Source organism: Heteronotia binoei, chromosome 12 (assembly GCF_032191835.1).
Source record: "Heteronotia binoei isolate CCM8104 ecotype False Entrance Well chromosome 12, APGP_CSIRO_Hbin_v1, whole genome shotgun sequence".
Lineage (NCBI taxonomy): Eukaryota > Metazoa > Chordata > Lepidosauria > Squamata > Gekkonidae > Heteronotia > Heteronotia binoei.
In genome coordinates, this window is record NC_083234.1 from 22,170,797 (window position 1) to 22,395,393 (window position 224,597).

At 45.4% G+C, this 224,597-nt stretch overlaps 2 protein-coding genes and 1 non-coding gene across 6 annotated transcripts; all 3 read right to left on the reverse strand.

Annotated features, from left to right (window-relative positions):
* Nucleotides 1-5,204: 5,204 nt before the first annotated feature.
* On the reverse strand, nt 5,205-56,539 carry NFRKB (nuclear factor related to kappaB binding protein). 3 transcript variants are annotated; one of them, XM_060251184.1, is made up of 27 exons: nt 56,492-56,539; nt 52,350-52,440; nt 51,552-51,726; nt 50,566-50,767; nt 49,347-49,474; nt 47,808-47,982; nt 45,786-45,887; nt 44,624-44,697; nt 43,488-43,572; nt 41,591-41,771; nt 38,189-38,297; nt 37,341-37,467; nt 35,475-35,540; nt 34,518-34,597; nt 34,389-34,432; nt 31,785-31,845; nt 29,186-29,360; nt 27,007-27,113; nt 24,378-24,501; nt 22,649-22,728; nt 20,807-21,018; nt 16,386-16,677; nt 14,199-14,456; nt 10,839-11,624; nt 9,442-9,548; nt 7,880-8,015; nt 5,205-6,431 (listed from the first exon to the last, which is right to left on the reverse strand). In XM_060251184.1, exons 3-27 carry the CDS (start codon nt 51,684-51,686, stop codon nt 6,306-6,308), a joined length of 3,972 nt encoding a protein of 1,323 aa, XP_060107167.1. In that variant the 5' UTR covers nt 51,687-51,726; nt 52,350-52,440; nt 56,492-56,539; the 3' UTR covers nt 5,205-6,305. The 3 variants fall into 3 exon arrangements, with proteins under 3 accessions (XP_060107167.1, XP_060107169.1, XP_060107168.1); XM_060251186.1 differs by lacking the exon at nt 56,492-56,539 and having other exon boundaries at nt 31,785-31,842; nt 51,552-51,706; nt 52,350-52,407; XM_060251185.1 differs by lacking the exon at nt 56,492-56,539 and having other exon boundaries at nt 51,552-51,706; nt 52,350-52,407.
* A 9,823-nt stretch (nt 56,540-66,362) lies between these two features.
* PRDM10 (PR/SET domain 10) lies at nt 66,363-192,516 on the reverse strand. 2 transcript variants are annotated; one of them, XM_060250774.1, is made up of 22 exons: nt 192,325-192,516; nt 157,801-157,986; nt 156,148-156,312; nt 154,057-154,116; nt 125,863-126,109; nt 123,890-124,131; nt 121,994-122,197; nt 117,335-117,407; nt 115,418-115,535; nt 113,819-113,948; nt 111,817-112,041; nt 97,495-97,842; nt 90,182-90,337; nt 88,339-88,518; nt 85,999-86,109; nt 83,293-83,493; nt 79,465-79,611; nt 77,712-77,882; nt 73,300-73,440; nt 70,702-70,870; nt 69,578-69,666; nt 66,363-67,436 (listed from the first exon to the last, which is right to left on the reverse strand). In XM_060250774.1, the coding sequence occupies exons 2-22, from the start codon at nt 157,891-157,893 to the stop codon at nt 67,224-67,226; spliced, it is 3,483 nt and encodes a 1,160-aa protein (XP_060106757.1). In that variant the 5' UTR covers nt 157,894-157,986; nt 192,325-192,516; the 3' UTR covers nt 66,363-67,223. The 2 variants fall into 2 exon arrangements, with proteins under 2 accessions (XP_060106757.1, XP_060106758.1); XM_060250775.1 differs by lacking the exons at nt 125,863-126,109; nt 157,801-157,986; nt 192,325-192,516 and having other exon boundaries at nt 156,148-156,256.
* TRNAA-AGC (transfer RNA alanine (anticodon AGC)) lies at nt 133,360-133,439 on the reverse strand. Its single transcript has one exon. It is a non-coding gene; the product is annotated as a tRNA-Ala (tRNA).
* Nucleotides 192,517-224,597: the final 32,081 nt, after the last annotated feature.

Below are 224,597 nucleotides of genomic sequence, written 5' to 3' on the forward strand. Positions count from 1 at the left end.
CACTTTGAGGGTGGAGCTAGGAGACATTGGGGTGGAGCCAGGAACAAGGTTGTGAGGGACAAGCATAACTGAACTCCAAAGGGAGTTGGGGCCATCATATTTAAAGGGACAGCACACCTTTTAAATGTCTGCCCTCAGCTGGAAATAATGCAGGATATGGGCATCTACCTTGGGGGCTCAGAGAATTGGACCCCCTAGTCCAATCTTTTTGAAACTTGGAGGGTGTTTTGAGGAGAGGCACTGGATGCATTGCTTAAAATTTGGGGCCTCTATCTCAAAAAACAGCCCTCCCCCTGCGCCCCAGATACTTGCAAATCAATTCTCCATTATACCTTATAGGAATCGGTCTCCATAGGGAACAATGGAGTTCCCAGCAGACATTTCCCCTCCCCCACCCCGCTTTCTGATGACCCTGAAGCAGAGGGAGGGTCTCCAAACCGACAGACCCCCTGCCCCCACCTGGAAATTGACAACCCTATTTCCAGGCCCCACCTGGAGGCTGGCAGGCCTACAAAGGCTTAACAGCCTTGTGGAACCAACTGCTTCAATCCACTCCATGCTCAGCTCCACAAAAGACCCAGCAGGGGTTTCAAGGTAATAGATGTTCAGAGGCGGTTTATTATGGCCAGCCTCTACGGTACGAGGCTGATATTCCTTGGTGGTCTCCCATCCAAAGACTTGCCCGGGCTGACCCCTGCTTAACTTCTGAGATTTGACAAGATTGGGCCAGCCTGGGCTATCTAGGTCAGGCCACAAAAAAAAAACCGTACCCTTCCATAAGACTTAGGAGGTGGGGGAAGCAGCAGTGCCACTAAAATGGTTTGCAAGTTTGGGATCCAAAAAAGGATTAGGTAGAGAACTAGAAAGGACATGGGGTTGGTGATACACACACATGCATCATTCTGCTCCTAACCCTATTTACTAAAAAGAGAGTCATTGATTTATGGAAGAGGTGGCCAAACTGTGGCTCGGAAGCCACATGTGGCTCATTCACACACATGGTGTGGCTCTTTGCATTATTCCCCCCTGAAGGCCCTCCCCTCCTCAAACTCTGCTCTCCTCAGGTTCCACTCCCTAAATCTCCAGGTATTTCCCAACTCCAAAGCTGGCAACCCTAATCACCTGTCCTATTTCTTCTTCCCAGAAATGTGTCATGAATGAAGCCAACAGTCATGTTGTTTGGTGTGGCATTCAGAGATAACACTGCCTCCAAACATGGAAGTTCCATTTAGCTACCCCGGCTAATAGCCATTGAGAGATGTGTTCTGCATGAATTAATATCATCTAAGGCATCGGACATTACCACACCTTGTGCACATAATTAACATGGCCAGAAGGCTCGTTAAGTAGTGCTAAGACATTACTTTTATGTGAAATGTTTCGAGTAAAAGCATAACGGAGGGAGAAGCTATTTATATCCTGCTTTTCAACCCAATGGGGATATTAACAGAACTTACAAGATTGTTTTTTCCTCCTCTATTTTAACTTCACAACGATCCTGTAAAATAGATTAGGCTGAGCGAGTGTGACTGGCCCAGGGTCACAGAGTTGCTGTGAGAGAATGGGGATCTGAATATGGGTGTCTGTCTCAGAAACTAGTTTGACACTATAACCTCAACACCACATTGAGTGGAAATTTATTCTCTAAAAGTGTGCATTAGATTGATTTACTAATGCATATCACCAAAGCTGCGACCACACGTACACAATAATGCACTTTCAATCCACTTTCCAACCAGATTTTGCCAGTTCGCACTGTAAAAACCAGTAGTAAGATGTACTGAAAATGGATTGAAACTGCATAATTTAGAATGTGTGAAGATATTTTAAGTTGTGACAGAGATTCAATGTGATGATTGTGCCCTACAAACTAATTCTTCAAATTAGGTTACTACTCCCCTCTACCGTCCAGACAGGGCTTTTGTGGTTTACAAATTGTGTGATAAGCAAAGAAAATTAATCAGGGCATGTAAGAAGAGCCCCACTAGATCAGACCAAAAGTCCATTTAATCCAGCATCCGGCTTCTCACAGAAGCCATCCAGCTACTTCCAGAAGGCCTACAAGGAGGACGTAGCAGCCAAGACCCAGCAATGGGTATTTAGAGGTACACTGCCTGTGAACACGGAGGTTCTGTGTAGTCACCCTGGTGAATAGCTGTTGATAATCATATCCTCTGTGCATTTATCTGTTCTCCTATCACAACCATCTTAGCCAGTGGGAAGGGCTGTTGCTCAGGGGTAAAGCATCTCCTTTGCATGCAGACAGTCTCAGGTTTAATTCCCTGGCATCTCCAGATGACGCAAGAGATGTAAAAAAAAACTTCTGAGACAAAGGGTGGGGGGGGGGAATAGAGAGATGGGTTGTGCTTGGCCATGCACACTGGGTGCACCTGTGCCTCGGTGGCTTGTCTTGGTCCCCTGACATGAGGAACCGGCCCTGCATGTCAAACAAAGCGGTCTGGGGTGCTGCTGTTCAGCACTTACACCATTACCCCTCTGGGTTAGGCCTGTGGTGTTTAAATTGAAACAGGATCTAGAGAGACAGAGAGAGAGTCAACGTAGCCAGGCTTCCACACTGCCTTCTGGTTCAAAGAGCAAACAAGGGAATGATTCACTGGGAGGGGCTGAGCAAGAAACTGTCATCTAGACGAAAATAAACAGCAAAGAAGCTTGTTACATAATGTGGTCAAAAGCCAGTACCAGCAGAGCACAGTCCGTCACCCAGAAGAGGCAAGTGCCATTGTTGGGGGAGATGTGACCTACCATCAGGGCTTTTTTGGTAGCAGGAACTCCTTTGCATATTAGGCTACACCCCCTTAGTGTAGCCAATCCTTCAAGAGCTTACAGGGCTGTTCTTACAGGGCCTACTGTAAGCTCCAGGAGGACTGGCTACAGCGGGGTGTGTGGCCTAATATGCAAAGGAGCTCATGCTACAAAAAAAAAACCTACCACCTTCTTCTCCCAGATTTAAATATGTCTGCATGAATAAACTCAGGCTGGCACTGGCAAAGATGCTCCCTTCTTTCCTGCCTGGGTCTCAGCTGCTGACTTTCAACCTCTGCAAAATCTATTCCCCAGCTGGATAATGCTGAACAGTGTTCCCTCTAAGCTGCTTTAGTGTGAGTTAACTCACATTTTTTTTTAGCCGCTGGCTCACATATTTTTGTCTTAGCTCAGAAAAAATGGCCCCAGAGCAAACTAATTTATGCAGTATCACAAAATTTTAATGCCAGTAGCTCACAAGGTAGAATTTTTGCTCCCAAGACTCCACACTTAGAGGGAGTATTGATGCCGAGACATCTATTTCTGTTTTATCTAAAGAGCCGAAATGCATTTAAAGCCGCCTTGCAGTCCTTCTGCCATTGCAAACTGTGCAGTAACCAAAGGTAGCTGCCCCAGCCTGTTTATGTTGTAATCTCACTTCAGCCTTGTAGATATAAGGCGGTCGATAGTGTGTGGTGATGACCGATCCGTGGTTTTAAGTAAATATAATACATCTAACGGTGTAGCACAGGGAAGCTGTGAGATAAATTAAAACCCACAGATATTTGATTAACGGCCTCTAAACTGATATAAGTGCAACTGCCACACACCCACAGCACTTTATAAACAGGGAAACTGAAAGCAAGCTGGGTGATTCCTAGTTCCAAGTATAGCCACAGAGGTGGAGTCAGGTAAGCCACTATTCTCCTCCCTGCCATTCAGCCATACAGGGAGAATAAGTCTGGCCCGCAGTACAGGGCTGTTGCGAAGAATATGAAGATAATACAAAGTGAACTAGGGAGTGCAACAATCGCTCATTTTCAGAGCTTGGTATGGGAAAAAAATATGGGCAAAACCAAGGCTTTTTTTGAGCAGGAATGCACAGGAACACAGTTCCGGCTGGCTTGGGGTCTGGGGTGTGGCCTAATATGCAAATGAGCTCTTGCTGGGCTTTTCCTACAAAAAAGCTGTGTGAAACAATGGTGATGTCAGGGGGAGTGCCTGAATATGTAAATGAGTTCATGTTGGGACTTTTTCTACAAAAAGAGCCTTGGGCAAAATAATATCCTGGGATAAATGGAACATGGAAACTACCTTAGGGAGAAACCTACGACTGGGTCAAAGAATTACCCTCTCAAGAAAGCTCTTCAGAAACGGGGGTGGGGGGGCTTCCACCTGAAGAGCAGCTAACTCAGCCTGATGTGACAGTCACTAAGAAGCAGACTTTCAAACGAGAGAGAATTTTGCTTTGCTATTCTCGCATATACGTTACCCCATTTGTTATTATCATTACTAGGTTTGCTATTGCTGGTTCTGCACCATTTTCTAGATGCTACACTGATTGCCGACACTGAGGCAGGAAACTGCTCCATGTTGCCATCTTAAATGGCTGCAGTGGCTTTTGATAGCACAAACTGAAGAAACGGTATGTTTTAGAGATAGATGACTTAAATGAAGGCATGAGGTGGGAGATGGGAAATGTTAATCCTCCATTGTTTCAGAATTTCCAGGGAAGCATCCTTAATGTCAGTCAATTTCTATAACTTTAAACTGAAAATCTGGCCTCGTCCACATCCACGATCCTGACCAGAGACTGAAAATGCATATTTCAGCAGTAGGCTTTTATGAACATATGTAGCTGCCTTATACTGAATCAGACCCTGGGTCCATCAAAGTCAGTATTGTCTATTCAGACTGGCAGCAGCTTTCCAGGGTCTCAAGCTGAGGTTTTTCACACCTATTTGCCTGGACCCTTTTTTGGAGATGCCGGGGATTGAACCTGGGACTTAAAGATTATCAGCTATAGGTGAGTTTTGAGAGAGATATTTGGAGGTAATTTCAAAACTATATGGGAAGAAATAAGGCTGCAGCACCATTTTCTAGCCTGAATCTGAAAGAGAATCATTAGTTTGGCATGATAGTTGTTTTCTTTTTAAAGCCAACTTGACTAATAAATCCAATCAAGACTAATACTGGAGATACAGTAGCTCCTAGGAGTTTGTTTGTTTTTTGATCCAGCAACAGCAGTAATACTTTCTAGTACTGTGGAAGAAAATTATTGTGGTTATCCTGCTTTTCCTCCACAATTGGTCACTGTCCCTGACGATGGAATGACTTCAGTTTAGCCCTGACCAAGGGTCGAGTTTTCCCATAACTGCCCCCCCCACCCCCCCAAGTGAAGCTACAGAAGAAGGTTTTTGAGTTTGGTGAAACAATAAAAGGCAACCAAAGCAGATTCACTTTAATGGGAATATATTCCAAGGCTGCCTGAAAGACAAGCTGGGTTTAAAAAAAACAATGAGGAAACAACATCAAATAAACCATTTTACAAATGAATGAACCAAGACTAGTAAACAGGTTAGGTAATAAATATTCGACTTCAGAGTACAGACACATTTTTTTCTGCAGCCTTACACCAAACTTAAGCAGGGCTGCAGACAAATCTCTCTCTGGTACTAGATGTTTCTTTTCTCGTCTGCTTTAGATGTACAGAGAAAAGTTTGGGGGAAGGGCACCAATGATAGAAGATGTCTTCTGGTTTAGTAAAACAAAAATTGAAAACACGGGGGCAAGTAAAATCAACAGTTGTGACCAACATTCGTTAAAACGGGCTGGTGGGAAAGCACGGAGCCTAGAACACACAAGAAAGCTGCTCTTTCTTTGCATTTCAAAGATGCTGCTAAGGAACTCCTTTTGGCTTTGCCCCACCTTCCCAAAATATTTTTCTCAGCTTTTCCTCCAGGTGGTCTTTTGTCTATCACAATGCGCAAAAATTTCATAAGGATAAAGCAGACCGTGGACAAAGGAAAGACAGTCAGCAAGAAAAACGCCTTTGTTAAAAGCAACTAAAATGATAAAACAGAGACGTAAACAAATGCTTCTGCATTGAACTATTAAAAACCCACCATCTGAATGAGCACCAGAACAGTGGTGGAAAGGATAAAATCTTGCACAATTCATTCCATCACCTCCACGGTTCCTCTTGCTGTATTCAGTAAACTCTGCTGAAAGCCAAACTTGACTCCAAGCATCCGCAGCATGCCAAGAACAGAAAGGTCATTTAGAAGTCCAAAAAAAGGGGAGTGGAGCTAACCTAAATGGACTGTCAGTCCTGCATCTTAACATGAAGATATGTTGTTAAACACAACACCCTCCAGTGCCTGAATTGAGGGTCTGTGTTTTATTCTCTGCTCAATCTAATGGCAAATGTTCCTCGTGGGAGATTCTAGTATTCCAGATACCAGCTCTAGCCCAAGATCAGCAGAAGTGAGAGAAGAGGACCAGTTCAACTTTGAAAAAAAAGTTATCCTCCACAGCTGAATTTACTGCGGATCTTGTGTCTGTTTGGGAGATGGTGCCGCAGTCACAACCACTGTGGAGACTGTTTTGGTAGAGCCGGACACTGTGCCCTGCTGTAGATGGGAAGCGGGGACAGTCTGAATTCGCACCTGTGCAAATGAGAAAGGAGGAGACGTTAGCTGCACTGCATGCGCCATCCTCTATTATACTGCAAAAAGTACAGATGCTTAGTGAGACTAGAACAGAAACAGTCACCTTTTTTCACAAAGCTACGCACAGCAAATGTTTAAGCAGGGCTATCAACATGAATGTAAAGTGAGTGTAACAGGCATTTCTAAATCATGTCACCTAGAGTTCAAAATAGTTATGGGGTATGATGCTGTGATGGACTGCATTTTTACAAAGCTTAGAAGTGCTGTACAAACAGATGAAGGACTGTAATTCTCCACAGAGTCAGAGAGCCTTGAGTGACAGGCTGTTCCAAGAGATCTGATTGGTTAGCATCAGCTGAACTGAGAAAGACTTCTGAACTGGGTGCTGAGGAGGATTCAGTCTGATTTCAGCCTTCGCTGAGAAGAGTTGAGGACTGACAGTTTCGGGATTCAGTTCTGACTGACAGTAGTTTAACACAGACAGGAGAACTGGGGAAAGTTGGCAAGGATGAGTGGCTAGTTAGATGGAGAATCGCATTTGGGTCAAGGAAAGGGGATATATCTTCTAGTGAAAGGAGAATTTCCCTACCCAATTGAACAGGGAGTTAGCTTTAAAGAGTACAGAGATCCTTGGGCTGGTGTGGAACAGGAGTGAGGAACAGTGGCTCTCCAGATGTTTTTTTGCCTACAACTCTCATCAGCCCCAGCCAGCATGGCCAATGGCTGGCGCTGATGGGAGTTGTAGGCAAAAAACATCTGGAGAGCCACTGTTCCCCACCCCTGGGTTAGAAGCTGCCTTTAGAGACCTTAAGAGTCATTTATAAACTCAAGACGAGTATTGGTATGATTCAAGAGAAGACCTTTGGGTACTGGAAAGTTACCAACCTTCTGGAAACCAAAAGGGTCTGACAATACTCAAAGAAAGTATACTGAAATGTTTGGGGAGAACACTGGAACAAAAGCCTCTCATCATAAAGATTTAAGTAATTGTGAATAGCTTAAGAAACTCTCATTAGCCTGAAACATAAGACCTAACGTCTGTGTACGATTGAATTACTTCAGATATTTCAACCCCTGATTTCACCTGATTTCTCCCCTCTATATTGAATAAAATATTTGGTTAAATTTGAATTAAAAAACTTCTCAAGTGCCATTTTCAGTGGTGGAAGTTAAAGGGAGATTCCGACCCTTCCCTCAGTTTCCTGGGCTGAGCCAGCAGTAAAATATCATACTGACACAGGGTAGGACAGCCAAAGTTATTCAGGAAAGATGAAAACAGACCACTAGGGCTGCTCAGTCAGAAAGGGAAAGAAAGACAGAGGGAAAATATTGGCTTTGAGGGAGGGAAGTGGATGGGGCTGTCACAGATGCTGCTGAAGCTGCGTTGCTCAGATGCAGTCCTGATGCATCAGAGGGTGAGATGCATGGAGGGATGTCATCCTTACCTGTGTTGCCTGGCCCTGTTGCTGCAGCTGCTGCAGCTGCTGAGCAGTGAGGAAGCTCACAGGCTTGTTCCCAGCAATCAGTTTTGTCCCAGCCGGCATCGTGGTGAGGATGATGTTTCTACCCAGTCCGCTGATGCTAAGGAAAGGAAGCCATCAAGGAGTTAATGGTGATAAAGGGGGCCTCGATTGCTCTCGAACACCCCTTGCAGAAGAGCAAGGCCTGGGAAGGCCCTGGGCAGAACTGCCACCCACTTTTAAAAATAAGAATGACAAAGCAGTTATGGTTTACAGAGGGGACTACTGTGATAAGTCTTGTATTTATCCCAAATCATCAATCATTGAATGAGTGTCTGTATTTTAATGGAGGGGTGACTATAAAACACTGCAGTCTTTATTAGTACCTCCATTCAAAAACATAGTCCTGAACACATCAGACCTCATTCTGGCAAAGATAGTTTAGGAGACTGCATTTTTTCTTTAATGAGGAACAGGATTGACAACTCAGGTCCCAACTGGACATGACAATATCCCCAAATTCACTATAGGGCTGCATTTTAAATTCTCTTTGTTTACAAAAGCAGTGGGGGCCCAACCCTGATTGGGAGCACAGAAAAAGAAGGAAAGGTGCCTCCTCCCTCGTGCTGTTTGGAAGACCCTAAACCCCTGGCACTTGAGCTCCTGAAAACAGCAGGGGGGGCAGGTGCCCCTCCCCCATGCCACCATCCCTATCAGTAGGCCTTGAATTCAGCAGGAGCTCACAGGAGCACAGCTCCTGAACCTTTCTGAGGGTTCCCCCTCCTCCCCTCCACCTACCTACCTTGTCCACTGAATAGTAGGTGCAGCTGCATAATGAGCTCCACCACCTATTTTTCTACAAAATGATCCCTGCCTATCAGGATCTGGTCCCCACAACTTTTATAAACAAGGGGGAATTAATCCCTAAAATGGCAGCCGTGTCCCCATGGTGATTTTGGCGATGCTGTCATATCTAGTTGGGAACTGAGATAGTCACAAACCTTAATTCTTTTAACAGCATCTCAAAGTCAGAAATAGGAAAATAAAGACTTTGAAAGTGTGGAAATGCATATTATATCACATGTGAATCGTTGCTGTTAAGTAAACAGTTAAGAGGCCAACTGAAAAAGAGAGGAACTACACATTAGACACATAAAACAACCACTCAGGGAAACCTTGGTTGTTTACTATTGCATACAGGCCTTGAATTCAGCAGGAGCTCACAGGAGCATAGCTCCTGAACCTTTCTGAGAGTTCCCCCTCCTCCTCCCCACCTTGTCCACTGAATAGTAGGTGCAGCTGCATAACAACCCCTGGATGAGCTCCACCACCTATTTTTCAACAAAATGACCCCCGATTGCACAGATATGGAAAGAGAGACTGTGTCTACTATTAACATCTATGAGGTATGTTTTCAGTGTCTGAAACCAGGATTTGCAAACATCAGTGCCTTCAAGCCTTATTATGGAACTAGGTTTCCATTAATCTGATCCTGGATCTCAGCAGTCTTTATTGGAAATGCAATGGGCTCCCCACATTTTACTCACTTTGCTCCAAGGTTGCCCTTGATAATGGGGGCGGTCACCACACTCTTGCCTTTCACAGACTGACTTAAGACTGAGAGAGGCACTGTGATCCGGGCAGGCAGCTTCCCCTGGATAAACAGAAGAAATCAGAACCAGCTCAGGTGAAAATCATACCACCCATTCTGTAGAAATGAACAAGAGCCTCAAATAAATGACTGACAGATTTCTCCATTGCTTCTCTAATGTTAATGCCCACAGGTTTAACAGGGTCTAAAAGCATAAGTAAAACAGTGTAAATAACATGCCACCCTGACTTGAAATGCCCAGGCTACCCCAATCTTATCAGTTTGTGGAAACGAAACGGGGGCACTCCGGGTTAGTCCTTGGATGGGAGACCTCTAACGCAGCGGTCCCCAACCTATTTGGCACCAGGGACCAGTTTTGTGTGCACTTTATTTCTATTATTACATTGTAATATATAATTAAGTAACTATACAACTCACGGCCCAGTTGCTAACAGGCCACGGACCAGGACCGGTTGCTAGCCCAGGAGTTGGGGATCCCTGCTCTAAGGAAGTCCAGATTTGCTACACAGAGGCAAGAAATGGCAAACCATCTCTATTTCTTTTTTCCCTAAGTCAGCTACAACCTGGCAGCACCCCCACCACCACCCAAATTTTATACCAAGAAAAGGCTGCAATCAGACAACAGTTTATGTAGAATTTATACTTGCATATTTTGCACAATTCATTTTGCTTCTGCTCATTAAAGGTAACTTCTAGAAATTCTAACCAGCACCTCCTTGGATCCCAAGGATTTGTTTTTGCTAAGCAGTGATCACATGTTTCCAAGTCAAAAAATGCATCCATCAGAGTGAGACATCTGTTGGGGGGAGGACACTCAGATTTTTTAGGTGCTGAATTTTGCACTCTATTCCAGATTCCCCAGTTGTATAGCAGGACTGCAAAAAAATCACAACTTATAAGAGAAGCCATGTTGGATCAGGCCAATGGCCCATCCAGTCCAACACTCTGTGTCACACAGTGGCAAAAAAAAAAAAAAAAAAAACAGGTGCCATCAGGAGGTCCATAAGTGGGGCCAGGACACTAGAAGCCCTCCCACTGGTCCCCCCCCCCAAACACCCAGAATACAGAGTATCACTTGCCCCAGACAGAGAGTTCCATCTAGACCTTGTGGCTAATAGCCACTGATGGACCTCTGCTCCATATGTGAATCCAATCCCAACTGTCAATGGTTCATAAGCATTTGGTGTTGTACGTTAAGTCAGCCTCTACTCAGAAGAGACCAAAGACATATGATGCCAATAAAAGTGTGATATTGCTGTTGAATGACCAAAGACATCTCATCTTCAAGACTTTCTAGCCCAGCTTAATTCACAGCAAAGCACCCTTACTTACTGCTTGGCAGGTGGAGACGACAGTGGTGCTGACCGGGACTTGTCGCATAGTGGTGGCTCCCGTCCCTATCGTTATGGGTGTCCCAGCTCCTCCTGACACTACAGCAACTGCCTTTGACACGGAAGCGGTCATGGTTGGCAAAGAAACAGCTGAGGTGTGGACAGTGCCTGGCACGCTCACTACGGTCGAAGAGGGCATCTGCTTGGCGTGAGTGGCGACAGTAATGGTTTGCCCAGTTTTGGGGGGCATGACTCCCATTCCCTGCACGATTCTTATCGTAGCAGCTGGCTTGGCTTCTGCGGATGCCATGGTGGTAATGGCTTTGCCCTTTTGGTCTGCCATGGTCATGCCCAGAGCAGGCATCAGTCTGAACGCTGAGCTAGTGGACTCGACGGTCTTCAAGTCAGGAGTCACTTTGACCACCGTGGGCCCTGCTGGGCTTGGCGAGGCGGAGCTGGGCGCGCTGGTCTTGGCCGGAGAATCGGAAGACTGGATGGGGCTGGACGTCACATGTAGAGTCGCCGAGATGCCTTTCCCAGACGATGCGCTCCCGGCAGCGGCGGAGAAGAGGTCCTGAGTCAGTTTGACCGTCGTCACCTGGGACTTGGCCAGGGTTGCCATCATGTCCGGAGTGATGCGCAGAACCGTCTGGCCCTTGGCGTCAGTCGTGATGGAGGAAGGAGGCAGGCGCAGCACGTCCTTGCCTTGGATGCGGAAGTTGGAGGCGGCCAGCGGGATGCCGCTCCCGGGCTGGTTCTTCATGCCGAGCTGCCCGGTAATAGCCACCTGTCAAGCAAAGCGCACTCTGTCAAATCAACACAGCTTATCGTTGCTAGAGAATGCTGTGCAATACCAGGGATGTTGATGGAGGCCATTCTTTAATTAAGGGGAGGGGGAGAAGGAAAATACAAGCACAACTTTTCACAACCAAACTCATTATTTAAAAAAAAGACTAAATATAGTTTGGGACCAACATGCCTGAAGGATCATCTACTCCCTTATAACAGCATTTACAGCTCTGCGGTTTCAGACCATGCCAACAGAATACCTCTTGGGGCAATACTCTAAAACACCTCAGGAACAACGTATCTGTATTTGCAAAACTTCTGTGGAGGACCTCTTCCATTATGTTATGGTTTGCCCGCTGTATTCAGAACCTAGACGCAAGTTTCTGACTGAAATAACAAATCAATTGTATATGGCTTCTGATATGGATAAATTAATATTTCTATTATCAGATATTGACTCTTATAAGATAGCACTTTTTGCTCTGGCTGCTAGTAAAATCAGGGCAAAGGCAATTTCCAGCAGAGAGTAAAATGATGTTGTTAACCAGACTGTTAGAGCCTGATTATGGAACCACGGGGTTGCTGTATGTAAATAAGATTTCTAATAATCCAATGTATTCATTTTAGAGACCTTGACTGCTTTTAACTTGTATGTTGCTATAATTGAAATTGCAATAGCCAATTGTTTTATGCAATAAATTTTATTGTATTGTACTCCCTTATAAACCCGCCTGGCCACTACAATCAGGCCTTGTTTGGGTGTCCCCACCCTCTGAGATGAGGCGGGTGGCAACCTAGGGGAGGGCCTTCCCGGCCATTGCGCCAACATTCTGGAACTTTCCCCCCAGGGAGATTCATTTGTCCCCTTCTGTCACCATCTTCCATCAGCAGGAACATGGCATTCTCTCAGCGATCCAGCCTTCCTGTGTTTTAATTGTTGTTTTCATGTCTCTGAAGTATTTCAGCTTTGTTTTTAATAGCTTTAACAACGTGTGTGGGTTTTTTTGGGGGGGGGCATTAAAATATGATTTTGCTATGTATGTTTTATTAGCTGCCTTGGTGGTGGCCCTTATGAGGGCAGAAAGATGAGATATACATTTTGTCAATAAGTAATAAATTCATTTCCCCCCCCACCCTCACAGGAAAAAGTTGTAAACAGCCATAGTTATTCACGCAAAGTCCAAAAGTGACAACAAAATACGTGTAATGAGTTTATTAGGCACAGGACACTGCAAACTTTTAATCTCAGCAGAATTTTTCTTCAGGCAGGATGCTGCAAAAAAAATCTTATAATCGAGGGAATGGGGAAATGAATTTTTCCAGTCAATGATCTTCAGATCTGGTTTTGCTAGCATCTACATGCATATTTAACATTTGGCCAATACATAGTTACCAGTCACATAAGAGCAATAATGTTTAATGCATTTTCCTGCTCCCTGTAGTCAAAGTCCCACTGAGCCACAAGTTGGTGAAAGAAAATTACACAACATTAATGGTACAAATTTAAAGAAATTTCTCCTCCCCCTGCCAATACTAGAATTCTAATATTGGTGGAAAGTGACATCAGTTCACTGCAGACTTACAGCAACCCCATAGGGTTTTTAAGGCAAGAGACAAACAGAAGCTGTTTGCCATTTCCTGGGTTTGCATGGTGATCTTAGTCTTGCCTAGTCTAAGATCCAAATACTAACCAAGGCCAACCCTGTTTAACTTCCAAGATCTGATGAGATCGGCCTAGTCTGGCCTGACCAGGTCAGGGTCAAATTGTTATCACCTGTATCAGGGTGGCCAAACTTGTTTAACGTAAGAGCCACATAGAATAAATATCAGATGTTTGAGAGCCGCAAGACATGGACATCAGATGTTTGAGAGCCACAAGACAGGAACTTCAGATGTTGGAGGGAGGGAGGAAGGAAGGGTGGCAGGCAGGCAAACAGAAGAGGGAAAGTGGAAAGAAAGCAACTTTAAATGCATTCTCCAAGTCACTGGCTGTCTTGGAGAAGCGATTTAAAGAGACAAATGTCTTCTCTAAGCTGGGTGACAGGGTGGTGGGGGCTTTGAGAGCTACACAATATGTGTGAAAGAGGAGCCACATGTAGCTCCTGAACCATAGTTTGGCCACCCCTGACCTATAGGAAATTCACTCCCACAATGGGTGGTAACTGCCTCTCCTGTAGAGGTCTTTAAAGGAATCAGACAAATTCATGGAGGGTATGTCTAAGACTCCTGGTCATTAAACACAGCCTGATATTCCAGAAGCAATCTCCCCGTGCTTCCAAAATGCATGCAGCAAGCAACAAGAATAGTTTCCTCTGTTCACAACCACTATGCGACCTTCAACAAATGCAGGTACATTATTTCCCATTCTCTCGATTGAATTATAAGCTTTTGGGGCTTGTGTATTGTATTTCATTGGTAAAGACTCACTCAAACTGAGCCAGGTTTGTTACTAACTACTTGACTGTCCCCTGCTGGAAAGAGAATGCTTGATTAGATGGACCCACCAGCGGTTTCAACATGGGTTATATTTACATGTTAACATGTTTTCTCAATACAGTGCTGTGCTCCTTACCTGTTTGATGATATTCTGGCCAGCGACGTTCTGGATGACAGCGGTGGATGGAGAGGAGGAGGAAGGGGTGGAAGAGGAGGAAACAGCAGAGGAGTTCGGCGTAGAGCTGCCTGGGGAACTCGTGGCTGGCTTTGGGGCAGGACTGGGCGATGCAGAGATTCCTGTTCCGGCAACAGTGGCTGGCCCCGTTACTGAAACGGCTGATCGCTGCACCTGAGCTGGGCTGCTCTGAGCTTTCACTGGGACAGTCATAACAGCCTAATGGGAAGAGCGAACAGACATTACTTGAGAGATCCTTTCATTCGGCTCTAGGCTGCTCAGCGCATCAGAAACTGGGTCAACAATTTCTTATCCTTTCAGAAAAACTCTTGGAAACTGCCCTTTTGAATGTCTTTTTGGTAACTGCTTAAAGCCCATTTTCGTTAGAAATGTTTAATCATCCAACGATGACCTTTCATGTATTGGGAAGGCACCCCCCTAGATTATTAACTGGGGATCTGTTTGCAAAAATGCATGCTGAATCTACTAAAAGATTACTAAAGAGCCAGATTTTCATACTGATTCCATCAAACTTTTGTCCAATGTATTCATGAAATTCCACATGAGGAAGTTTTAAAAACCCCAGTAGTAAATATGGCTGGATAGTATAAACCTATCTGTTGAAAGGCTTAGAAGAATACCATAGATTCACACCCCACCTTTCTCTCTGAATCAGTGTCCCAGAGCAGTTTACAATCTCCTTTAGCTTCTTCCCCCACAACAGACACCCTGTGAGGTAGATGGGGCTGAGAGAGCTCTCACAGAAACTGCCCTTTCAAGGACAACTCTGTGACAGCTATGGTTGACCCAGAGCCATTTCAGCAGCTGCAAGCGGTGCGGGGAATCAAACCAGGTTCCTCCAGATGAGTCCGCACACTTAACCACTACACCAAACTGGCTCTCAAGGTCTTGCATTCATTGGAATCACCCCATTATCCCGTCTGCTTGAGAACTCCACGGCAGAAAGGCATGCATCTCTGCACTACAAGGGCAATCTCAAAATTTTAAAAGATCTCTTCCCTGCCCTAGCAGTTCATTTCTCATTTTCAAGTTACAGAAAAGGAGAGAATTCTCTGCAAAAAACCTACTCTATAGACAGAGTCATGGAAAGCTTGCTCACATTGAGAGACACCGTCTCAAAGCAAATTTCAAAAGTCCCTGAAAATCCAGCCTCTGGAAGTGAATGGAACAGGTCCCCCCATCACAGAAAGTCCACTTGCTCCTCTTCTAAGGGGGACAAAAAAGCTTAGAAAGAGATTCCTGAAGACTTTGTGAAAAGGTTGTACTGTCACAAAAGAGCTTAATAAATCAGGGATGTGACAGCCAATGTTCCCTCTAAGCTGCAGGCTCTTGTGAGCAAAAATTCTATTTTGTAAGCTACTGGCATTAAAGTTGTGAGCTGCTGCATAAATTAGTGTGCTCTGGAGTCATCCTTCCTGAGCTAAGACAAAAATGTGTGAGCTGGAGGCTAAAAAATCTGTGAGCTAGCTCATGCTAACTCGGCTTAGAGGGGACACTGGTGACAGCTATCTTGGGGGCTGGGATATTTTGCAATGTAAGGATTTAAATTTGTCCCTCTCCATTTCTGGACTAGGCTGATTCAAACAAACAGGAATCACACTTCTGGAGTTCAAAAGGGCCTTGCAGTCTAGCTAGTCCAACCGCATATTCAGTGCAAGAAATCCAAAGCTAGAGCATTTCTAACCAATGGTTGTCTATGCCTTTGCATGTACAGGGACTGTGGTTCAGTGGCAGAGCATCTGCTTGGCATGCAGAAAGTCCCAGATTCAATCCTCAGCATCTCCAGTTGAAAAGATCAGGTCATAGGTGGAGACCCTGGAAAGCCACTGCCAGTCTGAGAAGACCGTTCTGATGGACCAGGGGTCTGATTCAGTGTAAGGCAGCTTCAAGGTCTCCAGTGAGGGAGAGCCCATGCACTTCCCACCTCATTAGCTGATTCCACTGGAGATAAACACATTCAGCCTTACTACACTATGCAGATGTGTAATAAAAAAGTACTCATTTTAAGCGCATCGCACTGTATTAAACTGCTGTATTAAAAATGTGAAATTAGTGCTGAAGAAAACAGTCTAGGACGGAGATGACTCATGCCAGTTCTTTACTTGCTTTCGTACAGACATTCCTCACCTGGGGCAGGACTTTGGTTTGTGCAGAAGTGGCAGGGATGCGGATCTGTGGTACAGGTGTTGATTGCTGTGGCGGCGGTGGTTGCTGCGCTATCGTTGGGGCTGGCTGAGACACAGCTGGAAGGCTGGCCTGTGCCGTGACTACTCGGACCTGTGGGAGTCCAGAGGAGACGGTGTGGCTGGCTGCCCGTGAGGGTGGCTGTGGTGGTCCAGCTTGAGTCGGTGTGGTACTTTGAGCCGTGGAAAGCAAAGTCCCAAGCTGTGGCATGGCAGGAGAAGACACCAAAAGGATGCTGTGGAGGAATGGGAGGAAAAAAATCATCTGGTTAACTTGAAAGGAAATAACACAGCTCTCGGTTCCAGCGGCCTGTCCAGAGTCAATTATTTTGCTGTTAACGTAGCAAATTATTCAAAACTTTTAAATAAACAGAACTTTTAAATAAACAGAAGAGTCCTGCAGGTCCATCTAGTCCAGCATCCTATCTCACACAGCGGGCAGACAGTTCTTCTGGAGGGTCAACAACAGGGCATAGAAGCTGGAGCCTTCCCCAGATGTTGCCTCCTGGCACTGGGATTCAGAAGTTCACTGCCTCTGAATGTTCCCCTTAGCCACCAGGGTTCATGGTCACTGATAGACTAACCCTCCATGAATCTGTCTAATCCCCTTTTCAAGCAGTCTATGCCTGCAACTCACACAGTAACCTCTAGCAATGAATTCTACACTGTAGCCGCTCAGTATGGAAAGAATTCCCTTTTGTCAATTCTGCCTCTACTGCCCATTGGCTTCACTGAGGGTAGCATCTGAATACAAGCGATGGTTTTCTCCACAAATCAAACCATTATTAGCTGACCAAAGAAACAAACCAACAAATTAAATGCCAACCAGCGACAACCAGCCTGAGACATTTTTGAGAGTTTTCTGGGCCCCTCCTCTTCACAAGGCTGGCTTCAAGACGTTCTTCCCCTCCGGTGCACCCGATCTACTATTGGAGCAGGTTTCTCATGGGACGATAATCGTCCACTTGGAGCAGAATTAAGATTATGTCTTAGAGCTGTAGGCTGGACCAGGTTTCTGCCCCGGTGGCATCTTTCTCTTCAGACCAGGGATCCCAAATCCTTTAAAGCCTTTTTAAGCACCTTTGGAATTCCGACAAGAGGTGGTGGGTGCAACCACAACATGGCTGGCTCTGGAGCCAGAGTCAGTGTTCCCTCTAAGCTGAGTTAGTGTGAGCTAGCTCACAGATTTTTAGCCCCCAGTTCACACATTTCTGTCTTGGCTCAGGAAAAATGCCCCCAGAGCAAACTGATTTCTGCAGTAGCTCACAACTTTCCTGCCAGTAGCTCACAAAGTAGAATTTTTGCTCACAAGACTTCACAGCTTAGAGGGAACATTTGGTTGGAGCCAACCATAAAGTGTCAGGGAGTGAAGTTATATGCGACTCCAACAGCCACGTTTCAGGCAGAAGCTCTGCTTTAACAAGATGTCTCTTAAAATGAGCATCATGTTTAAAAGTATTTTCTTGTTTACGCATAACTTGAAGGCAGTGTGCAGATCCTTGTCCTGTAGTGGCAACTGCAGCCCAAGTAATTTTTCTGTAAAAATCTGCACAAAAAATCAGATCTCCGGTGGCCATTCAGAAGCCCTGCTGGGCAAAAAGTCCATCTGGCCCGGCTACGGTTGCCAGGTCCAACTCAGAAAAAAACCTGGGGATTTTGGGGGTGGAGCCAGAATACTTTAGGGTTGGGGCCAGCAGCAAGGTTGGTGACAAACATGCTTGAACTCCGAAGGGAGTTCTGACCATCACATTGCTTTCAAATGCCTTCCTTCCATTGGAAATAATGGAGAATGGGAGTACCTTCTTTTGGGGCTCATAGAACTGGGCCCCCTGGTTCAGTCTTTTTGAAACTTGGGGGGGGGGGGCTGAGGAGAGGCTACAGATGCTATGCTGCAAATTTGGTGCCTCCATCTAAAAAAACAGCCCCACCACTCCAGCCCCAGATACCCACAGATCAATTCTCCATTATTCCCTATAGGGACTGGTCTCCATAGGATTATAGGATATATTCCATATAGGGACCGGTCATTATAGGATATAATGAAATGCTCAGTAGACATTTCTTACCTTCCCTTCCCCCCGCTTCCATCCTAGACCCTTGCCAGTCCGGCTTTCGCCCAGGTCATGGGACGGAGACAGTGCTGGCCGCCTTGGTAGATGACCTCCAGCGGCGTCTGGACCGAGGCGGCGTGGCGGTGCTGATGTTATTAGATCTGTCGGCCGCATTCAATACGGTCGACCATCAGCTACTGACCCGCCGCCTCGCCAACGTAGGGGTTGGGGGGCTAGGCCTACAATGGCTTTCCTCCTTCCTCAAGGGTCGGGGACAAAGGGTGGCAATCGGGGGTGAGCTGTCCCAGAGGCACACACTAGATTGTGGGGTGCTGCAGGGAGCAGTTCTCTCCCCAATGCTATTTAACATCTATATGCGCCCCCTTGCCCAGATTGCCCGGAGGTACGGGCTTGGGTGTCACCAATATGCAGATGACACCCAGCTCTATCTGCTAATGGATGGCCGGCCTGACTGCGTTCCAGAGAATTTGGACCTGGCATTGCAGGCCGTGGCAACTTGGCTTAGGCTGAGTGGGCTGAAGCTGAACCCGGAGAAGATAGAGGTCCTTTGCGTGGGTCGCGGCGCCCTAGGGAGGGAAATACCTCTCCCGGTGTTTGACAGTGTGCCTCTGAAAGCGGCGCACTGGGTCAAGAGCTTGGGGGTCCTACTGGAGCCTTCACTATCAATGGAGACCCAGATAGCAGCCACTGCCAAGTCACCGTTTTTTCATCTGAAGCGGGCAGGGCAGTTGGCTCCCTTCCTGGAGCGCCGGGACCTAGCAACAGTGATCCATGCAACAGTCACCTCAAGATTGGATTACTGTAATGCCCTCTACATGGGGCTGCCTCTGTGCTGAACCCGGAGGTTGCAGCTGGTGCAGAACGTGGCGGCTAGGCTGATATTGGGGCTCCCGAAATGGGAGCACATACAGCTGGGGCTACGCGAACTGCACTGGTTGCCAGTTACTTACCGGGTTCGTTACAAAGTGCTGGTTATTACCTTTAAAGCCCTATATGGCCTAGGACCTGCCTACCTGAGGGACCGTCTCTACCCATACGAGCCCCAGAGAGCACTGAGGTCAGCAGGGAAGAACCAGCTGACTATCCCTGGGCCAAAGGAGGCCAAACTTCAAAATACCCGTACACGGGCCTTCTCCATCGCAGCTCCACACCTATGGAACCAGCTTCCGGAAGTACGAGCCCTGTGGTGCCTTGACCAGTTCCGCAGGGCCTGCAAGACCACCCTTTTCAGGATGGCCTTTGCTGGCTGAGAGACTGTTGTTGGGTGACTTTCGCTACTATCATTTTATAAATGGAATTAGCACCTGGAAATCTGTATTGTATTTGGTTAATTGGAATGTTTTAAAGCTAATGTGATTTTAAACTTTGTATAACTATATGAAAATGTTGTTAGCCGCCCTGAGCACGCTTCGGCGGGGAGGGCGGGATATAAATAAAATTTTATTATTATTATTATATAACCCTGAAGCAGAGGAGGGTTTGCAAACCAGGGGATCCCCTGTCCCCAACTGGGGATTGGCAAGCCTGAGCCTGGCCCACTTTCTACAAACACTTGGTGTGCACCAGGGTAGGTGTTGGTGGGCAATTTGGCATCCATGGGCACCATGTTGGTAACCCCTGCTCTAAACAGATAGAAAGAAGGAAAAGAAGACTGGATTTATACCCCACCCTTCACTTGGGAGTCTCAGAACACCTTACATGCTCCTTCCTCTCCCCTCTCCTCTTATTGATCACCCATCTACTGCCTTCCCCCACAATGACTTACCATCTGAATTATTATACTCGGGCCAATAACTGTGTTTAATCTGCAAAATGTGCCCGTCCCACCTGTTACTACATTTTTATTGAGTTATGTGGTGTTGTTTAGTTGTAGACTATTAATTTTATTGTTAATTGTTTGTTTTAATTGTTTTTATGCTTATGATCCACCTTGAGCCCATATGGGGGAGGGCGGAATATAAATCTGCTCAATAAAATAATAAAATAAATTAAACAACAGACATCCTGTGAGGAGGTGTGGCTGAGAGAGCTCTGACAGAAACTGCTCTTGCGAGAACAGCTTCAGAGTTATGACTGACCCAAGGTCACTCCAGCAGTTGCATGTGGAGAAGTGGGGAATCAAACTCAGTTCTCCCAGATTAGAGTCCATGCTCCTAAACATTACACCAAACTGCCTCTCATAGATAGAGCTATGTCTTCTAAAATTGTACCTTAAGTGTCTGAACACCCCACCCCTAATTCAAATCCAGTTAATATGGATGCATCTTTATTCAAGAAAAATGGAAGGGCTTACCTTTGATTGGGTTTTGGTTGCTCTGGAGTAACACTCGGCATACTTTTGCTGACCACAGAGACCGGGGGTGGTGAAATGGGCATTGCGGGCAACTGAGGGGCCGTGGGCGTCACTGGGGTGGGTGGCATGCTGGAATCACTGAGGCTCAGCTGGCTCGGCTCAGAGGTGCTGCCTGCAGTCACTTTCGCGGAGCTCTCCTTGCAGCTGGATTTCTGCAATGACAACAGCAACATCGTTACTAACGAGAACAACGAAGGCAATGAGCTCACTGGGCAGGGGGCAGAGAGGGAAGAGGAAGGAAAGCTGAAAGAACAAGCCCTCTGATGGATGAAGCCCATTCAATGCTTCCTGCAAGATGTCAGGACTCTGGAGTGCTCCTGAACGTTCCTTCTGCCCTCTAGCCCAGGGGTGTCAAACTCATTTGTTATGAGGGCCGGATCTGACATAAATGAGACCTTGTCAGGCCAGGCCATGTTGGGCTGGCCATGTGTGTTCCTAATTTAAGATTAGGTAGCAGAGATATCAACTTTATAAGAGACAAAGACAAACACAATTGAAGATTTTTTTAAAAAAAACTTAAAACATTAGCACTCGTTGGTCTTAAAGATGCTTTCTTTGTATTCTCCCATGGGCAAAGGAAGCTCTGGCTCTTTCCTTCCTTCCCCACGGGACCAGGAGGGGAAGAAGCCTCAGCCAACAGAAGGAAGAGAGGCTTGGCTCAGTAGCTCTGCTGGGCGATTGAGAGTGCCTGGCAAAGCAAGCTCTGCCTTGCCCCCTTCCTCTCCAAGGGAGGAGCCTCAGCCAATGGAGAAAATAGAGGTTTTGCTCTGTAGCTCCTGTGCGATTGAGCAAGCTTTGCAAAGCAAGCTGAGATGCAGAAAGAAGCAAGACAGAAGGAGAAAGAAGCAGATGACAGCCAGTTGCTTGGAGGCCTTAGGAGCCCTCTGGGGGTCTGATTCGGCACCAAGGCCACATGTTTGACAACGCTGCTCTAGCTTATTCCATTTTGTGACAGGATATTCTACACTGAGTCTCCCACACGCTCAGGAAGCAGAACACACCATTCCTAGGAAACCAAACTCAAATGACTTATTTGGAAGATTTCAACTGCGAAAGTTCAGGCGCACTTACCAGTTTCCATCTCACAGGCACTACCAGAAAATGGCTTGGTTGCCTTTTATCTTGATGCCACATTAGATGTGTTCTACACTTCTCTCCTTTCTGGAAGCACTTTCCATGTAGGAAGCATGCACGTCTTTGAAACAATCCTTAAGACTACCCAAAACAGAGAAGACTACCTATAAAGCCATGCAGGCTCCAGCCCAGCACATATGCCTCCATCCCTCCATTCCAATAACACCCACAAAGCATCTCCCATGCATCAAATCACACCAGAAGGGCACACAGAGAGGCGGCCACCATGTAACTTTTGGAATTATCTTTTCCTAAGGCTAAGGCCCAAGCATGAACATCCTTCTGACGCAATAAAAGACATTCTGATTCAAACTGTTTCTCATTGGACAGCGGGGCTTTTTTTGGAGCAGGAACTCCTTTGCATATTAGGCCACACATCCCTGATGAAGCTTATCCTCCAAGAGCTTACAGCGCTCTCAGTACATGGCCTACTATAAGCTCCAGGAAGACTGGTTACATCAGGGATGTGTGGCCTAATATGTAAAGGAGTTCCTGCTACAAAAAAAAAAAAGCCCTGCTGGTCAGGGATAAAGTAGAATAGTTAGCAAATTGTTATTCACTGTGAGCTCTTAGGACATGGCAGCTGGAAGTCCTACCAGCTGAGAACAGTTACACCTTTGTACCATGCATGAACGCCAGGCAACTTACTGTCTTTGCAGGAGGCTTGGGTTTCTGCTGGAGGGCTCTTTTGGCTTTTGCCGCAGCAGCGTGGGCCTGATGAATCCTCTCTGTAAGCGAGAATAGGTAACAAATAATCAACAGATGTTAACACCAAGGCTGTAAAAGCATATGCTATCTACCTTTTCCCCGTGGGCGTATGTTTGTGATTCTAAAAATCTCTACTCTGTGATTGAGAGAAAACACACACAGAGCTGGATTATTTACCAGTAAGAAAGAAAGGCCTTACATGGAAATTATCAAGGCTCTGTATGCATGTTTACAATATTTTCTGCAAACGTTTCCCCAGGGAGGCTTTTATGCCTTTTAACTGGCATGACAAGTAAATAGAAGTGAATGCTCTTCAAACAGAAACAAGAGAAAAATCATATATACACACGCACACATTCCCTGTGTTTGCAGAATTTGCATTACCATTTTTTTTTCATTTTTAGGTAAACATACATATTTTTAAAACCTGCTTTTAGACTATAACTCCTTCGTTCTCTGTATGGTATCTAACAGTTTGGGAAAACAGCCACTAAACTATTGTCCAATCTTGTTAGCCCAGGAAATACCAACAGAAACGTTGCATTCTCTCCCTGCCCAAAGAGTTGAAGGTACAGTTTGCTTTATTCCTGTATTTGTGGAATGCTGTCAGCTTTTTTCGTAAGTGCATTTAAAAAGCCCTGCTGGCTCAGACCAATGGTCCATCTAGTTCAAGCAACCCCTCACAAAATGGCCAATCAATTTCTCTGTTGGGCCAACCACAGGGCAGGGGTGTCAAATTCATTTGTTATGAGGGCCAAATCTGACACAAATGAGACCTCGTCAGGCCAGGCCATGTGTGTCATAAAATGTAATGCCAGGTAGCATAGATATAAATTTTATAAAGGACATAAACACAAGATTTTTTTTTTTAAAAAAAAACCTTTTAAAATGATTAAAACATTGTTTGTCTTAAAGATGCTTTCTTTGTATCTCTCTTATGGGATTCAGGGAGCCGGATAGGGAGAAGCCTCAGCCAATAAAAGAAAGAGAGGCTTGGCTCAGTAGCTCTGCTGTGAGACTAAGAGAGCCTGGCAAAGCAAACTCTCCCCCCCCCCATTCCTCCCCAAGAGGGAGGAGCCTTAGCCAATGGAGAAAATAGAGGCTTTGCCTCGTAGCTGCTGTGCGATCGACCAAGCCTGGCAAAGCAAGCTATGATGCAGAAGGAAGGGAGAAGAAAGCAGGTGACAGCTAGTTGCTTGAGGGCCTGATAGGAGCCCTCCGGGGGCCTGATTCAGCCCTTGGGTCACATGTTTGACACCCCTGGCATAGAGGCTGAGACTTTCCCCTCTTGTTGCCTCCTGGCACTGGGATTTAGAGGCTGACTGCCTCCACAGAGAAAATGAACATATGAAGCTGCCTTTTACTGAATCAGACCCTTGGTCCATCAAAGCCAGTATTGTCTACTCAGACTGGCAGTGGCTCTCCAGGGTCTCAAGCTGAGTTTCTTCACATCTACTTGCCTGGACCCTTTTTAGTTTGAAATGCCAGGGATTGAACCTGGGACCTTCTGCTTACCAAGCAGATGCTCTACCACTGAGCCACCGTCCCTCCCAATTCTAGTTCAACACTGGCCATTTCCCCTACATTTAATGTGAGCCCACACAAACCCCGTCACATCCCAATTTCCCTGCAAACTGGGTGCAGTAAGATCCTTCTAGGGACCACTCACCAAACTCCTCTTCACTCCTGTCTTGATGCAGGTATATCCACAGTTTGCGGCCAATGTCATACTTTACGCAGGGATCTTTCTCATAGTGCAGTCGATCCAAGGCGCCACTCACAACGGTGTTAACCTGAGAAGAGATCTTGCAATGAAATAAGGGATCCAAAAAAGAACCAGTGTGGCAAGCATGTTCTGAGGCATGATGGGAGGAAGAAGGTCATACAGATGAAAATGAGTCAAATATCTAACCCATCCCCAACGCAAGGCAGGAAAATATCTGCAGAATACATGCAAATTTATCTGGCTAACTGGAGCAAAAGAAAGCTCATTCCAGTGAAAGAGAATGCTTGCAAGTACTAAAGTTATAGGCTTCTAACCAAAATGATACCAAGTGCACTATAGATTGTTTCTGCATAAGAACATCAGAGAAGCCATGTTGGATCAGGCCAGTAGCCATCCAGTCCAACACTCTTCTTATCACACAGTGGCCAAGAAACCAGGCACCATCAGGGGGTCCATGAGCAGGGCCAGAATTCCAGACGCCCTCCCACTGTGGCCCCACAAGTACCAAGAATATAGAGCATCACTGCCCCAAACAGAAGCCATATTGGATCAGGCCAATGGCCCATGCAGTCCAACACTGTGTGTCACACTGTGGCCAAAACTCAGGTGCCATCAGGAGGTCCAGCAGCAGGGCCTGAACTCCCACTGTTCTCCCCCAAGTACCTCCCACTGTTCCCCCCAAGTACCAAGCACCAAGCACCATTACTGCCCCAGACACAGTGTTCTATTTATACCTTGTAGCTAATAACCACTGATGGACCTCTGTTCCATATGTTCATCCAATCCCCTCTTGAAGCTGTCAATGCTTATAGCTGCCACCACTTCTTGTGACGGTGAAATCCACATCTTAATTACTCTATGGGTGAAGAAGTACTTCCTCTTGTCTGTTCTAAGCCCACTGCCTATTAATTTCACTGAGTGCCCATGAGTTCTTGTATTGTGTGAAAGGGAGAAAAGTACTTCTTTTTCTGCCTTCTCTATCTCAAGCATAATTTTGTAAACCTCTATCGTGTCTCCCCTCAGTTATTGTTCTCCCAAGCTAAAGAGCCCTAACCTCTCTAACCTTTCTTCATAGGGAAAGTGCAGGATACCACCAACTGTTGTTCCCACGTTTATGGGCTTTTCTATGCAGCCAACTTTCTCCCGATTTTTTTGGCAGTCACTGGTCTGAACCAATTTTCCCTCTAAGCTGAGTTAGCGTGAGCTAGCTCACAGATTTTTAGCCTCCAGCTCACACAGTTATGTCTTAGCTCGGGAAGGATGACCCTAGAGCACAATAATTTATGCAGCAGCTCACAACTTTAATAATCCCAGTAGCTCACAAAGTAGAATTTTTAGCCTCCAGCTCACACATATTTGTCTTAACTCAGGAAGGATGACCCCAGAGCACAATAATTTATGCAGCAGCTCACAACTTTAATAATCCCAGTAGCTCACAACTTTAATACCAGTAGCTCACAAAGTAGAAATTTTGCTCACAAGACTCTGCAGCTTAGAGGGAACATTGGTCTGAGCACAGTTCTTCAGCATGTCTGCCCTTCCTCTGCAAAGTCGTGGAGTCTATTTTTCCCCACACATACTTCAAATAATAAGGATTTTAATAATAAGGGAGGTGTCACAACACCTCCCCAGGGCTCTTTTTCCTAGCAGAACTCCTTTGCATATTAGGCCATGCCCCTCGATGTAGCCAATCCTCCAAGAGCTTAGAGGGCTCTTAGTACAGGGCCTACTGTAAGCTCCAGGAGGATTGGCTACCTCAGGGGGGCGTGGCCTAATATGCAGAGGAGCTCCTACTAGGAAAAGAGCCCTGCACCTCCCCCTTTTATTTTATTGCATGCTTATATTGATATTAGGGTTGTAATGATAGTTTAGGGAAGTTCTCTGAATTCCCAGCTTTCATATATTTAAAAAAGTGTCTAGATCTCAAAGATGCCTTTTTTCATGTATCTCCCCAAGGGAAGGAACCAGGGACTTTTACTTTTTTTCTCAATGAAAGCCGGGAATTCAGAGAACATTGAATTGATATATCAATATTTTAGTCTCTCTTTTTTTAAATCAAAAACAAAACCACTCGTCTTCAGAGTGTGGGGGAGGAGAGAGAGTGATCTAATGATGACCACAGTCCAGTAATTGAAAATTGGGCTGGAAGTGGGTGAGAGTGGGCAGGATAAAAAAACCTGACAAATATTATGCAAGGGGAAAAAGCTGACTCAAAATCAGCTTCCAAAAAATGACCCAGGTTAAAAAGGTCTTAGAAGAACTGGGAAAACTCTGGGGTGAGGGGAGAGGAAGAGACAAAACAAAGCAAAAGCTAAAGGCAAAAAATACATGCAGAAATTGGAGGATAAACCAAAGTGGTATTGAGTCAGAACAGACAGACAAAAGCCATGAAGAAAAGCGCTAGATATTAGAAGAGGTTTTGCAAACTGCATCATAAGCTGATCTGCAAGCTTTCCTCTCCACCTTGTGGCTGGTAAGGTTTAAAATACATTACAAAATACTGCCAGTATTCAACAAGAAGTTTTTCAGATGGGGAAAGAAAATAACCTGGTCTGCGCTTCATCCAGCTCACCTGAGCGCTGGTGACATCGGGAGCCAGAAACTGGGAGTCCTTAAGCAGCTCACAGATCTCAGCACGTGTTCCCTCCCCGTTAGGAAGACGGGCGGCAGCATCTCGAACTAAGAGAAAAAAGCAGAGTCAAGACTCAGAGTGCAGACAAACATTGAAGGACAAGTCTTCAGACTCATCAGTTCCATTTGCCCTGGAGCTTCCCTTCTTCACCTAATGCAACTATTGTTCTTTTTAAAAAAAAAATTGTGTGTGAGTGTGTGTGTGCAGCTGAAAGTCATGAGGATCTCTTATGTGGACTTGGAGGATATTCAGAGAGGTGGCTGAACAAAGCCTCTGGCTCTGGAGTTCCAAGGAGCCTTCCCATCCAAGTACTTGCCAGAGTCAAACCTGCTTAGCCTCTGAAATTGGGCTGGCCTGGGCTATCCAGATCAGGGCCTAACACATCTCTTTTTTCTAATGGTGGTTCCTCCCTACTTCTCCCCAGCTTCCATCAACAAGTTCCAGGCGGTTGCCATTTCAGCTGAGGTTCTGTCCTGACTTCTATAGCATTCTTCTTCGCAAGAAGGTGCCAAGTGAGGTTGCGGCTGCAAAAATCTTTCACTTGTTTCCTCAAACAGACAGAATGGTTCCACCCTACTCTACAATCGAAGGTCTTCTGCAGTCAAACTTTCCAAGGCCACTGCCAACTTGACAACAAAGACTGCCATTTTCACAGTTCTGCACCTGCTTTTGCTGGTTGATTCTGGCACTGGAGATTTTTTGTGGACTGCACTTCCTACATTGAACAGCCTTTCAGCAGCTTACTACTGCTATCTTCTTTGAAAACTGCCTTATACTGAGCCAGATCGCTGGAGCACTGATCCATTTCGCCAGAGCTTTTTTGTAGCAGGAACTCCTTTGCATATCAGGCCATGCCCCCCTGATGTAGCCAGTCCTCCAAGAGCTTACATGACTCTTAGTACAGGGTCTACTGTAAGTTCCAAGAGGATTGGCTACATCAGGGAGTGGAGGTGGCCTAATATGCAAAGGAGTTCCTGCTAAAAAAAAAAAGCCCTGTATTTCACCCAATATTAGTTTTATTTTTATAAAACATTTATTAGCTGTCTTTCTACCTAATGAGAACGATCTATTCTGACGGGTGGCAGTTCTCCATGCGACAGTTTTCCTTGCTTTACTATCCGAGGCCCTTAAACTGGTAAAATCAGGATTCTTAAATTTATTCTGTTAAACACCAATACTCTGTTTTTTCTCATTTTTTTCTCATTAAGAACCTGAAAGGTTAAATGAATACAAATTAGGGGGCCCAATACTAAAATCAATAAATATATAACATAAATATTACAAATGATCTAATATACATGTATTTATTACAAATTAGTTCAGAAACAATTCTAGGCCCAAATATAGCCTCAATTAAAATTACAAATCATACAATGTGCACAATAGGAACCTTACAACATGGATTCACGAATGATCTAATTTGCTGCTACCGGCACTCCAATAGAGCTGGTAGCAGCAAATTAGAGCATGCATGGATCTATGTTGTAAAGAGTAAAGCTGTGGCTCCGTGTAATTTTGGGAGAAAGAGGCTGAGGAAGAACTATTGAAACCGTGAGGAGTCATTTTAAAAGCGGTTACCTTATTCTCTCTGTACCATCAGAAGTGGAACGCTAAGAATGTAAAGACTTCACCCAAGTCTTCATTAAGTCCTATTTGAAGAGGCTATCATTCTTTGTGACTGTTGAGAGACTTTGTGGGGGAAATTTCAAGAATGTTCCGTGTTCCTTAGTTTTGTTTTTGTTTTACTTCACTAAAAACGCATATTTACACCCTTTGCGTGAAAGTTCTATTGCTTCTGGTGGTTATCTTATAAAATCAGTAAGGCTGATCCCAAGGTCACCCAGCAAGCTTTCATGGTGCAGTGGGGTTTCAGACCAGAGTATTGTAAATCCTAGTTTGACATTCTAACCACTACACCATGCTGGCTCTCTGGATTAAATCTGGGACTTCATACATATAAATCATATAGGAGATACCCATGATTGAACCTTGGACTTTAAGAATCTCTCCTTCAATGCTTTATGGCTATGCCCTATCCAATCTCACAACCTATTACAATAAAAAATGGGTAGTCTGAAAAGTGTATAGAAGCACTCCATCACATTCAGCATCAACTTACCAAGAGACAAGATAGTAACATATGCAGGCCTGTCTGAACGCAACAAAGAATGTTCTCGAGCTTTGTTCAGAGACGTTTCTTTGTCAAACACACCCTTCACTGGGCCCACCACCGACTCAAAGCCGTGCATGCGGAATGTGAAGGCCTTGTGAGGCTGGCTGTATCGATAACGTTCCTGTGTGCAAAAGAAAAGGAAAATATCCAGATGAGCAAGAGATCCCCAATGCAGAAGAGTTGGTTTTGATACTCTGCTTTCCCTCTACCTTAAGAAGTCTCAAAGCAGCTTACAATTGCTGTCCCTTCCTCTCCACACAACAGGTACTTTGTGAGGTATGAGGAAGAGGTGAGTTAATTTTAGACCCATCCCTACCTGAAGGAGTCTCAGAGTGGCTTACAATCACCTTCCTTTCCTCTCCCCACAACAGACACTCTGTGAGGTAGGTGGGGCTGAGAGAGCTCTGAGAGAACTGTGACTGACCCAAGGTCACCCAGATGGCTTCATGTGGAGGAGGAATGGAAAATGAAACCCAGTTCCCCAAGTTATTAGAGTCTGCTGCTCTTTAACCACTATACCACAACTGGCTCTCAGGCCCACAGGGAGAGGAGGGGCCACATAGGCTATGGCCTATCCCAACCAGTGCCAGGGAACAGCCAATGGAAGGGACGGCTGGAGAAGGGAAAGTTATTTCAGGGGCAAAGAAGGAGGAGACAGCAATCAGAACTCCCCAGCAATAGGCCAGATGTGGCTGAGGAGGTGGGGTTAGACAGCTTCCTTTAAAAAAGCTCCTGTGAGATACCAAGGAGGAAGGAAGGACACAGCTCTGGTCTTGAGAAGAGCTGTTGTCCTGACAGAGAGGAAATCTGTTGAAATGACCCCCTTCTCTTCCACGTCTGAGGCTTTCAGAGACCCACCAGAGAGACCCAGCAGGCCGGCTGAGGGCTAGCCAGCAAAGCAGGAGAGGGGAGAGCCTCAAATGGAGACTATTTCCTTATGCACCAATAAATCATAAGCAGCACACATAGAGCAAAACTCTCTGTAGAATACTGAAGACTAACCCCCAGAAACTAGATTTGAAGCAAACAAATTTGTGTTAACCAAGATTAATCAGATGTAACAACAGACAAAGAGAACCGGGGAGAATTTGCAGTGTGAGAGGGAAAGCGGCCTGTGTTCTACCATCCTGCCACTGAGCCCTTATCCCCAAAGTTCTAGAATGATGTTAAGCTTAGACCAGCTCAAAGTGGCAAAACACTGCTGAAAAAGAAGTTGTAGATGGGACTGCTTTTGGATATTGTTGTGGACAAAGAAAATGTCCTGCTGGTTTTGACCTGAAAACCTGGAAGGCTGACTACAAGGTGTGGTGGAATTTCTTTTAGGTTGGGTCTCTTATGAAATTGGCAACAACAGTTCCAAGCTCTTCAGCACTACTAGGCATTCATATTGCTAATGCTAAGAGCCTAGGCTGAGAATCTAGGTCAGTGGGTGAAAGTTGAAAGCTGTCTCAGGACAGGAATAGCCTTGCATGGCATGAACAGGAAGCAAGATAACTGGCCATCTGTAAGGTGCAGCTGGGGCGCTGGAATGTAGCTGAAGTACATGATAAGATGACAATGAAATAGAGATAAGTGATATCAGTTTTCCAGGGATAAGGCTTTACAAACCCTGAGATTTGAGCAGAAGTGGCTGACTGCATGAGAGGCAGGGGACCTCTATGCTGGTCAAGCCCTGAAATTAACAAGCCTTTGTTGATTTCAGCCTGATCTGACTAGAGACAGGAGACTGTCTCTAGGCTGGTCATGCCTTTCTAAATGGGACTTAGATTTTAAATGGGAAAATGTAGACTAATAGGGTGAAGTCCCTGTTGGGACTTACATTTTTCATTATGCTCTCTGCTTTATTATAGAACTAGGCTTTATGCTTGACTAAATTCTAGCTGTGTAACTGTTTTCTGAAATGTACCAATGTTATCTAAACTGTTTTGCTTTTCTATCCATATATTTTAAGCCTTCTGTCTGAAGGAGAAGCTTGGAATCTAATAAGGATCATCTGTAAACTTATTAGTGTATATGTAAAAGCCTTCTGAAAACTGGATGTTGCTTAGGTTACTGAGGGAACAAGATGTACAAAATAAATCCCTCATCACAAGGCATAGCCGGATGTAAGCAGGGGCTTTAACACACATCTAGACACCAATGCAATTGACAGGTATTAGTAACTTTACTGCCGGGAACTCAAAACAATGCAAGCATAAAAACAAAATTCATCAGCATTAGAAGTTTTCAAACCCCTTTTACCATTTAATTTAAGTACATCTTTGTCAATACATCTCTCTGTGTGAAAATTACCATTAAATCGCATCCCACTTACAGTAAGAGGCGTTCAGAGGTGGTTTGCCATTGCCTGCCTCTGCATAGTAACCCTGGACTTCCTTGGTGGTCTCACATCCAAATGCTAACCAGGACCAACCCTGCTTAACTTCTGACATCTGAGGAGACTGGGCTTGCCTGGGCCATCCAGGCCAGGACCAAACATCCTTTGTATAAACTAATATTGATTAAACATATACAATAAACAAGGCAGGATGGATGGGCTCCTCACCTGTTCCTGGAAAATGCGTTTCTCTTCCCCTGTGCTAGGCCGGACCATGTAGTTCGTCCTTCTGAAACAAACACCAGTGTGAAGCCTGGATAACTACAATATAAGCGGAACCACAAAAGAATTCTTAACATCCTAAACTAGGGCTGCCAGGGGTTTGGGGGAGACTTACCAAGAAAGAAAGAAAGTCACAGGCAATGTGTAGGCATCACTTCCAGTATGCACAGGAAGTGACATCATCAAGCCATGGCATCTCAGCAACACTCTGGTATTTGGACAAAAGCTGTATGGAAAGAATGGCTTCTACCATAAGAGTTTTTGCCCAAATACCAGGGCATCACCTGGACATTATGGCAAATTTTAAAGGCATTAAAAAGTTGCAACAGCATTGTTAGAAGCAAATGTTACTGCCATGGCTTTAATGGCTAATCCCTGGCAGATAGGGGCAGCAGGAAGTGGCACTTCAAGGACACTTGCTGATGGGCAGTAGGAACGGGATTAGGAGAAACACCAAGTGTCTGAGGTTGCTTGCTACCATCACTTCAAAACATCAGAGATGGGTAATCCGTGGTAAGTGGGTCAGCAGGAAGGGGCATGTCACACCTGCAGGTGGACATGAGGAATGGAAGGAGAGCAAATGCTTACTAATTATTATGAAAGCCCTGAATCCCACTAAGCCTACTTCTGTGTAGTCTACTTGGAAAACATAAGAGCCCTGTAGGATCAGACCAACAGTCCATCTAGTCAAGCATCCTGTCTCACACAGTTGGCCAGACGGTGGCTCTGGAGGCCAAGAACAGGGCAGAGAGGCTGAGGCCTTCCCTGGATGTTGCCTCCTGACACTGAGATTCAGAGGTTCACTGCCTCTGAATGTGGAGGTTCCTCTCAGCCACCATGGCTAATAGCCACTGATAGACTTATCCTCCGTGAATCTGTCTAGTCACCTTTTAAAGCTGCCTTTGCATGAGAACCACTCATCTATACATTTGCTTGTTGGGCTTGCGGTTTAAGTCCAAATTACAAGTTCAACTGCTGGACTGTTTACAGTTCTGGAAATGTTTCCTACAATATTTCTAGACATGTTTTCTAGAAGTTACCCCTCTCTGGTTTTTTTGTCACAGATACACCAAAACACTACAATCCAAAGAGCGCAGAGTTTTTATTTTATTGGGTGTCATTTCATTTGCTTCAGAATGCTTTCCCTTCATAGCACTAATTAGGATAAAATCTAGGCACTTAGCAAACTATGAAGAAGTTAGTGTCACTAAATGGGAATAAGCAAAAACAACCACCCTATCAGACACGGGGAGGGGGGGGGAAGGGAATGACTGGAAAAATACTGCACTAAAATGAGATATCACTTATTCATCACCATGTGTTACAACTGTTTAGATGGGAAAAAAACAGCAGCTTTTTAAACCGTTATCCTCTGCAGCAATTTAGATTTGGAAGGAAAGGAGAATCCAACATGAAAATTACAGGGAGAACGTACGGCAACACTGCTATTTGGCCAGGATGCAACCTGGAATCCAGCCAGGATCCTTCTGCCTCTGGTAAAATGGTCAGTGGCCAAGACTTTACAAGCAGAAATAAACCAACACTGATGATAGAGGACAGGATCTAAGCTCATTCTCTCTTGCAGCTGTGCTGGCTCAGTACAGCTAATGAGAACCAAAGTCAGAACTGTGCTAGCTTGGCACGACGACTCCAACGTGAGGCAGTTCTCGGAAATTAAGTTAGGAGCCGTATTCACAAAGTTACTTGTCAGGCGCCAAATGGATGCAAGAGATTCCGCCTCCTTCCCACTAAAGGTATAAAAGCAGTAGAAATGACACTTTTTAAACTTTTTTCCCTCACGAAGTGCTATTTAGGCTAGCTTATTTGTCAAGGGGTACACAGTGCTGGTTGTGAACAAAGCTGGCCCTGGAAGCTTAAGGAAATATATCTGTCACGCCCCTGGTGGCCCCCACCATGCCCTGCCGTGGCCGCTGCTCTAGGTGTGCCCTGACTCTGATCTGGGCCAGTGGGAGGGCAGAGCTGGGTTACTTCACTCCTTTTGCTCTTGCCTCTACTCGGCTGTGCTTCTTCTCTATTGGCCGCCCTTGCGCTGCATCAGCCTGCTTCCTCCTCGACCCCTCAGCCTCTGGCCTTTTATCCTCCTCCCGGCCCTCTCCCCGCCTCCCAGGTCCCACTCCCGGCTAGCTCCGCCCTCGCTCATAAGCGAGGACGCTGAGGTGGGGCTTCCTGGGGCGTGTCCTTCTTGGGTCTGCTGAGGTGGCTGGGGTGTCAGTGTTGTGTTTGGGCGCCACCACGGCTCAAGGTGTTGGCCTTCCCCACTCTCTCTGCAGGGCGTTGTTTGGGCCTCCCCCTCCTCGCTGCCGCAACCGCGGCTCCCCCAGCTTCCCTGGGCCCAGGGGCAGGCACGTCGGCTCCTCGAACTGGCGGATGTCTCGGCTGACAGGGCCTCACCAGGAGGTTGCGAGGTATGTCGGGGCTCCGGGGAAGTACGGGGAAGGGGGGACTCCAGGTGGAGTCCCGTCTCAGCCGGGACAGGACAATATCATACACACCAGTTCCCAGTTTTCAGCCCATTTCATATGTACTTACACTCGGGGAATAGGTGTGGTGGCATCAGAGCTGTCTTCATTATCCTACCAATTAATGAGAGAGATTCATGTCAGCCTAGTGAAAGAGTCAACTGGGATGTGCTTTACCACAAGAACTCTTCCACCTCACCTTGAAAAATGTTTGGTCCTTGGTCTCCAACCAGAGCTGGAAAAGCGCTGCCAGCTCCTTCTCGTGGTCTTGAGAAGAGCCTAGGGTCAGAACCGGAGAAGACAAGAGTGGGTCATCACCTACTGTTAACGTCCACCCTACATTAACAGCACTTAAAGCACTGGGGGATATAAAAGCCACCGTGCACAAAAGCAAATGAATACATTCCAGGATCCCTGAATAGAAGCAAGCACATTTAAATCTTTCTTCTGGACTCAGAAGGGGATGACCAGACATTGCCTTAATTGGACCTGGACCAGTATTGACTGGCAGAGGATCTCCTGCTACCTTGAATCCAAAAGAAGAAAAGCCATGAGCATGAGTCGTCTCCGTTTATGGGAGTGTTCTTGTGCCCAGATCTCACAGCTGCAGCTTAACAAATGCAAGGTTTATTCTCATCTTTACCAGCGACTCACTCTTGAGTTTTCACTGGCTTCTTTAGGCTCTCACAAATCCCCTTGTTTATTAAAATCAGTTTATAAAACCAGTCTGTTTGCTTCATACTAGAGAACTGAGGTATTTCTTTGTCCCTCGGGAATTACACAATTGAAGGTTAATGTATGGAAATTAAAACACCAAGACGGATGCATGTGTCATTTCCACATGGGTGAGGGGCTACACATAAATGAAGGGGCAGCTAGAAGGATAGTGGCAGTAGTCCAGCAGCAAGGGAAGAAAGTAAGGGAAGATCAGGAAAGAGCTGCACACACAAGTAGCTGAGAGATTTAAAAGGAGAGAATGGGAGGGGTGTTCTATGAGGCTTGTTTGTGTAATATCTACTACGGGGTTTCTACGCTATATGCTGTTTTATCTGCTATCTTATGTAGAAAACAACAAAAATCTTAATGGGAAACAAATCCCTTGAGAAAACAGCTCTACTAACTTCTGCTACCAGAGAAGGAAAGCAAATGATGTTACCTATTAGTTTCCACTGCTGAGTCTTCTCTTTGAATTCAACAAATGGAGAAAAACTGGAAGGAGAATCTGCAACAAAAAGCAAATGTTGTTAAGTACCTTCTTTCTACTCGTTACAATGCAAACGTAACGTCCACCCTTTCACTGCTGTTGATGCATCTGCTTGTTTTGCCTGTTCCTTTCTTCTGATGGAAAAGAACTCAAAATATTGTTTAGATACACACTGAATTCAATAATACCCAAACTCATTTCTATAATTTCAAGTTATGAGATTAGGCTAAAATTCATCAGGAAGCTGCCATAGATCTTATGTCTAAAGGAATATTTACAGGGATTTAAAATGCCAGTGTTATAAAATGAGTTACTGGATCATCAAATACGTTTATCTTCAAAGTTAGAAAGTTCTCATTTCGGTCTGCTGGGAACAGAATCAGATCCAACAGGAAGGCTGCCATTTGTCTTCAGTTTAATTAATTTGAGTGGTCTAGCTTACATCCTATGAAACTATCCCAGGAGTAAGGCCCTTTGAGTAAAACAGGGCTCACTTCAGAGCAGACCTGCTTAGGTTTTCTCCCAGAGTCCCCTACAGAGAGAGCACAACAGACTAAGACTGTGTGAGTCTCAGATGGCTTACAATGGCCATCAGTCCAGGGGTCACTTCAGAGAGGCAACTTATTTTCATCCTTGGGCAAAGTTCAAGAAAGCAGGACAAGCCTGGTGCAGGGAGCAGGGCTGAAAATGCTGGCCAGCTCCTACGGTCTGTCAAGAGTGCCTCTTGCCATGATTGAAGTTTGGCTATTTGACCTGTAGTTTATCCTTCTCTTGCCTTGCACTGCCTTGCTATCTTTACTGCAACAGAAAGAAGTATACTTACGCCTCGTCTCAAACAGTCAAGGTCAACAGCCTTGTCTTCTGCTGATTATATATGCACTTGCAAGGGGGCATGGGAACTTAACATGGGCAGAAAGGGAGGCTTGCTTGGCACCACTTTCTTTTGAATGTATAATGGTTTGTAGCAATGGTATAAGTATAGGGCACAAGCCCATCAGTGTTGATGTTTTTTTTAAAACAAATTTTTATTGGCTTTTCACAATTTACAAATAAAGCATATATTGCAATAGTCAAGAGTGTGTTCTATGCGGCTATTCAACATGTATTACTGTTATTTATTTATTTCTGTAAATTTATAGTCTGCCCTTTCCCATAGTGGGCTCAGGGCGGATTCCAATGTGGTAAAACAATTAAAACTAACAATAAACAATCAAACAAATAATAAAACAGTCGAATGGTTAAAACAGATTAAAAATTTAAACAATTATATACAGTTATATATATTACAGTTAACATATGTTACAAAATAAATGAAAAAGAAAATTGTCCCCCCCCCCCCATATTGCTTATCATGCACTGCATTTTTCCCTAATTGTACATGAGTTTTCAATATAAATACCATTTGTTAACAAAAGTAGGGATTTCTCCTTGTGATGTTAGGTGTTCAAGTATTGGGAACCATATAGCTTCAAAATTGGTAGATCTGGATACATTTGCTGTAAGTTGTATATTGACAGTTATTCTGCTCATAATACAAATTTGCCTTAATTTTTTATGCCAGAGTTCCAATGTGGGTCTTTGTTTATCTTTCCAAAGCTGTGCTAAAGTCGCCTTAGCTGCATAAACTAGTAAAGCTATTGTCTTTTTTTACAGTAAATGGAATTGACTCATTTCGGCGTAAGTTTAATAGAAGTGATTTGGAAGTAAGTGCTTCAATAAAGTTATTCCTCAGAACTAACTGCTGTTGCTAGCTGAACTGCTGAGGACTTGACACGCTCATACTTTTGTTTCATCTGTCGACTACAATGCAGGACTCACCTCTGCTCTCGCCTGTGAGATACTGCAAGGCCGGCAAGACAAGTTCGGACCAGTTGGGGGCATAGGAGAACCAGCTGTTCAGCGTGCTGGCGGGGGAAGACTGCCAGTCCATGACTTTGTCTTCAAGCTGAGCAAAAGCAAAGGACAATTGAACAAAAGAAGCAGACAATTGCTTGGGCAAGCTGTTAATGGTGTGAAACAGAGGCATGCGGCTTTTTTTTTTTACCCAAACAGTGGGCAGAAGAAAACACATCTAGCTGTGAAGAAACTGACTTGCCGGTCAACAAAACTAGTGGAAGAGAGAGAGGAGGGCTGGACTTGACACAATGGGAGCAAGCTGAGCACCAGGGGCACTGCCAACTTTGTAAGGTCTTGCCTCATGTCTGCCTGGTGGCCATGCGAGGAGGGGACGATGACAGTCACAAACTGTGCCCATCTCCTTTTCCATGCCACCCACTGGACTGGCACATCTATCCCTCAAGGCTTTGTCTCTGAATGGAGAACTGGCCTTGCATGCTGGGGAAAGGGGTTTGGGATGCTGGGCCTGCATGCCAGGGGTTGCCTTATCCCTAGTCTGAAATATACAGGATAGCTCAGAGCTGCTTTTCCCAGGTATCAGTGAGCACTTTACAAAGAAGACAAATGCATCATGCCTTGCAGTAGTACAATTTTCCTGTGGGAGTGGCTGGTAAGAACACCTGCACGGCTGAAGGGTAGCAATTAGCAAATTCTAAACCACTTTCAAAAGAAAACACAGAACAACAGATCAAATTTAAAAAAAAAATATGTAAAACCTGCAGGCAGAACAGCAGCTCATTACTGGGAGGAGGGGGGATGTATACTCTTACCACTGAGAGAGCAGCTGGTCCTTCGAGGAGCAGAATCTCCAAAAGCAAGGAAAAGAAACTAGAGGAGATTTCATTTACTCCGAGGCAAGGCTTGATATCTTCAAGAGGCCTTTGAAGAAAGCAAGATTTTAAAAAAAAACTTCACCTAGATAACCCACACTCAAAAAACAATGATGATGAATAATTTAAGTAATGTTCTATACTAATGTTATATACTAATGTTCTATACTAAGTAATGTTATATACTATTGCAGTAATCTTACAACACAGTACACGCAGGGCTTTTTTTTGTAGAAGGAACTCCTTTGCATATGAGGCCACACATCCCTGATATAGCCAATCCTCCAAGAGCTTACAGAAGCCCTGTACGAAGAGCCCTGTAAGCTCTTGGAGGATTGGCTACATCAGGGGTGTGTGGCCTAATATGCAAAGGAGTTCCTGCTATAAAAAAAAGCCCTGTCTATAACACTAGTTTAGCTCCACACTGTAGATGAGGGGAAGGGCTGTGGCTCAGTGGCAGAGCATCTGTCTTGCATGCAGAAGGTCCTGAGTTCAATCCCTGGCATCTCCAGTTAAAGAAATCAAATAATTGGGGATGTGAAAACCTCAACCTGAGTGCCTGGAGAGCTGCTTCCAATCTGAGTAGACAATGCTGACTGCGATGGACCAGAGGCCTGATTCAGTAGAAGGCAGCTTCATGGGTCCAGATGAGGCTGCTGAGGGAGTGCCTCCAGCAGGTGGCATACGCTGCAGTTTAGTCAGATAGGATGGGGTGGCCAACGGTAGCTCTTCAGATGTTTTTTGGCTACAACTCCCATCAGCCCCAGCCATTGGCCATGCTGGCTGGGGCTGATGGGAGTTGTAGCCAAAAAACATCTGGAGAGCTACCGTTGGCCACCCCTGAGATAGGGATTTCAAACCAGGGTTTGCAGCTGATTTGTTGCAAATGCTTGAATTTGCAAACCCAGTTTCCCAGTAATGTAATGCCTTTTCCTTGCAAAGACCTGGGTACCAATACAGCAGTACAGAAAGACTCTCTTTTCTGCTTAGGGAAGGTGGTAAGAACTGAAGCAGATCAACGCTGGTTTAGGCAGAAACTGGAATTTGGCATGGATCCACTAAAAGATTTCTGCAGGAGGGGACGTTTTTTTTGCCAGTCCTGCCCTCCACTGCACACTTCTGACACTCGTACTGTCCTGGAGGTCCCCCGTTCCCTAGGAGCCTCATTTCAGGGTTGCATTCTGTGCTGCAATGAAGTCATATTCCATGGATGGAAACCCCTTCCTTCTGTCCTCAGAAATTACTTTGTTTGGTACCAGATACGCCCAGCAGTCCAACCCCAGTGAGCTCAACAACCACAGTGTACCATGATACGGGACGGTGGCTCAGTGGTAGAGCATCTGCTTGGGAAGCAGAAAGTCCCAGGTTCAATCCCTGGCATCTCTAAAAAAGGGTCCAGGCAAAATGGTGTGAAAAACCTCTGCTTGAGACCCTGGAGAGCCGCTGCCCGTCTGAGAAGACAATACTGACTTTGATGGACCGAGGGTCTGATTCAGTATAAGGCAGCTTCATATGTTCATAAAGGACCACAAACTAAGGCCATGCAACAAATCTGTGGCTGAGGTAAGATTCAAGCCCTCTCACCTCACACTTTTAGGTCATTACAAGCCAGATCTCAGCATTTTTTTTTCACTGATGCCATATAGACAAGACCAATATAGACCATGTTACCCTGTCTGGAAAAAAAATATGTATTGCCACATCACACTTTGTCCTCCTGCCCCACTCCTTCATAGGACAGTGTACTTTTGCAGGCTGGCTCTACCTTAAAGATTCATTTCCTCCATCATCACCACCCATTTCATATCTAACAACTAATTCCCACACGCCATTCAGACTGGCCAGATTAGCCATGGAACACTACTTCTGCTATAACACAGTACACTGGCATTAAACCTGTCATATTCGGATTACGATGATGATATTGGATTTACACCTCACCCTTCACTCTGAATCTCAGCGTGGTTTACAATCTCCTTTACCTTCCTCCCCCACAACAGACACCCTGTGAGGTAGGTGGAGCTGACAGAGCTCTCCCAGAAGCAGCCCTTTCAAGGACAGCTCTGCAAGGCCATTCCACCAGCTGTAACTGGAGGAGTGGGGAATCAAACCTGGTTCTTCCAGATAAGAGTCTGCGCACTTAACCACTACACCAAACTGTCTCTCTTATCCTCAGTGTTGCTAAACAGGCTTCATTGTAAAGACACCAGATTAAGTGAGAACCAACGTGATGTAGTAGTTAGAATCTGGGAGACCAGGGTTCACATTCCCACTCTGCCATATCACTCACAGGGTCAGCTGCTCCTAGGGTTGCCAACCTCCAGGTGGTGGCTGGAGGTCTGCTATTACAACTCATCTCAGGTGGCAGAGATCAGTTCACCTGGGCAAAATGGCTGCTTTGGAAGGTAGACGCTATGGCATTATATTCTATTCAAGTCCCTCCCCTCCCAAACGCTGCCCCCTTCACCTCCAAAAGCTATAGGTATTTCCCAACCCAGAGCTGGAAACGCTACTTGCTCCCCCTGATTGCCCAGCAGAATCTCATCAGAGCTTGGAAGCTAAGCATGGTCAGCTATGGTTAGTACATAGATGGGAGACCACTAGAGCCGGAGCATCCATTAGGAAACATTCGGCGGTTGCCTCAGGCACCAGTTCTTGGAGGGCATGTTGTTTCTAGGTGCTGAGGAGCTGGAGTAACTCTTCTGGCCCCTCAGCAACCAGAAACAACGCGGTGCTTTCAGTCCTGGGCCTCTTTGAACTTGGAGCGCGCCCAGGACTGAAAGCACCATTGTTTCTGGGCACTGAGGGGTCAGAAGAACTCTCCCGGCCCCTCAGCACCCAGAAACAATGCAGAGCGGCATGATGACTCAAGAGTGCACAGGGCTGAAAGTGCTGCGTTGTTTCTGGGTGCTGAGGGGCCGGAAGAGTTCCTCCGACCCCTCAGCACCCAGAAACAACACGGCACTTTCAGCCACGTTGTTTCTGGGCGCTGAGGGATCGAAAGAACTCTCCCAGCCCCTCAGAGCCCAGAAACAATGGCGCATGATGATGTCACCATGTGATGACATCATGCCACGCATGCAATAAGTATGGGGGGGGGGGTTGGCAGTGCGTTGGGGTTCTGCCTCGGGCAGCAGAACCCCACGTTAGCCCTGGAGACCACTAAGGAAGACCAGGGTTGCTATTCAGAGGAAGGCAATTACAAGCCGCCTCTGTTTGTCCCTTGCCTTGAAAACCCCAAGGTCCTGAGGCTGTTATGGGTCAGTTGCAACTTGCCAGCAAATATAAGAACGATACGTGAATTACAGCCACCGTGTCTTCTCTGTATAGGAACCAACTTACTCTTCTTTGACTGATGAAAGCGGCACAGGGGATGGGTCCTGGGACATTGGTGGAATCCCTTCAGGGTTGCCAAAAGTCTCTGACAAATCTTCCACTTCCGATTTAATCACTTTCAGCTTCTTTTTCTTTCTCTCTTCCTTTTCCCTCACCTTCTTTTTGAGGACAGCAAGGTCAAACAAGACTTCGGGAGAAAAAGAGAGGGAGGGTTTCTAAGTTCCATGGAACATATTACCAGGATATCAGTTACTAGGCATAAAAGGTAAAATTATAGCAGGCTTTTTGCTGTTGTAAGGATATATGAGCAGCAGTAACTTACTCATGAAAATGATTCAGTCCCAAATGCAGCATAGAGGTGACCATGAATAAAGGGATCAAAATTGTAGCTTGGCTCTATACTTACTCTGGAGGAAGCCCCCAGCAAGAACAGAGGGGCACAGGCTTAAGGAAGCATCCACAAGACTGCAGCTTCACACACAGCTGGTGGGATCCAGCATTCATGTGCTTGCAAGGGATAGCACATGCACCACAGGATCTGTTTAATGATTATGCAGTTTTACTTCATTTATAGCCCACTTTTCTCACTGAGACTCAAGATGGATTACAACTTTTTTAAAAAAAATACAAAAAACCCCAGTTCAATCAGACTGCAAGGACCTCCAAAAAACTATGCAGACAGATTAGGGGTACAGAATTGGAAAACAGTACAAACAGCAACAACAAAAATGAAAAATAAACCTGTCTGTGTAGGACATACCCTTAATGCAGAAAGTGTGTTACAAAGGTAGACGACAATGCAGTAAAAAGCCAATACATACAGTGAACATTGCAACAGATTATGATCCTCTCCATTATAAAGGGACCTCCTGAGCTGTTTCATTGTACTACATTGCCCTTTATGGCAATGCCCCCTGGAACATTTCTGTTTTACAAATTCTGGAAAATGATAGTAGGGTGAGATGGCACTTGAAAAGCAACTCACCAAACAGCACTTTCCCACAGTGCAACACAAACTTAAAGCTCACCTGGATGGCACATGGTTTCAAAGCATACACCCTTCTGAACCATAGCTCGGGGGTGGCCAAAGGTAGCTTTCCAGATTTTTTTTTTCCAGATGCTGATGGCTGGGGCTGATGGGAGTTGTAGGCAAAAAACATTTGGAGAGCAACCGTTGGCCACCCCTGCCATAGCTGATATATTTACAATATGGATCTTAACAAAGGGCAAAAGCTTTCAGTATTTCTACTGTTTCCCAACAGGTCTCAGACTACAGGCCATTATGAAATCAGATAAATCTGAGTTGACCTTTGCAGAGGCATTTGAGTAGAGATGTTCTCATTTCCAGGGAACTTTGCATGTTTCCATTTCAAACCAAGAAAAAAAAATGTATGTTTTAAAACCACACTTTCTCAAACAACACTGCCCCAGTGAAATATATTTTATTCAAAAGAAGACCATAGATTTATACCCCACCCTTCTCTCCAAATCAGAATCTCAGAGCGGCTTACAATCTCCTTTATCTTCTTCTCCCAGAAGCTGCCCTTTCAAGGACAATTCTTGCGAGAACTATGGCTGACCCAAAGCCATTCCAGCAGCTGCAAGTGGAGGAGTGGAGAATCAAACCCGGTTCTCCTAGATAAGAGTCCACACCAAACTGGTTTTTATTATTATTTTATTACTGGGATGCTTTCCAACATAGAAAGCCTGTAGCTATTATGGCCCATTTGTAAACACTGCTCCTTGCCACTGTAAAGATTGCTGTATTTTTATCTAAGAATGGTTTCAGCTCCTTAGCTGTAACAACTATGAAAGGCAGTTACAGATGAACTTGTCCTGGAATCTCCAACTGCAGCAAACGGCAAAAGCTCCACCTTAAAGAATGCCTTACTGAATCACTCACCTGCTAAGGAACCCTTCTTGCCAGCATTCACACGCATCATGATGTCATTCAGTGTCAGGTCGCCTGACATTAAATCTGGATGGTTCTATATAAAGGAGACAGAGTCATTAAATAAGAACAATGAGCTTTATGTGGGGCTGCTCTTGAGAACTTTACAGAAGCTACAGTTGTCGCAGAATGCTGCGGCTAGAATGTTGACTGGAGTGAGTCATAGGGACCGTATCCCTCCAGTCATGTGTCATCTATATACTGGCTCAGTGTGCTTCTAGACCCAATCACGGTGCTGATATTGATCTTTAAAGCCCTATGTGGCTTGGGTTTTGAAGCCCTATATATCCCTGACATCCATCTACCTGTCCACTATCTGCCTCAGCCACTATTGCCCCATTGTTGGACCTATAAGGAAACTGGTTGACCACTGTATTCAACAGGATACTGGACTAGATGGACCAATGGTTGACCAAGCAGGTCTCTTCTTATGGCCATGCAGTTCTGAATACTTAAGGGCACTTCTGTCTTCAGAAAAGGAGGTACTGCAGACCTCTCACTTTCCCCCACGCTGTTCCCCAGAAGAGATATTTAGAGGCTCAAGAGGCTGCAGTGGGAAAGTTCACTCTGAAAGCAGACCCCACTGGATAAAAGCTACTATGTATACTGGATGCACTGGGAAGAAAGCCACCATTTTCCATTAGAACTACGAAAGCTGATCACAATTCTGAAAACCTTCCCAATTCCCACTGTGCTTTCTGCAAAGTCAGCATATTAGTCAGCACAGATTTAAATGTTTGCACAAATTCCAAAATAATTTGAAGATAAAGCTTGGGATTCTGTTGACCACCTCCATCCCACACCAGAATACACCAAATACAAATAATACGACCCCCTAGAGCCTAGAATCAGTACTAGCTAAGTCCTGTCACTTTCATATTCTATCTAAAAAAATCAGAGAGTGCAATGGGCTTACTGTAACTACCAAAGCTGTACAGTACCATGTTATCCCAGGCCCCCTGGGCCCTCAAGACGGAAAGCCTGCTCCTCGCCCTAGATCTGGTGAGGCTGGTGGTCCTGTTTCACGTGACTACTTTATGGTGCTAAGGAAAACATGGAGGAAAAAAGTGGTCTCTGGGTGAGCTTACAGGTTGGCGCTTGCGTTTCTCCTGGTGCTTCTTCAACATCATCTTCAGATCGTTCTCACCAAATTCCAGTTTATCTGGGAAAAGGAAGGGGTAGAGAGGGCTTCAATCCTATTGAAAGTTTATTGTGAACACTCACAACGCACAACAAACACCACCTACAACAAATTCAAAGTCTCATAGTTAATATACCATCTGGCCTGACCTGGATGGTTCCCTTGAAAACCTACTACAGGTCACTAAAAATCAGCTGTGATTTGGCACTGTCTACTACCATGACATTCAACCGATGACCAAGTCCACCTTTTGTGTAATTTCACATCGTGCACTTTCTACAAACGTCTTTCTAGTACATTTTGCACTGCTTCTCCAAGGAGCTCAGGGCAGCATATGTCATTTCCCCATTCCCCTTTTATGATGACAGCAATTCAAGGAGGTAGGTTGGCCAACGATGTACAACTGGCTAAAGTTCTATAGCAAGCTTCATAGCAGAGGGGGTTTTTGGATCCAGGTGTCTCTGACTCTAAACTGACAATATGACCTCTAGATCATGCTGGCTCTTGACATGTTGGTTTTAGTTTTTGAAATATGTATAAATATATGCACTATAAGCCATAAACATCAGCTGAAGGAGGGAGGGAGGGAAGGAAGGAAATAAATGGGGGAGAAGGGAGGGAGAGGTGGAAAGAAAACTTTAACTTTAAATGCCTTCTCCAAGCTGTCAGCCGGCTTGGCTTGGCGAAGTGATTTAAAGAGACAAATGCCTTCTCCAAGCTGGCCAACAAGGTTGTGGGGGCTTTGAGAGCCACACAATATATGTGAAAGAGCCACATGTGGCTCCTGAGCTGCCGTTGGGCCACCCCTGCACTATAATCTAATCAGCAGCAGAATGAACCTTAACTTTAATAACAGGTCAGAGTGCATTGTACATTATCCTTGGGACAGCTACAAAGGAAACCTGCCGAGACTACAGGTTGAAGGAATTATGATCCTCAAGAGAGGAAGGGGCAAAAATTTTCTTTAGTAGCAGATGAACCTTCAAAGAATCTGGAAGAAATAGCTCCAGAAATTCTACATCAAAAGAGTGACCTCACATCATCCACTAAACAAAACTTTCAGGGTGGACCAGAATTCAGTACCTTTTCCCAGCCACTCTGGATCTTACCTGCCGTTTTCATGTCTTGGGTTGACAACGTGGGGATCACTCTGAGAGGAACAGCTGGACTTGGACAATGTGCTGGAGAATTTGGAATCCAGGAGCTTAGATCTGAAATGCGGAATGGGAACTGTAAAGTCACAAGGGTTCCACGACGGCAGAGAAGAACACAAACTTTATTTTCCTAGAAAGCACATACTCATATACATCCAAACCACTTGGGAACGTCTATATTTTCAACCAGGGCTTTTCTGGTAGCAGAAACTCCTTTGCATATTAGGCCATACACCCCTGATGTAGCCAATCCTCCAAGACCTTACAGGGCTCTTAGTACATGGCCTACTGTAAGCTCCAGGAGGATTGGCTACATCAGGGGGCATGGCCTAATATGCAAAGGAGTTCCTGCTAGAAAAAAAGCCCTGTTTTCAACTAACAGATCTGGATAGGTGTGGATCTACTTACTTAGTCATAAAAACACATGCAAAGACAGTGTCATGGGCAATGAGGACGACCTGGCATCTGAGCCTGCAGCCGGCCCCTCTAGTGCTCTGGAGGTTGACAGCTTGCCACCAGCGGCCCCTGCACCTGACCCAGCAGCAGAGGAGGAGGAACAGGCACAGCTGCAAGCAGGGAGTCCACCTGACTCACCCTCACGAGTAGCACAATTAAGGAAATGGCTACACTGCAACTTAGCAGCCCAGTGGAGGGACACATGCCTAAGGGAAGATTGGTCAGGAAGCCCTGAGTATCAGCAGGAGCTTCCCTGCTGTTAACTGGAGCATCACCAGAGCCCCTGCTTGGGGCTGGGATCTCTGTGGAAGCAACGATGTTTTGGCACTACGCACATCCGCCTCGGCCCTTGCACTCTCAGACTCTTCGGAATCCTGACTCCCAGCTCTAGGTGACCTCGCTTTCCACTCCTAACTTGGCTTTGTGACTCAGCTTTTGTTGGAACTTTCAGCTTGACCCAGGACTGGACTCGGACTTGCTCACGCCAGCACCCTGCCCATGACAGAGTCAGGTCTATTTTGTAATTACATTTCTGATTTCTTCAGCAAGAGGTATTTCTAAGGGATTTAAATAACAAAACCACTCAGGTGCACAGCTGTACCAGAAAAACATGCGAACGGATTTAAGAGTGCTGTAGACACCAAAGAAGGACAGACTGATATTTCTGGTTTTCCTCTCTAAACAAAAAACTAAACAATTCTTAAGTAAAGGTAACGTGGAAAGAAGACAGCATTACAGAGGCAGCAGAAGGTGTGCTGGTTCAAGAGGGAAATCTGTCTGTATGAAGAGACTGGAGACAAATCCACATGCTCTTTTGGAAGCAGATCAGCTCTGCCCTATTCTGCTAAGAGCTCAATCATTAAAAAAAACCTGTGGTCTACCAGTATTTAGCAGGGTGTGTACTAGTAATCCCTCTGCTAGACAAAAATCTGACAAACTGTCATTTATATGTTTATACATTTACAACCCATCTTGTTGAAAGGGTTCAGATGATGTTACATGGTATGAAAAAGAAAAACCTGTCATAGAGACATGTAGATTAAGAAAGCACAGCATATAAATGCATGCGCTTTATGCATGCACTTTTAGATGGCTTATGCATGTCACTGATTTCCATTCTGAGGCTCCTGGCCAGACGACAATTTTAGCCAACAAGGCATTAACAACTTGTTATGAACTTAGACAGATTGTGAGAGGGAAGGCAGGAAGGAATAAGCCAGTGCTTGGCTCTCGTGGCCCTTTCTTACATACTCAGGGCAATGCTGATTGCCACTTTGGGGTCAGGAAGGAATTTTCTTCCCAGCTAGATTGGTCAGGGAACCCAGATTTTTTTTTTTTTGCCTTCTTCTGGGCATACAGCAGGGGTCACTGGGGGAGTGGTGGTGGGGGGAGGTAGTTGTGAATTTCCTGCATTGTGCAGGAGGGACTAGATGACACTTGGGGTTCCTTCCAGCTCTATGTTTCTATGACTTTCCAATCCAGTCTCCACTTGGATGTTTTTGTTTATTCTCATGCAGTTACCTTCTTCATCAGAGGATAAAGCAGTGTCTCCACATTCCTCTTTTACCTCCCTGAGGATTTTCAGATATCGCTGATGCGTTCTTCTGTCCCGGGCCTCAACAGCACAGGCAACAGTTGAGTGCTTTCTCTTGAGGATCAGGTCAGGACCACCTTTCCTAGCAAGTTCCAACAGGTGCTGAAACAGACACAGGCGTATAACAGCGCACCAAATTTCATGACATTTAAAAAGAAACCCACCATATTTATAATTAGCAGGGATGTGTTAGGACCAATACTCCCTCTAAGGTGTGGAGTCCTGTGAGCAAAAATTCTACTTTGTGAGCTACTGGTATTAAAGCTGTGAGCTACTGCATAAACTAGTTTGCTCTGGAGCCATTTTTCCTGAGCTAAGACAAAAAATATGTGAGCTGAAGGCTAAAAAACTGTGAGCTAGCTCACACTAACTCAGAGGGAACACTGGTTAGGACATAACATTACTCATCTATTAAAGTTACCAAATGTTTCAACACTTCCTGGTTTTTTTCCACTAGGTCCATAATACTCCTCCCCACCATCGAATAATACTAGAACCTGAGAGGACCCAATGAAGTTGATGGGCAATAGATTCAGAACCGGGGAAAAAAATTCCTCACTCAAAGAAAAATTGTAGAATTCACTGCCAGCAGATGTAGTGATGGCGACAAGCAAACATGGATTTAAGACGGGATTAGGCAGATTCATGGAGGTTAGGTCCGTCCATGGTTAATAGCCATAGTAAGTAAAGGAAGCCCCCATTTACAGACAGGAAACCACTGACCACCAGCGCTAGGAGACAGCATCTGTGTAAGGCCTTGGCCTCCATGCCCTGTTTGTTGCCCCTCTCCCCAGGCAACTGGTTTGGTTGCCCTGTAAAACAGGATGCTGGACTAGATGAGCCACTGGCCTGATCTAGCAAGGCTCTTTTCATGTCTCCCTTTGAACAGCAAATGCCACATCAAAATCCTGCCTTTGAAAGTCCTTCCAATTTCTAAAGCATCTTGCTTCATTGTATGAGAGGAGGGCAACAGGTCATTTGCTGAATGTGCAGTTGGCATCCAGAAGTCTCTAGTTCAGCCTGGCACCTCCAGATCTGCCAAAATACACAACACTGGTCACGTATGGAGCTCCCTATACTTAATCAGGCTATTGGTTCATGTGTCTACTAAGACCGGCAGTGGCTCTCCAGTGCTCAGGCTGTGGTCTTTCACATCACCTGCTGCCTCGTCCTTTTCAATGGAGGTGCCAGGGATTGAACTTGAGACCTTCTGCACGCAAAACAAATGCTCTATCGCTGAGCCACGGCCCCTCTCCTCAAGGTGGATTAATGATGTGACTCACTATAAGGCAGCTTCACTTTTATGTGAAGTTTGAATCAGTCAAGACCAAGCATTTCAAACTAACTTCCAAGTTCTTTGTATCCCAGTCTCTCTTCCAGTAGTGGAGTAACCATACACTTGAGATTATTCCAGTGTTGATTATATATATAGCCCTTATGCAGAGACAGTCCATTTAAATACTTACATTACGGGAGGCCAGGATCTGTTTCAGCAACCGGTAGAAGTACTGCTGCTGAGAAGACAGGTAGCGCTTGTACTGGGACTTGAAGCAAAGCTGTCGATATTTCACCACCTCGGGATTGAAGTGCCCATCTGCAACGAGAAGAGCAGCCCGTCTCTGAGCACTCGATTTTGGCCTTGCCGCATGGCCCTGCGCAGCGAGTGAGAATAGTCCCCTCAACAGAGAAGCCAATTTCTTTTAAAAACCTAGCAGCGATCTGTTCTCAAAAGAAGCAAAGTGGCAGAAACATTTTTTGGCAATTGTGCAAGCAGCTTCACACCATGACAGATTACACAGTGTCAGAATACTGAGAACAGGGAACACATGTCACTGCTGCATACAAGAACACTTCTAGGCTACTAGAATAATACATGCAGCCCACATTCAGCTAGAACATGAAATAAACTCTGCTTCCCATGTCAGGGCCTCCACCCTGTCACTTTTCATCAGACTGCCTCTTTCTATGCTCCGCCATGGCAGCTTCACTCATTGGAGCAGGGCCTTCCACAGATGCCAGCCTGCAAATGGGCAAAATCAACAACTGCCGATATGTTGTGTCTTCTCAGTTGTGGCCCCCACTTTCTGGAATGCCCTGCCTGGGGAGGTCAGGAAGGCTCTTCTCTTGGCTACCCACAAACTAGGCAAAACTGAATTATTCAAGAGGGTTTTTCTACACAGGTAACAGAGTCGCATTGCACTAAACGTTTCACAAAGTTACCTAGAAAGATTATTAGGGACTGTGGTCAACACTACGGTGCAAAGCTTGCTGAAGCTATGATCCCACTATGGAATTTTTGCATCATTTAATGTATTTTGTTAATATTTATGGTTTGCGTCAGTCCTGCTTTTTAAATTTCTGGTTGGTTCTACAACCGCAGCTCCTACTTGCATTGATTACTGAAAGTCCAGTCCTGTTGATTGTATTGACTCACTGTCTACACTGCCTTGAATCCAAGGAAGAAAAGCAGACTATAAATAGCATAAATAACATTTTAAAAATGAATAAAGTGGTATTATTTTAAACCAGATTTAAGAAACTTATCTTACCCCCCAATCAACAGATTCCCAGAACGGCTTACAAATTTAAAACAAAGAATAAAGATTTATAAAACTGTAACAAAGTGCAGTGAGAGTGAATGCTGGCAGCATTGTAACTCCAACAATAAAGGAGGTTGTGACTGACCTCGGAAGAGCTTCTGGGCTATGTGCAGGGGGTTTCCAAAGCGGAAGTTCTCTCCACTGAACAGAGACCGTATCAGGTTATTCTGGTACTCAGCGTTGTTCTCCGGCAACTGGGGCAGAAATTTCTTTAAGTGTTCTCGTTGTGAATCCACCAGCACTTCCTGCCATGTTGAAAAACTGACAACTTCAAAAAAGATCTCGGGCTACAGAAGAGAAATAAGAGCGAAATAATAATAACAACAACAACAACCCTGAAAAATAGATAAATATATTCTACTATGCAACTATGGGATAGTATACTTAAAGCCCCAGTATGGGGGAAAAACATTAGCTTTGAAAAATTTCACACACTAGAGGCAGATACACAGAGTTGAATCTGCTTAGTGTTGGTTCAGGCACGTTAGCAGATTTCAGATGTGTTAACTGGTTGCAACAGCTGCTTAAATTACAATGCATTCGGTGAACGACCATTGCAATTCTTCAAATAGACTTCAGGGGGGAAAAATTGCTTTAGTACAGACAATAAAGCAAAGTCTATTATACAAAGTTCTCTTTGATTATGAAGTCTGATCTTTTGAAAAATGAGAGAGGATTTTGCACTAACCAGCACATTCAGAGGCAGCATAACTGAGTACCAAATGTTGTACACAAGTAACAAGGGATGGTTATCTCCACTCAGCTTTGCCTATAAGTATCACAAGTCCAACTGAGCTTCTCCCGAGATGACCAGGTGGCCATTGTTTGACAACACAGCACTAGATTAAAAGGACACCTGGTATGATTCAACAGTAGCTATTCCTACTATAACAATCATTTCATAGAACCAGACAAGGATCTGATTACATTTTAAAAAAAAATGTGAGTTCAGTACAGGAAGCGAAAATGCTCCCAATTCAACTGCTGAAGCATATCATTACTTGCAGAAGTATTTTGTTTCTACTCACATCTTCTAAGGTTTCTATTCTATTCACTTTTTTCCCTACTCACATCTTCCAGGAGATCTTCTGGCAGGCTGATTCTTATGGATCCCAGCATACAATCCTCCATGATTTGGGTGCCATTGCCTTCTCCAGATGGTCCCAACTCTAACGGGTCAGTGAGCATATGGTCCAGAGAATCCATTTTTCAATGAGTCATGAAATCTTTGAATAAACAAAATTTCCTGTAACAAACAAGGCAGTTTCTCAATTCCATATGAAACAGATTCATTATTTGCAAAGACATACCTGCCTATGTTTATTTACAGTCTCATCTTATTTGAAGTGTCCTTGGATTTCAGGGTTGACATAATCTTTATAGGAGGGGGTTACCATCTTAGGGAAACACAGGCCTAGTTTAACATCTCACATTTTAAAATATTCTCTTACCCCCCCTCCTTGGATTAGACACAAAATTTCTGGAACTGCTTACTCAACAGGAGCTAATGCTTAACCACCATTATAGTTAAGCAGGCAAATAACTTTTTTACAAAACTGTTTTAGGATTGCGTAAGTACAAGACAGAATGGTTTAAGGATAGAGTCTGTTAAGCCAAATAGTTTAGGGTAGGTTTATATAGGGCTTTCCTTGTAGAAAAAGCCCAGCAGGAACTCATTTGGATATTAGGCCACACCCCCGACACCAAGCCAGCCAGAACTACGTCCCTGCTCAAAAAAGGCCCTGAGTTTATATGATTATGTGAAACGCAACACTATACACTAAGCTTTAAAGACAATCTTTCCTATTCATAAAATTCATACCAATATTTTACTGAAACTAGCACTAAACACTCACAACTAATATTTACCTTTTATTTGAAGAAAGCAGAGTTTATCCACCCAGGGCTTGAACATCGGTTAAAAAGTCTGCATGGAGCCGCCATCTGGAATTGGTCTGTTCTGAGGAAAGGTTGGAAATTTGTTCATTTCAAGTAACTTTTAAAACACTAGAACAAAATAGGAGTCAATTGCACCTTTAAGACCAACTTCGTTTTATTCAGAACGCAAGCTTTCGTGTGCATGCACACTTCTTCAGACGAGGAATGAGGTACAGTAAGCAGAGCCACAAATAGCTGGTGGGGTTTGGAATGCCAAGTGGTACAAAGTTAAAACCCAATAGCAGAATAGTAAAATTAACAAATTCAGAAAACCCTTGATCGGGGTTGAATTAGCGTGGGAAACCATAAAACAGTAACATGTCAGAATGTGAGACATGTTATTCACATTCTGACATGTTACTGTTTTATGGTTTCCCACGCTAATTCAACCCCGATCAAAGGTTTTCTGAATTTGTTAATTTTACTATTCTGCTATTGGTTTTTAACTTTGTACCACTTGGCATTCCAAACCCCACCAGCTATACGTGGCTCTGCTTACTGCTCCTCATTCCTCGTCGGAAGAAGTGTGCACGCACATGAAAGCTTACGTTCTGACTAAAACTAAGTTGGTCTTAAAAGTGCAACTGATTCCTATTTTGTTCTACTACTTCAGACCAACACGGCTGCCTATTTGGATCTTTTTAAAGCACTATATAGCATATTACCGTTGGGTTCTGAAAAAAGTGAAAACATATCATTCCTCCAAACAAGTACAAGAACAATGAAGATCCTGTGAATTTAGGGGGAGGTATTTGTGAGTTTCCTGCATTGTGCAGGGGGTTGGACTAGATGACCCTGGAGGTCCCTTCCAACTCTATGATTCTATGATTTTTCTCAAATAAATATTCACCAAAAAAGAGATCTTTTTGTCTCTATATACTGAACAAAAAGGTGAAAGTAGTGTATTTGTCCTGCTAGCTTGATAAAATAATTGCAACACACTAGACACCACAAAAAGGACACTGTCAATCTAATTAAAGGCACAGTTTGCTCTAGATCAGACACACAGGCCAAAAGAGGCATACAGACCTTTTTCCTTGGCACTTTAAGGCCAGATATCCTCTCAAGAAACCAAGAAGAAGAAGACTGCAGATTTATACCCCACCCTTCTCTCTGTATCAGGGACTCAGAGCGGTTCACAATCTCCTATATCTTCTCCCTACAACAGACACCCTGTGAGGTGGGTGAGGCTGAGAGAGCTCTCCCAGAAGCTGCCCTTTCAAGGTACTAGTGGCACTGCTGGAGCCGGCGACATAGGAGAAGGCAACAGGCTTATGTCCCCCATTGCCTTCCACATCTGCAGTCACCAGCTGAAATCCAAAGCAAATCCCCAAGATGCTAGAGCCACTGGGGCTTAGCTTACTCTGGCTAAGTACGACTCACATTCCTCCCCAATACTTTATTTGCTGATTTACCAACATATTCACAAGTAGATGTTGTTCCAAACCCCTTTAGCAGAGCTTCTGATTGCATTCAACGCAAATTGTTGTGATTTCTGTTTTGGTTTTTTTTACCTAGTACTAGGTTGGCTATTCCAGGCCAAGCTGAAATACCCAGAAAACGTTTAATTCCACGATGCACTTTGTGTGGATATATTCCTTTCTATTTTCATGGTTTATTTAACTTTATGAATTAACATATGCAGAATCAACAAAGACTGCTAAAAGCAAAAGAAGCAAGCTTGTTCAAGGCGCACAGTAATTTAGCTTAAATGGTCTAAATTGGATTAATTCAGTAAACATACACGACAGCCCCGTGGCGCAGAGTGGTAAAGCTGAAGTACTGCAGTCTGAACTCTCTGCTCATGACCTGTGTTCGATCCCAGCAGAAGCTGGTTTCAGGTAGCCGGCTCAGGTTGACTCAGCCTTCCATCCTTCTGAGGTCAATAAAATGAGTCCCCAGCTTGCTGGAGGGAAAGTGTATATGACTGGGGAAGGCAATGGCAAACCACCCCGTAAAAAGTCTGCCGTGAAAACGTGAAAGCAACATCATCCCAGAGTCAGAAACAACTGGTGCTTGCACAGGGGACGACCTTTACCTTTTTAAACATACATGACCATGATCTACACCAGACTCCAGAACAATCCCTAACAGAAGGTTGGATCCGGATTAAATTTTCCACAAATGGAAAGGGTTGGCTAATTCCCCCCAGTTCCCTCTTCTTGCTGCAGACCCCCAAATTGCCTCTCATACTGTTCCTGAGGTCCCATTTCCTCTAAGTGCAGCATTTCAGAGACCACTGGGCTGGGAGTGCAAGGAGGAAACATTCTGTTCCACCGACAAAGTATCTGGCATGAGCAGAAAACTAAGTTTGGATCCAACCCACTGTTCAGACTGAGAGTTTAGTTGCATTGCTGCAAAACAAAATATAAATTCAATAGCTCTTTAGAGACTAACAAAATTTATTTCAGCACAAGCTTTTATGAGTTAGAGCTTATTTTATGAGATGTATGGAGTATACATCCTAAGCAGTTATTTAGACTGAGTCTCACCATCTGCACACAAATTTGGAAAAGCACGGAAGAGCACTGTCCTTTCCTCACTTTAAAATACTCCGACGGCAAAGTAAAAAAAAATAGATAACTGATCTCTAGAAAGTGTTTCTCTACTGCATGCTGCTAAGAAGGATTCCATTCATTATCACCTTTGGAGTAGATGACACCTACAACACTTAGGGTTTTTTTTTTTTTAAAAAAAACTGTGAACCAACATGCACAGTCATTTCTGCCGCAACAGTAATCTGTCTATAACCAAAGACGCTGAAAATATGTTAATATTTAAACGGCATCTGCAATGTTAACTTATTTTCCCACTCATACTCTTAATGTAGAGGGAGATGGCTATATATTCTACTTCCTATTGTCAAGAAAATAGCATCTTCCAGATTAGCAGCCATTGGGCATATCTTCTACCAAGTTTCAAATTCACGAGAATCTACGGGAGCACTCACACACATCATGTTTTGCTTTCGGAAGCATACTCTGATACTCCTTGAGCTAGTTCATACTGTTAAATAAAGCCATCCTCATGAGGACCAAACAAAATCCACATGTAGCATCATCACTGGGTGCAGAAGACTGAAAAGGCAAAATGGTTGCACTAAGAGCAAACTAAGGCTAGGAAGACCTAGGTTCAAATCCACTAGCCTCATTCAGCACTTACCTACCCTGCAGGACTGTTGTGAGCTAAACTCAGTCAATCTGCTACAGATAAAACCGCCATTCTCACAGCACTGTAAAGATTAACGAGTTATGACACAATCTTTAAGGGACCTGCATGTTCTTGTTCTGCATCTGCAGACATTTGGTAATCGTACACAACACTCTTATGTCTGAGCCCATTGGAATCCATAGGCTCAGAACAGAGTAAACCTAGGCGAGACTGCACTGCTCAGATCCTGAATTCTCTGGGGTCCCTGCAATACTATCAACAAAAGACGGGGTGTGTGTGTGGAAATGTGTAACTGTGAACCAACATGTTGAGAAAAGCTCAACAAAGATATCTTTAGCTAAAAAAACAAACAATACTGGTGCATTCTCCCCTTCCAGCTCTTATTTCATTTTTAAATCTCATCCGTCTTCCAAGGAACTCAGGTGGGGTACCTAGTCCTCCTCTCCTCCACTAACCTCACACCAATCCTGCAAGATAGTTTAGGCGTTGAGACACTAACCTATGAACATACAGGGAGTTTCATGGCTGACCGGCGGTGGGGGTAGAATTTGAATTCAGGACTCCTGAACCCCACATTAGTGCAGTGTAAGAAATCCCACACAATCTTCTCCTCGTCCCCCCTCCAGATCTGTTTTTCTCTTACAGACCCCCACATAAAATAGATCCAGATTTTCCTCCATTTCATTGTATCTGCAGAAGTGTGCCTGCACATCAAAGCTCATACCTTGAATAAAGCGTTGCTGGTCTTAAAGGTGCCCCTGGACTCTAACTTTGACACACATACCCCTCTGTTAGCTTGAACACCCCCCCCCGGACCACAAATGCCCCTCCCCCGTTACCTCCGAGGCAAACAGGTGCTCGGTCCCCTCACCAGAAGGGCCACCCCCTTCCTTCCCCCTCACCTTCACACGACTCAGGCATTCCGCTTCCAGGTCGAGGGAAGCGAGGACGAAGGGCGCGTGCGCACAAGCAAGCTCGCTCTCCGGCGCGGCCACACTATACAGAACGGGACTGGAACGAAGTCTTGCGCATGCGTAGATTACGGTGGCTGCGCATGCGCATCGCCGGCCGTTCGGTCACCTCTCGTCTCCTCCTCCTTTTCGCCCAGCGTCCAGTGGGTCCTTCTGCATTTGCTGCCCCTTTCAGAAACGTGGCTCGCGTGGGATGCTGGAGTCTGTTGTTTTTCGCATAGCGGAAGCGTGCCTAGGAAGGCAGCTTGCAGAACCAGTCCTTTTTGTTGTTGTTGATGGTATGAATGTGCATTTTACTAGAATGCCTTTATGCAACTTAACAAATGATAATGCTATTAAATAGATCCAGGTGGGCAGCCGTGTTGGTTCGAAGCAGTTGAACAAAGCAGGAGTCAAGTTCACCTTTAAGACCAACAAAGTTTTATTCAGAACGTAAGCTTTCGTGTGCTAAAAGCTTACGTTCTGAATAAAACAAGAGTCAAGTTGCACCTTTAAGACCAACTTAGTTGGTCTTAAAGGTGCAACTTAACTCCTATTTTGTTCTACTACTTCAGACCAACAAGACTGACTACTTGGATCGTTCTGAATAAAACTTTGTTGGTCTTAAAGGTGAAACTTGACTCCTGCTTTGTTCAAATGCTATTAAATGACATAGGTGGTGAAATATAACTCCAGTTTCTGTAGGAAATTTCTTCTCTGCAGGGCTTTTTCTGTAGCTGGAACTCCTTTGCATATTAGACCACCCCCCCTCAATGTAGCCCATCCTCCTGGAGCTTACAGTAGGCTCTTAGTACAGGGCCTACTGTAAGCTCCAGGAAGATGGGCTACATTGAGGGGGGGGGCCTAATATGCAAAGGAGTTCCAGCTACAGAAAAAGCCCTGCTTTTCTGAATCATTTCTTCTCCAGGCTTTTTGAAATGGTGATGCTTTCGAATAAGCAGAAGTACATGATAGAACAGGAGGGCTTCTTAAAAGATCTTCTAGAGTAAGTTTCTGCCTTGAAGGTGCAGCTAGACTTTGGCACCCTATCTGGGATCTTCATAGTTCACTCGTGTAATTGAGGCTCGTTCACACGTGCAAGAGAGTAAAGGGAGAGAACCTTGGGGCGGTTACGTGGATTCCGGTTTGGAATAGGGTTGCCAAGTCCAATGCAAGAAATATCTGGGGACTTAGGAGGTGGAGCCAGGAGCAAGGTTGTGACAAGCATCATTGAACTCCAATGGGAATTTTGGCCATCACATTTAAAGGGACTGCACACCTTTTAAATGCCTTCCCTCCATTGGAAATAATAAAGAATAGGGGCACCTTCTTTGGGGGCTTTTTGAAACTTTGAGGCTATTTTGGGGAGAGGCACCAAATGCTTTGCAGAAAATTTGGTGCCTCTACCTCAAAAAACAGCTCCCCCCAGATACCTGCAGATCAATTCGCCATTATACCCTATGAGAATTGGTCTTCATAGAGAATAATGGAGTGTCCAGCAGATATTTCCCTCCCCCCCCACCCACTTTCTGATGACTCTGAAGCGGGGGGAGGGCCTCCAAACCCTGCCCCCACCTGGGGATTACCATCCCTAGTTTGGAATGTGAGCAAACAAAAAGTTAGCGCAGCAAGGGTAAAGTTTTTACCTTCTGCCTGTTTTGGTTTTCTGTCTGCAGGGAGTCTTTAACGTAGGGAAACATCCTTCAATATACGTGTGGCCCCAGAATTAGCATGCATAGGCTTGTAGTTAGAGCATATTGTGCATATCTATTTTGAATTTACTTGGGAATAATAAGCAGGGGCTGCAGGTGTTCCCTCTGTTAATAAAGCTGGTTTGGTGTAGTGGTTAAGTGTGTGGACTCTTATCTGGGAGAACCGGGTTTGATTCCCCACTCCTCCACTTGCACCTGCTGGAATGGCCTTGGGTCAGCCATAGCTCTGGCAGAGGTTGTCCTTGAAAGGGCAGCTGCTGTGAGAGCCCTCTCCAGCCCCACCCACCTCACAGGGTGACTGTTGTGGGGGAGGAAGGTAAAGGAGATTGTGAGCCGCTCTGAGACTCTTCGGAGTGGAGGGCGGGATATAAATCCAATATCTTCTTCTAAAGCGTATTTTTAATTTTCTGTTAATCTGCTTTCCACAGAAATGAGGGGAGGGTATAGAGAGAAGTCATGTTCACTAAGTACAGCAAACAAAGGTACAATCTGTGTGACCTGCGCATTGAGTAATTCTCACGTTACAATTAAGACACATATAGTTGAATGTGTGATACAAACCCCACATATATCCAAATCGTGGTCCCGTTTCATTTGGAGAGTGAATGCAATCCTGTCCCCCATCCTTTTCAATCTCTGTGTAGAGTCCATTGGTCAAAATATTTGTAATATTGTGGTTGACTGTCATCAATATAGTGACAACACCCATAAGAACATAAGAACATAAGAACATAAGAGAAGCCATGTTGGATCAGGCCAACGGCCCATCAAGTCCAACACTCTGTGTCACACAGTGGCAAAAAATTTTTTATATACACACATACACTGTGGCTAATAGCCACTGATGGACCTGTGCTCCATATTTTTATCTAAACCCCACTTGAAGGTGGCTATACTTGTGGCCGTCACCACCTCCTGTGGCAGTGAATTCCACATGTTAATCACCCTTTGGGTGAAGAAGTACTTCCTTTTATCCGTTTTAACCTTTCTGCTCAGCAATTTCATCGAATGCCCACGAGTTCTTGTATTGTGAGAAAGGGAGAAAAGTACTTCTTTCTCTACTTTCTCCATCCCATGCATTATCTTGTAAACCTCTATCATGTCACCCCGCAGTCGACGTTTCTCCAAGCTAAAGAGTCCCAAGCGTTTCAACCTTTCTTCATAGGAAAAGTGCTCCAGCCCTTTAATCATTCTAGTTGCCCTTCTCTGGACTTTCTCCAATGCTATAATATCCTTTTTGAGGTGCGGCGACCAGAACTGCACACAGTACTCCAAATGAGACCGCACCATCGATTTATACAGGGGCATTATGATACTGGCTGATTTGTTTTCAATCCCCTTCCTAATAATTCCCAGCATGGCGTTGGCCTTTTTTATGGCAGACGCACACTGTCTTGACATTTTCAGTGAGTTATCAACACGACCCCAAGATCTCTCTCTTGGTCACTCTCTGCCAGTTCACACCCCATCAACTTGTATTTGTAGCTGGGATTCTTGGCCCCAATGTGCATTACTTTGCACTTGGCCACATTGAACTGCATCTGCCACGTTGACGCCCACTCACCCAGCCTCAACAGATCCCTTTGGAGTTCCTCACAATCCTCTCTGGTTCTCACCACCCTGAACAATTTAGTGTCATCCGCAAACTTGGCCACTTCACTGCTCACTCCCAACTCTAAATCATTTATGAACAAGTTAAAGAGCATGGGACCCAGTACCGAGCCCTGTGGCACCCCACTGCTTACCGTCCTCCACTGCGAAGACTGCCCATTTATACTGACTCTCTGCTTCCTATTATTAAGCCAGTTTTTGATCCACAAGAGGACCTGTCCTTTTACTCCATGACTTTCAAGTTTTCTAAGGAGCCTTTGATGAGGAACTTTATCAAAAGCTTTCTGGAAGTCAAGGTAAACAACATCTATCGGGTCTCCTTTGTCCACATGTTTGTTCACCCCCTCAAAGAAATGTAACAGGTTAGTGAGGCAAGATCTTCCCTTGCAGAACCCATGCTGAGTCTTCCTCAATAACCCGTGTTCATCAATGTGCCTACTCATTCTGTCCTTGATAATGGTTTCTACCAACTTTCCCGGTATTGAAGTCAGACTGACTGGCCTGTAATTTCCTGGATCTCCTCTGGAACCTTTTTTAAAGATGGGGGTGACATTTGCTACCTTCCAGTCCTCAGGAACGGAGGCAGATTTCAATGAAAGATTACAGATTTTTGTTAGAAGATCCACAAGTTCAACTTTGAGTTCTTTCAGAACTCTCGGATGTATGCCATCCGGACCCGGTGACTTATTAGTTTTTAATTTGTCTATCAGTTGTAGGACCTCCTCTTTTGTCACCTCAATCTGTCTCAGGTCTTTCAACACCCCTTCCAAAATTAGTGGTTCTGGGGCGGGCAAAAAGTTCTCGTCTTCCACAGTGAAGACGGAGGCAAAAAATTCATTTAGCTTCTCAGCCATTTCCCTATCCTCCTTCAGTAATCCTTTTACCCCATGGTCATCCAAGGGCCCCACTGCCTCCCTGGCTGGTTTCCTACTTCTAATATATTTGAAGAAAGTTTTATTGTTGGTCTTTATGTTTTTTGCAATATGCTCCTCATAGTCCCTTTTTGCCTGCCTGATCACAGTCTTGCATTTGATTTGCCACAGCCTATGTTCCCTTTTACTAATCTCACTTGGACTGGTTTTCCACCGCTTAAAGGAGTCCTTCTTACCTTTTACAGCTTCCATTACTTTGTTTGTTAACCACGCAGGCCTTTTCTTATGCCTGTTTGTGCCTTTCCTAACTTGTGGTATGTATTTTATCTGAGCTTCTAGGATTATAGTTTTAAATAGCGTCCAAGCTTCCCCAAGGGTTTTGACCGTATGTACCTTTCCTTTCACATGCCTCCTCATCTCAGTGTATTTACCCCTTTTAAAGTTAAACGTGGTTGTGGCGGTCTTTTTGGACAACTCCCTATTTATACAAACGGTGAAATCAATAACATTATGGTCACTGCTCCCAAGCGGCACAATCACTTTTACATCTCTCACCAAGTCTTGGGCATTACTTAGGACCAGATCCAGGATCGCCCCACCCCTGGTAGGTTCTGAGACCATCTGCTCCATAGCACAGTCATTGAGAGCATCAAGAAACTCAATCTCTTTCTCTCGACCAGAACACATATTGACCCAATCAATCTGCGGGTAGTTAAAATCACCTATTACGACACAGTTTTTACGTTTAGCCGCTATCTTTAAGCCTTCCATCATATTATAATCGTCCTCTCTCTTTTGATTTGGTGGGCGATAACAAACTCCCATAGTTAAATTTCCTTTTGGGCCCTCTATTTCAACCCAAAGCATTTCTAAAAGTGAATCTAATTCTCTGACCTCAGTCTTACTGGACCGCATATCCTCTCTGACATACAGGGCCACCCCACCTCCAACCCTTCCCTCCCTATCCTTCCGATATAGCTTATATCCAGGAATCACCGTGTCCCACTGATTCTCCTCATTCCACCAAGTTTCTGAAATTCCCACAATGTCTATGTTTTCTCCCAACACTAAACATTCCAATTCACCAATTTTACTTCGAACACTTCTAGCATTTACATACAAACATCTATAATTTCCCAGGCGAGCTAGACCCAGGTTTATATCCCCCAAATATTCAGTGATGGGTTAGAGGTCTTGAATTGCTACCTGACTGCTGTGGTTAAATGATGAAGAAACCAAATCCAGACAAGACAGATTTAAGTTTGGGAAGGCAAAAATCTTGAAGAATATCGTGGTTCCCATTTTTGATGGGGTTCAGCTGAGCCTTGCTGATTCAGTCGACAGCCTTGGGGTTATGCAGGAATATTCCTGTTGGAGAAGCAAGTTAATGCAGCTGCAAAAAATGCTTTCTTCCAACTCAGTCTAGCCTGAATCATGGTCCCCTACATAGACATGGCTGATCTGGCCACCTGGATCCATGCCACGGTAACACTAAGATCAGGGGACATTTTGTAGAAAAAAACGTGCTGGAGCTCATTAGCACAACTCATTTGCATATACCACACACCCCTGACATCACTAGAAAGTGCACTAAATTATATCAGCTCACATCTACCTGAAAATGCTTGACTTATAATTCTCACCATAAAACCTTACTCTCATCATACTTTTTAAATTATGTGGCACAGTGACATGAGGGAGATTTCCATCTGCTTTATGTTTGGGTTATTGTCCCTTTTTTGTGGGGGGAAATATTAGAACTCCAAAATTCTCACAGGGAGTTTGAACAATGGAGCCCATTGGCAAGGGGTTTTTTGGGGGTGGGGGAGGCAGAGAAAGAAAGAGCACAATAAAATTTAGAGTTTCCAGAGCTCAGCTCCTGCCCAAAATGATTCCACACTCCTCCACTGACAGCTGCTGAAATGGCCTTGGGTTAGCCATAGCTATCACAGGAGTTGTCCTTGAAAGGGCAGCTGCTGTGAGAGCCCTCTCAGCCCCGCCCACCTCACAGGGTGTTTGTTGTGGGGAGAGAAAATATAGGAGAATGTAAACTGCTCTGAGTCTCTGATTCAGAGAGAAAGGCGGGGTATAAATCTGCAGTCTTTTTCTGCAGTCGTCTTCTTAAACTTTGTTTCAGCTAAGTTTCATTTTTATGCAATCCAAATCCTATCAAATCGTTTATTGGATGTTCCATCCTGTTGATTGCATTTACTTACACTGTGTAAAACGCCTTCCGTCTCAGGAAGAAAGGTGGACTATAAATAATAGAAATAAAGTAGATTTAGAACTTGCTGAAGGGTGTACTTTACTCCACAGTAACCTGCCCTCTATTGATTTAGAAGCCCAGTTGTAAGGCAGTATCACAATTCAAAATATACCTCAGCCATTGCTGTGCATGGTGACCTGGGTGCTTGCTATACATTGTGTCTTCATGTGCATGAGCCAGGGTGGCGTGGTTGTTAATGCTGGACTAGAAGTGAGAACGCCTAGATTCAAATCCCCCTTGTAATGAAACTTAGTAGCCTTGGGTTTGCTATTCTTCTTCAGTCTAACGCTTCATAGGAGGTTGGATCCGCTGGAAGAGTTAATGGAAGGCGCAACAAATCTTTCCTGTCTTCCCCCTCCACAAGGTATATTGCCCGGAGCTCCTCTGTGAAAATTGGTAAAGCCTCACAAGTAAAACATACCACAGACAAGGAGGAATCAAGTAAAACTCTCTTCACAGATGCAAGCTGTGAATGGAAAGGGGAAAGCGGCCATTTTGTTTCATTCCCCCTCGTGACAGCAAGTCTCTGCCATGCAGCTCATTTTGGATAAAGACTTCCTTTTCTTACATATCTGGTCCCTAACAGCAACTCTGCAGAAAGCTTAAAATTGGGGACGTTTCAAAATTCAGAAGTGTAAACTTTCTGAGGCAGCGCAAGAACTGATGTATGGGGAGCAGAAGTCCTTGCATTTGTTTTGGGTAACAAAAGAGACCCCTAAACAGCACCGATTTACTTCTATGATAACTGAGTCTAAACTGAACTATATTAGCTTGGTCTCACTAGGAAAGCACAAATAATTTTTGATTTTTTAAAAAGAAAAGATTTATTCATTTTGTCCTTACACCTGGCAGTTAACACAAGACTATTAACATACGACATCGGGTACCAAATGTACAATTAACATAAATAAGACCAGCATCAAAGTTAATGTCATATGTAAATCAACTTCATGTATCATGAAATGTCCCAAAATGCCATCCCAGCAGCTTTAGGGAAGATGAAAAGTATGCTTCCTCTGAAAGAGGGGGACACAATTGAGGCACAGATTTCTACACTGAAATATTTTTTTTTCCCCTAAGGGCAAGAGGTAAGTGACAGTGTTTCCTTCAGACAGCAGATCTGAGCTTTCTCTAGTCAAAACAGTCTTTTCCAGAATGTTCAGTGTGGACTGTATTTTGTAGATAGATGGACACTCAAACCATTCAGGATTGTCAAATCCCATTCAGTGGGATTTTAGAATTGCAGTCCAATTATTTTCAGGTGGGTAGCCATGCTGGTCTGAAGCAGCAGAGCAAAGTTGAGTCTAGTGGCACCTTTAAGACCAGCCAAGTTTTATTCCTGGATATAAGCCTGAGGAAGTGTGAGTGCACACGAAAGCTTATACCCGGAATAAAACTTTGTTGGTCTTAAAAGGTGCCACTGGACTCAGCACTATTTGTTACAGCATTCAGCTCAGTCCCTTTTATCTCCCAGTTATAGGAATGTAAGAAGATCAGACCACTGGTCTATCTGATCCAGCATCCTGTCTCATACAGCGGCCAACCAGTTCCTCTGGATGGAAAACAACAGGGCATAGAGGATGAGGCCTTCCCCTGACATTGCCTCCTGGCGCTGGGATTCTGAGGATTAGTGCATCTGCATGTGGAGGTTCCCCTCAGCCACCATGGCGAGTAGCTATTGATAGACTTACCTTCCATGAGTCCTTTAAAGTGTTACAAGTTTAGTGGATATATGGATGTAAAACACCTAACTTTCATGTTCACAAATCTTAAATCATCACTCTGCTTATTTGGCAGTGGCTGAGTATGTTGTATAATGATGTGGGTGGTGGAAAGTGCTGTCAAGTCACAGCTGCCTTACAGCAACTCTGTGGGGTTTTCAAGACAAGACCTTCAGAGGTGGTTTCCCATTGCCTGCTCCTGCATCAGTGACCTTGGTATTCCTTGGAGTTCTCCCATCCAAATACTAGCCCGGAGCAACCCTGCTTAGCATCTGAGATCTGATGAGATCAGGCTAGTCTGGGCTATCCAGATCAGGAATGGTGCAGGTAAGAAGACAAAAAAAACAAAAACGCAGTTTCTGACCTCTCCTAATGTAATAATGCTCCAATTCTGCCAGCAACGAGCAAAGACTTTGGTTGTCCATTTTTATATTTTCCCTTGACTATTTATTTTTGTGCCTTTCTTTACTTTTACTACAAAATTAGCTGTCTAGGTAAACAAGCAGATGCTCAGGACGGTTTGGGGGGGTAATTGGATACACTGCACTTTGCTAATCACGGCAGCATACCTAATTGATCAATTCGGGACAGTAACTGTAAGCTTTTCTAGAACAGGCTAACCAAAACTAATATAACAGCCACATTAAGGAAAGTACGTGAGCATTTTGTTCCTTGTGAAATGTACTTAGAACATTGCCAGTTGGTGGGGAAGTTGACATTTTGCCCCCTGTATTTGTGTTATGTGAAAGTCTATTTTGCTGGAATCAACTGGACTTTCCTCCAAATAATAGGTTTCTTAACTGAGATGCCAAGCTGACTTTATGACGGCTCAATGGCTGTTCTTTGGAGAGCTTCTAGAATTTGGAACAAATGTGTTGTTTCATACTGCAACATTCTAGGAACAAATTTTAGGAGGGATAATAAAGATTTTTAGTGTCTTTCTCCCATAACAATAAAGAAAACCACAGTTCTCGCTCTCCGGAATATTGCACTTGAAGTTATTTGTCCCAGTTGGGGGAAATAACAAAGAGCAGCATTCGAATAAGCTGTGTTAAAGAAACACCAGCTTTAGCCAGTCCCAAGCCAAGCTCGCTTGGCTTAGAACATCTCCTGTGCAAACCGCGGTGAAATGAATGGGAGGTTTATTAGGAACGCAACAACTGTCTTGCACAAAACCATTACTCTAAATAGGGCTTCTGAATGAGAAGATCCCTGTGGATTGTACCCCAGGCTTTTTCAATTACTCAGTTTTGTGAGATGGCTTTTGTTGTCCTTTAATACTAATATATTGTCTTTGTGTGTGTTTCCCCTCATAGAGTGAGGCCGTTCATTTTATAAAGAACCCACTGAAATTAGCTGCAGTTTTTCAACCAGCCTCTATGAAGGGAGGGAGAAAGTCTGCAAACAGCAGCCCTATAACCTTCCCACGCTGCATAAGCAGAGGGAAGAAGGTCAGAGAATTATCTTTCAGTTCTGTGAAGTTAAAGGGATTCTGCCCACGGCCTACTATAGGGCTATAACAGAGTTCAAGGCTGCTCTTTCCTTTAAGTTTGGCCTTCAATAAATTACACTCGGCCTTGCCTCCCCACTTATTCCCCTCCTAACCTCATGGTTGGTAATGAACACATCAAAGCCACTGAACGCATTTACATCTCCCAGGCATTTTATTGGTTTTGTTCAGGGAAAAGAAACCAATTCTCACCCTCCCCTTGGACAGAGGGAACGCAGTCAAACAGTGGAACGTTTAAGCTCAGTATTACCATCATATAGTACTCTGATTTGAGAAGGTGTGGTTGAGGCTTCTGAAGGTTTCAAATCTGCTCCATTCATACTCTCCAGAACTGAGTACCAGGGCAGTGCAGGTGGCATGTAAACAGTTCATAGGGTTCCAAAAAACAATAATAATTTAACTGCTGCCGCACAGCTTCACAGTTTCATTGTCCCATCTGTCCCACGCATAGAGTGGGAAATAAGGGTTTACGATTGTTCCTTCTTTCCAGGCAATGCTTTTCCCAAATGGGGCAGATTGCCTTCTCCCTTGGCTACTTAAAAATAAAGCCACCTGAAAACAAAATTAGCCATAGGAAGCTCTTTTTAAAAGCTGTAGGTATTAGAAGGGTGAAAGACATTCCACCAGCAGCTATGTGACTAGCAAACGTTTGCCTTCATGGTTGACGTCGAAGCTGGAGGGGCATCCACAAAAGAAAAATAAGGCTCTGCAAGGGTATGCCAAAGAAAAATCCAGAGGAAACTCCATTTCCATTTCCTATTCATTGCTCAAGTGCTTCTGAGAATGGTAGTATCCTCACAGGGATTGTGGATGTTTCTCTCAATTTTTCATAGTTGTCGAATTATTTAAAGCATCGAGAAGAAATGCGGAGCTTCATTTTGTATGTGTGAAAACATAAAAAACAGCTCTCGGTGCTCCATATTTCTAGGGTAAAATCCTGGAAAGTCATCTGGCTGGACCGAATGTCTTCATTTATCCACTGCAAAGGAAGTTCATGGCTTTTCAATGTGCACTTCACTGCTTCCATTGCCATTGGTGGTGGTGGTAATGATGTATTGTGTTGTCTGCTGCTGATTGGCTGTTGGGGATTCCAGGGGGTCAGAATGCGTTGATGGCTGGGCCAAGTCCACTTCTACACCACTGGAAAGTGATAAGTTTGGCTTTACATCTAGTTCAGATTGACCTCCGGATATCACGTAATGTGTCTGCAGAGGGAGGAGGAAAAAAACAGTATTTACTCATTTGCAAGAGCAGGTCTTTTCATGGGTATGTCATCAAAACAAAAGAGAGAATCATCTGACATCTGCATGCAAGTGATAGTTGTGTCCAGTAATATTTTTACGTATAACATTTCTAATGAGGTTACCTTACATTCATGGTTGTCTTTCTTTTGAGTAAATGTGGTATACACTTTTCTATTCAAATTTGGGACATCATATGCTATTTTACACACACACACACACACACACACACACACACACAATGGGTGAGTTTGGTTGAATTCAGTTAAAGCAGAAGTTCTAAGACGGTCTTTATTTTGCTACATCCTATGCCATGATGGAGTAAATGCATTAAAGCAAAAGGTCCTGTTGATGGAGTTGTTCTTTAGATGTTCCTTAACCAGATAAAATGAACTAAGATACATAACAAAAACAATCTCCCCCTGTGCTTTCATTGCTTCCCAGTACTGCTGGGAAGAATCTGGAGTCACGGATTCTTCATTTGGCTGGATGAAGAAAAACTCATTTTCTCAGTACAAAATATCAGTAGTATCTGGCTTTGGTTGCTAGGTAGCATACTTCAAGGGTGAGAGCTCTTTACTACACAGACCCTTTAAAAAGGTTGGGGAGGAGGACATTTCATCACTCCCCATCCAGCCTCTGCTTTCCAAACAAACTCGCAACACCCTTATTATGCATCCATGTTCTCTTATTGTGAACCACCTTGGAGGTTTGTTGTCAAGCAGAAAGGTGGTGTATGAATTCTCAAACAACCATGTTCCAGCTCAACTTCTAAACTGCTATCTAGCTATGAATAATGCTTTGAGACTTACAGTGTGTCATAACTTAGGACCAGCGCTTTTTTTTTTTTGTAGCAGGAACTCCTTTCCATATCAGAACCACACACTCTGAGCTTTAAGAGCCTACTTTAGAGTAGAGTAGCCTAGAGTACAGGGCCTACTGTACGCTCCAGGAGGATTGGCTACATCAGGGGTGTGTGGCCTAATATGCAAAGGAGTTCTTGCTATAAAAAAAAGCCTTGCTTAGGCCCACTTGTCATGAGTTATTTGGTAGCTGAATACAGAGACTCAACTGCAAAAATATTCAATGTCATGCATTGAATTCAAAGGACACGAATTTATATTAATCATTGCTTTTATCTTAAAAAGAAAATCTGAGCCCACTCCTTTGCTGGCCACCAGCTACATGAAATGGAAAGCTGACATTTGGCAAAAATGCATGCTATGTTTATTTGGTCTGAGAGTATAAAATGCCTCGGTTGAAATTTGGAAACTCACCCACACCACCAAATCCTCTATGTGTTCCCTTGGAACACCTGCTAAAGGGGTGTTTGTTCCCAAGTGTACATCCTAAATATTGCATATGCCTAAGTAACGACTGTATGGCTTCAGCCCTTCAGTGTAACAGTGTGAAAGTGTACATAAGGCTGCAAATGTCATGAGTTGCATTACAGCCCCTGCTCTGTGCAGTCTTTGTAGAGGTGCACATCACAATCAACTGGGAAGACCCTGGATCCAATCTGGTCTCAGCTGTGAACTCTCAGTGGCTGATCTTGGGGTGAAACTGGATGTCACAAGGGAAATGCAGGGTTCCCGTATGTCTCCCTTGTAATACCTCCGCAGGTCAGAATGACGGCACAGGAAAGGGGTAATTACATCTTCCCTTATTGGCTAATCCACTTACGCTCTCACTAATATCCTTCTCTGTTCAGTAACAGAAGTCAACTGGCTCAGATGAAATGGCCTTAGGGCCATTTGCAAGAGAGAGTCTAGGGATGTGGAAGGGATTAATCCTGCCTCGCCGTGCCACACCTGCCCCCAGAAAGTGTAGCTTTGGAAACAGACATCTGACACAATAACTTACAGCTATGCTCTTAGGCATGTCACTCTCTCACCACCCAGATCTGTAATACACAGGTGACAACACTGGAGCACTTAGCAAAACCTTATCTAAATATCAGGTATTATTACCAGTAATTACATTGATTTGACTTCCCAACAAAATAGTTCTCACACATTCGTATGGTGCATTTGAAATGCTAAATGCTTCATGTACATAACCTCTGAAATGACCATCACACCTCAAGGTGCCCTCTTTTTTCCTACCTGGGCAACAGGTTTGACTTGCCCTGTGTTCACTGCAGTGACAGGAGTGCCAACAGCGGTTTCTGCGATCACGTACTGAATCTCAGAAGCTAAAGGACAAAATAAGAAGATGAAGGAATACAGCTGAATATTCACAGCAATATTCAAAATGATCAGGAGGCCAGAATAAAGCCTGTGAGTTATAGGCTGCCTATTAATGTTCCCTGCTTTAAAATACTGGACCAATCCAACAAATTCCATATAAAAAATTTAACTGGACCTTTTCTCTACAGAGTGCAGCAATTCTTTTTGCAAAAACAGGGGTGCCCAAGTGGGCTCTTGATAACCAACTTGTCAGGAATAAATTCAGGAAGTTAATTTTAAGGATGAGTTTTCCTAAGCAGTATATAAAATTGTGCTCTTTGTGATCAACACAGTGACACAGCAGTTCGACTGCTGGACTAGGGTCCGGGAGACCCAGATTCTAATCTCCACTCTACCATGGAAGCTGGATGATCTAGGTCCATTCACTGTTTCTCTCCACCTAACCTACCTCATAGGATGGTTGTAAAACGGAAGAACAATTATCTAAGCAGCTTTGAGTCCCCACCGGGGATAAAAGTGGGGTATAAATGAAGTAAGTAAATCAATAACCGTATCGTTTGCATTCATATTGAAATGAGCCTGGAAAACCCTTGGTTTGCACACTTTAATTCCTTCCTCTTCTCAAAGGATTCAAAGAGGAAAGACTTCCCCATTAGCACCAAAGTCTGCTGTCACAAGGGCTCAAGCATTAACCTTGACCGCTATGGATCTGACTTTCCTGCCTCATGAGTATCCCAGAGTTGCTAAACTACAAGATTAAATGACTGCTGAAAAGCTAAACTTTAGCTAAAGGGCATGCTGATCACCTTGATTCTATTACTGTCTTGCAGTGAGACCAAACTAACCGGGGCTGCAGTGCGTGCAGAAAGCTTGGTCTGAGCAGGAGCTTCTTTTCAAAGGTGGTAAAAGCTCTGCACATTTTTCTGGTTATTTCAATGGCAGCTTGGAAACCAAATGACCTAACAGAACTTCCCAATGCCTTCAAAGGCGAGAGGTGGCACAAACTTTGGTGGCCCTCTGCCCACTTGTTTGATACTTACAATAGCTAGGGAATGAGTTCCACGTGCTGGGTAGGTATGTTTGTTGAACTGAGGAGCCTTGCTGTGATTGGAGAGTTTGGCTTTGGGAGGAGGTGGATGTTTGCATTTGGGAAGGGCTGAGTTCCTGCTGGGATGGCTGGGATGAAGGACTTAAGGGCTTACTTCCCACCTAGAAATAACAGCAGAGAAGAGTAATTACAACAGATATTTTCCAGCAAGTTACATGCTTAGGGGTTACAGTAATAATTGTCACCTTCAGAAACTGTGCTTCCCAGGATAACTATTTCCCATAGAAAGTAAAAATAACAATAGAGTTCTTTCACAATAAAGATGCTAGAATCTGGGGGTTGCCACACCCTAGCTCTTTAACCTGAAGCGGCTTATAATTGGTCCATGTGGTTATTACACAGAATCAGGGAGAAATTATTGCCTCTCATGTTTTTGGGAAAGTTAAGTTTTTTGGTGGTGGTCATTTTGGCTTTGAATGGCGTTGCCATTCTGTGGTATGGGCCGACAAAGGCTTTGTTTAGATGTGAGTATCTTTTCAATTTTCAGTACTGCTGGTTCTCTGTAATGAAACAGTACGAGTGACAGATGAGCGGGGGGGGTTTAGAATCACAAATAAGATCAGGAAATAGTCCAAAGATGAAGTCCAACACATTATATGAAAGTCAGTGTGGTGTAGTGGTCAGCATGCAGCACTAGGAACCAGGAGACCCAGGTTTGGAACACCAATTTGCCATGGAAGTTTGGTTGGTGATCTAGAGCCAGTCACACACTCTCAGCCTAACCTACCTCACAGGGTTGTTGGGAAGACAGAACAGAGGAGAGGAGAACTATGTAAACCACTCTAGGTGCCCGTTAGAGAGAAAGGCAGGGTATGAATGAAGGAATTTTAATTACTAATAGTTAAAAGGGAAATAGATTATATCCCACTGCATCGAAACAGGTTTATTCCTTAGCATCTTACTGAATTCAGAGGAGGTATCACCAGAGTTTCATACAGATATAGCACTATGTTTGGAGCGGTGGAAGAACCCCTAGATAATTGTGAGGGGATCTAGCTAATTGTAAGGGCATCAGTCATGTTTATGCTGACTCACTGCTTTTAGAGAGCCAGTTTGGTGTAGTGGTTAAATGCGCAGACTCTTATCTGGGAGAACCAGGTTTGATTCCCCACTCCTCCACTTGCAGCTGCTGGAATGGCCTTGGGTCTGCCATAGCTCTTGTAGAAGTTGTCCTTGAAAGGGAAGCTGCTTTAAGAGCTCTCTCAGCCCCATCTACCTCACAGGGTGTCTGTTGTGGAGGGGGGGGGGGGAGGAAAAGGAGATTGTGACCACTCTGAGACTCAGATTCAGAGTATAGGGTGGGATATAAATCAAATAACTTCTTCTTTAGATATATTTATATATATTGTTGATTTGTTTAATACTGTGGATTTTATGATGGAACTCGCCCTGAGCCTGCTTGCAGGAAGGGTGGGATACAAATCAAATCAAATCAAAAAATAATTTTATTGCCTTCATTTATACCCTGCTTTTCTCCCTGGTGCAGACCTAAAACACCTTACAAATTCCCCCTTTAACATTTTACATTCTGTCAAAGTTAACAATGAATGGATCTCTTTCAAGATGTTTAGCTAGCTTTCAAAGAAGTTTTGTGCATAAGAACGATGGCAAACATTACGGTCGAAAATTCTAACCTCTTGGACAACTCCCACCCCCGCCACAAATATAACATTGCATTCAGTCATTCCTCTTGCTGCCTCTTTTTGAATTTTTTCTCACTCTCCTTCCTTTATCACTGAAATATGCTAACTGATACGACATTACTTCAATAGAATTAATTAACAGAAATCTATGTCATTCCTCACCTCGCTGTAACACTGATCTCACACTTGCGGGTTTGTAGAAGTTATTTTTAAAAAGAATAGCATGGAACCGAAACTATGATTCTGCTTCCATTTGACTGCAGAACAGTAACCCTTCAACAGCACAAAAAAAAGACCCCTGGGTAGCCACAACCCCAGACGCCAACGCTTTTATTCTGAATAAACATCCCATGCAAAGTTATACCCTTCTAATTGAAGTCAATGGAATTTTTTTTCCCGCCACCAATCTGCAATTAACTTACGGTGACCCTGTACGGTTTCCAAGGCAAGAGATGCTCAGAGGTGGTTTGCCATTGCCTGCCTCTGCATAGTGAGCCTGGACTTCCTTGGTGGTCTCACAACCAAGTACTAACCAGGGCTGACCCTGCTTAGCTTTCCAGCATGTAATTCTGCTTAGGATGACCTGGCTAATGAGTCTGGCGCGTAAAGCAAAAAACATGCCACGGAAAGCATAATCAAACTTTTTCCCTTCATCCCATGACAGCAACAAGAAGACTGAGTTCAGAACTGTCCACTGGAATAAAGAGATGTCATGACTCATAGTACACAATGTCAAAAGTACAGAGAAGTGAATTTATTTGGCAAGAAGGGCTTTGACATAGGCCAGGAGAACTGAAGAGCAGATTTGTTTACTAATTTGGATTCTGCACTTGTGCCATTAGGCATGCCCAAGGTTCCTCATCGTTTTAAACAGAAGTGTGAGCTACCTGTGAGGATGACGAGGCTGCGGGGGCTGGTTCCGCAACCTGGATGTGCTGCACTTGGATGGCATGCTGAGTATACGTCTGTGGGTCGTGCAGTTGCCCCACGTCCACTGTGGAATGCTGGGACTGGTGCGGTGAGGTAGCCTGGGAGAAAAACACAAAAGCAACCTCAGTCAGGGGCCTGGATGAGGCTGTGGTAGGGCTGCCAACCTCCAGGTGGAGCCTGGAGATCTCCTGGCACTTGCAATTGATCTTCACATGACAGAGATCAGTTCGCCTGGAGATACCAGCAGCTTTGGAAGGTGGACTCTATGACACTGTGCTCTAACAAGGTCTTTCCATTCCCCAAACCCCTGTTCTCTCCAAATCCTACCCTCTACATGCTCCACCTCTAAAATCTCCAGGTATTTCCCAACCAGAGTTGGTAACCCTGGGCTGTGGCATGACAGGTCAGCATTGCTGCAAGCCCCAGAATGCTTGGACAAGGGCTCAGCCTCCTGTTGTATAGCAGCATGGCTGAAGCTCCCTAAGAAGGTCATTCTATGTTACTTTGGTAGCATAAGAATACAGAAACCATTTGGATTGCAGGGAAAAGCCATGGCTAGCATCATAGATCAGATCAGAGGGAAGTGGTGTGGTTCTTACTCTGTAAGACTGCCCTTCCCGTGTAAGAATATCCCTGGTGGATCCAGGCCAGGATTCATCTAGTCCAAAATCCTGTTCCCAAAAAGCCATGTTGAATCTGGCCAATGGCCCATCCAGTCCAACACTGTGTGTCACACAGTGGAGCTCACAAACAGCCTGAGACATTTTGACACCTATAATAAGAAGAGCACTTCTGAATCAGACCAGTGGTCCATCTAATCCAGCATCCTGTCTCACATAGCGGCCAGTCAGCTCAAACCACAGGACATAGAGGCCAAGGCCTTCATAAGAACATAAGAAGAGTCCTGCTATATCAGACCAGTGGTCCATCTTGTCCAGCATCCTATCTCATACAATGGCCAGCCAGTTCTTCTGGAGGGCACAGAGGCTGAGGCCTTCTCCCGATGTTGACTCCTGGCTCTGGTATTCAGAGGCTTACCACCTCTGAATGTGAAGGTTCCCTTCAGTCACCATGGCTAGCAGCCACTGATAGACCTATCTTCCATAAAAATCCAAATGGAAGTGTATTAGCAACCACTTTCACCTCAGCAGTCCCAACCCCTGACTCACCTATTCCACCTCGCCTGTTGAATAAACTTGTACTTTAGTTTTACTGTTAGACCATCTCCAGTGCCATTTCAAAAGGGAAATAAAAAGATGGCTCCTGCTTTTCCATAACAAGTTCCTTGGTCTGGACTAAAAACCAAATTATACTCTGTGGGATAAGGTGGGACAGAAATCCTTTCATAAACCTCTATTATTCACACGCTATCAAAGGCTGCTCAGTCACAGCAGGGAACCAAAGAATTTTGCAGGAAAAATTGCCTCAAAATGGGAAAGTGGCAGGGGTCCATCACAGGTATCCCCCCATGAGGAAAACTCTCTCAATAAATCCAACCAATGACAACTGCCTGCCTTTTAATGGTATGCTAAATTCTGCTGCATGAAGCAAGCTAATTTGCTTAAGGGCACGGCTGACCATGCTCTCAGCTGCTTTCTAAATCCACATGCTATGGGCAGTGCTCTCTCTAAGCTGAGTTAGTGTGAGCTAGCTCACAGATTTTTAGCCTCCAGCTCACACATTTTTGTCTTAGCTCAGGAAGGATGACCCCAGAGCACACTAATTTAAGCAGTAGCTCACAACTTTAATGCCAGTAGCTCACAAAGTAAAATTTTTTGCTTACAATACTCTGCAGCCTAGAGGGAACATTGGTTATGGGTAGTAGTGGACAGAGCCATGGGGGGAAAGCAACTCTGCCATTAAGATAACAATCAGGCTTAGGATGCTCGGTAGAGTTTCTAGGTACAGACCTGATCGGCACAACAAGTCATAATGAGTCACCTCCGTTATCATGAGGGAAAGGCTGCTGATTGGTAAACATGCTAAAAAATAAACAAACCCTCCATTTAAGCCAAACAAGACATTTAGCAGCAGCAGAACATAATTATCTTAATTTATTCATGCATGCCAGAGCTTCTCATGTTCCAACATCATGATGAAGTGTAGGATCATCTACCAGGGGATGGAAAAACATTCTAAAAATGTTACTTGCTAAACAAAGCCTAATTAGTTTTAGCAACTTAATCAGGGGGGAAGAAATCACAAAGGAAAAGCAAGGCTGTGAGAGTCAGCTAGTGATCAGAATGGTTAAGTAGAGTTTAGCCAGTTGCCAATAACAACTGCAATCACAGATTTTCAAAGATTCTCCATTGTGAGCTCTCAGACCTGTGGATAATGTTAGAGGCTGACACATTTATCTATATAATCCGATCGAATTGGATGTATTTCCTGGCCTTCCTGAAAAGGATCGCAGTGAACTGTGATATATGTTCATTTCATATATTACTCTCTCATCAGTTCTGTGACATGATTTCTGCCTTGTCTCCTGAGAACCCATTCAGGTGCATTTGCTTTCATCTGGGCCAGTCTGGCAGTTGTACCCCCTCAAAAGCAGACCTTACCTCTCCAATATGAATATAAGAACATAAGAGAAGCCATGTTGGATCTGGCCAATGGCCCATCCAGTCCAACCCTCTGTGTCACACAGTGGCAAAAATAAATAAATAGGCACCATCAGAAGGTCCATCAGTGGGACCAGGACACTAGAAGCCCTTCCACTGTCTCCCTCGTCCCCTCCCCCAGCACCAAGAATACAGAGCATCACTGCCTCAGACAGAGAGTTCCAACAATATGCTGTGGCTAATAGCCACTGACACACCTCTGCTCCATATGTTTATCCAATCCCCTCTTGAAGCTGTCTATGCTTGCAGCACCCACCACCTCCTGTGGCAGTGAATTCCACGTGTTAATCACCCTTTGGGGGAGGAAGTACTTCCTTTTATCAGTTCTAACCCAACTGCTCAGCAATTTCATTGAATGTCCACGAGTTCTTGTATTGTGAGAAAGGCAGAAAAGTACTTCTTTCTCTACCTTCTCTATCCCATGCATAATCTTGTAAACCTCTATTGTGTCACCCCCTCAGTCGACGTTTCTCCAAGCTAAAGAGTGACACTCAGGTGCTTTCCACACAGGCACAGGCTTGTGTGGTTTCCCTGTTGCTGGTGTGGCTTCTGAGACAGAGCTTCCACATGGTAGGTTTCCCAACAGTTTCCCTGCTCCAGTCCCTGAGCAGTGGCCATGTCCCTTCCCTCAGGCCAATTTTTTTTTCCACAAACCAGCACCAGAATAACTTTTTCAAATCACTATGTAGTTATAACAATATGTGTAACAGGTTTTCTGAATTCCCAGCTTTCAGAATATGCTAGATATGACACTCTGAATAGCTGGACCTTAAGTGGCTGTGACTTATGCACCATAAGCAGAAATTGCATCTTCACAGGGGGCGGGGGTGGGGGGGAGCTGTAGTTCAATGGTTGGCATAGCATCTGCTTGGCATGCAGAAGGTCCCAGGTTCAATCCCTGACATTTCCAGTTAAAGGATCAGATGGTAGGTGATGAGAAAGACCTCTGCCTGAGACCCTGGGGAGCTGCTGCCAGCCTGAGTGGATGATACTGACCTTGATGAGCCAATTATCTGATCAATTATACGGCAGTTTCATGTGGAAGGATGGTGGCTCAGTGGCAGAGCATCTGCTTGGGAAGTAGAAGGTTCCAGGTTCAATCCCTGGCATCTCCAAAAAAGGGTCCAGGCAAATAGGTGTGAAAAAACCTCAGCTTGAGACCCTGGAGAGCTGCTGCCAGTCTGAGAAGACAATACTGACTTTGATGGACCAAAGGTCTGATTCAGTATAAGGCAGCTTCATATGTGGAGGGGTCATGACTCTGTGGTAGAGCATCTGCTTGGTATGCAGAAGGCCCCATTTTTAGTCCCCAACATCTCCAGTTAAAAGGACTGGGCTAAGTAGATGATGTGAAAGACCTCTGCCTGAGACCCTGGAGAGCCACTGCCCAGTCTGAGTAGATGATACTGATCTTGATGAGCTAATTATCTGATTCATTATAAGGCAGTTTCATGTGGAGGGGCTGTGGCTCAGTGGCAGAGCATCTGCTTGGCATACAGAAGGTCCCAGTTTCAATCCCTAATATCTCCAGTTAAAAGGACCAGGCGGTAGATAATGTGAAAGACCTCTGCCTGAGACTCTGGAGAACTCCCGCCAGTCTGAGTGGACAATACTGATCTTGATGGACCAATGGACTGATTCAGTATAAGGCAGCTTCACGTGTTACTTCTTTATTGCCATGGGTTTAAGAGAGAAGGGCAAGCTTTGGCTTCTACTAAGGTAGTAGAAGACAGAAACATGTCACTCACCTGAGCCACTTGTACAACCTGCAGCTGTATGTGCTGAGACTGCTGCAAGCCCGTGGTGGATTGCGACACAGGGATGTACTGGATTCGCTGAAAATCGCCCTGCGGAGTTCGGTAGTCTGTTGTCAGCGTCTGTGACAGCTCTGTCATTGCTTGGGTCAGCAGATCTGTTGTCTGGAGGAGACGAAGGCAGGCAAGCAGCATATAATTAAAGTTTAATTTTCTTTGTTTGTGTTTCTTAATTTGCCTGAAGGCATGGCGATCATGTCATTATTTCCCTAGCAAAGAAGTCTCAGCCAAAAGACTTGCAAATTGAGACGCAAGCCACTGGACTCTAGAGCTCAGACCTAAAAATACTAGACTCTGTTTACTCCCACGCTCTACCCTAAAGAGAAGTGGGGAGACGCTACCTACCAGCCTTCCACCAGTCACCAGCTACTGTTCTCTTAGTGTGTCAAAAATCGAGCAGGTGCACTGTGGAAGGGTGCCTGCAAAGCAAATGGCTCCAGATGATTCTTGCAAGGAACTCAAGCAGCAGATGATGGGGCCTGAGGTTTTCCAAGTTTCCTGCTACCCTGAGTGAATTTAGAGAACGAAACAGACCTAAGCAGCATTACCACTTTGTCTGCTGTTGTTTCTGTGCCTTTATTTTTTTTTTTTTAAACCCTGCTGGATTAGACAAGTGGTCCACTAGTCCACCACCTTGTCTCACACAGCGGCTAACCAGCTGCCCGGCAGGCCCAGTGAAAAGTGCACAGCGGTCCCGATGTTGCCTCCTAGCCGTTTCAGAGGCACACTGCCTCTGAATATGGAGATTCCTTTATTAACCATGGCTAGTAGCCACTGATGGACCTATCCTCCATGAATTTCTCTAACTCCCTTGTAAAGTAGTCTAATGGCCACCACTACTTCCAGAGCTGAGGAGCTGAGAAGAGTTTGTTAAGGAATAATCCCTGAGGAAGCTGTGAACGTGAAACACTGTCACAAGCCGGCAGAGGTGTCGGGGTGGGGCTGCCTTGGCAGCTCATGAAGGATTTTGCTTCGGTAGCCTATGGAAGAATATTGCTACATTGAATTCTATGCAACCTGAATTTATTTCTTACAAGAGCTACTGAAGTGGATTTCCTACTGGACTTATGGATACAATATCTGAAGTTGGACTTGATTTTTGAACTTAAAAAAAAGACCTGGAGAGAATTTATTTATATACATGGCGATTTATGTTGAATGCTGGATGTTTATGCCTTGTGTGTAAATCCTGTTGATTGTATGGTGTGAATTCTACTGTATATTATATGGATTTCTATGATGAGTGTGTACATTTCAACAATTCGAATATTGGCTTAAGAACATAAGAGAAGCCATGCTGGATCAGGCCAATGGCCCATGCAGTCCAACACTCTTGTGTTGCACAGCGGCCAAAAAACTCAAGGGCCATCAAGAGGTCCACCAGTGGGGCTAGAAGCCCTTCCACTGTGCCCTCCTCCAAGCACACTTTATTTTCTTTACTTCAGTTGTCCCTATGCGTTCCTTACTTCTTTGCTCCCCTAAAAGGAAAGCAGCTTCATATGCAGAAATCTAGGCCATGAATTTTTTTTTCTCAGCATAATGGTGGGGAAAGCTTCAGTGGCTTAATGTGTGCTGTTAAAGGCACAAGAGCAGGGCCAGTACAGGCATTGTTCCAGAGACGACTCCAGCCTCATCCCTGGATATTTGTAACACATCTATTTCTTGATCATCATCCCAGTATTCTTACCACGACTGTCTCCCCAGCAGTGCTGTCGGCTGTTAGAACTGCAGGCGCAGCGCTGATGACTGCAGTTGTCAATGGCACGTGTATCGTGTTCGTTGGGATCTGAGCGAATTCCGGGTGCTTCTTGCGAATGTGTTGCACCATCTTGGTCTGCGAAGACGTGGGAAATGGCTGGTTATGGAAAAGCTACAAAATCAGCTCTGGGCACAGAAACATTAATCATTCAGGACGTGCTAAGCAATTCGCTCTGCTTGAGCACCAGGCACCGAGCTCTCAACACAAACAAATGTTCTAGCCGGCAGCAGGAAACCGCAGCCTGTGTATTCGTCAGATTGCCTTGATACTTTTGCTGTTCAACCTGAATGGCAAACTGGTGCTTTGAAGATTCCTCTTGCAAGATCCGAACACCCACATGCCTCAAAAACCAACTTCCAACCCCAAATCCCTCGCGATTTCTGGAAACAACCAAGTGTCTGCATGAATAATTTGTATAACAAAGGCATGTATTCAGACTCTCAGTAGCTGCTCCACAGCTAGAAATGTTCCCCCAACACACACCTGACTGTATGATGCTTCTTTATATTGCCAGACCATCGGTTCCTCTAGCCAGCACTGTCTGCTTTTATTAGCAACAGCTTTCTGGGTTCTTATGCAGAGCTCTTTCTGAACTCTCACTGCCCCGAGTCCTTGAAGCTGGAAGGGCCAGGGGCTGCACCTCAGACCTCTGAAAGGAAAACATGTGCTCTTCCACTGAGCTATGGGTCTTGCCAGGATTGGCTGAGATTTGAACCAGAAGCCATCTCTGTGTTGAAGACCACTGTAGTTTGTCACTCAAATCTCAGTTCCCAGGAGATGCACTGATGCAGTATATGTGTTTTACATGATCATTATACATTACTAACAGGTTGGATCCGGACTAAATTTTGTAATAGAAGAATGGAACTTTCATGCTCTCTCCTTCCAACTGCAGCACCCAGATCTCCACAAAATGCTGCACTTGGGGGATAAAGTACCCTCTGGAATGACATGAGGGGGGTCAGCAATGGGAAGGGGACTCAGCAGAAATTGCCACTTTAGTCTGGATCCAACCCAATGAAACAAAGGGGGAAACCTACAAAATCCCACTCATTTGTTTCTTTCAGTGATTGCTTTGTAACCATTAATGGATATTAGAATGCCCTCTAGTCACCCTTCAATACACGCATCATCTCATTCATGTAGACTTTCCCCCCTCTTCCTGCACCCCACAAGTACAGTCACTCCACTTTCCCTTCTCAATCCCAGATCCACCTTTTTGAAACAGCACGTAAAGGCTAGGGTGAACCATGGCAGCCAAGATCCACTTTCCTTCTTCCACAAGTGGAAAAGAGGAAGAAAGGCAGAGGCTGCTGTCACAACTCTTCAAAATTATCAATGCTTTTGAACACATGAATATATGAAGTTGCTTTATACTGAATCAGACCCTGGGTCCATCAAAGTCAGTATTGTCTACTCAGACTGGCAGTGGCTCTCCGGGGTCTCAAGCTGAGGTTTTTCATGTCTATTTGCCTGGACCCTTTTTAGTTGGAGATGCCAGGGATTGAACCTGGGACCTTCTGCTTACCAAGCAGATGCTCTACCACTGAGCCACTGTCCCTCCATGTTTTCATCTAATATTTGTATTTTATTTTGATGTGCTGCTCTAAATGGCCGTGTTCCTGTACAGTGTGTACTCTCCCTTTGAGTCCCGATTAACAGATGTGTGAACAAGATAAATGCCTGTGTCCGCAGCAACACAGTGGCTGACTTTGAAAAAACAATATGAATGAAGTCCCAATATGACAGACAGCAGCCACACGTCTGCCTGCAACTGCAAATATTTAGCGGTTGGCTTCATAAACACAAAGGAGGGATAGTTCTGTAACCGGATCTGGTTCTTTAATCCAGCAGTTCAACAGCTCTGATCTCTGAAAAGGGCACTACACGTACAATGCAGTTGGCTCATAACAGCCGCATCAGTGCAAGCTGTCAGTGATGTCCTCTGTAGCTCAGAAGTCACTGGGCACCCGAGTGTATGACTTGCCATGAAGAATGAAAGAGGCCTTCCCATAGAACCGCCCATTTCGGGGAGGCTTCTGCAAGTCTTATTTTAATTGCTTGTGTGCCCGTATTGCATCAAGGTTTTTCCCCCTCTCCTGCACGTTTTGCTCCCTCCAGAGGTCACTTCGATATTTCATCTCGGTATCTCCAGTGTATTTAAGAGTACTTATTTACAACTGATGCAATCTTGAAGTGATAATAGAGGGAGCAAAACACATGCAGAAAAGGGTCGTCTTTTTTTTTGAGGGACACAATACCAGCATACAAATGAAGAAATAACACATGATAGAGCCCCAAGTGAAGAAGAGGAGGAGGAGGAGATTGGATTTATACCCCGCCTTTGACTACCTGAAGAAGTCTCGGAGTGGCTTACAATCTCCTTTTCTTTCCCCTCCCCACAACAGACACCCAGTGAGGTAGGTGGAGCTGAAAGAGCTCTCCCAGAACTGCTCTTGAGCAGAACAGCACTGAGAGAGTTATGAATAACCCGAGGTCACTCCAGTAGTTGCTTGTGGAGGAGTGGGGAATCAAACCAGTTCTCTCAGATAAGAGTCCTTGCACTATTGTGTATGGAAACCTTTTATAGATGCTTATGTGTAGACTTGCCACTTGTTGTTAGATTTTTATTTTTCTGTTTGAGGTTTGCAATTACTAAATATATATATATTTTAAAAGCACTTTGCACCTCCAACCATGGCCAGCCCTATTCAACATACTGTGACACAAACCATACCCCCCTTTTTTTTTGCTGCAAGGAGTAGGGCCAGCTTGCCCAGCTGAGGAGAAGGAACAGGAAAAGGAGGAAAAGATTGGATTTAACCCCCACCCTTCACTTGAGGTCTCAGAGCAGCTTACAGTCTCCTTTCCCTCCCTTTCCCCACAACAGACACCCTGTGAGGTAGGTGGGCTTGAGAGAGCTCTGAGAAAGGGAGAGGTGGAAAGAAAGCAACTTTAATTTTAAATGCATTCTGCAAGCCGCCAACTGGCTTGGCTTGGAGAAGTGATTTACAACAGTAGTCTCCAACCTTTTTGGCATCAGGGACCGGCCCTACGGCAAGATGGCCCACCGCGGCCCCAGGGCAGGCAGGGTGGGGGTACCGAATTCTGGGTGGGGAAGGAAGTGGGAAGGAGGCAAGGGCAGCACGGCTTTTTCAGCAGGCTGCTGGCCACTGCTGGCTTGGTTTTGTCTGATTTCCCCGCTGATCATGTGATTTGTCCTTCCCTTACTTAATAGGTATCCAGTCATTCAGACTTGGCACTTGCAAGAATGTTACTTATAGATGACAACCTATTGATTTCAGCACTCAGCACAAAGTTTTGTGTGGCAAGTTATAAAATCCATCAAATAACGGTGGCTTAAGCTTTTTATATATGCTTATCGCAGAAATGAAACAATAATTTTACTCATGACATGCTGCACGTATTAAATGTGAGAGTTAGTTTTTAAGTTCTTTTTAAAATTTCTGCGGTTATGAACTTTGTTATGACGTGTGCTGGTCAAAGATCATTTCAATAAAGACTCAGAGTCCAGTAGCACCTCACAGACCAGCAAGATTTGGGGAGGGGGTTATAATAAGCTTTTGACATTCAGGTACATGACGAAGGGAGCTCTGACTCTCACAAGGTATACCCTGAACATCTTGTCCATCTCTAAGGTGCTACTGGACTCCTTTTCTGCAGACCAACATGGCGGCTCTCCCAAAACCATGAGAAGGAAGTTTGCCTGAAAACGAAAGGATAAATCCACAGTACCTTGCTGCTATACTGCTTGGAACAGTGAGGGCAGCAAACGGGTGGAGTTGCTATCGTGCCCGTGAGCTGGGTATGGGTACTCAACATGGGGTCTGGCTCTCCTGGGCCTGCTGGGCGGAGCTTCCGGATGCTGGGAGGCAGCTCGGCACCCGGGTGGTTCTTCAGAATGTGTGCTTTGCGCTTGCTGGCGCTCTTGTAAACCTGCAGGCAATGAAAAAGCAGCGTTGAAGGTTCTTCCAAAGACAGGTAAAAGGCAGCCGATCTCTGTCGATACAGTTCTTAGCTGGCTCTACATTGAACACATGCTTTTTCTTAATTGTACACATACAGCTTTGTAAGAGTAAATGTGCTGTAACATCTGCACGGCAGTTAGAATTACACATTGTCTGAGTCTTTTAGAATTGCACATTGTTTGAGTCTTTAGTCTTGCATTTTACACCACGCATGCAAGTGCACACACTTGTATTGTGCGCTAACAGAAGTGGGATGCAGGAAAATCTTGGCTGGTGCTGCTTTCCTATAGCACTGTTTTGTTACAACGCTCTTCATCCTAGTTGGGGTGGGGTGGGGAGGCACCTCTGTTAGGCTCCCGTGCTGGAGTGATCTGGGAACCATTGCTGGATTCCCTTCTGCATCGGGGCTTCCTCATGGGAGCATCTGCAGCAGCCTTCTCCATCAGCCCTGTTGCCCTTGTTTCTTAGCCGCTTGTGTCTTTTATTGATGTGGGCGTAATGTTGTTGGCCACCTCCCACCCACATCAGAGGCCTGTAAAAGGCCTGAGGAACAGGAGAAGCAGAGCTGACAGAGGAGGCTGACATGAGAAGCCTCGATGCAGAAGGGAACCCAGAGATGGTTCTTGGCTTCCTTTGGCACTGCAGCCTAACAGTTGCTGACTCCTCAGATTGGCCCTTGGGTATAAGAAACAGAAAAGTGCTGTAATTACCTCTTATACTTCTGTTTCACACAGGGGTGCACCCACAACACTAGAGGAGGTATTAATGTATCTATCCCATCCCCATTCTGCAGCCATTTCACCCACTTTGCGTGCACCGAAAGGACAGACAAAATCTACCCTTTCAACACCCTCTTGGTCTAACCGAACTGCAAGCTTGACAGCCGACAGAAAGGCATAATGGGTAATCCTTACACTTCAGCTCTAGAACACATCATGGGATTTTCTTATACGTAACTCTAGGGGCTCTGCCCTGGTTCGCCCAGACTAGCCCAATTTAATCAGATCTTGGAAGCTAAGCAGGGTCGGTCCTGGTTAGTATTTACATGGGAGACCACCAGCACCACGGAAGCCCAGGCAGGCAATGGCAAACCACCTCTGTGCCTTGAAAACTCTATGCCTTTACTGCCAAACAGAGATGGGACTGCCTCCTCTGGTAGGTCTCCCGAATAACTTTATGTTCTGCTGATAACAACTTACTGGTGATCCCTAGCTCTAAAGATGACTGGCTGTCCTCCACCAGAGCCAGAGCTTTTTCTGCCCTAGCTCCCACCTGTTGGAACTCTTTGCCAAATAACATCTGCCCTTTGTGGGACCTTATGCAGTTCTGCAGGGTGTGCAAGGCAGAGATGCTCTTCCAGGTTTTTGGTGGAGTACAGCAACGGGTACCATCTTATCTGGCACTCCCATCCCTGCCCCCCCACCCTGCTTTTTCTCATTATGAGACAGTAATGCATACTTATGATTGGCTTTGGTGCCATTGGACGTTATTTTTAGCTATTTTAATTTGTGGATTGTAAATTGTACAGTCTTCTGTTGTTAACCACCCTGAGCTCTGTGAATTCAGAGAAGGGCAGTATATAAATCTTGACAATACATAAATAAATAAATACGGGGTCACCATAAATTGGCTGTGGCTTGATGCTACTTTCTACCACCAATACTAGGGTGCTGTATGCCTATGAAAAGGGCAGTGACCATTTTCTGCCCATATGAATCAAAGTTTCAGTGCTCTTAATTTGAATCTCCAAGGAGCTGACCACCTGAGGCATGAACCTGCACTCTAATATTACCCAGACCACTGGGATGCAACTTGTGGTGATGAAGAAGACCAAGAAAATTTGTCAAGTTACCCTAATATACTAATCATGTGGTATAGTTGCTACATAGCACCCATTATGTTTTATTGTTCTTATAATGTTTTTATGTTTTAAATTGCCTTTGGGCCTGAGCCCACTTCGGCGGGGAGGGTCGGATATAAATGTAATAAATAAATAAATTTCTTTCTCACGCATCCTAACTGGACACCTCCAAGACAGGGTGGAAATCTTATTGGTTAATCTGCTCTCCTTCATCCATTTGGCACTATAAGCATTTGATGTTAAATAGCAGATTAATCCAATCAACTAGAAAAACTGGGGAAGAATAATTCTGTAGGATGTAAAACAAGGAACTACCATATTGCCTGAACACCAAAATACAAAAAGCCACCCAATCTGTAAAGTGCTTAGAAACCTATTTGGATTCCTAGAATAAAATTTATTTTCATCTTGCACCCAACGTTCTCTTCTTCCAAGCGCTTTTTATCTAATTTACTGTCTTGACAAAAATATATTTTTGGCCCTCTCCTCATCAATGTTAGGGAAAAAAACTGGAAGGCAGGAAAAAGTTACAAGATCTGTTACACATTTATGTATGCAGGCAATTTGATTCCATGCAAACCCCGAGGAGCAGGAGGTAGATTCATTTCATACCTTATCACAGTACTGACAGAAATAATCTCTGTTGGGCTTGATGATTGGCAGTGTAAGCTCAGGTACCTCTTCTATTTTCATGTCTGGATGTCTCTTTGATAAATGATTCACCTAAGATTAAAAAGCAGAGCATATCGAGAAAACAGACAATGATGTTAAAAGCACCAACTGCTGCTGCGCATGACTGTAAAGAACTGGAGCACCCTGTTCAGCTCAGCAATGCAGACCTATTCAGAAGCATTAGATTCTTTTGATCTGAACTATTAATGAGCCATTGGATGGGCCTCTATTCACTATTAGTGGCTTATTGTTAGATGAGCAAAGAATCATTAGCAGATATTTGCTACAGTGCTTTTTTTTTTTATTCCTGTATAGTGTGAGTTGTAACCTTAGACGCCCCTGCTTCAGATTTCAGCACTGCTAGAAGTTCTACAGTCAAGCCATGCCTTTCTCAGTTTTGATCTTATGTATGTATAATGGGGGCTATAATGTAGACCTATGTTAACAAGATTAGTGCACTGACTGCTGATGTGATGTACATGAAGCACTCTGAACACCTGTAATGTGTTATGTAATGGTCACCATCTTCAAGTACTTGAAGGGCTGTCATATAGAGCAGGGGTCCTCAACCCCTGGGCCCTGGACCAGTACCGGTCCATGGTCTGTTTCCAGGAGGGCTGTGCAGCCACCCACCCACCTCCCCGCACAGCCTCGTCCCCCGTTTATACCACTTTAAGGCCAGGGAAGGTGCCATGAAGCACTTTCCAGACCAACCTCCCCCACCCTCCTGCTGGTCAGCTGATCCAATCAGCGGGGAAAACCGCAGCAGCAGCGGTGAGCGACCGCTGAAACAGCCGCGCTGCCCGGGTTTTCCCAGCTGATTGGATCAGCTGATCGGGCGGGGGGGGGTGGAGGTCAGTCTGGAAGGCGCTTCACCTTCCCTGGCTTTAGTGGTAAAAACAGGAGGCGGTGAAGCTGCACGGGGGTGGGCGGCAAGGCCGCGGGGGGGGGGCAGAGGAGGGAAGAGGAAAAGGAGAGAGGAGGCACTGCAGGGGGGGTGGCCGCTGGCTCTGGGGCCGGTCCCTGGGATAAAAAAGGTTGGAGGCCTCTGATATAGAGGATGGTGTAGAATTGTTTTCTGTAACCCCAGAAGGTAGGACCAGAACCAATGGGTTGAAATTAAATCAAAAGAGTTTCCAGCTCAACATTAGGAAGAACTTCCCGACAGTTAGAGCGGTTCCTCAGTGGAACAGGCTTCCTCGGGAGGTGGTGGGCTCTCCTTCCTTGGAGGTTTTTAAACAGAGGCTAGATGGCCATTTGGCAGCAATGCGGATCCTATGAATTTAGGGGAAGGTATTTGTGAATTTCCTGCCTTGTGCAAGGGGTTGGACTAGATGACCCTGGAGGTCCCTTCCAACTGTATGATTCTATATGAAATACTAAGTAGGGCTATGAAGAATGTAAAAAAAGTCAATTTTTCCCACAATAGGTGACTGGCAGTGCCGTCCTGAGCAGATGTGAAGTCAGCAGATTTAGAAGGTTGTAACTCTGCTTAGGATAATACTGTGGATGCCGTAGAACTGTAGTTCTCATCTTTACATATGTTATGTCTCACCTATCACTTTATCGAAGAACCTGAGTCTTGCTACAACAGAAACAAAAAGCCACTTTTTTTGGAGAGGGACATTTATATATTTACAGGCATTCTGTTAATACCACTAGCACACCAAAAGGTTACAGATGGATAATGCACGGCAGATGGGGTTGGCAGGAGATGGCACGTAGACACGGGGATATGGGAGAGCAGATTCTTAGCCATTGTCATGAAAAACCTGCATCCCACCAGTGGTATGTGTACCACCAGTTGAGAACCACCACCCTAAAAGGTCCATGGCACAGAAACTAAAACCTCCCCCAGCGACTGGCATTTAGATGTACATTGCCTCCAACATGGAGGTCCCGTTCAGTCATCATGACTAGCAGCTATTGACCTTTTTCTCCGTGGCTGTTGTTCTACAACAGGCACTGGGAAATAGTGACAGGTTAATCTGATTTACGAAAGTGCTTAAAGAGTGCTTCCTGTGACGCGAGGCCAACTCGCACAACCAAGCTGGCATTCAAAGTGGTGCAGAATCCAAGATACGATGAAGCAGCCACGTGAACACATCCGCCTCTTCCCAGCTTGCAAGCCATCCTGCGTTTATTTAGTGAGTCTATGTTCTAAATTTGCACATGTTGCTCATTAATCACCAGAGCTTACACAAAAAGGCATCTCACACAGTAGCATCAATTTCTAATGGGCAAAGATCTCAAGGAAGGCTGGAGCACCAGCAAACTAACCAGCATGCCTCTCCTCCGGAAGCCCATCATGCACAGACGACACTTGAACATGAAGCTCTCATAGTCTGTCGAGGCTATCCGAGGCTTGAAGGTTTTGGAACGGCTAATCCGGTCAGCTTTCTTCGCTTCTCTTTCTGGGTTGTGCATTCTCTGCATGTGCTCTCTGAGTTTGTCTTTCCTCTGCAGGAAAAACAACCAAAGGTCCCCTTGCAAAACACTGCAGTTCTTCTACAAGCACAAAAATGAAATGCCACACAAAAAGCAACGTACAAAGTCAAAATTTAACACAGCTGTGGAGGAGAAAGGAGGAGTTTGACTCTCTAGGTTTAATGAAGAAAATGTAACTTTTTTTTTCTCAGCTAAACTTGCTGGATCAAGTAGACAAACCTAATTGTTTTACACTGCTCACAAATGTTTAAGCATCTTTGCTACTGGGATTCTTGTAGTCTTAGGGTCCATTAAAGCACGATGCGACATGCACTTTAATTAATATTTCTTTTCAGCATCTGTTACATGGCTGAGCATCAGGAAGCATAAATTAAGATTACTATTTGCTACTGTGCACTTCCAGCAAAGTATACAGTGCTTTACAGGGCTTCATAAACAAAAAAAGACAGATCTCTGTCCCATGGGACTTATTTAATTTTTACCGCAAACGGGCATGTTTCAGATTTCCATTCACTGCTCATGAGCTTGATCCCATACTAACAACGTCTAGTCCAGTCTTGTGAAATACCCATTTGCCTGGTCAGCTGTAGCAAGTAAGAATAATCTTCATGCAGCCAGGCATCAGGAACGGATGGGTTGGACAAAAGGTCCATTGGGAGGGGCCATGGAAAGGCCTGTGGCTCAGAGCTAGAATGCCTGTTTTGTATGCAGAAGGTCCCAGGTTCAATCCCCAGCATTTCTAGTTTAAAGGTTGACAGATGACCTAAAAGACCCTGAAGCAGTCACTGCCAGTCAGACAATACTGACCTTGTTAGAACTGATTCAGCATAAGGCAGCTTCATATGCGTAAGGTCCATCTTGTCCAGCACCCTGTTTCCCACAGCAATCAACAGGATGCTGCCAGGAAACTCACTAGCAAGGCATGATGGTAACATCCCTACTCCTGCTTTCACCCCTAGCATCTGATGCTCTGAAGTATACCACCTCTGAACATGGTACTTTCACTTAGCCACCCTGATGAATGGCTAGGGATAAAGCTAGCCTTCATTAATCTGCTTAGTTCCAAGGAAACTTTACAGAAGTTTATTCTTTTCATCTGTCTTGGAACACAAATGATAAGGATAGGTGAAATGAGTATGGGCTAGTAACTTCTGCGGACTTACCAGCAGAGCTGGTCTAATCTCATATTGGAAACTAGAATCATAGAAATATTAGAAAAAACACTGGACTTGTTTTTTGAAATCTGAGTCAGAGAAAGGCATCTATGAACCACTATCTTGTAGAAAAAAGCCCAACAATAACTCATTTGCATATTAGGCCACACCCCCTGACATCAACATTGTTTCACAGACTTTTTTTGTAGAAAAAGACCAGCAGGAACTCATTTGCACACACCCTGATGCCTAACCAGCCTGAACTGCGTTCCTATGCATTCCTGCTCAAAAAAAGCCCTGCTTGTAAGCATATTTCTCATGTGGCTGTCTATTACACGTAAACTGTTAAAGCACAGCTTATCCCACACTGTTGCATATGTGCATGTTGTGTGTTATATCCAGGCATGCAAGGGACAGAGGCAGATTGATTCTCTTTCTGAGATGTCACTCCTGGCCACGAGGCAGCCAGATGAAACTCTGCAACTGTTTCCAATGCCTGTCAGACCCACTGACAGCATTACCTTGAACTGTTTCCCGCAAGTGGAGCACAGGAAGTCCTTGCGGTCCGAGTGGCGCAGCATGTGGAGACGCAGCTTGTCAGGGCGGCAGAAAGCCTTGTCACATTCTGTGCACTGGTAAATCTTTTCTGAATGGAAGCTGCGTACGTGCTTTTTCACCTGGAAATAATGATGGGGGGCAGGGAGAGGAGTCATGAGAACATAAGAAGAGCCCTGTTGGATTAGGCCAGTGGTCCATCTAGTTCAGCATCCTGTCTCACACACTGGCTAGTCAGTTTCTCTGGAGGGCCAACAACAGAACATAGAGGCTGAGGCTTTCCCTTGATGTTGCCTTCTAGCACCGGGATTCAGAGGTTGACTAAAGTTCTCTTTAGTTGCCACAGCTAATAGCCACTGATAGACCTGTCCTCTATGAATCTGTCTAATCCCCTTTTAAAGCTGTCTATGCTAGTGGCCATCACTGCATCCACTGACAGTGAATTTCACATTTTAATCACTGAGTATTTCCTTTTGTAGCTACCGTCCATCAATTTCAGTGGATGCCCCTAAGTTCTACTATTTGGGGAGAGGGAGAAAAGGTCAAACACTTGAAGCTGGTGTGACACAGCAGCTAGGAGACTGACCTCCATGTTCAAATTTCATCTCAGCCACAAACTCACTAGATATTCTCAAGCAAGTCACAATGCTAGTCTCCATATGAAGATAACTGGCCCACCTTACAGGGTGGTATAAAGGGCTTTGCACACTGAAATTGCTATGTAAATGCTATGCAGATGGAACAAGTAATATCATTTAGTAAGGCTACTGGGAGATTCTTTTTATTGTTGGAGTTGCTCACTTTGGACAGAATCCAACTATGCTTAAAGGAAACCTTGAAACATTCAAGAAAACATGATTCAATAAAATAGTTCCTTTGGGATGTTACTTCATACATCTGGGAGATAAAGCAGTGACTACTTAAGAAGCCTCTGTTCAGATCCAGAGAAATGCAATATCTTTTAAGGAGAAAAGTGGTGGGTGAGTGAAGCATCTGAAGCACTGATAAGATGGGGGCAGGGTTGGAATGTAGCCAAATATAGATGAATCTTCATTCTTCTAGCCTGAAGTTAATGTGACTTTGTAAGAAAAGCTCTTGACAGAGTTTTGTGGTAAGGAAGCGTAAACAGTATAAGCAAGATTCTGATACAAGGAAAACATTATTACCATCCCAGAATTTAAAAACTATCAGAGCTCATAAAAGTTCTAAGAGAAGGTTAACTAGAGTGCAGATGTTGCCCTCCAAAATCAACTTTATCTGGCCTCCAATGTCTCCACTGAATTTTAATCAGGTTGCTTTAAAAAGCACCGCTCATGGTTTCAGTCATTAGGGAATAGGATTGCCAAATCTCAGTTAGGAAAGGCCTGGATATTGGGGAGGGGGGAGATTGGAGAGGGAAGAGACCTCAATGGGGTATCATCCCATACAGTCCACCCCGCAAAGCAGCCATTTTCTCCAGGGGAACTGCTCTCTATAGTCTGGAGATAGTTCTAACTCTGGGAGACAGCCATGGCCAACCGGGAGGCTGGCAGCAAATCAAAGACAAGGAGCCAATACCATAAAAGCTCTATCTGTGGTTACCACCCACCTCATATCTGCAGGCAAAGGCACAGAGCAGAACTTAGGAAGAGGATCAGCTGGCAAACTGGACAGTACAGGAGGAGAAGGTGGTTCTTCAGGTACCCTCATTGCAATCACTCAACTTTAAAAGGTAAAGGCTCAGTGCTTTGAACCTGGCATGCAAACAGGCAGCCAGGGCAGATCTACAGCACAAAGGTGAACGTGCTCCCTGTATCAAGGCCATGGCATTAACCTGGTTGTCATATTTTGGATCAATTCTAAGTGATGTATTTAAGGGAAGTAAAAGACCACTGCAGCTGACTCTTGTTGGGATCTTTCAGGAAGTGTGTCTGCTCCTCAGCTCTCTCCCCAGACACATGACCATGTGTCACTTGTGGACATGCTTCCTATATTTGGAAAACTCTTATAGCAGAAAAAGAAGAGTTGGCTTCCTGTCCCACCCTTCACTACACACAGGAATCTCAGAGCAGCTTACAATTATCTTCCCTTCCTCTCCCATAGCAGACACCCTGTGAGGTAGGTGGGGCTGAGAGAGCTCTGAGAGAGCTGCGACTGATCCAAGGTTACTCCACTGGCTTTATGTGGAGGAGTGGAGACTCAAACCTAGTTCTCCAGATTAGAGTTCGCAGCTCTCAACAACTACACCAAACTGGGTCTCAGTCAGAAGTGTCAAATATGCAGCCTGGGGACTGATTCAGGCCCTCGGGGGGCTCCTATCAGGCCCCCTGAGCAATTGGCTGTCATCTGCTTCCTTCTCCCTCTCTGCTTCCTTCTGCATCACAGTTTGTTTTGCCAGGCTCTCTCAGTCGCACAGCTGAGCTACTGAGCCGAGGCTCTCCTCCTTCTATTGGCTGATGCTCCTCCCCCTCCTTGTCCCTGGGGAAGGAAGGAAAGAGCCAGAGCTTCCTTTGCCCAGTTCTCTGGATCCCATGGGAGAGATACAAAGAAAGCACCTTTCAGACCAATGAGTGCTAATATTTTAAGCATATTTTATTTTAAGTTTTTTTTTTTAAATCTGTAACTGTGTTTGTCTGTGTCCTTTATAAAATTTATATCTCTGTTACCTAATCTTAAATAGGTACACACACGACCCAGCCCGACATGGCTCAGCCCAACAAATAAATGAGACCTTGTCATATCCGGCCCTCATAACAAATGAGTTTGACGTCCCTGCTCCAGGTGATACCAGCTTATAGTAGATCCCAACCATCCATTGAGTTATTCCAGGCCCCAATCATATCTGGAGAATAGTGTGTTCCCCATCCTAAGAATGTCCTGACCTGAATGGCCCAAGCTAGGCTGATATCAGCCTTGGTTAATACTTGGATGGGAGACCCCCCAAAGGTAGTCCAGCATCACTGTGCTGAGGCGGCCAATGTCAAACCACCTCTGTTCTAGGCTTGCCAATCCACAGGTCCCAGCAGGGTTTCTTTCGCTTTCCCAGGCTCCTTCCTGCCCCCAGGCAGCTGGCTGGCGGGGGAAGTCCTTCCCCCACAGCCACCATGTGACTTTGCACCTCCGGAGGCTTGTCTCTGATTGGAAAGGCTTCCTCTTGGTATGGTGTGTCTGTGTTACTTTGAAGAAATTGGCAGCAACTCGTGAGTAGAGAGGCCAATCCCTCGCTTCAGAATCGCCAGAAAGGGGGGGTGGGAATAGGGTTGCCAAGTCCAACCCCAGAAATATCTGGGGACTTTGGGGGTGGAGCCAGGAGACACTGGAGTGGAGCTAGGGGGGAGGGGGGAAACGGCGCCGGGGAGCATGGCAAGCCGCCCCGCAGCTGCCGCCTCTTCTCCGCTCGCCGTGGCTGCTCCTCCGAGATGGGCCCAGCCTGAGCCCATCTCGGAGGAGCAGCCACGGCGAGCGGAGAAGAGGCGGCAGCGGCGCGGCGACCTCGCCCACTCCGCCTCTGGGGTGGAAGCGGAGGGGGGGTGGAGGCGGGCCGGGGGCGTGGCGAGCCGCAAGTCCGGGTCCTAGAAGGGCCCGGATTCGCAGATCGCAATGCTCCTGGCCTGCCTCGCCCTCCCCTGCGCTGCCGCCGCCTCTTGGCTGCTCCTCCGAGATGGGCTCAGCCTGGGCCCATCTCGGAGGAGCAGCTGCAGTGGGCGTGGAGGGGGTGGCAGCGGCGTGGCACCCAGGATCGGGCGGCTCACCATGCTCCCCGGCGCCATTTCCCCCCTCCCCCCGCTTCCCTTTTTTGGGGAGCAGGGGAAGAGGGTGGAAACCCTGGGGTCCCCCGCCAGGGCGGGAGGGTTGAGAAGCCTAGGTGGGAAACGTCTGCTGAGCACTTCATTATTCCCTATGTGGAGATCGATTCTCATTGGGTATAATGGGGAATTGATCTGAAGGTTTCAGGGGCTCTGGGGGAGCTGTTTTTTGAGGTAGAGGCACCAAATTTTCAGTATAGTATTTAGTGCCTCTCCCCAAAGTACCCCCCAAGTTTCAAAGTACCCCCAAAAGAAGGTGCCCCTATCCTTCATTATTTCCTGTGGAAGACATTTAAAAAGGTGTGCTGTCCCTTTAAATGTGATGGCCAGAATTCCCTTGGAGTTCAATTATGCTTGTCACACCCATGCTCCTGGCTCCACCCCCAATGTCTCCCGGCTCCACCCCCAAAGTCTCCTGGCTCCACTCCCAAAGTCCCCAGATATTTCTTGAATTGGACTTGGTAACCCTACTCTGTTCATCTCCTGCCCTGAAAACCCTACAGGGGTATCATAAGTCAGCTGCAACTTGACAGCCCCTTCCACCACCACCACCCCAAAAACAGAAAAAGGGCCATTCCTGCTCCAAGATCCACCCTTGCAATATACGACCTACCTAAGCATGCAAAAGACCCCAAACAAACCAGCTGTTAAAATCTGCTTTAGTGGCTAAAAGTCTGTTTTTGATGCTTGGGAAAACAAATTACCCATCTCACTTTGATCTATGAGTTTTGGGACTGTTGACACCGGCATCAATGAACATGATACATTTTGTTAAAGAATATGCTTTTAGGGAGCTATAATCAGATCTGGAGGCACTTAAGAGTTCTGTGCTCCAGTGCAAGAGGACAGTGAATGATGGGAGGATTGCTGTAAGGAAGTAGGGGAAATAGCAAAGTGGGGGAGGGGAGACCTTGACAACAAGATATAGAAGTTTTACATAATTGTTTTTGTAAAATGTCTGTGCTGTTCAGCCACAAACCAAAATTTAAGTATATAATGTAATAATATAATATAATAAACTACGCTGGTGTTCATTCAAATATTTTCCTTTATGCCACTTGAGGGAGAAATCTGAGAGCCTCTCTTGATATATTTTGAACTGGGAGATAACATTCTGAGTTCTATTTCTACTTGTTTTGCTGAATAGTCATCTGGCCAGCAGCCCACTTTCTAGAATACTGTATTTCAAACCCCAGGCTGCTGGAGTACAGAAAATCCACCTTGACTTTGCTAGCTTATCATCTGCTCCAGGGGACAGACAGCATCTGGTGATGGATGGGTAGCCTTCACATCTGCTTTTTCTCATCTGGGCCTCTAGGAGTGCATGTGATGTGCAAAGAAACTGGCTAACATTTTCTGGATCCAGATCTCATGAGTGTTTGATGACAGAGGGGCCTCCTCCATTGGTCCCTCTAAGCTGAGTTGGTGTGAGCTAGCTCACAGAACTTTAGCTTCCAGCTCACATATTTTTGTCTTAGCTCAGGAAGGATGACCGCAGAGCACAATAATTTATGCAGTAGCTCACAACGTTTAACGCCAATAGCTCACAACTTTAATGCTGGTAGCTCACACTGTTGAATTTTTGCTCACAAGACTGCAGCTTAGAGGGGACATTGGCCTCCTCCACTCTTCTCACCAGCCTATCCAGAACCTACCAAGTGGGCCAGGAAAGAATCTTGCCACCGTCTCACCAAATGCTCCAATAAAACATTCATTCAATGAAACCTGAACATGTGAGTACTGAAGATAAAAACAGATCCCTCAAGAAATCCCAAGTTTCTTTCAGTGCTAAGGACTCAATGCAAACATTGTGTAACTTCATCTTCACTCCAATCACTTAGGAAGAAGAAGTAATAGCCACTTGAAAGACAGCTTATATTCGGTTTTAGACACTGTATCACAAGAAATGGGAAAATGAGATTAGTCATATTTTGAGAGAGAAGTGGAACCAAAAAGCCTCGCTGCTCAGATCACATCCTTGCTGCTTTGTACAAAATCTGATGCATTTGTATCAATCTGATACAGGTAAACTTCAAAGGGAGTTTTCTCACAGAAGGCTTCAATTTTAGGCCTGCTCTGTACATTCCTGTTTGTTTCAGAAAGCAGTTTCTTTCAGCAAAGGTATAATATGCTGAAGCCTTGAATGCACATACACTCATCTTTAAACACTACCATACAAACATCTAGAAAACCTGACTTTGACTAGGTTTGTAGTGTGGCTCCACAATTACAAGGGTCTGGCACACAGGCATGCTGATGCACAAGCATTCATGTGTTACATGTACTAGTTACATGTTTGCTACAGGAAATATCAGTGTGACACTTGTAATATTAGCTGTTTCCTGCAGCAGCTGTAATGTTTGGAGCTATCTTTCATTAGTGCTTTGGACGTGCATGCATTTAAACAGACAAAGTCTTCCTTCCTTGGCTAATTTGTGGGGGAATCAAAATTAATTGCTGAGACAGAGGTAAGGACATAGTTTCATTCTTTCTTTGAGGATGATTTGGTTCTGGGTTGTCACAGTAATCACAAGAGCCCCATGGCGCAGAGTGTTAAAGCTGCAGTACTGCAGTCCTAAGCTCTGCTCACGACTTGAGTTCAATCACCGGTGGAAGCTGGGTTTTCAGGTAGCTGGCTCCAGGTTGACTCAATCTTCCATCCTTCTGAGGTCGGTAAAATGAGTACCCAGCTTGCTGGGGGGGGGGAGTGTAGGTGACAGGGGAAGGCAATTGCAAACCACCCTGTAAAAAGTCTGCCATGAAAATGTTGTGAAAGCAATGTCACCCCAGAGTCAGAAACGACTGGTGCTTGCACAGAGGACCTTTCCTTTCCTTTCCTGTCACAGTAATGAGGAATAATCTTTTAAAATTAAAGATGTTTCTACTTTTTTACAGAACGAAGTTTGAGTCCAATTGCAACCTTAAAACCAACACATTTTTATTCAAGGCATAAGCTTTCATATTGGTCTTAAAGGTGTCCCTGGACTCCGACTTTGTTTTGCTGCTTCAGACCAACATGGCTACCCGCTTCAATCTTTTCTTTCTACAGTAAGTGATAGCTTACAGTTTAATGAATAAAAATCCGTAAAGCCCTGAATTGAATATCTCTAAAAAACACCTATCATTTTGGTAACATTCAGATGTGTTCCATTAACTGATGACTCAGTTTAAAGGAAGATGATTAATCAAATTAACATTCTTTAATTGGTTGACAGCCCTTATGTTAATTAGTTAGCCAAGCTGTCCAATCTTGGTAATCTTAAAATAAAAATCCTGTGTCACGCTTTGTAAATGACAACTTGCACGTCTTCGCTTTCAAGGAAATTGTCTGAATGTAAAGGAAATGTCATATCTGAAGCTATTCCTCAGCTTATTTCACAGCATGCTACCTTTGGACATCCGACAGATTCCTAGCATGAGAAAACAAACAGCACAGAGGAGCTGCTATGCAAAGAGACTCAGAAGTCAGCGCTCTTAATATACATTTTGCTTACCTGGATAAAATCTGGAAATCGCTTTTTACAGGTAGGACAGGTGAAATAGCCATCGTTCACATGGATCGCCACATGATCTTTCAGCAGATCCAAGCGGTCAAAGGACTCAGGGCAGAAAATGCAAGAGTAGGTTTTCTGGTCCAAGTGGAACTTCATGTGACTTTCCAGAGCGCTGCTGTTGATGAAGCCTTTATTGCAGATGTCACAGGTCAGAGGGCAATTGCCTTCCCGTCCGTGGAACCCCAAGTGCTGATCGAGCTTGTCCTTATCACGGAAAGCTTTCCCACAATGCAGGCATTTGAAGGGTCGGAATGACTTCCGGATGAATAAGTGCTGGAGAGCTGCATTCTGAAAAGATATATCCAAGAAAGGGTTTCTTTAAATTTCCTATTTGTTTTATTTATTAAAACATTTATACCCTGCCTTTCCTCTTGGCTCAAGACATACTAACCAATACAGTAAGAAGTTCTTAACAGTCATAGTTAGGTATATGATTCTCTGCAGCACATGTGAAGAGAAATAATGAAGTTGCCAAAGGACACAAAATTTAATCAGTGGCAAAGGCAGGAAGAGACTTCAATGATTTCGCTGCTTCAAGATGCATTTGAATAGACTCTCACCTTAATCTATCAATTTGCTATGAAGGTGGCAGCTCTTCTGTGGGCATGGCTAATTTTTAAAAGGGAAGCACGTGTACATGCCTTACAACACAGAGATCTGGTCCCTGAAAGAAAAGGAATGATGCAGTTCGTATGTGCTAATGCTCTGTATGTGAGTGTGTATGTATGCACATGCGTACATGAGAGCACATCAGATGACACCTGAAGGATATCAGAGAAGGATTCTATTTCTGAACCCAGCTCATCAAAACAAGAAATGGCAGGGGGACCAGTCATGGCTGCAGTGAAATTCTGTACACCCTCGTGTAAGAAAGTATTTAATAAGGTCTTCTCCTGACCCCTAAAAATGCTTTCAGCTCAGACATGTTTGCTCCTTCAAGCAATAAGACAACTTTGAACACAGGAAGCCGCCTGATACTGAATCAGACCTTTGGTTCACCAAAATCAGTGTTGCCTACTCAGACTGGCAGCAGCTCCCCAGGGTCTCAGGCTGAGGTATTTCCCATCACCTACTGCCTGGTTCTTTTAACTAGAGATGCCAGGGATTGAACCTGGAACCTTCTGCATGCCAAGCTACTGCTCTACCACTGAGCCAAGGCCCATCTCCACTTTGTTCCTGCCTCTCTGTGCTGTTTTTGGACCACCTTCATCTTGCTCCCCTTTTGCCTCTGCCTTGAAGAAAACCAGAGCTTTGGTACTGGTGCAAATCCATACACAATAAACTCTTTGAGTAAAATACATGCTCACCATCCGCAAATAATGAGTTGTTATTTTAGGGTCTAGCTTTACAATCTAAAACGTGTAAATCATTCATCATCCATCACATGCATAGACTATTCTACAGATTTTGGCTTGCTTGAGATTCAGGAGGGTAGTAACCAAAGCTTTAGGGAACTTCACTGCAAAGGTTCATATATGGTTCATCATAGACTGATCAATGTGCTCATCACTGAAAATGCCTACCTCATTTTTAAGTTTCTGTTCCTCTCCCTTGTATTGTGTAGTCTAAGAAATCTGTGATGGGAGGCATCATCATGTTATGGCATTCCCTCCCGCCACCTCAGAAGCAATCAATGATGTGCAAAAGACAGAGGGAAATATCCAGATGTGAAGACACCAAATCAAGTTTTTACTTAGGGTGCTAGTCAAGTATTATAGGTGAAGGAAGAGGAGTTTAGTGCAGATTCTGTGCTGATAGGTTCTGCTGAAAGCTTCTGAGAGAAGCCAGCCACTGAGTTCTCTCGCAGGTAACGTATGCAGTAGTTTAGCTATGCCTTGCAAAGGTTTTATGGAATGCCAATAAAAACCAAGAGAAATGTCATGTTGACAATATAGCACACCCCCTCTGTCGGGTAATTCCAAACCAGTGTATCAGATATGATACATATGGAACTGTAATTCTTAAGGCACTAATTTGAATGCTCTGTGATTGCTTCTGTTTTGTAAAGATGAGTAGCAATGGGGAAAGATTCAACTATTCTTTCCATTCAGTTATTAGATCCTCATTAGAAGCCTAAACTAAATGGACACTAAATGATAGTGTGGTAAAGCATTAATGACAGCCGCCATGATAACCTAAGGTATGCACAAAACACTGCAGCAGATAAAATGGAGTTCAGTTAGATGAAAACTAAGGACTGACTTTTATTAATATACTACCTAAACACCTGCTAGAGTACCGGTAATTAATTATGATGTCCCCCCTTATCTTTCTCTTATCCTGTTCCCCCCCCCACACACACACACTCTATGTGTACGATCAGGACTGGTTTTTTATTACTGCTACAAACTGACCCTTCTGCAGCAGGACTTCTAGCAGGCTGGTTCTAGCAGCAGGGCCAGTTGGCCCAAACAGAACTTTAGCACATATGAACTGTATCATTTGTTTTATTTCAGGGACCAGATCCTTGAGTGGTGAGGCATACACATCTACTTCCCTTTTAAAATTAACTGTCTCCCAGATTACAAGTGTTCTCTAGGCTACACAGTTCAACTTCTCTGGAGAAAATGACTGCTTTGGCAGGTGGACTTTACAGCATTATACTCTGATGAGATTCTTCTACTTTTGAAACCCTGTCCACCACTAAATTACCAAGAATTCCCCAACCCAGAGTTGGCAACTCTCTCTACAGTCACAAATGCACACTACACAAATCTGTAATGATTATCACAAATCAGAGTGGCTTTTGCTGCACCAGGTCCAGAATTGCAGCTAAAAGAATTGCGAATAACATTTCATATCTACAAAACTACATGCAAAACTACAATTTAGAGCTAATGAGCTGGAAAGGAATTTTGTTGTGCTTGCTTCAAAAATCTCACCTTTTCCTTCCTTGTGTTTCCAGGATACTTTACTCCAAACACACAGCAATCAGTCTTGAACAACTGACCCCTGCTGGTTCTGTACTCACACACATTCACAAAGATGAAACGCACACATGGAATAAACACTTGTCTGTTGTCTGTTGAGAGTACCAAAAGACCAGGATCTTAACTGTACACCCCCAGAGTGAAGGCTGAGGCTACACTTGGAAAGGATGTGTTTTACTCTAACCTGTTGTGGTTTCTGCCTTCTCAATCCACCCTTGACATATGGACAACCAGTCAAAGGTAATGAAATGGAGTAGAAGCCCTGCTGCAGAAGGGTCAACCTTATTAGCAGTAATAAAAATCCGTTTTCACCCTTCAAAATGGTTACTAGATATCCACCGTCACACTGAAGGGGGATTATGCCCTCTTGTGAGGTAATTCTGCAGGAGTTAAGTAAAATGCTCCATCAGATTTTTTTTAAATTAAGAGAAACATAAGTATTTCCACATCCATATATTCATCCTTCATCCTGAGCTGGATGGCCCAGGTTAGCCCAATCTCAACACATCTTGGAAACTAAGCAGGATTGGCCCTGGTTAGCATGTGAATGGGAGACCACCGAGGAAGAAAATCTAAGGTTGCTATGTGGAAGCAGGTAATGGCAAACCACGTCTGAATGTCTTGTGCCTTGAAACCCTTCAACCATATTCATCCTTCACCTTACAGACAACAAATATTTCAAAAACCTAACTGCTCTGGGGGAAAGGGAGTTTGCTAAGCACACGCACTGACCAATAGACCCTCACCACAGTAATAATGCAATGAGGATTCCATTCTATTTCAGAGGTACAATAAGACCCCAATTCAGTCTAAAACATGCCCCAAACCTGCAGATCTGCTTTATTTTCCCTAGGCTGGTCCCAGGACAATTTTTAAAAAAGTTTTGAGAAGAGTAATATGCTATTAAATTGTTACGTGTGTCATCCCTGACTATCAATATTCCTTCAATACAAGATATGTTAAAATATTCCACAAACACTTCTTCCATCCTTCCAGATTAATCCATTTCAGAAGAGTCATCTCTTAATCTCTGCTTTGGCCACAGTCGCAACAGCTCACAGCTGGCTCTGCACTGAGTTCCAGTAATTAAAGAAGAATTTTGATGTTGGCGGGTAGCCGGCATGGGAGCCATTTCCATGTTTTTCTACACGAGCTCTCCAATTACAAGCCACCAACCCAGCAGAAGATTGAAAAGGCAGCGGGACTCTGTACACCCCTGCAGAGTGGGAGAAAAAAACTGAAGAAAATTTGCACTCTCAGAATGCAGTCACTCTTCTATTATTAACCATTGTCTGCTTTCCACTCTGCTTCTCAGACATTAAATATTAAACCTGATCCATACCAACCAAAGAAAATAAAATAAAATCCCAGGGTTAGACGGTGGGAACAATTGTATTTAACTAAGTTATCAGTATGCATCCCTGTATATCAAGCATTAGACAGCCTCCTTACAGAAGCACTTTAGCTTTCTGAAACTAATGTTGCCGGTAGCTGTGATGGACGAAGGCTTAATGCCATGCTAATAGAAACTCTGGGACTGGAGCCACAGCTATTGGATGCTCAGAGATGTTATAACAGGAGGTTTAGTCTCTCCTTCAGGAAAACCCACCAGGCTAATAACTAACAATGAAAGCTGCACTAGCTATAATGCTCCCCGTAATAAAGTACTCTGTGTTTACAAAAAAAGTACTCTGTGTTCACATGGGTATTCAGAAATCCATGACTAGTCAGGACCTGAGATTGTGACTACTTGGAAGTCAAGAGTGTTTACTGTGGCTTAAATATATATCTAGGTGGGTTGAGGATCTCAGATGCACGGGTTCAGATCCTAGATTCACTAGAAGAAGAGCCTATTTCACAGTGTAAGGATTGCACATGCAGGTGGGTCTTTTTGGTCTCTTAGTATATCCAAACCAAAATACTGCTTTTATGACTTTAAGAAAACTGCAGAGACTTTTTTGCTTGGATTACAATTAGAAAATTTTTCAAAGGAAGACAGGACTTTAATTTGGTATTTGCTCTCAGCTGCTAGGACATTGTATGCGCAGCTGTGGAAACAGAGAAAAATACCAGAGAAATGGGATTGGATTGTGAAAGTTTTATCATGGAGTGAGATGGACAAATTGACTAAAACTTTAAGAGACTATGATTTAGACATATTCAAAAAGGAGTGGAAGAAATTTAAAGGATATATGGAGAAAGAGTGGAATGTAAAAAGACATTGGACAATTTTTTAGTATTATTGAGAGAAGAAAAATATTGAACTTTGATTGGTTAGTGGTACCTTTATAATTGAATTTAAATTTATAACTTCGGGGAAGTCAAATACTGGAGGGAGGAGGGGTTGAAATATCATATGGGTTAGTATAGAAAAGAGATAATTAAATATTGTAACCATATGTTATTAATAAATTGTTAAAACACAAAATACTGCTTCTGATGGGTGGAGCAGCACCTCCATGTGTGCACAGAATTTCTTTCAAAATACATGGGGCTCATTTGATCCCAGATAATATTATTTTCCTGCACACAAGCTACTCTGTGTTTCCTTGGCCACTCATAAAATGTCAAATGTAAATCTGGTGATCATGAGTATGTCTGGGAAGTTTCTGGAATCCTAGTAGTATTGTGCTTTCCTGCACAATGATCACATCAATTGTGGCAACACGGCTGCAATGCAGGCTTGTCAGTCCCATGGTAGGGGCAAGGGATCCAAGGCCCTGTTGCCTGAAGAATACAGTTTTTAATGGTGGTGTCACGTGTGCTGTTCTGTCACTTCCATTTAAAACCCAGATGTGAAAGAGGACAGCTCCAGGAACCAGAAGAGGAGGTGTTGTCCCCCCCCCCAACCTAGAAGTTGTTTCCCCTCCTCTCAAGAGTTATCCCCCCCACCTCCATGTCCTCATCCCCAAACTTCCAGACAGGGTTGCCACGTCTTTTCTGGCCATTGCCAGGGAATGGGAGGTAGAATTTCCAGCTCCGGGTCAGGAAACCCATAGAGATTTGGGGGTGGACCCTGGGGAGGACAATGCTATAGAGCAGAGGTGGCCAACGGTAGCTCTCTAGATGTTTTTTTTGCCTACAACTCCCATCAGCACCAGCCAGCATGGCCAATGGCAGGGGCTGATGGGAGTTGTAGGCAAAAAACATCTGGAGAGCTACTGTTGACCACCCCTGCTATAGAGTCACTCTCAAATGCATCCATTTTCTCCAAGGGAACTGATCTCTGTAATGAAAAGATGAGCTGTAATTCCAGGGGATCCCCAGGTCTCACCTGGAGGCTGTCAGCCCTACTTCTTGACAGGCTATGCTTGCCAACTAGATTTACCAACCTCCAGGTGGGGCCAGGAGATCTCCTGGAATCACAAGTGATCTCCAGAGGACAGAGATCCGTTCCCCTGCAGAACATGGCTGTGCTGGAGGGTGGACTCTATGTTATTATGGTCCCTCCCCCTTCCCAAAGCCTGTCTTTCCTGGGCTACACCCCAAAATTTCCAGGAATCTCCCAACCTGGAGCTGGCAAACTCCCCCACATACACTGTTGTCCAGGGAGGACCTGGCAACCCTACCTCACCACCTCACATTTGGTTGTAAGGATGACTCCATTCTCATGGTTGCTGAGAGAACTGAATATGATAGAGGATATAAAACACTGTCCAAAAAAGTAATATATAAATGAATTATATTATCTAAGGAAAAGAATCATGTTTGCTTTGAGTCCCTACAAACCTGAGGCTAAGAGCTGAACTACACAGCTGGAAGGAAGCCCTCCAAAAACCATGCTGGGTAGGCTTTGTGGAGGGTAATATTTGAAAAGAGAAATGCTTAGAAAGCTTCAATGTCACCTAGAAAGCTACGTCAGGGAGAAGGACTCCATGCTGGTTTTTGAATACGACCAATAGCTAGTGGGGGAGGGGGGGATTGGATGTGCAAACCCAGTAGAAGCTACATGGAATGGCATTGGCAGACAATTGTATTAGGCTAAAAAGGGGGCAGGGGTGGGTAAGTGAGCAAAAATCAAAGCAAGCCTACCTGCAGCTCCAACTGAGCAGGCAGCATTGCGGGGAGAGAAAAACATTTGTTATGAAACAGATTGTTAAAGCAGAAGGCCTTGTCTTCTGCAGTGATTGGGCTTTTTCCTGAAGGCATGAACAGGCCTGAAGCCTGAGGTGATTATCTCAAGAGATGTCTGCAGTGTTCAGAAGCCATGTGAGGCCAAAAGACAGACACTGGAACAGACTTTTATTACCAGGGTGGATATGGTGGTCTTTAGAACAAAGGAGCAAGGGGGTATTTTGTTTGTTTGCTTTGGTTTTCTCCACTGTGGCCTTGCCCCTGGTGGTTTCTATAATTTCAGCTTTCCGAGCAAGGCCAGACTGTGGAAATCAAATTACCACAGTCTCTGCTCAAAATAATCTTCTCAAAAAGCACTAGATGCTGCCAGGTTAGCAATTGCCTGAACCTTGTTCTTCCATTTTCGCTAGGGGTGCTTAAATCTGACAAAGGCCACGCTGTTCAAAAGCTCTCTGCCAGTATTTGTAATGACTAAGCCAGCCCTGTGAATAGGATTCAGCCACTTGAGAGATATCAGAAAGCATTGGTGTCAAAGAGAATTTTGAATAAATAAGATCTTAAAATCAGGGTTGTCAGGACTTGCCTCTCAGCAAATGAAAGCCTAGAGAGTACTAGAGGACAAAAGATAGTGGGGGAGAATATATGTAACATTATCGACACAGGACAGAATCTAGTCAGATTTTCTACAACGCTGAGGTCATGGCTATGTTTTTGTGTTATTGTCTGTGTCCTTGGTGCTTTACTGTCAGGTTGACAAAAGTTAGGGCTCTACTCCTGGAGCCTACTGCCTCCATTTTGACTAAAAGAGAGGCAAATGTGGCAAGGGGTGACCACCAGCCTATGCAGCCATTTAGAGGCAATGTGGGGTAATGGTTAGAGTTTCCAACTAAGATCTGGGAGACCCAGGTTTGAATCCCCATTCTGCCATAGGAGTTTGGTGGGTGACCTTGGGTAACTCTCTTAACCTAACCTACCTCACAGGGGTTTTATAAGGAAAGAACAATGTAAGCTGCTTTTGGTCACTACTGGGCTGAAATGTGGGGTGTAAATTAAGGAAGGAAGGAAGGAAATTTAGTTAATCCATTTTGTTCCATACACTCAGCCCTCGAGGATTATATTTTAAAAGCAAACTATAACGATAAAAGACATATACAAGAAGTCCATAACCTGTAAGACCCAAATAATAAATCAACTACATTACTTAATCAATAAAAAGAGTAAGCAGAACACTTAAGGCCTTTGAGGCACTAATAACCCAATCCTATGCAGAATTCTTCCAGACTACACCCCCTGAAATCAATGGGCTTACACTGGAACAGTTCTGCTTAGGATGGCATCACAAAACACTTTTGGAAAAACACTAGCTGTCAAAAGCACATCGCTTCAACTTAACAAACCTAACTTAAAATGGAGAGAAGTAGGTCTTGAGCTGGTGTGGAAAACTCAAGAGTCTTAGTGCCAGGAAACTGAGGGCATTCCACAGTCAAGGCCCCATGGTGGCTAAGGCCCTGTCCCTTACAGTGACCCACCTTGTTTCAAAAGGTGGAGGTACCCAAAGCAGTGTCTCCACAGATGATCTCAGGTAGCAGGCAGGAACTTACTTGGCTTTGTTTTACTGGTGGTTCAGCCAAATGTCTGGCCCCAAACCTAGCTCCACCTCGGACATTAGTCTCAGTGACTGATAAAGGACAGGGAATAAGTAGAATGTCCCACTTCCTCTTCGTCCCCATCACCTATTCACCTATGGAAATCACTGCTGCTGAAAGGTGGGTGGGTGGGGGATAAAACAGAGGTTACCTTCTCTACTAGGTAAGGTTACCAACCTCCTGGTGGGGCCTGGAGATCTCCTGGAATTACAACAGACCTCTGGACTACAGAAATCAGTTCCCCTGGAGAAAATGGTTGCTTTGGAGGGCTGCCTCTATGGCATCATACCCTGTTGAGGTCCCTCCCCTCCCTAGGCTCTACCTTCAAGTCTCTAGGAATTGTCCAACCCATCAAGGTGAGTGGGCACGGTGGATGCATGTGTGAGGAGGTTGGAGAACAGGCTGGAATTCACCACCCGAGGGCCCCTTTCAGGCAGAAATGCAGGAATCAATGTGCTTTGTGTGTCCTCAGCTCTTCTTAAACGTTTCCTACACCAATGGAGGAAAGCCAGAAAAAGCTCTTTGCTTTTGATTAACATGTGGAATTCACTGCCACAGGAGGTGGTGGCAGCCACAAGCATAGCCACCTTCAAGAGGAGGTTAGATAAAAATATGGAGCAGAGGTCCATCAGTGGCTATTAGCCACAGTGTGTGTGTGTGTGTGTGATCTCCATATTGGCCGCTGTGTGACACAGAATGTTGGACTGGATGGGCGATTGGCCTGATCTAACATGGCTTCTCTTATGTTCTTATGTTCTTTGAGGAAGTGATGTTTTGAGGGAATAAGCAAGTGGTTGCCAGAAACACACTGGTGGGCACCACAGTGCCCATGAACACCATACTGGGACCCCTGCCCTAACAAAATCCCTGTGCATCCTTCCTTTCTTCTTTGGGATGAAATCACTGCCCACATATTGCGGGGGGGAGCATGGGGGGATCAATGCATCCCACATGACAGCTTCATTTGTCAAAGCATACTTCAGTTCCCTTACAGGACAGCGTAACCTTGATGAGAGTCCCTGTCCTTATAACAACGCTGTTCTGAGGAGCAGTGTAACAAAACCACAATGAAGAAGAGCTCACAAATGAAAACACCACATGTCAGCATCTATGCCTTCCTCTCTTCCAAAGTCCTTTTTAAAATCCCCACTGCGACCCACAGTTTTTCCTACTCCACCTATCTGGAAGCTCAGCCATTTATTTTGTGTTATAGCTACTGTCCTGCTGCATCAGTCATGTGACTGTAACTTCTCAATGTACAAAATTTGTCCTTCTTTCATCTCTTCAGCCTTGTGTCAGTCCTGTTGGGTAGGGCAGGCTAAGAAACATCGATGCTTGAGGGCATCTGGTGCATTTCACAGCTCAGCTGCAACAGAGGCCTCTTCTCTCACATCTAAGCCCAGCGCTCTACCCACTAGCCTTGGAGACACCCACCATGATTCTCTGGTGAGTTAATGTACCATCATATATGAACATATGAAGCTGCCTTATACTGAATCAGACCTTTGGTCCATCAAAGTCAGTATCGTCTTCTCAGACTGGCAGCGGCTCTCCAGGGTCTCAAGCTGAGGTTTTTCACACCTATTTGCCTGGACCCTTTTTTGGAGATGCCAGGGATTGAACCTGGGACCTTCTGCTTCCCAAGCAGAGGCTCTACCACTGAGCCACCATCCCTCCCCGAAGACTCATGTGAGAATGCACTGAGATCAGGGGGTGTGGGGGTGGACAAAACCTTTAACAAAAGCATGCAACTGTAAGGCACCAGGGGTCTCAAACCAGGGATTCTAGCAATGGGAAAGATGCTCCTTAGATTCAGAAGAGATGTGTTGTAGGAGAGCCATGCAGAGAGCCTCCCAGCATCTTTTTCTTTATAGCAAATCAGCTGTGTGGGGCTAATCTGATTGTGGGTACTTAACCCCCCCCCTCTAATGCCATCTCTCCTCATCTAAATCACTTGTTCCTTCTGAAATTGCTCATTCCTTCTGAAGTTTACCTCCACTGGGGTAAAATACAGCAGCTGTCAATTTCCAAGGCCCTGCCTTCATGGGAAGCCATCCTAATCTTCTTCAGGTTCTGTGACACTATCCTTTGCCTGCCAGCCACACTCCTGTGGTTATCCACTTCTCTATCTTTCTACCTGTTCTACCTTCCCCAGTTCAACCTGGCTGCTTGGCCACAAAGACTCCTCCTTCTAGTTGTGACATCTTGCCTCATTGCACAGTTTGCAACCATCACCCCCATTAATCTCTGCCATTTTCGGTCCACCACCATGGCCAAGCTTGGTCTTGCAACACAGAATCACATGTTGTAGGTTTCTAAGAGTTTCTTGCACGCTGGACATTCCATCCTCCACCTCCCAATCTTTTGAACATTTTAAAAATTCCTAGTATTATTTATTTTATATCTCAAACATAAAAGAAATGGAAAATATGACAACATTGGTAGCAAGTCTACACATAAGCATCTAGAAAGGGTTCCAAATCGTAAAAATATGTTTGCACGCAATTGTCACCAGTATGCCATACATTTGAATGTTGGTATGGTTGTAAGGTCCTCAATCCACTGAATTACAGGAGGCAGGCAATTTATCTGTCCCATGCTGCAATGTAAGTCTTTTAGCAACAGTAAAGGGATGGAAAGTTGATTTTCATTGACCATCAGTTACCCCCAGGTGACAGGCAAATAGTTTAAAAGTACCTAAGAAGCATCCTCAAAGATCTTGAGTAATGACAACTTCCCCCCACCAAGACTGAATAATTGGACATGCCAAAAGCATGTTTAAGAGAAAATAAGCATGAGATTCCCCCATGTTCTAGCACAGGGGTGGCCAAACTGTGGCTCAGGAGACACATGCAGCTCTTTCACACATATTGTGTGGCTCCCAGAGGTCGAGGAGGAACTTAATGCAGGCTTACTCTCAAGTAAGTGTATTTAGCATCAGAACCTCAGTCAGCCTCTGAGTGCTGACCCATAGGTAGGCGTCTATTTCCACTATGTGTGAAGCAGAGAAGGAGGGAGAAACAGGCAGGCTCTTCTCTTCCACCACGGAAATTGCCTGGAAATCATGAGCAAGGAAAGAGAGCACAAGAGCCAAGGGAACCACTGGAAGGAGGAACAGAATTAAAGAGGGTGGTGTGGGGTTCCCCCTTAATTTCATAGCTCCTGTAGAAACTGTATTTACTAACCTTGGTGTCAAGGCAAAGAGAGATGCACAATGATGGAAATGGTAGTCAGTGATTTTATGGCACATGTGTGTTTCCTTCTTCCATTTCTAATTACCTAACCTTCCTCTGTGCTGGTCTTATGAGGACTGTTATTCCCACTTTACAACATGACCATGCTAAAATGCTAGCATGGTCATGTTGTCAAGTGATGCATATGTATTTTATCTTTCTATGCAAAGAAAGCATTAAGAGTTTTAATAAAGATGTTTGTATCATATTTGTTCCAATCCTACAGCTCTCAAACACCTGACATTAATTCTATGTGGCTCTTACATTAAGCAAGTTTCACCACCCCTGTCCTAGCACATACAGCTTCTGAACCTCTAATTGGTTTCAAAGCTGTTTTGCCCTGTGGCATGAGAAGCTGCTGTTCAAGGCACTTTGGGTGCATGAAACTTGCACTCTTGAATTTTTGATTGGTCAGACTATCCTGTGTTGCATTCAGAAGAGAGCAAAGTACAGGGCTGAGAGGCACATGAATTGTGCCTGATGTCCCAGGAAACAAAGCAAACTCTTATGGCAGAGCTTAACTGACCCTGCTGTGCTGAAAAGCCAAACTGCACAAGCAGCAGTCCCAATCAAGCTGCCACGCAGGATCTTCTCAAGTAAGACGATGGGTATAAAATATTACCCAATCTTGAATACCCAGGTACTTTTCACAACACATTCAGTCTAACTGTATGCATTTCAGGCTGAAGACAAATATATTCTTTTCCAAGAGCTATTTAAAGTCAGTTCTCATCTCATCTTGTTCTACCATGTTCTAAAATCTTCCCATGTGAGAAAGTGGGTGATTTTTAAAACAGTTTTTCATACGTGAGTAGATTCTTGAAGAACAAATTATATCAGCAAGGACTATTCAGTACGCCGTGCTGCTTCTGCGCTGAGGAAGGTGAAAAACCCCTCACCCAACGGGAACCAGTGGGAACTGGGCTAAGTTTGGCTCTTAGCAAAGTATCGCGTCTGTGGAATGACCTCTTTAATGGCCCTGGATTTATTTTAGTGTAATTAATTTAAACCTTGCTCCATCTCCCTCTTAAGGGCAACCACAGACTTCTTTTTAACATGCCTTCTAGCGCTGTAAATGAACAGGGGCTCCTCCTGCTTGCAGCTGTTTCCTTTAGAAATGGAAATCACATTCATGGAAAAAGGGGGAGGTGCGTCAAAAAGAGATTTTAAGCTACAGAACTGTTACCAAGCCGAATAGGCCGGAGGATTGCTCATCGGAACAATTCTCTTCTCCTTATGTTTGATAGCTGAGGAGCATGCAGCTGCCAGAAAGCACGGGTTCAAAGGGTTCATTTTCCAAATGCAGACTACTCAACACAGAATTTAATCTCACAAGGCGGGAGGAGAAGCCTGCTGCCCCCAGGAAAAAAAAAATTATCGTTAAAGACAATCTTTGCCTTAGGAGAGAAGAAGACCAGACACCAGGCAGGGTCAATGTGCCTCCTTGGCAAGGGCTCCCGCAGCAAATATTTCTCTCTCTCTCTCTCTCTCTCAGTACTGAGCAACCCATTAATCCACACCACCTCAATTGGCTGCCTGGAATCCTCCCGCCTGCCATCCTGGATGGACGAGGTTTCCAGGAAAGAATCATCAAGCTCCATGACTCAAATCAATTCCATCTGGACTCCGGTCCCCCTGCAGAATCTCAGGAGGCACCACGCTCTTTATGCAAAACCTGTCTGTCTTTTTACAGCCCCAGGATGCACTCAGCCCAAAATGCCATGTCGGATGGGCATTTAGAGACTGACACCGATAGAAAGTTGAAAGGCCGGCAGTAACTAGCAGACAATATCAAGCTTCTGCAAACTCTTTGCCGTCTTCTGTTTTTTGCAAGCAACGTGATGTCCTCAGCCTGAAATGTCACGTAGGAAGTTTTTAAAAACTGACACCAATGAAAGGTAAAAGGCCAACAGTAACTAGCAGGCAAACCAAGATGGGAAAAGGCAAGCAAGAGAGCATCAGGGGAGTTGTGTGTATTCTGCCCCTTTTTCTGATTTGGCACCAAAGATATTCAAATTCTATGCTCAGTACCAAACATGCAGATTTCACAGGTTTCATTTTGCCAAAGTTACCCTGTGTACAAGATGCCAGAGTCTTGTATTTAATAGGAAATTATTTAACACTGTGAAAGAAGATCTGCTTAAGTTTTTAACCATCCTTGTTCCTGTGCCTTTAGACAGCAGTCCAACAACCAGCTATTAATGAGGGGGCCAATCTGATTCAGGGTATGGGTGTAGGAAGAGTTTTGCCCGCTTAATTCCCACAAGTCAGGCCACTGTCACAGAATAGGGCCAGTAAGAGTGGTGGCTGTGCTGACTGATAACCTAGAGACAAGCAGAATACACACAGTTCCAACTGGCTGCCATGTCCTTCGCTTACCCGGATACGCTTTGCACGCCGCATGTCGTTTTCAGTAATGGTGCTCTGGGTAGGCACCACAGTTGGTTCATGCGGCTGGAGCTGCAACGGATGGCTCTCGGGCTGGGGGTCCAATGTGGATGGGGTCTCCGGTGGGGCAGGCGTCTGTTCTGGTTGGTCGAGGCCATTCAGTGGGGCTTGTCCAGCCTCCTCAAACTGCCCCTTGCTGGAGAAATGCAGCAAATCCTGAAATCCCAAGTCAGAGAGGTGCAGGTTATTTATTGTGGCTGCTACAACAGGTTGGCAAGTGAAGGCTGTGTTTTGAAGTTTTTAAATGATTGTGCCTGTTGTGTTAGCTTGAGGGTACGCATGCACCCCTACCAGAAGAAGGGAGGGAGAGATTTTGCAAGACTGTCCTTCCTTATCCCACTGAGTACCCATCCTGCTCCTTGCACATTTGTAATTCACACACAGCAAAAAGCAACACAGACATGACTGACTGTGGGAGAAGAGAGTGGGATTGACTGGTGGGAGAAGAGACCTCTTCCTTGAAGCTGCTGCACAAATGGGAAGTCTTTGGAGGCAGGCAGCTAGATCAAAAGCAAGTTGTCAAGTGCCATTTTCATCAGGAATGGACTGGTTAGGTTGCTGCAATGTGTGGATGTAAGTATAACACTCATTCACACTTGCTTTATCCTAAAATCATGAATGAAAACTCCAAAATTCACAGGGCATGGTGTGTGAATTCCTTTCTTGAGGGCAGGGCTGTTGCTTTTAACAATGCGGTGGACTGGCAGACCCAGTCTTGTGCTGGTTTTGTGCTGAGCACATAAAAGAAGGCTGGCTCAGCTCTTGCTGGGTCACCATCTTCAAGTACTTGAAGGGCTGTCATAAAGAGGATGGTGTGGAATTGTTTTCTGTGGCCCCAGAAGGTAGGACCAGAACCAATGGGTTGAAATTAAATCAAAAGAGTTTCCGGCTCAACATTAGGATGGCTACCTGACAGCAATGAAGATCCTGTGAATTTAGGGGGAGGTGTTTGTGAGTTTCCTGCATTGTGCAGGGGATTGGACTAGATGACCCTAGAGGTCCCTTCCAACTTTATGATTCTATGATTCTACCAAGTGCCATGGAGGAAATGGGGCATGAAGCCCAAGGCTTGCTCATTAATGACAAATTTTGCCATGACACTTGAACCATGCCGGGGATTTCCAGAACTTGCTGTCTCCAGACACCTGTTAAGGGCAAGAAGTCTTTCAGTTCTCATTCCAGGTACCTGGATTTGTGTTATAAAGTTAGTTCTGCATCAGCTTTCCATGGCTGAGGGGAACATAAGAGATGCCATGTTGGATCAGGTCAATGGCCCATCCAGTCCAACACTTTGCATAACACAGAGGCCAAAAAAACAGATGCTATCAGGAGGTCCATCAGTGGGGCCAGGATACTAGAAGCCCTCCCACTGTCTTCCTCCCCCTACACACACAAGCACCAAGAATACACTGCCCCAGACAGAGAGTTCCATCAATACATTGTGGCTAATAGCCACTGATGATGAGAGGTGTAATTTGGGTAAGTCATCCTCCATTTTTAGGGGATGATGCAATTCTCATAGACAGCTTCAGGAGGGGATTGGATAAATGTATGGTGGAGAGGTCCATCAGTGGCTATTAGCCACAAGGTATAGATGGAACTCTCTGTCTGGGGAAGTGATGCTCTGTATTCTTGGTATGTGGGGGACCACAGTGAGAGGGCTTCTAGTGTCCTGGCCCCACTAGTAGACCTCTTGATGGCACCTGGGTTTTGGCCACTGTGTGACACAAAGTCTTGGGCTGGATGGGCCACTGGCCTGATCCAACATGGCTTCTCTTATGTTCTTATCTCATTTTTAGGAGATGGACAGATGCAATTACGGAAAGTTGTCCTCCATTTTCAGGGAATGATAAGGGATCAAATTAGGGGAAGTCATCCTCCATTTTCAATGGAAGCTACTCTGATCTCCTTTAGCTGATCCCACTGAGTATACCTGTGTCCCTTCTGCACATTTCCCCCCGTTTTCACTGGTTACTTCCAAACGCATGAATTTGGGAGGGCGACCTGGTCGCCTGCCTGGTCCAAACCTTCGCTTTCCGCGTCCACGACCTCTGCCTCGTGCTCTGGGGAAAAAAATGTACAGAATGTTGGGTAAGAGAAAAAGGATTTGTAATTCTCTCAGTCTTTTCTCCTCTTTAAAATTTATTTTTACACAAAACATGCTTTCAGGGTGGGGGGGAAGCAATGTTTGAAAAAATAAAATTTATACAGACATACTATCAGAGAAATACGAATTATATATAATTTTCTCTCAGTCTTTTCAAACACTCAACCATTACAGTATATTTAGTGAAGGCCTAAACTATAAAAATCTGAAAATAGCTTGGCAGCAAAGAACAGGACTCCATCAGCAGCCAATGAAATATACTTTTGTGGTAATCCGAATATGGGAAGAGGCTGCATGATGGGCGTGCCTACTCCAGCATTGGGTTTTCAGCAGTGACCAGACAGATGCCTATATTATGCTCAAAAGCTGGGCCAGAAGGCATCTGCTCTGCTCTGTTGTTTGTCCCCAGCACCTGGTATTCAGAGATACACTGCCTCTGGGACACTGTCCTAGTTGCTGCCATGGCGGGAAACATGCCAAGGCAGATGGCAGGAATGCCTGCCCCCTATCACAAACACATACCACACTGCTCACCCGCCAGCCTGCCCAATCCCAGGTTGCTCCCTCACCTTCTCATGAGGCTATAGGCTCCAAGACACCTCTCTTTTTGCCACCTCTTATTTGACAGGATTTCTTGTTACTAGGAGATGACATCAATCTACTTCTGCCATTCAGTTCCCCCAATGCAGAAGGAAGCTGTTATGTACCAGCTTCTGAACCCAGGGCCATAGAATCCCTTTATTTGCTAGCCATTGATCATCCAACAGAGAAAGGAAGATCTAAGACAGAAGTTCATGATTGTCACAAAAGACAAGCCTGAGGCTCAAAGTACTTGTCTAGCCAAATACTGTGGCCAGCAGGGCCAACCCTGCCACTAAACAAACTAGGCCCTATGGGGGCACCAAATTGGGCACCCCCATGTGATTCAGTGATGCTATCAGTGCAGGGGCAGGGGGCAGTGTTTCCTCTAAGCTGAGTTAGCGTGAGTTAGCTCATAGATTTTCAGCCGCCAGCTCACGCATTTTTGTCTTAGCTCAGGAAGGATGACCCCAGAGCACACTAATTTATGCAGTAGCTCACAACTTTAATACCAGTAACTCACAAAGTAGAATTTTTGCTCACAGCTTAGAGGGAACACTGGTGGGGGGTGCCGGAAGTTAGCCTTGCCTAGGGTGACAGACGGTCTAGGGCCAGCCCTGGTGGCTAGCCAATTGTTAGCCACTCCCTACCACCAAAGAGGAAACCACACCAAACAGGAAGCTGGCTCTGAAGGCTCTTGGCTGACTGTGGCAACAGAGCCCCTTGAATGCCTAGAACAGAACAGTGCTATCGTCTTTCCAAGGGGGCAGCGTAGCAGTCCACTCTGTGCTTGTAGAAGGCAGCATGCATCTTTGGAAAACTCAGCTTTTGCATATTACTAAATACCTGCTGAAGAAGTCCAGCTTTTCATCATGGGAGTTGAGGTGCTGCTGGAGCTGCTCGGAGCTCATGAACCGTCGGTTGCACTCGTAGCACGGCCAGTTTTTCTCTTGTTCTCGGAGAACTGCATTTTCAAATTAGACCAACTGATGACAGAACTTTTAGACACCAACAATTTACGCTTTCCACATTTCTGCCAAAGACATTTTCCTCCTGTACTTCAGTGCATGGTGGAGATCGGGATGATTAAGAAACATGCTCTACAAATCTTTTGCTGGCTGGCTTACATTTTGCACTCCTGTGACACAGGTCAGTGTTAGAAGGGCAAAGACGACAGCAAACATTCAGAGAAGAAGGCACACAAATGTTGTAGACATGCTTTCTGAATCCTCCCCTCAACAAACCTATTTGGAATATTGGCCTCTGGACAGTGCTTTGTTAGCTATGAACTGTGACAGTTCTAATTCAAATTCTGCACTACTTTTGCATAAACTCATTTAATGTGCATGGTTTCCTCTGCATCTGATATTCTGGTTTCTGTACAACACAGCATTTTTGGCAAGGAGCAAATTAATGGATTGCTGAGAGGCAGAAGGAACATATGGACAGGGCAAAAGAATCAGAAGCTAAGAGAAAAATGCATGCAAGGTAATTCCTGATTACTACAGCTTGGTCAGACATGGGATGCAGTCCTCCAAAGTCTCATTGAAATACCTGGACCTGCATGGAAGATATGTGCCTGAGAGTGCATCCAAGGCAAGCACATTTTCAGACATGACTAAGTCATGAAGACTGAATAGAGGACTAGAGACCAGCATTTTGTTTTACAAGCCAGTCATTCAAATTCTGTGCCATAGTGAAACACAGAAGATAAATGGGCCAAACAACTGGGGGGGAGGGGCAGTTAAAGAGCAAGTGTAGAGAGGGAGTGGGGACGTGAAATCTCCCCCCTTGAACCCTCCTGGATCTCTCACTAGTCAAAATAGAAACCAGACAAAATCTGTAAAGTGCAGCAGACAATGTCCTTCATTTTGGTAAGGTTTCAAGCTGATGATGGCTGTACACCCAGGGCTTTTTTTGAGCAGGAACACAGTTCCGGCTGGCTTAGTGTAAGGGGGCATGGCCTAATATGCAAATAAGTTCCTGCTGGTTTTTTTCTACAAAAAAGTCCCGTGTGAAACAATGGTGATGTCAGGGGGTGTGGCCTAATATGCTAATAAGTTCATGCTGCACTTTTTCTACAAAAACAAGCCCTGTGTACGCCCATAATACGGGGATATTATTTTTAATAATTATATGTACATCCCACCAATCTTCCATCATGGAACTTGAGGTGGCTTTTGTAGGAAGCCCAGGAGGCTCCCCATCCAAGCGCTGACCCATCCCAAACCCAAACTCTTATCATGTAAGGCTCATGCATCATTCATTTTTCGCCCAGTACAAACTTGTAATATGCCGCTCTCTTCCTGATCCGATTTCATACATAAACTCGCTTGAGCCATGAAAGAAATGGCTTTGCTTTATTTCTGAAATATAATAGACTTTATATTATATAAAGTCTATATACATAAAGCCCAGTCTCCATGAGCCCTAGCAGAGGATACCCCCCACGTACAATGCTTGGGCACTGCGACCCTTTCATTCCTACTCCAGGACCAGGTTAAGGGTGGGTCACATTTGCCAGCAGTATTTATGACCAGGTACATCAGGAAAAGGCAAGTTGGGCTACTAGAAATAGCTAAGTGTGCATACTTGTTTTTAGCAATGAAGAGAGTGTATGATAACGGAGCCCTAACAAATAAAATCCCTATTTGAGTTCAGCTGGAAGTAGGCATGCAAAACTGTGTCTGTTTTTATGGGTTATAAGGGGGAAAAACCCACAATATCTTTTTAAAATTCTTTGGAAAAATGAAAGGAAAATACCTTTCCTTTCCTCCTCAGTTATATCATGGATCTTCTGATTCACATATGCGGCGTATGAGGCAGCATACCACACCTGCAGTGGATACACACAGAATTAAAAAGAACATTTCTCAATGGGCTCCAAAAAGTGAATGACGTCATCACTGACCGATCATATTTGAATCCTGCCTTTCCTCCAAGGAGCTCAGGGCAATGTGCATGCAGATTATCCCATTTGATCCTCATAAGAAAATGGTGCAGTAGGTTGGACTGAGAGGGATCGGTTAAAGGCCATGGGAGCACAGTGGAAATTCCAACCCACATCCTGTTGCCACCTTGCACTGATGCTCTTCAGAACCAGTAATCACTAGCATTTTATTGTACATTTCATACATGGCTGACCCTGACGTGAAAAGAATGATGAATTTAAGTACAAGCCACAAGAACAAATTGTTATATAAGTGCCAGGAGGCCTTTTAAGATCATCATGCCAAGAATATTCTTAAGAGGCTGCTCCTATGGGGATTTCTTTCTGTAATTTCACACACTGTATGGCAGATCCTCAGAGAGGAAGCATGGACAGGCATCTCAATTTCTCCATTCATTCATTGCCTCACCAAAAAAAGAAAGTGTTTTTTTCAAAATGCCATGTGCATTATTGCAAAGTAGAATGTGCCACTCTTCCCTTGGATCTAGGATTTTAACTTTTCGTAAAGCCTCAAAGAAAACAATTGAGAACAAATAAGGGGGAGGAAATCCCATTCCTCCCCCTGCCAATGACTTCCACTTCTGCCTTGGCCCTGGCTCTGTATCCTCCTCCACTATTTCACACACACACACACATACACACCACTGTCTTCCCTTCTCTGCCACCTAGCTGGTTGGCCTGCTTGTCTATCAGGCCTCCTGGTCTTCCTTGTCCATCCACCCACCCATTCTTTCCTCCACACTCTTTATCTGCTTGCCTCTCTGCTCTCTCCTATATAGTAATAGAAGAGAGAAGCTGGCAGCTGGGGGAAGCAAGTCAAATCCAGCTCCAACTTCTCCTCCTTGACTGCTTGTGATGGCCACTGATCCATTTACATGGAGCCTTTGGGGTTATTATGGGATCCCAATATGCTTCCTTGATGCCTGCCTGATGTCTCTACATTCTTTTGGGCTTTGGTTCTACCCTGTGGATTTTCTTTTTATCGGTGTGAAGCCCACCTTTAGCTACTATAAACAGAACAGCACCAGCTACAATAGCATTAACAGCAACATTTACACTGTGCTTTAAGAGATCAACGAGAACTTTGCACACAGGGCCAGACCACAGACTTGGCTAATAGTGTTTACGTGTGTGCAGGAAGTTTCAGAAAAAAGTTATTGAATTTACAAAGTCACATTGCCAGCCTCAAGGTGGGGCCTGGAGATCTTCCAAAATTTCAATGGATCTCCAGGTGACAGAGATTAGTCCCACTACAGAAAATGGCAGCTTTCAAAGGTGCACTCTATGGCATGACACCCTGCTGAGGTCCATTCTCTTCTCAAACCCCAGCCTCCCCACGCTCTGCCCCCAAATCTCCAGGAATTTTCCAACCTGGAGTTGGCAACCCTGGTAGAAGGATTAGCCTGCCAGGCCCCCCCTCCAGTGGGCAATTGTTGGTTATTATGCACAACGCACCACAGTTTGAGTGGAGAGGAGTATAGCAGGGCTGGAGGCCCAATCCCACCCTAAAGATTTCTGCTTGGACTCTTGAGACCACGTATAGGAGGGATTTAGGCTCTGATTTCAATTTTTCCCCCTGCCTTGCACCATAATCAGGGAAAACAGAACAAATTAATAAAGCCCCAGATGGCAAAGCTTTTCTTTCGACTGCCCTCCACTTCTCAAGCTGCATTACTGAAAATTAAAAGCTAATTTTCCCCAACTGTTCCCTCTACGCTCCACTTGATTTGTTTTTAACATGGGATAAAAATAACTCCACAATGATTAGGATCACCAACACTAAAGTCAGATGATTACAGGCACGGGCCAAGTTTCAAACCTCGAAGGTACACTGATTGAAGAAAATGGCACCACATTAGTCAACAAAACTCTAGGAAATGTGGGGAAGAGCCACTCATATTCACAGGCAGGTAGAGAGCTAAGTGCCACCAAGGATGTTATAAATAAGCTGCTTTGGTGCACATTAATCTTAAGATTTAAAAGAAACCAACTACCAACTACTAGAGATGTGTAAAACTAGTAGGGCCTTTGTTTAGACCAGACTTCCGCTTTGTTTAGAGCCAGTTTGGTGTAGTGGTTAAGTGCACTGACTCTTATCTGGGAGAACCGGGTTTGATTCCCCACTCCTGCACTTGCACCTGCTGGAATGGCCTTGGGTCAGCCATAGCTCTGGCAGAGGTTGTCCTTGAAAGGGCAGCTGCTGGGAGAGCCCTCTCAGCCCCACCCACCTCACAGGGTGTCTGTTGTGGGGGGAGAAGATATAGGAGACTATAAGCTGCTCTGAGTCTCTGATTCAGAGAGAAGGGCGGGATATAAATCTGTAATTCTTCTTCTTCTGTTTAGACTTCCAAGGGGTAGGCTGGTGGCTGAAATACACTGAAATACAACCACAGGCAAGACTGAGAGCTCCTGGCCTGCTTCTCTTTCCATCCCAGTGTAAGCAGTCAGGTTAACAGCAGGGCTGCTATATTTGCTGGAAGGACATCACACTGTTCCATGGTGGCCTGAAAATGACTCTATGATTATCAACACACTGATGTGACCAATACAACTGGGAGTTCCCTGTTTGTATAGATGAGGTGACTGCCTTGGAACAAAAGCCCGGGGAATTGTGATTTCATAATCAAGTCCTCAAGGCATCATACAGAGACGTTATCAGCAAACAGTCCAGGGCAGAGGTTTCCATGCTTTTGCATGGAAACCCATATCCATCCTAGTGAATAGGTGGTCCTGCCCACTCCCTCCTTGGAGCCTCTTTAGAAGGATTATCCCTTCCTACCCACACTTTCTCAATTTTATTGCTATATTTGTTGTTGCTGCCATCAAGTCACAGCTGACTTACGTCAACCCCATAGGGCAGGGTTGGCCAAACTGCGGCTCAGGAGCCACACGTGGCTCTTTCACAGATATTGTGTGGCTCTTGAAGCCCCCCACCCTACCCTATCAGCCAGCTTGGAAGAAGGCATTTGTCTCTTTAAATCACTTCTCCAAGCCAAGCCAGCCAGAGGCTTGGAGAATGCATTTAAAATTAAAGTTGCTTTCTTTCCACCTCTCTTTCCAGTTTGGTGTAGTGGTTAAGTGTGCGGACTCTTATCTGGGAGAACCAGGTTTGATTCCCCACTCCTCCACCTGCAGCTGCTGGAATGGCCTTGGGTTAGCTATAGCTATCACAGGAGTTGTCCTTGAAAGGGCAGCTGATGTGAAAGCCCTCTCAGCCCCACCCAACTCACAGGGTGTCAGTTGTAGGGGAAGAAGATATAGGAGATTGTAAGCCACTCTGAGTCTCTGATTCAGAGAAAAAGGTGGGGTATAAATCTGCAGTCTTCTTCTTCTTCCACCCCCTCTCCCATCCATTTTCCTCCCTCTCTTCCTTTCTTGTGGCTCTCAAACATCTGGCGTTCATGTCTTGTGGCTCTCAAACATCTGACACTTATTCTATGTGGCTCTTTGGTTAAGCAAGTTTGCCCACCACTGCCATAGGGTTTTCAAGGCAAGAGATGTTCGGAGGTGGTTTGCCATTGCCTGCCTTTGGCGAGGAGGGCGGGATATAAATTAAATAAAATAAATTAAAAAATAAATAAATTCATGACCCTGGCATTCCCTGGTGGTCTCCCTTCCAAATGCCAGCCAGGACCAACCAAGCTTAGCTTCTGAGATCCGGCGAGTCCGGACTAGCCTGGGCTATCCAGGCCGGAGCATTTTTACACGCCTATCCCATATAGATGCCGGTGGAATTAAAAAAACATGGCTCCATTCTTAGCTAGGGACTGAAGTCATGGTGTAAATAAGGTTTACAATCCATGAAGCGTGTGGGAAGCATGGTGATGAGGGAGTTATGCACCAGAACCAAAGTAGCCCGTGGTAACAAAAATGTGCTTAGCTCCCAATATGGCTGCAAGTTTGAGTATGCTAATCATCTAAAGCTTCAGCGCATTAATTGGCAGGAGCCAGTTTTAATCAGTTTAAAACCAGCTCCTGCCAATTAATGCACTGAAGCTTTAAATGACTGATACATTCAAGCTTGCAGCCATATTGGAAACAAACTCAAATTTATGAGTGACAGGTCTCTGCAGTGAGCATTCATGACAAACTATCACAGCATCCCAGAAAGGAAGTGGCCAGGTGGTGACACAGTAAAAAGTAGAGACTCTAAACTTCAACACCTGGCATGCTGTGTGCTGCAATCAACATGCCTAAGGAGGAAGCTGGCCTCGGTTCCCCCCCACCCCATGAGACCGCAGGCTCATAAGCACAGAGTCTGTGTGCATGGAAAGTATACACATGTGGGTCCTTTCCTTCCCGTGTATAACCAGTCAGCCAAACCTCCTGATGGAAATGCCACCCACCATTTCAGCCAAGGGCAAAGATGTTATAGAGACATTCTAGCAAGGTCTGAAGCTGGGCTGTTTAGTCAAACAAATTCACGCTCTTTCTACTCTGCTGAAAACGCTGTGTAACAGGTTGTCCCATACCTTGAGTTCCTGTTTAGGCTCAACATTTTTAATGGTCGTGAAATAAATATGATGGCCATATTGGTAGGCGACGAGGTTCTGTTCTAGATGGTTCTGAGCAGGTCGCACAAACATCATCCAGTTGCAAAGAGCCTCGCTGGACAGCTCAAACCACAGATCTTCCTGCAGGTCCCAATCTTTTCGGTCACCCTTTTCGAGGGACACCTGAGGCAAAATTTGTAAAAAACAACAACAAAGAAACAAATCTAGAAAACAGGGCTTACAAAGAAACAAACAGCTTTTGTCACTGTTTTCCATCATCGTATTTTGTCAGCAGGTGAAGATTTCTAGTTATTTATTTATTCTGGCCTGGCATTCCTTCAATGATATCTCCTATGTTTTAATCAATATTTTATGTGATTTTAAAATATGTATTTTATTTTAGGTTTTGTTTTTATGAATTCTTTTTATCAGGGCTTTTTTTTGTAGAAAAAGCCCAGCATTAACTCATTTGATTATCAGGCCACACCTACTGACATCACCATTGGTCTCACACAGGGCTTTTTTCTAGAAAAAGCCCAGTAGAAGTTCATTTGCATATTAGGCCACACCCCCTGACACCAAGCCAGCTAGAACTGTATTCCTGTGTGTTCCTGCTCAAAAAAAGCCCTGATTTTTATAATGTTTTGTTTTAACAGTCAGGAAGGCCAGCTTGACTACTAAGCAAAACTAAGTGATCACCTATGGCACCAGAGTTAGGGCACACCAAAAAGCCTGCGCTGGGTGGAGAGAGGGCTGCTTTATATTGAGTTACACTATTGGCTTATCTAGCCTAGGACTGTCAACATAGGGCTGCCAATCTCCAGGTGTTGGTTGAAAATCTCCTGGAATTGCAACCAGTCTCCAGGTGACAGAGATCAGTTCCCCTAGAGAAAATGACCACCACGGAAGGTGGACTCTGTGGCATTATATCTCATTGAAGTCCCTTCCCTTCCCCCTCAGCTCCACCCCCCCCCCCCTGCTTGTGCAGAGAACACTACTTTAATTTTCAGAAGATTTAATCCCCCCTGTGTGTAGCTTTTTTATTTTCAGATTTTTCTGCAAACCTGGGGAGTGTTCCAAGTGTGCAGGAAAAAATCTCTTTAGCCTCTATGTGGCCCCAATCCTCAGATTTAAATATTTGCAGATGGCAAGCATAGCTGACTAAAAGTATATGGGTTACTTTTCCCCCTTCCCAATATAAAATGCATGAATCTCATATCTATTAATGGGGAATGTTTCTATTTTATTTTGAAATGTTTAACATTTATAAATATTCACCTAAGGAATAGGCTGTATTTTGTGACTATTTCACATGTTATGCACAGGTAGTCCTGTCTGTCATCAAGTCTCCCAAAGCTTCCTCTCCTACTCCACACTGGTTCTCCTCCTTTTTCCTGGCAACTCACTTGCTAGAGTGTCACGGCCTACGCAACAGAGTTTGAGAACAATTACTTTAACTATTTGACCTAGCCTTCAAATCTCCTGATTTGAAGGAAAGATATACAAATGTCCTGTTTTCAAATAATCTCGTTAATTGGGGATGAATAATCTACTTCACGCATCTGAAAAAGCAGATTCTTCCCCGTTAATAGTTCATTGGTCTTTCAAGTGCTGCAAGATTCTTGTTTGTTTCTGACAATAAGAAAGATAAAGCAAATAAAAGCCAGCCATTGGTCAATGGAATTCATTCATACAGAAAGCAAGGGCACTTCTATTATACAGATTATGTGAATTCTCTCTCTGATACCAGCATTTGGCATGCATGAATATACAGTCATATTTACATTTCTTGCAATCTCAAGACTCTGAAAAAGGAAATTAGTGGGCAGAAATTTGTATCTCAAACAATGCATACAGCAAATTTTGCATCTTTACCTTTAAATGGATGTAGCAGTCCTTCAGCTCTGACTGCCTGACCAGAGGTCCTTCCACAGGGCCAAACTGTGTGCGCTTGGGAATGCGTCGTTTGGAGAACACTCCTCCTAGGAATCTGTCTATGTAAAGGACCAAGGGGAGGCTGGCTCTCGCTCTTGTTAATACTGGCCGGTTTGGAATCGGGTGCAAGGGTCCGTGCTTGGGGCAAACAGAGGGATGAGCGTTATTACACTCTTCACACCCTGAAACACACAGTTAAAAAAAGGATACGAATAAGTTATGTTACCTCACATCCACTACCACAAAAAAGCAGCAAAGCACACAGCCATTCTGAATCAAATATTTGCTGTCTGTGCCCCATTCATTCAGAGTTTTTATGGCTCAAACTACCATGTGTGGCTGGGGATCTGTAGAGGGAGGAAGGAAGGAAGGAAGGAAGGAAGGAAGGAAGGAAGGAAGGAAGGAAGGAAGGAAGGAAGGAAGGAAGGAAGGAAGGAAGGAAGGAAGGAAGGAAGGAAGGAAGGAAGGAAGGAAGGAAGGAAGGAAGGAAGGAAGGAAGGAAGGAAATGCAGATATACTTATGGGAAAGGTAAAGGGTTAATTCCTTGACCCTGCATCATTCCAGCAATCAACTTTAAGCTGGGGCGGTGAGGGGACAAGAATAGGGATACTATGGATACCTGTATTTTCCCCTACTATAACTAAAAGTAATCTGGAAATACCAGTTTTGATTGCAGAAATTTCACAGAGCTAAGAGTTAAGCCCCCACTTCCACAATGCCCTGGTCCTTATGTGGCCCTGCTTCACCTGAAGTGGTGTAGAAACTATGCAGCTCAGTTCTGCTCTACTTGCTGGTACAAATCCCTTGCTACTATTAACCACAACATCAACACCATGCTGGCAGGAAAAAGCAGTAATGCAACTGGGTAGTGAAGATGAAACTTCTTGTGCCAATACCAATGGATCTGTGCTAGATCTTGTGTTCTGTTATCCCTACACATTAGATAGTGGGGCTGAGTTACTATGAACGGCTGGCTGTCTCTGCTCTCTGCCCACTTCTCTGGCTCTGCGGTGGCAGTTTCAAGACTCCCCTTCATCTGTCTCAATGTTTATTTTCTGGTTACAAGCACAGATGGACCCAAGCCAATTGCAGAGCTCAGTCCAGCAAACAGATATGCCCCATTTAAACATTAAAAGGGTTTGGATTCATTCACACAGGCTGCCTCCACAAAGAGTTTTTTCAGTCAGGGCTACCAAACTGGAGAAGATTTTTTTTTTTTTTAATTTGATGTGGTCTAATTGTGCACCAATTTTTCCTTTCCTGTCCAGTATGCTCTTTCCCAAACCAGCTTTTCTCCAGTCTTTTTAGAGGGAGTGCAAACCAAGCAGATAATTGCATGCATTTTCAGAGGTCCTACCCGCACAAGCACCCTTTTCCTCCCAGCAGTCCTGCAGAACCACCATTTTCCCTACCCTGCCACCAGAGATTTTGGGGGCTTTTATTTTTGAAAAATTGGTATTTGACACAGTTAGTGCAATCAGGGAAGCCTGATTTCATCAGATCTCAGAAACTAAGCAGGGTCAACCCTGACAAGTATTTGGATGGGCGACCTTCGCAGAATACCAAGGTAATAATACGGAGGCAGGCAACGGCAAACCACCTTTGAAAGTCTCTTGCCTTGAAAACCCTACAGGCTTGCCATAAGCCAGCTTGACTTGAAAACATAAAATAGTGCAATAACAATTACCAATTTCTTTAAAAGCCCTTCAATGAGGAGAAAAGGCAGGGAAAATTGTAGCTGACAGAGGGAAACATGCAGAAAATTGCTGCTGTCCTTGTTTATGCTGAATTTACATGGACAAGTAATGCAAGACAAAGAATCCTTGCAGTGTAGATGCAGCTATAACTGCTGAAGTGAACACACAGAAAGGAGATGAGACCAAGAGACCAAAGCACTTCCTGGTTGGCTTACACAGGTCGTTTGGATCAAAGGGGCGAGGTGGATCAGGGTCCCATTCATCCATATCTGTATCTTCCCCCTCTTCCTCTTCTTCCTCATCATCGTCCTCCTCGTCATCTTCCTCATCATCTTCCTCATCTGCATCATTTTCCTCTTTTGTTTCCATGCTACCCATTGGGTTCTGCAAAGGTTCTAGAGGAGTAGCATCATCTACGGCCTCCATAGGAGGCAACACCTGGTTATGCACAGGTATTGACACCTAAGAAAAGATTTCAAAAAATGCCATTATCCAGGACAGCCAACCAGAAAAGAACAGTGATTTTACTCTAAGTAATTCACCACTAGAAGTGAGGAAATGAAGACAGGCTCTTCCTCCCTTTGCCCCTTTAGGAACATAGTGAAACTTGCATCCAGATTTGTAGCCAAATGACCAATCCCTCCAGTATTTCAGGCTATTCCAGCAAGCTCTTCTCAGATTGTCATATGTTACAAAGCAAGTGAGATCACCCAATGCCCATTCACACTTACTCAGAAACTGAAAAAGGCTTGGTTGTACCAGTAGTGGCTAAGTGCATGCACTCTTATCTGGGAGAACTGGGTTTGATTCCCCACTCCTCCGCTTACAGCTGCTGGAATGGCCTTGGGTCAGCCATAGCTCTCACAGAGCTGTCCTTGAAAGGGCAGCTTCTGGGAGAGCTCTCTCAGCCTCACCCACCTCACAGGGTGTCTGTTGTGGGGGAGGAAGGTAAAGGAGATTATGAGACGCTCTGAGATTCAAAGTGAAGGGCAGGGTATAAATCCAATATCATCTTCACCATCTTACTTAAAGGCAGCATGGGAGCTGAGTTTTGTTAATTACATCAAATAGGTATGTACACTGGCTGAAGAATGTTTTGAAATAATTTTATAAACTTCTTTAAAACTACATCATTACATTTTTTTTTTGCTTCCAAGGCAGCAGAAATGCATGTTGCTTTTATGCCTCGCATTCTCTTCTTCCACAGAACCCTTTGCTAGCCTGCATCCTCCACCAACCCCAGAAAGCAACACTCCAGTGTTATCCCACTGAAGAAGGGACAAAAAGGTACAGTGGAAGTGAAAGCTTAGAACTGGAGACTGAAGCCTCTCCTGTTGCCGTGGAACATTAAAAGCGTTCTGGCTGCGGCTCCTGCAGATTTAATCCCAGGGTTCTGTGCTTGCATCACATCTGCTTCACTAGCCGTGTCATGTGTATTTTTACGGAACTTGGCAGGAAGGGGCTGAGGAACATCTGTGAAAACCTCATTTGGTAGCTCTAATAGCACAGCAGGTGATCTGTGCCAATCACAAAAGCAACTCAACTAGGCCATCAGCCATCAAGGTGGGTGGGGTGTGTAGTCAACAGGACTCCCCCGGTATGCAGAAAGAGATGAGTTTTTAAATTATCAAAGATAAACCATCAAAATGACCTGATAAGGCCTGAGTATGCTCTAGGAGGCATGACATATTGAGAATAATTACAAATCAGTTTAAGGTGGGGCACAGTGAGATGGAGACACTGGACTGTTCGCCCCTGAGATTTATAGAATTCCGAATAAGGAAGGTTTGGGTACCAATGCAGAGGAGTTTCCAAATTGTTTCCCCTTCTGCCTTCCTGAGGTTCCTTACGGATCTCTAACAATACTCCCTCTAAGCTGTGGAGTCTTGCGAGCAAAAACTTTGTGAGCTACTGGCATTAAAGTTGTAAGCTAACTGCATAAATTAGTTTGATCTGAGGCCATTTTTCATGAGCTGAGACAAAAATGTGTGAGTGGAAGGCTAAAAGGCTGCGAGCTAGCTCACATTAACTCCACTTAGAGGGAACAGTGGTCTCTAATAGGTCCCCTCTAATAGCAAACTTTATAATAAAGGCAACAGAAAAGCCCCACATGCAGGCCAGGCTTGTATTTCTGAGCACTCAGGAATTTTCCAGGTATGCAGAAAAATCTTAGTTTGAGAATTTAAAAAAATCCCTCCCCTTAAAAATGGCGTGATAAGGACTGAACATACTCATTGCTCTAGAAACACTGAGAACTGCTGAAAGTCAGTTAAATAGAGGGGGGAAATCAAAGGGATATCGCCAAACTGGCTTGCAAATCCCCTTGAGATCTTATAGTAGCTTGGACAGGGGGATTATTTTATTTCACTAATTTAAAACATATCTATGCTGCCTTTCCGCCCAAACAGGGTTCCCAAGGTGGCAAGCATCCAAATATTAAAACAATTTTTAAAAAAAAAATATACAAATTTATAAAAATATCCAAGCATATAACCACAATGCAACCGGGAAGGAGAGCCAATAAGAGCTATGGAGGGGGGCCTGGAAGGGAAAATTTCCCAATCTCTTATCACCCTTGCAATGTCATGGGCCCTGAGCTTGTAGACCAGATAGAGCTGCCATGCCCCCGGGGCCAGGCGGGGACTTTCCCACCCTGGAGGTTCCCAATCCACTGTCCCACATTGGGCCGGCAAGGGAAACTTCCCCCAACATCGCCAGCACAATGATGTCACCTGGAAGTTACATCATTGAACTGGCGACGTTGCTTGCCAGCTGCTCTAGGCACTTCTGGGAAAGCTATTTTTTTCCGGACGCTCTAGCAATTTGGGAGGGAAAACTCTATGACACAATAGGTACCATAGAGTTTTTCCCTCCCAAATCGCTAGAGCATCCGGGAAAACCATAGAGTTTTTCCTGAAACGTCTAGAGCAGCCAGCAAGCGATGTCACTGGTGCAATGACGTCACTTCCGGGTGACATCATCACGCCGCACGCACAAGAAAAATGTCCCTCACCGGAGGCCACAGGAGACTTGGGAACCCTACAACCAGACCTTCTATATTAATGATAACTAGGAAGGTCTGATGAATATTGTCCAAGTGATGCCTGGGTGAGCTGAGTGGTTTGGCCATGAACTCAAGTGGTTGGATCTTGTGGACCTGTTCCACACACAGAGATATGTTCCTCTGGCAGAAGGAGCCTTCTTCAACATGAATCATAAGGGAGGTTGTAAGTGAGCAATCACCTCTCCTTTTTAGTTCTCCCATCTAAGTGAGAATATACGGTGCTCAGTCTATGGTTAAGCCTTGTGAAAATATTTAGGATAATAAAACCACTACGGAAATGGTTAATAAGAGGAGGTTCTGCAGAAAGAATGCATGGAAACGTCAAGCCTTCGAATTCTTAGAAAGGCACCTGGCAGCTCCCCATCTCCTTTCCCTTCTTCCATCTTCAAGTTGCCACCCAGGGTCTCCATTTTCTGCTTTAATTAGTTTGACATTAAAATGTGCCCTGAAAATGATCCAGCCTATAATTTTCTCACTCCATGAAAGCAACGGAAAACAATACTCAAAGCACTCCAAACACAGGGTTCAGCAAGGAACAAGCTAATTAAAACCTAAAACCCTAATAACAAAAGGCAACCTCATAATCACCCTAGGGCAACGGGTGCTCTAATTTTGAAGAACGCTGCATTTTATTCTTGACACAGAGAAGAGATAAATGTCCATAGTGCACAGCAGATTAGGCAGAAGTCAGTATAATGAAGAAAGCGGGGGGGAGGGGCTGCTTTAAGAGCACTCCGGAACAAGCCATCAAAAAATAATCCTGAAGTAAGAATCTTCTGCTAGGTTTTACATAAGGGCTCAAGGGAATCCACAGACAACACTGGCCACGAGGGCTATGCGCAGCCTGCATTAAAAATTAATAAATTTTGATCTCATGACAAGAAAACCCAAATTCCGCTTTAAAGATTCCTCACATTCTGTAACCTGAATATATTACACAAATCAAAAAGTACAGAAATGCTGGTTACTTTTCTTCTAGTCATGCTGAAGAACAGAAAGCTATATGGAGAACTGCCATACCTGCAAGAAAAGAGACATCTGAGATTACAGGGCACTGCCCCACAAGTTAGGAGCCTTGTGGCGCAGAGTGGTAAACTGCAGTATTGCAGTCCAAGCTCTGCTCACAACCTGAGTTCAATCATGGTGGAAATTGGGTTCAGGTAGCCGACTCAAGGTTGACTCAGCCTTCCATCCTTCCAAGGTTGGTAAAATGAGTACCCAGCTTGCTGGGAGTAAAGTGTAGATGACTGGGGAAGGCAATGGCAAACCACCGTATAAAAAGTCTGTCATGAAAATACAATACGACACCACCCCACGGGTGGAAACGACTGGTGTTTGCACAGGGGACTACCTTTATCTTTGGGAAGGGATGGTGGCTCAGTGGTAGAGCATCTGCTTGGTAAGCAGAAGGTCCCAGGTTCAATCCTTGGCATCTCCAACTAAAAAGGGTCCAGGCAAATAGGCGTGAAAAACCTCAGCTTGAGGCCCTGGAGAGCTGCTGCCAGTCTGAGTAGACAATACTGACTTTGATGGACCGTGGGTCAGATTTAGTATAAGGCAGCTTCATATATGTTCAAGTTTATGTTCAAGGAGAGCCAGTTTGGTGTAGTGGTTAAGTGCGCGGACTCTTATCTTGGAGAACTGGGTTTGATTCCCCACTCCTCCACTTGCACCTGCTAGCATGGCCTTGGGTCAGCCATAGCTCTGGCAGAGGTTGTCCTTGAAAGGGCAGCTGCTGTGAGAGCCCTCTCCAGCCCCATTCACCTCACAGGGCGTCTGTTGTGGGGGAGGAAGGTAAAGGAGATTGTGAGCTGCTCTGAGACTCTTCGGAGTGGAGGGCGGGATATAAATCCAATATCTTCATCTTTATCTGCACAGCCAGTCATCAGGAGTAGAATCTTTTGGATTTATCTGGTGGTGGGGGGGGTGTATCTGGCTTTGGGAGTTTGGGATGCAGAATTCTGCACCAAATAGTGACATTCATTGAATGTGTGAAACAACTGTAAATCTGTAGAGCATTCACAGCCCTAGGCACCAAAAATTGCTGGGGGGGTTGGGGGTACAATTTGTGTTCCACAAAGCCTTGAAAAGCCTCAGAAACTGATTCAGAGTTGTCATCATTTAGGTGGAGCCTGAAGATTTCCCAGCGTTACAACTGATCTCCAGGCTACAGAGATTTTTTCCCCCTGGAGAAACAGACTGCTTTGGAAGGTGGATTCTATGCATCATACCCACCTTCCCAATCCCCACTTCCCAAGACTCTATCCTCCAAACCTCCAGGAATTTCCCAAGCTAAAGTTGTCTGCCCTACACTGTTTAGGGATGGGGAGTTTCCCTCAAAAAGATCAGTGGTGACTAGCTCCTTGAAAGTCAGTTTGCCCACCATTACAGGTCTTTCCCTGGTATGTACAGCCACAGGAGAAGGTCAGTATATGCCAATGCATGTTGAACTTTGCAGGGCATAGTGACAACAAGGACCAGGAGGCACACAGCATGATCTGACTGTGCAATCTAGAATATGCCCCAGAAGCCTTTGCAAAGCAGAGGAGTTCCATGACAAGTGTTCCTTAACAGACAAGGTAATCAAAGTTTGGAAACTACTGCCCATGGCTATTACAGTGGTTGGTGCTGACTCTCCTTGACTGGAACAGAATGTAGATCAGGAAGATTTCCCAGCTCCCCAGAAAACATAACAGAATACTGCAGGCGACTGCCCCAAATCTTCTTTTTCCCCTGCCTGGTCAGCAGAAAAGAGCTAAAAGGCCCAGGATTTTTCACCTGGCTCTATCTGCATGAAGATCCTGCTCCACAGTTGGTTGCTGTAACAACACAGCAATGCTGCAGAGCACAGAAAGACTTGGATTTCACGCTCTGAGCTGCAGGCACCAGATCCGGTGTCTAAAATCCCACAGACACTCTTCCTCATACAGTGGCATTTTCCATCAGTCAGATCTGCATGGCTGCAGTCAGTCCTGCATGCTTGGTCTTGCATATGATGGCTTAAAACGCAGCACCCAAAAGGTGTTTGAATGGATAGAGTCTCAATAATTATTACAACAAAACCGTGTGAAAGCATTCATCCCCCCCCCCCATTCCTATCTGAAAACTGATGCCAGTTTTCTTTCTGCTATTCAATATATTGGTGCTGCCTGTGCGCCTTTGTAAATCAAACAAGACATATATGAATCACAGCCCTAGTCTGTAGGAGAGACACTCTGAGAAAGAAGAGGGAGTGGTTAACTGTAACTTCACCATAATAGTCTACTAGCATGGCTTCTGAGCTAGATGAACACAAGAAGCTGCCTTGAGGGACCTAGGCTTGCCAGTCCCCAGGTCCCAGTGGGAAATCTCCTGGTTTTGCAGGCTCTTCTCCGCCACCAGCCAGCTGGCTGGCGTGGGAAGCCCTGCCCCAACAGCCTCCGTGTGCCTTTAACTCTCGGCAGGGTTAGGACTTGGAGTCACTTGCAACTGTTTATATTTCCTTATGTGTGTGTGCCTTTAAATCTCAGCAGCCAAAGAGCTGGATGGGGGGCAGGGTGAGCCAGCAGAGTCACAGAGTAAGTGAAGCCTTTGAGAAAGGCAGAGAAGCCAGCACAGTCCCTCTATTTGTTTTGCATTCAGAATTGGTTTCTATAGTAAAACGGATAGTAAAGTGTTAGCTGGAACCTGATTATGGGATGGAGGAAAACTCCACCCCCTAGGCTGAGCTCCGTTCCTGTGTTAGTCTGAAGAAGCTGGTTGAAATACAGCAGATGGTTACATTCAGCAACTCCCATGGTGAGTAAATTGCCCCAGTGAGAGCACAAAAGTGTGGCCTTTCAAACTCTGTTCATTTTGGCTGCTGTGTGTGTCTGTGTGTGTCCCTTTAAAAAGCTATGCTTTGAAATGCTTCCAAAACCTGACAAGAGGACTTGTGAGGGTATGACAAATTTCACTTTCATTTAGTGGAAGTGCAGTTGCCAGGGTAGGCAAAAAAGAGAAGGAAATTACTGTATTCAGGGGAACTGCACTGCTGAATTTTTATTTATTTATTTAGGGAATGGGAAAGTCTCCCGGTTCCACCCCCAGATATTTCCTGAGTATGACCTGGCAACCCTAGAGGGACCATTGGTCCCTCAAGGTCAGTATTATCTCCTCAGACTGGCAGAGCCTCTCCAGAGTCTCAGAAAGAAGTCACCTATCACCTTATCATTTTAACTATACATGAAGCTGCTGTATTGTCTGCTCAGGCCTGCAGCGCCTCTCCAGAATCTCAGGCAGAAGTCACCTACCACCTAATCCTTTTAACTATACATGAAGCTGCCTTATACTGAATCAGACCCTTTGCCATCCACTCATAGAATAATAGAGGGACCTAATCCAACCCCCTGCACAATGCAGGAAAATCACAAATACCTCTCCTAACACATACCCAGTGACACCTGCTCCACACCCAGAAGTTGGCAAAAACGAAAACAAAAATCACCCTCCAGGATCCCTGGCAAAACTGGCCAGGAAAAAACCTGCTGCCTGACCCCAAAGTGGCAAACTGCATTTCCCTGTAAGAAAAGGTGTGTAAGAAAGGGCCAAGTCAGTACTGTCTACTCAGGTTGACAGTGGCTCTCCAGGGTCTCAGGCAGAGGTCTTTCACAGCATCTACTGCCTGGTCTGCAGATGGCAGGGATTGAACCTGGGACATTCTGCATGCTAAGCAGATGCTCTCCCACTGAGCCACAAGCCCACCACTGCCAAGACTCATCTGCCCTAAAAGTTACTTCACAAGAACCCTCTTTTGGATTGAGAAAGAGAGAAAGAGAGAGAGGGAGAGTGAGGAACATCCCTCAGTAATCCTGATATAGCCTAAAATGAGTGCTGGAATGGCACTGCGGTTAGAATGTTGATCTAGGATCTGGGAGGGCTGTGTTCTAATTTCCCACTCTGCCATGTGGCCATGGGTGACCCTGGGCTTGTCACACGGTGCATTCACACTAACACTGTTTGCAAGTGGATTTTTCCATTTCACATAGTAAAATCTAATAGCAAATCGCATTAAAATGGATTGTTTAGTGTGTGTGAATGCACCTACAGTCTCTCAGCCCAGTTTACCTCACAAGGTTGTTGCTGTCAGGGTTAAGTGGACGGGGGGAGGGGGGACAGTAGGAAAAGCAGCTCTGGGTCCTGAGCAGAGTGAAAAGTGAGATATGAATAAAAAATAAATAAATGATGAAAATGTCAGTTTTAGCCCTAAAAGGTGCCATTGCTCGTCCTAGAGGAAAGCATCTCTCACTGCTTCCCGCTAAATGGCTGTCAACTCTTACTGGAAGGGACATGTTAGCATTTCACACAAGCAAACCAAGACTACTTCGGTATTTCTTTGTTCTTCCTCCTGTTAGCTTTTTATTTTCATTCCAGTCTCTGAGAGAGCTTTGAGATACTCACTCTAAAAGGCTGTAAGGATCAAGGTGGTCATGTGTTCCCTCTAAGCTGCAGAGTCTTGTGAACTAAAATTCTACTTTGTGAGCTACTGGCATTAAAGTTGTGAGCTACTGCATAAATTATTGTGTTCTGGGGTCATCATTTCTGAGCTAAGACAAAATGTGTGAGCTGGAGGCTAAAAATCTGTGAGCTAGCTCATGCTAAATCAGCTTAGAGGGAACACTGATCATGACCAAAGCCAAGCCAAACTATAAAGAAAAACAGATGATCTTTGAGTGGTCATCTGTGCAGCCACACACATGGGTCTTGCCTTCGGCAACGGATCCTAACCTTGGAGACTCCAAAAGCTCGCTTGAGCATTATTTTTGGTGTGCTTTCCGGCTCGCCCAAGGGAGCAGGCACCAACTGCACATGCCTGGAGCGAGCGGAAGGCGCCCCTCCCACTCAGTTTCTTCCAGCCGCTACTGACATCCGTGCAGGAAAGAAGCAAAAAGACAGCAGAGGGGAAGGCTGGGTGGGCGTGTGTGACTGCACAGATGACCACTCGAAGATCATCAGTTACAGGTAAGCAACCTGTTTATCTTCATTGTGGTCTCTGTGCAGTTCCACACGTGGATGATTAACAAGCTAAGCACGGGAGGTGGGTGAGGGCAATTGGTAAGCAAACATAATAGTTAGTTCACATATGGGCACTCACCTTGCACTCACCTGGAAGAGGATTAGTGAAAGATTGAGCAGAGGACTTCCTGGCTGAAGGAGGCATCACATCTAGTACAAACATCCAGGGCATAATGAGCGACGAATGTGGATGGAGAGGACTAGGTGGCAGTGACACAAATTGTCACGGCTGGGGCCGGGTCAGGCAAAGTCCAGAGGCAGTCCGAGGTCTGTAGCCAGTAAGCAGGAGGGTCCGAGGCGCCAAATCCGAATCACTGTAGAAGTATCGCAGGTCTGAGGTCCAGAAGCCGAGGTCAGGGAGTCCAGAAGTCCAAAGCCAAAGTCAGGGAGTCAGGAACCAAAGTCAAGCCGGAGTGGATGCTAGAATGTCAGGGAGATGACTAGTTGCTTCCACAAAGCCTCCTCCCAAAGCCCACAGCTATATAGCCCTCTGCTGGCTGTTGCCCGTTTGGGCTAATTGCTGGCTCAGGGAGGCAGCCAGGATCTTGTTACCACTCAAGCATCCTTGCTCTTAGAAGGGCCAGAATCCTCTCAGAACTCAGGGCTCAGGCAGCGTCTTGCTTGTGAGCGTGCTGCCCTCCTCCGATCCCTGAGGTCACGCACACGAGCCACCCGAGAGGGCGAGGCAGGGGGGCTGGGATCTTCTCCAGCAGGAGGCAGGGGCGCTGGTGCAGGTGGCAGGGGCACAGTTTCCTCATCAGACTCAACTTCCTCTGAAGGGTCCCCAGCACCCATGACACTATCCCCCCCCCCAGGGCCCCCCTCCGTCGAGGGACCTGGAAGGTCGGGGTGGTCGTTGTGGAACCGGTGCACCAAGTCCGGGGCATGAAGATTGTCCTCGGGCTCCCAAGACCGGTCTTCTGGGCCGTATCCCTCCCAGTCCACCAGGTACTGGAGGCCACCACGATGGTACCGGGAGTCCAGGATCTGGCGCACCTCGTATTCTTCTTCGTCATCCACCAACACCGGTGGTGGCGGCGGTGGGCAAGGAGGCCGAGCTGGGTCAGGGGGTGCAGCTGGAACAAGGAGGGAGCGATGGAACACCGGGTGAATGCGGAGATGGGGTGGCAACTGGAGCCTGAAGGCGACGGGGTTTATTTAGTCCGTGACGGGGTAGGGGCCAATGAACCGCGCATCCAGCTTGTGAGACCGACCAGGCCGGCGCAGGTAGCGAGTTGAGAGCCACACCTGATCCCCTGGCTGGATTGGGGGGCCCTCCTGCCTCTTCCGGTCCGCAGCCAGTTTGTAGGCTTCCTTGGCCGGCTGTAGCTGCTCCCGGAGCAAGTCTTGGCTGGCGCGGAGTTCTTGCAGGTAGGCCTCGACGGCGGGGACATTCGTGGGTGGCAGGATCGCCGGGAAGAACCGAGGGTGGTACCCGTAGGTTGCAGCAAACGGGGTCATTTGGGTGGACGAGTGGACTGCGTTGTTGTATGCAAACTCTGCTAGAGGCAACAGAGTGGTCCAGTCGTCCTGCTGGTAGCAGGTGTAGCAGCGGAGATATTGCTCTAGCGTGGCATTGGTGCGCTCTGTCTGACCATCTGTCTGTGGGTGGTAGGCTGAGGACAGGTGCACTCGAGTACCCATGCTGGAATGGAGGGCTTGCCAGAACCGAGAGGAGAACTGGGGCCCCCGGTCTGAGATCAGGTGGGCTGCGAGTCCGTGCAGACGAAAGATGTGTTGCAGATAGAGCTGGGCTGTCTCCTGAGCTGTGGGAAGTTTCGGGCACGGAATGAAGTGGGCCATCTTGGTAAATAGGTCGACGACCACCAAGATGCAAGTCTGACCTTTGGATCGTGGGAGTTCTGTAATGAAGTCCATCGAGATGGTATCCCAGGGTCCCGAGGGTGCGGGCAAGGGCTGTAACAACCCCGAGGGTTTGGACGGGACGTCCTTGGCCCGCCGACAGACGTCACAGGAGCTGACATAACGGGCAACATCGGAGCGAACTCGTGGCCACCAGAATTCTCGCGTAAGCAAGTGGGTGGTCTTATGCTGTCCAAAGTGCCCGGCGGGTAACGAGTCATGGGTCAGGCGTAGCACTTCTGCCCGCAAGGGCCCGGGCGGCACATAGAGGCGTTCGCGGTGTAGCAAGAGACCGCCTCGAGTTGTGAACTCGCCTGCCGAGTCATCTTGGAGTGCCTGGAGGTGTTGCTGGACCCAGGGATCATTGGCCTGGCTAGCACGAATGTCCTCCACGAGTGTGGGTGAAGTGGAGGTGGCTGCAAATACTGAGGGCGGCAGGATGGGAGCAGCGGGCGCGGCCTCAGTTGAAGCAGGGGCGTATTCCGGTTTCCGGGAGAGCGCATCTGCTTTTCGGTTCTGGGTATGGGGGATGTAGGAGATCCGGAAGTCAAAGCGAGAGAAGAATAGGGACCACCGGATCTGGCGCTGGTTGAGACGGCGGGTGGTCTGGAGGTGCTCTAAGTTCCGGTGGTCAGTGAGCACTTGAACAGGGTGGCGAGCCCCTTCGAGGTAATGCCTCCAAACCTCAAAAGCCGCCTTGATCGCGAGCAACTCCCTCTCCCAGATGGTATAGTTCCTTTCCGCAGCCGTGAGCTGGCGCGAGTAATAGGCGCAGGGCTGGAGTGGCTGAGACGGCTCCTCGCGCTGGGACAGCACTGCTCCCAGGGCCACGTTGGAGGCATCAGCTTCCACCGTAAAGGGAAGCTGGGGGTCAGGGTATCTCAGGAGTGGGCCGGTGGCAAAACGGGTCTTCAGGGTGGAGAAGGCGTTATCGGCCTCTGGGGACCAGCAGAAGGGTTCTTTGGGGCGGAGTAGTCGAGTCAGGGGTGTTGTCAGGGAGGCATAGGCCGGGATGAATTGCCGATAGTAGTTGGCAAAACCAAGGAACCGCTGCAGGTCTTTGCGATTCTGAGGAGCCTGCCAGGTCAGGACCGCTTCTACTTTTTTCGGGTCCATGAGGATCCCTTGCGGGGACACAATGTGACCGAGGAACTCGACAGAGCGCAGGTCGAAGTCGCACTTCTCCAGCTTGGCGTAGAGGTCATGGGTTCGCAGGCGCTGCAGGACCTGGCGGACGTGCTCGGCATGCTGGGCAGGATTGCGGGAGTAAATTAGGTCTGTAGCCAGTAAGCAGGAGGGTCCGAGGCGCCAAATCCGAATCACTGTAGAAGTATCGCAGGTCTGAGGTCCAGAAGCCGAGGTCAGGGAGTCCAGAAGTCCAAAGCCAAAGTCAGAGAGTCAGGAACCAAAGTCAAGCCGGAGTGGATGCTAGAATGTCAGGGAGATGACTAGTTGCTTCCACAAAGCCTCCTCCCAAAGCCCACAGCTATATAGCCCTCTGCTGGCTGTTGCCCGTTTGGGCTAATTGCTGGCTCAGGGAGGCAGCCAGGATCCTGTTACCACTCAAGCATCCTTGCTCTTAGAAGGGCCAGAATCCTCTCAGAACTCAGGGCTCAGGGAGCGTCTTGCTTGTGAGCGTGCTGCCCTCCTCCGATCCCTGAGGTCCTGCCGGAGGCGGTCACGCACACGAGCCACCCGAGAGGGCGAGGCAGGGGGGCTGGGATCTTCTCCAGCAGGAGGCAGGGGCGCTGGTGCAGGTGGCAGGGGCACAGTTTCCTCATCAGACTCAACTTCCTCTGAAGGGTCCCCAGCACCCATGACACAAATGTCCTCCAAGGATACTCCGCGCAGAAATGCCAAAGAAGTTGAGGTGGCTCTAGTAGAATGAGCTTTGAGTCCGACAGGTAACTGTTTAGCAGTCTCGTAACACAACCAAATTGCAGTAGACATCCATTTGGAAAGTCTTTGGGTGGATATCTTGGAGCCTTTATGGGGCTTGCCATAGGCTACAAACAAATTAGGGTCCTTTCGGAAAGGTTGTGTATGTGCAAGACAGAAGGATAAGGCTCTCTTCACGTCGAGAGTATGCAGTATCCTTTGACCTTAATCCTTGGGTTCTGGGAAGAAAGCTGGTAAGGAGGTAGCACTTGAAAGGTGGAAAGGGGAGACGACCTTCGGGAGAAAGGTGAGGTCCATCCGAAGAACCACCTTGGAACTATGAAAGATGGTATAACGTGGGTCAGAGCGGAAGGCGCACAGATCACTTGCTCATTTACCTGAGATAAGGGCAACCAATAGGGCAGTCTTCCAGGAAAGTAAACATAAGTCAACAGATGCTAAGGGCTCGAAAGGAATGATGGGTTTAACTGGGGTATGAGACGTAAAAGTCCCTTGAGGAAAGCTTTAGATAAATGGTGGGAAAAAACTGTCTGACCATCAACAGGAATATGGAACAATGAGATAGCGGACAAATGAACCTTTAGTGAAGAGTAACTGAGTCCTGAAGCCTGCAGGGCCAGTAGGTACTGCAGAATAGAGGAGATAGGAGCGATGTCCAGATTAATGTCATGAGATTGTACGTATGCAGAGAAGCGCTTCCATTTGAGAAGGTAAGAACGTATAGTGGAAGGTTTCCTAGCGTTGAGGATAACATGTTGCACTTCTGGAGGCAGTGTTATGGCCGGATCTTTCACGCTGTGAGGTGTAGAATCTGAGGATTGTGGTGCCAGACTTGACCTTGATGTTGAGTGAGGAGGTCGGGTACCATAGGGAGGCGGCGATAGGAGTGGCAGGATAGCTGAAGAAGCCTCGTGAACCACAGTTGTCTCGGCCACCATGGAGTGATGAGAATGCAGTCTGTCTGATCTTGGACGATCTTCAGGATTAAGCGTGTGATGAGTGGAAACAGAGGGAACAGGTAATGAAGACCTCCCGTCCAAACGTGGAGAAATGCATCATTGCTCCCTCACGTAGAAGTGACGGCATTTAGTCCTCTCACGGTGAATTTATTGTTTCAGGCAATGTCTAAACTAAGACAAGAAATACGAGAGGACATAACTTCTATGCTTCAACCAATGTGTCAGCGTCTGGATGAATTAGAGAATTCTTGTAAGCAGGCAACCCTGACGGCACAAGAAGCGTTGAAAAAAGCTCAAGAGATAACAACAGATGCATGGACGAGGGAACGGGTTTTGGCAGTGGACTTTCGTAGCCGGGAGCTGTGCCTAAAATTTAGAGGCTTTAAATTGGATGTGGAAGCAGAAATGGACGTATATATATTCATGGCAAATTGGCTTGCTGAAGTAATCCACCTGGAGGTCGAGGTTCTTCCACTCATCCAAAGAGCATATCGTGTAGGCAAGGTATGTGAAGACAATTTGTCTTATACCAGAGATATTGTGGTGCAGTTTAAGGACTATCGAATAAGGCAAAGAGTCTTTGCAGAGGCTAGGGAGAGAGGAGGCTTCGACTACCAGGGGTTAAAGATTCAGGTCTTTCCAGATCTCCCTCCTGAATTTTTAAGAATCAGAGGAGACCTTAAGGACACAACTGCCAAATTGCGGGACTTAAAAATTAAATATAAATGGCTACAATCAGGCAAACTATGTGTCCAAAAAGGCTCCACTTCGTTTACAGCATATGACACAGCCTCAGGTGAGATACTATTATCCAAGTTAACTCCCTCCTCTCCAACATCAAGAGTTAATAAGAGAAAGGAATGCTCTCCTCTCATCCCTCCAAGGACAACCCGTGTATGTACTGACGAAGTTGATGTTAATCTGGAAGAAAATATGGACTCTATTTAAAAGAAATTGGAGCAACAAGAAAAGGGAAAAGCTGAAGAAACTTATAATTTATAATTATTGATTTTCCTTTCAGAATTAAGAGCTGGGTGGGGACAGCTGGTGAGAGCACCTGGGTAATTTCCCTTCTTGTTTAATTCAGTCCAGGTGAAGAAGAAGAGTTTCTTTTTTTTTCTTTTTGACCTTAACTTTAAGGTCTCCAGGGACTGAGATATATTGTTAGAATTTATTCTTTATGGATTTTTTTTTTGAGAGTAGAAGGAATAATCAAGATATAGAAGAAGAAGTTATATTGAATGCATGTGGCACTAAGTTTTAAAAAGCTGTTAGGGAAATTAGCATTGTTAAGCTTCATTTTTCCTCTGCTATAAAAATATAGAAAATATAAATAGACATAAATATATATATATTAAGTGGTGTGGAATGGTAACACTTGAGATATTTTTAAATTGTGTTGTTTTTGATTTGTTATTATGGTACACCTACCTGTTGGAACAGGTAGTAATTGTAATGAGTCTATAATTAAAAAATTGAGTTAAAAAAAAAAAGAAGTGACGGCATTTGGTGAGTCGTGTGGCAAAGACATCTACACTGGGTCTCCCGAAGCAACGGAAGATGCGGTGAAGATGTGCAGGATTGAGTGACCATTCATGGCTGTCCAGTCGAAACCGGCTGAGAGAGTCTGTTAGAGTATTCTCCACTCCGGGTAGATGGATTGAGTGAGATAAATGTTGTGCTTGATGCACCATTTCCATAGGGCAATAGAGAGATGGCAAAGTCGAAGAGATCTCGTTCCCCCTTGTCTGTTTATGTAGAAGACGGTTGCCATGTTGTCTGATGTGATTTGAACATGACGACCCGTTAGAGAAGGGAGGAAGGATTGAAGGGACCTGTGGACCGCTATTAGTTACAAGCAGTTGATGTGGAATTTTCTCTCTGCAGAAGTCCACAGACCCCTGACAATTTTGTCCTCTAAGTGGACTCCCCAACCCCACTTCGAGGCATCCATGGTGACATTTGCAGTAGGGGAAGGCAGGATGAAGGGCATCCCCTGAAGCAAGTTGGGCTGAAGGGTCCACCAGTGGAGAGAGAGTAGGACCTCCTTGGGTGCAGTGAGAATCGTGGTTTGGGGCTGCCTGTGAGGATGGAAGGCGCAGACAAACCAAAGTTGCAGAGGCCTCATCCGAAGCCTGGCGAATTTGATGATGGATGTAGTTGCTGCCGTGTATCTTAGAAGATGTTGAAACACGACAGCAGGTTGAGTTGGAGATTGAAGAATAGCAGTGACAGTCACTATGAGTTGTACACTGCATGGAAGAGGAAGGAAAATCATATGAAGGTGCATGAAGTGGACACCTATGAACTGTAAGTCCTGGGTAGGGGTGAGTTGTGACTTGGCAAGGTTTACACACAGACCTAAGTATGCTAAAAGGGATAGCGTGACTTGAATGACCTGTTTGAGCTGTTGAGGTGACTGAGCAGTCAGGAGCCATCGTCCAGGTACGGGAAGATGGTGATATCTCGAAGACGCAGAGCTGCAGCCACCACTGCCATACACTTTGTGAAAATGTGAGGGGCCATGGACAGTCCGAATGGGAGGGCCCAATACTGGAAGTGGTGGTGACCCATGGCAAATCTCAGGTATGTCCGGTGTTGAGGCCTTATCAATATGTGGAAGTAGGATTGACTGAACGGAGATCATTCTGAATTTTTTGTAAATTATCTGATCGTTGAGTTTCCTGAGATCTAGAATTGGACGTCTGCCTCCATCTCGTTTTGAGACTAGGAAGTATCTGGAGTAGAACCCTGTCTTCCAGAGGTGGAGGGGAACGGGTTCTATAGCCCCTTTGCGAAGGAGATCTAGGATTTCTTCATGAAGAAATGGGGACTGTGTAGTTAAAGTATCTGGAGTAAAGTAAAGTAAAATGATGATGGTGAGGGGGCGAAATGAATTCTATGGAGTAGCCTATTTGAATTATAGTAAGTACCCAGATGTCTGCAGTGATCTTTTGCCAAGTCCTGAGGAACGGGGAAAGCCTTGTGTGGCCTGAAGAGAGCAGGAGGGGAAAGTCAAAGAGACTACTTAGAGGGTGGCGTAGTCTTCTTGCTTGGCTGCAGGCGTGACTTTTGCTAGGGTTGCTTGGCTTGGGGTCCCTTCCAACGCCAGTATTCTGACTGATTAGGGGAACGTTGGCGTTTCAGATAAGGCTGTTTCCAGGGTCGAGAGCTGTTGAAAGTTTGGGACTGCTGATGCTGGGTGACACCTAGGCATTTAGCGCGCTTATGGCCATCGTCTACGGATGTAAGGACCTCATCCGTGGATGCGTGGAACAACCCGTGACCGTCAAACAGTAGATCCTCAATCTTTTGTTTGATGTCAGTCTGGAGGTTGGTTGAGCAAAGCCATGCATGGAGCCGAAGTGCTATTGATGATGCAAAGACCCTAGAGGAGCAGGACACTGCATGCCAAACGGAATTGATCTGTTGTTTACTGACTCTGGAGAGTTCTGAAACCAAATGATGAGCCAGCTTTTGAGAAGCATCTGGTAAAGTTGGAATTAGGGGCATAAACTGGTTGGCAATGTTGAAAACATAAGCTGAAAGGTAAGCCAGATAATTGTTAATCCGAGTTGGTGGTAGCCAGGCCATAGATCTTTCGTGCTAGGGTGTCAAGTTTACGCCCTTTCTGGTCCGGTGGAGCAGGGTGTTGAGAGGGTTTTGCCTTCGAAGCCGAGTGTACAATTATAGAATTGGGAGCAGGGTGAGAGGAGAGAAACTTCGAATCCGGGGCATGGGCTCTATAAAGAGAGTCAAAGCTCCTAGGAGTAGGCGCGATGGAGGCTGGCTTGTCCCAGGCTTCCTTAAGTCCCTCAAGATGTACAGGGAGCACTGGCAGTAAAGATCCAGCAGGCAGGTCTGATTGTACTAAGTCATGCATCACATCAGTGACTGCCGGGGTGTCAGAGGGTGAGGTGACACTGAGAGCCTCCGTCATGGTGGAAATTAGAGCCATCTGATGGAGAAAGGCGGTCCAGGCGAGGCGTGTCAGAGCCGGGGGAGGCAGGAGAATTAAGGTGATAGGAGACGGAGGACCTAGAACCCACCGATTCTGAGTCGGAGTCATCTGGAGGGAGCAGAGGCTGATCCGGAGTCAAGGGAGACGGCCGTTTGTTGGGATCTGTTGATGGAGCTAAGGGAGCCGAGGGCATGGTTGCCACCAGTGAGCGAGGGGCTCGGATCGGAGCCGAGGAAGTCGTTGCGATCGGTGAACGAGGAGCTCGGATTGGAGACCTAGCAGCAGGATCCGAGATGGAGGTCGAGGTTTGGAGTTGAGGAACATATGTAGGTGAAGTATGTCAACTCCTAGAGTGCCTATACTCAGCGTAATCATGGTACCGAGAGCGCTGTAATCTTTCATGTGAAGGAGATCTGGAGAAAATCCTGTAAGCCCTACGGTACCGAGGCGAAGGCGATCTCAAGGCTGAGGAGTAGTCGTAGCGGTAGTGGTAGTCATGGTGGAGTTCCGCACGGATGGGTGAGCGAGAACAATGGTGAGAAAAATTCCTGTCGTAGGAGAGAGGTGCACTGTAGTCCCGAGTCGAGAATTGAATGGACATTTCGCGATAAAGCTGGGTTGAAACTTGGGTGGATGATTCACGAAGCTCTCTACACAGGGGAGAAACCCCAACATCTCGATATGTGCTCGGTTCTCTATACAGGGGAGAAACCCCGTTGTCTTGGAATGAGTTCGGATCCAAAAGATGCCTGGGGTCAGGTTCCAGGATATCCAGAGGCAGGAGCCGTGGAGCGATGGAGATCTGGATTGGATCGGAATCACATCTGCGGTTCAAGTGCGTTGGTGCATCTCAGTGATGACATCAGTGGGAGCTGTGAGTTCTGCAGGTAAAAGTGTTGGGATGGTACGCTTTGTCGAAGTCAAGGCCATTGGAGTCGAGGTGGAAGTCAAAGTCGAGACCATCGAAGCCGGAGGTGTCGACTTAGTAGAAAACTTGCTGGTTTTGGATGTAGACTCCAGATGTTTTTTGGGCGCCGAAGCAGATGGATCCGAGTAACGGCCCGACTTCTTAGACTTGTGACTGGACTCGGAATGGCAGGAAGATTTGTTGGACTTATGCTTTCTTAGCAATGCCACAGTGGCCAACACAGCCGAATCTCCCTCTCGAGATGGGGGAGGCGGCGAATTGCTGGAAGTGGGCATAGCCCGGAGAGACTTTTCTAGGAGAAAGCTCTGAAGCCTGGTAACCCTGTTTTTTCGCATCTGTTTGCTGAAACTGGCGCAGTGGGTGCAAGAGTAGACCCTGTGGGCTTCCCCAAGGCAGAAAAGACAGTGGGAATGACCGTCGGTGGATGGGATTTTAGCCCCACAGCTGCGGCACTTTTTGAAAGTAGTTTTCCCTTCCATACGCTCGGGACAGGGCAGGGGGGAAGGGAAAAGGAAAGAAAAGAAAAGAAAAGAAAAGCGCAGAATAAAGCTCCTTTTTAAAAAAAAAAAATTAAACAGATATGGATGAAAATAGTAGAGAAGGAAAGAGAAGAATACGATACTACAGGAACACAAAGAGACAAAGAGAAGAATGAGCTAAAGAGAGGAATGCAACGATGGAGGTGTTGTCCAAGCGGCGGTTAGGAAGAAAATGAGTGGGAGGGGCACCTTCCGCTCGCTCCAGGTATGTGCAGTTGGTGCCTGCTCCCCAGGGCGAGCCGGAAAGAATGCCAAAAATAACGCTCAAGCGAGCTTTTGGAGTCTCCGAGGTTAGGATCCATTGCTGAAGGCAAGACCCAAGTGTGGAACTGCACAGAGACCACAATGAAGATCAGAGTGGTTTTCCCTCGCTGCCAGACAGATATTCCACAAAGGCATGATTAGCAAATTGCAAAACTCCATGCTTGCTGGCAGAGAGGAGTTAGTACAAAATTCACCGCTGCAGGGTATCAAAAGAACACCTCCTGCATCCATGGGAGGGAGGGGAGATACTGCTTGCATACTCTTGTTTCATCTCCCTTACAGTTGTCAGAAGGAATCAAGAAAGAAAAACATGCAAAAGAACAGCTAAGAACTCTTTCTAAAAGCAACAGGGACGTAACTTATTATTTTAGCAGCTATAGCAGTCAGGGACATCTAACAGGAAGAAAATTTGCAAACACCTGCAGAGATGGCAGCCATTCTAATGAAATGATAATAATTGACAAACAAACTGGAAAGCTCTCCTTGGAAATGTCCAGGCCCACCCTTTGTTAAGTGGGTGAGGGAGATCAAGATAACACATTTGACACTTGTGTGTTTTGTTCCAATATGTGTACTACATGCATACAACTCTTTGAAATATATACTGCTTGCTGTGCATGCAAGTGGATTTTGGTTTAAGCCAAAAGACGCCTTTGCTGCTGAAACAACACAGCTGAAACGGACAAAAATAAAATTTGTTTCCTGTGGCCTAATGAAAAGGGATCAGTGGACAGCGTGAGCTGCAATGCTAGTCTTTCCAGCTAAGTGGCATGCAGTGTGCAGTAGCTCTTATTTCATATCATTCCAGAAGAAAGCTAGTTAAGGTCACAAAAATGCCATTGGACTCTTATTCTTTGGGGACCTCACCCATGAACTCCTACTCACACACAGAGCCGACCCTAGACTGTCCAGCACCCTAGGCAAGGCTAACTTCTGGCACCTCCCCCCCCCCACTGATAAATGTCACCAAGTCACATGAGGGGCACCCAATTTGGTTACCCCAGAAGGCCGGCGCTCTAGGCAATCACCTAGTTTGCCTAGTGGCAGGGCTGGCCCTGCTCACACAGTTCCCCACGCTATGAAGGCTCTGTTTGCCCGCCCCAGAACCACTTATATTGGAAGGGGTGTTGAAAGACCTGAGTCAGATTGTGGTGACAAAAGAGGAGGTCCTACAACTGATAGACAAATTAAAAGCTAATAAGTCACCGGGTCCGGATGGCATACATCCGAGAGTTCTGAAAGAACTCAAAGTTGAACTTGCGGATCTTCTAACAAAAATCTGTAATCTTTCATTGAAATCTGCCTCCGTTCCTGAGGACTGGAAGGTAGCAATTGTCACCCCCATCTTTAAAAAGGGTTCCAGAGGAGATCCGGGAAATTACAGGCCAGTCAGTCTGACTTCAATACCGGGAAAGTTGGTAGAAAGCATTATCAAGGACAGAATGAGTAGGCACATTGATGGACATGGGTTATTGAGGAAGACTCAGCATAACGGAAGATCTTGCCTCACTAACCTGTTACATTTCTTTGAGAGGGTGAACAAACATGTGGACAAAGGAGACCCGATAGATGTTGTTTACCTTGACTTCCAGAAAGCTTTTGATGAAGTTCCTCATCAAAGGCTCCTTAGAAAGCTTGAGAGTCATGGAGTAAAAGGACAGGTCCTCTTGTGAATCAAAAACTGGCTGAGTAATAGGAAGCAGAGAGTGAGTATAAATGGGCAGTCTTCGCAGTGGAGGACGGTAAGCAGTGGGGTGCCACAGGGCTCGGTACTGGGTCCCATGCTCTTTAACTTGTTCATAAATGATTGAGAGTTGGGAGTGAGCAGTGAAGTGGCCAAGTTTGCGGATGACACTAAATTGTTCAGGGTGGTGAGAACCAGAGAGGATTGTGAGGAACTCCAAAGGGATCTGTTGAGGCTGGGTGAGGGGGCGTCAACGTGGCAGATGCGGTTCAATGTGGCCAAGCACAAAGTAATGCACATTGGGGCCAAGAATCCCAGCTACAAATACAAGTTGATGGGGTGTGAACTGGCAGAGACTGACCAAGAGAGAGATCTTGGGGTCATGGTAGATAACTCACTGAAAATGTCAAGACAGTGTGCATTTGCAATAAAAAAGGCCAACGCCATGCTGGGAATTATTAGGAAGGGAGTTGAAAACAAATCAGCCAGTATCATAATGCCCCTGTATAAATCTATGGTGCGGTCTCATTTGGAGTACTGTGTGCAGTTCTGGTCGCCGCACCTCAAAAAGGATATTATAGCATTGGAGAAAGTCCAGAAAAGGGCAACTAGAATGATTAAAGGGCTGGAACACTTTCTCTATGAAGAAAGGTTGAAACGCTTGGGACTCTTTAGCTTGGAGAAATGTCGACTGTGGGGTGACATGATAGAGGTTTACAAGATAATGCATGGGATGGAGAAAGCAGAGAAAGAAGTACTTTTCTCCCTTTCTCACAATACAAGAACTCGTGGGCATTCAATGAAATTGCTGAGCAGACAGGTTAAAACAGATAAAAGGAAGTACTTCTTCACCCAAAGGGTGATTAACATGTGGAATTCACTGCCACAGGAGGTGGTGGCGGCCACAAGCATAGCCACCTTCAAGAGGGGTTTAGATAAAAATATGGAGCAGAGGTCCATCAGTGGCTATTAGCCACAGTGTGTGTGTGTGTGTGTGTATATATAAAAAAAAAATTGCTACTGTGTGACAGAGTGTTGGACTGGATGGGCCATTGGCCTGATCTAACATGGCTTTTTTTATGTTCTTATGTGCTTATGTTTTCAGCAAAAGAGTTGTATTAATTCCATACGCTTTTTAAGTTATTGTTTCTCCTTATAGACATTTTGCTACCCATCAGAGGTGGAATTCTAGCAGAAGCTCCTTTGCATATTAAGCCGCACACCCCTGATGTAGCCAATCCTCCAAGAGCTTACAAAAAAGAGCCTTGTAAGCTCTTGGAGGACTGGCTACATCAGGGATGTGGCCTAATATGCAAAGGAGCTCCTGCTAGACTTTCACCCCTGCTACCCATGATGTACAGATGCAATTGTGCAGCTTATCTAGAGTTAAGATGCAATCCTACACATACTTGCCTGGGAATAAACATCACTGAACACAGTGGGGCATGCCTCTTTGCATGCAGGATTGCACAGCATGTTTTCCTTCCACTAACTGGGATCCAAACCCAAGAGTTTAAAAAACAAAAACAAAACACTTGGATGTATGAAACTGCCGTATCCTGTTAGACTGCTGATCTATCGGCATGAGTCTTCTTGTATCCTTTTGGGTCTTGGGCCAAGTTCTTTCATATTTGTCACTACCTGACCCTTCTTAAATGAGTCTGAAGCAGGGACCTTTTGCATGGAGAGCAGATGCTCTACTGCTGAGCCCAATCCAATCCTGCCTTATTGGGAGAAAACAAAATCTGTTTACAGTTGTTCTGCCTGTTTTCATATACCATGGATAACTGCCGTTAAATCCAACCTCTGAATACAGCTTTAGTGTTTTTCAATAAAATGTTTTTCTCACTTTTTGGAATATTTCCTATAAACTTATAAGAACACTTAAAACGTTTAAATACACAAACCTTTTCAACATTAACACAAAAGACGCAGGTTACCAATTAATTCCCATGGCTTTGTTTTCTTCTTTCTTGTAAAAAAATCAATCATAGTTTTCAAGTCATTGTTTAAGTCTTCCAGTTCTTCCTTTTGCCTTTGTAGTATTTCAGGCAAAGCAGATTCAAATTTGAGGCAATCCTTCAAGAGATTTGTCTCAATAAACTCTGCCTTGCTGCAGTTTTCTTATTTCTGCTAAATGGCCACGCATCTGTTCGGCATGCATTTAAAATCTTTGCAATTCTCTTTGGCATAATATATCTGATTTCTTTTGCGAAGCTTCTTTTGCTCCACTCACTCTGCTTTTGTTTTAAAGGATGTGCTTGCATCCTTCTTCAGTGCTCTCCTCCTCCGGCTTTTGACATCGCCCCACCTTTTTATAGTGGTGCTTGGTGAATCTTGCTTTGACATGGATAACACAGGCCAGTCCAATCTCACCAGATCTCAAAAGCTAAGCATGATTAGCCTTGGTTAGTACTTGGATGGGAGACCACTAAGGAAGTCCAGGGTTTCTATGCAGAGGCAAGCAACACTAAACCACCTCTGTTTTTCTCTTGTCTTGAAAACCCCATGGGATGGCCATAAGTCAGCAGCAACTTGACAACAGTTTCTGCCACAACTGTATAAAGCAAAAGCTCTTTCTCTTGACCTTGATGGCTCAGGCTCCATTGAAGCAAATGGATTTAGAAGAGCATAACTCTCTCGGGGTAGGATAATAATTCCTCCTCCCATCTTCAGCTGCCACATCTCCCCAAAACTTTTCCATTTAATCAGAGCGGCTTCCCAGAGGACAGGGCAGGCTTCATGGGGAGGGGTGTTGGTGAACCCTCAATGCAAGCACAATTCCTTTCCATTCGTGTAGGAGAATCTTTCAATCAGAGCCTCTATATATTATTTTCCCGTGAATATTTTTCTCCTCTCACATCTCTGTGTCAGTCTGCTTCTTACACGCTGTAGTATCAATGCTCAGATTTTGATAAAATACTGTTTTCTTTCCTCCTTTGTTGCCAGTACCTTCTATGTTCCCACTCTTTTTTAAAAAAGAACCGTGAGCACCCTTTTATGCTTTGTAATTACTTGTCAACATCTTTCAAGATCTTTCTTTCACTGAATGTATTCTTTTCTCTTTCTAAACTGCCAGCCAAGTGTGGGGGTTTTCTCCTTCAACATCAACAGTATTTTTTTTCCTTGCTGAATTTCTCTTTATCACTCAACTTTTTATTTTTAATTTCTCCCTATATACCTGCTTACCATCTTTTTAGCCGCTATTACTAATCATTGTTGTTCTAAACTAGGGATGTTAGACATGATCTTCTTCTACGTGCCAGTATCTCGTTTTTACTCTTTTTTTCTTTCAATGAAAAATATTTCCATCTTTATTCATTTTAGAATTCTGCTCTCTGCTGACTTCTTTGTTGGTATGATTTTTTAATTCTTCCCTTTGAACTGTCAACCCTTTTACATCACTCCACTCTCTCTCCCCCCACCACCCCATCTCATTTATTTTTCAAGGGTTCTCACAAAATTTATGGCAACTGTGAAAGGCTTGAGGCAGTTTTTCAAACGCATACACCTGTCAGAGCATCCAACGGCATCCTGATCTTTGCCCCTCTCTTTGGCCAAACTCCCTTGCCATCTGTCCCCTTCACATGTCCTCACATTCCCCTTCTCTCTTTCTAAGACTATCAACTGCATTCTTCCCGCTGCAAATGTTATGAAAAGGGCACATGCATGTTCCCAGTTTTCTCATAACATCTTCTGATTTCACTCAGTTTTTCAAAAACACAGACATTTCCTCTTTAGGAAACATTAACCGACAACATTCTAACCTCACATTAACTACAGTTCCTGGGGTTGGCTGCATGCAATTCTTGCTTTGCTCATATTCAATTCAACTGCCCAACCCACCCCTTCCTCTGAAGTGTATTGAGGGTGAGCAGAATGACCACTTTGCACATCTTCTGTTCACCATAACCCCCTTCCCAGTGGCTGGCTCTCCTGTCTGTGTGCACTGTCCTCAACTTTCCAAGATCTGAAAGTCAAGGGAAGCAGAGATACTTGGTTTCAAGTCATGCTAAGGAGGGGAAAAGACGTGGCTGTCTGGTGGGCTTTTTATCTCTATCTCAATCAGCACATCTCGCCCAGCAGCATGGGAGCAGAAGAGGTCATCTGATATAGATTAGAGGCAAAAAAGCCAGCAAAGAAGCAGCCTCTCTTTCCTATTCCATATCTTTATATATTCTTATGCCCTACCCTTTCTCCACAGCACAGTTCAAGATAGAAAGCATGGGGTTACCTAGAGGTCTCCCATCGAGGCTACATCAAAACCAGCTTAGCTTCAGAAACACATTAAACTACCTTATAGTGAATCAGAACACTGGTTCCTCAAGGTCAGTATTATCTACTCCGACCGGCAGTGGCTCTCCAAAGGTCTTTCACATCATCTCCTACCTGATCCTTTTAACTGGAGATGCCCAAGACTGAACCTGAAAACTTTTGCATGCAAAACAGATGATCTACCATTCCGCCACCACCCCTCCCGAAAGCTGTTTATCATGTGGCTTTAGACCATACTATTTGTGTCCCTTTGAGGCAAGTTCCTCCAGTTTCCATTGATTGTTCTCGACAATTAGCATCTGGCTACTTTTCATGCCATGAGCAGAATCTAGTCAGGCTCTCAAGCACCCAGTGATGAATCTGGAGAAGTCACATGCCAAAACACCTGGGTCTTCTGCCAAATTGCAGATTTGTAGTTATTATGATACAGGCAGTGCTGGCTCTAGGGCGTGTGGCACCCCAGGCAGGCTCCCTGCCCTCCACCACCACCCCCCGCCACTGCTGCATTTCCCCCCCACCGCCGCCTGCCTGCCTTGGAGCTGCAATGCAGCGCCATGCTCCACCACCCCCCATCAGAGCACGCTGAGGCTAAGCCCTACTGGCTTCAATGCGGGTGGCACACCATCTAATCCTTTGAAGCGCGCATGGGAGAAGGCTTCTCCCCCCTCCTTCCTGGAACCGAAAGTGAGGGGGAGCGAAGCCTTCTCCCACGCATGCTTCAAAGGATTAGATGCCGTGCCGGCCGCATTGAAGCCAGTAGGGCCCAGCCTTGGCATGCTCCTCTGATCATGCCGGGGGGGGGGGGGCGGGCAAAGCGCAAGGGAAGGGAGAGGGCAGGTGGAGGCAGAAGGCAGGCAGGCAGGCAAACTAGGCGGTTGTTGTGGGCACCGGGAGGGGAGCCCAATTCAGCAACCCCTCCTTCCCGCGCACTAGGCAACCGCCTAGTTTGCCAAGTGGGTGAGCCAGCCCTGGATACAGGTCTCTGTTGTTTGAAACTGAAACTTACTTTATAAAGGCACTAAAGCAAGTATCACATGGTTGAACGTTCCAAACAACTGCATTTTACATTGTGGCTTAGGACAAAAAAGACTCCATATCTCACCAGCTTAACTGCCCAGTTTCCGAGATGAAATGAGAAATTAGTGGTTCTCAAGTAGATTTTTTTTTTTTGCATCTTCCAACCCTTGCACCCCCATTCCTCAATTTTATTCTGTTCCTAGTCAATTTCACACTAGTGAGCACATGAAGCAGAAAACCAGGACTACACACATCAGCGCGTAATTGGAATTTTTTAGCTTTTACAGTTATATTCCAAAGGAAAACTCAGACAACTTATGTCAGTGCAAAGGAGGAAATACCGTTATCTTCTAAATGTTGTGGAAATACAATTAAGATGATGAAATGTTGTTTAGGGATGGGAGGTCACAGAGATAACCTTTCTAAACACTTTCCAAGGGAACAGAAAGTCAGAGTCCAGCAGTCTTCTAGCAAAACCGACTGTATGCTAGCAAAGGGATGTATCATTATGCTCCAGCTGGGCTTTTACTGGATAACAGTCCTGTGTTAACTCAGGATTGTTTCTGATCATACTCCTGCTGGAATTATATGGCTATGGCTGAAGACAGCTGATCATTTTCTTTCTGCAGAAGATCAACAATGACATGCTAGAACCAGGCCTGCATCCAATGTGCACACCAACCTTTTTTTTTTTAAGTCCCACTATAATCTCTGATCAAATAAGTGTGGCAGGTTACAAGCCTACAAGTTTGTAGGTCAAAAGCCTACAAACACTGCTTGATTAGGCAACAACAGAACAAAAGAAAAGAGAATGTAGACCATGAAGGACAACAGTTCTTTTATGATGATGATATTGGATTTATATCCCGCCCTTCACTCTTGAATCTCAGAGTCTCAAGACAGCTCACAATCTCCTTTATCTTCCTTCCCCACAACAGACATCCTGTAAGGTAGGTGGGGCTGAGAGAGCTCTCCCAGAAGCTGCCCTTTCAAGGACAAATCCTGCGAGAGCTACAGCTGACCCAAGGCCATTCCAGCAACTGCAAGTGGAGGAGTGGAGAATCAAACCCAGCTCTCCCAGATAAGAGTCTGCACATTTAACCTGAATCAGTCTAACCCTAACCACTACACCAAACTGGTTCCCAGTCCATCTTCAGCACGTATGTGGGAACACTGTTTTGAAATAAAACATGGAGTATGGCAACTGACTCCACTTCAGAGAAAGCTACATTTGAGTCCAGGAGCACCTAAAAGACCAACAAGATTTTCAGAGTCAAAGCTGCCAGGGAACTTTGACTCTGGAAAGCTTATACCCTGGAAATCTCGTTGGTCTTAGAGGTGCTACTGGACTCGAATCAAACTCTTCTATTGCAGACCAACATGGCTACCCACAGTGCTGCCCCCCACCTCCCTTCCTCCGCAGCGCCGCGCTCCATCACACCCCCCCACAATCGATTACAGGAGCGCACCACAACAAGGACTGGCCCTAGCAGCTTGAAGGCAGTCGGCATCTAAGTGTTCTTTGAAGAGAGCGCTGGAGGTGGCTTCTCTCCCCTCCTTTCCGGAACCAGAAGTGAGGGGGGAGTGAAGCCTCCTCCAGCTCTCTCTTCAAAGAGCGCTCAGATGCCAGTCGCCTCAAAGCTGGTAGGGCCAATCCTAGTCGTGATGCGCTCCTCTTATTGCGCAGGGGGGTCGGGCGGAGCATGGCACAATGGAAGGGAAGGGAGGGGACTTGTGGCAGCAGCAGGGGGAGAGGCAAATTTAGGCATTTGCCTTGGGCACCGGGGGGAGCCCAATTCGGCGCACCCCCTCCCGGTACCCTACGCAACTGCCTAGTTTGCCTAGTGGCCGAGCCGGCCCTGGTTACCCATCTGAACCTACCACAAAGTAAAATAAGGGTCAACAGAAACAACTGGGCCTTACCTGCTGCGTAGTTGCATCCTGCTGAACGTAAGTCACTTGGGATGGGTCTGTAAACAGAGTCTGAACACAATGAGAGTCTGAATTAAAAAAAAAACCCCTCTCAGTACTGTTTCTTGTACTTCACAACAACAGAATAGCTTTGCTACAAGGGAAGTGACCAGGGATATCCGAGCTGCTTTTATTCCATAAGAGCATAAGAAGAGTCCTGCTGGATCAGACCAATGTTCCAACTAGTCTGGCATGCTAATTTACACAGTGGCAAACCAGTTATTCTGGAGGGAAACGAACAGGTCACACAGACCAAGGCCTCCTCTGGATGTTACCTTCTAGCACTTGTGCTTAGAAGTTTGTGGAGATTCCTTAAGTCTTCAGGGCTAATGGGTATCCTTCCCTGAATCAGTCTAATCCCAGTGCCATAATGTTAAGAGTTTTCTTAAAAAACAATACTCTGTTGTGTGGAGAAAGTTCACACAGAAAACTTTTGCTTCATCTTCCAGAATACCAGAAATTAGCATCACTCCAATGAAACTGACTAGCGATAGATTCAGGACAGAACAAATAAAGTATTTATTCACACAGTGTAAAACTAATTTATGGCATGCCCCGCCATAAGGTATCACATTTACTACGAACAGACTTAGGCAATTGTGAGGAAGGAACGGGCAAAGTCATGGAAGGATAGGCCTGTCACTTGGTATTGACTATAATGGCTAAATGTTCAGAGACGGTACACTACTACATGCCATTTATTCAACCGACAGCAGCAGAGGAAGGCTACTGCTTTCATGCCCTCGTGGCCTCTTGGAAACATAGTTGGTGACTGTAGGAAATGATGCTGAACCCGAAGGACCTTTGCTCTGATCCAACATGGCTCTTCTTACAATGCTCATTATTTGGCTAATGCAATGAAATAATCCCCAGAACCCCAATATACCTGTATGTATGTTTAATGAAAATGTTCTCATAGCCTTAACATCAACATTCTAAGAGATCGTCTATAAAACATGGGGGAATGATTTTTCCTTTGCATGGTTTCCTAACATTTAGAGAAGGCATGTATCACATAGTGCCAAGAAAATGTACATGTAGCTTCCTAGGCTCTGTCGATTGTTTCCCTTTCCATCACAGATTGAAAGCAACACCCTGCATAATCATTTAGGCCAGTGGGAGTTTTCAACACCTGTCCCCAGGCCAGAGGAGAAGAATTGGCTGTGATTTCCCCAGAGAGCACTTTCCTGGGGGCACCTGCTTTGGGAAGCTGCTAACTTGGCCCCCCTAAATCCAATATTCACCAAACTTGGAGGGCAGGTAGAGGAGAGTCAGCTGGAGTCTCATTGTGAGTTTGGCATCTCTAGCCCACAGGGGGGCCATTCAACTGCACCATGAACCTCACAAACCACAAACTGGTTTATTAAATGAGAAGGTTCACGAGACCCCATGAACTGGGATAAACCTCTGTTTCCCCAGTTTTGTGCCCATCCCTACTTCCAAATCCCTGGCTAATGCACAAGGATTCCATGGGAAATGCTTGAAGATAACTTGGAAGAAAAACTGTAGAGGGAATTGTTCCTGAAGGCAGAAAGTTTGGAAATTACAGTTCTACATCAACAGCCTTGACTATTTAAAGGTTAGCACAACTGCTATAAGTGTACAAGTTTATGTGACCTAATTACCAGCAGTTACCTAAACTTCACTGCACAATCAAGGACTTCGGAAAGAATTAATTAGGAAACCCTTTGCTTTATATAACACAGTGACGGTTGAAATCCTCCACTGATTACCGATGGTGTCTTTTAAAGGGGGGGGGGGGGAAGAGGACAAACAAACTTAATTATTCCATTTCCAAAGAAGTGAAATGGACAGGGTTTCAGTGCTCAATAGCCTACCAGCAGCTTTTGATTACAACATCTGCACTCTCATTTAGGATGAAAAGTCCCAACTCCCACTTCGCCAATGGCAAGATGATTAAGCACAGCTGAGAGCTATTAGGCATTCACACAGCTTTGTAAGCAGCTGGCTTGGGGCCTGGACAACATAATTTGTTTCTGTGGCCAGGAGTAGGCAGAAACTGTGGCATGGGGGGTCACTTGCCTGAGTGGCTTCCACAGGATGGATGTAAACCAGCGTGTGCTCTGAAGTATCCACTGAGGTGTAAGAGGTGCCGTCGGCCGTGTAGACCACCTGTTGCGGAGGACGGTCTTGGTCATCGCTGTACACGATCTGGGCCACTGTTCCACCTTCTGGGACAAAGTGAACCTGGGGTAGAGGGAAGAAAGAATAAAAGAACAGCTAGGCACCAAGGGTATACATTAGAGTGCACAGAATACACTTCATAAAAGCACATCCATAGAAACAGTCCCAATGTACGTGCTCAACGGGTATAAAAAAAGAGCAAGGGAATAACCAGATCTTGTTAAATGGGCATATCCAGCTTTAATCACCACCTTTATATAGAAAGCTGAGCCCTGGAAATAAATCACCAACTGCCCAATCGAAAAGTCAGTTCAGTGTGATACTGGTCATCAGAATGGAAGTCAATTTAACTAAATGGGTCCAAATATTCTCAACAGAGTCTTACTGAGATCAAATACGTCCACCTTGTTTCCTGTGAAAGACCACATATCAGTAAAAGCGTCATCACAGGCAGAGATTCAACAGGTACAATGATCCCAAGAATGTGGGTAGAGAAAGCTGTGCCTGTTGAATTTCTGGGGTCCTGCACCTAATTAAAGATACAGAGACTCCGTGGGGAGAAGGGGGAAACAGTGGCAGTCCTTAGGTCAGGTGAACTGAGTCAGAATAGATCCTATTTCTGCATCTTTACCAGCCTTCCGCTGCATCATGTATCTTGGCTGCTGTGCTACTTACCAATTATACTAACTATTCATCCTCTGCAATCGCCTCTGACATGGTGCAACAAGTCTGCTCTGGGTTTTTTGGTATTCCATTCTTGAAAGTGTGGCTTAATATTTATTTTACTGCATTTACACCCCACCTTTCCTCCCCATTGGGAACCCATAGCAGCTCACATCATTCTCCTCTCATCCATTTTATATCCACAGCAACCCTGTGAAGTAAAACAGGCTGAGAGTGTGTGATTGGCCCAACGTCACCAAGAGAGCCTCCATGGCAGAGTGGGGATTCCACCCTGTATCTCCCACATCGTAATCTGACACTCTGACCATTACTGTGAACAGGCCTGATATAGACAAGGTCTCAGTCTAAAGGGCAGTGGATTCCCTCTCTATCCTATGGTTCCACATGACTTTGCCAAACCTTTTGTCTCTGGATCTCTGCAACCCTAAAACCATTTTACAGTATTTATGTACAGGCTGTCAAGCGGCAGCTGACTCATGGAGACTCTATAACGGGCAATCAAAGCAAGTGAGAAGCAGAGGTGCTTTGCCATTACCTTCCTATGCACAGCCTTCCTTGGTGGCCCCTCATTCAAGAACTGACCCTGCTTAGTTTAGCTTTTGAGATCTGACAAGATTGGACTATATCATACAATTCCACATCCCTCTAACTTTACAGTACTGATAAATGTTCAGGTAGGTTTCTTTACCATACAACCCCACCCCCTGCAATGGCTAGGTATAGATCCCACCCCCCCAAGTTTCCAGCTTAGCAAGTGTCAGGTCCCACACAAGCAACCCTTTAAACATGTGCTAGTGCAGACAAGCTCTGGTCATACATGAGCCCGGCAAATATTAGCAATTAGAGAACTCATTAGTCACTAGTCACCTGAGCAGTGTTCTGTCCCTGCTCAGCTGATTCAGACCACACCTGTGCAGATTCTTCTTTCAGGTCCATGCCATCATTGCTGTGGGCCTCCATGGTGTGTGATAACTAAATTACTGGGACCAAGCTTGGTTGAATAGAGTCATCCGTCTGCGACGTCTCTAGACAAGGGATTCTTCTGTACCATGGCTACAGAGAGAGACAGAAGACACGAGGGGAAAAGACAAGATGTCAAAGAGCAGGATATACTGCCTCTGGTGTTTGAATAAAGGGGGCTGAAAAATTTACTACTTAACATGTGATAAAATCAAGAGAAATAAAAATCCAGTTCTCAGGGCCTGGTAACATTTGAGCATGGAGTTTTACAGAACAGGACTGGCTCAGCTTCCACAAGTTCTAGGTAGCACAGTATACAAACAGTCTGAGTCATGGCAGAGAGGGAGGGCCATGCAGTAAACCACAAACATCAAAGGCATTGGGTAGGTTCCCCCCTCCTCCATATATCGGGGGCAGGAATTTCTCTGTGAAAAATGTAATAAAGAAATCAAGTTATGAATTCACTTATTTGGCTGAACAAGTCAAATCAAAACCAAAACTAAAATACTTATACTGGAGGGGATATTGTAACCACCAGTCTGATATGAAACTAATGCAAGTGATGCTACAGAGAGCTACAGTGAAACCAAAGTGCCCCAGTGATCTCTGCGTAAGAGAGCTGAACTCTGCTGAAATGGATGGGTGGACAACCACGTATGATGCACAGTTCTTTGATGGTGCTAAAATTAATGTGTTAGCAGTTTTCAGTGCCTTGAGTTTTTTCTTAAACTGAAGCAAAGCAATGCTATATTATCTGTACGCTTTTACAAATGTTACCCCAATAAAAAGAGTTTCCATATAATGCTTTTACTATAACATTTAGATTACGCTTGATTTGTTTCCCCTCTTAAAATGGTTAAGTTCAAGTATACATACGTTGCTGTGAAGCAGGGCCAGATTTAGGGAAAGGCAGAGAGGGTGCTTGCCCTGGGCACCACGGGGTGGGGTGGGGTTGCCAAATTGAAAGGGTGGGAAGGGGGGGAAAGATTGGCTACTTTTGCCCCCTCTCTGCAAGGCAGAGAGGCAGCAAAAGCAGCCCCATAGCTCCCCCCCCCTCCTTTAAAGACCTTGCCAGCCAGCAGGAAGAGTGGGTGAGGAGTCAGATCCTTGCAGAGAGGTGGCAAAGGCAGCCCCCTGGCTTCCCTCCCCATTTAAACATCCCGGCAGGGTGTTTAAATGGGGGAGGGGATCCCCTGCCTTTGTTGCGTCTTCGCCTTGCGGAGAGGTGGCAAAAGCAGCCCCACAGTTTCCCCTCTCATTTATCCACCCTGGTAGGGCGTTTAAACGGGGGAGAGGAGTCAGATCCCCTAAGAACATAACATTAATATGGATTTTTTTTAAAAAAAGTATACTAAATATAAGTCAAAATAAACATACTAAATCAGATCACATAAGGCATCAGATGTATTTCCAGTTCACATTTAAAAAAAAAAAATTATGTCTCTTGGTATTTTCAAGTGTACACCCAGATTCCTGGTCACATACAAGTGCTTTCCAAAACACATGTTCTGCCAATCATAATGATGAGCATTTTAGTGCTATCCTAGAATAACTAAAGTCTTTATTTATGTAAATATGATCCAGCTTCAGTTGTTTTTCTGAACACTGTTTTTAAGTTCCTGTGTCTACAAGTTGATGTCATGCTGACCCATGCTGAACCTATTCAAATGGTGATGGTTCTGATTCATGAAGCTCATAATGGAAGTTTCCCAGTAGCAACTGGAAAATTACAGGGAGCATCTTTTAAGATCACGTAATAGCCGTACAGGATGGATCAAACCATTGTGTTAGTGAGAAAACAAAACTCTCTGATGTCGCTCTTGAAAACATTTCATGCTTACCATCTGCAGCATTCAGTATATACTCTCTCTCGGCTTGGCTTCGCGAACGAAGATTTAAGAAGGGTGCAATAGTCCACGTTTGCTGCAGGCTCGCTGGTGGCTGACAAGACCAATGTGGGACAGGCAGGTCCGGCCACAGCGGCTGCAGGGAAAAGTCTGATTTAGGGTTGGTCCTGTAGCAGTGCGATTCTTCCTCAATCTCCTTTTGTCCTCAAGACCAGCTATGCGTGTGTTCTCAAAGGAAGAGACAGCCTGGTGGATGGTGTGCCTCCATGCTTTGCGATCTGAGGCTAGGTCAGACCACTGGTGATGGTTGATGTGACAGGTGCTAAGGGATTTCTTCAAGGAGTCCTTGTACCTCTTCTTTGGTGCCCCTCTATTTCGATGGCCGGTGGAGAGTTCGCCATACAGGGCAATCTTGGGAAGGCGGTGGTTTTCCATCCTAGAAATATGCCCTGCCCAGCGCAGCTGTGTCTTCAACAGCAGTGCCTCGATGCTGGTAACCTCTGCCCGCTTGAGGACTTCAGTGTTGGTCACAAAGTCACTCCAGTGGATGTTGAGGATGGTGCGAAGGCAGCGCTGATGAAAGCGCTCAAGGAGTCGCAGGTGATGACGGTATAAAACCCACGATTCGGAGCCATAGATGAGGGTTGTCATCACAACCGCTTTGTAAACATTGATCTTTGTGCCTTTTTTCAGATGCTTGTTGCTCCACACTCTTTTGTGCAGTCGGCCAAATGCACGGTTTGCCTTTGCCAGCCTGTTGTCAATCTCCTTGTCGATCTTGGCATCTGAGGAGATGATGCACCCCAGGTAGCTGAACTGCTGGACTGTCTTCAGAACTGATTCACCCACAGTGATGCAGGGAGGGTGATAATCTTCCTGGGGTGCAGGCTGGTGGAGAACTTCTGTCTTCTTCAGACTAACTTCTAGGCCGAATAGCTTGGCAGCCTCTGCAAAGCAGGACGTCATATGCTGCAGAGCTGATACCGAGTGGGAGACGAGTGCAGCATCATCAGCAAACAGTAGCTCTCGGATGAGTTTTTCCATTGTCTTGGAGTGTGCCTTTAGTCGCCTCAGGTTGAACAGGCTGCCATCGGTGCGATAGCGGATGTAGACACCATCGTCCTCATCTAGATCTACTGCGGCTCTTTGAAGCATCATGCTAAAGAAGATCGTAAAGAGAGTTGGCGCGAGAACGCAGCCTTGCTTTACACCTGTGCCTATTGGGAAGGGCTCCGAGAGGTCGTTGCAGTGTCTGACTTGGCCTCGCTGGTCTTCGTGTAGCTGGATGATCATGCTGAGGAACCTTGGGGGACATCCTAAACGTTCCAAGATTTGCCACAGGCCTTTCCTGCTAACGGTATCGAAAGCTTTGGTAAGGTCGACAAAAGTCACATACAGACCCTTGTTCTGTTCCCTGCATTTCTCTTGGAGCTGCCTGAGAACAAATACCATGTCGGTGGTGCTCCTGTTAGCTCTGAAGCCGCACTGGCTCTCTGGGAGGAGTTCTTCTGCAATGGTGGGCACCAGTCTGTTCAGGAGTATTCTGGCAAGGATTTTGCCTGCGATGGTTTGCCACTTCAAAACAAGCAGCATGCTGCGATGTTTTGCCACTTCAAAACAAGCAGCATGCAACACTCTTCAGTGTGTATGCCCCAACCCTTCAAGCAGATCCTGCAGAAAAGAACAAGTTCTATGCTGATCTACGCAACCTCGTACGGAAAACCCCTACAGAGGACAAGGTGATCATCCTTGGCGACTTCAATGCCAGAGTAGGTAAAGACTCGGAAGCCTGGAAAGGAGTACTTGGCAAACACGGCATTGGCAACTGCAATGACAACGGGCGCCTCCTGCTAGAATTCTGCATGGAGCACCAGCTCACCATCACCAACACTATCTTCCAGCAGAAGAACAGTCTGAAGACAACCTGGATGCACCCACGGTCCAAGCATTGGCACCTTATCGACTACATTCTGGTGCGCCAGAGAGACCTTCGAGATGTCTTACACACCCGAGTAATGCCCAGCGCAGAATGTCATACGGATCATCGTCTTGTACGCTGCAATCTCCGACTTCACTTTAAACCCACACCCAGGAGAGGAGGTATCCCTCGGAGGAAGTTTCAGGTTGGCAGCCTCCAGTCAGCCGAAGTTAAAGCTGCCTTCCAGGCAAAACTCCAGTCAAGAATTGAGGACCTCAGTTGCCCCACAGACCCTTCTCCAGAAGCACTCTGGGAACACCTAAAAACTACCGTCCTGCAGATCTCTGAAGAAGTCCTCGGGTTCTCCACAAGGAAGAACAAGGACTGGTTTGATGAGAACAATCAAGAGATCCAAGAATTACTGGCAAAAAAGAGATCTGCCTACCAAGCACATCTTGCTCAGCCCTCCTGTCCTGGGAAAAAAGCAACCTTTCGCGCTGCATGTAGCAACCTCCAGCGCAAGCTTCGAGACATTCAGAACGAGTGGTGGACCAAGCTTGCAGAGAGAACCCAGCTGTGTGCAGACACTGGTGATTTAAGAGGGTTCTACGAAGCCCTGAAGGCAGTATATGGTCCATCATATCAGGCTCAGAGTCCCTTGCATAGTGCAGACGGCCAAGTGCTCCTCACAGACAAGGCATCCATACTGAACCGGTGGTCAGAGTATTTTCAGGTTCTCTTCAGTGCCAACCGCGTAGTTCAAGATTCAGCAATCCACCTCACCCCACTTCAACCGGTGAAAACAGAGTTGGATGAGATCCCCACCCTAGAAGAGACTGTTAAAGCCATCAAGCAACTGAAAAGTGGCAAGGCAGCAGGAGTTGATGGAATTCCACCAGAGATCTGGAAGCATGGGGGCACAGTACTACATAGCTCACTTCACAAAGTACTTGTCACCTGCTGGGAACAAGGCAAATTACCACAGGACTTTCGCGATGCAATCATCATCACCCTATACAAGAACAAAGGGGAAAAGTCAGACTGCTCCAACTACCGGGGAATAACCCTGCTCAGTATATACTATTGAGAGCATATATACAGAAAAGGGGCAAAAACACATGAAAGCATTTGACTGCTTCTTGCTGCCCCCCTTTCCCAAATCAACACCCAGTACTGTGGATAAACAACTCTATTTCCTCCCTGCCCCTTTTATAAACTTCCAAATCAAAGTGAACTCCCAGCAAATGGAAAAAGTCGATTTCCATGGAAACTCAACACAATGTGCCTACTTTTATGCTGGCCAGTAGGGGGCGCTGCACAGCAAGAAAGCCTGCAGCTTGCTTGCGGGCCACGCAGCACGGGGGGAACCACCAATTGGTGTGTTCATTCCAAATTAGCTACTCAGCCCTACGGCATGCTGTTGGGTTTGGCAAATTATCCCAACACAGCCTAAAATTGTGTGCGAGCTGCTCCCAACACAGCATTTCACATCCATGCTACGACTTCTAGATGGCCCCTTTCGACATAACTGTCCCACAGGCTCACACACTCCACCATTGTACTGGAGCTGGTCCTGCGCATCAGGAAGGCTTCAGTCCCCAATTGACTTGTTTTGATTTTCTAGTTCAACATTTAAGCAGCCCCTCTGATCAGGGCTCTCTTTCCTCGTCTCACGCGCGCAGTCCCTCTGGGCAGCTGAAATGCTGAGACAGAATTAAAAACGAAGCTTGGCCTCCAATTTACGTAAGCTCCGGAATCTTGACAAATTGCTTCCAGGGACAGCTTCATTCGCCCCTTGCGATTTTAACGGGAGCATCTCAATCTGCCGCTGGGAATCTCAGAAGTGTAATTTACAGCTCCAGTGATTGGTTAAGACAGTCATTCAGCACCTTTCGAGTCCTCCATCTCCAGCATCATTATTAAATCACAGACTTAGGAATTAGAGCAAGGGCTGAGGCCATTTGCTTTTCAGCAAGTCCAATTAACTTTATTTTATACTGACTGGCTGCCTGAGCTGATCTAATAGCGCAACTTTGGCCAGGGCACAAGAAAGCCAGCCAGCCAAAGGCTCCTCACGGACTCTTTCACCCACTTGAATTTTAAATCCAAATTATTTTTAGATATGATTTATGCCCACATAATGGCATTTGGTTTGTAAATTATGGGGAAGGTTTTTTAAAAAGGGAGGGTGGAGTTTGCCTGCTATTCAGCTTGCAAGCCTTTAGCAGTCCTGCAGGCTCAGAGCTGGATCATTATTCTACAGGTCTTTCGCAGAAGGCTCAAATCAATAATGCAGGAAAGGCGAAGTATAACATCCCCCCATGGAACAGCAGAAAAATCAGCGCTACGTCAGTGTCTGAAAACAACACAAACTACAGATTTCTTTCAAGTTATTGCGCCATATATAATGTTATGGGTGCCCGAAGCCACCTCCCTTTCCATACCCTGGGCTGAGCAAACTGTCTCAGCTTGCCAAATCAATAATTTAATTCATTTTAAAAGAAAGGGGACACTTTAGAGAAAAGGTACTGTATGCTAGGAAGTTCAAGGAACCCGCAGCGTTAGTTAATAAGAGACATCCGTTACAGTTTACGGCAATGGAGTACTGTGGGAAGGAATTATGGAGACTCCCCTCAAAATAATGAACATCTGGCAAATCCACATGCACCACAAGAAACCCACGGCTATCAATTGCAGTGTGTTGAGCTGTATTATTACAAGAGAAAAGAAAGTTAAAACAAAAGAAACCCTCCCTGAGTATTCCTGTGGTCGGGATTCAAAGAGTGCCCTTAGCCGCACCTAGACCTTCTCTATGCTCTTTGAGATTTATTCCTTGGCCAGCAGCCCTCTGTGCCAAGCCACAAACTGCTTTTGAAATCCCCTTAAGAAAAAGTCATTTTCTTAGCTGACCAGGAAGCTGAGAAACAGCTCCTTTGGGCATATGGAACTCATTCTGTGGACTGTTTTTTTATTATTATTGCACCAAATAATGCAGAAGCAATATGTGTGGAAATACTGGACCCTAAGGGTTACTTCACAAGAAGGCCTCAGCTTCTATGCCCTGTCATTGGCCATCCAGAGCAATTGGTTGGCCACTGTGTGAGACAGGACTTCCACAAGATGGACTACTGATCTGATCCAGCAGGGTTCTTCTGATGTTCTTATCAGGGGAAGGCCTCAGCTTCTATGCCTTGTTATTGGACCTCCAGGGGAACTGGCTGGCCACTGCATGAGACAGGATGCTGGACTCGATGGACCACTGGTCTGATCCGGCAGGGTTCTCCTTAAGTTCTTATGAAAGAAGAAGGAAAATCAAAGAGTGTGTTACGGTCCACAGCGGTTGCTCGTAGCAATGACAATTACAATTTTGTTAAGCACCTGGGTTGAGAAACATGGAACAGGGTCACATGAGCAATTTCCATTTGGAACGTTAGACTGAGGGCATCTATAAAGTGCTCATTGGGGGAGTCACAGTCTTGAACTGGGATTTCAGGCAGTGAGGCCTGACCGTGTTTGCTCCCACATGAGTCTACCAGCTCTCAGCTCTGCTGTGCCACAGCACTACCGCTGCGGACGGATGGAGGGTGACACCAAGACCCAGCAGGATCCCATCAAGTCCTACAAAGCTGCTGACTATAGCCTGGCTCCTGAGTGAGCGAACTGCCATTCATGCTCAAGTGGCGCTGCCTGCTGAACCACTTGACAAGCCACCCGCTTGCCTTCAGGCCTGACAGCCTTTGAGCAGGGCTTTATTGGAGAAGCAGCAGCAGCATCGAAGATCTCTATTGCACGCTGATCCAATTAGCTTTGGCACAAGTAATTAATTCCCAGAACTTTGTTTTAGGCACAGAAATGGAATTGGTCACCTTAAGAGTATTCTTCTTCTTTGTGCAGGCCTTTCCATATTGAAGATAAGCTTGGAAATCGATCAGCACCGGAGGCGGGAAGCTCAGATGCTGACCAAAGGCTGTGGATGGCTTCTGCTGAGCAAGAGTAGGGGGATCGGTGCAAAGGCTGAATATATGGATAGAGCTACCTTCTAATGAGTCAGACCACTAATCTATTTAGTTCAGTACTCTGTACTTGGCCTGGCAGTTGCTCTCAGGCTCTGGAAGAGCAAGTTCTTTCCCCTAATGCCTCCTGCTTGAAATGCCAGGGACTGAATGGGTGACCGTCTGTGTGCAAAACAGGTGCTCCACCAGCAAACTCATGAGCAACTCCATGCAAACTAGCTTAATTTGCATAATCTTTTTGAGGTCACTACATCTGGTTTCTCTGGAAGTCATTATCTGAGTCACCAGCAAAGAATCAAAACTTCTTTTGTGCACATAATTTTCATACCATGTAAATAAATGACTGCTACCTGTGAGCACCGTTTACCGAACACGTAGATACCCCACAAAGTGGCTTATTTTGAGCTAGAATCGAGACAAACGAGATTTCCGAGATTTCATTGGGGATTTTGGCAAATAGAGGCTGCCTTCATCTTTTGAGCCTGACAAAGGGACATTCCACTTGTGGAAGCTAGGGGGGCCAATCCCCAGCTGGGGGCAGGGGATCACTTATTTTGGAGACCCTCCCCCCACTTCAGGGTTATTGGGGGGGGATGTTGAATGTCTATTGGGTGCTCCATTATACCCTATGGAGACCTGTCACTATAGGATATAATGGAGAATCAATCCCTGGGGCTCTGGAAGAGCTGCTTTGTGAGGTAGAGGCACCACATTTTCAGCATAGCACTTGGTGCCTCTCCTCAACACCCCCCACTCCGAGTTTCAAAAAGACTGGACCAGGGGTCCAATTCTATGAGCCCCAAAAGAAGAAGATATTGGATTTATATCCCACCCTGTATCTCAGAGTCTCAGAGTGGTTACGATCTCCTCTACCTCCTCCCCCACAAACACACCCTGTGAGGTAGGTGGGGCTGAGAGAGCTTTTTACAGCTGCTGCCCTTTCAAGGAGAACTCCTATGAAAGCTATGGCTGACCTAAGGCTATTCCAGCAGGAGCAAGTGGAGGAGTGGGGAATCAAACCCGGTTCTCCCAAATAAGAGTCTGCACACTTAACGACTATACCAAACTGGCTCTCCAAGGTTTCCCCATCCCCCATTATTTCCAATGAAGGGAAGTCATTTAAAAGGAACACGGTCCCTTTAAATGTAATGCCCAGAACTCTCTTCGAAGTTCAATCCTGCTTGTCACAACCTTGGTCCTGGCTCCACCCCCAAAGTCTCCAGATATTTCATGAATCAGACCTGGCAACCCTAGTGGAAGCTGCAACCCTGAAAATCTTGCTGGTCTCTAAGGCACTGTTGAATTTGAATCTCTCTTTGATTGCAGACCAACACAGCTCACCTGCTGAAAACTGGCTTCCTTTGGTCATTCAAGATAGAGGGCAGGAGACAGAAACAGAATTGATCTCACAACTTATCTATAAGATCCCTCCAATTACCCTACAATATGGTGGGCTTTTATCACACATTTCTAAAATGCTTAGGCTTCGAGACTCTGTCAACAGACACAGCAGGGCAAAATATTTGTTCTCGCTTCCCATTGCCCCAGCCTAGATCATTTCTGCTTCTTTTCCTTTGTATTTTTCATTCAGCAGGCAGGCAGCTTGACAGCCACCGCTGCAAAACAGGGAAACGTCGACAGCAGTGTGTCAGCGGCGGCTTGTGTTGTGTCAGGAGAGGAACGCATGAGGCTTGTTGCAATGTGAGAGCGATGTGGTTCCACCAGCCAATTCCTTGCATATCTGCGCCTTCCCTGAGGCTAGAAACTTACGGCAAGGGAGCAGCGTGGGTGTGATGAGCGCATAGAGATTAAGTCAGCACAAAAAGATGCTATGCCATTAGAGCTGTTTGGGAGGGGGGGGAGGGAAAAAGCAAGAGATAGGTATATAAATGCATCATGACATCCTTCCAGAGTGGCCAAGACACATAATGCTGAGAGAGGCAATGCAAATGATATACTAGACTAGAAGTCCCACACATGCCCCTTGCATTAATCAAATCTGCTACAAATTCCAAGCGATGCTTTCCATTATCGTTCTCTGACAACATCTCTTTCTATGGCAAATTAGACTGCCCACCCTTCATTGAGCTCAGGGCAGTATTTTTGGCCTCACGATGCCCCAGTGAAGGAGGCTAGACTGAGAAGTAACAACTTTGCCTAAGCCCATCATGTGAACTTCATAACTTGTGGGATGAAAGATGGGATCCAAACATGCGTTTCCCCACATCCAGACTTTATATTCTAGCCAGCCACTGCTTTCTACTGAGTAAAAGACCTGAAAAGAAATGCTAGCATAATTTTTATTTTATTTTATTTTATTTTATTTTATTTTTAGCCCGCCATTCCTGTAGGACAGGCTCAGGGCGGCTTACATCATAAAAACAATCAACAGTAAAAACAATAAAAGACCAATATATTCAAATACTGTGTTTTGGCTATGAATTCTTGTCTGTAAGAGTATGGAATAGAATTGCCAACCTCCAGGAAGGGGCTGGAGGTTTCCTAGCATTACAATTGATCTTCCTTAGAGTACAAAACTCACTTGTTTTAAATATATATATATATAGCATTTGTTTCACTTCTCCAGGAGAAAATGGCTGCTTTGGAAAGTAGACTGTGTGGCATTATACTCAACCAAGTTCCTTCCCCTCCCTAAATCCCACTCTCCCATGCTCCACCCTCAGATCTTCAGGCCTTCCCAAACCTGGAGCTGGGAACCCTAATGGTGCTGAAATGTGGTATGTGTCTAAAGAAAGCGTAGTCAACAGTTTCAAACTAAGGCATGTGGAGTCTTTTGAAACAGAAAATACTATAATATAAACATTATTATTAAATATTACTATTGAAATGATTATTTGATTTTGGGGAGGGGGGTATTTGTGTGGGTACCTGAAAGTCATGGTGACCTCCTGTGACTGACCCCTACTGGGGGCCTGCAGGATATTCAGGTAGGTGGCTGAATAAAGCCTGCATCCGCCTCCCAGCTGCTGGTATTCCAAGGAGGTCTCCCATCCAAGGCCTTGCCAGGGTTGACCCTGCCCACCTTTTGAGATCAGATGAGATTGGGCTTGTCTGGGCTACCCAGATTAGGGCACTGTATGATGTTGTAATGTGAGAACATGAAAACGGTCACTTCTTATCATATTTTCAAGCTATGCTTCTTTCTTAACATCATTCGGGGGTTTATTTACCTCAAAATATTCATAATTCTTCCACTTTAACCCTTTCCCAAAATCTCAACAAAGACAATGGCAGAATTTTCTACAATATGGAACTCTAACATCCCCAGTCTTTCCAAATTCCACAAGGAATTTTTTTTCTCTTTCAGCACTTCCCTTGTCCTACTCTGTGAAAGTATTTTTAACTAGACTGATACTGCAAGTTCCAAGAATCTGTTTGTGGGAAAACCCTACACAAAAACAAAGCTAGAATGTTACTAAATACTTTCAGTTCTTCAGAAATTAAAAGAAAAGGACTGAAGCAAAACCATATGTAAGATTCAATACTGCCTGTGAAATTATAGAACACAGAATTTAAATAGTTTGAGAGGGAATGTTTGAGAGGAAGTCTGACATAAATTCTGAAACAACTCCCCCACCACCCCAAAAAAATCAGAGGTGAAGAAAATGAAATAGGGTTGCCAACTCCAGGATGGGGAATTCCTAGCGCTGGAAAGGGAAAGGTTTGTGCAGGGGAAGGGCCTCATCAGGGTACAATGCCACAAAGTCCACCCTCCAAAGCAGCCAGTTTCTCCAGGGCAACTGATCTCTGTAGTCTGGAGATCAGTTATAATTCTGGGAGATATCCAGGCTTTACATGGAAATTGAGAATCCTAAAACAAAACAATGTGAAAAGGAGAAAAGGCCTACAGCGTAACAAAAATTCTTACTTCCTGCAGTGATAAATTTCAGTGCTGTTATTACCAAGCAACTGGGGAAAAGGGAAAGAACACTACTCCCAAAAGCCAGGCACTGACTTCATGGACTTAGAAGGCTATATCCCTCCTTAGGATGCCACCAACAGTCACTTAAAAGTTGTCAGAACAGTTTCCCTCAAGATCTCCATGTGGCCAATTACCCCACATTTTTATCCTATTCTATTTTGGCCATCTCATCTGGGACTAATTTCTGAGTATCAGTTCCCACCGTGGATACTTCAGCACAGGGCTTTTTTTGTAGCAGGAACTCTTTTGCATATTAGGCCACACACCCCTGATGTAGCCAATCCTCCAAGAGCTTACAGGGTTCTTCTTACAGGGCCTAACGTAAACTCCAGGAGGATTAGCTACATCAGGGTGTGTGGCCTAATATGCAAAGGCATTCCTGCTATTAAAAAGCCCTGCCTTATCATGTGCAAAAAACACATATATTCCAGCGTGAGTTTATGCCATGAGAACCCTCCACAAGTCAGGACTTCCGGCTGCAAAATGATAAATTCAGGTGGGTAGCCATGTTGGTCTGAAGCAACAGAACACAGTTTGAGTCCAGCGGCACTTTTAAGACCAACAGTGTTTTATTCTGGGTATAAGCTTCCGGGTGCATGTTCACTTATTCCCATACATATTAGAATGGGAGATAGTTGAGTTACAAATTATTACAACACTCAGGACAATGAAACCCCTCACCACATAACAGAAATAGTTTCTTATCTCGTCCCAAATAGAGAGACTTCTGGCAAGATGGCGATGAACTAACACACACTGCCTTTTAGTTCGTTTTATCTTCCTTTTAATTACCTTTTAGAAGTTTAAAATATCTTATCTGGCTATAACTGGAATAACTGGACTGGCTCATATGACTCAGACAACCTGAGCTTCTTGCACTCTCTAATTACTGGCTGAACACCCAGCTTTTGGCTATTACAGCAGCAGCATCTCTGAGAGTTCCGAGAGCTACATAATTCTGACTCCCCCAGAAAGGCAGAGTTAAAATGGGGAAGCAAAAAGAGAAGGCGGCCTTCAGACTATCACTCACCACTGAAGTCAGCCAAACAAATGTGCATTGATGACCTCTTACTGAAAGAACTAGTAAGTGATATTTCACATCTTCCTCTTCTCCAAATATGTTTAACACACTGAATATAAAGGAGGAGCCTTTAACACAGCCAGCATCTCACTACACATGCTAATGTCATTCAGTTCTGGTGTCTGTTTGTAAACTGTTTTATTATGCTGCATGCTAATCTGCTGCTATTCACAGGTATTACCAATTGCTTTAATCCAATCTTAGCTTTCGCTGACCCTTCCGGGCAACATCCTCCTCACTCACTACCTATACGCAGAGCTTTTTTTGTAGCAGGAACTCCTTTGCATATTAGGCCATACCTCTTGATGTAGCCAATCCTCCTCAAGCTTACAGTAGGCCCTGTACCAAGAGCCCTGTAAGCTCTTGGAAGACTGGCTGCATCAGGGGTGTGTGGCCTAATATGCAAAGGAGTTTCTTCTACAAAAAAAGCCCTGCCTATACATAACGGTTGGTGACTTCTGTTTCAGGGTATCTGAAGAAGTGTGGCTGCACACGAAAGCTTATATCCAGAACAAAACTTTGTTGGTCTTAAGGGTACCACTGGACTCAAACTCTGTTCAGTTGGAAAAATTCTGCCACAAGGAATGAAACCATCACAGGAAATTTGCAGGGTTTGAAAGCCCTGTCAGCAAGAAACCAGTTCTCTGCAAACATCCTGCCACAGCCAACTGAAGCATCCATCTTCAACCCATGCTAGTGCAAATTCTCAACACATTAGCCTCTAAATATATCCAACAGAAAACTAGTAGCATGTATGGATACCACAAGACAAAGTCTTGAATGTGTCTTCCAAAGGAGGGGTTTTCAAGTTTGCAAGGGTAAGCAATTTCAGGACTTGAACCATGGATTTAATTACCAGAGCCTAAGAGTTAGAACAGAAGAGAACAGAAGAGAAGCCATGTTGCATCAGTCCTATGGCCCATTCAGTCTAATATTCTGTGTCACACAGTGGCCAAAACCCAGGTGCCATCGGGAGGTCCACCAGTGGGGCCAGAACTCTAGAAGCCCTCCCACAGTTGCCCCTCCAAGCACCATGAATACAGAGCATCACTGCCCAAGACTAAGGATTCCATCTAGACTTTGTGGCTAATAGCCACTGATGAACCTCTTCTCTGTATGTTTATCCAACCCCTCAAAGCTGTCTATGCTTGTAGTAGTCAGAGACTATTGGTAATCAGGTCCCAGAGGTCTGCTTCTCTGGGACAGATCATGGGGATGTACAACGTCATCTGCTATGGATGGTAGGTAAGGTCTGCTTAGCATATTAGGAACCTGGCTCTATGTCTTTTCTTGGCCAACCAGTGCTTAATGCGCTTGAACATATGAAGCTACCTTATACTGACTCAGACCATTAATCCATCAAAGTCAGTACTGTCTACTCAGACTGGCAGCGGCTCTCCAGGGCCTCAAGCTGAGGTTTTTCACGCCTATTTGCCAGGACCCTTTTTTGTTGGAGATGCCAAGGATTGAACCTGGAACCTTTTGCTTACCAAGCAGATGCTCTACCACTGAGCCACCGTCCCTCCCCACAAGCCTCCGTCTCATAACACAGCTTCAGAAAGCTGAGCTCAGGAATCTTGCTTTACGCCTTGATTTGTAAACAAATAAATATTGTGACCACAATTACTGTGTATAATTATTGAAAATTATTGAAAATTGCAACAACTTTACTATAATATTAACCCAAGCAGTCCACAGAAATCACAAGCACACAATTACACTGTACAAACAATTCAATTAGTGTTAACAAATATTGATGAATTCAACGTCCATATGGCTCCTGTTTAAAGCCTCCAACCCCGATGTCCAAAGTCAGTCATAAAAAGGACACGCAATCCTCGTTCCTTAATCCCATGAAATAATATTGTAACAAGGATGCTAATTTTTTCCCTGTTTCCAGAATCCTCCTTCAGGCAAGGGATGAATCATAAATCCAATACACACAGTAAATGTTCACCTGGAACCCAAGGTCTCCACTAAGTTTCTCTACAGGCAACACACTCAAACAGCACAAATTCCAAGTTCAGTCTCATTGCAATATTATTTCATGGGATTAAGGAACGAGGATTGCATGTCCTTTCTATGACTGACTTTGGACATTGGGGTTGAAGGCTTTAAATAGGAGCCATGTGGACACTGAGTTCACCAATGTTTGTTAGCACAGTATCCACTCATTGAATTGTTTGTGCAGTGGGACTGTGTGCTTGTGATTTCTATGGACTGCTTGGGTTAATAGTAAAGTTTGCTGCAATTTTCAGTAATTTTCAATAATTATACATAGTAATTGCGGTCACAATATTAATTTGTTTACAATTCCTTTTTATGACGGCTCCTGTGTTAGGCCAGGATTTGGCTCAACTATCCAACCTCTCCCCTGGCCTGCTGAGATGAGACGTCTTTGTATGGTTCCAGCCCTGATATAGCAGGATGATCAATCTGATTTGTTTTGTTTGCCACACACCCAAGAGCCAGGCAACATGTTCACAAGGTACTGTAAACTTTACATTAAGTCACCATCTCTGGCCCTGCCTGGGGCAGGGGGGGGGGGGGACCCTGAGAAGTTGTCATTCCTTCAGGGGACTGTAAAAACAATGAATTAAATAACTGTGGGAATTGGTAATGCTTTTGGAGCACTCCTCTAGATCACAATGAAGTCACGTAGTTCTCTTCTGTTTGATGCAGGAAACAAAGTCTGCATTCAAAAGTATGCTGTCTGCTCCAGAGATGGATGAGCCTTCTCTGAACACTGGCAGGGAAAAGACCATTTGTTCCAGAGCAGACACAGAGAAGATAAATGCACCAGGCAGCTCCTTTTCCAAGGCACCCACTAGGCAATAAGCTGTCGTTACAGTGAGTCAGAGATCGTCTTCACCAGCTTTCTATTTTGAGAAATTTTGTTCGAAAATAAATCTGGCCAGACATATATTGAACTTAAGAATGAAAAATGGGACTCCTATTGTATCGCTACACCAACTAGCAATTACATGGAAAAACCATTTCTCTTCTAAAGAGAAGTTCACCGCTAAAAAATAAATAAAGTCCTTGTCATGAGCATGGCATTAAACCAAATCTCTGCAGGAATTAGGAATCCAAATCCTCTAGTGGGGCAGGAGCCTAGTTGATCCAGTTTTAAATAATTCTGCACAGGGCTTCTTCTGTAGACAAAGTCTAGCAGAAACTCATTCGCATATTAGGACACACCCCCTGGTGTCACCATTGTTTCACACAGGAACTCATTTGTATATTAGGACACATCCCTGACACCAACCCAGCCAGAACTGCATTCCTGTGCTTTCCTACTCAAAAAAAGCCCTGATTCCGCATAACATTCTTACAAATTCTCCAATCTCAAGGGAGTAGTTTTTGGTTCAGGGAAAAGAACAATAAAGAACAATTCAGTCATGCGGATATTGCCCTGAGAGTAGCAATCTGGAGACAGACAAGGAATGACACTTAACAGGAGAGAGAAGGTGCTGACCTCACTATCCTACCTGTCTTCTTGCTGGTCTCTGCAGAGTCTTCTTCTTTGTCCTCCAGACATTGCCTTTCCCAACAGCCTGAGCAAGTCTCCAGCACATGTTTAAAGAATGTCCCCCAGTGTTTACAGATACCTACAGCTTCTTCACATCTTAGAGTGCTTATCATGGTAGAGATTGATGTAAATGTGCTCGCTCTGAAAAGTGCGAAAAACCCTCTGTCTAAATGCATTCAGGCATAATGCCTCGGTTTCTGTCAGCAAAAGACAAGACCCTTTCCACCACTGTTTTGGCGTCTAAAGGCGGGCTCTTTACGGCCAGGCCCACCAGCAACCACTGGTTGACTAGCTATCACACAGACCTGGCTGTTCAACAGCAGCCACCCTACAAAAAACAGCATAGTACAGAAGTAGGATTGCCAGCCTCCAGGTGGGACCTGGAGATCTCCTGCTTTTACAATTAATCTCCAGCTGGCAGAGCTCAGCTCCCCTGGAGAAAATGGCTGCTTGGAAGGGTGGGCTCTATGGCATTGTACCATGCTGAGGCCCCTCCCCTCCCCAAATCCCACCCTCTCTTGGCTCCACCCCCGAAGTCTACAGGTATATTCCAACACAGACCTATGCATTGTCAGACAAGGACCTGAGACACCCAGATTCACATCCCTGCTCTACTATGGAAGACCACTGGGTATTTATCTGGTTCTCACTGTGGATAAAGGAAGGGATATGTGTGAACTAAATAAATATAGCTGAATATTGTGGCAATGAAAAATGAGTTCATAGGTGGATAAGAAGGAGACAGGGGAAGAAAACAGCGTGGGGAGGAAGGCACAGAAGAAATCGAAGTGACCCCTGCAAGACCTTGCAAGTTCCCCATAGAGCAACTGGGTCCAGTGAGGTAAGCCCATTCAGCAGAGGAGTGATTTCTTTTTAGTACACACAGGTTCAGAGCTGCACCCAACCTCACAAAAACCTTCTATCCTTTTTCCCTCCCAGCCAGTCAGTCCTTCAATGCTCCATGCAAATTTGGAGCCACACAATAGTAAGTTATAACTCAAGTTCCTCCTTTTCCTGTCATATAAGTGGACCCCGTGCTACCACCAGGTGGTTAAAGGGGGGATCCTAGGTCTAGAAAGGTTGAAGGCCACTGACTTACACAGTACTCTGCAGCCACTGTGGAATGGTCCCTAGGATAGATGTAATTTCATATTACACTTGTTGGCCAGCTCCACAACCAGTCTGGGGATGCCAAAAAAAAAAAAGCAGATGCCAAGGATTTATAGATTCATCAATGGGACAATGGCTATTAAAGAGTATGCAAGTCTGTCCAGATGCTATGGGAATATCCAAAGAACTTGTCTGGAGCTATGCCAATAGCCAGGAACTCCCCAAACAGAAATTTGAGTGGAGGAGTTTGAAAAGTATCAGTGGAGCCAATGCAACAGCCGTTCAGTGCTGCATTGGCCAGATGAGTAGCAGCTAAAAACACTATCTGATGCCAGAATGCAGCAGTAGGGCAAGGAACAAAGGGAAGACAGGTGTATGGATTGGGGAACAGCTGGGCTGTCAAACTCCAGGTGGTGGCTGGAGATCTACTATTACAGCTGATCTCCAGGTACCTGTTCTCCTGGAGAAAATGGCCACTTTGTAAGGTGGGCTTTATGACATTGTGCCGCATTAAAGTCCCTCCCTTCTCCAAACTTCACCCTCCTCAGGCTCCACCCCAAAAACCTACAGGTATTTCTCAATCCAGAGCTAGCAACCCTAGAGAATAGAGGTAAAACAGTATTTCTGATGTGAGCATGGCTCGCCAACAGAAGATCCAGGTCATTAGATGGGACTGTCAACCTCTAGCCTTGTAGCTATGAGAGGAAAAGCCCCCTCCGCAATTTGTCCAGCATGGCCAGAAGACTGATTGTGCCTTGTCTGCTCTGGTAGAAGAGACAAAGGGGGGGTGGGGGGACCTTTTGTAGGTAAAAGCTGTTTTTCATTTCGCTGCTAGCTATCCAGAGGTCATTAGCATTTCTAAAGTGTTGCAGGGATAAAAAGAATTCACTACCTGGAGGTGTGAATTGACCATTTCATTGACTCTGGTCATTAGTATTTTTAAAGGGTTGTTGACTAGAGACTATGAGAAAACCTTTTTAAAAAACGAAGGTGACAGTTTCGAACAATCCAAATCTCCAAAGTACTCCACAAGTAAAGTTAATGAAGTTTCCAAATGAGACATACATTGGTTGCTCAGTCAAAAGTCATTTTGCCATTATTTTACACAGCCTGATCTCTTAACAGGTTTCCTCGGAAGTAAGCTCCACCATGCTACACTGCCCCTTGCAAGCCCCCCCCCCCAAAAAAAAATAAAAAAACCCTGACTATGGCCTTGGTCAACCTACAAGGGCTTGGGAGAGTCTGTAACAAGCAGAGAACTTTGGCCACAGATCCTATTGCCATGTCTTCCAAACTGGCCAAATGGCTGAGGCTTCTATCTCTGGTCCTTTTGCTGCAACAAGCAGAGAACTCTGGCCACAGATCCTATTGCCATGTCTTCCAAACTGGCCAAATGGCTGAGGCTTCTATCTCTGGTCCTTTTGCAACTCTGCAAGTTACCTGCCCTTGACTAACTAATTTGGGGCAAAGAGTAATAAAACAACAGCTGTTTCTTGTTTTGTGAGGAAATGCCTCCTATTCAAATTTAAATAAATACTTTAAAACCAGGGGTGGCCAGACTGTGGCTCAGGAGCCACATGTGGCTTTGTGGCTCTCAAAGCCCCTTATCACCCGTCAGCTGGCTTGGAGAAGGCATTTCTCTCTTTAAATCACTTCTTCAGGCCAAGCCACCGGCAGTTTGGAAAATACATTTAAAGTTGTTTTCTTTCTACCTCTACCTCACTGCTCCCTCCCTCCTTTCCTTACAGCTCTCAGACATCTGATATTCATGTCTTGTGGCTCTCAAACATATGAACATATGAAGCTGCCTTATACTGAATCAGACCTTGGTCCATCAAAGTCAGTATTGTCTATTCAGACTGGCAGCGGCTTTCCAGGGTCTCAAGCTGAGGTTTTTCACACCTACTTGCCTGGACCCTTTTTAGTTGAAAATGCCAGGGATTGAACCTGGGACCTTCTGCTTACTGAGCAGATGCTCTACCACTGAGCCACCATCCCTCCCCATCTGATGTTTATTCTATGTGGCTCTTATGTTAAGCAAGTTTGGCCACCCCTAGTTTAAACATATCATGGCAGCAAAAATTCAATAATGTTAGCAACAGAAGGCAAATAAATCATGCACAGCACTGGGGTTTGTTTCATCTGCCAGATTCCAACCCATCTAACAAGAATGACTTGCAACACAACAGCCATGACAGCTATAGATAAACACACTACATTTACCTATTTAGGATGGGAATTTTTCCACAGAAAAACATAGCACTGGGAAATTTTCCACCCCACATCATTGGCAGTAAGCACATCACGAAAAACTATTGATGAAACTGTCACAAAACTGGTCATTCTCAGGACACTGGAAATCTCAAAATAGACAACCAACAAGAAAGCAGATGGAGTACTAAGGCCTTGTCTTTTCAGCATGGCATGCAAAGAGTGAAGGTATCCATCTCTATACGTTAGCAAAGAAGGAAAACGTTATCCAGAAATGAAGGCAGGCCTGAGAATGGACTGAGATCATTACTCCTCCTCTCAGCCTTTTATGTGGCAGAATTACTCTCATCACAGTATCAGCACTTTGAAGGACATACCATTTCATTCCAAGGTACACAAGAACAGCTTGCGTGCCAGGGCTCTTTGCAGCACCTGCACCGGCTGCTATTAACTTAATGCTGTTGCTGCTGAGACCCGGCTACTCTCCTTCCCCGCAAACCATATGCAGAGACAGCAAGACTGCCAGGAGAGGCGAGTTCTGTAAAGAATTATGCTTCGGGACAGTCATCATGCAGCTTTCCCTATCAAATTGGCTCCTCGTGCCAAAAAAGCAGCACCACCAACAAATGCCTGCAAAAAGCTGCGTCCCACACTTAGCTTAATTATCACAGGAGGGACAGGAGGGGAAGTTGGTGCATTTCCTGAGAGCCGTTGGCAAGAAAATGCTCTCACAGCACCCTTTGCGCTGGAAAGTGCTCTGGGTTTATAACTTCATTGACTGCTGGGTCACGACTGTTGCCTCTTTGCCGTGTTCTCATTTATCAAGGAACACTTATTGTTGCAAGGAATGCAGCCGCTCGTGGCTTTGGGCTGGATTGTAGTAATCAGGCAATGTATAGCCACACAATTTATATATCATTTGCAGGACAGAAATAGAAATGGGCTTTGCGGCTGAAACAAGGGAGGTGCTTGCAATGTTAGGAAATGCCTGCAAGGGGCTGGGCAATTCATAAAGAAAATTTCATTCAGTGAACAGAAAAAAACACACAACCCCCCCCCCCCCCCAATTAAATGACATTGCTTGTTTTTTGAACTCGACAAGGCATACTTTTCATTATTGTCTTAACACTAGTAATGTTTTCATTGTTGCGGCCAGCAGGATGATGTAGAGAGGAGGCCCAAATATATACAGAGACATTTTGCTCTCTCTCCCAAAATAATAGAATTCGAGAGCATCTAATGAAACCAATGGGCAGTAGGTTCAGGAGGGACAACAAGAAATGCTAATTATACAGAGAATGATTAAAATGTGGAATTTACTGCTGGAGGATGTTGTAATGGCCACAGGAATAAACAGCTTTAAAAGGGAATTAGAACGATTCATGAAGCAAAAGTCTATCAATGGCTATTAGCCAATGACGACTGAGGGGAACCTCCACATCCAGAATCCCAGAGCCAGGAGACAACATAGGTAGGACTGCCAACCCTTAGTTGGGGGCAGGGGATCCCCCAGGTCAGAAGCCCTCCTCCTGCTTCAGGATTATCAGAAAGCAAGGGGAGGGGGGGACTTGAATGTCTGCTGGAAATTCCATTATATCCTATGGAGACCAATCTCCATAGGGTATAATGGATAATTGATCTGTGGGTATCTGGGGCTCTGGAGGGGGCTTTTTTGAGGCAGAGGTACCAAATTTTCAGCATAGCATTTGGTGCCTCTCGTTTAAAAAACAACAACACCCAAGTTTCAAAAAGATTGGAGTAGGGGGTCCAATTCTATGAGGCCCAAAAGAAGGTGCCCCCATCCTCCACTATTTCCAGCAAAAGGAAGGCATTTAAAACTCCCTTCAGAATTTAATTGTGCTCATCACAACCTTGCTCTTGACTCCACCCCCAAAGTCCCCAGATATTTCCTGAGTCAGACCTAGCAACCCCAGAGGAAGGCTTTGACCTCTATGCCTTTTTGTTGGCCATTCAGAGGAACTGGTTGGCCACTGTGTGAGACAGGATGCTGAACGAGATAGACCACCAGTCTGATCCAGCAGGGCTCTTCTTATGCTCTTATTGCAAAGCCACCTCAGGCTGCACTGTATGCACAGAGATGCATTGAACCTTTCCCATAAAGCCCAGGCCATCTAATCAGTTGTGTGTCACATGCAACTCTTTACAGTTATTCACTTACACTGGAATAAATACAACACAGAGGAGGAGGAAGAGGAGGAAGAGATTGGATTTATACCCCACCCTTCACTACCCAAGGGAGTCTCAAAGCAGCTTATAATCTCCTTCCCCTTCCCCTCCCCACAACAGACACACTGTGAGGTAGGTGGAACTGAGACAGCTCTAACAGAAACTGCTCTTGAGAGGAACAGCTCTGCCAGAACTTGTGGCTGACTCAAGGTCACATCAGCAGGTGCATGTGGAGAAGTGGGGAATCAAACCCGGTTCTCCCAGATAAGAGTCAGCACATTTAACCACTACACCAAACTGGCTCTTAGACATTGTTGGAATGGAAGGGAAACAAGGGTCTTTCTTTCCTACCAGGCCCCATCTCAGCTGTCTTCCAAATCACAACCTATTTACAGTCCATGCATAGTTTCATGAGGATTCTGTTCCTTAATGAGACAGACAGATAGATAATGTTGAGGCATACTTAACAAAGTTTGAGTCCAGTGGCACTTTTAAGACCAACAAAGTTTACTTCTGGGTACAAGCATTTGCATGCATTTGCACTTCTTAAGATACTGTTAGCCTCAATACTATAGGAGTACCAAAAGTACCCTTTCATAACTTGGGTGGGGGACTACCAGGTACATATGTAGAGGCCGTCAAGTCACAACTGACTTCTGGTAACCCCAGCAAGGGGCTTTCAAGGCAAGTAAAAAGCAGAGGGGGTTTGCCATCGTCTTCCTCTGCAGAGCCTTCCTTGGTGGTCTTCCATCCAAATAACAACTCTGCTGAGATCTGAAGATCTAACAAGATATTTATTTTATTTGCAAAATGTATATCCTGTCCTTCTGCCCTTACAAGGGATGCCAAAGCAGCTAACAAGTGAAAACATAAAAGATAAAATTACATTATGAAACCATTAAAATCAACCTCCATCCCAAGCATACATCATTAAAATAACTTTTAAAAGAGTTTAAAAACAGAAATCAGGTACATACAAAAGAATTAAAATATATACAAAACATTTAAAAAACAAACAAACCATTGTTAGGAAGGAGGGATCATTGAGTCTTCACTCTCTGGCAGAAAATATCAAAAGAAGGGGACAGATGAATCTCCCTGGGGAGTTTTGGGGCTATGACCAAGAAGGCTCTTTCCCAGTTTGCCACCTCCCTGATCTCAGAAGGTGGGGGCAAACAAAGCAGAGTCTCCAAATATGATCATAATGGTTGAGTGGTTTCAAAAGTGATTAGGCAGCCCATCAGATATGTTGGTCCCAAATCAGATAGGGCCTTGCAGGTCAAGACCAGTGCCTCAAATTGTGCCCCAAAACAAACTGGAAGCCATATACATGGACCAAGACTGGAGTCCCTGTAAGGGCCCTACAATGCAGTCAAGATCTTGGCTGCCAGAGTTCTATACCAATTAAAGTTTCCGAGCACTTTTCAAGGGCAGCCTCACGCGGAGCACATGTGTAATAATCTAATCTAGATGTAAACAGGACACCTGCGCCATGCCACCTTCCCTCCCGATTACCAGTTATTGCTAGGAAAATGAACCAAACAGTCACCCTTGGCACAATTCTCTTAAAAACAACACACAAAGAAGGGAGCCTATTATTGAAGTCTGGTAACACACAGATTGCTGCCAAACATTTATATAACATTATGTGCTATATTGTAAAAACCTCTGAACCCACAGCAATGCAGTGAACAAGCTGTATGTATTTCCTGCCGTTCCTCTCCATAGAAACTCCACTTGCTACACCTCCTCCCTGCCAATCTACGGTTCTCATTAACTTTCAAAGAACTTCATAATTGTGAGGGACCTGGCATTAGGACATCTAGAACTGCCAACAAAGAGAACAATTACTTTTCAAGAGTCAGACTCATTCAACAATTCCAAAATAATTGCACCTACTGCCTAACGTCTTCTCACATGAGTTGCTCCCCCCCCCCCAACAACAACAATTTAGAACAGAAAGCCATATTTTCCATTTACTCTCCAGCAATCTTTCCCTTCAGCACTTGTGTAGAACACAAAACTGGCAAGCAGATCTATTGTTGTTCTCTGCAGATAAAAATAAATAAAGCCCCTGGTCTTGAAAGAGCTTTACTCCGCAGCTGCCTTCGCAAGATCATTACAATTTGCTTTGTGCAGCTGGCAACAACTGCAGGTGGCCAGAAAACACATTAGAAAGGTGCTTACTATAATTCAAGTTAATATGAAGGAAATCATAGAGGATTTTCATTTTACATGCATCCATCCAACAGCCAGCGGGTTAACACTATTTAATATAAAACATATGCTGCTGCTGCTGCAGACGCGTCACTGCCCTATCTGCCTTATGCAAATGCCAGATATTTTTGTCCTACTCGTTCAATGCCTTTACATGAGGCTCCAGCAAATCAGTGCTTAAGCCAAGATGACATGATTGCAGCTCCATCACAACACCAAAAAGGGTGTTACGCCAGCAACCCCCCAGGCTCTGATGTGCAGCTATATAGGATCAAGCTTCAAAGATAATCATTGACATCCAGAGACAATCACTGACATCCCTCCGATAGCATCCTATGTACCTGTCAACTTCTCTCCTTGAGCGGCCATGGCTCATTTTTTTTTTAGAAAAAGCCCAGCAGGAACTTATTTGGATATTGGGCCACACCCCCTGATACCAAGCCAGCTGGAACTGCATTCCTGCTAAAAAAAAAGCCCTGGTCACTCCCATTGGAATATATATATAGCTACAAAGAAGAATGAAACAAATAGCAAATACCTGTCTGGTGAAGAATGTCCACAAGCCAAAGAAGAGCTAAACTGGATCTCCGGTGGGTAGGGATAGCTCTCCTAGCCCTGCTATTTGAGATCATTCAGAGCAGACATCAGACATATGGCCCAGAGGATCCGCAGCTATCATCCAGTCCATGAGCAACTGGGGGAAAACCAGTCTGAATCTGGACCAGAAGGTAGGGTTACCAGCCTCCGGGTGAGGCCTGAAGAGCTCCCACTTTTACAACTCATCTCCAGCTGGCAGAGATCAATTCCCCTGGAGAAAAGAGCTGCTTTGATGGGTGGACTCTATGGCAGGGGTGTCAAACTCATTTGTTATGAGGACCAGATCTGACATAAATGAGAAACCTTGTTGGATGAGCCATGTGTGTACCTATTTAAGACTAAGTAACAGAGATATAAACTTTATAAAGGACACAGACAAACACAATTAAAGATTTTCTTTAAAAAAAAAAAAAAACTTGCACCATGCTTAAAACATCAGCACTCACTGGTCTTAAAGGTGCTTCCTTTGAATTTCCCCCCATGGGAACCAGGGAACTGGGCAAAGGAGGCTCTGGCTCTTTCCCTCCCTCCCCAGGGGACCAGGAAGGACGAAGCCTCAGCCAATAGAAGGAAGAGGTCAGTAGCTCTGCTGTGTGATTGAGAGAGGCTGGCAAAGCAAGCTCAGGCTCCCCCCCTCTCCTCCCCAAGGGAGGAAGGAGCCTTAGCCAATGGTGAAAATAAGATGTTTTTAGCTTCTGTGCGATTGGGCAAAGCAAGATGTTATGCAGAAAGAAACGAGAAAGAGGAAGAAGGAAGCAGATGACAGCCAGTTGCCCGGGGGCCTGATAGAAGCCCTCCAGGGTCTGATTTGGCCCCTGGGCTGCAAGTTTAACGCCCCTGCTCTATGACATTGTACCATGCTAAGGCTCCTCCCCTCCCCAAACCCTGCCCTCTCCCCAATCCACCCCTCAAAGTCTCCAGGTATTTTCCAACACAGACCTGGCAACCCTACCAGAAGAGCCTACAAGCTCATCACAGGGTCTTCCTCCATATCTCCAGGGATTGCCCAACCCAGAGTTGGCGATCAGAAGAGGCAAGGAGGGCTGGTTTGGCCCTGAACTCTATGCAAACAGCCTCCTTGGGGTCTGCCTGCCACCATTGGCTGAGGTGCTGGGCTAGGACTCAACGCAGGGGAAAATGCACACACAATTCATCTTTTCATATGCATAATACATTCTGGTTGCAACACATGGCTTTTCTGGGCCCACAGTTTTGAGGCAAAGTTAGTCTTCTTCAGCAAAAAACACACAAGTTGCTTCTTCCAGATTTATTTGTGCAAACTCATTTCATCCCATGCAAGAGGTGGGTGGCATGAGCAACAGCTTTTGTCACTACCATCTGTGGCAAATGGGTACTAGGTTTTAGCCAATAAAACATACAATGCTAATAGTGGCTTTATCTTCAGAACAGAGCAGAGAAATGTCTACATAGCATGGTTTCAGCTATGGCAATTTGTGGGCCAGTTTCCATTTTTGAGATCATATTTTTAAAAAGCAGCAGGACGGATGATGGCTTTATTTCCATAAAACAAAATAAAATATCCAATATTAAGATAACACAGATCAGTTATAAGTGTATTCAGCACGTACAGGTTAATCCTCAGTGGCAGCTAGGAATTAAAGTGGGGATACCAAGATCAATGTAATTTTCTTTTCCAGTTAAAGAGATCTAAAACAAAGAACATAATTGGGTACTTATTGTGGAGAGATGGCATGGGTCATCTCTTGCCTTCTGAATTCCCTTGTAGAGTTATTTAATATGCAGGCAAAAAGCAGCACTTCACCTCTAACAGCAAGGCGTTTCTAGGCACACTGGGATATGGTAGGTACAATCACTGGAGCATGGAGGTGGGGACCCAATTCGGAGATAAAAACTACACCCGCAGCATGCTAATTACATAGCCCTACACAAACCGTAGTTAAGGAAAAAATGACTAAACTGACACAGAGCCTTAATTTAGATTACTAAATTGGAAGTCCTCATTAGCCGTGATGTTCTATGGACAAGTATTGGGTCATTCAGCATCAATATGGTGTAAGCCACCCACTCGGGAATTGGTAATCAAGTTCAGTGTAATAACAGAAGCATCTAGCAAAATAAAATTAGGACTAGGTCTCCTTGGATGCAATTGCATCTTTCAGTGTGAATATGATTTCAGTGCAATTGGGCCTAATTACATCAGCCACTGTAACTCTGCCTGCCTTTATCACATTTGCCCCATCCCTCACTTGAAATTGTGTCAGACTCCTGCATGGCAGGAACAACACTCAGACCACCTAGCTAGAACTTGTGGACATCACCTGCCCCCTTCCACCCCTCATGGGCTTTCATAACCACTCCACTCCAGTTCATATAAAAGATCTGTAGAACATCAGAGGCTGAGAAAGGCATGAATGCTAACAAGCTGATAACTAATTATTGGGATTTTAGAATGTGATGGTTCTTTTTATCAATTCCATCTTCTCACTGACTTGAATGCCCCAGTTTCTGCAGTGCCAGAATTGCCGGCTGGTTGCCATTGGGTAGCACAGTTGACATGGCAACCTTACATCGCAGATGCTGTGATCATGTGGTCAAAGGAATCAACCTGTTCACTACCAACGGGAGTGATCAGAAGGAAAATGATAAATGTTTAACAAAAGACACACAAGGGGTAATGAGTCTCTTTATATCAGTTACCATATCAACATTCTGGTGCAGACCCACAAACCGTTTAATCTCAGTATTTCAATTTAAGCCACTTTAGTGCCTCTCCCACTCAAGATCAAGGATCAGTTAACATGCCACATGATGGAAGATGCAAGGACTCTTGTGTTACTCCCATGTTGAATCATCTTATGCCATAATACGCAAGTAGTTAATACTTGTTTTCCTTTGAGATTAAACCAGTTCTCTTAGTTTTCAACAGTTTTAACTGTTGAATAGAAATATGCATTTTTCTACTAATGCGCGATGGCGGTTAATTTTTCCTTTTTCACTCAAGGCACATCTGTCCGGAAGTCAGTATGTCACTTGCATGTCCCTTTCCTTGATTCTTTCCAAACAGAGAAAATGTGTGCCGCCAAGTGCACACCTGATAGTGAATGTTGCTTCTTTTTCCTGAGTATACATTCCAGAAAAGCCAGGGCATGTACCAGTTTTCCAGCACAAGGTAGAAAAAACAACACATTACCACTCACATATTAGTATGTCTTGCCACAGCCTTTAATCTGTTCATTGTATAGCACAAATGTCTGGGCATATCTTTAACCATGTGAGACGTGAAATGATAACACCCGGTCCTGTTCATAAGTTATATAAACTTGGCTGTGTGATATCACACACAGCATGCATATTTCTACGCAATGCGTGCTTTCATGATGTGAGAAATGGTTCATGACTTCATGGGTTTGACATTCATGCATTCTTATTGAAGAGGTTGGGCTCAAAAAGCCTATAGCGTTTATATACTTGTGTGTTGTCAAGTTGGCCCTGCTTAACTTCCAAGTTATGATGAGATAGAACTATACCACGGGTGGCCAGGCTGTGGCTTGGGAGCCACGTGTGGCTCTTTCACACATATCGTGTGGTTCTCAAAGCCCCCACTGCCCTGTTGGCCAGCTTGGAGAAGGCACGTCTCTTTAAATGCATTTTCCAAGCCAAGTGAGCTTGAGAATGCATTTAAAGTTAAAGTTGCTTTCTTTCTACCTCCCCCTCCTCCCCTCTTCCTTCCTTCCTTCCTTCCTTCCGTCCGTCTTGCGGCTCTCAAACATCTTGTATTTATTCTATGAGGCTCTTATGTTAAGCAAGTTTGACTGCCCTTGAACTGCCCATGTTGCCCTCCCTCTGTAGCAATTAGGGGCTGAAAAAATGTGTCATTTTAAATAATTGTCATTTTAAATATTGTGTCATTTTAAATAACTTGGAAACCTTCCTGGCATCTTCCTATCTCCATCAGTCTTACAGAACCCATACAGATGATCAGACTACTCCTGCTATAGGAAAGAGAACAGTCTTGACCATCTGTACTAAGTTATATATCACCAGGTAAGGAAAAATTTACCACCTGTCCAAATCTGAGTTTCCTCAATCCTGGTCCTACACTATGACATATCAACTGCCAAAATGTGGCCAAATGGCTGTTAAAACAGAAAGGCTGAATCTTGTGATTAACCAACCCTTGACTGACAAAGAAGTTGGTCAGCACATTTTTTAAAATGCCAATATTTTTAGTATATGTACTTATAAAAAAACACAGCTAGTAGGCACTTTTGAAGAAGCACCTCCCTTCTTCATTTTCAGAACATCTCTTCCAAGATGGATTCCACAGAGATAACTATGTTAAGTCTGTATAAACAAAAGTCCTTCGAGACTTAACAAAATCTTATTCCAGCATCACTTGTCATGATCTAGCACTCATTCCTTCAGATGTAATGAGCGCATTCTCACCATGGTGCTACGTTACAGAGGAAATGAGGACACAAATGTGGTCAAGGAGCCATGAAAAAATGCAGGAAGTAGAAGGTGAAATATAATTATGCAAAATTCAAATCTAATCAAGAAAAATAGAGACGATTCACAAGAGTTGAGGGCATCCCTGATTATGCTGCCAACAGTTTCTTCTCTGAGTTGCTCTGGTGACTATCATCTTAAACTTTTCCCCGGTAATGATATTGACACCACACTGGCAGATTCCAAATATACATCTGCTGCTCTAAAATGCTGTAATACTTATTTAATTACAGGTTGATCACCATCCTGGAATGTAATCTAATTTTCTTTGATTATGCTATTTCTAACTCATTCAAGTTTGTTTTAGTCATTTGATTCTGCCATTGATTTTGCTAAAATGTTTCGAGGGGAGGGGTCCTATTGCATTTTAGTCTATATTAAAGACTTTGTACAAAATTTTGTTTTGTCTAAAAGCCCCTGAACTATATAGGCAAACCAGTTCATAAATGGGATGGATAACACCTATAACAACAGGGAGGGAGTCCCAGTTTTATTTAAAATAGATAATAGGTACAATGAGAGAGAAGTCCCAGGGTAGAACAAGGACTTGGCATTTTCACTACCTGCAACTCACACAAACTCAGAGCTTTCTCCCCCCCCCACCCACCATATTACCTACACATAATGTCTACACAGGGGTGTCAAACATATGACTGAAGGGCCAGATCAGGTCCATGAGCAACTCAGTCACCTGCTTCCTTCTCTGTCTCTTGCTGCCTTCTACATCACAGCTTGCTCAATCACACAGGAGCTACAGAGCAAAGCCTCTATTTTCTCCATTGCCTGACCAGTACATGAAGCAACTTATGTAGAAAAGCTAGCAATGCCCAGCTATTTCATGTTTTCCCCTGGGTTTTAGGCTCAAAGCACTGATCATAAGATTTCTGTATTGAATGTCAATAAATCAAAAGTAGATTTGCAACTTACAGATACACACCTGAACAACATCTGAACATAGGGCTGCCAAGCTCCCACCAGGGGTGTGGGACCCCCTGGTTTGGGGGGCCCCAACATTCTGGCATGGAGCATACCGTCAGGGGGATCCCCGCCCCCAAGGAGCCCTGCCGTTGTGCAATGTGCCCAGCACAATGATGCTGCCTGGAAGTGATGTCATCACACAGTGCACGTTGTGTGATGTGGCCTGAATGATGACATCCCTTTCAGGCAATGTCATCATGCCCCAAAGCACAAAGTGTGTGAGAGAGGAGTCCCCCACTGCAGCAGTGGAGGGACTTGGCAACCCTACCTGAACAGCATACTCAGGACTGCTTCAGCACAGACATTGTCTCCAGATTTTGATGCAATAATTCAGAGCAAGAGGTGTCAGTTATCATAGACTGTTAAATAAACAAACTATTACCAGAGTGCTAATCTTTTAAGCATGTTTTAAGTTTTTTTTAAAAAATATATCTTTAATAGGGTTTGTCTGTGTCCTTTATAAAGTTTATATCTCCGCTACCTAGCATTACATTTTATGACACACATGGCCCAGTCTGACAAGGTCTCATTTATATCAGATCTGCCCCTCATAACAAATGAGTCTGAAACCCCTGGTCTACAGTGTATGTGCACGGAGAGAATCTACCAGTTGTATCTGGAAAAGTGGACCACATAGAGTTGCCAAACTCAGTGTGGGGGCTGGAGATCTCCCAAAGTTACAAAAGATCTCCTGACTAGAGAGCTCAGATCTGCTGGAGAAAATGTCTACTTTGGAGAGGGGGACCCTATGGCATTATTCCTAAATTAGATTCCAGGCTCCACCCCAAAATCTACAGATATCTCCCAAGCAAAAGTTGGCAATGTTAGAACCAAAACTTATTCTGCAGTATTTTGTCTTTTAAGGTGCCATGAGACTCCTGTTAATTTATATTTAACATGATAATCATTCCAGAGGTGTAACCTTACTAATTCCAATTCCAAATACCTTTACTGGCATAGAAATAAAAAGTACAGCATAGCAAATTTACATGGAGTTTCAGCTATAAAAACCAGTCAAACATCAAGAAGGGGAGCTAATCTTTTGCTCCCTGTTTGTTACAGCAGCCAAAAGGTACTTTGCAACCAGGCTTGTGATATGGGAACATTGGTCAGATAGTAGGAAAAAACCTAACTTCGCTTCAGGTAATCCATAAAAATTAGACAGAATAGGTTTGATTATACAGTCCCGCACTTCCCCATGAAAACCACAATGAAGTAAGACATGGGCAACCGTTTCAACGTGCCTTCCATTACATGGACAGACTCTATCCTGATGTTGGCAAACCTCCCAGACAATACCGCTGAGGGTAGAACATTGAGTCTTGCTAAAATAAAAGAGCGGCGTAATGGGGTGAAGTAATCTGGGAAAGGTACGCAGCAGGCAGCCCATGATCTGGGAAGATAACAAATGCTAAAGGGGAACAAGTTTTATGTCCAGAAGAACAAAGGGACTGTTTCTCAATATCTAAGATCCTCTGTTTCAGGATTCTGAATGCCTGCGTTTCACTTAGCATACAGAGGTTGTCCAGGGGTACACCAATGGAATGTATTTGCTTCTGGATCTGACTATACCAAGTGGAAACAAAGGAATCTGCTAGCATCATATGAATATAACTAGCAGGGTCTGCCCTAAAGTGTAGGCGTAGCCAAAACTTTATAGTTAGTAGCCATGCTAACCTTACTAAGTTTGTTGCAGTGAAGGGGGGGAAGTCTTGTTGCATGGTAAAAGATAGCCATATTTATGGTGATAGCAAAGGTGTTTGCCACAAGTAACATAAGCATCTTAAGTAGGGTGGTCAGATGTCCTCTTTTCAGAGGCCAGTCCGAGGCCAAACTAAGGTAGTCTTCTCCTGCCCTGAGCCTGCTTGTGGGAAAGGCAGAATACAGTTCCAATAAAATAATAAATAAATTAAAAATATGAACGTTTTCTGAACAATACCTGAGTTCTGCTTCTGCCCAATAAAACTGACTGAAGTGCTGGGGCTCAGTTCCTGAACACCCACTCAAAAGACACGTGGCTGAGACAAGGATTTGGAACAAAGGCTGCTTGGCATGAATTCAAGACATGCCAGCAGAAGGGAGAGCTAGGGACTTTAGACAAGCATGCCATCCACAGGTAGCATCTGGATTGCATGCACAGCTGGAACTAGGAAAAGATGTATTTCCATGTAAATTATGATAATTATGTGTAAATCTCAGTATTTGAATGTAAATCAGTGTAACACTTTTTTAAGGGTTCATTTCTGTTTTTGGTCACCCTAACTATTCAGGTGCCTAAGGTTGCCAAGTCTGTATTGGAAAATACCTGGAGACTTTGGGGGTGGAGCCAGGAGAGGGCAGGGTTTGGTGAGGGCAGGGCCTTAGCATGGTCCAATGCCATAGAGCAGCAGTCCCCGATCTTTTTGGCACCAGGAACCAGTTTTGTGGAAGACAGTTTTTCCACGGACCAGGGGAGAGGAGGTGGGGGAAAGATGGTTTCAGGATGATACAATTGTGCACTTTATTTCTATTCGTATGGTGTGCTGGTTAAGTGTGTGGACTCTCATCTGGGAGAACCGGGTTTGATTCCCCACTCCTCCTCTTGCAGCTGCTGAAATGGCCTTGGGTCAGCCATAGCTCTGGCAGAGGTTGTCCTTGAAAGGGCAGCTGCTTTAAGAGCTCTCTCAGCCCCACTCACCTCACAGGGTGTCTGTTGTGGGGGAGGGAGATAAAGGAGATTGTAAGCCGCTCTGACTGATTCAGAGAGAAGGGTGGGGTATAAATCTGCAGTCTTCTTCTTTGGGAGAGCCAGTTTGGTGTAGTGGTTAAGTGTGCGGACTCTTATCCGGGAGAACCGGGTTTGATTCCCCACTCCTCCACTTGCAGCTGCTGAAATGGCCTTGAGTCAGCCGCAGCTCTTACAGAGCTGTCCTTGAAAGGGCAGCTTCTGTCAGCACTCTCTCAGCCCTACCCACCTCACAGGTTGTCTGTTGTGGGGGAGGAAAGCAAAGGAGACTGTGAGCCACTGTGAGACTCTGAAATTCGGAGTGGAGGCCAGGATATAAATCCAATATCTCATTAATATTACTATTACTACATTGTAATATATAATGAAATAATTATATAACTCACAGCCCGGTTGCTAACAGGCCACGACCCGGTACCGTTCCGCAGCCCGGGGGCTGGGAACCCCTGCAATAGAGTCCACCCTTCAAAGCAGCCATTTTCTCCAGGGAAGCTGATCTCTGTCGGCAGGAGCTGTTGTAAAAGCAGATCTCCAAGCCCCACCTGGAGGCTGGCAACCCTGCTGGTGCCAAAGACCTCCTTTTAAAAATTTCCTCTAAGAGGGGGCAGGGACCCACAAGCCTCACTCTAAAGCAAGCCTGCTAGAGTGGGAAGGCTAGTTGCAGAAACGGTTGTTCTTTTTATACAAATAGATACAGATTTTACTCAAACGCCGTTTATTCGAGTCATCGACTAAGATCTTTGTTCGTGTGCGGTTTTTGTTTTTTGAGGCCTGGCAGAGCCGGCCTTGGCGACAGGCCTCAAAAGCGGCCGCTCCCTCCGACGGCCAACCTGCTGACTGAGGTAACTTTGGAATTTTTTTTTTTTAAGGTGCCCTTCCCCCCACCCCGTGCAGACCAATGGGAGAAAGGGGCGCGCGCCACGGCTTCTGGGCCAATCACAAGGGAGAGGCGCCGCCGCGAATGGGAACCCGCCGAGTCTCGGACTCCCCCCAGCGCGAAGGTGTTTTAACAGCTCCGGCGGCTCGCGCCCAACGGTCATTTCCCCGGCCCGTCCCAACCACGCACGAGGGGGGGGGGGAGGAGGAGGAAGGCACGAGAGTCGACCCACTACGTTATTGCTGTTCAAAGGGAAAGAAGGGAAGAAGCTAACGAGATAAAGGATAATCCAAAGGCGGCGTGTAGGGGGGAGCCACCTTTGGGTGGAAGAAGGCCTACAGCTGATAGGGAAGGGGGGGGGCATTAAAATGGCTTCAGCACCCCCCTTCGCCAGTGAGGTGCCGGGGCCCGGACTATACCAAGAAGGAGGGGGAGGCCCTGACTGGGGCAGCCCTTTCTCCCCCTGTCCGGGGCGGATGGGGTATCCCGATCAGGAGGGGGAGCGGACTGTACCTCTCCGGCACGGAGGGGGAATGGCAGCGCCCTGCACCGCTTCCCCCACCCGCAGGAGCCAACGGTTTGTCCCGGTCCCGGCGCCATCTTGGGTGCGACTAAAACAACAACCCCCCCCAAAAAAAACCTTCGCCTGGGCCTTACGGAGACACCGAGCCGAACTCCCTCCCCGGACCGTCCCATCGCTTTACCTGAAGGGGTCCAGTGAAACTGTCGTGTCCAGGCGAGCTCCCAGGGCCCCTCCGCAGATCAAACCCGCCCACCTGTCCTCACCTCACAATGGTAGCTGCAGAGCGGGGGGGGGGGAAGAGTCCGCCCATGATCATTACCATAATCTGCCTAGCAACAGTCGCTAGGGCCATGAGCTCATTGGTCATTAGTCACGTTTATCTGTAGAGATGGCGACAAAAAATTTCCTCGGGAAGTGCACAGTAGCTACAGCGTGAAGCTAAAAGTTAAGGGAGGAGGGGAGAGAGAGAGACGATACGTAAGAAGAGGTATTATTAACCCCCCCTCGCATTAAGGCCTCCATCACTGTAGGACCCGTATCCACCAATCGTAGCTGAGCTCTCATCCCGTGGCGACGTTGAGGGGGAGCAACCAGCCAATCGTGGAGAGCCTTTCTACTGCGGTCGCATCCTTTCGGCTGTGGCAGGGCTTTAAGAGAGGAACACAGCAGCGCCCCCTGGAGGTAGGGAGGCGAAGGGAGTTGAGCAGCTCCCCCTGCTGTCGGGGTGGGGGTATGGGCTTTTTTGGTGGGCAAAGCAGGAACTCATCTGCATATTAGGCCACACCCCCTGATATTACCATTGTTTTGCGCAGGGCTTTTTGTAGGAAAAGCCCAGCAGGAACTCATTTGCATATAAGGCCACATCCCCTGATGCCAAGCCACGTGGAACTGCATTCCTGCTAAAAAAAAAACCCTGGTGGTGGTAATAAGCAACACTGCAACTGAAGGAAAGCAGTTTCTGCAGAGTCCTTGACTCTTTGAGTCCCCCAAGCCGCAAGGTCTTCCTGGCTCCTGTGTTCAGTGGTCTATAACAAAGGTGTCAGACATGCAGTTCGGGGCGAATCAGGCCCCCAGAGGGCTCCTATCAGGCCTCTGAGCAACTGGCTGTCATCTTCCTTCTCCCTCTCTTGCTTCCTTCTTCATAACAGCTTGCTTTGCAAGGCTTGCTCAATTGCACAGGAGCTACAGAGCAAAGCTTCTATTTTCTCCATTGGCTGAGACTCCTCCCTTTGGGAGGAAGGGGGGAGCGAGAGCTTGCTTTGCCAGGTTCTCCCAGTTGCAGAGCAGAGCTACTGAGCCTAGCCTCTCTTCCTTCTATTGACTGAGGCTTCTCCCCCTCCTGGCCCCCTGGGGAAGGAAGGAAAGAGCCAGGGCTTCCTTTGCCCAGTTCCCTGGATCCTATGGGAGAAATACAAAGAGGAAAAATAGCGGTACACATGAAGATGTACTCGATTTCTCAACCTGTATTGTACACTGCCCTGAGTCCTTTGGGGGGAGAGGGCAGTTTATAAAGTAAATGAATAATAATCTTAAAACATCTGAGCTTGACTTGGGCCAGAGGCAATGCAGGCTGTCACTCTCCTTGCTTCTGTTGCAGATACAGCTGAAATCTGTTATTTAATCTGCATTAACTACCCTCTTTCTGGTTCCTTCTCTCTGCATTGATTCAGTGTTCTTACAGCATTCTTTGTACCATTTCAGAATGCAGATGGAAGATGACATTGGGATGATCCCCCATATAAACAGTGGCCTGGATTCTGGGCAGGGGTGATAGGCTAGGTCTCTTGACGGGCACCCGAAAACAGTTTGAATCACGAATAATGAAAAAGCTGGCACTGCCTGTTTGCATATACAAATGTCAATACCGTAGCAAGCAAGAATAGAGAGCAGAAGCCTCAGGGAAACCTGGAATGCAAGCATCCCTTTCTGCCTTGGTTCATTTTCAAAGGCAATGTTGTGAGTCTCTGATTTCCGGTTATCTGTAAATCAAGCCAAACAGCCACATGCATCAAAAAGCACATTCGATTTTTTAGATGGATCACTTCCACTTTCTGTGTCACATTAATGAGTTGCTTATGAATAATGTTAGAAACTAAAAGGCATTCTTAGAACCATTTGTGAAAATGCTTTGTTCTCTCTCTCTCTCTCTCTCTCCCACACACACGCACACACACACTCCTCATGGACTGAGCTTTCATGAGTCACTGCTCACTTCTGATATCTGAAGAAGTGAGCAGTGACTAATGAAAGTTCATCCCCTGCCACAAATTCTGTTAGACTTTAAGGTGTTACTGGAGTCTTGCTCTTTTCTATTGCTACAGACAGACTAACATGACTACCCATCTTGATCCACCCTCATGGAAGGTTTCTTTCATTCTCTGTATGTTTCAGGTTTAGAGTCCCTTCTTCTGTTTTACATGGATTCTTTAGAAGGGGGTACTCCCAAGGTTTTTGTCCCCACTCCCATAACTACAGGATATGCTTTCCATTAGATTCACCCTATGGGGGTGGACCCATTCGTGCTTTTCAGTTTCTGACAGATTCCTGAGCATGCCTGATTAGTGGCATGCTTTGGGATTGCTGGAGATTAAATATGCTGTATAAATGGAAGGCATTATTATTTTATCAGACATCCTAAAGCACCGGTGAACATTACTTTTCCAACGTGCAAGTACGGAGATGGATGAGATGACACAAACTAATCTTTCCATCCCTGGTCTTAATGGATTTGTTGGAGGAAGTCTGTCTGATATTAATATTGTGTCTTTAGATACCTTAGCTGATAGAGTATATAGGTCTGCATTTGCATGTCTGCTTTTTTTCTAGATATACTGAAGTCAGCTTTATGTGTTTTTATGTATTTTATATGTATTTTAGGTATTTTATTGTATAATTATAATTATTAATGTATTATTAATGTATTTAAATTGATTTTGTTGGTTTTTATGTTATAAGCCGCCCTGAGCCCACCTTGGTGGGGTAGGGCGGGATATAAATCGAATAAAATAAAGAAAATAGATAATAAAGAAAATGCTCCTATTTTCAATTGACGGTAGCTTAAAAAGAATTGAGTGCATTTTTTTACCCACTGCATTTCTAAAAAAATGTTAAGGGGAAAATGTATATAAGCATTATATATCCCCTTTCCTCCTTACAAATCTCAGTATTGTTTATTCTGGATGACGTGTGTGATGTCTCAAAATTCTGAATGTGTCTGATTATTATATGGAAGAATATTGAATATTGCATATTGTATTGATCACTCCCTGGAGGTATGAAATAAAAATTATAAATATGTTCTAGAAGATAATCTTTTTAAATTCAATATTATCTTTTCAAATACAATTCACAAGGAAAAATTAAATCCTGGCAGGGTATTAATGATGAATGGGAAAAGATAATGTGGCTAACATATACTCAACTTATATTGAGACTTAAAGAAGTGATGCATGCAGAAAAAGACAGATTAAGAGATTTGACTGAATTTGAAAAGATAATGATGACTTTTTTTAAACTCTCCCCGAGGTTTGATTTTATTCTGTCAATTGATAATCAGAAGAAGAATGCAGATTTATACCCCACCTTTCTCTCTGAATCAGAGACTCAGAGCAGCTTACAATCTAACAGAAGCTGCCCTTTCAAGGACAACTGCTGCGAGAGCTATGGCTGACCCAAGGCCATTCCAGCAGCTGTAAGTGGAGGAGTGGGGAATCAAACCTAGTTCTCCCAGATAAGAGTACACACACTTAACCACTACACCAAACTGAAGAGAAGTGAATCCTGTGTTATTCATAGGAGAAAACAAAACAAATTACTGACTATTCAATTCACATTTCGGGTTCATTTAGAATTATCATGATCAAAACCAGGGCTGGTTTTTTTCCCCCTAGAAAAAGAGGTGCAAGAACTCTCAAGAGAGAAATTAAAGAGAAACACATGGGTACCCCTCATGAACTTTCAAACATTTTTTGCGAATTTTGTTTCCACAAAGAGATTCTGGAATTCCATTCCATCACATTTCCCCGGGGAAAAAAAGCCATGATCAGACCTATTAAAAACTGTCAGTACACACACAAGCACACACACCCAAATGCCTGGCACTGAATGACAGTGTAACTGAATCACCAGGATGTGTCTGCGTGACCCAAACCCTAAAATTTGTCACATATGTAGTTCGAGATTTTTTTGTTTGTTTGGTGCATTGTTCATATTTGCTGAAAGCCATGTTGACTAGGTGGGAGAAAGGCAGGGCTTCAATTTATAAAATAAATAAATCACCCTAATTTCTAAAATGAAGCCTGTGCGTATCTTTGTCTCTCAACACAAGAAACACAACATTTATTTTATATTTAGGACAAATAAAATTTATTTGTTCTGAACCCACAACAGGTGCCCACACACACATGCACCCCTCCCGCCCAATCATGCATATAACTTGTCAGTACAGAGAGCTGGTAGCGCCCCCCCCCCCCCCGGTCTCGCTGGGACTTACAACTCATGTGCCCAGCCAACTGCAATCTCTCCCCTCCCTCCCCCTGTTTATTGCTGGCAGCCCAACATCTTCACAAGCACCTGTGCCAAAAAGGTTACCTGTCCCTGCGCCAATTTCTGACTCATCCTGAAAGGTGACATACCGTCTAAACTGCAAGACCCATAAACAGCTGGGATAGAATAGATACTTTCATATTGTAGGAAGATGAAATTTGGTGTAACTGTAGCCCAAGGATATAAGAAAAGGCCTGAAAAAGAGACTTTTTTTCTTTTGCCCAGTCACAACGTAATGCTTATTTCCTAGTAGGAGGTAGCACTGCTGTACGGAAGAAAGCTAGCCACACGTAGAGCTGAACGTTGGAATTTGCCTTCTACATATTTGTAGTGAGGCCCTCTTCACTACAAATGGGCAAACCTACCATATTGTAGTGAGGGAGAGGTCCCACTTCCAGATGGGACCTTGAGATCTCACAGAATTATAGCTGACCTCCACTGAATTCAGTTCTTCTGGAGAAAATGGCTGCTTTGAAAGGTGGACTCTATGGCATTAAAGCTCACTGAAGGCTCCTCCCTCCCAAAACCCTGCCCTCCTCAGGTTCCACCCCCCAAAAAACACCCAGGAATTTTCCAATCTGGAGATGGCAACCCTGGGATACCCTGGAGAGGATATCTCTAGAAGTGTCTGTGCCTGGGAAATGCCAGATGAATCAAATATTTTTACTTTCCTTCTAGTTAGAGAAGATTATGTATACTGAGCATTGTTTTAATGTTCGCAGTCCTTATTCCTTTTAGATGATATTAAATGGACACCTAGGAATAGCGCATAGCTTCTCATAGCAAGATCCAAGCTTTAAGTGCAGTCAGTATCATTTCCTGAACAAAATGGGGCAGAGTTTGCTTCTGATCCTGCAGATCCTGGAATGAATAATTGCAAAATGAAAAAAAAAATTAACTTTACCAGGACTTATCCATGTGCATAATGGCTATTTGTATAAGGGAAACTGCAGTCTGAGCATTAAAATTGTATAATCCATCATCAGCTTGACATTTTTTTCCCTCCTTGCAAGTTTGTGTCTTATTGTCAAAATCAAAAACCAGGACACATTTAACTCCTACAATGGCCATCTTTTCATTTTATGATTATTTCAGTCTGTACCAGTTTAAGCACACGATACGTTATGCTCACAGTGGAGTTGTGGCATCTAAAGGCCATTGTGTTAAGCGTGAAAATTAGTCAGTAGATGAGCAATGGCATTTTTGGGTAAATATGCATAGGATGAGCATTCTGCGCTTAGGATTTTGTATGCCCCCCACCCTCAGTTATTCGGCCACATTTCATCATAGTTAAATGCACTAAACCCATTCATTTTAGTACTGGATTGTGGCTTTTAGGACAGGAGCTATAATTCAATTGTACCAACTGAAACTACATTTACTTTCATCCCTGGTATGTCAGGCTTGCAATTTACTAATTTCTAAGTGAGAACCACATGCCAGCCATAAGCCCCAGCAAGCCAAGAGATTTTGCCCACTTTCCTGAAATGCGGTCCGGGTGCCATAGTGGGAAATAGTGCTCAGAAGAACCATAGGTGGCCTGTGCAATAGACATGCGAGGCTTCCGAGCCACTGAAGAAGCATCACTCTCCCGGACACAGTTCTGACCTAGATGGACCAATGATCTGGCACACTATAAGGCTTCCTCGTTTACCACTTTCGTTTCTAACTATCTGGGCAGAGCCTGTTTTTGTTTATATGGCTGTATAGACATTTATTTCAATGAAATTTTTAACCATTTTTGAAAATACTGGCATAAAATAGGCCATTTGTAAATAATGCTTAGGGGGATGTTCAGCAAAAAAACCCTAGTGGTTACTCAGTAGCCACGCCAGTCGCTGCTATTGGGTTGAGGTTCAATCATAAGTTGCTGAAGAGAAAGAAATGTTATGACAAACAGCCTATAAAAACAAATGAGGCTTTTCTCCTAAATTGCTTCTCAATTTTCCCCCTCCAAAGCACTTATCTTTCCTCTTAGCCAGCAATATTAATTATATTAGTGTTATCAATCAGAAAACATCATTAGCACAGTCACGGACGAATGTGTGGTTTAATAGTCCCAAGTTAATTCCCTCAAAACTCTTACCTTGTTTAAACAAAAGTCCTTCTAGTTTTAGATATGAAAAGTCAGCCTAGGAAGCAGTTGTGTTTCTAAAAGCTAGCATTTCTCTGCCATACAGAAATAGAAGTCTGCCAATTTTGACAATCAGTTACATGAAGCTAGGACACCTTATTCTTTTATGGTCAGGGATAGAGGCAAGGGTGGTATTGCGGGGGTGGGGGTGGGAAGTTTCTCCTCAGTATCCACTAGAATGCGAGGTTCCTCAGGGGGGCACTTCTCTCCATAATATTATTTAACATTTACATGTGCCCCTCACCCAGCTACTGTGGAATTTCATGCTTAGATGTCATCAATATGCCAATGACATCCAGATATTTCTGTTGATGGGCAGCTGGCCAGATGCCATTCCTGTGAATTTAGCCAAAGGTTTGGAGGATGGGGCCGGGTGGTTAAAGCAGAGCCAGTTGAAACTGAATTTGGGTAAGATGAAGTTTCTGTGGCTGGGTGGGGAGGGGGCCAAGGTTGGGTTGTCATCTTTCAGCTCCTATCACCAGCCCCAGCCATCAAGAGCTTGGGCATGGCTTTGGATGTCGCCTTATTTATGGAGGACCAGGTCACAAAGGTTTCCAACTGTTCTAGGTTAGGCAACTGGCTCCCTACCTGTCTTGCCGTGACATAGCCATGGTGATCTAAGCAACAGTCACCTCCAGGATAGATTACTGTAATTTGCCATGCGTAGGCCTACCCTTGCACTTGACCTGGAAGCACTGACTGATCCAGAATGGGCTGTGCAGGTCCTAATTGGGACCCCTTGGATCGCACACATACAACCTGTGCTGCGTTAGCTTCTGGTGAAGCGCCAGTTCCAGTTGAAGGTCCTGGTTTTGACCTTAAAGGTCTTTAGTGAACAAGAATCTATATATCTTTGAGACCACCTCTCTCAATATGCCCTGGGAAAAGCATTGCTATCTGGAAATAAGAACCTCCTGGTCATCCCTGGCCTGAGAAAGATCTGGCTGCCCATGATGAGGGCTAGGGCTTTTTCAGCCCTGGCCCCCGCCTTGTGGAACTCCCTGCCTGAGGACATCCACGGACTAGGGGATCTGCCACCATTCCGTAGGGTTTGCAAGGCAGAGGGGAGGGACGGTGGCTCAGTGGTAGAGCATCTGCTTGGGAAGCAGAAGGTCCCAGGTTTAATCCCTGGCATCTCCAAAAAAGGGTGCAGGCAAATAGGTGTGAAGAACTTCAGCTTGAGACCCTGGAGAGCCGCTGCCAGTCTGAGAAGACAATAACTTTGATGGACCAAAGGTCTGATTCAGTATAAGGCAGCTTCATATATTCATATATGTTCATATGAGATGTTCCACCATGCATTTGTTTGAGGACAGCAACAGTTTGGCGTTTTCACACCCTGTCATCTCTCTCTCTCCCAATGTCTTACATCTTACCCAGGGCGGCAAGTGGGTACTGGAAATTTGTTTCCATCATGGGCAGTATAGCATTTTATTTGGGTTCTATGTATTTTAGTGTTGTTTCTGTATTGTATATCCACTGATGTAAGCCACCCTGAGCCCTGCTTGCAGGGAAGGGCAGCCAAACAAAATAATAAATAAATTACAATTTAGTGCAAATTAGCTGATGTCAGTTTTTCAGCCCTACTCATGAGTTGTCACCTGTATCCCAGTGCTTTCAAGAGCGCTGCACTGGCCTGCCTGGAGTAAACAGAATCTATATTTGCAAATGCAGACTGTAGCACTTTGACATGTACGTGCCATGGAAAGTAAATGAGATTTGTACTTCTGAGTGGCTTAGGCACTTTTTAACATCCCAGCCTTCACTCTCGCTAGGGGGCTTTCATTTTCTATTATATTCAGATTGCTCCTCCGCTCTTCCTTGCAGTCGGTCGGTGATGTCCTTTAGAAGGCTGTTGCTGGGAGAGGCAGAAGTTCTTGGACTCAGAAAAAGGACCATTGGGAAGTCAAGCATGAGGAGGGCAGGGTTTGGGGAGCTGAGGAACTTCGATGGGGTATAATGCCATAGAGTCAACCTTCCACATTGACCAATTTCTCTAGGTGAACTGATCTCTGTCTCCTGGAGAGCACTTGTAATAGCGGGGGATCTCCAGCCACCAGCTGGAAGTTGACAACCCTAGTTGTGCAAGTGTTCCGGGAGGCAGTTCCAGGAATAAAGAGGTAGCAACGGAGAGTGGGTGGGGCCATTTGAGGGAGCAGAAGACATTTAGATAGCTGAAGGCAGGGCTTTTTTTTTTTGTAGAAAAAGCCCAGCAGGAACTCATTTGTGTATTAGACCACACACCCCTGACATCACCATGGTTTCACACAGGGCTTTTAGTAGAAAAAGTCCAGTGGGAAGTCATTTGCATATTAAGCCACACCCCCTGACACCAAGCCAGCCAGAATCACATTGCTGCTCAAAGAAAGCTCTGGCTGAGGCTGGTGGAAGAGTGAAGGTCCCAGGTAGAGCAGTATCAGGATATGAGAGCAGGGGGCAAGTTGGGGGCATGGAAGGCTTTGAAGGGAAGGACATGAGGTTGGTGCAGGCTGGAAGCGGGGCAGACAGGGGTGTGGGAGCAGACAGGAAGGCAGCGTCAGGCTTTCAGGACGGGTGTCACGTAGAATGACCATCATTGAAATACTGAATGTGAACTGTTTTTGCCATTTGTTTCTACTGTCCACCCAGTATGCACACACCCTTTAATGTCTAGCTCACCAAACATTGCCTGCCTCTATGGAGTGACCCTGGTGGTCTCGTATCCAAATCCAAGTTCCAAGTCCAAGGTTGACCCTGCATAGCTTCTAAGATCTGACTAGATTGGGCTAGCCTGGCCCATCCAGATCAGAGCAACACACAGCGATGAAAGCCCATCTCCCAAAGAGACGAATACATGTACTCTCACTTTTTGAATGCAAGAAGTCCCTTTCCTGGTGCACATCAGTACAAAAGTATAGCTTAAATTAACCAGCTGTCCTGCTTTCCCAAATCCATCACCCCTCAGGTAACATGGATATCCTTCTACCATCACATTATTTATTTGCTCCCTCCCTCTTTTTTTTGTGAGGTTAGGGGTTTTTTTTTGGCAATTCTGGTTTTCAGAATGCACAGCCATGCCTCTGGGGTCACCTTGTCTCTGACGCCCTGATGAGCTAGCCAATGCTTCTGTGTAATTAGGGAGCTGTTAAATGGTTATGCTGAACTTCCATAACCTCTGCTTGCCGGCAATGGAGAAATTCAGAATTTGCTGACATGTGCCTGAGGCTACCCAGTTCGTGGATGTTCATGCTCTAAATTAACTGCTCGCTCCCACTGAGGCCATTATCCCTGAACTCATTTACAAGGGAGTAGGTCCACTGACTTCAACAGGACTTGCTTCAGACAGGGAAAATGCACAGGATCGCATTGCGCATGTGCTTGTGTTTGTGGTGGATGTGGCATAAAACCAGTAGGTTTGAAAATCCTTTTTTGTGTGCTTCACGATAGATGCCTCGTGGTAGGTCTGCTGCCCTAATTATTCCTTATTCTCTTTGTACCCTGCTTTTTTTTTTTTTAGCCAAAACTGGGTGCGCAGTCCTACCAGTTCTGATCCCATTTTCTAAAAATCCCACCGATGCTCCAAGGAACTCAGGCGGCTGGCATGTATAACTCTTCCCTGCCCCTTTTTATTTTCACAACAACCCAGTGAGGTAGATAAGCTGAGAGATCATAAATGACTGACTGAACCTCATGGCTTAGTGAAAAAATAGCTCAAAATGTGTTAAGGACTGTGATCTATACTATTGTGTATAGTTTGTACCGTTCATTGCTGAAATAGGATCCTACTGTTTTAATACTCATGCATCGCTTCCATTCTGCTTAAGATTTCTGGTTGGTTCCAGCTTTCTACAATCCAAATCCTATTGCGTTGTGTATTCATGAATACCCAATCTTGTTGATTGTATTGACTTAACTCTGTGTTATCCACCCTGAGTCCCAGTGAGGAAGATGGACTATAAACAATGAAAATAAATACAGTTGAAATATATGAATGACTAAGCTCCCAAAGCAGTTCACTGGAATCAAAGGACAAATTCAAATGACAATTTAAATTAATTAAACGTTTCTTGGGAGAGGTGATTCTCAGCTAACCTGGATTCCAAGCACCATAGAGGGGTCATCCCAATCTGTTTCCTGCTGTTCCACTTACGGTTTTATCAATGGCAGATGGCTGGAAGAAGAGGATTTTCAGCAGGTGCACAATGGAGTTGGGATCTGGCTGTCTCTGCCCACCCTCTGCCTTGAATTACATATAAATGGGGGATGGGATGATTTGAAGTTCAAAAGGGGGATATATAGACTGTTGTTTTCTATGGAACCTATTTTTATTTCTCCAAATACATCACGTTCTGTGCTGTAACTCAACCTGAGATCTTGGGGAGCTAGATTTGAGTTCACTAGTAACTCAGGGGGTGGGGGGGGAGAGATTTTGGGGATATGAGCTTTCAAGAGTCAATGTTCCCATTCATTAGATACAAGTCAGAATTGAGATCCTTAAAGCTTTATATCTCAATCTGAAGGTGGGAGGGGTGTTGCAAAGAAAGGAGTCAGTCTGCAGAGGTACATTGAGAAATGCAGTCAGCTTGGTTAAAGCAGGGGAGAAATGCTTGGAGGCAGAACATTAGCATCTTGGGAAAACATTTTAAAAATGCTCTCCTACTACCATCCCTATTCTACAGTGTGCAGAAGAGTGTTTTAAAGATAGCTCATATTATTGACAAGAGAGCTCATGTGTCCCTGTGTTTACGTTGTCAAAATCCATTATCTGGAAAGAAGGGGAAGGAGGAACTCGTCTGTCTAGATCCACCCAAACACATTGGGGTCATCTAGGGCTGCGATGCCTCTACTCTACTTTTGGGTCCTTCGTATCATTTGTCAGATAGAAATAAATGTTTCAGAAATAAAACCCAGCAGAACACTCTGTAAATAGTCATAAAGTATTTTGATCCCCACCAGCTAAAAAGGTCCTGGCTGAATCATACACTTGCACAGCAGGTGTGGAATCCGTTGCTTCAAAAATGCTTTTTTAATAGATTGTTATGAAACCCAAGACTTGTGACCAGATATGGTAGTGAGAGGAGGCTGTAACGTCTCAGGAACACAATGAGAGGTGAAGGAGGACGAAAGTGCTATTATCACAGGATACATGGGCCTTTGGAAGGGCCCTGATCCCCATGTGACAGGAGAAAAGCAACATCTATCAAACTTCTTTACCAGTCAGATGCACGCATAGTTTATTTAAAACAGGGCTTCCCAGTTCCCAACGTGGTGCCTGCTGGCGCCATAACACTCTCCAAGTGTTTTTAGAAAGTGGGTGGGGCTGGGTGGGCTCAAACTTCTGATTGGGCATTAGAAATTTGATTTGCTGTGAGGATTTGTTAAAAGTTGCTTTGGCAGCAGTTGCCCCTACAGCACTAGGATCTTCACTGTGTGAGTGAAGGTAAGCTGTGGCAGCCATTTTCGTAGCTCGTTCTGTCGCCTTCGGCAGCCATTTTGTGGCTGTACCTACCACACAGTGTCAGAATTCCAAAGGTGCCTGCAGGCTCAAAAAGGTTAGAGAGGTCTCATTTAAAGCATTCCTGTACCTCTCTTTCTACAAATATATCTGAGATGGTTTTAGGGTTGCCAATCCCCAGTTGGGGGCAGGGGATCCCATGGTTTGGAGGCCCTCCCCTTGCTTCAAGGTTAGCAGAAAGCAGGGTGGAGGTAAACATCTGCTGGGCACTCAATTCTACCCTATGGAGTCCTGTCCCCATAGGGTATAATGGAGAATAAATCTGGGGCTCTGGGGGGGGCCCTGTTTTTTGAGGTAGATGCACCAGATTTTCAGCACAGCATCTGGTGCCTCTCCTCAACCCCCCCCCCCAAGTTTTAAAAAGATTGTACCAGGGGGTCCAATTCAATGAGCCCCCAAAGAAGGTGCCTCCATCCTCCTTTATTTCCAGTGAAGAGAAGGCATTTAAAAGGAGTGCAGTCCCTTTAAATGTGATGGTCAAAACTCCTTTTGGAGTTCAGTTGTACTTGTCACACCCCTGCTCCTGGCTCCACCGCAAAGTGTCATGAGCCCTGACGAGGAGGAGCTGGAAGGGTTAACAGACCTGGAAGAGTTGCCAGCCAGTTCCTCAGCTGAACAAACAGCAGCTGGCCCATCAATCACTCTCCAGGCACCAGTGTCAGCTGTTGACGATCAATCTCCTCCTAGCTCTCCTCCTCCCATCTCAAGAGTTCAAAGCAGGCTCCAGAAAGAACTTTCAGAGCGAAGACATGAGGCACGCCGATGCTTCAGATCTCTCAGCCCTGAGTTCTAGCAAAGTCACTCCCAGGGAGAAGGCTGATTGAGATTCCCATATAGCTCCCACCCAGGACCTGGTAACTTTGTGGAAGCAACAAGTCTAGTCTCTGGCTTGCATCCACGCTCCTTCCTGATTCCTGATCCTGACCTGCTTGATTTCCTTGGCACCCTGACCTTGTGGCTTTTGGACATTGACTTCTGATTCCGGTTTGTGATTGCATTGGTGACTTGGCTCCTGCTTGACTTTCTGGACTTTGACCTTGGACTGGCTTTGGACTCCTGCCTGCCTGCACCCCCGAGAACGTGACACAAAGTCTCCTGGCTTCACCGCCAAAGTTCCCAGATATTTCTTGGGTTAGTCCCAAAGTAGACTCCTTCAAGAGAGAATACTGTAGTCTCTGTTGAGAACACCATCTGTTGCATTGATGGTGCAGTCTCATTTGGAATACTGTGTACAATTCTGGTCACCGCACCTCAAAAAGGATGTTATAGCATTGGGAAAAGTGCAGAAAAGGGCAACTAGAATGATTAAAGGTTTGGAACACTTTCCTTATGAAGAAAATTTAAAACGCTTGGGGCTCTTTAGCTTGGAGAAATGTCGACTGCGGGGTGACATGATAGAGGTTTACGAGATTATGCATGGGATGGAGAGGGTAGAGAGAGATGTACTTTTCTCCCTTTCTCACAATATAAGAACTCGTGGACATTCAATGAAATTGCTGGGCGGTCGGGTTAGAACGGATAAAAGGAAGTACTTCTTCACCCAAAGGGTGATTAACACATGGAATTCACAGCCACAGGAGGTGCTGGCAGCTACAAGCATAGCCAGCTTCAAGAGGGGTTTGGATAAAAATATGGAGCAGAGGTCCATCAGTGGCTATTAGCCACAGCATATTATTGGAACTGTCTGGGGCAGTGATGCTCTGTATTCTTGGTGCTTGGCGGGGGTGGGGGGCAAAGTGGAAGGGCTTCTAGCCCCACTTGTGAACCTCCTGATGGCACTTGGGTTGTTTTTTTTTCGGGGGGGGGGGTTGGCCACTGTGTGACACAGAGTGTTGGACTGGATGGGCCACTGGCCTGATCCAACATGGCTTCTCTTATGTTCTTATGTTAAGCCTAGGCAGTTTGCTATCAAAACAGCCTGGCATCTGCACAGATAGAAAATCTAAAACAGAGCTGCAGTCAGAGAGGTGGAATGAAAAATAAAACAGCAGATACAAACAAAAGAAATTCCACATAACAATTTCCTTACAAAACAAACAAACAGCCAGAATGCCTCCCTAATTAAACATCAGCTACATGGAGATCAAGACTATGTTTACCCAGAGTTCAAAGTAGACTCCTTCAAGAGAGAATACTGTAGTCTCTGTTGAGAAGTCCCTCAAGTCACCATAACTTAACTTCATCAGGCTGGGAATACATGGAAGAAGGATGGAGGTTAGATGATCTCAGCTTCCAGGAGGGTCATAACTAGGCGGGGGCCATGGGGCAGTGCCCCCTCACAAAACTGCCGGACACACCCTCACGTGGTCCCCGACCCCCTCTCCTCTTGTTTATGCTTTGTTAATTAAAGTAGCATCCCCCGGCACCTCCTCCAGAAAAAAATCCTAGATAGGACCCTGCCTTCCAGGCAGGTTCACTTAAGAGAAAGTGATGATCTCACAGGTCTCCAGACCATCTGAGGCTTTGAAGATGACCAGCACTTTGAATTGTGCCCAGAAACACACTGGGCATCACTGAAGAAGATCTTGAAGTATCGATGTAATGTACTCATATCTTGATTAATAAGCTAGCTCCTGGGTTCCGAACCAGCTGACCTTTCTTGGTATTTTCAAAGTCGCATTCAATGTATTACAGTAATAAAGTAGTAGCTACTACAGCATGGAAAACTGTGACAAGATCAATACCTTGCAAGAAAGGATGTGGCTGGAGTATCAACTGAAGCTGGGGGGAGGCGTTCAGTAATATGGATGCTGCTTGAGCACCTCATACCAATGTTGGCTTCAGCTACCAAACAGGATCTGATTTTGGGTAAAGGGCAGGGGGAGAATACGACCCTATCTAGGGTGGACTGGGTGTGATCTCAATGATCAGCTGAGCCACCTGCCTAAACCCCATCTGCCTTATCTGAGTTCAGCTTTACTTTATAGGCTCTTGTCCATCCCATTATCGATGTAAGGCACCTATTCAGAATGTACCCTGGCTCACCTAAATCCAGACAAAAATCAGAATTGAATCAGCAGAACAGAATCATCTCAAAATTCCCAGTGACTTTGCCTAGCCATTTCATGTAGATACTTGGGGGATAAACAGAGCTCTGTGAAAAACCCATAATGCAAATGCCACAGTACAGAACTCCTCCCTCCCCCCTCAAAAAACCCCTCACCTTTCGGCAAGGACTTGTCAGGTAGCAGCAGGATCAGTGGAGTTCAGTGCTTCCCGCTCTCATCTCTGCCAGATCAACTGGGTGGGTATAAAAGGATTTGACCCTGTTTGGGTTCTTGCTTGACAGCTAGGGACGGAAGTGGGGTCGGCTGAGATTATGCCAGCCTGACCATTTCAAGGTTTTGTGCAGATGCCTCCCCCGCCAGTTCTCCTGGGGTCACATCATGCTTTCTTATGTTCAGATTCAATACCAAAGCAGCAAAGATCAAGAATGGCTTACAGACAGATTTGCTCGTCTCAACCTGTAAGTTTGGGCTGTGAGTGTGAAAGAGTGGAGAAGTTTCTCTGGATCCCAGAATATAGCCTAGCCTCTGAGGATGTATTTGTGTGCTGCGATTCCATGGAAATGCCAATAAAAAGGGCCACGGCACAATGGTACATCATCTGCTTGGCATACAGGAGGTCCCAGTTTCAGTCCCTGGAGGCTCCAGTTAAGGATCAGGTATGAGGTGATGTGAAAGATCTCTGCCTGAGACCCTGGTAGGGCTGCCAACCTCCAGGTGGCACCTGGAGACCTCCCATTATTTCAATTGATCGCCAGATGACCAAGATCAGTTCCTCTGGAGAAAATGGCTGCTTTGGAGGGTGGACTGTAGTATTATACTGTGCTGAGGTCTCTCCCCTTTCCAACCCCAGCCCTCTCAGGCTCCCCCAAAAAAATATCTCCTGGTGTTTCTCAACTCCAACCCTAGACCCTGGAGAACCACTGCCAGTCTCAGTGGACAATATTGACCTTGATAGACCGATGGTCTGATTCAGTATAAAGCAGTTTATGTGTGAGAATGAAGGTGGCCTTCAGGATTCAGAGAAGCTTGGTTTCCATTTAAAGAAAAATGAAGTTTTTAGCCATTGTGGCTGTGAAGAGATACTGGAAGCTTCTGAAATCTCTGAGGCTCAAGTGGCTCAAGAAGATTTCTGGGGGTTGGGGACAGGTCTCCAGTACCCTGAACAGCTCCTAGCCTTTCCCAAGGACTGCAAAAGCTTAACGAATCATGCAAAACGGTTTTTTTTTTTTGGGGGGGGGGAGGACATGAAGAATAAATTGCATAATAAGAGACATCATGCAAAGATATGTAATATGATACATGACAGAATTTTAGGTGCTTAATTTGGTGTCCCTGCAAACAGAGTTCTTGATCACCCTGGCTAAGAATACAAGAGAGAAATACATTTGATTATTCCTCCCGGGAGCATGAATGTACACAGCTTTTTCACAGCTGTAAACATACACTGCTTTTTCTGTACATTATAAAGGTTTTTCTTATTTATGTATTTACTACATTAACACCCTGCCTCCCTCTCCTTCACTCAAATTTTCCCACTGTGTTGTTTCCCCCCATCAAAAATACCTCCATGGCTGCTTGGAGCTCTTAAAGGAGAAAGAAAGTAGGGCTTAAAGCAGTGCTTGGAGGGTGGGAGGAGAAAGAAAGTAGGGCTTAAAGCAGTGCTTGGAGGGTGGGAGGAGGGATTTCTGATCTGGTTCACAGTGCAGGGCAGGTAAGAATACATATTCCTTATCCCCCGTGTCATGGGCTTCCCCACCACCTCTCCATGGCTGCTTTTTATAATAGGCTATGTTACATATCCCCAGTGGCTCTCCCCTAGAATCTCAAGGCTGAAGTTAGTTCCCACTTCCTTTTTTTTTTTTTTTGCATTTCCTAGTTCCTTATCCGTGAATCCAGATGACAAATGAGGACAATTTAAAAGCTCTGCACCCCAATAAGGTTTGGAGGACCACCACATATCATACACTCCCACAATCAAGAGACTCTGCCCTCCAAGCAGAACTTTGCTGTTTCCTAGCCCAAAGGCCAGTGCTTGTGTTAACTGCTCCAAAGTGGGGAGCCCCCAGGAGAAATGCACATATAGAAACAAGGATGAAGCCACCTCACCCCCCCCCCCAAAAAAAACAATCACCGAATCACAAATCCCCCTGCACTCAGCATTTGTCAATGGATTCACCAAAAATGAACTCGGAAATAAGGAAGTGGGAACCAACTCCAGCCTCCTTCTAGCATCCCATCTGGTCCCTGGTGAATGGAAGCCTCTTTTGTTCCTTTTTATCACTGAGTTGAAATGCCTTGACCTGGCAGTTTTACTAAGCAAAGCCAGAGGGCGGGGGGAGAGGGAGGAAGGGAGAGAGTGAGCTGTTGAAGTCCCTTCCTGTGCTCCCTTCTCTCTCACTGGGCCACACAGAAGCAATGGTGTGTGCCTCTTAGCCTCCGGGGATCTCCTCTCTTGGGAAGGAGCTTGCTGTGTTCTGAAGAGGCATTTCTGTTTCCGCATGGTCATGCAAGCAGACAAAACAATTTTCTCTCCTCTGCACCGCTGGCATTTTTGCTAGCTCTTTTTCTACCAGCTTCACATGTGGGAATGATGTGAATTTTTCACTCATTATAATAATGGGAAAGGAGGAGAACACCTTGGGCTAATAAAGTGCCATTTGGTACTTCTCTTGCCTCGCTTGAATGCTGTCACATTTGCGTGTCATAGAAATAGCGGTTGTGATGAGAGCCCATCTGGTACAATGGTTAGGGCATTGGACTAGAATCAAGGAGAACTGGGTTCAAATCCCTGCTCAGCCACAAAGCTTCTTGGGTTACCCTAGGTCAGACACTTTCTCTGCCTAAACTACCTCTCAGGGTTGTTGTGAGGATCACGGGCTGGAGAGGACAGTGAGGTATGCTGCCCTGAGATTCCTGGAGGTAGGGAAGGATAAAGAGATGGATATAAAATATGCAAGATCCACATGTCGGTCCTGGTGAATGCAGGTTTTACCTTCACACAGCCAGGTAATTTTAGCCTTCCCCTCTAGTACCCAGAATGACTCCTCCACCTCCTTTATATTGATATCCACACACCACTTTCCTCACTACTGGAGACCCAAAGAACTCACAACAGCATTTCCCCCTCCTCTGTTTTATCCTCACAACAATCTTGTGAGGTAGGTCAGGCTGGGAGGGTGAGAGGGACTGGCCCAACATCACCCAGTGAGCTTCGATAGTAGAGTGGGGACCCAAACCAGGGATATCCCAGATCCTAGTCCAACATTCCACATCTGGGCTGCCAACTTACAGGGGAGGCCTGGAGATCTCCTTGAATTACAATGAAGCCCCTGAGGACAGAGATCAGTTCCCCTGGAGAAAATGGCATCTTTCAAGGGCAGACTACATAGCAGGGGTGGCCAAACTTGCTGAATGCAAGAGCCACGTAGAATAAACGTCAGATGTTTGAGAGCCGCAAGACAGGAAGCTAAATAAGTAGGGAGGAGGGAGAGATGGAAACAAAGCAACTTTATATGCATCCTCCAAGTCACAGGTGGCTTGGCTTAGATAAGCGATTTAAAGAGAGAAATGCCTTCTCCAAGCCGGCTGATGGGGCAGTGGGGGTTCAAGAGCCACACAATATGTGTGAAAGAGCCACATGTGGCTCCTGAGCCACAGTTTGGCCACCCCTGCTCTATAGCATTATACCCGTGAGGAGGGTTTTCAGGTGCCCTCTGGCCACCAGCAGGGGATGGGGGGATGGCTACCAGATCTAGCTTGGGAAATGCCTGGAGATTTGGGGGTGGAACTTGTGGGCGGGCGGGGATCTCAGTAAGGTATGATGGCATAGAGTCCACCTCCAGAGAATCCATTTTTTCCAGGGGAACTGATCTCTGTAGTCTGGAAACGAGCTATAATTCACACCTGGGGTCTGGCATCCCTAACCGTGAGGTCCCTCCCCTCTCTAAATCCTGCCCTCCCCAGGCTCCTCCCCCAAGTCTTCAGGAAGTTTCCAACCTGGATTTGTCAAGCCTACATCATGCTGGTATGCCTGAGGATCTTCTCTTTTTTTTCTGTATCCTCCTGCATACAACAAGCCTCAGCACTCAGCCTTTTCAGCCCCACAGAGACCTCTCCTTTATCTTGCTTTGTTTAATCTTTATCTTCCTCCAAAGGTTTTGTGGCTGGATTTGCGAGGGCAAGAACTTGGTTTGTGGTCTGGCGGAGACTCCCTCCCTCCCTGGTATGTAGAGCTGCCATAAAAGGCTTCTGGATTTAGCAAGTCTTGGGTCTCGTTCCAGGCTCTTGCAGAGAATGCAACAAACTGGAGCCTGGCACTGTTTTAGAATGCCGATTACTGGGCAAGGAACAACGTTTAAATCCTCATTTAGAGGAAAGAAGGGAGCAGGGATTTGTATCCACCGCATTGCCTTCGTTCTCTTGTTACATAGAGCTGCTTTCCGCATGCATCTCAGCTGGTTCGCGATACTGCTGTGTCTCATGCTGCGTTTGTAACCTGGCCGTGTTCAGAATGTAGACCACAGCCTAAGTATCAAGCACTCTGATAAAGCATTCTGCCCCAAAGCCGTTCCTAAATCAGGAACTCATGTGCCCTCTGCTCATTTTACATGTCTTCTCTAGCCAGGACTGGCTGCAGGTTTTGGTGGGCCCCCAGACAGAGAGTTCCCAGGGCCCCCTGGCCCTCCACCATCAGGGGCCCTGCTTATGCCCTCCTTCATTCCCTGCATGCCACTCACTGGTCTGGATGTCCTTCCCCTGTTGTTGTTGTTTAGTTGCACAGTCAAGTCCGACTCTTTGTGACCCCATGGACAAATTCATGCCAGGCCCTCCTGTCTTCCACCAGCCTCCGAAATCTGCTCAGATTCACGTTAGTTACATCACTAACACTGTCCAGCCATCTCATCTTTTGCCATCCCCACCTTCTTTTGCCTTCTGTCTTTCCCAGCATCAGGGTCTCCTCCAGTGAGTGCTTCCTTCTCATTTGGTGGCCAAAGTATTTGAGCTTCAGCTTCAGCTTCAGCATCTGACCTTCCAGGGAACAGTCAGGGTTGATTTCCCTCAGGACTGACTGATTGGATCTTCTTGCTGTCCAAGGGACTCTCAAGATTCTTCTCCAGCACCACAGTCCTTCCCCTACCCACTCGCAAACGCTTCCCCATTGCCTATGCTCACAGCTGCGGCCCCTTCCCTGGTGGCAACAGCTGTGTGTGTAGCAGGGAGCAAGGGTCACGAGCAAGACAGTGCTTGGGGGAGGGGTTGACAGCAGTGAGCCCCAAGAAAAACCCTGGGCAGCCGCTCTTCCTCAGAGTATGCTGACGCCAGCCCTGTTTCTATCATCACGGCAGACTTCATCCTCAGCCTGTTAGAGTCCCACGGAAGGCACATGCCTACTAATGGTTTTCTTGTTTGTCCAGTTGCACCTTTTGAATTGAGTATGCCCAAAAGTTTATACCAGGAATTTAACTTGGTTGGTCTTAAAAGTGCCGCTGGACTCAAACTTCACTGCTTCAGGCCGACATCGCTACTCACCTGAATCAGTTTTCTTTTCTGAGATGCAAGACAAATCACACCGTTTAAGACAATGCAATCAAATAGAACAATATGTCCAACAATGCTAGGGTCACAAAAATGAAGGGGAGGGGTGGGGTGGGGTACCTGCAGAAAAAGAGTTATCAGACAAGACATGACATAAACAAGGCAAAAGAGATGGAATTACAAAAATGGAACCATGCAGTAAGATACCACATACATTAAACAGTGGAATAGCTTACATTCGTACTCCCTTACTGAAACACCCTCCGTTCCATTATACTGCATCCTCATTCCCTTTTTTAAAAGTGCCCTTCTGAGCAATTCTGTCAAATCTTAAATTCCAGCTTCTTTTCCATCCTGCTTCTAAAGCAGGCTATTTTCTCTGTGACTCTGGGAATCCTCAAAAGGCGAATCGTGAGTGACTTGTTACCAAAGACCCTGCAGGCAGAAGAATTGCATGTCAGGAGCGTTGTACTAACTTGTCAGCTGGTGTTGCTATAGAGAACTCGGCACACCAGAAATGGGTTACATTTGTCCTTTGGTGAATTTCAAGATAAAATGTGAACACGAGTGAGGAGTGAACACCAGGACGTGGTCATAGACTTTGAGGAACCTTTGACAACTCTGGGGCTGATTTATCTTCTGAGGAACTTCAGAATAACATCTTTGTCTGAGGAAAATCCAAGTCTGTATGTACTTCTTTCCTCCACTGGCTACTTCATCTCAGCCATACACACATCCAAAGCCTCTTTATGGGGAGAGGCCATGGCTCACTCTTAGACCATCGAGTTGAACACCAAAGGTCTCACATTCCATTTAGTAGGTGATGTATTGAGTAGGTGATGTGAAAGACCTCTGCCTGAGACCCTGGAGAGGTGTTGCCAGTCTGTATAGACCAGGGGTGTCAAACTCATTTGTTATGAGGGCCAGATCAGATGTAAATGAGACTTTGTTGGGCTGGGCCATGTCAGGCTGGGCCATGTGTGTACCTATTTAAGATTAGGTAGCAGAGATAGAAACTTTATAAAGGACACAGACAAACACAAAGATTATTTTTTAAAAAAACTTTAAATAAAACATTAGTACTCATTGGTCTTAAAAGCGCTTTATTTGTATTTCTCCCATGTAATCCAGGGATCTGGGCAAAGGAAGCTCTGGTTCTTTCATTTCTTCCCTCTAGGGGATCAGGAGGGGGAGGAGCCAACAGAAGGAAGAGGCTTGGCTCAGTAGTCTGCTGGGTGATTGGCAAAGCAAGCTCTTCCTCTCCCTTCCTCCCTAAGGGAGGAGCCTCAGCCAATGGAGTAAATAGAGGCTTTGTTCTGTGGCTCCTGTGTGATTGAGCAAACCTTGCAAAGCAAGCTATGATGCAGAGGGAAGCAAGAGAGAGGGAGAAGGAAGCAGATGACAATGAGTTGCTCACGGGCTTGATAAGAGCCCTCCAGGGGCCTGATCTGGCTTCAGGCTGCCCTGGTGTGGACTGGTGTGACTCCCCTGGTGTGGACAATACTTACTCTGATGGACCAAGGGTCTATTTCAGTATAAGGCAGCTACTTGCGTTTGTGTTTTAAAATACCAGCTATCATTTTGCTTTCTTTTTTTTTTACATGAAACAATCAGAGCTGGTCTATGAGTAACAGTTTGGAAAGCCTCTGGCTGCTCCCTCCCTACCCACATTTCTCTGGGTGACTCCCAGATTGCGGCTGTGGTGTTGCCAACCACTAGGTAGCACCTAGAGATCCCCCGCTATTACAACTGATCTCCAAACCAAGATCAGTTCTCCTGGAGAAAATGGCTGCTTTGGAGGGTGGACACTGTGGCATTGTATCCTGCTATGGCCCCTCCCCCACCCCCTAGGTTTTGTCAGGTCTATGTTGGAAAATACTTGGAGACTTTGGGGGTGGGGCAGGATTTGGGAAGGGATCAAGGGATCACAGATCAATTCTTCATTATACTCTATGGGAATCGATCTCCAGAGGTTATAATGGAGTGCCCATCAGACTTTTCCCTCCCCTCCCCTCCCCACTGCTTTCTGATAACCCTGAAACAGGGGGAGGGCCTCCAAACTGGGGGAATCCCCTGCCCCCTGCTGAGGATGGGCAAGCCTACTTTCCATACACTCCACTTTTCTACACTACCTGAGCAGGAATCCCTCCCTGGCCTACCGCAGATCCTCCTTAAATAGGCCACCCTTCCAATCTCCTCCCCTAGCTTGCTCCTCCCCTCTACCCCCTCACCCAATCAGAAGTTCCCTGAAGCCCTGTCTCAGCTGCATCGGCCCTTTTCCCAGTCAGGGCTTGATGACGCAACTGGCTGCACCTGTCTGCCAAGGTCTATTACTGAACCTCCTGTCTGTAGCCCTGCCTTGCTTGTTCAGGGTGCCTTCTGTTGCAGTCGCCAGCTGTGTTGAGTTTATCTCAGCCAAGGTTAAGTTGCCCTTGCAAGTTCAGGGTGGGTCCCGTTGACTCTGTAAACACATACGGCATAGTCCTGCTGCCCAAATCTGATAGCTCAGCTGGTAGAGCGGAGATTGGCAGCTGCTGTACAAAGGGCATGCTACAGATTCAGCTGTAACTTGAGGGACTTCTGGAGCAGCTCTGCTGAAGATTGCATTGCTCGTCTTGAGAAGAGCACCTGCTTCGCATGCAGAAGGTCCCAGCATCTGTCCCCGATGTCTCAAAAGGATTGGTTAGCAAAGGATGTGAAAGGTCCAGACCTGAGACCTGGAGAACCACTGCCTGGCAGACTAGACCAGACCAGACCAGACCAACTCAGTATAAGTAGCTTCATGTGTCTGCTTGCCCCAAAGTGAAAGACAGAAAATATCCCAGTCTACTAGTGACTGTTGGTGGTGGGGGTACCTCATACAAGAACCAGTGTGATGTAGTGGTAAAGAGAGGGAGGCTAGTATCTGAGAAACCCAGGTCTGAATAGCCACTCATACCATGCAAAGCTTGTCAAGTTGCGCCTTTAAGACCAACTTAGTTTTATTCAGAACGTAAGCTTTCGAGTGCTCTCTAAGCACACTTCATCAGACGAGGAATCCGGTACAGTGAGCAAAGCCACACATAGCTGGTAGTCAGTGGCTCAGAATGTACCAGTTTGCATTCTGAGCCACTGACTACCAGCTGTGTGTGGCTTTGCTCACTGTACCGGATTCCTCGTCTGATGAAGTGTGCTCAGAGAGCACACAAAAGCTTACGTTCTGAATAAAACTAAGTTGGTCATAAAGGTGCAACTTGACTTTATTTTGTTCTACTACTTCGGACCAACACGACTGACTACTTGGATCTATCTACATGGAAAGCTTGCTGTGTGATCACAGCCTAACCTAACTCATAGGGTTATCGTGAGGATAAAGTGGACAGGAGAGTGATGTAAGTTGCTTTGGGAGAAAGGCAAGGTGTAAATTAAATACACAATGCAAGGCATATTCAGATACCCTCCCTAAATGGGGTTGCCAGCCTCCAGGTGGGGCCTGGAGATCTCCTACTTTTAATAATAATAATAATACTTTTTATTTGTATCCCGCCCTCCCCGCAAGCAGGCTCATGGCGGCTCACAACACGTAAATACAGTGTACAATAAAACCATATACAATAATTACAATTCCAGTTATAAAATCATCCTTAAAATCATTAAAATTACATTAAGGTTAAGATTATGGTGCTATAGTTAAGATCTTCCATAAAATCCAGTGACTAAAACATAAAACATATCCAGCAGGACTTTCTTGGCTCGGTATTAAGTGAAGGCTATTTTAAAGAGGTGGGTCTTGCAGGCCCTGCGGAATTGGTCTAAACATCACAGGGCCCGTACCTCCTCCGGGAGTTGGTTCCACAGTAGGGGAGCCGCTATGGAGAAGGCCCAATCCGGGGTGGACTTCAATCTGGCCTCCCTTGGCCCAGGGATATTCAGCTGGTTCTTTCCAGCTGACCGCAGCGCTCTCTGGGGTTCATATGGGGTTTACAACTGTTCAGCTAGCAAAGATCAGGTCCCCTGAAGAAAATAGCTGCTTTGAAGGGTGAATGCTATAGCATTATACCATGGTGAGGCCCTACCCCTTCCCAAGCCCCACCCTCTCCCAGATTCACCCCCAAAGTCCCCTGGTATTTTCCAATAGAGAACTGGCAACTCTACAGGAGCTAGTGTAGTGTAGCAGTTAGTGTTGAACTAGGGTCTCAGAAACCCAGATTTTAATCTCCACTGTGTCATGAAAATGACCTTGGTCCTGTCACATTGTGGTTGTGGTTGTTTTAAAGATACAACCAAGGAGTAAAAAATAATGATACAAGCCACTCTGTATGCCCATTGGGGGAAAAAGCAGGGTAGGAAATATCCAGGATACTAATCAGTAGGGAGGAGGGGACCTCATACAAGGTCCCCTTTTTTTAATTAACTGGGCGGAGCTTGGGCATATGTGAGTACATTCAGGGCTTTTTTGTAGCAGGAACTCCTTCACATATTAGGCCACACACCCCTGATGTAGCCAATCCTCCAAGAGCTTACAGGGCTCTTAGTACAGGGCCCATTGTAAGCTCCAAGAGGATTGGCTACATCAAAGGTGTGTGGCCTAATATGCAAAGGAGTTCTTGCTACAGAAAAAGCAGTGAGTACATTAACAAAAATGTCCCTGAAAGGCAAGGCAGGGAAATTGACAAGGAAAAGGGACCATGTTGATTAACAGGCTCTGGGTCACGCCTACCAAAGGCGATGGTCTACAAAGTAAATCAAGAGCCATTTTCCAGCTTTGGAGGGAATTATAGCAGGGGAGGAGGAATGGGAAAAGAGCTCATAGATAAATTCCTTGCAATCATGACAATCTTTGCGCTCACTTGCAAACAATGGATGTTTGAAAATGATTAGTGTTTTTTAAAACGTTCTTGTGTCTCCCATTATCATTTTTCACACCCTGCTGCTCATGAAATGAGTAACCCCACAAACAAGTGATGAGGAACAATAAAAAAAAGGTGACTTCAGCCAGCCACAATAAAAAAGAGGCTTGTCGGCACAGGTTAGCTCCGTCATGTCTGAATGAGCAGCCGCTGAATCAGAGCTGAAGGGTTTATATTTCCCCAAAGAGGGTGGAAGCAAAAGCAGCAGCACTCCCACCCTCCCATTCTCAAACCCTTGAATAGAAAACAGAGTCACGTCTCAGCAACAGAAATCTTTTAGGTTTTCTTGGTTCATTTATCATGCGTGTATCCACCCTCCCTCCAAGAAATCCAAGGTAGTACATAGATTTATCCTTTTTTATTCTAATAACATATAGTTTAGACTTTGTGGAAATGAGCTGGTTCAGACCCAATCCCTTAACTGGCCAAAGGTAAAGAAAGAGGAAATGCAATTTCTCTACATCTTGCTAGACTTGCTTAATCGTAAAGGCTTCCTTAGCGAAAACCAGTAGTCAAAGTTTGATTTTCTAACAGCCCTCTGACCATTGCACTACACTGCCCCCATACCATGCCAGCCCACTTCTAAACATCACCAGTGTGGGTAATAGTGGCAAGGTTCAGGTGGAAGAGTGAACCATGGTTTGTTTCATGGACATACTTGCAGGGTCTTCTGGTTTGCATACTCCCTTCCTAGGATTGCCAGCTCTGAGCTGGGAAATTCCTGGAGTTTTGAAGGTAGAAGCTGGGGAGGGAAGGTCCTCAGCAGGGTTTAATGCCACACAGTCCCCCTTCCAAGGCAGCTTTCTTCTCCATGGGAACTGATCTTTGTGGTCTGGTGATCAGTTGTAATTCTGTGAGAGTTCCAGGCCCCACCTGTAGGTTGACAACCAATACTCCCTCTAAGCTGCGGAGTCTTGTGAACAAAAACTCTACTTTGTGAGCTACTGGCATTACAGCTGTGAGCTACTGCATAAGTTTGTTTGCTCTGGGGCCATTTTTCCTGAGCTAAGATAAAAAATGTGTGAGCTGGAGGCTAAAAAAACTGTGAGCTAGCTCACACTAACTCAGCTTAAAGTGGACACTGTTGGCAACCATATCCATCTCCCCTTCCCATGCAACCATGTTTTTAAAGACTTCTACTTTTGTGTCAAACCAAACTTTGTTGATGCATCAGAAGCACAAACTATGGTTTATTCCACGAACCAAAATTTCTACACCAGGAGAAGGCAGAAATATTCACAGGTACAAGGGGCTAAATATAAGAAGCTTCCAAAAAAGAAGAAGAGGAGGAGGAGGAGGAGGAGATTAGATTTATACCCTACCCTTCACTACCCAAATGAGTCTCAGAGTGGTTTACAATCTCCCTTCCCTTCCTCTCCCCACAACAGACACCCTGTGAGGTAGGTGGAGCTGACAGAGCTCCAAGAACAGCTGAGAGAACTTATGGTTGACCCAACGCCATTCCAGCAGGTGCAGGAGGAAGAGTGGGGAATCAAACCCAATTCTCCTAGATAAGAATCCACATACTTAACCACTACACCAAACTGTCTTCGTTTGGTGTCGTCAGAATGAATCGTGCCCCTGGCTGAGGACAGGGTTGCCAAGGTTGCGTTGGGAAATGCCTGGAGATTTGGGAGTGGAGCCTGGGGTGGGCACGGTTTGGGAAGGGGAGAGTCCACTCTCCTAAGCAGCCATTTTCTCCAGCTGTCTGTAGTTTGGAGAGAGATTTTAATTCCATGAGATCTCCACGTTGGAAGCCCGAGCTGGGGATTGTTGAGCGACTGCCTGAAGAAATTCACCCGGAATGAAGCCAGACCTTCCCTCTCATTAGCAAGCCGGTCAGGATTTTGCTAGCTAAGTGGTATTTTCACGTAGCATCCATTATGGCTCACTTGAAGGCCAGACCATGTGGCTACTTCTGGCAGAGCTGTGCCCCCCCCCTTTCTCAACCCCCTGAGCTCGTTATGTTATTTTTCAAAAGTATTACAAGTTCCCCTGGTCACGTCATACATAAGAATAAGGAAGCAGCCCAGGTTTGCAGAAGCTCACAGAGTGCTGGGACCATCACAATCCATCAGAGTAATAGATAACGTAAGCCGCTATTAGCCTTTAAGAATATTTTAATTGAAAATTGCTGCCCAATATTGTCAGCTCAAAAGCCAGATTAATGATAACGCTTTTGAGAAGGAACACAAAAAGGAAGGAAAGTGGCCTTGAAATGTCAGGGGGCTCAAGAGATTCTGTGTAAGAATCTCTCCTTCTCCCCTGATCTGTCTGCTGTGGCAGAACTACGCCTAGAAAATAAAGGGTTCCACCCTCATGGTTTTCTCCCCAACTGGGCTTTTTTGTGTAGAAAAAGCCCAGCAGGAACTCATTTGCATATGTCACTGTTGTTTGCACAGGGCTTTATTTGTAGAAAAAGCCTAGCAGGGACTCATTTGCATATTAGGCCACACCCCCATGACACCAAGCCAGCCAGAACTGCATCCCTGCTTTTTAAAAAAAGCCCTGTGCCCCAAGCAGTTTTTAATGTATCAATTTGCTTTGTGCATATCCCCACCATGCACCCCAATGAAGACCCAAAGCAGTTCATGCTGTTCTCCTCACCCTCATGTTATCCTCACAAGAACTGTGAGGTAGGTTAGACTGACGGTATGCAACTGGACCAAGGTCATCCATAGGGGTTGCCAGCTCCGGGTTGGGAAATACCTGGAGATTTTTTTTGGGGGGGTGGAGCCTGGGGAGGGGGGTGGGGAAGGGAAGGACTGCAGCATGGTATAACGCCATAGAATCTACCCTCCAAAGCAACCATTTTCTCCAGGGGAACTGAGCTGTGTCATCTAGAGATCACTCATAATAGCTGGAGATTTCCAGATACCACCTGGAGGTTGACAACCCTACAGGCAGAGTGGGGATCTGAGCCAGAGTCTCCCAAATCCTCGTTTCATACTCTAACCACCACACCATATCAGGTAGGAGGGCAAGAAGAATCAGTGGGTAAGAAAAAGGCAGTTAACATGCCCCCTGTCTACTGGTGACACCATCCCATTCCTTCTTGAGCTCCCTTTCTCTCCTAGGTAGGCTCTGAAAACAGACACAAATACAATGAGAAAAAGGCAGCTGGGGGAGCAGTTCTCAGGAAGAAATGACATGCAGCTCTGTGGGGGGGGGGGTCATGTGGCTCAGGGGTGGAGCATCTGCTTGGCATGCAGACAGTCCCAGGTTCAATCCTTGGCACCTCCACAGTTTTACAAAAAGGCTTGGTGCTGAGGGGGGCAACAGTGGAAGGTCTTCTAGTGTCCTGACCCCACTGGTGGACCTTCTGATGGCACCTGGGGTTTTTTGGTCACTGTCAACAAAGTGTTGGACTGGATGGGCCATTGGCCTGATCCAACATGGCTAGGCACTAGGTGATGTGAAAGACCTCTGCCTGAAACCCTGAAGAGCCATTGCCAGTCTGAGTAGACCAGACTGTCTTTGATGGACCCAGGGTCTGATTCAGTATAAAGCAGCTTCGTGTGTGTGTTTGTTTGTCCCTGACATATTTGTCCATTTCATATTCACCTCATGACTGTGCACTTGGTTCTCCTGGCCATCATTTTATCCTCACCTCAATCTTGCTAGATAAATTAGGCTGAGGGAGAAGAAGTGGTCCAAGGTCAAGCTTTCTGGGTACACAGCAGAGCTGGTGAGAGGCACTGTGGACCCCCAGTCAAGGGCTCCCTGAACTGCCCTTCCCTGAGAAAAATGCAGGAAAGATGCTTGACCTTGATTAGAGCTGTTATCCTCTGCTCTGGCGATACACTTTGCTAAGCTCCCCCATGGTGATCTGGGACTAAGGTTGCCAACTCAGGATTGGGGGAGGGGGAAGATTTGGGGGTGGAGCTTGGGGTGGGTGGAGTTTGGGAAGGGGAAGGTCCTCTGCAGGGGTATAATGCCACAGACTCCACCCTCCAAAGCAGCCATTTTCTCCAGAGGAACTGATCTCTGTAGTACAGAGATCAATTGTAATTCTGGGAGATCTCCAGGCCCCACTTGGAGGATGGCAACCCTAGGGGCTCCGGGGGGCGGGGTCTGCCCCACCACAGTTTTGTACCAATCCCCTACCCTTTGGTGGCCTTGCTGGGTGGGGTTTGAGCCCGCATCTCTTGGGTCTTGATCTAGTGCGATTGCCACTGCCTTCCAATGTCCCTTCTAGCCCTGAAAACATGGCTTTGGGAACCTGTATTTGCTGGGATTTAGCCTGAAGAAAACCTCCCAAGAAATGTTGCAGTGAGTTGAATCACCTTCAAAAGAAGGAGGCAATCCTATCGCATTTATTTACTTGGGAATAAATCCTGAAGTACTGCGTGGCACTTGCTTCTGAGTGGGCATGGGTTGCCAGTCTTTTGGTGGGGGTTGGAGATCTCTTGGGGTTAGAATTCCAGATAAAAGAGATCCATTCACCCGGAGAAAATGGCTGCTTTGAAGGGTGGACTATATGGCATTATACCACAATGTCTCCCCAAACCTTACCCTCCTCAGGCTCCACCCCCCAAATCTCCTGGAATTTCATTATCCAGAGGTGGCAACCCTAATTTGAATGCCTACGTAAAAAAATCTCAGTCGACTCTCCTCTACAGCTGGCTTCCTTTTTCAACATTTCTGTTCTCTTTGCCCATGCCTCCAGGGTACAGCTCAGCTTATCACTTCCAATGCATTTTTAAAATGTTATTATCACTCTGTTCTCTTCCTTCCTTGACACCTACATATTCGAGAATTCCTTTTATTACCTTGCGTTGTTGTTACACAATCGTTTATAATGTTACTCTGTCCTCACAGTCAATGACCACAGTATTCTTACCTACAAATTATAACCTAGAACTGTAGCTGGAGTGAATCTTGCAACAAATTTCAGTACTTCAGACGGCGGCCCAAACATAATCTGTGATTGGGCATCTGCAAGGAAAGGACTTATAGATGAAAATGACCCCAGGAAGAACAAAATGTGTCAAAAAATCCTAGTGAGGTGCTGCACTTGAGGTGCTGGTTACCAACATCCAGGTGGCACCTGACGGGACACCTCCCCACAATTACAGCTCATCTCCAGGCTACAGAGATCAGTTACCCTGAAGGAAAATGGACACTGTGACATTATACCACACTGCGGTTTCTGTGCTCCGCAGGCTTCATCCCCAGATCTCCAAGAAGTTCCCAACCAGGATCAGGCAACCTTACCCCCTCATCTTCCACTGGTGGCCAGGGTGGATCTGGAAACCCTGGGAGTTCCCAAGGCAAGAGGGAAGGAAAAGCACCACATGGAACATAGTCCTATAGAGAACAGTCAGACACCACACACCCACTTTTCAGCAGACAGTTTCATGTGTCTAAGTGGGAAAAGGCTAGAAAATCATGAGAGTGTCCACTCTGCCCCCAGCCCCAGACTAGGGTGTGACAATACCCCTGTCTAAGTTACCACAGTGCTACTGAGGCACTCCAGAGCAGCAGGCCCATAGCTACGAGGGGGCCTGTGGGGGCACAGCCCCCCAACTTCTTGCCAAAGCCCCCTGACTCCAGGGCCCCAAGGCATCCCCAGGGCCTCAGCCATATTGGCAGGAGCTGCCACCAGCCCCACGAGCGATTTGATGATGGAGAGGTCACTCGCAGGGCTGGCACCAGAAGCAGCCTGGGTCTCCTGCCTGAGTTAAAGGGCCTGCCAATCAGCTGATTGGCAGGCCCTTTAACTCAAGGGAAGGTGCTGGCTGCTGCTTCTGCTCCCTACCGGCAGAGAAGAAAGGTCGGCAGCCAGAGCAACTCTCCCTGCTGCTCTTGTCACTGCCCTCCCTTCCCGACACTAAAAGAGCATGCAGCGTCAGGGGCAGAAACATCCCCCGGCACCCCACCTGAGTTAAAGGACCCATGGAGCAGTTGGGGACTGGGAGCTGCTTCTGCCCCCGGCCCCGCATGCTATTTTAGTAACGGGAAGGGAGGGCAGCAATGAGAGTGGCAGGGAGAGCCGCTCTCTCACCAGCCTACACCACTAAAATAGCACGTGGAGCCGGGGGCAGAAGCAGCTCCTAGAACCCCGCTCTTGTTAAAGGGCCCACGGATCAGCTGGGGGCTGCTTCTGCTCCTGACCCCATGCGCTATTTTAGTGGCATGGAAGGAAGGCTGGTGAGAGAGTGGCTCTCCCTGCCACTCTGGTCACTGCACTCCCTTCCCCGCCACTAAAATAGCCCCCCAGTTTCCGGTGTGTTAAAGTCTCGGCTGGTCAGCGGTCCCTTTAACTCATGCCGGAAGCTGGGGGCTGCTTCTGCCCCCACCCCATTCACTATTTTACTGGCGGAGCAGGGAGGCTGGCAAACAGAGCAGCAGGGAGGGAGGGTGGGGGAGGAAAGGGAAGGTTGTGTGGGGCGCCAGGGGGCATGAGTGCCCCCCGAAAAAATTATATGCCCCCTGACCTTCCAGATCCTGGCTACAGCCCTGCAGAGTAGATTCCTTTAGGTGGGGGGAATTACAGAACAAAATTTTGGGAGTGTGGGGGGGAGATTTTCACCACACAGGTCCAGGGAACAGTGCAAATGATGCAATCTGTTTTCACGTGGGGTTTGGGTTGGGCCTGAGGTAAGGATTTATCTGTTTCAGGTGTTTCCAGCGTTTTGAGCCTGTGGGCACGTTCAGAATTTGGACACTGTATGGTGGGCACAAAATGGCTGCCAACCACAAAATGGCGAGCCAACTACAAAATGGCTGCCGGAAACGGTGTCACCATGTAACCTCAGGAAGTGAGGACATGCAGGACTCTAACAGTAACTCTTCAGCATTCCAGGCAGACGCTCTGTTTAACAGGTTGCTTTTTAAAATGAACAT

Excerpts from the sequence above, each read along its gene's own strand:
- NFRKB (XM_060251184.1), bottom strand. The coding sequence starts at position 51,686 with ATGGATTCTCTGGACCATATGCTCACTGACCCGTTAGAGTTGGGACCA. Across the intron at positions 14,457-16,385 it reads AAACCAAAGTCCTGCCCCAG|GCTGTTATGACTGTCCCAGT; the intron begins GTGAGGAATGTC and ends TCTTCCCATTAG. Across the intron at positions 8,016-9,441 it reads AAGGGCAACCTTGGAGCAAA|CATCAGCGGACTGGGTAGAA; the intron begins GTGAGTAAAATG and ends TCCTTTCCTTAG.
- PRDM10 (XM_060250774.1), bottom strand. The coding sequence starts at position 157,893 with ATGGAGGCCCACAGCAATGATGGCATGGACCTGAAAGAAGAATCTGCA. Across the intron at positions 156,313-157,800 it reads AGGGACAGAACACTGCTCAG|GTTCACTTTGTCCCAGAAGG; the intron begins GTGACTAGTGAC and ends CCTCTACCCCAG. Across the intron at positions 70,871-73,299 it reads CAGCCTCGTCATCCTCACAG|GTGGGAAGTAAGCCCTTAAG; the intron begins GTAGCTCACACT and ends TGTTATTTCTAG.